General features: G+C 42.6%; 3 protein-coding genes across 7 annotated transcripts; all 3 read right to left on the reverse strand.

Annotated features, from left to right (window-relative positions):
• Window positions 1–76,935: 76,935 nt before the first annotated feature.
• On the reverse strand, window positions 76,936–123,054 carry LOC147614070 (FHA domain-containing protein DDL-like). 4 transcript variants are annotated; one of them, XM_086780609.1, is made up of 11 exons: window positions 122,866–123,052; window positions 122,048–122,702; window positions 99,157–99,185; window positions 98,748–98,823; window positions 79,069–79,126; window positions 78,889–78,981; window positions 78,510–78,624; window positions 78,332–78,379; window positions 78,199–78,244; window positions 77,879–77,949; window positions 76,936–77,765 (listed from the first exon to the last, which is right to left on the reverse strand). In XM_086780609.1, the coding sequence occupies exons 1-11, from the start codon at window positions 123,012–123,014 to the stop codon at window positions 77,729–77,731; spliced, it is 1,377 nt and encodes a 458-aa protein (XP_086636735.1). In that variant the 5' UTR covers window positions 123,015–123,052; the 3' UTR covers window positions 76,936–77,728. The 4 variants fall into 4 exon arrangements, with proteins under 4 accessions (XP_086636735.1, XP_086636734.1, XP_086636738.1 ...); XM_086780608.1 differs by having other exon boundaries at window positions 76,936–77,768; window positions 122,866–123,050; XM_086780612.1 differs by lacking the exons at window positions 122,048–122,702; window positions 122,866–123,052 and adding an exon at window positions 99,486–99,653 and having other exon boundaries at window positions 76,936–77,768.
• LOC147614071 (uncharacterized) lies at window positions 86,317–90,143 on the reverse strand. The gene is made up of 4 exons (XM_086780336.1): window positions 89,580–90,143; window positions 88,093–89,034; window positions 87,646–87,996; window positions 86,317–86,424 (listed from the first exon to the last, which is right to left on the reverse strand). The coding sequence occupies exons 1-4, from the start codon at window positions 90,141–90,143 to the stop codon at window positions 86,317–86,319; spliced, it is 1,965 nt and encodes a 654-aa protein (XP_086636462.1).
• A 12,189-nt stretch (window positions 123,055–135,243) lies between the features above and the next one.
• KU70 (ATP-dependent DNA helicase 2 subunit Ku70-like protein) lies at window positions 135,244–212,977 on the reverse strand. 2 transcript variants are annotated; one of them, XM_086780614.1, is made up of 19 exons: window positions 212,770–212,977; window positions 212,428–212,505; window positions 172,044–172,163; window positions 171,807–171,936; window positions 153,467–153,572; window positions 153,257–153,374; window positions 153,094–153,177; window positions 152,866–152,924; window positions 152,197–152,330; window positions 152,028–152,071; window positions 151,824–151,900; window positions 151,588–151,735; window positions 151,390–151,451; window positions 151,126–151,180; window positions 149,902–149,994; window positions 149,661–149,781; window positions 135,911–136,019; window positions 135,634–135,826; window positions 135,244–135,494 (listed from the first exon to the last, which is right to left on the reverse strand). In XM_086780614.1, the coding sequence occupies exons 1-19, from the start codon at window positions 212,836–212,838 to the stop codon at window positions 135,381–135,383; spliced, it is 1,914 nt and encodes a 637-aa protein (XP_086636740.1). In that variant the 5' UTR covers window positions 212,839–212,977; the 3' UTR covers window positions 135,244–135,380. The 2 variants fall into 2 exon arrangements, with proteins under 2 accessions (XP_086636740.1, XP_086636739.1); XM_086780613.1 differs by having other exon boundaries at window positions 212,383–212,505; window positions 212,770–212,974.
• Between the last annotated feature and the right edge of the window lie 72,663 nt (window positions 212,978–285,640).

The raw sequence follows: 285,640 nt of genomic DNA on the forward strand, positions 1-285,640 counted from the left end.
GTGAATGAATGATATAAGATGTGAATGAATATGATAACACATGAATCAGGATGTGAATGAATGATAAGGGATGTGAATGGATGTGATGTGATGTGAATCGGGATGTGAATGAACGATAAGGAACGTGAATGAATGTGTTAGCATGTGAATCGAGATGTGAATGAATGAAATGTGTTAGCATGTGAATCGAGATGTGAATGAATGAAATGTGATGTGAAGTGGATGTGATAAGATGCAATGTAAACTGAATATATGTTAATGTATGAGAAGTGATGAGATGTATGGGTAGATGCAAGTGGATGAGATCCGATGAGGATAAATGAAGAAATAAGTGATGAAATAGAAAAAGATGTGATTAGATAAAAATGGGGAATGCTTATGAAATGAATGTGGATTGATGTAGATGAAGGTATGAATAATGTGGTTTGATGTGGATGAATGTATGGATGATGTGGATGGATGTATGGATGATGTGGTTTGATGTGGATGGATGTATAGATGATGTGAATTGATGTGGGAATGATGTGATGTGATAGGGATCGATGAAGTAAAATTGTGGTAGGATGAGAAAAGATGGGGACTAAGATGTAAGGATGTGGAATGATTGAGAAAAGATGGAAATATTGTTGGGACTGTAATTGTATGTGAAATTTATTTTTAAATGATTTTTTTATGTCAAGAATGCTGGGGTAGCATTTTGACCGTCTTGTGAATGAGATCGTGGAGATCTATCTGTTAAAGTTGCAACTGCTATGTGACGGAGAGTCAATGGAGGACATCTCGCATAGCAAGGTCGACCAAGATCTTGACCAGCCTCGGTTTGATTAAAATGATGAGCTTCCGGTACAGTGGATGAGGGACCAAGGAAGCGGCCTATGAGTGAAGCGCTAGGTGACTTGCGAAGGATCCTAGAGGGTGCTGACCATACGGTGCTCGAACTCTGGGTCGCCAAAGATACCCACAAGTACGTCGAGGAAGATATTGGAATAAGGAGTAAGAGTTGTTTTCTAAATTCGGGTGTGGATCTGGTTGATTGACCTTGCTTGTCCTCAACGGATGAGTCCATGACTCTTTTATATGGATCTGTTGGCTAATCTTGCTGATCTTCCACGGAGATTCCATTTTGTTATGTGAATATATTGCCGGTTACTATGAGCTAGGAACTATTGAAAAGGCCCGTGAGTGAACAGGTGGTGAGCATTCTGGTTGCCAATGATGGCATAAGTACACCGATGAAGGAATGATTGAAAATAAGGATTCAACCAAAGATTTTGAGGATTGTAATCAGTGACACAATGGTTTCATTAAAGGATTGTTTTAAAGATAGCTGATGCTTAGAAAAAAGGCAATTTCATATTGGGTGTGTAAGTGGTGTGACTAGTTTTATGTTTGCATGAACATCTGGCTAGGGGGCCTAGGAACTCTTTTCCCTAGTACCCAGGACAAAACCTAACCAAATTCCTAATTGGATCACATCACTACAGTGGTTGGGTGGTTGGCTAACCCATGGGACTGGATGGGGTTAGGCTGGAATGAAGGATCCATAAATCGAGACTCAATTTCTGTTTAGTTCGATAGATGAAGTAAATTCCGGACAAAAATTGTTCTATGGAAAAGAATCAAGGGCTGTGCCTCTCAATGAGGAAAAAAGCGTTGGTCTCTATAATCCAAGTACAGTCTTTTTCCCTGATCTGACTATGGGACTTACAGGTTTGGTCAGATCAGGTAGTTAAGGCTTTTGACTACGTTAGGGAAAAGATATCCTGGTGGAATTGCCCGTGCTTTCCGAGCAAAGGAAGTTTTTCCGGGTTCGGTTTTAGAAAAACCGACGGATTAGTCTCTTCTCAGGATATCTGTGGGGGCGAGGCCCCGAGTGTGGGACCCTGCCCCCACGCAAGAAAAGCTACTTCTGCTGCTAGCACCCCTAAATTTGTTGCGCGGTGGGGTGCTAGCTACTTCTGCTGCTAGCACCCCTAAATTTGTTGCGCGGTGGGGACCGGGATCTTACAGTTGGTATCAGAGCTATTTGGCTAATGAGGATCAACCGAGAAGCCAAATATGTCAAAAATTTATCAAGAAGCACTAAAAGGTTGTAATTGTGTGATAAAAATTCATACAATTTGATATTCAAACTGAAATTCATAAATTGGTAAGTTGGTCTTCAGATGGAAGTATCGAAATTGTATGGAATCCTAACTTGCTTGAGGCCTAGACATGATGGTATTTACCTTATAGTTCCAAGAACCATGACTACCCGTATATACCGAGGATATAACTGTAGCTCTTTACTGGCAGTATATACGAGTAAATCTAAGACTTGAAATTATAAGCATTAATGCTATCCAGATGATGAATTTGAATGTGATTGATATGATTTTTAAATTCTGGTTGAGAGCTGATGAGTTGATTTGGATTCTGATTGAAAAATGATGATCCCTGAAATTTGGTTGAAATGTAATAAGCTGAGCGAAACCGCAATGAGGATGAATGGGACGAGTCTTTGTGATGATGTTCTTAACTGGAATGACGTTAATGACTTCAGTCAATCACTATGAGATTAGTGGATTGTGCTAGCAGATTGCTACTGTTAACTTTTGTCGAGTGGATCAAGTTAAGGGATGATAAATTAAAAATCTAGAAAATTGAAATCCCCATGGAGGACTGTTCAGATGAAAAAAATTAGTCTGATGGACCATTATTGTGTTAAAGATATGAATGAGATATTCTGAATGAATTGGTAACTGATAATGCGTTCTATATGAGTATCTTTATCCCTTGATTCTGTGGGGAGCCGACCTATTTAGAGAACCCCGGAATCAGTTGAATCATAGATTGGATTGAATCATAAATAAAGAGACTTAACAAGAATTTTCGTATTGATAGGAACATGGATCGAGGTCGCCATGGTAGAAATGTTAACCCCAAACTTGATGAAGAAGAGCTCGACCTGGATGTTCGTAAAACTCTTCATAGTTCGCAGCTTGGACCTTTCAAGGGTGAAGGGAAAAACTTGGGCGAGGCTGTGGAGAAGTGGATCAAATCAATGGAAGAATACTTCGATGTCACCGGGTACAATGAGAAGAGAAAAATGGCTCTTGCAAGGCTGAAGATAGTGGAGACAGCTAGAGTGGCATGGAGAAACCACTGCGAGACAAACCGTCTCGACCGAAATACCCAAACCTAGACTGATCTCAAAATTTACCTAAGGACGAGGTTCTGTCCTCCCGGCTTTTTAGAAACAAAGATGAACGAATTCTTAAAGTTGACACCCAGGGGAGTAGAACTATTGAAGTTTATCACCAAGCATTCGCCCTCCTCCTCAGATACTCGCCTCCACTAGATGAAAAACAGCTGATGGACCAGGTTCATTCGGGGACTGAACAAACCTTTGAATATCCTGGTGAAGAATGCCAAGCCAGTTTCCATGGCCGAAGCAATTCGGATGATGGCGAAGGATTTCGCCAAAGATGTCAAAGTCCCGCCAAAGCTAGCACCATCACCTTTCAAAAGGATTCCCAAAAGATGATTCCAACCTTCCTCCGCCTAAGAGATATCAGGGTCAAACCCAGGATATGGGAAGTTCTAGAATGGAAGAAATGTCCTTTTCCCGAAACTCAATCCCCTGGATTTCAACTTCAGAAGTTCCACCCTTGAACAAGAGAGTGAAATGCTATAACTCTCAAGGATTTGGACATCGCATGGATTGGGCAACTCCTTTTGGATCAAGGTTTTCAAGGCAGGAAAATCAGGGATCAAGATTCTAGACTCCAGCCCCTTCCGTCCAGAGTAATCAAGATTCTGTCTGCCAAAATCAGGGAAATCCCAGAGGTAGACCCTCTATCCAACCTGCAGTTTCAATCCAAAGTAATGCAAGACCTCCACCTCAGAATAGGGGAAGTCAAAGAGAGTTGTTTCCAAATCGGCCGTCCACTTCCAAGGCAGTAACGCTGGAAGTGATTGAAGAAGAAGAAGATGATGATGAAAGAGATCATACTCCACCTGCGAGATGAGGACATCTCGCGTTTTTTAAGTGGGGTAGAATGTAAGATTCCTCCCTAGCCTCTCAGGATGTCTAGTATCTTCCCCTGTAGTCAAATCCCTCTTCAAAAATATAAAAGATCTTGTTTCTACCTATTTTGGCCTAGAGAGAGAAAATATTCTAGAGAGAGATTATTCAGATTTTGGATATTTTGGATGGAAAAATATCTCTTTGTATTTAAATAAGTTCTCCCGAAACAGAAGTTCAAAAATATTTTCAGAAGGTGTATTCGAAATAAATTATAATCTGTTCAAAAGGCCTTATCCCCCAGGAGATAAGTGGAAGAAATAAAGATTTTCTGAAAATTTTAAATTAAGGTTTTGAGGGGCCAATCAGATTCATCCAAATGTGTGGAGGAGATAAGTGGAAGAAATAAAGAAAATCCCCCAAAAATGAGTAAATACTCACATAAGATGAAGAGTTGACTAAGGACAAGGATATTAGTTAAAAAAGAAGAGATATTTATTGAAATGATGAATTTTTGACACCTCAAGATGGGGATTCCCCCTCATGAAGGAGGCGCCTACTTCACATGTGTGGTGGAGTTTAAAATTATCAAAAATTGAGATATTTTATCTCTCATCTCTCCAAATTCAAGTCTAGTTCTAAAAAGTAAGCTAAACTGACCTAAAAATGGTTAAAAATTAACCAAACTGATTTTGAAAATTCTAGAATCAGTTTGCTTGGTTAGACACTCACTTTTTCCTATAAATAGAAGCCTCCCCCTTTGTTGAAGCTTAATAGTGTTTTTTACACTGTTACCCTGCTTCTCCCAAGAGCCAAAAACTGTGAATTTACTCATAATTCATTAGTTTTTGACCTTCCCTCTTCTAAAGATTGGTAGCCACTCTTGTTTCAAACAAAAGTAGATCCCTCAAACCATCAAGCCATAGGAAAGCTCACAAATTCCTTCGTAAGTTGAAAATTCTCACTTTTTTTGTTCATTTTATGGTTTTTATGATTTTTGTCTTCTCTAATATGAATATGATGTTATGCCTCATTGAAAAAAGGCATTCCCCTCTCTTCTTTAGTAAATCCAACCATTCTTTATCCTAGATGAATGATTAATGGATAAAATCAAGTTTTTCATAATGTTTCTCTTAAATAAGTAGAAAATGTTTACATTAGAATGATTTAAATACTCTTGGTGAAATTCTAATTAATTTTAGAGAGTTAAAAATTGAAAAATGGTCAGCCATACAAAGGAGGTTATGGCAAAATTTTCTAAAACTGTGTAAAATAAGTTTTACTTTTTTTAATTCAAAAAGAGTAATTCCCATCGTATATGTTTTCTTAAAGTGTTATTTTTCATCCTAGGTATAGAAAAATGCATACTAAAAATATTTTATTAAAAAAGTGTTACCTTCTTTAGAATTAAATTCTATACATAGAAGAAAGCATATTGAAATTGTATTTTGATTATAAAAGTGTTATTTTCATCATAAATAATTTTTATGTATAAATGGATGCATAAAAGAAATTCTTTTATATTAAAAGAGTGATTTTCATCATAAATGACTTGTATGCATAAACATATGCATAAAAGATAATTTTTATATTAAAAGTGTGATTTTTATCATAAATAATTTTTATGCATAAATGGATGCATAAAAGAAATTCTTTTATATTAAAAGAGTGATTTTCATTATAAATGATTTGTATGCATAAACATATACATAAAAGATAATTTTTATATTAAAAGTGTGATTCATCATAAATGATTTTTATGCATAAATGGATGCATAAAGGAAATTCTTTTATATTAAAAGAGTGATTTTCATCATAAATGATTTGTATGCATAAACATATGCATAAAAGATAATTTTTATATTAAATGTGTGATTTTCATCATAAATGGATTTTATGCATAAATTAGATGCATAAGAGAAATTCTTTTATTCTAAAAGTGTAATTCCTACTAGATTGGATTTATGCATGGAAAGAAAGATGCATAAAGAATTTATTTTAATCCAAGTGTTATTCTCATCAATTTTGATTTTATGCATAGAATGATGCATAAAGAAATCTATTTTTAGTTCAAAAGAGTTATTTTCATCAATTTTGATTTTATGCATAGGAAGATGCATAAAAGATTGATTTTTGATTCAAAAGTGTCATTCTCATTTAAAATAAATTTATGTATAGAAAGATACGTAAAAGATTGATTTTTAATTCAAAAGTGTCATTCTCATTTAAAATGAATTTATGTATAGGAAGATGCATAAAAGATTGATTTTTATTTCGAAAGTGTTATTCTCCTTAAAATGGAATTTATGCATAAATAGATGCGTAAAGAAATCTTATATCAAAAATAAGAATTCTCTTGTATTCTATAATTAGGTATGATGATGTGAAATGAATTAGATAGATGGAAATGAACGAAGAATTGATGGAGATGTATGTACGTGAAAGAATGGATGTAGATATATGTATGTGAAAGAATGGATGTAGATGTATGCATGTGAAGGATGGATGTGGATGCATGTGAAGAATGGATGTGGATGCATGTGAAGAATGGATATGGATGTATGTGAAGAATAGATGTGGATATGGATGTATGTGAAGGATGTATGTGAAAGGAAAGATGTATGTGTATGTGATAAGTATGGATGTGGATGTATGTGAAGGATGTATGTGAATGGAAAGATGTATGTGTATGTGATAAGCATGGATGTGGATGTATGTGAAAGGAAAGATGTATGTGTATGTGATAAGTATGGATGTGGATGTGATAAGTATGTATGTGTATGTGATAAGTATGGATGTGTATGTGATAAGTATGGATGTGGATGTATGTGGAAGAATATATGTGGATGTGAATGTGATGGATATGAACGAGAATAGAGGCGATGAGATGTGTTGTAAATTGGATAGATATGAATGATAAGGGATGTGAATGAATGATATAAGATGTGAATGAATATGATAACACATGAATCGGGATGTAAATGAATGATAAGGGATGTGAATGGATGTGATGTGATGTGAATCGGGATGTGAATGAACGATAAGGAACGTGAATGAATGTGTTAGCATGTGAATCGAGATGTGAATGAATGAAATGTGATGTGAAGTGGATGTGATAAGATGCAATGTAAACTGAATATATGTTAATGTATGAGAAGTGATGAGATGTATGGGTAGATGCAAGTGGATGAGATCTGATGAGGATAAATGAAGAAATAAGTGATAAAATAGAAAAAGATGTGATTAGATAAAAATAGGGAATGCTTATGAAATGAATGTGGATTGATGTAGATGAAAATGTGATTAGATAAAAATGAGAAGTGATTAGATAAAAATGGGGAATGCTTATGAAATGAATGTGGATTGATGTAGATGAAAGTATGAATAATGTGGTTTGATGTGGATGAATGTATGGATGATGTGGTTTGATGTGGATGGATGTATGGATGATGTGGTTTGATATGGATGGATGTATGGATGATGTGAATTGATGTGGGAATGATGTGATGTGATAGGGATCGATGAAGTAAAATTGTGGTAAGATGAGAAAAGATGGGGACTAATCTGTAATGATGTGGAATGATTAAGAAACAATGGAAATACTGTTGGGACTGTAATTGTATGTGAAATTTGTTTTTAAATGACTGTTTTATGTCAAGAATACTCGGGTAGCATTTTGACCGTCTTGTGAATGAGGTCGTGGAGATCTATCTGTTAAAGTTACAACTGGATGGGGTTAGGCTGGACTGATGGATCTGTAAATCGAGACTCAATTTCTGTTTAGTTCGATAGATGAAGTAAATTTCAGATAAAAATTGTTCTATGGAAAAGAATCCACGACTGTGCCTCTCAATGAGGAAAAAAGCGTTGGTCTATGATCCAAGTACAATCTTTTTCCCTGATCTCTGACTATGGGACTTACGGGTTCGGTCAGATGAGCTCAGTTAATTAAGGCTTTTGACTACGTTAGGGAAAAGTTATCCTGGTAGAATCACCCGTGCTTTCCGGGCAAAGAAAGTTTTTTCGGGTTCGGTTTTGGAAAAACCGATGGATTAGTCTCTTGTCCAGATATCCGTGGGCAAGGCCCCGAGTGTGGGACTTTGCCCCATGCAAGAAGTGCTACTTCCGCTACTAGCACCCTTGAATTTGTTGCGCGGTGGGGATAGGGATCTTACACCGGCGGCGGAAGCGACATCGACCTCCCGCGCGGGGTGGGGGTCTTGCACACTTGGGGCCTCGCCCGCGGATGTCCGGGACGAGAGGCTAGCCCAGGGGTGGTCCCTCCAAGACCGGGCCCGGAAGACTCCCCTCGCCCGAAAGGCACGGGCGATTCTGCCAGGAAGGTGAAAAATCTTTTAACTAGGAGATTACTCTAATGAGTCAAGTCTTGACTAAATTAAACTGATCTAACCAAGCCTGAAGTCACATGGTCAGATCAAGAAGAGACTTGCACTTGGTCCATGAAATCACCGCTTTTTTCCTCATTTTCGAGGTCTGATGATCCCTTCCCAGAGAACAAGGTCTTCTTAGGATTTAAACTAATTAACGTAACTTATCGTATCTAGTTGTTTCTCAGGAATCCTCCAATCCAGCCTAACCCCTTCCGGCCCATGGGGTTGCCAACCACCCAACCACTGAATTGGTGGGATTCTTTTATAAAGATTTTATTGGGTTTTTGCCCGGGTACCGAGGAAAAGAGTTCCCATGCCCCCTAGCCGGCGATTCATACAAAAATCAAATAGGCACACTACATACACACCCAATATAAAATTGCCATTTATAATAGATTCGACTAGCTTTAAGACAGCTTTAAGACAATCTTTGAATAAAATCATAATATTTTCGATCATCATTTTCCAAAATTCCAAGTCCATTGTATTACAAAAATGCATAATTTAAACTCTCCGTTGAAGACCAGCTAGCCAACCAACGAGATCCAGTATCAAATCTTTGTTCCCAAAAACCGTTCCTTTTTATCCATCAGATATCTTCCTCGACGTACGCCTGGGTGTCCTAGCAACCGCGAGCTCGTGTATCGCCTGGTTAGAACCCTCTAGGATCCTCCTTAGGTATCCTAGCACTTCACTCAGGGACCGCTTCATCGGTCCTCACCCATCGTACCGGAAGCGCACCATTTTAACCGTACCAAGACTGGTCAAGACCTCGGTAGGCTTTGCCGCCATGGGTGACGTCCCTTGACGACTCCCCACCAGTTGTTCCACAACGAACCTCCTTTAGGAAAACATAAGCCAAATGCTTCCTCTAGCATTCTGGCGTAAAACAATCCTTTGAATGAAAAACAGAGTTTCCAATGCAAGTGAGATTCCAGTTTGAGATTGGTTCCAAAGACCCTTTTTCCAATAATTCCCAGTTTCAATAATGAGGATCCTTAATCTACCCATCAATTTATCCATTTATCCAACTAGATTCTTGGTGAGATTGGTCAAGGAAAAACTAGATTAGTTCCGGTAGTCTATTCTTTGGATTTAGTAACTGGAATTGGTCACGAAGTTTTTGTCTGATTCAGTTCGAGAGAAGGACAATTAGGTTTACTGTCCGACCTCACGTAGTCTAACTAAATTCATTCAGTTTAGTCCTACCAGGATTCCTTTCAACATCTAATTTTTGGGTAAATATCCATTTAGTGATTTTTCCAATTCAATTATCCAAGATTTTCTTTTTCCCACATAAATTCTCAACCTTAATTCATTAGGTAGAATTATGATGGAAATTCATCTTTTGACATTAGAATTTAACTCAAATCCATCTTTTCTCAATTATCATGGAAATTCATCTTTTAACTAAAATATCAATACCTATTTTTTTAATAAACTTGAAATCTTTCTTTTTCTCATTTTAATGAATGCAATCCAATTATCATGGAAATTCCTCTTTTTCCTAAATTAAATCTATTAAAATTATTCTTAAAAATTACTTAAAAATAACCATTAATTTCTTTAAGTTAAAAATTCCATTTTTCTCATCCAAACATTTGAATTCCAATATAGTAGGAATTCCTCTTTTATCATTTAAACTTATCTATGCAAAAAGATGAATTTAATTAAATTTTTTTCTTAAAATTTAAATAAAAATTTCTATTAATTACTTTGCACTAAGAATTACACTTTCTTCATTTAATTAATTGGATTTCAATATGGTGGGAATTCCTCTTTCATCATAAAAATTTATCTATAAAAAGATAAATTTAACTATATTTTCTCTTAAAATTAAATAAAAATCTTCATTAATTTCTTTGCACTAGGAATTATACTTTCCTTATTTAAATATTTGAATTTCAATATGGTGGGAATTCCTCTTTCATCATAAAAGTTTATCTATACAAAAATATAAATTTAACTAAAATCTTTCATAAATTATACATTATTTTAGCATTCCAATTTTATTCTCTAAATCATTGGAATACATGGATTTTCAATGTCTTGGGAATTACTCTTTTAACATAAAAATAAATTATCAAAATTTTCTCTTTTTTCTAATTTACTAATTATGCATAATCATAAAAATAAAATTTTTCATGATTACAATGAGAATCATTCAATTAATCTAGGATGATAATTCCTAGAATATGGTAGGAAGTCCTCTTTTCATATTATGAATGAAAATATTTAATGTGTTTATTTTACTAAAATTTTGCCATAGCTCCGCTACTATTACTGATAATTCTCAATTTAGAGAGAATGAAGTTTAATATTATTAGTATGATTAGAATGACCACTAATTGGACCATTATCCAATTATGGATTGATTTATAATTTCTCTATGAAATAAATATCATAAAAGCATTAAAAAGCTATTATTTTGGCCTCCAATTAAACAAGCATAAAAATTACTTTTGGATTAGAGAAATGCTTCATGAAGCTTCATTTGGATTGAGAATAGGTCATAGAAATGACCTTTCTTTGGAGGGGAGAGAGAGAGAGAGAGAGAGAGAGAGAAATGCTTAAAAACCATTAAAACTAAACATAAATGGAAATTTATGTGTTTCTTTATTACAATACATTAAAAAATTTCAATAATATTCAAAAGCCATTCAAATTAAAGCTTCTCAAGCTTGAGAGGGGTTGAGAAGAAAGAAACATTTAGAAATTATAGAAAGAAGACCATAATCCACTCTTTACCTCCTAAAATGCTTGATTCTTTAGTCACTGTAGAGGCCCCCAACCAATCAATTGGTTTGGTATGTCGTAGGAGTCACCAAGGAAGATTGAAGAGAGAGAGAGAAGCTCCAATCTCTTCAATTTTGTAGAGGTTTTTAGAGGATAATAGAAATTAAGCTTAGTTTAGAGTAATACCAGCATAGTTTAATTCACAGATGATAATACAAAGGAATGAGGGTTTATTTATAGGAGGGAGGCCACTAACTGAGTCCAAATGAGTTCTAGAATTTTCCAGCTTCAGTTTGACTGGATTTGGACAAATTTTGGACCAGTTTGGCTCCCTTTTTGTCATGAACCATAGAGCTTGATTTCCACATGTACATAGGGGCCCATGGGCAAAAGGATAAAAAGACTATAAATAGGGCTTGGGGTACATTGGTAGGATCTTTTGACACTTTTACTAATTTTGGTCATCTTGTACCTTTGGGCTCCATCAATGGAGATTTGGCCTTCATGGTCAAGTTCATGGCTAACTTGAAGCCATCCTCTTGGTGAGAGGTTAAACACACTTAGGCTATTTGTGCATCTTCTCTTGCTACATGCACTTATAGATTCTCTCTCTTTTGTATATTCATGTGATGAGCCATTTGATAACTAATCTCATGATTAATGGATACTAGATTCTTGCTTTGATGTGTTTGATTTAATATTTTACTCTAGATCCATTTAATTTGGTCAAAGAGCCTTGATTTTGATCCATTATCAAGGTTTTGGGCATGAGATTAGTCATTTTCTTGATAATTTTCTGAATTTTCTCGATTTCTTGGAGTTTTGGCTTAATCTTGCTTAATTTCTACTTAATCTTTGGAGATTAGTGGAGGGGAGGCATCATTTCATGTGATTTCATGGAGATTTAGCTCAATTGGATCTAATTTGGGCACCCTGGACCAATTATTTGGAGCGAGGTATAAAAATTAGAGAATATTTAAATTAATCACTTGTTAATCTCTCTATTAATCATGTTTATCTTTTTGTGCTTCTTTTCCAAGCTTTCCATAGCCATTACTTCTCATCTTTCTCCCGTTTTGCTCCCATTTGCTAGGGCTTTTGTTGATCTTGAGGAGAGGAACACATAGAGTACCAATTTACATGCATTTTTTTAAAAATTTCTAAAAATTTCTTTCCCTTTTCTTTCCCTTTGCTCCAAACCCTAATCTCTCTCACATAGCTCACCATTGTCCATCTCCACTCACTCTAAATGGCTGATAATGCTTTCCTATTGCTATCCTATGGCTAATAGAGTTGATCTTGCTTCTTCTTGACTCATGAAGCTAGGCGTGGTGTGCCGTTTTTCCACGCTGCCTCACAGCCTATAATCACATGTAGATGGTCACAAACATCAAGCCTAAGCCAAGGTTTATGAAGTGTGGTTGTTACCTATGATGTTTGGCATCTTTTTGGTGGATTTTGGGGAGTTCTTCATTGCTATTGGAGAGGGAGAAGAGAAGGTTTGAGCAGCCCTCAGAAATTCCAAAAATCTTCAAGATTTGGATCCATTGGAGGCTCTATCAAGCAACAATCCAACCATTGAAGCTTTCGGAATACCATTGGTGAATTGCTATGGCCATTTTCTCAAGCAATGGTGATTAATCCTCATGCTATGGACAAATTGGGGTTATTCATGAAAGGAAACCCTAATTTACATAATTTTAACATTCCTACATAACTCATGATCCATTGGAAAGTCACATCTTTCTTTAATCACACCCATTTGGATGCCATGTGGCCATTTATGAGACAAATGCAAGATTCTTTGATGAATCCATGCATAAATGGATGAAGGAATGCATATGCTTAGATGCATTGATTGAGCCACATGCATGGAGTGGATGTTGGGTAATAATGAAAAGGTTTTTGCTATGGACATGATGCTTTTATGCATTGGAATGATGCTATTGAGCATTGGAAGAGCTTAATGTGTGATTGGAATCAATTGGTAATGTTACATTCAAATGCAAGTTGATGCCCTTGAATGCCATTTGATGCCAATTACTCATAAGCAATGCTTATGGGAGTGATACCAATTGGATATTGATGTCATTGGTATATGGTATTACCTCACTTGTGCTTATTGATTGATGTTGGATCTTTGGATGTATGGTGGACATTTGGAGCTATGTGGATAAGCATGAGTTCATGCATAATGGTTTATGAGTATATTGGAATGGGCATGAGTCATGCCACATCCTTGTAAGTGATCCGCCTCATTTTCATATTCAAGCTATATGCACCTCACACAATTGTTTACACTCACTTCAAGTTCTAGAAACAAGAGATGTTGGTGAGGGTACCCCGGGTGTTGGCGGAGAGGCCCGGGGGGGAGCATGGCTTGAATCCACCGTGCCGTGAGTGCCGTGGTAAAGCAGTATGGTGGAGGATTAGGTGTGGAGGTGAAGACTTGGCCTCAACCTGTGCCTTGGTTCGGACTAGGTACGGGGGTGAGAAGAGCTTGGCCGGGAGATCGGCAAGCTTCAACGCGCTACACCAATGATCTTCTTCGCACAATCATCCTCTTGGTTTATGTACATAGCAATGGTGCCTTAATATGGACATCTCATGGGAATTGATCTTGCATTATGCTATGGGAAACGTATGGTGAATGCTTGGAATTGCAAGGAATTTGTATGCCTTTTGGTGATGCAAGTTGAAGCACATGCTATGTAATGGATGGGAATTGATAAGAGGATTATGGATTTTTGTATTGTTACTTGAGAAAAAATTGAGATTTAGCTCCTAAAACAAAGGAGGATATGTCAAAATTTTCTAAAATTTTCTGGTCATACATGGACAATTGAAGCTTGTGGAGCATAATTTGCAGACCTTGGGATGCCAATGAGGTGCGAGAGGTGTTGACATTGGTTTGGGAGCAAACAAAGATCAATTGGGCACCAAAAGGGACATTTTGGCAAGAATCTGCAGATTCACAAACCCTAATTTAGTCCCAACCCTTTTGGACTGAATTAAAAGGGACCATATGAACTCTTAGTGCTTCCTTAGAGCTACCCAGCCCTTAACCTCCACATTTCGATATCTCTTTAGAGTAGAATTTAGGGTTTTTTGTAGAAACAATAAACCCTAATTCAGTCACAGGGGTTTGAAGGTCTTCTAGATCCAATTACATAGGCTTGTAGTACTCACATCGAAGGCTTCCATTTGAGCTAAAAAATTTTGCATTTGGATATCTCTAGCTCAAGTTGTATCCAAAATACCGTTTTAGCCTATAACCCTGTAAACTCTAAAACAAAGAATAGTAGCACATCTCATCTCTTTTACGGGTCTTTGCATAGTGGTCTAGTACACTTCATTAGCTCTCCAACAAGCTTTAGATCACTTCAATCGAACATCTCTACCTCAATTTAGAGCCAAATTTCTGAAACCAAAGGTTTCCATGGGGCCGAAGCCAAAAGGGCGACCGAGGCGCAACATTTTGGCTTCCGACGAGGTAGAGGATGAAGAGGCAATGATGGAACAAGGAATTTTGGATGCTCCAGAGGATACTCTTGGGCACACTTCAAGAGAAGAGGATACTTTTGGGCATACTCCAAGAGAAGGGAATGAGGAGTTGAATGTCGAAAGTGCCCATAAAAGCACACCCCACAATCTTCGCATACCATCCCCATCGATTCGATCATGCAAATGCTGATGGAAATGAATGCTAAGATGGACACGATGGCTACAAGGGTGGAAGTCAATGGTAGGCTTGACACTATGGCTACAAGGATGGAAGTTTTGGAAGAGAGGGTTGCTCGACCAATGAGCCAACCTTCCTATGATAGTGGTCATGGTGCTTTACATGAAGGCAACCAATTTGGGACAGCTTTTGAAGGCCGTATGGAAGGCAAGCTACCCATGGTACAAGAGGTTTCTCCCAAGGTAATGTCACTTTCGGATTCATGGCGGATGCTAGGAGGCCTTCTATGCGGGAGATGAAGCCTACTACATTCCAAGCAGGTTCTTCTCAATTGGATGGAAAGCAACATGCACCTAAATTCAGACATGAGGAGTCAAATTTTGGGGATCCGAGGAGAGTACCTTTGCATCCCAAAGCAAATCAGTTCTCCATGCTTGAAGAGGAGGTGTATGATATGGATGATGTGGTCGAGCTTGATTGGGAACATATGTCATTCATTGAGAGACAAAGAGAAGCTCATGATAGGTGGATGGAAATGCCAAATTTCCTCAAGAGGGAGTACAAGGATTTTGCATAATTCCTTGGATCTTTTGTGCAAATGCAAAATCACAAGCCCATGTACCATCATGAGAATGCATCGTCAACCATGTCAAAGGATGTAAAGGATAATATTTCACTCTCTAAGTTCAAGGTGATGGTTCAGTCCCACATGAGTTGGAAGAATGGATGAATAAGTTGGATACATACTTGCATTTTGCATCCTTGCATTTGGAAGACTGTGCACATCGTGGAGACATATGCTCAAGGAAGAAGTTATTCCACATACTTGGGAAGAACTCAAGCATGAAATGTAGCCTTTGGTTCTTGACCGATACCATGAAGAATGGTATGAACTCACACAAAAGGGCATGTCAGTTAGGGAGTACATCAAGAGGTTCATGAAGCTCTCTATGTTTGTGGATGGACTCAATGAAGGCATGCGATTGAAGAAGTTTGTGCATGGTCTAGATTCATACATCAAAGCGGATGTCTCAGCACAAAGACCAAGCATTATCAAAGAGGCTATGAGGTTGGCGGAGCTATATGAGCCAAAGTATAAGAGGGTTCAGCCCAATGTACCTTTTCATAAGCCATTTCACACTTCTTCAAATGTGGGGAAAAGTCTACCTTCTTCTACATCCACTTACACTTCCAAATTCCATGCATCTTTTGGAAGTGGACAGTCCACAAGTGGAGTTCATAATGATGCTAAAAGAGCAATGGGTTCATCAAGAAGCCTCCTCAACCATTCAAGAAGACTCAACAGTTGGATGATCCTAAAATTGATGAATTGAGGAGCAAAGGCCTATGTTTTAAATGCAAAGAGAAGTGGTCACCCGGGCACATTTGCAAATCAAAGAAAGTGGTGGCTACTATGATCATTATGGATGAGGATGATGATTCCAAGTCATCTCATGATGTGGAAGAGTTTGAAGATTGCAGCGAGGAGACACATGAAGAAGACTTGGAGGGTCATTCTTTTGTCAAAGAAGAGGATGAGTTTCTTTTTGACCCCACTGGAAGGGATCATGCATGCATTTTGAGGGACAATATGCTAAAAGATGTAGGAAATGCAGCCCATGTATGTTCCATTTCACAAGAGCTTTTGGCGGGTTGCAAGAGTCCGAACACCTTGAGTTTGGTGGGCACCATTAATGGGAAAGTTGCACACATCTTGGTGGATTCAGGTAGTACTCATAGTTTTGTTAACTCCAAATCGCTCAACTCTCTCAAACTATCTCCGATGGAGCTACCCATAACCTTCCAAGTACAAGTAGCAAATGGAGTGAATGAAAAAGTCAATTTGTTTTGCCCTTCAAAAAGAGTGAGTTTATCCTCTTCATATGCTTGGGAAGGTGACTTGATAGTATTGGACATGGGGTCCATTGATGTGATTATGGGATGTGATTGGTTGGCTTCTCTTGGTGATTTTCACATGAACCTTCAACAAGGTGTTATGAGCTTGTCACATGATGGACAGCTTGTGGTATTGGCTGGAAATACACCAAAAGAGCTTTCTTTGATCACTCCAAAGAGACTCAAGAAGGAACTCAAAACTCTTGGTACAGTCTATGTGTTGCATGTCACTCAAGAAGGGATGGATAGCAATGGACAGTACATAGACAAGGATATGGCAGCTCCTCTCAAGGATTATGAGGACATTTTCCAAGTGCCAAAGAGTTTGCCACCAAAGAGGGAAATCGACCATGCCATTGTACTTGAGCCGAATGCAAAGGTTGTGAACAAACCTCCTTACCAGTTATCAAAGGTGGAAAGGGAAGAAGTGGCAAAGCAAGTGCAAGAATTGCTTTCCATGGGTCTCATTCAACCCTCACAATCTCCGTTTGCATCTCCCGTTCTACTGGTGAAGAAGAAGGATGGTTCCTTTCGTATGTTCATAGATTACCGTGATTTGAATAAGGTAACCATCAAGAGTAGATACCCCATACCTTGCATCGATGATCTTCTTGATGAGCTAAAAGGGGCAAAGCTCTTCACCAAGATTGACTTGAGATCGGGATACCATCAAATAAGGATGAAGGAGGGTGATGAAGAGAAGACGGTATTTAGGACCGAAAGAGGATTGTTTCATTTCATGGTTATGCCCTTTGGTCTCACGAATGCCCCGGCCACCTTCCAAGCACTCATGAATAGGGTGTTGGCTCCTTTCTTGTTCAAATTTGTAATTGTGTTCTTTGATGACATATTGGTCTATAGCAAGAGCAAAGAAGAGCATTTGGTACATGTGAAGCGAGGGAGCATAGATTGTTTGCAAAGGAGACTAAGTGCACTTTCATGATGAATGAGATACCTTGGACACTTGGTGGGAGAAAATGGCATTAGGGCTGATCCAAAGAAGGTGGCATGTGTCAAAGAGTGGCCAATCCCTACTAATGCAACTCAATTGAGAGGATTTTTGGGTCTATCTTCTTTCTATAGAAGATTTATGGAGCACTATGCATCAATTGCGGCACCTCTTACCGATCTACTTAAGAGGGAAGCTTTCTTTTGGGATGCCATTGCCGACAAGAGTTTCAATGAGCTCAAGGCTTTACTTACATCAGCTCCTATTCTTGTTTGTCCAGATTTCTCAAAGACATTCTATGTGAGAGCGGATGAAGTGGAAGAGGTCTTGGGGAAGTTTTGTATCAAGAGCATGGTGTCATTGCATTTGAGAGTAGGAAGCTTTTCGAGAAGGAGATGGAATTGCATGTGTATGAACAAGAGATGTTGGCTATACTTCATACGATCAAGAGATGTTGGCTATACTTCATGCAATCAAGAAATGGCATCACTATCTTTATGGTGCTCATTTCAAGGTGAGAAGTGATCATAGGGTGCTGAAATTTTTCCTCTCTCAACCCAATCTTTCTCCCAAGCAAAAGAGATGGTTGGCTATGCTTCAAGGATATGACTTTGAGATATCCTATACTCCGGGAAAGGACAATGTAGTAGCGGATGCATTGTCTAGAATGTGGGCTTGCACCTTGACATCAATTATGGAAGTGTATAGTGAATGGATAAAAGGGATACAAGAGGAGTATCTTGTCAATGAGACTGCTACCCATATTTACAGAAAATTACAGCAAGGAGATGGTGAAGAATTTCCTCATTATAAGCTTCGGAATCGTCTACTATGGCACTCGGGTCATCTTGGTGTTCTCAAGACATTTGACAAAGTGAGCGAAAGCTTCTATTGGAAAGGCATGTGGAGGGATGTCAAGAAGTTTGTTTTGGAATGTGTGTCATGCCAAAAGAGTAAGGATAGTCACCAATTGCCAAGTGGTTTACTTCATCCTTTGCCTATTCCGGATGGAAAATGGACTCACATTTCCATGGACTTCATCACGGGCTTGCCAAAGAGGAAGCATGGATGCGATCAAGCATTTGTGGTGGTGGATAGACTCACCAAATCAGCTCATTTTATTGCTTCCAAGACTACTTATGGGGCCTCTCACATTGCCAAGCAATTTATGGAGCATGTATTCAAGATACATGGTTTGCCACTCAACATAGTTTGTGATAGAGATACCAAGTTCATGGGCACTTTTTGGAGGACATTGTATGAGAACTTGGGGACTCAAATCACTTTTTCTACAGCCTATCGCCCTCAAACGGATGGGCAAATGGAGTGCACAAACAAATGGCTCAAAGTGTACTTGAGGCACTATTGTCATGACATGCAAGCATCATGGGATGAATGGCTTTACCTTGCTGAATTTTGTCATAATTCAAGCAAGCATTTGAGTATTGGGATGTCACCTTTTGAGGCTCTTTATGGGTATCAAGTGCATGTGTCATCTATTGCCTTCCATGAGGATAAAATGGTTAATCCTTTAGCCAAGGAAGAGTTGGAAAGGATGAGACAGCTTCTTCAATTATGTAAGGATAATATGAAGAAGGCACAAGAAGTCATGAAGGCAAATGCGGATGAGCATAGTCGCAAAATGGAGTTCAAGGAAGGTGATTATGTGTTGCTCAAGCTTCCTAAGAGCCATCACAATATTCTCAAAGGGTCTTCCAATTCCAAGTTGGCACATAGATACTATGGACCATATTTGGTAGTCGAGAAAGTGGATGATTTGGCTTATAAGCTTGACCTACCTCCTTCTACAAGGATTCATAATGTGTTTCATGTATCCAACCTTAAGAGGTTTGTGGACTCTCTTCCTCAAGAGATTGAAGAGTTACGACTAATGGATGAAGAAGGAGAGATTATCTATGAGCCGGAGAGGATTGTGGACAAGAGGACAAGGGTTTTGAGGAACCGAAACATTGATGAATTCCTTGTGAAATGGAAGCGCTTGCCCATAGATGAGGCTACTTGGCAATCAATGGAGTATGTTCAACAACATGGTTTACTTGGTGGAAGTATTCCTTGATCAAGTGGCATGATTATTATGTGAATAATTGGCATATCATGAGATTTTATATGTGCTATAATTTCTGGACAGCTTTGGTTGGATCTATTGTTGGGGTTACCAATCTACTCCAACACACTTGGAAGATCATTTGGTTCGATGACAAATACGTGGGACCCTTTTGGGTGCGGCTACGCATCATTTGTAGCTCATTTTTATGGAGGTTTCATGAAGAATTTCAAGGGAAGCTTCATCGACAACATGGCTGCCATAACAGTCCTACATGCTATTTTTGGAGGAGGAGTTTGCCGGCTTCACTACATTTGGTTTCCCTATTCCAAATGTATTCGAGGCGCATTTTTGAAGACCTCTCTACTTCCCATGGGTTTACATTGAGTTTGCGATTCAATTGTAAATACCTTGTATAATTTTGAGGATAAAATCTTTGGGAAGAGATGGTTTGTCATGAACCATAGAGCTTGATTTCCACATGTACATAGGGGCCCAAGGGCAAAAGGAGAAAGTGACTATAAATAGGGCTTGGGGTACATTGGTAGGATCTTTTGACACTTTTACTAATTTTGGTCATCTTGTACCTTTGGGCTCCATCAATGGAGATTTGGCCTTCCATGGTCAAGTTCATTTCTAACTTGAAAGCCATCCTCTTGGTGAGAGGTTAAACACACTTAGGCTGTTTGTGCATCTTCTCTTGCTACATGCACTTATAGATTCTCTCTCTCTTTTGTCTATTCATATGATGAGCCATTTGATAACTAATCTCATGATTAATGGATACTAGATTCTTGCTTTGATGTGTTTGATTCAATATTTTACTCTAGATCCATTTCACTTTTTGATTTGGTTTGATTTAGGAGAGAGGAGAGACAAAAATATCCAATTATTTTTTAGTTTTAAACTCATCTAAGCATGTGAAATAGGCACCTCCTTAAAAGTCTCCCTTTTTCTTACACGTGTCAAAAATGCATGATTACTCCAAAATATCTCATTTTTTTTAATTAATACACCATAATTTTTAACTACCTAGTACTTGGTCAACTCTTCATCTTATGTGGATATTTACTCCATTTTGGGTATTTTCTTTTGTTCTTTGGATTTATCTTGTCCCAACACTTGGTTTAATCATATTGGTCCATAGGAACCTTAATTGGGTAATCAAAAAAAAAAAGAAAATTTAGACTCTTAGGCTGTGGTCTTTTGAATCAATTTTAATTAATTCCAATTGCACCTTAAAAAATCTATTTTGATTTTTTGTTTCAAGAAAACATTTTTTTTTATATTTGAAGAATTTATTTATCTAAAAATATCCCAATTTTGATTTACCACTCATTAAAATTTTTTAATCTCACTAGGCAAAACAAGGAAAAATGATATTTTCTTGTATTCAGAAACATAGAATGATTACAAGGGATTGAAGTAGACGCTTGTTTGATATTTAGGCTAAGGAGGAATCTTACATAGCGCTTCACTCATAGGCCGCTTCCTTGGTCCCTCATCCACCGTGCCAAAAGCTCACCATTTAAATCGAACCGAGGCTGGTCAAGACCTCGACCGACCTTGCTACGCGAGACGTCCTCCATTGACTCTCTGTCAACTGTTTGCAACTTTATCGCTTATGTGTCTATGACCTCATTCACAAGATGGTCAAAATGCTTCCCCAACATTCTTGACATAAAACATTCATTTAAAAACAGGTCATAAATACAGCTTCTAACGAACTCTCATCTTTCCACATTGTTCCACATCATTTCTCGTTATTCCACATTCTTCTACATCAATTCACATTGCTTATTCCACATCAAATCATATGTATTCCCATCGTCCTTTATCCATTCTCATCCAATCACATCATATTATATCTCATCACATCTATCCACATCTATCCTGATCACATCACATCCATTCACATCTCATTACATCACATACACATCTCACCACATCCACTCACATCTCATCACACATATGTTTATGCACACAAATCATTTATGATGAAAATCACTCTTTTAATATAAAAGAATTTCTTTTATGCATCCATTTATGCATAAAAATCATTTATGATGAAAATCACACTTTTAATATAAAAATTATCTTTTATGCATACAAGTCATTTATGTGATGAAAATCACTCTTTTAATATAAAAGAATTTCTTTTATGCATCCATTTATACATAAAAATCATTTATGATAAAAATAACACTTTTATAATCAAAATAACAATTTCAATATGCTTCCTTCTATGTATAGAATTTAATTCTAAAGAAGGTAACACTTTTTTAATAAAATATTTTTAGTATGCATTTTTCTATACCTAGGATAAAAAATAACACTTTAAGAATACATATACGATGGGAATTACTCTTTTTGAATTAAAAAAAGTAAAACTTATTTTACACAATTTTAGAAAATTTTGCCATAACCTCCTTTGTATGGCTGACCATTTTTCAATTTTTAACTCTCTAAAATTAATTAGAATTTCACCAAGAGTATTTAAATCATTCTAATGTAAACATTTTCTACTTATTTAAGAGAAACATTATGAAAAACTTGATTTTATCCTTTAGTCATTCAGCTAGGATACAGAATGGTTGGATTTAGTCCCAACTGAGTTAGTGTAGTGGTCAAAGCTTGTGACTTGTAACCTCTAGGTTATGAGTTCAAGTCCCACTTGGCTCTCTCATGTCATAAAGGGACACCTATGCTCGCTTGATGTGTTTGGTTGCTCGGGCTCTTGCCCCTTGAACGCTCGAGTGACTCGTCCTCCTTGGGTGGTGGATCACCCGAGATAGGAGGATCCATACGAGACCCCTCCGCTGTTCCAGCGCTCGACTCATCGCGGTGGTCATGGGGGATGCCTAATTCGTGGCTCTTGCCCGATGGTACGTGGCCCTTGCCCGACCATGATAATTGGCTAATTGTTGGAAGGGGAAATCGGCTCCACCCACTTGAGTGGGCCCCGGGTGTGTACGAAAAAAAAAAGAATGGTTGGATTTACTAAAGAAGAGAGGGGAATGCCTTTTTTCAACAATGAGGCATAACATCATATTTATATTAGAGAAGACAAAAATCATAAAAACCATAAAATAAACAGAAAAAAGAGAGAATTTCCAACTTACGAAGGAATTTGAGAGCTTTCCTTTGGCTTGATGGTTTGAGGGATCTACTCTTGTTTGAAACAAGAGTGGCCACCAATCTTTACAAGAGGGAAGGTCAAAAACTAATGAATTATGAGTAAATTCACAGTTTTTGGCTCTTGGGAGATGCAGGGTAACAATATAAAAAACACTATTAAGCTTCAACAAAGGGGGAGGCTTCTATTAAGCTTCAACAAAGGGGGAGGCTTCTATTTATAGGAAAAAGTGAGCCTCTAACCAAGCAAACTGATTCTAGAGTTTTTCAGATCAGTTTGGTCAATTTTGACCATTTTTAGGTCAGTTTAGCTTACTTTTTGAAACTAGACTTGAATTTGGAGACGAGAGATGAAATATCTCAATTTTTGATAATTTTAAACTCCACCACAAATGTGAAGTAGGCGCCTCCTTCATGAGGGGGAATCCCCATCTTGAGGTATCAAAAATTCATCATTTCACTAAATATCTCTTCTTTTTTAACTAATATCCTTGTCCTTAGTCAACTCTTCATCTTATGTGAGTATTTACTCATTTTTGGGGGGATTTTCTTTATTTCTTCGACTTATCTCCTCCACACATTTGGATGAATCTGATTGGCCCCTCAAAACCTTAATTTAAAATTTTCAAAAATCTGGACCCCTCGGATAAGGCCTTTTGAACAGATTATAATTTATTTTGAATGCACCTTCTGAAAATCTTTTTGAACTTCTGTTTCGGGGGAACTTATTTAAATACAAAGAGATATTTTTCCATTCAAAAATATCCAAAGTCTGAATAACCTCTCTCTAGAATATTTTCTCTCTCTAGACCAAAACAGGTAGAAACAAGATCTTTTATATTTTTGAAGAGGGATTTGACTACAGGGAAAGATACTAGACATCCTGAGAGGCTAGGGAGGAATCTTACATTCTACCCCACTTAAAAAACGCGAGATGTCCTCATCTCGCAGGTGGAGTATGATCTCTTTTATCTTCTTCTTCTTCTTCAATCACTTCCAGCGTTACTGCCTTGGAAGTGGACGGTCGATTTGGGAACAACTCTCTTTGACTTCCCCTACTTTGAGGTGGAGATTTTGCATTACTTTGGATTGAAACTGCAGGTTGGATAGAGCGTCTACCTCTAGGATTTCCCTGATTTTGGCAGATAGAACCCTGATTACTCTGGACAGAAGGGGTCGGAGTCTGGAATCTTGATCCCTAATTTTCCTACCCTGAAAACCTTGATCCAAAAGGAGTTGCGCAATCCATGCTGTGATGTCCAAACCCTTGACAGTTATAGCATTTCACTCTCTTGTTCAAGGGTGGAACTTCTAAAGTTGAAATCCAGGGGATTGAGTTTCGGGAAAAGGACATTTCTTCCATTCTGGAACTTCCCACATCTTGGGTTTGACCCTGATATCTCTTAGGCGGAGGAAGGTTGGAATCATCTTTTGGGAATAAAATCCTTTTGAAAGGTGATGGTGCTGGCTTTTCACCCTTGAAAGGTCTAGGTTGCGAACTATGAAGAGTTTTACGAACATCCAGGTCGAGCTCTTCTTCATCGAGTTGGGGGTTAACATTTCTACCATGGCGACCTCGATCCATGTTCCTATCAATACGAAAATTCTTGTTAATTCTCTTTATTTATGATTCAATCCGATTTTTGATTCAACTGATTCCGAGGTTCTCTAAATAGGTCGGCTCCCCACAGAATCAAGCGATAAAGATACTCATATAGAACGCATTATCAGTTAACAATTCATTCAGAATATCTCATTCATATCTTTAACACAATAATGGTCCATCAGACTAATTTTTTCCATCTGAACAGTCCTCCATGGGGATTTCAATTTTCCAGATTTTTAATTTATCATCCCTTAACTTGATCCACTCGACAAAAGTTAACAGTAGCAATCTGCCAGCACAATCCACTAATCTCATAGTGATTGGCTGAAGTCATTAACATCATTCGAGTTAAGAACATCATCACAGGGACTCGTCCCATTCATCCTCATTGCGGTTTCGCTCAGCTTATTACATTTCAACCAAATTTTAGGGATCATCATTTTTCAATCAGAATCCAAATCAACTCATCAGCTCTCAACCAGAATTTAAAAATCATATCAACCACATTCGAATTCATCATCTGGATAGCATTAATGCTTATAACTTCAAGTCTTAGATTTACTCGTATATACTGCCAGTAAAGAGTTGCAGTTTTATCCTCGGTATATACGGGTAGTCATGGTTCTTGGAACTATAAGGTAAATACCATCATGTCTAGGCCTCAAGCAAGTTAGGGATTCCATACAATTGCGATACTTCCATCTGAACACCCAATTACCAATTTACGAATTTCAGTTTGAATATCAAATTGTATGAGTTTTTATCACACAATTACAACCTTTTAGTGCTTCTTGATAAATTTTTGACATATTTGGCTTCTCAGTTGATCCTCATTAGCCAAATAGCTTTGATACCAATTGTAAGATCCCTGTCCCCACCGCGCAACAAATTTAGGGGTGCTAGCAGTAGAAGTAGCAGTTCTTGTGCGGGGGAGGGTCCCACACTCAGGGCCTCGCCCACGGATATCCAGACAAGAGACTAATCCATCGGTTTTTCCAAAACCGAACCCGGAAAAACTTCCTTTGCCCGAAAAGCACGGGCGATTCCACCAGGATATCTTTTCCCTAACGTAGTCAAAAGCCTTAACTAACTAAGCTCATCTGACCGAACCCATAAGTCCCATAGTCAGATCAGAGCAAAAGATTGTACTTGGATCATAGAGACCAACGCTTTTTTCCTCATTGAGAGGCACAACCATTGATTCTTTTCCATAGAACATTTTTGTCCGAAATTTACTTCATCTATCGAACTAAACAGAAATTACGGATCCATTAGTCCTACCTAACCCCATCCAGTCCCATGGGTTAGCCAACCGCCCAACCACTGTAGTGATGGGATCCAATTAGGAATTTGGTTAGGTTTTGTCCCGGGTACCAGGGAAAAGAGTTCCTAGGCCCCCTAGCCGTATGTTCATGTAAACATAAAACTAGTCACACCACTTACACACCCAATATGAAATTACCTTTTTTCTCAGCATCAGCTATCCTTAAAACAATCTTTTAATGAAACCATTGTGTCACTGATCACAATCCTCAAAATCTTTGGTTGAATCCTTATTTCCAATCATTCCTTCATCGGTGTACTTATGGCATCATTGGCAACCAGAACGCTCACCACCTGTTGACTCAGGGGCCTTTTCGATAGTTCCTAGCTCACAGTAACCGGCAATATATTCACATAAAAAAATAGAATCTCCATGGAAGATCAGCAAGATCAGCTAATAGATCCATATAAAAGAGTCATGGACTCATCCGTTTTGAGGACCAGCAAGGTCAATCAACCAGATCCACACCCGAATTTAGAAAACAACTCTTACTCCTTGTTCCAATATCTTCCCCGACGTACTTGTGGGTATCTTCGGCGACCCACAGCCCGAGCACCGTATGGTCAGCACCCTCTAGGATCCTTTGCAGGTCACCTAGCGCTTCACTCATAGGCCGCTTCCTTGGTCCCTCATCCACTGTACCGGAAGCTCACCATTTTAATCAAACCGAGGCTGGTCAAGACCTCAGCCGACCTTGCTACGCGAGACGTCCTCCATTGACTCTCCGTCACACAGCAGTTGCAACTTTAACAGATAGATCTCCACGACCTCATTCACAAGACGGTCAAAATACTACCCCAGCATTCTTGACATAAAACAGTCATTTAAAAACAAATTTCATATACAATTACAGTCCCAACAGTATTTCCATCTTTTCTCAATCATTCCACATCCTTACATATTAGTCCCTATCTTTTCTCATCCTACCACAATTTTACTTCATCGATCCCTATCACATCACATCATTCCCACATCAATTCACATCATCCATACATCCATCCACATCAAACCACATCATCCATACATCCATCCACATCATCCATACATTCATCCACATCAAACCACATTATTCATACCTTCATCTACATTAATCCACATTCATTTCATAAGCATTCTTCATTTTTATCTAATCACATCTTTTTCTATTTCATCACTTATTTCTTCATTTATCCTCATCAGATCTCATCCACTTGCATCTAGCCATACATCTCATCACTTCTCATACATTAACATGTATTCAGTTTACATTACATCTTATCACATCCACTTCACATCACATTTCATTTATTCACATCTCGATTCACATGCTAACACATTCATTCACGTTCCTTACTGTTCATTCACATCCTGATTCACATCCTTATCGTTCATTCACGTTCCTTATCGTTCATTCACATCCTGATTCACATCACATCACATCCATTCACATCCCTTATCACTTATTTCTTCATTTATCCTCATCAGATCTCATCCACTTGCATCTACCCATACATCTCATCACTTCTCATACATTAACATGTATTCAGTTTACATTGCATCTTATCACATCCACTTCACATCACATTTCATTTATTCACATCTCGATTCACATGCTAACACATTCATTCACGTTTCTTATCGTTCATTCATATCCCGATTCACATCACATCACATCCATTCACATCCCGATTCGTGTTATCATATTCATTCACATCTTATATCATTCATTCACATCCCTTATCATTCATATCTATCCAGTTTACATCACATCTCATCGCCTCTATTCTCGTTCGTATCCATCACATTCACATCCACATATATTTCTTTCCTTTCACATACATCCACATCCATACTTATCACATACACATATATCTTTCCATTCACATACATCCTTCACTTACATCCACATCCATACTTATCACATACACATACATCTTTTCCTTCACATACATCCATATCCATTCTTCACATGCATCCACATCCATTCTTCACATGCATTCACATCCATCCTTCACATGCATACATCTACATCCATTCTTTCACATACATATATCTACATCCATTCTTTCACATACATACATCTCCATCCATTCTTCGTTCATTTTCATCTATCTGATTCATTTCACATCATCATATCTATTTATAGAATACAAGAGAATTCTTATTTTTGATATAAGATTTCTTTATGCATCATTCCATTTTAAGGACACTTTCGAAATAAAAATCAATCTTTTATGCATCTTCCTATACATAAATTCATTTTAAATGAGAATGACACTTTTGAATTAAAAATCAATCTTTTATGCATCTTCCTATACATAAATTTATTTTAAATGAGAATGACACTTTTGAATTAAAAATCAATCTTTTATGCATCTTCCTATGCATAAAATCAAAATTGATGAAAATAACTCTTTTGAACTAAAAATAGATTTCTTTATGCATCATTCTATGCATAAAATCAAAATTGATGAGAATAACACTTTTGGATTAAAATAAATTCTTTATGCATCTTTCCATGCATAAATCCAATTTAGTAGGAATTACACTTTTAGAATAAAAGAATTCTAAATCAACTCATCAGCTCTCAACTAGAATTTTAAAATCATATCAACCACATTCAAATTCATCATCTGGATAGCATTAATGCTTATAATTTCAAGTCTTAGATTTACTCGTATATACTGCCAGTAAAGAGCTGCAATTTTATCCTCGGTATATACAGGTAGTCATGGTTCTTGGAACTATAAGGTAAATACCATCATGTCCTGTGCTTTCTCATCATGTATGTACAGTGGACTAGTGTCCATGGTAGCTGTATATGCCAGGGATTGATGCCACTCATGTGATACTATGGAATTGGCTTTCTGTTGGGACTTGTGCCTCTGTGTACATGCCCGAAAATGCTTGGTGGATTGGTATTCCATTGGGTCTGGAACCTCATGTACTTGCTTGGAGCACGTCTATTTGGGTATAGTCTCATGAACAGGGATTGTCCATACCAGTGCTGCATTGCATACATCTTTATGTGCTTACTTGCAATTGGATTGGTATTCCATTGGGTCTGGAATCTCATGTACTTGCTTGGAGCACGTCTATTTGGGTATAGTCTTATGAACATGGATTGTCCATACCAGTGCTGCATTGCATAGCATCTTTATGTGCTTACTTGCAATTGAAATTGCATGTTGTTTTCATGCTTGCTTGACCAATGTGTAGTTCCGGGTAAGGAGACACCCGTCCGTGAACCGTGTGTGTGAAATTGTCTGCTGACATGGTTATAAGGCATGTGACAAGTGGTAAGTATTGGTCATAAACCTAGCCTTAGAAATTAACACTAACTTATGAGTGTGTACACACTTCATTAAGTTTTGGGCGACCAAAACTCACTTATAAATTATGACCAACCCGGTGTTCACACATACTCATGTCCCAAGGTGGACAAAACCCAAAGTCCGCCGCCCAGACCTTATCCCCTTTGTACAAAGGAACTAACCAACCATATGTCTATTCTAGCTTGCACCACATAGCATCTACATGACACCTAGAGTGGACAACTCATCACCTCACTCTTCCCTCTCTTTCTCTAGAAGTAGGCGCCTCCTTCATGAGGCCCCTTGGGCTGTATTTTCTACACTTTTCTCCTTCCCAACTCCATATCCAAGCTTGCTAGGGTGTTTCCCAAGCTTCCAAGAGTGTTTCCGGGTGCTATTCACTCTCCTACACATTCCCAATGACTGAAATTCAGCAAAACAGCCGTCTTTCTTGCTGTAATTTCTGGTCTTTTTGTTGAAAACCCCAATTTCAGTCTTCCTTTCTCAAGTTGAACCATAGGGGAAGCTTTCTCAAGTTTACCTTATTCCTTCTGAAAACTTTTTTCGTAAAGGATTGTGACAAATTGAAGTTTTCAACACTCCAAGCACTTGCATTGCGAAGACTTCCATTGTCATCAACTCTACTTGCAATTGGTAAGGTTTTATGCTTAAATATGGAAGGAAGTGGCAGGGGGGAGAAACCGGATTACAAGATCACATACCCTATGTAGTGTTCTCTTGTAGAGAGTAGATAGTAGGGAACATGGGCACTGGAGAGGGTAGTGTGAGTTGCAAGTCTACACCGACAACCACATTGTTTGCAATAATGTATTCATATGCATTGGTATGGAAATCTGGTCAGAAATACCCATGACACTGTACTTGATTCTCCCAAGATTAATATACTTAATTTGAGGGAGGGGCCGGCCGTTTTGGCTCATTGTGCATCTCTTGTCAATTCAGCAAATTACTTCTTGTATTGAACATGTTGTCCATTAAATCTAGTGTATTTAAGTGTATTAATTAGCATTGTGTTCAACCAAGTTACATTGGTATCAGAGCATACAGTTCTCTTTCACTTCTATAGTGAAAGACGATCACCTGTGAATACTAGCTATCTGTACACTTAGAACACTAAGGACAGCTATTCAGTGAATGTGGGAGATGCTAACACAAGGGACGGGGACAATGAAATGCATGCCTCCAATGCTTTTTAGGATGAGCAGACTCATGTGGTGCACACTAGGGAACATGAATATGTTGGACAGCTGTCTCGTGGCAAAGAGAAAATGCAGGAAGAAGAGTCCATAGTCTTAAGGGCTGAAATTACTCGTATGGAGGCTCTTCTCCATGCACAACAAGAAGAATTGAAGCTCTACCGCCGTGAGGATCCATTGGTACATGACCGTTTGAAAGCCAAGAAAGCTAAATCTTATATGGATCATGCAATGGCACTGATTGCTCAAAAGTTACACATGCAACCGAGGGATGTAGCATGTGCATACTTGGCTCGTACCAAGGATGCCTATGTAGAAAAGGCAACCATCCCACTTGTCCTGGAATCCCCATAGGTGCCGAACAAGAACTTATGTCTAAGAGAATGAATCTTCATGCTATGGGAGAGAAACCATCGGCGACTTCACGCCATTCATGCAGGAGTACCTTATGTAGCCCGTGAAGGACGCAATGTTTATGGCAGTGGTCAAAATGTATGTCAAATGCCATTGCCGAATGAAAATGTGCATGCACAACACATGCAACATGGGCTGCAATTTTCTGTTGATGCAGGTATTTCACGTATCTCTCATGCCACTCATGCCTTCAAGTGTGCTCGTGAGGGAGAAGCTATGGGTGAAAATGCACCAATGCATGTTGAGAGACCAGCCATGCCTCATGCTTTCAGGACACATGTATCTATGCCTGACGCATCACCTTTTGCTCCTAAAATGATGCCAGTCTCACAGGGACTGTCCCAATGAACAAACATGCAAGAAAACATGTTGAGATGCGGGCTCATGCATCAAAGTCTCGTGATTTCAAAGTCGGAGGCAAATTTGTGAAGTTTGACGCATATCATGGAGAATATGATGCATCAAAGACACTTGTTTTTATTGCTCAGTTTGATATTGCTTTCAGTGATGACGATTTCACTCAGATGAGGTATCCTACCTAGTAAAAGGAGCTTCTAGCTGTTATCCATGCAATGAAAATCTAGAGATACTATTTGTATGGGTCTCGACTGGAAGTATGGATACATCACCGCTCGTTGAAGTATATTTGTGATCAACCCGACAAGAGGGATCGGAACGGCAATGGGTTGACCTCATGCAAGAGTTTTACTTTGAGATCCATTACCGTAAGGGGGCAACCAATCACGTTGATGATGCCCTAAGTACAATCTCCGAGGTCAATGCTAACTATTTTGATAAGAAGCGATTGGTCTAGACTAGTTATAGCCCACGAGATCCGAGTGTTGCGAACACTCCAATGAGTGTTGCTTAGAGAAAGATATTGGAAACGTATTCCATTACTAGTCACTATTTGGGCATTCTCTGTGCTTCACGCTTATGGACGAGTTTCATAAGATGGATTGGCATGGTCGAGAACTTGTTGTCAACACCAAGAGCCTGTAGCTTGGGGATATTGATCCACGTCCATATCCAGAATATGGTACCATGGGTGACTAGCTAAATGAAATGGGAAACTTCTTCATAGTGCATTCTCGCATTGCATCTATGTGTGTAAGGTTTTGAACCTGCTTTTGCATGAACTGTTTTGTTGCATGCGTGAATTGTGCGTCTAGTTCTTGAGTGGGGATGCCCTCTTGTGAACCATGCGAGTGAAACTGTCTTTCGACCTCGCTTGTGGAATGTAGATAGGTGATAAGTATACTACGTTACTCTATGTTGCTCATCTCTCTCTAGAAGTAGTTGCCAACCATATGGAAGCTTCTCTTTTCATTCTTGGATACACACTTATGGAAAAGCTGATTTTCTTCTTTTTCATGATTCCCATAGCCATGAAAGCTTGAGAAATCTTGTCTTCTACTTATATAGTCTCCATATGATCACTAATTTGCGAAATTCCTCTTCTATTCATGAATATGGAGCCTCCTAAGTATATTATCGCCCCCAAATTTTTTATAGATCCTAATTTACAAAAGCCCTAATTCTGTCAAAAACCCTAATTTTGGAACAACCATAGTATATCTATAGCCCTCTACTTTGGGCATCTTTTGCACCCAAAAGCCCCAATTTTGGAGTCCGAATACTTGCTAAAAATCCTAGTTTATAGAAACCCTAATTTTAACCGGGAGTGAAAATGGACCCCTGGAAGTGAGGACATCAACCATACGATAGTTGTACTCAAAGGCAAGAAGTAGAATTGCGGTAAGATCTCATTTAAGCTCTCTTTCACTTACTCAAGATCCAAATACTAGTCATTATGGTCCTATGTCTTAATCTTGGCACACACATTGTCTGTGTATGGATGCCAATGGAGCATAGTTGCATTTGACTAGCTATGTTGTTTTCATTTGCATGAATGCCTATGGACAATTTGGCATGTGAATGCCTATGAAGCTTGTATAACAAGAACCTTAATAATACAATCTATTACAAGGGGGGTCAGCCCTTTCTGGCCCTAGTGCAGTGTGTAAGTGATTTCAATTTTCAGCTTTGTTAAGCTTCATTTTGTGGTGCCATTTTCAACTTGTTTAATTGTGTTAATTGCTTAAGTGTAAGGTAAGATTGTGCTCAACCCCAAACGGGGAGTCTCATTAGTATTAGAGCTTAGGATCTTCTCTCTCTTCTTACGAGGAAGGCAATCCAAAATCTTACAAACACTAGCATTTAGCATTGTTAGACAATATGGCAAGCCAGACAGGTACCATGCGCATTTCATGATGGCAAAGTGCATGGTGGATAGCTGTCCCATGCTAGAGAAGAAGAGCATGTAGCATATGTACATTTGGGACACTCATCCCATGGCAAGGAGAAGGCTTTGGAGGAAACTGGACATGATGCTCTGCAAGTTGAAATTGCAACTCTCAAGAAGCAACTATGTGAAATGCAAGGCCAACTCAAAAGCATGCATGAAGGTTCACAAACTAAGAATGTATCTCATATGACAAGGCAACCCGCCTTTGTGAATGATGCATTAGAAAATGTTGCATTGGAATTGGGAGCGCAGCCAAGAGATAGGGCCATCACTTATCTTATGGGACAAGGTGATGTAATCACAGGTAAACAAGGTGGGCTTATGTTCAAAAAGCCACCTAATGTAAGTCGGGGCCTTCTCTTGTGGCATCAAAGTTGAAATCGATTGTGCATAGGAAAAGAGAAGAGGTGTCTGCAACCTCTCATTATGCCTCTACCACACATGCCACTTCCTCTCGTAGGTCTCCTCCTCTACCACTTGAAAACCTTTCGAAAGAGCATATGCGTAAATCAACCCCTCTTAGTATCGAGCATGAACGATATGTGCCTACTTTGGATACAGGGAAGCGGCCAGCCATGGCACATGAAGAAGAAACCCACCGCCACTGAAAGAAAGCCAAAGAATTTGATGTGGGTGACAAGCATCTAAAATTTGAGGTTTATCACGGGGAGTATGATTCGGGTAAAGCATTATCTTTCATCTCCCAGTTTGAAATTTCATTCTATGAAGCCAACTATTCTGAGAGTTCAAAACTCAGACATGTGAGAATGTACATGAAAGGCATCGCTCGCCCGCTGCACATTGGTGGTTGGCTGAGAAACTTGCACGCAATACCATTGCTACATGGACTGAGTTTAAAGAGAAGTTTTATGAGCAGTTTTTGCCTCCAAATTTTGTCAAAGAGATGGGATAGGTTGGAACAAAAAGAAGGGCAATCTATTTCCTCTCATGTGTTTTGGGAGGTGCTACTGGAAGTACGTCCCTTCATGAAGATAAATGAAGAGGAAAAGAAGAGGAAGTTTGAATCAGGATTGCAACCCATCTTCCAACAAGGGTTGCAAGTTTATCCCAAGCAAACTTTACCCAACTTATAAGCTCCTTCTTGGCTTCAGAAGAGATAAATGTTACATGGGTGCAATCCAGGATTGATGTGAGCTTGGGAAAGGGCAAGGACAAGGCTAGCCCTACAAAGAATGCAATATATGCGTGAAGGGAAATGCTTTACATGTGGTAGTAAATACCACATTTCTCCTCAATTCCCAAACAAGAGCAAAAAGAAGAAGAGCCCAAATCCATGATGTGCAAGGTAATACGGGCCATGCAAGCATGGATAGAATGGTAAGCAAAGCATGGGGGCAACTCAAAGACCAACCCGCCTTATTCATGTTTGATAATTGCTCTACTAACAACTTCATCTCCACTCACATGGTTGCCGCCTTGGGGATTGAAGTAGGTGAAATGGGACCCGAAATAAATGCATGTTCAACCTTTATTGAGAAGGATGTGAAGGTTACTCCTCTCATTGGAAAGTTGAGAATACACATCCAAGGCTATCTCGACCACGAAAACTTTCTCATTGCGCCTCTTAGTGGATGTGATGTGTTACCTAGAAAACCATGGCATGCACGCCTTAAGCCCACCAAAAACTACAAAACTAACAAGATCTCTTTTATGTACAAAGATAGAGAGCATTGTATAGATTCCGGTGTGTAGGGTGACACTATATCAGTTGTATCTCATGTACAAATCAATAAGGCAATGAAAAAGAGTGTTTGTTCAAACTTGGTTTTTGTACGTGATGAACTGGAACATGCTAATGTACATATGGATACCCTTACACATGATAGGTTGAATTTTTTAAGTGAGTTTAAGGATTGTTTTGCGACTCTCTTTTGGATGGTATGCCTCCCATTCGACCGGAAGACCACCGTATTAAATTAGTGCTGCAAAGTTCACCGCCAAAGCCAACGTATCTTTTGTTGCCCAAGGCAAGGACAACGGAAAGGCCAAAAGCAATCAGGTTGCAAAGTGTAGACCCTCCATATAGATCGACGGGGGGATACATGTCCATTTCTTTCAAAGCTGTTATGGCAGAAAAGGGCATAAAACATCAATGCACGATGCCACATTCTCCTCAGCAAAATGGTGTTACTGAGAGAAAGAACATGTCATTGATGGAAATGGCTAGATGCATGGTTAAAGGCAAACGCTTGCCTCACAAATTCTGGATGGAGACTAACTATTTGGCCCTCCTAGCTCTATTTCATATGATAAAACCCTTGCCCGGACACCTGACAGGTGGAAGAAGACATGGGAATAGGGTCCATAAGGTTTGATTAAGAAAAAGCACCATTCTTGGTCAAAAAGCAAGAAAAAGCAAAAAGTCAAATAGGGTTGAGCAATGTCTCTGTGTCTCCATAGGGTGGCCGCATCGGCCGCAGGCCGCTGGAAGACCGCTGTAGACAAGCCAAGTGCCAACTGCAGAGCCCCTGTGGGCGACCAGCCATTGGAAAGTCGAGATCCTATGTGCCTGTCGACTAGCCCAAAGCCTGGTCCAAAAATCCTCCAGAAACTCCTGTGAGAGTCCCTGTAGCCGCGCCAATGCTCCGATGCAGCTGGAGAGACCAATCTCCTCGCCGTCAAAATATGTCGCCCCAACCGAACAGTATATCTTTATCTCTTGGACACGTGGTTGAGTTAGTCACTGCACGCCCCGCTCGGCTTATAGGGACGATCATGTGTGCTACACGTGTTAAATAGATGCCCTACCAAAGCATTGAAAACCATAACGCCATAGGATGCCTGGCATGAGAGGAAACCTGAGGTTATCACTTTAGAGTTTTTGGATGTATTGCTTATGCACATGTACCTCAGCAATTGTGAGGTAAGCTTGATGACAAAGCCACTAAGAGCATATTTGTGGGTTCCAGACTACAGTAGTGGCAGTAAAGGCTACGGTGTCTTTAATCCTTCCACACAAAGGATTTTGGACAGTAGAGATGACATGCTTGCTGAAAATTCAAACCAGCCGTTGGCTGAATTTTTTGGTCAACCACCTTCAGGCCCACGTAACATGTTTGAAGGACTTCTCCCATTGGAAATTGATGGCACAACAGATTAGCCATCAACTTTGCCTAATGGACAGCATCTGGGTGCTCAAAATCAATCCATACATGAGCTCATTACACCTCAAAAATGTAGAGGAAATAGTGGAGGAAGAGCGGACAGCAACAGAAGAGGTCAGATTTGAGCCTTGTTGGCTGCTCCGTACCTTACAAGAGAGCAAGCTTTCAGCTCCACTTGTAGCAGGACACAAATTGGTTCACGTAATGCAAGAGAACATGCAAATGTTGCTTGCATGAGTACACTTTGTGATGTAGATGAGCCAGATTCATTTGAAGAGGCTCATGAGGATGAGCATTGGGTAAAAGCTGTGCAAAATGAGATGGATTCCGTCCACAAAAACAACACATGGGATTTGGTAGACTTGCCTGTTCGCAATAAGTCAATTGGCACAAAGTGGGTGTACAAATTGAAAAGAAAATCTAACGGTACCATTGACAGGTACAAGGCCAGGCTTGTGGCCAAAAGATATTATGATGAGACTTTCGCACCTACTTCTCGTATGGCCACGGTTAGATGTGTTGTTGCATTGGTTGCCCATCATGGATGGAAAGTGCATCAGTTGGACATAAAATCAGCTTTTCTCAATGGGATTTGCATGAAGAAGTTTATGTAAATCAACCCATTGGTTTTGAAATGCATGGTCATGAAAGCAAAGTATGCAGGTTTCGAAAAGCACTTTATGGTCCCAAACAAGCTCCCCCGAGCTTGGTATAAGAAGATACATACTCATTTGACCAACCAAGTCTTTCGCAATAGTCCAACAGAGAGCACCCTCTATGTGATAGAGTATCATGGCACTTTGATTATGCTCACTCTATATGTGGATGACATGTTGCTAACAGGGAATGATAAGGAGAAAATTTCAGCCTTCAAAGCTAAATTGCAAACCTCATTTGAGATGACAGATTTGGGATTGTTGGCATATTATTTATGCATACAGATATTGGGATTTATGTACAGCAATCAAAGTACATTCATAAGCTGTTGCACAAATTTGGATTTCAATATTGTAAGCCCATCTCTACTTTGATGGAGCCAAGGCTCAAATTGCGCATGTATGATGTTGGAGAGCCTTCTGATATGAGTGTTTAAGCAATGGGTTGCCTAATATACTTACACAACATAGGCCCAGATACTCAGTTTGGGGTTTCTCAGTGTAGAAAATTCAACCACAGCCAAGGTACAAAGCATTGGCAAGTAGTGAAGCAAATCTTCCGCGCACCTTGGATCTTACTTTGGTATCCCGCCCGGGGGCATCCTTTGCAAATTCCTAAGAACAAGTGGCAAAGTGTCTCCATGGATTTTGTAGTTGGATTTACCCGAACTAGTAGAGGCCATGATTCAATCTGGGTTGTTGTTGACTAATTGATGAAGATAGCTCGATTAATTCGTACCATGTCATCGGTAAAGAGTCACAAGTTGGCTCAACTCTTTGTGGAGAATTGTATAAGCTCTTTGGGCTGCCAAATGAGATCGTCAATGATCGGGATTTCAAATTCACTACACAATTCTCGCAATCATTGTTCTCCGAATTGGAAAACACCCTTGAGCATGTCATCTTTGGATCATCCTAAGTCAGATGGTCAGACTGAGAGGATGAACCAGATTATGAAGGACATGTTGAGGGTAAGAGATACTTTGAGTGAGAAAGATATCTTCCACATATTGAATGTACGGTTATGGCTACTAATATTAGAAAGCATGTGGCTACTAATTTGAGCCCATTTATGCTCACGTATGTACGGTTATCAGCCAAGGTCACACATTGCCGTAGAGCTACAAACGGTCAAGTTGCAGTCAGGACTAGATTTCTTCCCCGAGAGTTCTATGAGAGGGCATGTGGGTGTATCTTAAAGTCCCAGAGGACTCTGAGGACTGGTAAGACTTACAAGTTATCTTCTTGATGTCGTGGTCCTTACCAAAACACACAGAAGATTAGTGATAGCACTACCTCTAGGAATCAAGATCCACCCTATATTTCACATTAGTATTTTGAAAGAATGTCTGGATGAAGGTGATGAGATTGTGCACATAGAGGAGTAGAGGAGATCCCTAACCTCGAGGACATGACTAGGTATATTTCTATGGAACCCGAGTTCGTTCAGGATCAACGTACTTGTTTATAGCAAGTTAGCTATTTATGGCAAAGTTATCACTATATAAGTGAGGGCCTAGGTCCTTCGGGCATGCTTTGGTGGTATGCATACTCCAAATTTTTTTGAGCTGACAAGTTCCCATCATCACAGATACGAGGTCCACAAACTGAGAAGTAAAGCTGGTACCATTGAGTTAGATCCCCCACAAGTGTGTGCCATTGCCATAGATTTCTATGGAAGACTCTTCTCGGCCGCTCCCCTCTCCCCTCAAAATCCAGGCAGAGAGAGAGAGAGAGAAAGAAATGAAATGAAATGAAATGTCATATTAACGTCTTCAAAAGGCCAGAATGACCTATGAGACAAAAAGTTACATTCAAAGGTCCTAAGAGAGAGAGAGAGAGAGAGAGAGAGAGAGAGAGAGAGTGGCAGCACACAGGCAAGGTGGTCTCCCCAGGCTTATAGGTTTTTTTGAGCTCCCCTTTCTCGAGTGACGAGCTGATACAGACTCTTCGGCCCTGCCTCGCAGCAGCAAGTGCCCCAGAGCAGACAGCCTGCTAGTTTCCTCATTCAGGATAAGAGCATCCTCGATAACATCTTCACCTGCCGGGAGGAGGCGACAACTGCCACGGCACACCTCTGATGGAAGGATATGTCAATTCTACTCTTGGACTTCAACAAAGCCTACGATAGAGTAGATTGGGCTTTCCCGGAGTTACCATTCCCGGCCGGCTCGATCCGTGGAGTCTCGGTGCTTTATTCCGCTGCCCACAGCCAGGTTCTCATCCAAAGGGCCAAGGCCCAAAGGGGCAGCTTTCCGATCCCAGATCAGTTTGTTACGGGTGCCCTCTCACCCCTTTCTTGGTTGGACTACCCTCCTCATCAACACCATAACCATCATTACCTCGCCAACATGATACTCCAAGGTAGTTGAGGGGTTTGATGCACACGGCCTCCAAATTGGATCATCTCCCCCCTTTTCAGAATAGTCTGGACTCTCCACTCTTGGACCTCTCACAGCAAGAGATTAACCAGATTGTCTCGTTGGATCTACGAGGGCTTTACATATGCCCGACATGGGTGTTTCCTTTCCCAAAGCTTAGCACAAAATCCCGGTTTTACAAGGACAGCTTCATGAGAGTTTTTGGGGATGGATATCATGATTGGCCAGCTCAAGGTATCCTCTCACCGCCTTAGAGTCGAAACTAGCACAGCTGATGACGCCTCCCAAGAGGATCGGATGTGCAGAGTATGGACCACAAGACACGTGGAAGATGAGAGCACTACATGTTTAGCTGCGCACTACATGTTTAGTTGCCCAGCCTACTATGAGATACAAGGGAGATTCCATTGCCTCTTCCGAGAGGGGTTTGATCCACTCGCACAGGTGATGATCAGAGATGCCTGGGCATGCACTTGCTAGAGCTCATATGTCCAAGGGATGTAGTACTGAGACAGCATGCCAAGAGGCAAACCCAACATGATACTTCTTAGAGGACCATTACAGATTTCTTTAGTCTACATGCATACACGTCAGAGCCCACTACCCACACTAGTGGTCTGGCACAATGCCCCAGCAGTGATAGACCTTGATCTGTTTTGCAGGCCAAATGTCCCTAACCCAATGGATCATGACCCTCCACCCGCCAGATACAAATCCACAAGGCTCTTTGATGCCATGACATGCTTTCATCACAAAGACCTCACATTCTTTTGGCCATCAAATCGGTATTGGCTGAGGCACGCATTACCATTAGTTGATCATCGCTAGTTTTACCTCGTACACAAGATCATATGCTGATATCACATGTATCTATGCTAGTGATAGTTGTTTTTCATTTTCTTTCAGTTACCTTTTCCATGGCTCAGTATACCAATGGAATCATTGTATCACTCATGGTCTCATAGTAGACGTTGATATTACTCTCTCTCTCTCTCTCTCTCTCTCTCTCTCTACACAGGATCATATGCTGTTTACATGTGCATACACTAGTGTTAGATGTTTTCTTTTTACCTTTCCTTTCAGTTTTCCTTGGCCCAATATATCCATGGTACCATTGTATTACTTTTGGTCTCATAGACCCTTGGGGTCTTTGGTAGACATTAGTATTACTTTCATTCTTTCTTTCTCCCAACAAAAAAAAACCATTTCTGGCATGCCAAATAAACAAGCAACTAGTAGAGGTAATAACTACTCTTACTAATACTTTATGTTCTCAAAGACACAGTGGGTCTATGAGACCAAAGGTGGTACACAAGTTCCATGTGCTACTTGGACATGCAAAAGACTAACATAACTGGGAAAAAAATAGAGATGTTGAATGATGACTATTGACAAGATGATGAGAATCAAAGCATTAAGGTGGATCAAAACTCATAATCGTCATGATGATAATTCAAAGCATAACCAAGATGTAAAACAAGATTAATGAATTTTAGATGGAGAGCTCAAAATGATGCATGATCCCATGAGTTTTGTTCATCATTAGAGAGCTTCTTAAATAGGCAAGTACAAGGATGCAAAAAGCCAAATTAGCTTCTAAATTCTCTCCTCAGATTCCTCCACTATTCTCTCCACTAGTCCACTATTCCCCCTCTCCTTGATTGTAGCCCAGCTAGAATTAAGGCATCTACCATCAAGTTGCATGTGTGGAGATTCCCTGGTAACCTTCTAGAGTTACTGAAAGACTTTACATAGATATTCAACCTTTGACAAATGACTAAAAGGTTACTTGGTCAATATCCCTCATTCCCAAGTACATCAATTTGTCCAGAAATCCCTCCCTCAGATTGATGACCCTCATTCCTGACAATAGTCAAAGGGAAGCTACATCTCTTGACCACCTCCTAGTGTCAACACCTATGGCCCCATCTTTGTACCTACTTCAATTTGGACTATCTGGTTTATAAAGTAGTGCGAACTAAGTTGAACTTTATGACTTACTATGGGTTAGGATTCACATGAGCAAAAAACTTAGAAAGCCCAATCAGTATCTACACAAACAAGATTGGCCTCATTGGAGACCTCAACCTTGTCGATGCCGTCTTCTTCTTCATCTCCTTCCACCAAATTTGTTGAGATTTTCTTTTTGAGGTAGCAGTTTTTTTCAAAATGGCCAGGTTTGCCACAAAAGTGACACTTCATGTTGACCTTGGAGGTAGCTTTTGATGTAGACCCTTTGAATGTCTTCTTGGTGAAGTAGGCGGCCTCGTCATGCTTGAAGATCCCTTGTTTCTGTTTGATTTTCTTTTCTATTTCCAATGAGGAAATTATCAACCAATTTAGGAGATGGGAGATTACTGAGAGTAGTTACTAGGTTGTCATAGTCTTCCTGAGGCAAGCTTTTGAGCAAAAGAGCAATACTTACATCTTTCTCGATGTTCATTTTAATACCAGCTAATTGAGCAATTAGACTTTTCATGTGATGGTAAAGATTCACCCACTTTTAGGCTAAGCTCGAATAGTTGAATAAGCACAATGATTTTAGAGCTCTTGGCTTGATTTCCAAAGAGCTTTTCAAGCTCTTCCCAAGCTTCAAAAGAGGTATTCTTTCCATCAATGTGGTGAATATACTGATCACTCAGCCCCAATGCTATAATAGAGAGAGTGGTGTTCACATATTTGACATATTTTCCATTTGATGATTCCCCATCACTAGGCATTATACATATGGTGATACCAAAAAGGTCGTGCAAATTGGAGACATCAAATCAACAAAGTACCAACCAAAATGATGTAATGAGAAATTGAGGGAATGATTAGCAACGTAAGACTTTACATAGGTGTTCAACCTTTGACAAATGTCTAAAAGGCTATTTGCTCAATATTGAAGGCAATGAAGGGTTAGGGTTAGGGTTTACACAAGCTCAAGCAGGCGTGGAAAACCAACACACAGAGAGAACACGACTTCAGTGTATGCTTGATAATCAAAAGTGAAGTACAATAGCCACATAATAGTGACCCCAAAAGATAAGTGTTCACATGTCCGGCCATAAAATGTGCCGGGTGGACCAAAACACTTATAAACTGCATATAAGTGAAACTGAACTAAACTGGGGAAAAAACCTCCACTAACTGAAGTAAAAAGTGCCCCAGTAATCTACTGATGATCACTAGCACTCCTCTGGGTGCATACACAGCATAAAACCCAACAAACCCCCCTGGAGTGATATGTGATCACTGTACATCATCCACCAAAAGGAAACAAATTCAAAGCATTGCGGAATGCTTCAAATTTCGGACGTGGTAATGCCTTGGTGAAGATGTCTGCCACATTCTGATCTGTAGGACAGTAGATCAGACTGATATCTCCTGCCTGGAGTCTCTCTCGAACAAAATGATAGTGAATCTCAATGTGTTTCGTGCGAGCATGAAACACAGGATTCCTGGCCACAGCAATGGCACTCGGACTATCAGTATAGATAGGTATAGGCTCCTCCACTGAAATATCCATATCAGTCATGAGACGACGCAGCCAAACACACTCAACAGTAGTAGTGTAGGCTGCTCTGTACTCTGCCTCACAAGACGAAGTGGCCACTGTGGTCTGTTTCTTGCTTAGCCAAGAAATGCATGAAGAGCCAAGAAAGAAACAATTTCCACTAGTGGAATGTCTGGTATCAAAATCACCAGCCCAATCTGAATCAATGTAAGCGTATAACTGCATGTCACCCCCCTCAGGATAAAGCAATCCAAGAGACAAGGTACCCTGCAAATAACGGAATACACGCTTCACAGCTTGCCAATGTGACAACCACGGGCTGTGCATAAATCTACTCAACTGAGAGACTGCATACTGAATATCTGGCCTTGTATTACACAAGTAAATGAGGCACCCAACAGCCTGAGCATATGTAGTGGCATCAAAGGAAACACTGTCATCTTGTAGTGACAGTTTCATCCCAGGCTCCATAGGAGTACTAATAGGCTTGCAATCCTGAAATTTAAACTTCTCCAGAAGTTTAGCAACATAGCGTGATTGCAACAACCCAATGCCTCTGTTATCCTGCACAAACTGTATGCCCAAATAGTAATGTACAAGGCCCAAATCAGACATGTCAAATGTCTGTTGCAGTATCTCCTTAAAAGCTGCAATTTTGTCATCATTTGATCCCATGAGCAAGAGATCATCCAAATAAAGACTGATGACCAGCAGATCTGTCTCTTCTTTCTTTACGTACAGAGTGGCCTCTGATGGACTGTTCACAAAGCCCTGAGTGAGTAGAAAAGCATCTATTTTTGCATACCAAGCTCGTGGAGCTTGTTTCAAACCATACAAGGCCTTTTTTAGCCTGCAAACTTTCCCCTCATGACCATGTTCTGCAAAACCCATGGGCTGAAATACATAAACTTCCTCCTCGAGGTCCCCATGTAGAAATGCAGTCTTTATGTCCAACTGGTGAACAACCCAACCACGATGTGCAGCCAATGCAATGACACACCTAAGTGTCGACATACGGGATGTAGGAGCAAATGTCTCCTCATAATCAATGCCCTTCTTCTGTGCATAGCCCTTTGCAACTAGACGGGCTTTGTACCTGTCAATGGATCCATCTGCATGTCTTTTCAACTTATAGACCCATTTAGTACCAATTGCTTTCTTGCCTTTGGGCAGATCAACCAAATCCCATGTTTGATTCCTTTTAATAGAATCAAGCTCATCCTGCATGGCTTTGTTCCAATGCACATTATCTCGTGCATCCACAAATGAATTAGGCTCATCATCATCCTATAAACTGGCTGCCATAACCAGATTCAAATCCATGATGTGTGCATGCTCATTGGTCCTTGTCTCCCTACGAGTACGACCAGCAAGAGGACCCTCTAAATGGCTGTCCTGTAATGTCCTCAAATACCATCTAGGTATATGTCTGACCTGTGGTGCTTGCTGCCCCATATTTGGTTCAGCTTCTGGCTCATTTGGCTGCTGAATTTCTGCACCACCTACATCATTTGCTGGCTGTCCTGTACCCTCATGAGTTGGATCACCAACTGTGGAATGAAACTCCATGGGTAGTAGATCTTCAAACACATCATTTTCAGCCTGATTTGCCTCATAACCAGCCATGGATATTTCTGATTTTTCATCAAAAATCACATCCCGACTAGTGAATATCTTCCTGGATAGTGGGTCATATAACCTGTAGCCCTTGCTCTCACGGCTATACCCAACAAAAATGCACTTTGTGGCTTTATCATCCAGCTTCCTCCTCAACTCTTTGGGTATGTGTGCATATGCAAGACACCCAAAGATACGAAAATGCGATACAGAAGGCTTGCGGCCATGCCAAGCCTCAAAAGGAGTAATAGAAACCAATGCCTTTGTGGGACATCGATTCAAAATATGACAAGCACACATGACTGCTTCCACCCAAAAGATATGTGGTAGCCTTTTTGCTTTTAGCATACATCTGGCCATCTCCATGAGTGACCGATTCTTCCTTTCTGCAACCCCATTCTGCTGTGGAGTGTAAGGGGTAGTATACTGATGTTTTATACCTCTACTCCCAAGAAAGGAATTCAGCATATGTGACATATATTCCCCCCCTCGGTCAGAACGGAGAGTCTTCACCTTGCATCCTGACTCGGTCTCAGCAAGTGCTACAAAGGCCAAAAATGCATCATATACCTGTGATTTCTGTGTCAAAGGATAGACCCAGCATATACGAGAGAAGTCATCAATAAATGTTGCAAAATAAAAGCAACCACCTAATGACTTCGTCTGCATGGAACCACAAAGATCACTGTGTATAAGTTGCAACTTTGCAGTTGCTCTTAGAGCCTGATCACGTGGGAAGGAAAACCTGTGCATTTTTCCCAAAATACATCCTTCACAAATGTGATCTGGAGGCTTCTCCATGAGAGGTAGATCTGTAAACATGTTATGTCGCTGCATAAGCATAAGACTACCAAAATTTACATGCCCCATGCGAGCATGCCATAACTCCGCATCAACCATAGCTGGAGTAAGAGTGAATGCATGATAAGCAGACTGATCCACTGGCTGAAATGCATCCAACTGATAAAGTCCATGACATAATGTACCAGTAAGCATCAAGGTCAAGGCATTAGCTTTGTCTCTGACCATGCATTTATCATCATCAAAGTGGACTTGCATTCCACAATGTGCTAAAGAAGAAATGGACAACAAATTCTTCTTTATCCCTGGTACATATAAGGCATCTGTAAGGCGGAGAATGGAGCCATCAATGGCTGTGAGCTGAATCTCCCCAATGCCACGAACTGGATATGAAGCATTGTTGGCACACTGAACAGTTTTGCCAACAGGGGCAGGGCTAACATGACTAAACAAATCCCTGCGAGATGTGATATGCTTTGAGGCACCACTATCAAAATACCAAGTACATGCATGCTCTGTCAAACTGAGTGCCTGTGAAGACCAAGAGGCATCATAGCTGCATGTATAAAAACAGTAATCCCTGTCCTCAACAAAAGAAGCAGTCTCTGGAGGAGCTTTAGAAGCATCATTAACAGACATCCCAGCTTCCTTTGCCTTCTCTTTGGCAATCCTCTTCCTACATTCCGTGATGTAGTGACCTGGCTTCTTACAGTAATGACATTTGCCCTTCTTCTTGGGCTGTCCATCACTTTTCTTGGTATCCTGTGAAGAACCACCATCACCTGAATTTTGATTTGCACTCTTTGGCTGAGTTTTTCCTTTCCCCTTTTGACCTGTAGTAAATGCTTGTTCAGCATTTGTGTTCATATTCATATTCTTCCTCATTTGCTCCTCTTGTAGTAAGAGCAACAAGTTCCTGATACTTGAGGGGTTCAACAGCATTCCTCATGCTGAGGTTCAAAGAGGTATGAAAAGCCAAGTAAGATCTTGGCAAAGAGTGCAAGATGGTGGACACAAGCTGTGTCTCAGGAATAATCTCATCCACATTGATGAGTTGTTCTCTCAAATCCTGCAGCTTGTTTAAGTGGCTAGACATATCATCTCCTTCATTCATTTTCTGATTTTCCAGCTCTCTTTTCAAAAATGAGATCCTAGCCTCATTACGAGCAGCATACATCTGCTCCAAAGTCACCCATGCATTCTGTGAAGAGCCAGCTGAACGAATATGAGGTATAATGGACCTCTGTACTGACAATGCAATGAGTGACAAAGCTTGTGCATCCCTGGCATCCCATGTCTTTTGAGCATTTGTTCTTTGAACAGGCAATGGCTGTCCTGGAGCCTGTACCTGTTGTCCTCGTCCACGAGCACCCCCTTGGGGAGGAGTCTCTGGAGCCAATGGACCTGGACGTGGTTCATCACCACTAACAAAATCCCAAAGACCTTTTGCCACAAGCACATTTTTCAGCATAAAACTCCACAAGGAGTAGTTCGTGCCATCCAATTTGTCTTCCTTAGACAAATATGTGAATACATCACTTTGCTGTTGATTTGCCATTATGCTTACGTACAATGTTGTACCTGTTTACCAAAAAACCCAATAGCAGAAACCCTGAAAATAACTGTACTCCACTGAATACAGTTCACCCAAATATGCCTGCACTCTCAATCCTCTGAATGTGCACTTCAAAGCACCAATGGCTGAGTAGAGCAGCAAATGGCGTACACAATGCCAAAATGCCCCAAAAATGCCCTAATTTGCTGCACCCAAACTGTGCAAAAAACCTGTATAGTTCTTTGCTAGAAAATCTACCTTTTGTGCCTGTATATTTTTCACAGAGAAAATAAAAATGCCCAAAAACTGAATTTTAATGCTTACCACTGAATGACTGAGTAGCTTGTGGTATTTCTGCAGGTACAGATCACCAAAGTGCAAGTACAGTTAACTGTACTTCACAGGACAGATGATGTGGCAGTACTGTGCAGGTACTGAAGGTACGGAAGTTTGAAGGCGGCGCTTACTGTACGGGCAGGTACAGTACTGTGTTGGGCGAGCAGGTACACGTCAGGTACAGAAGCAAGTACGCAGCCTGCGCAGGTTTGTACAGTCGCCAGGTACAGTCGCCAGGTACGAAAGCAAGGCCACGCGTTGCACAGTACCTGAAGGCGGCGCTTGACTGTACGGGCAGGTACAGTAACTGAAGGCGACGATTTGCAGGCGGCGCAGACTGGGTGTACGGGCAACAGGCGCACAGGTGTAGCTGAAGGCGGCGCAGACTGGGTGTACGGGCAGCAAGCGCACAGGTGTACGGCCTCAGAAGTACGGGCAGCAGGTACTGAAGCTGCTGTACGGCGCACAGATGTATGGGTGCTGTACGGGCAGCAGCAACAAGAGCTTGGCAGTGTACGGGTAGGGCAAGAGCAAGCTTCAATGCTCTGATACCAATTGAAGGCAATGAAGGGTTAGGGTTAGGGTTTACACAAGCTCAAGCAGGCGTGGAAAACCAACACACAGAGAGAACACGACTTCAGTGTATGCTTGATAATCAAAAGTGAAGTACAATAGCCACATAATAGTGACCCCAAAAGATAAGTGTTCACATGTCCGGCCATAAAATGTGCCGGGTGGACCAAAACACTTATAAACTGCATATAAGTGAAACTGAACTAAACTGGGGAAAAAACCTCCACTAACTGAAGTAAAAAGTGCCCCAGTAATCTACTGATGATCACTAGCACTCCTCTGGGTGCATACACAACATAAAACCCAACAAATATCTCTCATTCCAAAATAAATCCATTTGTCCAACAAGAGCACGATTGTGGTGAAGCAAGGCTGTCCATTGTCTCCAACTCTTTTTGGGATGTACATGGATGAGGTGGTTGACTTCATTGAGGCTTCAGGAGGGCAGGTGTTCAACTAGGGCAAGCACTCATTGCTGTTTTGTGTATGCTGGCCATGTGGTGCTAATCTCTACTTCACCTGAAAAACTTCAAAAGCAGCTTACAACACTTTAGCCTTTTTGGGACTATAAAGACTTTGGTAAAGCTCAATAAAACAAAAGTGATGATTTAAGGGCCATGTACAGATATACTTTTATCTAGAGAGGGGAGCTAGCGGAAGTTGTGGACACTTATGCATACCTAGGTGTGGTTTTTCTGGCCCACACTTCACCATTCGGGAAAAGCTACTGAAGCCCAACTCAACAAGTGGGATGGATCTTTGGTACACGGTTGTTTCCAAGCTCAATTTCAAGACCCACAGACAAAGAATTTACTTTTTGTCTCTATGGTTCATCCTGTAGTTACAACTAGGGCACCATTCTGAAGCTTTAATCTTGAGAAAAATGATTGGACAAGATCTAGAGGTTGAAGGTCAAGTTTCCCTCTAGTTTTATCAAGAGCAAGCCCTCAGTTTCACACAAGAATATCCTGGAAGAATTTTGAGCCTCTCCACTTGAGGTTGACACCATTTTTCAACAGCTCCTCAGGAGCGGGACTAAGGATCTGCTAGCAACGGCGCGGAAGTCCTCTATCAAAGAACATAAGCTTGGATTGAGCCAAATTAGTCTAGTCATCCAAACACCAATACTCAATTACTAAAGGCTTATTTTCAAACACAGTGTCTTCTACTTCTCATACTTTTAGGGTGCTGACTCTGATAATCACATCATCCACCACCTGAGGGTCACTCGACTCTAAACGTATACTGATCCTTCAGAATTGAAAACCAGCACCTCTTCTAGAGCACTCACTATCCAACTCCTGAGTACCTTACGACTGCTGTCTATTGAGATGACACTATCCTGCTGAGGGCAGAAAAAGCATCCCTGATGGTCTCTCACATTCTTTCTGGATCTGCAAACTATTGTCTGCCTTGACAGACTCTTTCAGCTCTATGCCAGAGTCTTTTTGCTTATTAAATCTCAAAGTTGACAGTTTTTTTCAGCTTTCTAGCAAAGTCTTGCTGCACCAACATTGAAGACCTTCTTCAGCTTTTAGCCACAGCCTAGTTAATTCCTCCTGTCAGCATTGACGGATTTTTTTGCTTGTAATGTGAAATCTGGCTTCGTCTTCCCATGGTGACTGTCTAAACCAGCTTCCAGACAAAGTCTTTCTGCTTTTGACCCGTCTTCTCTTGACCTCTACTTTCAGCTTCTTAACATCTATCTTCACTAGCTCTCCTTCTGCTTCATAAACCCTCGAAATCTACTGCATTTGCTCCATCAACACAAAGATCCACAGCATTGGGGGTACCAAGGGAGACTACTCGCATTCAAAGTGTTCATCATTTGACAAACTCTTCATGTCTATTGTTTTCAGCGGGTACCCATTGTCTAAGCCTGGCTCTGATACAATCAAGGAGAACCGTGGTCTGAATCAGTGTCACGTAAGCCTTGCTGAAGGGATTTAATTAACAGAAGTAAACGAAGTTCTGAACCCAAGACAACAGATAATTGATCCCGACTACAAGGACTCCCCCCCCCCCACCCCCCCCCCCCCCCCCCCCCCCCCCCGGCCGCTTTCCCACCTTTTGGAGAGTAATCTCTTTACTGATGTCAGAATAAATGTTCCACACCTAAAAAGGCTTAAAACCGCAAATTGCCTCACTTGCGCTCTCTTGTGAATAAAGAGATGAGGAACCTCAGCAACTTCTTCTTCGCCTTCTCTATGAATTTCAGCCTTGCATTGACAGATTTCTGATGGATTCTTGAAGGCAACCTGAATTGCTCCTCCTCCCAAGTGCATCTAATTGTTCTAGGGCTTGCTCCATCGGAGGCTGAATGATGAAGAACAATCGACTTTGGAGTTCTATTGAGCTATGGCTTCCCAAACATTTGAAGATCCATAAAGTTTTTCATGTCAGTCTTCTCAAGAACCCTCTCCCCAAAAAAAACATATAGCTCTTGGAAAAAGGTAAAAGATACTTAAAGTTTCACACTCACCTAAAGGGTGCCCAACACTTGGTCCTTTGGTGGTGAGGCTAGTATGAACATACATAGGCTTCCCTGATGTCACCAATTGGCCGACTATTTGGTCCATCTCCAGTTTTTTTGTCTCGTTCACTTGAGGCCAGGCCGATGTCTCATGTGAAGAGGCCAGTATTTTTGCTTGACATGGACGGGAGCCAGACTGGTGCCACTCGTGTGTTAGCAGGAAGGTGTCGTATGGACGGGGGCCAGACTGGTGCCACCCATGTATGACCTGGATTGTGTTCTATCCATGGGATTGTCACGCCATGGAAGAGCCAGTATTTGTGCCGTGTCTTACCTATGGGACTGTCACTCCATAGGGAGGCTCGTGCCTGGAACTGTGTCTTACCTATGGGACTGTCACTCCATAGGAAGACCAGGATTTATGTTTTATGTCATGCCATTTTTGTGCCCGACAGATATTTTGTATTTGTTCCATGAACCGGAGATATGTCCATGATACTATTTGCACATGCACTCATGTTTTGCATGTTTGAAACTGTTTTCGCATGACTTTATTTTTGTGTTTGCCTGTTTGACGTGTCACTTACTGAGCGGGGACGCCTGCCAGTGAGTCGTGAAGTTTGCTCTGTCTTCTGACGAGTTTTGTTGTGTGTGAACAGGTGGTAAGTATATTGCACATGTTGGTTTAATATCTTATTTCTAACCTTTTGTTTTATAAGGTTGTATGTTCACATACACTTAAAAGTGGGCACCCACTTAGGGGCCAAAGTGGGGAGCCACACTTAACTTGTGTGTGTGTGTGGGGTGGGTGCATGGCCACCTACCCACACCACCATGGAACTGGAGCAGCTTCCAGAAAGACCTATAGCAGAGAAAGGATAATCCCTTCACACGTGAATCATTGGGAGGCAGAAGTCATGACCTAAGAGACTTTAGCAGCTTCTAGAGGATGGTGTTTGGGATATTCTGCCACAGGGCCATAAAGGATTATCCCGCGTGCACCATCGATATGAAAGTATCTGACCAGTAAGCAACACAAATCACATTGACTCCTTTCATGATATTGGACTCGAGAAATCTGCAATGGAGGCCATTTATAGATCGAATTTCTGAATCAAAACGCCATCACTGTCCGGGCAAAAGACACGGCTGCACTGGCGGCTGACTGCTAAGTAGTCATAGTAGGTCCAGAAGAATAGCACAACTGCGTGAAGCCCAGAGAGAGGTGGGTGAATTAGCACGACCTGGGATGCGTTTGCCGTTTGGATGGCTCGCTGTCATTCTCCAGCATTGCGCCCGCTCCCGTGTTTGTATGTCTGTGTGTGTGTGTGTCTGTGTGTGTGTGTGTGTGTGTGTGTGTTTTGCCTTTTCCCTCTGGATCTATTGTAATATCAAATTCGGGGTAGCTATCCTGGGAGAGCAGCCATCTCCACAGTTGAACCCCCCCTCTGTTCGATCGAAGCTGGCCGCTGAAAAGAAATTGACACTCCCCATGCACTCCCGTGATGGAGTTTGCTCAAAAACCTTTTCAGTAGTACTAGGATAAAAAGTAAAACCCTCGGCACTGCAAATCAAAACTTTAGAACCATCGAGTAAAATAAAATAGCGCGTTTTTTCAAAGGCACTGTTAATTAAAGGAAATATCTTCTTCTTTTTTATTCTCCTCTTTTTACTTTTGGGTAGTCTAATATATCGAGAGACGACCACGTGGAGGTAAAAAATAGACGTGCACGCTAAAAACAAACGCATGTACATGGAGGAGGTACGGTAAAAACACCAACAGGTCCGTTGCCCCTTTCTTTTTTTAATTAAAGGCAAGTGGGCAAGTGCCCTTTGTCTGCGTCCATCTCTCCCTTCACCATCTACGCCACGCAGCTCCAACACATACCCCCTCTCCTCCCCTTCCGCAATCAGCACAACTCAAGCTTCTGGCTTGAATTGTTCGTGAAGGTAAACAAACGGACCTCTACTAAGACACAGTTTCCCTATGTCTACTTATTGCAAGCCGAGAAAGATCACAAACAATCCCGAGAACCTTGGTAAAGCACTCAGAGGAGATCGCATTGAGAACCAGCCTTTTTTGCAAAAGATCAACAAGCTTTCTACTGAGGATGCAACAAAGTTCAGGATAAGATTGATAATAACTACCAGGTCAATATGACTCTTGATTACCGACATGTTGCAATCAAGAGAGAAAGGCGTGATGGCAGCTCAAACACGAATTTTTATGAACGAGGCTTTTCGGTTAGCTTCCACTTCCAGGAGAACCTTTGCCTACATGTTAATTTTGTTCCTCATTTGGATGTTTTTTTACAAATTGTGGCTTTGGTTACGAGGTCGAAGATAAATCGGGTAAGGGTTATAGGTCTACATAAATCAGTGAACGTGAAACAATATCACATGAAACTCGTCGCATCATCGACTTCCGTATCGTAGACTAAGAAAGGTATTCCTATTTTTCTCTCTTTTATACTAATGGCCACTTTCAACCCTGAAGGTGTATCTTTGAGCCACTTTTGATATCGAGAGTGTTACTTGGAAAACGGGGAAACGGCACATTCCCTTATGTTTATAGAATTTAGGGAGGACTGTACCAACTCCCCACCATACTTTATGTATGTTTTTTTTTCACTCGCACAAACAAGCACAAAATTCGAATGACTTGAACAATGACGTGTAGCTCAGATTTAGATGTACTAACCGATTTGTAGCTATCCTTTTTGTTGTGAGATACTGCAAGATCTCCATCGATCATAAGCGTAGACGTGCGGTGCGGTTCATTGATAGCTGACGTGCCTCTAGCACCCTTTCCAAGTATGTTTCCATATTCATGTTCGTTCGATCACTTCTAGTAAAACTACACGGTTGTATGTTTGTTAATTTTGAACTTTTCCTTTGAAATATGTTAATCAGAACAACCAAACATTTGTTATAAGTAACATGGTAAACCGAAACTTGGGAAAGACATGCCTAGGAAGAAGACGTGCTATAGAAATTAGCACTTTAGGGAAAAGAAAACAACTGCTAATACTAAACGCTCGTGCACTTGTACATGCGGATAAGGCTACCCAAGCATTCTAGTTTAAAGGTTCAATGATCTCTCTATCTTGGCAAGTTTGACAATAATGTTTACGCCATGCATGCTCTCTCACTTCGACTGAGCATGTGGGAAAATCTCACATCTACTCTCTCTCTCCCCCTGTCAAAGAACTCGCCTCTCTCTCCTCTTTATTAGTAGGATAAGGAGGCAAGAATGAGCAAAAGGGTTGCGTTCTCTGCTATAGACCTTTGCAAAGTGGTTGGGTAGCACGGAGGGACAATGGAGAGGTGCAAGTAGGGTAGACGTAGGAGGCTGTAAGGTGTAAGGCTCCATCACGTATGGGTACTAGGTAGCCGGATGAGATTTGTACTCTTAGCCTTAAAGCTCTTATTTTAGTTAAATCTCTCGCGACACTGCGCGACAAGAGATATAATTAACAAGTAGTATTTCTGGATGCGTTCCTCAGCAGCGGAAGCACTAGCACCGGCAACAATGTAAGAAGCGGCGCCATCGGCAAGAGGCTGAGCCCGCATACGGAGCTGGTGGTGCTTCCCCCGCATGCCATTGTGAATGAGCTCAAGTGTGAGGTCGAGAGGGCCTTCTGAGAAACGTACTGCATTATATGTGATTTCAAACTAGAGGTAGTTCCCACAGTTCAAGGTGTTAATGATGACGATCTGTTGTTTGGAAACATTGAGCGGGTTTGCATGTAGTGGTGCATGGCTGTTTCTTGTTGATTTTCCTCTCAGCGGAATCGCAAGACAGCAATATGGGGTATTAAACCAGGCAATGCTGTGGGAGACGTGTAGCCACCCGACAAAGCTTCTGGATTCTAACACCAACTCTAGAGTGGTCATGGGGACACTTAGAACACAACTCAGCTTTGGAACTTCACACACTCACACTCTGTTCTCACACCGCTAAGTCACTCTCTCTTTCTCTCTCTCGCGTACACAATATGTTTCTTAAAATAGAGACACATTATTCTAATTCAACACATTGTAGAGAGTACACAGTGATAAAGTGAATAGCAACATTGCTCTTTGTTACATGTATTACTTTCAAAATCAGTACAAGTTCGCTACAGAGCAACTCGACACAAGGTTAGGACCTCCTAAAAACTATGACCATGGTATGTTTTACATCACTGGCTATCCACTGGTTGTGATTATCAACAGCATGCACTTCTGTAACCTTAAGCTAATGCTCTCGTTGCTCGCTTTGCATCATCCTTTTGAGCTCGGTCTTCTTGATCTTAGCAATGGCTACTCTGGTGGTTACAGTCCGCCAGCTTCACACGTGCAGTACCGAGGTGGTGCTCAATGACATGGAAGGTGGCCAGACTAAGCGCTCTATCGCTACTGAGCTACTGGGCGGCGTAACAATAGCAGTGGGGGCGACGTAGGTTGCGAGCTCCACTTCAAAGGTGGTAGTGATAGTTGGACTGCCCCCTCCAGGGTAAACTCAACCATGGTTCACGTTATCATTATGTATAACATATGCCATGGCTATAAGGAACTTTTTTATTCTTCATTGTCTCCTTCTTCGCGTCCATTCGCTATGAGTAAGTTGAGCACTTTACACAAGAATAGCGTCCATTCGCTATGAGTAAGTTGAGCACTTTACACAAGAATAGCTATGGGTAGTAGGAACCTTTATGTTCTTCACCTTCCTCTTCTTCCATGTCCTCCAATAGCTATGGGTATCAAGAACCTTTGTGTTCTGCATCTTTCCCTTCTTCCCTGTCCTCCATCTCTAAGCAGTCTAACACCCTCTCTTTGGGTAGACAAGAAAGTGGTTTTGACATACACGTGCTACTGAAACATTATCCCAAGAAAGAAGCTACTCAAGCATGTCCTCTTTAGGCTTAGCTATTTGATCAAGCTGCCTCGATAGCCACATGCCAAGAGAAGCTTTGCTTGTATCTTAATTTTATTCCTGATTTAGATGTTTTTTTGCAGATTGTGAGTTTGGTTATGAGGTCGAAGATAACTTGCATTGGCAGTGATTATACATGTACATTAATTAGTGATTGTGAAACAATATTACACAAGACTCATTGCATCATCAACTTTAGTATTGCATACTGACAGGTATTTCTATTTTTCTGTCTTGTATATTCCAATAAACTAACAGTTACTTTCAACACTAAAGGTGTATCTTTGGTCCACTTTCGATACAGAGTATTTTTTTGAGAAATGAAGGAAGGGCACGTTTTCTTGTGTTTATAAAATTGGATTGTGTCAACTCCCTGCCATACTTTATATATGGTTTTTTTTTTCACTCACACAAACAAGCACAAAATTCGTATGACTTGAACAACACATTAGGGGGAATTTGAACATATTTCAGGTCTTTTACTAATGAAAGTAATTAGTAACGGACCAATAAGAATAGAAGAGTGCACATTTGGTCTCTTTTGTATATAGGGTGAGAAACTAGGCAATAGGGAGGGGGACTAGGCTTTCGGTGCTTATAATTACATTTGTCTCTTACAAAACGTAGGGGGTTAGAGTAGGTAGGTGTGGTCCCACAATTTTTGTGGCTCATTATTTCAAAACAATCATTTTTTTTTCCAAAAACTCATCGCAAACTTGATTATAGATCAAAATCTCATTTTCAAGTCCGCTTAGCTTCTTGAACATCCAAACTATACTCTCGTTAATCTCCTCCCTTCTTTCATCTCTTCATTCTCCAAGGCTCTTTCAAAACCCTAATCTACAGATCTCATTCTAGAACATTCACCCAATCTTAACCTTTCGCACAACAAGCTTCACCTTTAGCTTCGGTTAATATGGCCTCACACCAAGAAGACTAAAAGATGAGATTGAGGAGATACCACTGCACAATAGGAAGGACAACGATGGTGCTTGGGTGGAAGAGGCATTTCGCAAGGGTTCTTGGGTTTATCTACAGCCTACTGCGATTGGTCCCCATCGAGTTTGACGGCGAGATGTGATAGAGCTTCATTGGAAAGGTCCTTTACAGTGTTTCAAAAAAGGCGAGCAATGGAGAACTAGTGGCCATGGGTGGGAGAGCCATTTTGCAAGGGTTCTTGGGTTTATCTACAGCCTACTGCAATTGCCCATCGAGTTTGACGACGAGATGTGATAGAGCTTCATTGGAAATTGCCTATCGAGTTTGATGACGAGATGTGATAGAGCTTCATTGGAAAGGTCCTTTACAGTGATTCAAAAAGGCGAGCAATAAGTTTCTTTCTTTCTAAGTCATCTTATTTCTTGTTTGTAAACATTTTTCCCTCGAACTTGGTAGAGGAGTAGCCATTACGCAGTCTTACTAGAACATTTGAAGCATTACATGGAGATATCGGTGAAGCAATGTTTTCTTGTAGAAACAGTGCAGAACTTCTCAAAGAAAAAGTTTTCTTTTACTGGCACTCTTATGTGGTTCCAAGGCATGATGGTGGTTTTGGTAAGTTACAAATGATAACATCTCTCCCCCTCTCTTCTATTGAATGGCCAGTCCCAGATGCTTGGACTATAATGATCATGAAATAAAAAATGCTTTGTGATATACAAGGGTCTTTAAAGTTTGCAAAGCCCTCTCGATCTATGGGTCTTAGTTGGGTATGCCCAATACATCTTTTTGCTAAGATATTCAATCAATTTACCTTCTCACAAAAATCTACCATGTTTGTGTACAAGAAAAAACTAGGTGATGACATGGTTGCCTTGCTTGAAGAGTACTGGAGTATTGTAGAGGGGATGCATAAAAATGACACATTCAAGTGTAATATAGTAGACTCTAGTGTTTCATTTCGGTATCTCAAAGCTCGTTCCACGTTATATAAATGCTTTTATTATGAGCGGTGGATGAAAAAGAACAGTTATTGGGTTCCAATGCAGGCAGATGAACAAGTTATTTTACTTGTTAACATATGTGTTCGATTGCCAAGTGGTGTGGTGGAAGTTGTAAGTGTAAGTAGACATTGGAGCCTCCTAAATGTTAGGGAGCACCTTCAAATCGTAAGGTACAATTCTAGGTGAATAATAGGAAGATTCATAAGCAAATGGAGCGGATGGCCTTGGTAGATATACCGACTGGGAGGCTCACGGTATATTGATGAGTTAATGAACTTCTCTAGAACAATACCTTCCAAGCTTCCTTTTCAAATCATTTTTGTAAAATCTTTTATGATTTACTACTCAAAAGTGCAATGTGTATTTTAATATATTTTCTTGGATTGTAGAAAGCTGTCCCGTGGATGCGAATTCTTATAACTCATGAATGGTCAATTCATTGTAGGCTTTACATTGTAGGCTGGGAAAATGGTTTTATGGCACACAGGATTGGACATGACAGTTGTTTAAAACTAGGGTGGTTTTATGGCACACAGGATTGTAGAACATGGTTTTCAGTCGTATATAAAGACATCCTACATATGAAAGTTGTGACATTATTTCTTACTCATAGCTCATAACAAAAGCCAGCCACCCATGGATGCGAATTATTCTTGCGATAAGGATGCTCCTAGCAAGGTTGCTATGCCCCCTCCAGTCTCACAAGATGACTCAGTGTATTCCTCTATTTTGGGGATACAGATGATAAATATGTCGTGTACTCTGAAAACAGATAGAAAGACCTTGAAGATGCATAAAAACTAATAGGCCGAAGCCAAAGCCGAGTATCAACAAACGATCCTTCAGAAGACCAAAACAACCCTACTGAAGAAAAGCCTACTCAACTGGATGATTAGGAATTTTAGGAATGTTTTGTATTGAAGACTTGGGCTCAAAACAATTTGTATCTCAATGTTACTTTAATGGAAAATATCTTGCGACATTTCAATTTATCTGTGTACTCGTATTATACTTTGCTCTCTCTCTCTCTCTCTCTCTCTCTCTCTCTCTCAATTTTTTCGTAAATTATTTTTAAAGCTGTCTTAAATTGCTAGAATAATGAGGGGTTCAATAAGAATTTTGGATATTAAAAAAAATGAATATATGAGAAAAAAGCTTGTATCAAGAAGCATCTTTACAAAATGAAATGTACTAATAAAGATTTGCAAGCTAGGGTTGCTTGGGCTCCATGCCCTTAGGATTCTCTCTCTCTGGCCCTGCATCCACATCCTTTGCCTGGGTCTCTTGTGTAGAAGCCTTCTTGCTTTACGAATCGAAGCTTTTTTTTCGGAGTAACCTTTTTGCCAACCTTCTCGCGGATTCCTTGCTTAAAGATAAAATGCTTAAAAGGTGAATGCATAGGCATTCTTTTCTTCTTTGATGTAGATGCTTTTCTTCTCGGGAGCGATCTACAGGAGGTAATCATCTTCCATTGTGAAGGATACATTACAAATGAGTTGCCCAGGTACTTTTGCAAGCCTCTCATCATAACCTCATCTTTCTTTTTTCATTTCAAAGAAGTAGGAATAGCTAGGATCTCAACTGCCTTTCTATCTCTAAATGGCAAGGGAGTAATAATTTTATCAAACCTATACCTGACCCTGCTGACAACTATCATGATCTTTCCTGTTGGTTCGACCGGGAAAATTAAAGAAACTTTTCTGACTGTCTATTTTGTACAAGCCATCATCAATGATACTGAAATCATTAAAGAAGAGGATTGTCATAATAAGTGGACATTGATCAAAAGAGTGCATTGCAATAAAGATAGAAATCACAAAAAAAAATTCCATCCACGGTGCGATAAGCATGTTCAAACAGAGAACAAACTTCCTTATCGCACTATGGGAGGTGACTTTCAGAAGCGTGCAGTAGAGATAAAAATCACACAAAATTTTCCTTTTCCCTTCCACGGTGCGATAAGTGAGTTTGGACAGAGAACAAACTTTCTTATCACACCGTGGAAGGTGACTTTCAGTAGAGATAAAAAATCACACAAATTTTCCCTTTTCCCTTCCACGGTGCGATAAGCGAGTTCGGACAAAGAACAAACTTCCTTATCGCATCATGGAAGGTGACTTTCAAAATGGCACGTGCAGTACAGATAAAAATCACAAATCACATAAATTTTCCTTCACGGTGCGATAAGCTTGTTTGGACAGAGAAGAAACTTTCTTATCGCACCATAGAAGGTGACTTTCAAAAGGGTGGAGTAGAGATAAAATTTTCCTTCACGGTGTTTCCCTTCCACGGTGCGATAAGCTTGTTCGGACAGAGAACAAACTTCCTTATCGCACCAGGTGACTTTCAAAAGGGTAAAGCTATCTATATAGACAAAAAAAAATTTCCTTCCACGGTGCAATAAAGAAATCCCGACAAAGTACAATACACTTTATCGCACCGTGGGAGGTGAATGTGGTTTCATGAAGGGCAAATTACTGGAGTTACACTTTGGATTCGTAGCTTATCTATTTCTTACTACAGACAAGGATGATTACACTAAGGACCAGAGTGAGAATGCTCCACAAGAGCCTTTTGTTTTAAAAAGTGAGTCTATAGATGAAGAGGTCATGGACCTTTTATCTGATGATGACTGCATTCCAAGCATAGTGTTTGATGCGACTCTGATGAAGGCATCTACAGTCATTGATGAGGGTTGTTCTATGCAGGGAGAGCGCATAAAGTCAAATTTTGTCATCCCTGGGCTTCCCTCTTTCCTTATAAATTGGAAGAGTTATTTGCTTCTTTCCCATATTCAAAAGCTCTATAATTTTAGGGAAGATTGCTGCCTGGCAGTTATAGTAGATGGTTGTGAAGCTGCCAGAGGATTACTTGATGTAGAGAATGAATATAATAAAGAGGATTTGTTGGCTTTGGACACAGAGGTTACCGAGAACTTCATGAATATAAAGAGGATTTGTTGGCTTTGGACACAGAGGTTACCGAGAACTTCATAGAAGCTCCTGAGGCCACGTCTTTATGCTTTGACAAAGCTAAGAGAGAGAAGCTTCTATTCCTAGTGAAGAGAAGTTTCAGAGTCTTCAAAAGGAGATGGGGCTTACAGAGTTTGGTCGAGGACCTTTGCCTCGGCTTGATCAAGAAAATGAAGAAGGATCCATTAACCTTTTGGATGCGGCCAAGTTGGAAGAGGATGAGAACCAAAAGGTAATCAACTCCATATATAAATGAAGATTAAGATTAATGATGGCTTAGGAGATTTTATGTTATCTTTTTATGTTTCCAAGAGTTCATGTTGTCAAACCTTTTATGTCAATGCAGATAGAGCTTGATGATGCAGACGACTTCCTTGGACGACGTGGTGGAGCTGCTCGTGCAAGAGGGGCAATATTCCACTCTTGCACACTACATCTCGTCTATTGACAAGGAAATTTTTATTCTCTATGACAGCAAGTATTCTAAGGATGTCGAAATTCCCTTACTAGCATTCAAGGCACTATCTAGATATACAAGTTATGCATTTGTCTCTTACAATTCACATAAGGTCAATGCTTTTAGAGAAATGTACTGCCATTCGTATTTTTGGATATGGTCTTGGATTTTGCCTTCTAGAACCGGATACTTCCTTTGCTATGCTAGCTATGCCCTAGGTGCCAAAGTAGATGTCAAAACACTCAAGGGTTATAATCGCAACAAGAAGTTTCTGTGTTATAGAGGAGAAATGCCTAAAGGGGATGAAGAAGTACACAACAGATTGGAAAGCAAGTAGATCTTGTATTTTGTACACAACTGGATTTTGTAATCAGCTTTTTTTAATTTTATGAAATGAAAACCATGTTTTGGATAGATAAACAAAATTCCATGTTTTGTGTTGATATTCAAAGTGTTGTTTGTTACAATCCAAGTTCTTAGTACTGCGAAACCTTCCAAATTTTTCCTACTCGACTTCGTGAAGATATCCATGCCGCATGACGTGTTGGTCTTGTGGTGCCAGCTTTCCACTTCGATGATCTCTTCATTTTGGCATGATTTCTTGCTGCCCTTGCTAAATTGCTTGTACGAGCCCTTTCCAAGGATACTTTATGACCAAAAGTGTATCTAAAAAACTAGTTAAACATCTCCTTGAGTAATTTGTACGAGTCTTCTCCCCTCCATGATGACGGGTGTTTTTAAAATATACGCCACTAGCTCAATAGTGAGATTTCTCCATTCCTTGGATACTCCACATGTCAAGAGAACCATACTCATCCACGAAGTATGCACCATGAGCATACAAATGTCCTAAAGAAAAATAAAAGAAAGTCAACAATGATTCATACATGTTGTTTCTTAATAAAGAACTTGTAATGTATTATGTGTTTGTGGACTTGGTAAAAGAAAAAAGCTCTTCCTTTAAATGTACCATGCGGAAGCTTCGGGGGAGATCGGTAACTTCAATGCTCAGAAATTAGCACACTTTTGCAACGGAATTAACGCACAAAACTGAATGAAGATGTGCAGAAAATAGAGAGAGAAAGGGGGAGAGTAGAGGACACAGTATTGGGTCCCAAATACCCTCTGTAGGGCCCCCACCACGAATGGTGTATTTGCTTTATTAGAATGATGTAAAGCTGAAAAGAAAATACAGAAAACTTGACCTTTCTTGGCTGAGATAACTCTACCCTTGACCTGCACTCCTTCACCCCTTTGCGTTAGCGCTCCTTGGTTGTCCTGGCCCTTGATTGCCTTAGCACTTGGTGAATTATGAGATGACTCAATGGGATTGTGGGCTCACTATTTATACTACTCCATAAATAGTAGTCGGCCAACATATTTGTTGCCCACGACTGTAAAATCAGCATTAAATAAATCATATAAAAAGTTGCGCATCATTTCATGGCTGGCTGGGCATCAGGTGCATGATTCACCACAGATCTGGGCATTGAATCCCCTCTGTTTTGAGGGCTGGGCAGCCTGTGGGCTGCCCCACACTTGCCCTACAACCATCATAATGCTAGATGTGCTGTCAGTTGCCCCTGGGCTATCCTACAGCCTCTCCATGGCTGGTGGGTTCAGCCAGGACCTTCATGGCCCTCATGGGGTTGGTTTTACACTATCCCCATGCTCACACAAAGACTCGGGGTAGCCCTATGGGCTAGTCCCTTTTCCTAAAAGCAAACCCTAACTACCTACACAATGATCTGGCATCCAGTACCATATGAATCATTGACATCATTCCAAAGGGAGACTCCTAGCGCGAACTGGCACTATTTCATGGGCAAGACGGTGCACACCTGACCTTGGACTCCTGTTCAGGATAATACACACCTAACCTCGGACGACTGGGATGGATCCCTGGCTGACTCGTCCCGGACTGGGCTCACATGGGACCAATTTACCATCCCAGGTCCTGCACCTTTTGTATAGATATGTCGATGTGGCATCCAAATGCGGAATGCACGCGACATCCCCTTCTGCCTAACTTGACAGAAGCTGCATAGCCTCCAAATAATCCATCAATAATGCCAGATAGTCTTCGAAAAACTCTTTGTCAAGCCATACCGCTTCGTAGGTCCCTCGGTCCTGAAACTTTCGTGTGAGGAATTGTCTTTGCCTTTGGCCGGAGCCATCCTTGAAACGATGCAGAAGGATCTATTTTGGAACCATAACTTCTGCGTCATCAACAATATCTGGTTTCGCCTCGTCTTTAACTTCTGAAGGGATAGGACCTGCATATGGCTTTAATCAACTGATGTGAAACACATCGTGCATAGTCCAACTCAGAGGTAGCTTTAACTGCATAGACACCTCATTAATCTTCTTCTGGATGATAAAAGGTCCGAAGCTCCTGAAAGACAACTTTGGGCATCGCTTGCCCACCTGTTTCAACCTTTCCTTCATAATCCAAAGATAAACCCAATCCCCTTCTGAAAACTTCATATCCCTTCGATCTTTATTGGCCTATCAAGTGTAGGCCTCTTGCACTTTAGCCAACCTGTCTTTTACTGACTCTAAAATCTCTTGGTAAGACTCCCTCACTCTGTTCGCTTCAGGTAGAGGAAGTCCTCGGTTGTTAACAACAATTGGAAAGGTCTTCCAAACGTTGCCTCATATGGAGTCCTGCCAATAGTAGCTGAAGAAAAAGAATCATTCAAAATAGCTTGATCTAAAGACAAATAAGACTCCCACTTACTTTGCTGATCGTGGACATAACACTTCAGCACATCAAAGGCCAACTGGTTGTATATCTCTGTGGCTGTCCGTCTGTGGGTGTGGAATGCATTGGAAAAAATCAATTTAGTATCAAAGTTATGAAACAATGCCCTCCAAAAATGACTGGCAATCTTGGCATCTCGGTCTGACACTATGGTTCTAGGAATCCTGCCAATCAGGTACCAATGCCGAATGAACTATAATGGCAACATCCTCGGGCAGTCACATTGGCCTTGCAAGGAATAAGCATAGCAAATTTGCTAAATCTATCAACAATAGTTAAGCACTGCATATTACGCTTACCCGGACTAGGAGAGGCAGATTAGTGACAAATTCCATTGAAATATCTTGGAAAGGACCCTCCGGAATTGGCAAGGACTGTAATAACCCTATCTTTTTTCCACGAGGAGCTTTCACCTTTTGACAAATATCACATTGTTGTACATATGTACACACATCTCGCCTCATCTTTGGCCAATAATATTGCCATTCCAATTTCTCCAGAGTCAAATTCATGCCCCTCTATGACCACTAGTAATGGTGTCATGGGTATCATGGAGAAGAGACGCCCCCTGAATGACTTCATGACACACAGTCGGCTTTTGTAGAAAACCCAACCATCGCATATCAGAAAGTGGCATGGTCCTGTGTGGCATCCAATGCCTGTTCCCACTGTGTACCAAATTCCTCGGAATCCGTGTACGTGTGCTTCATGTCATCTAGTCCTGTACCAACAAGATCGAGTCTAGTGGTCTGAATTGAAGTCACTTGTCCCTTCCTGCTTAAAGCATCGGCCACTGGATTGGCCTTTCCTAGAAGGTACTCTATCATACCACCAAATTGCTGGAATATCTGACTCCAGCAGTGTTGTCGATCAGTCCACTGTGCACTTGGCATTGTCTGAATCCAGCGTAATGCATGATAGTCAGAGCGAACCTCAAAGTCACGGCCATAAAGAAAATGTTTCCAATGTTTCAAGGCCTATATAACTGCTAGGAGTTCACGATCATAAACAATAATTTTTCTCTATGGGCAGTAACTTACGAGACATGTAAGCTACTGGATGACCATTCTGTTGTAACACACCGCCAATTGTGATGTTACTCGCATCGGTGATCACCTGAAATGGCTCGTCCCACGAGGCAAGTGCTAAACAAGGCGCTTCAGATAAAGCCACCTTGAGGTTCTTGAATGCCTCCAACACTCGTGGAGTCATTCGAATCCGTTACCTTCTTGTCTTCACTCCCTTTAGCAGATCGGTGAGATCTGTCGACGAGAGGTCAAAAAACTTGTCTATGTGGGTGGAGTATACCTGGCATATACCCACAAAGGATCTAATGTCATAGGTTGTCTGAGGTATTTCCCAATTGACAATCACGGCCACTTTAGCCGGATCAAGTCGAATGCCTTCGGCACTAATTATCTATCCCAACAAGTAATGCACCTAGAACAGATAAAATTCTGACTTCTTTTCATTGACATAGAGCTCGTTGCTTTCCAGGAACTTAAGGACTTTCTCCACATCAATGTCATGTTGCTCAACCGTAGCTGAAAATACCAGTATGTTGTCCAAAATATGAATACACACTTTCCAATCAAATCCCAAAAAACACGCATCATCATGTGGTTAAATGTAGCTTGGGCGTTCTTCAAGCCAAATGGCATGACCACAAATTCATAGTGGGCCCATTCTGTAGTACGGAAGGCGACCGTCTCTTTGGATGTATATCATCGCACAATGTGCGCCTTTCTTGACTGCTCGCTTAGCCTCCTGCAAATGGCTTATGAGCAAAAAGTTTGGAATTCCTGGCTCACACTTAATGGTCATTAGGGCGTTTGACATATTTGGAACGTGTGCTTGTCCTACTTGACATCGAGAAAGAAGAAACTTATGAAACCACTGAATACCCAAAAGTATGTCTGCTCCTACAAGATGGGCAACCATAAAATCACGCACAAATTCTATGCCCTGAATAACTAATTTAGCACCTAGAGCTTCATACTTGACGCTCGTTGTCATGCCTGTGCTAAAACCCTCAACCTATTTGTCCATCGAAGTCAGGGTGAAAACGGGCATGCCTAGCGGCCTGTTCCGTGATCACATCCTCCGTGCTGCTGGCTATCAAATAAGATGACTCTCTGGCCACCTATGTAGCCAAAGGACTTGAGAAATTCATTGCGCTCATACTTCTGGTCATCGTCGGCACCCTTCTGCTTATCTTCGAGCTCCCGCCTAATAATTTCTCCAACTGAAGCACTGGGATTTGAAGAACTAGGGGCAGCCCCACTGGGGTCTGTGTGGGAGCTGAGCTCACCATGGAAGCTGTGGAGGCAGCGGCGACGGGCTTTGGAGGCTTCTTAGGACACTCCTGAGAAGTATGTCCTTTTGTATGACAAAAGAGACATCTACCCTCCTTCTTGTACTGAGAAATCTCCTCAGCACTCAACTTGCCACCTTTCTTGTCTGCCTCTGCTTTCTGGTAAGGAGTAAGCTTAGACGCATTGTTTGAGTTCTTGGAGCCAGAGGCTCATGGGCTTTGTCATCCTGGGGAAGACCCCGTCTGGTTTTGGCCTTTTTTCCCCTGAGGCGGTAGCCTTGGGATTAGCCAGCTGGGAAGTCTTAGGCTTGCCACCATTATGCTTCATTTTTGCACTCTGCGCGCAAGCGAGAGTGCATCTTCAAAGGTGGCTGGCCTGAACATACGCACCTCCCACTCGATTTGCGTGTCAAGGCCATACAAAAACTGCCCTTTCTTGTCCGAATCAGATAAGCCTAATTGCAAACATAAAAAATTCTATTGGCAAACTGAAGGATTGGCATTTTGGCGCGCTCCCCTGACCTCGTCTTCTAGTCGCTTAAGGTAGTGGGGCAGTAGAAACCGCTGCTTAAGGTTGCGGACAACAAACTTGTCCCACACATAAGTTGCCATACCTAATCTGGTGTGGGCATGAGCCCACTAAGTCTACCAAGGAATGGCCTCACCTTCCAAGTACCAATTGGCTAAGATCACTTGTCAGTATCTGTCTTTCTAAAACTGGGCAAAGTAAGCTTTCAATTGATGCAACCATGAATAAAGAGTTGTGGGGTCGAGTTTACCATTATACTTACCAAAGTTCATTTTCTCGAGAAAATGATTCGAGGGCGCCATCGGTGTCAATCTAGCGTTCAAAGCTGCTAGAAAGGTAACGCTCGTGTTCCACGCGTCGCATGGCTTCGTCTTCACGTTGTCAGATCTCTAATGCACGTATCTGCAACTCAAGCAAAGAGCTCAGTTTGCGGTCGTGTCCCCGCGAGAGGGTCCCTGTGTCAAGGATCTGGAATTTGGGATGATACGGAAGGAGAGGGAGGAGGAGATGGAAAACGCAATGCTCGAGAATGGGTACGCTCTTCCAGAGCCAAGATTTGCGCCTTCTACTCTTCCAACTCGGTTGTCTGGTCTGTAATTGCTCGCATCATCTACTGGAACATATCTGTAACACTCAAGCCTAGTGCCCTAGCTAGGCTGCCCGGTGCACTCTTGTCCCATGGTTCTTGGTCTCTCTCGTCGTCGAAGCTCGCCATAGCAGGAAAACACACTTCCTTTCCGGAGCGCAATCTAACCATCCACTATGTGTGTGGGAGACGTCCGGAGGCTGAAAACCAACCGTCCTTCGAGGGACATGAGTTACTCCGAAAGGGGGAGTCCACCGACGTCTGAAAACCAAGCACACGAGCGAGAAAAAATTCTGGTTTCTTTGCTAAATCTTTGCACTTGAAGAAGGCTCTGATACCACTACAACATGCAGAAGCTTCGGGGGAGATCGATAACTTCAATGCTCAGAAATCAGCACACTTTTCAGCGAGACGACAGAATTAAGGCACAAACCTGAATGAAGATGTGTAGAAAATAGAGAGAGAGTTGGGGAGAGGAGAGGACACAGTATTCGGTCCCAAATACCCTCTGTAGGGCCCCCACCACGAATGGTGTATTTGCTTTATTAGAATGATGTAAAGCTGAAAAGAAAATACAGAAAACTTTACCTTTCTTGGCTGAGATAACTCTGCCCTTGACCTACAGTCCACCCCTTTGCATTAGCACTCCTTGGCTATTGATTACCTTAGAACTTGGTGAATTATGAGATGACTCAATAGGATTGTGGGCTCACTATTTATACTACTCCATATACAGCAGGCCGCCAGCATATTTTCTGCCCACGACTAAAAAATCATCATTAAATGCTGAATAAATCACATAAAAAGCTGCGCATCATTTCATGGCTGGCTAGGAATCAGGCGGATTCACCACAGATCTGGGCATTGAATCCCCTTTATTTTGACGGCTGGGCAACCTGTGTGGGCTGCCCCACACTTGCCCTACAACCATCATAATGCTAGATGTGCTATCGGCTGCCCGTGGCATGCCCTTAAGGCTATCCTACAGCCTCTCCATAGATGGTGGGTTCAGCCCAAGGCCTTCCTTGCCCTCATGGGGTTGGTTTTACACTATCCCCATGCCCACACAAAGACTAGGGGTAACCTTATGGGCTGGCCCTTTTTCCTAAAAGCAAACCCTAACTACCTACACAATGATTTAGCATCCAGTACCATACCAGATACATAGAATCACTGACACCATTCTAGAGGGAGACTCACAGCGCGGACTGGCACTGTTTCATGTGCAGGCTGGTGCACACCTGACCTTGGACTCATGTGCAGCAGGACAATGCACACCTGACCTTAGACAATTGGGATGGATCCCTGGCTGACTCGTCCCGAACTGGGCTCACATGGGACCAATTTACCATCTCAGGTCCTGCACCTTCTGTATAGATATGTCGATGTGGCATCCAAGTGCGGGATGCACGTGACATCCCCTTCTGCTTAACTTGACGGAAGCTGCATAGCCTTCAAATAATCCATCAATAATGTCGGATAGTCCTCAAAAAACTCTTTGTCAAGCCATACCGCTTCGTGGGTCCCTTGGTCCTGAAACTTCATGTGAGAAACTGTCTTTGCCTTCGGGCAGAGCCATCCTTGAAACAGTGCACAAGGATCTGTTCTGGAATCATAACTTCTGCTTCATCCAGCAATATCTGGTTCCGCCTCATCTTTAACTTCAAAAGGGATAAGACCTGCATATGGTAACAGTCGTTCTATTGAAGTCTGCTGACCAAACCTTCTCACGTAGAACTATAAGGCTTGGGTTGGTGCAATCAAATGTTGTACATTTACACAAATCTTTCCACAAGTCCCAAGGCTTTGATAAGTCATTTGCCTCTTCTAGCCTCTCCAAAAAATGTCTTGCTTTATATCCACTCATGGACACTTGCCGTGCAACCTCATGATTCGTACCAGATATCTTTTTGTTAATAGTAAGCTGCACATTATCGCCATGGCAGCCAATTGAGTTTAGTAGCTGTTCCACTTTTTGAAGAGCCTCTTCTTGTCATTGTTTGCCCTGCATGGTGAATGCATAGTCAATGTGACACTTGAGCAGACGGTCAAACACACGCAGGAATGCATGTAAAGTACAGAAGTGGACATTTTTGAGCTTAAATGGAATTATAGGATTTCAATATGGATCTTTCAAATGCCTGTTTGGCTCAGCTAGCATGTTTGCAGACAAGACACTATTGTCTCGTTCTCATAGTCTTGATTCTTAAGGATTCGCTTCCTGCCCACCTTCTGTTTTTTATCCCTCACCATTGTCATGCATCACAAACAAGGATTTAGGGTGTTAGCACCTTGTGGACACCCAAGTAAACACTTTATTGTCTTCAGGTCTCCCCCCAAATGCCAATCTACTGTAAAAGTGCCCTTGCCCTCTACTTCTAGTTTTTCTCCCTGAATCTGTGCTTTAATGACATTGGAAATCAAGGGTATGCTATCAAATATCCAAGCGAGCACCTCATGTGTCTCTTTTGGTACTTCAAATGCCCCAAGCCACCATATCTCTCTCTCAAATTGGACACTAAATGATGGATAGTTTGACTTGCAAGTCCTCTCCCTATCACTGTTTTGAGCGTCTAGACTTTCACTTCCCTCGAACGTGTCTTTGCGTAAAGAAGATGACTCAACTTTTTGCATATGCCATAGCCTCATTCATGAGTGTGATACTCATTTGCTCTAATCTCTTCCCTTTAACAATCTAATACTCATCCATTTACAACACAAAACTAACTGTTTCACCTTGCATGTTAAGTTTTGCCACTTCATGGATTATTTAACTACGTCAAAGATAATGAAAAAGATACATACAGTTTTTAGGCAGTCCATAGAATAAGATCATGGCTTTCTAAAGATGCTTTAGATCAACAAATATATTATTAAACTCATTGTAAGGATACATAATATTACTATTATTGGTGCCTCGCTTTTTCCCCCATGCCCCAATGGTCAATTCATCAGTGATGCAGTAGTATTGTCCTATCTGTCGTTGCACATCTTCATTGCATATTCTCTTTGCTAATCTTAGACTTCTTGGAACAGGGAAAATATTTCATGTGATGCCTTACCTTTGAAGTGTATTTTTAGCAATTGATAGAGAGCCTGGTATCCTTTCGTGCTGATGCCCACTTCATCGCAAGCATTCTGAACCTCTTCAATGCCTAAAAGATTAGTTGTCTTGAAGTATTTCATCTGCAAGTATCTGACGTACCTTCTTGTAGCGCGGGTCTTGAACTATGGAAAGAATATCACATTTCATGACATAACTATGTAAAATATCTCCAATGTCTGAGGACCATTATCCCCACATGCTTCTTTAAGAAAGTTCCTATAAGAAAGAAATGATGATTACTTACATTACCAATATTAAATAAAAAAGAAAGAAACATCAATAAAAGATGAAAAGAAAACAAACCGTGCTGCATGGATTGTTTGCTCTTGCGAGCACCACCAACTTCTAGTCTTTGAATGTGATTGATCGTCCTCTTTCGTTCTCTTGCTCCTACAAGGGTGCTTTTCAAAGTGAGAGATTATATCCTACAATTTTATTATGCGGTCCTCTTTCTCTTTGCCTTGTTCCTGTAGCTCCAAAATATTGTTCTGCGCATTTTGAAGAGCTTGTTTGCAGGCTATTTGCAAAGTTTTGTAAGCTATGTATTTGTGAGTGGAGGAATTGAATCCTCCATGCATCACTCATGCTTAAGCGTTTACAGTACCCAAGTAGCCCATTCTCACGTTCTCCAACAAATTGAATGAATGATGGTAGATCTGTGAAAGGTGGAGAGCGGCTCAAAGAAGGATCATTAGGATAATATCCCATCAACCCAAAGATCCACATTACTCTGACCCTATTGTCTTCTTTCTTACTTGTCCTGTGCATTAAGACGTTCTTTTTTGTTGATAGGTGCATATTCATTCAATATGCGAACATGCAAGTCTACCTTTCTCACTCGTGATTGATTATCTGAGGTGTTTGTTACTTCTCTGAGTGCCATTACAATAAGAATTGGGGGTCTATAAATATGTATGGATGAAATAGTAACTCTAAGATGGTAGCTCTAGAGAGAGAAAATATCTTCACATGGAAAAAGAGAGCTTGGGAGAGACTCAAACAGATGGCTCAAATACTGCATGAATGGGAGAAAGAGAGAATCGTATTGTAGGTGTGGAAAGTTAGGAGAATGAATGAAAACGATTTTTGAGGTTTATGTGGAATTTGGTGGGAATTTCAAATACGGCATTAAAGTGCAGTAAGATTGAAAGGGTACACTAATGGACGAGATTGATGATGTGGAAAGAGAAAGAGATACGAAAATTCTAGAGAGTGAAACTAGAGCCTAGAGGGGGAGCCTAGAGAGATCTCCTACTTTTAGCAAGAAAGTACACTTCTTTATGAGCTGTCTCCTTATGCCACAACAAAATTAGTGTTAATTTCTTAAAATTAGGGATTCTTACAGGGCCCTTTTTATGCTCAAATGCCCCCTAATGATTTAACTCTGATTCAAATGTGCTAACCAATTTTTAATTATCCTTTTTGTGAGGTGCTTCAAGCTCTCCATCGATCAAAAGTGTATGCGTGGAGGGGGAGGGAAGGTGACGGCACAACTCAAGTTTGGCAATGCTTTCTAAATATGTTGACCAAAATCCCAATAATTTACCCTAACTTAACATTTTGCATGGTGATCAAGGGGCCAAACTCACTATCCACTACAATACCTCAGCGGTGCGACACAGCTCTAAGGTGAGCTTTTTCTGGCCAGCCCGCCAAGGCTGTCCTTTTGAACACTAGTTGGGAACCCGTGCTTCACATGTCTTTTGAGGCTTCCAAAATCAAATTCTACGCAAACCTTCTCAAACCTCTTCCTCTCCTTCCCGAACCTCCAAATTCATGCCATGTAGGAGCTTTGTGAAACTCCTCCTTAAGATAATATAGAGAAGAGATGTAATTATTTGTACGCATATCATGTGTATGTAGAGATGATGCTAGGGGAAACGCAGATGATGTGCTATCCCCAGAGCTGCCTAGATGAAATGTGTTCTACAATATAATAGCATAAACCCGACCCTACCTACATCTATCTGTCCACTTAAAAGGCTGCCCCCACTACCACAAGGAAGAACGTGTGGGGGTTACCCAGTAGCCCCCTATACATCCTCTTCTCTTCACCTGGGTGGAAGCTTTTAGGGGAACTCGTGCTTCTCTATATGGGGATAGAACTCCAAGCTGCCACAGGCCTTACAATTGTCAAGGAAGCTACTGTATGGGAACGTGCCCTAATTGCCTCCATGCTCGCGTGATAGTCCTTTGCACTTGTCGTCGCCTTCATGTAGCCAGCCACCGCTCTACAACAACATGCCACTTGATGGCACCATTCGGAGATCGTAGCCATATGGATCTGTAGGACAAAGCAATGCCTCCTATTGTTGTAGTAGCTCTATAGGAGAGAGGTGCTTTTTCTTCCCTTGCCCTTCTTCAAGGGGTGGACACACACAGCACCCCCCCTCTCCTCTCTCTCCTCCTCAAGGTATAGGGAACACTCTCTTCATCTCCACAACAACACAGAAGGGAGGAAAATATATCCCCTTGCGATTCAACAACCAACAACGTACCCTTCAGGATCATCGAAAGAATTTCATAGCTCTGATTCTTATATTGCTGTGTGCATGAGTGCTTGAGATGTAGAATGATCATGGTAACACCGCAACAGAGCTTGCCTCTATACACATGGTTCACACAAGGAAAGCAGTAGTCGACTCATCTCCTAACCATAAGCTCGCCACTCCAAGGCACCCCGGAGCTTGGGAAACAGAGACTTGCACTCCATAATTTGAGCCCTTCAGAACCACGCAAGCCCCATATCACGCGTAATAGCAGCCTACAAAGAGTTGATCCAAAGCTATAAAGAACTTTGATGCTTTTTGTTTTTTTGTAAAGACCTTCCGGTAGCTATCGTTTTTAAGTCTTTTATTTCCGCAATGCCACCCAAGAAGCACCTTGTGGGTTTTGAACCCAAGACCTTTTGATCTTAGACAAACACCTTATCACTGGGGCAATCACCTCATTGGCTCTTTAATGTTATTCTTATCCATACTCACAATAATCATTACCTTATATGCTTGGTGACACTCCCTTGGCCTATAGAGCATACCCATGCCCATGCAAGGGATGTAACAATAAAATCAATATAATTGTCATATGCATCCGGATGCTCATTTGATTGAATGGCTCTCTATATCATTAGTTGCATAGCTTCTCGTTATACCATTGTATAAATTACTGTAACTACTAAAGTTCTATTTGCTCTCATCTTTTAGTACACATTGGTGCATTGGTGCTTCTTAATATCTAAAATGTTGATTGAATTTTGACCTTGAGGAAGCCAAGTCTCTCATTTTTGCACATGTTATTAGGTCTTTAGTTATCCTAGGGTAGAGTGAATCTGCTAGAGAGTGTGTTTGAGCGTTAACCTCGTAAAAAGAGGATTACATTTTAGTTGCTGAGAAACTTTTCTAACCTTGGAAAACAAGTTCATTATTGGTAACAGTTTGGAGTTGGTAGTGAAAGGCATCTACAAAAGTAATGCTTGGCGAAATAGTCGACGGAATAGTTCAAGCTCATTATTGGTATCATTTGGAGTTGATTTCATGAATTGTGAGGCATCTACAAAAGTAATGTTTGGCGAAATAGTTCGTTTGGAGGTCGTTCTTGTTGAAGAGAAGCAACATGATTGTAAAGAGAAAATTGGTATTTGAATATTCAAAGGTATCAAATTCTATATGTCAAGATTTGTATTTTGTTTTACTTTGAGCTCTTCTATTTGTTGATCAAGACAATTGTTGTCTTTGAGCTAATTTGAAGTATTGAAATTTGAGAGGCATCTATAAAAAAGTAATATTTGGCGAAGTAGTTCACATGGAGCTAGTTTTTGTTAGAGAGAAGCATAATGCAAGGATCAATTGATCACATTGTTTAATATTTAAAAATTCTAAGATATCGAACTGCGTGTGGGGATCTGTATTTCGTTTTACTTGGAGATTTGATGAGAGACATCTACAAAAGTAATGCTTCGCAAATGAGTTTATTTGGAGGTAGTTTTTGTTATAGACAACCAAAATTATCGCCAAGGATCAAATTCTTTAGCTATTATTACTGCTTGAGTGGGCCCCTGGTGTGTACTAAAAATAAAATTCTTTAGCTATTATTACTGCTTGGCACACATTCTCATTTTGTATGTATATGTAGAAACACACACGCTCGTGCACACATCAACACACTAAGATAATGGTTAAAGAAATTTGCAAGCATCGCCTCCCTTCTCTCTCCTCCCTCGACCTCTCTCTCAATAACCTCTCCTCCCGGCCCTCTCCCTTCCGCCTTCCCTCGCCTCCCTCGACCTCAGCTATAGCTCCCTCCACGGCTCCTTAGCCCTCTCCTCCCCCTCTCCCTCGACAATAACCTCCACTCTGGCCCACTCTCCGTCACCCCCTCGTGCCTCCCTCGCCTGCTCTCCCTCTCCCTCTGCTCCTTCTTGCAATTCCTCGACCTCTCCTATAATGGCTTTACCGGCCCTTTGCCTCCCTCCCTGGGCAACCTCTCCTCCTTGACTTCCTTTGACGTCAGCGGTAACAAACTCCAAGGCCCCATCCCTCCCTCCTTAGGCAACTCGCGCTGCAGGTCCTCAGCTTCGCTTACAACAGTTTCTCTAGCACCATACCGACCTCGTTGGGCCTGGGATGCAGGAACCTGACCTACCTCACCTTCTATCAGACACTCGGTTCGGGCTTCTATCCCGACCTCAATACATAGATCTGGGAGGCAACCGTTTCACTGGTAGGATCCTCGACGTGATGGCGAATTGCAGCGACTTGTCTACACTGGATTTGCACACTACTCCCGAGTTAGGATCAAAGCTGCCCAAATTAACCTCCTTGACGCTGGAACAAAACGCAATTCTCCTCCGATGCCCCCTCGCCTTCCGAATCGCAAGGACTCTCTCTGGGTTCACCATAGTGCCCCCTCGCCTTCCGAATCGCAAGAGGACTCTGGGTTCACCATAGGGTGCAGCGTGAAAAAGCAACAATTGGTGCTTCTGATCACCTCCTACTGCCCGCCTGCTTGTCTAGGATATGGTGACCTTCCGCTCGCTGCCTATGGAGATTTTGCTCCAACAGATGCGTCATTCAACATCAAACCCCTTCTATCTCACCGAGTTACCAATCGTTTAAAAAAAAACCCAAAAATATGAAATACAAAATTTCTATTCTCTCAACATGTACAAAGAATTTGACGGTCCTTTATATATTATAGATATTTATTGATCAAGAAGGTGGTTTCGAGAAGCAACCTATACTGCAACTTAATTAAAGGCATTAATCCTCAAGCTTTGTCAAAGCTCTATAAAGTTGATTATGATACTTGTTCTGCATGCTGAAATGGGACATCATTGAAGTACGTAAAGACAAAAGACTAGCTCTAGCAGGCAAGGCACAATAAGAGCGGGATAAGACGAGTAGATATGCCTTGCACCCGATCAACTAACAAGCAAAACATTCAAGTTTGTCTATTAGAACAACTAAGAGACATGACGGATCAAAAGAAAGCATGAGATGCGTTAACAAAAAACGTTATAAAGCAAAGAATACTTCTTAATTACCTCATATAAAAATTGGAATTATACATAGCTTCAGATTCCCGCAGAAAGTTGATCGTGCACACGTTTGAAAGATACATGTGGTTCTTGATGGCGTAAATGAAGGTAAGGGATCTTTATTTACAGCAGGAAGAGGGGGAGAGGAATCAGGATAATGTTTTTTAATTGTTGAGTTTTTTCTCTTTTGAAAATGTGCCAGGTGGCATATTTAAAACACAGTTTCGTTCAAGTGCTAGCATGGCAAACTAAACTCCACCTTGGCATAATGATCATACAGGTTTCAACATAGTCCACCTTGGAATATTCATAGTAAAATATATTGGACTATATGGCTTTCCCATGTATCACCATGGCACATGATAGATCACACGAGAGCAAAGGATCAATACTAATACTCTCTCGCACAACACGATAGAACATAGAACTTACCGAATTGGAAAATCTTAATCAGATTTTTTCCCCCAGAACATGATGGAACATACAACTTGCAAATTCATCAATCACATCGTGATACAAAACATAACATGCAAAATTCCAAACCGTATTAAGTCTTCCGACAACATGATAAAACATACAACTTGCAAATTCATCAAATTCAAACTCACTCACTCACATTCTAATAGGATCTACAACAAGAAAATTCACCGAAATAGAACCACCATATTCACACTCTCCTCAACATGATAGAACAAGATCTTAATAAGATTTTTTCCCCACAACATGATGGAACATACAACTTGCAAATTCATCAATCACATCGTGATACAACACTACATGCAAAATACCAAATTGGAAGTACCATAGTTAGCTTCCCTCTTTCACACGATAAAACATACAACTTGCATTCAAACTTAATCTCTCACATTATGATAGAATATACAAGGAGCAAATTCACCAAAACTAAAGTACCATATTCACTATCTCCACAACATGATAGAACAAGAAGTTACAAATTCACCTCATCCTAACGGCCCATTGGCTTCCTATTCAGTAGAATTATACCACAAAACCTTCCAATTCACTAATATTCCATTCACCATAAACCCCAATTCATGTATATCCATGCTTATCCATTACCTCACGAAGTATTGAGTTTTTCAGGGCAGGCAGAGGCTGCCCAGGGGGGTTGTGTGGGTTGGGTTGTTGTACCATAACAAAAATTACTGTATTTACATACATAGCTGGTTGAATACACTAGGGATCTTCTACACTACTTCAAAATCAAGCTCATTGCATGTTACCCGCTATTGTGTAATGATGTAATCACTGATCTGGCTACAACAAGGCTATCATAGCCCTTTCAAGAAATGCATATACTAGGGAGGGTACGTGCGCCTGTGGAGGGGGGGGGGGGGGGGGTTGTTTGTGTCTCTAAGCTATAGTGGGTAACTTCTTTTGCAATTTACTACACCTTCCAAAGACCTATGGGACCTTGGAGTGGTCATTTATGTCTCAACCCAAAAATAATAAACCTCAATGGGCAGGCAACAAGGGGATTATTCATGCTGGCACTTTTGGATGTGCTTATCGTGAAGCCCCAGGTATACATGACAAACACTCAGCATCCTTGTCGAAAGCTTAATATAAGAAAGCTGACAAGACACATAAAACTGAAACACAGTGCTCACGGTAAGAGTAGAGAAACATGACCCAAAGTACACCCAACTAAAATCTTCAAGAGTATAAACCAATGATTGGGGGTTGTATTGTTTAATCAAATGTGAGAGCTTCGTCATACAACAGAAGTACCTAAAACAATGGGCCAATAATTTGTTAAACGTTTGCTTTCTATTGCCAATAGAACGTTCTGACCTGACTGTAGCACATGATATGACACATCAGAAATGGAGCCATACACTTGATCAACACCTTCGCCTAAACTTCACAAGTTCCATCATCACAGCCAAACTGTGGATAAGGCTTGGTGAATAAGCAGACCTTTTCCCTGAAAACCCTTGAAAATCAGATTACTCTTGAGCATGGCTTGTGACAACAATCCTAATGCAAATCTTAAGAGCATATACATTTACGGAGAGAAGAAGTGCTGGGCATGATTGCTGGAGTTTGAGAAATGGATACAAGCAAATTTAAGTCCTCATAGCTCTCAACCTACGTGCAGGTACAGTGGTCTCGCTGGCTGGGCCAGAAAGTGATATAGCACCTCCTTCAGAAAAACACACAGGTGGACTCTTCCAAAATTCAGCTCCATATAATGGTGTATTAGAAAATCCTGGGAGATCACACGCATGCAAGTGCAGAGTGCCAACCTGTTTAACTCGTAGAAGGGCTCTAGAAGGTTACAACCAACCCCCCCAAGACCAAGGAAGAAAAAGCCAGCTCGGAAAATATGATTAAAAACCATATAGATCCAGATTCCTTAGCTAAGACTGATTAAAGTCTTCATGTGTCGTAGCCTCTCCACGGTAAAAGAAGCCCACTCTGCATGAACCCTTGTTTTGCAAAAGCAGCCAAAAATGGTCTTCGCCATAACCTCTCAAAGTATTAGATAAAGAAAATATCAAAGCTCCTCCAGTAACCCTCCAAAAAGAATGCCACTTGATTTCAACCTACTGAATGCTCATGGAGGAGCACATACTCTCTGCTGCAAAATTACAGAAACCAAGCGTTGAGTTTTTTCTTACGAGATGCATGTATTTAACAAAATAGAAGCCCTGAATCAGCTCACCTCATTATCCTGTGATAAACACATACCTACTATTTCCAAACTTAATGGTGTCCTTTTCAAAAAGTTCGTAATAACGTTCAGATTCAAGGCGTTCACCCTGCATCCACGAATGAAGTCAACTCACTGTTCAAGCATTTCAATGCAAGTTGTACAGCTATGTAGGGGAAACCGGACAGAATCAGGCCTCAACCAATCTGCTGTCACAACAGTCTCTGTAAGATTGGCTAGTTCCAGAATGTTTCTTGTAGAATAACTTGGAACATGAGATGGTGAAAGAACCACATATTGATGAGCTTTGGCACCTTATTAAAAAAAACCCAAGTAGCATACAACAGAGAAAACTCACATTCAAGAATGTGCCATTTGTACTCCCAAGATCCATGAGGTAAGGCCTGCTATCCAAACAGTCCATTAATACAACTGATAGGACTTGCACAACAATGCAAAATGAAATAAAACGAGTACAGCACACGTGTTACCTCACTTCATTGGTATTGGTACCATCCGTCTCCAATTTCTCTACAAGCCTACAAAGAGCAGACAAAAGCAGCTGGCATGGTCAACCATTGTAGTATTCAGAAGCTGACATACTGGAACTCCAGAATTTGGGCAGTTGAGGCATTGAAACAATCTCCTTCACTCAAATGTGTTTCCCACCTGTACTGAATAATAGCATGCTGCTTGCTGCATGATGGATGATCAGTTGGAACATCAGCAACTCTTCTTTCCCGTCCAAACAGATAGCAACTAAGCCGATGGATATACAAAGGCTCTGTAAGCATATACGCATAGAAACATGTTGTGATCTTGACACCTTGTGATGGAAACCCTCGCACAAAAAAGAAAACATAATGCTAAACAGGTTTTCTAGAATAATTTGTAATACAAGGAGGGCTCTTTAAAAACTAGAATAATTTGTGATACAAGGAGTGCTCTTTGCAAAACTATGAAATCACAAAGGTTTCAATACTATACCTTAAACTAGATGAAAATTAATATATTGAACACCTTAAAATTATAAGGCCCTCTACATTACCATTGAGTGGTTCCCCATCTTTGAAAATATACAATCGCCACCGCATAGTAGGCTTTCTGGCTTCCGGTGGCTCGGTGAACTGTAAGGTGACACCTGCAATATAAAAGAAAAAGTAAAGGCTTCAGTACAATAACCTTAACATTAATAAAAGGCCTATCTACTACTGAGAAGAGGTCCTACCTCTAACTTTATTTGTTTCAGCAGCCAATTTCCCAGAATATTCAAATGATGGCTTCTCCTGCCCAATATCAACAAAAACAGGCTGTAAGCTTCAACTACATTGATCCATATTCATCAAGATAATAAACACAAGGTTGTGCACCCTCACTGGTAGACAGGAGGAAATGCCAATACTTTTTTTTTTCGACTGGCCTTAGGCCCAAGATCCTCCCATAGTTACCAATTTTTCACTGCCTGTAGGTGCCTGCTCGTAGACGCTTAATTATCCACCCATAGGTGATGCCGCCAAGGAAGCACCAATGGGGGTTTTGAGCCTAGGACCTCTTGGTCCTAGGCAAACACCTTGACCACTTGCACTATCACCTCATTGGCAATGCAAATACTTCTTTACAACATATACCATGGCTAACCCCTCTCTTTCTAGCTGTGTAGTTTTGCTCATTGTCATTGAGTTAATGGCTAGCGGGAAGTCCATGTTGTGTTCTCCCCTGGCTGTGTTAATATGCATCCGGCAGCTTTACACGTGTACTTGTTGAACTTGCTGCAGTACTTACTAAACCCCACCATACTTGTACCTACGGTACCTATCGTACGTGTACCTCCTCCTGCTTGCAGCACCTGGTACCTGCTTGATTACTTGCTCTTCTATAAGTAACTGTTTACAGCGTGAGTACCTATTTGTGTACTTGTGCTACTAGGATCTACACCACAGCCTCTGTAAGTGAGTGAGCCAAGCTCTAGTACGAAAGTGCATATTCGTGTGGTCTTGAAACGACAGTTTAACATTCACTGCACTCCAAGTGTATGAGGTTGGTGGTCTGGTCACTTTGACTCTTTTAAGGAGTCTTGCATCGACATTTTACTCCAACACACTTTTCATTGGGTAACATGTATTAATTATTTGCATTGTATGGAATGATAGGCTAAAAAGCCCTTTGGAACTTTGTACATAGATTAAATACTCCAATAATAAACAACAATGGGGGGGGTCGGCCCATTTGCGGCCCCAGTGGTGGTGTACTGTGCAGTCTCTATCTTTGCAAAGTTATCTTGCACAGTGTTGTGCACTTTCAATTATGTGTGGCTTTTTTGTTGGTTAATATTTAAGTGTTGACACCTAACCGGTGTTATTACAGTGGTATCAGAGTATGGTTGTTTCCCTCTTCTTAGTGGGGAAACAATCATTTGGGCATTGGGCTCCATGCATACTTATCCGGAAGTGTGGGGAATCTTCAGAGATTTGCAGAGACAATAGAGATCTTCTATCAATGAGCATCTGACTCAACATCATTCATACCCTCCGCGGCCAGTGGGGGAAGCTTCAAGGTGGTTCTGTCCATATGCGGAAGCGGCAAGAAGCCTTCTCGAGGCTCTGGCGACCTAGCCCTTTTCTCTCAGATAGAGGTGGTTAGCCCACTTGGCACTACAAACCACTAGGGTGGTTATTGATTGCCCCACCCCTTCTATGAGATGGTCTTCTCCTCATAGAGCGGCCAACCAAAGAAGAAGTTTATCCTTCCTCCCCTTTTATTCTTTGGTCCTCGCTCCGTACATGGAGGCCAGTTTGTATTTAGACCTTCAAGACTACTTTTTTGTTAACTAATATAAGGATCTTGTTTCCGAGAAAAAAAGAAGGTACTATCCCTGCTTAGCTAAAAGGCTTAAGAGAGTGTTCCCATGTATACACACGTACTCATACAAGTAGGGCTATACGATGGTTATTTAGAAGGAACACACACACATAAAGCGTGGACACAAGATGGACTACGAAATCCAACAGGTTCTATGCACACTTCTTGCCTCCCAATGCTGTCGAGAAGATCATGAGCAAATGGGGTACAATAAAGTAGAAAGACAATGAGTCTATGCAAGGTTATGTGAACAAATTTTGGAAGAGCTATTTGGAGGTTACACCGTTTTTGTTCGTGGGTGAGCCTGAGAAGAAACGGAAGTTCAGGTTTGGGCTTCAACCATTTAATAAATCCGGCCTTGATACGCATCACAATGCTACCTTCTAGGACTACAAAGTAGCCACTCTCGCCACAGAGCAGTTTAAGCACAAACTGCAACGTTCTAGCAAAGGGGATCATGTTTTCAAACGCAAAGAGAGGGTTGGACAGCGTGCTAAACCTTACGTGAAACATGCAAAAAGTGCAGGGAAGACTGTAAATTCGCAGCCCAAAGATGCCTCTCAGAAAAAGCACAAGTTTACCTTAACCCTGAAGCAAAGAGAGCAATATGCTAAAGAGGGAAAATGCTTCTCATGTTGCAGTCAAGATCACATGTTTTGTGAGTGTCCTAAACGAAAGAATAAGGACAATGAGAAGCAGCAAAAGGTTAATGTACATGCCATTTGGATGTGCAAGAGAATACAGGGAATGATGATAAAGAGAGGGTGGCTTGCAAAGCTTGGGGACAAGTTAAGGATCAGCTTGCACTCTTTATGTTTGATGACTATGCCACCAATAATTTCATCTATGTGGAGATGGTAGCCTCATCGAACATTGATGCCCCAAATTGAAGCAGAGGCCACCTTCATGGAAAAGCAGGTGCAAGTCACCCCTATCATTGAGAAGTTGCACATCCATATATAGGGGTATCTTGATCATGAAAATTTCTCCATGCAGAAAATTTCTCCATTGCATGGATGTGATGTGTTGTTGGGGAAGTCCAGTGCTGGCCAAGAGGGAAACTCCATCCCAGGTGTATCTCATGTTTAGATTAATAAAGCAATGAAAAAGAGTGTTTCTACTACATACATGGTTTTTGTACGTGACATTGTTAAATGCGATGATGTAGAGGTAGACACTCTTACAAGTGAGGCTGAAATTCTTGGACACATTCAAGGATTATGCTTTGCCAAGAGAATTACCTCCTGAAAGACCAGAGGATCACCACATTGATTTAGTGCCGTGTAGTTCCCCGCCAAATAGACTTGCGTATAGGGTAAGCCGAGCACAGCAAGAAGAGATCATGGAATACGTGACCAAATTGTTTGGTTCAACCAAGCTCTTTGCCATATTGTTCACCTTTCTTGCTAGCGTAAAAGAAGGATGCTTCCTTCCGATGTGTGTAGATTAGATGGCATCCTCGCTAAACTTGATGGGTTTGCATGTTTTAGTCGCATTGATCTTAAGAGTGGATATCCCACGCATAGATGACATCCTCGGTAAACTTGATGGGTCTGAATGTTTTAGTCGCATTGATCTTTAGAGTGGATATCACCATGGTGTGTGTGGCAACACAAAATGTGCACATAACGACGTTCATGACATCAATTGGTTTGTTTGTACGAGTTTTGGTTATGCCGTTTGGGCTCACAACTGCCTATGTGTTGTGTCAAACATGAGACAAAAGGTCATTAATGAGTGCCATGCTCCTCCGTAGAGGTATCGTACCTACCACGCGCATGATGGAGCACTATTTCTTTTGGCCAAGTATACGCAAGCATATTAAGGCAAGTGTACATGCATGTATCACATGCCAAAAGGTCAAGTTTAACAAGCAAAAGGCTCCAGGTTTGCTTCAGCCGTTGCCTATTCCCTCGCAACCATGGGAAAGTATTGCAATGGACTTCATTGTGGATTTGTCTCTTACTGAGCAAGGCAATGATGCTTTCTGTACCATTGTTGACAAGTTTAGAAAGTAGGCACACTTCTTGCAGGTCAGAAAGAACATTAAGCGTGAGCATATGGTCAAGATATTTGTGGCATAAGTGTTCAAACACCATGTGGGGGATAAAGATCCCAAGACTACGAAACTCTTTTGGAGAACTCAGTTTGACAACATGGGCACTAAGCTGGACTTTTCCTAGGCTTATCACCCTCAAGCGGATGGGCAAAGTGAGGCGCTGAATTCATTTGTGTTGGAACTCCTCAAATGCTATGTTGTATCTCAGAAAACAACTTAGGAGAGAAGTATCTACTACTGGTAGAGTTTGCATAGGCATGCCTCCATGGGAAAGGCCATGTTATGGCAAAGTAATATTGCCACCTATCCTATGCAACAGATGAGTGTATCACAGATCTTGATGTTGCCTTTGCAGGAGTGCGGACAGCCATTGCTCGTTCACAAGATAAGCATAAGGGGCTGCCGACAAGCATAGAAGAGAAGTGGACATCAAAGAGAATGATTGGGTATTGCTAAAATTTGAGAAAGCAACACTCCATAAGAGGTCAGGAATAAGTGAGCATGCCCTAAGCTCTCTACTAGGTATTGCGCACCTTTTAAGATGATCAAACAAATCAATCAGGTTGCTTTCTTACTTGCATTGCCTGATCATTTTAGGATTTAAATTGCGTGATCATTGGAGGATTCCCAATGCCTTTCATGTAAGTCTATTGCGAAAGTATATGGGGCCAGAGCCAAAAGAGCCGCTAGAGGTTGATGAGCTAAATGAAGTTCTCCAGCCTGAGCAGATTGTGTTTCACAAGGAGAGAGAGCTATCGGGTGGTAAGCTTCTCATGGGAGTGGTGAGGTGGTGAAAACACAATTCACGAGAGACAAGGAGAGGAGTAGAACCATACACAAATGAAAGGTCTACATCACACAAAATAAAATCTAGATAATACTAAGGTGTGTTCACACACACTTACACACATGGGTGTATTCACACACTTACACACGTTTTGCCTGAGGGTTTATACACAAGTTTGTGGTGTCTTGTTTCTCCTCGGGATTATCCTTTGTTGAATTGCCTTGCTCTTTCCTCTGCTCACTAGCGATTCGCTTCCTGCATTCATTGATGAAATGTCCCTCCTTGTGACAGAAGTGACACTTTCCTTTCTTCTTCTTGGATGTATCTTCAAATTTGTCTTTAACTTTGACTTGAAATGCCCGTTCGCAATGAGTGGGAGTGCTATAATTGATCGGGGATCAATCCTCCTCCAAAAGAAGACCTACCAGCTCATCAAAAGTTACTAGAGGTGCACCTCTTCTCATTGAGAGATTCAAAGAGGTACGAAAGCTTTGGTAGGATGGCGGAAGTGAGCTGAGAGGAGTGTTAACCAACTCTCGATCTGAAACCACTTCGTTGATGTTGCGTACCTCTTCCTTGATATCTTTGATCTTGGTCAGATAGCGACTGATGTACCTTCATTCATGCAAGTGTTATCTATCTCACGCTTGAGGTACATTACCCAAGTCTCGTTTGCAAGCCTCGTACATAGGCTCCAAAACTTGCCATGCAAGCTAACATGTCCTGCAAGACCCGATGTGTGGGATGATGGTGTGTTTGACTGAGAGGGAGATGATGGCAAGGGCTTGTGCACCTCGAGCATCCCACCGCCGTGGTCTTCCGTTTGAGGGGATTCCAGAGAGGGGGCTCCCATTGCACCTGTCACTACCTCTGCTAATGATCTCTGCGGAGTAGTTGGAACTCAATGGGATGGTCACAAAGACAATCCAACAAAGACTCTTGGCAACAGTCTCAGGAGCGGAGTACCCTCCCTCGAAGGAGATGATACTCATTCTTAGGAGACAGGACCCTTCGCATCTCCCAGAGTTTGGGCGTAGCCCTGGGAGTCTTAGCTTCTCTCGATCAATTAGGCGGAGCATTGGCCCCAACCTCTCTTGCCTGGACAAGTTTTACATCGACGAGTGGGCTTGCAGTTGTGGAGGCATGGTTGGTATTCTGGCAGGCACTAGATTTTCAGATCATGCCCCAGTTATTCTGTCCCTAGAGGACCCATGGAGGCATGACAAGCATGCGAGCTCCAAGATTCCAGACGGCCTCATTGGACCCGGAGATCTGCCGCCGAATCGAGCATATATGGGCGGAACTAGACTTTTCCTCAAGCTCTGCAAACGGGCACTTTGGATGATGGCCTAGGAGAGATCAGTGTTTTCTTAGAGGATGCAACCCAAAGTAGATTGGCGGGTTTTCGGGAGCAAGAGAGGGACCTAGCCTCATTACAATGTCTTCAGGAGAGTTTCCCAGACAGTCCGTGGATTGAAAGTTAGATTGTCGCCGCTCGCACGGAGATTCGGTCCATTGAGGAGAGGAGGGTGGAGTATAGATACCATGCCAGGGCTTCATTCGGGACTCAAGCCGGTGACACAGTTACTTGAGATTTCTTTGTGATAGCTGGTCCCCACAACGGCCAACCTACAGGAGGAGAGACGATATTCGCAGGCTGCGTGGCTAGGATGGAACTATTGTTTCTAATCCCTCACATGTGAGAGCCATTGCCATGGATTTCTTCCGATCTCTTCTGACTGTGTCACAAAATTCCTTGCAGCTTCTATTTTTTCTACTGTTCATGTGTGGCATGTGGAGCCTGACATGACATACATGTATGGCTAGATAGCCTGACATGGTGTGTCTGTGTGGCATATGGAGCCTGACATGACAGTACATGTATGACTGGTGTAGCCTGACATGATAGTACATGTGTGGCTTGTGGGACCTGACATGGTATGGTGTACATGTATGGCTCATGGAGCCTGACATGATGTAATTCCCTGGACTAGCTATCTTGGAGATCTTTTGTATTTATGTTCTAGGAAGGTTCCGGAAGGATCATGAGCCCTGGACATTTTATCAGACACAACTGAGCAGATGGGTGTTTCTTCCAGTCTAGTTGCACTCATGTGTGTGCATGACTTTGATTTTATCTTTGGATGACTTGTCTAGTTTGCCTAGACAATGCTTGAGATTTTTGCCTGCATTGTCCATGGGACCGGGGACACCTGGGCACCGTGGACGTGTATGTACACACCTGTCTGGGACTGACATCTATTTTGCAGGTGGTAAGTGCTCCCAAAAACTCAATTTACAGATTTATGATTTCATATACTAATAATTATGGGTGCAGGTTCACACACTTATAAGTGGCCGAACAACTTATAAGTTGTACACACTAAGCTATAGACTTATTTAATCCACGTGGTAGCCAAAGGATGGGCTATGGACAATATTTGGGCCATCTTCAAGAAGGCGCCCCCTTCTAGACCTAAAAAGCACACGTGGGAGCTAATATTGGCGGAGGAGCTCTAATCTTGAGTAAGACTCCAGTTTTACGGGAGGCGCCTGCTTTTTCTGGTGCATGGGAGCTGGTCGACTGCTTCTACAAGCTGTTTACAGCCTTCTGCTGCGACAAAAACCTAACAGGTGCATGGGAGGTCCTAGCCGACCCCTTCTACATGTTCTCCACTGTTGGCCAGCTGATTTACAGCTTGAACAGAGGCTGGACAGATCATAAAAACAGAGAGGAAGAGCTGGTCATGTGCATCTGGACAGTTTTCCTTCTAACCGGGGGCTTGCAGACTTGTGTACTGCTGCTGGTTGCATCCTTCTGTGGCTATTGAGGGCTGATCGACTATTGTAAACAGCCCCTCATGGCTGGTCGACTTGTCCTGTGAGCAATACAAGAGGAAGGTGAAGATACAGGGTTGTTCCAGGCTGATGTGGGACTGCTATGGGCTGTTCATAGTTTTCCTACATGTGCTTGACGCCGGAAGTGCCTTCTTGTGTTGAGAATTGTCAACAAAATTCTGCATATGTTATTGTTTTGCTTTCATATTGTACTGGAAGAGACAAGTGCTAGCCAATTGAGAATCCCTGGGCACCCGTGAAGTTGTATTTGGAAGCAAACTCCTTTTTGGTAATCTAACCATAAAGGGGGGGGTCAGCCCATCTTCTGGCCCCTAGTGTGGTGTACCATGCAGATTTGTCATCTCCTTTTGTCTGGCATGCTTATGTGTATTTTCAGTTTTCATGATTGATAAGATTTTTCCATGTAGAATTGCCCTTCCATTTACACACTAGTGCCCCATTATCCCCCCACGTGATGGATGCCCGCGACAAAGTCTGGAGGCACACAAGAGAGGTGGTTCCTCCCTCCCTTCGGTCTTTCTTATTGACCCCTTTCACTTCAGAGGAGCTAGCGAAGGTGGTGACGGCATTACGAAGGGGCAAATGCCAGGGAGCAGACACGCTTCCTGTCTCTTTCTTTTTTCACCATTGGGACCACATGGAAGGTGGCCTTCATGCCGCGTTCAATGAGATTATGCTCACAAGTGCCATGCCAGAGAGGCTCACAGAGGGCTTGTTACATTTGATTCCCAAGGAGGGTGGAGATAGATTGGAGATCCGGCAGTGGAGACCCATCATCCTTCTAGGGACGGCCATGGTTAGTTAGTACAAAAGGTACGATACGGTACGGTACGATAAAATACGGTACTAATTGGTACCTTAACTTTTTGAGATACGGTACGATATTAGTACGTTTTTTTTTAAAAAAAAACTTCCTAAACTTAAAAATTGTAGACAAGAAGTTACAAAATAGTAGAACCATGAACATAATGTCATCATGCCATTAGAGTACAAAATTGCTACAAAAGGATAGGCCAAAAACTCATGGCATGGGCGACCGCCAACATGCGTACATACATGATACTACATACTACAATACATCATCGATGGGCTAGAAGGAGATAGATGCTCAATGCCTAAAGAGCTATAACATATCAAAAGTCTACATCATCACCAACATCTGCATGATCATCAACATGATCACTACTAGAGTGTCCATCAAGAGAGTTCTCTGAAGAGGACTCTTCGAAGGTGGACGAGACACTCTGGGGATCATTCTCGCTATGTAGGTTGCCATCATCATCAAACAAGGGCTCTCTAGGCAGTGGGGTATCATCATGAGGGGGCAATGGAATATCATCATGAAGGCGGGGATTGGAGCTCGAGGATCCCCGCCTCACATATGTGCGAAGGCCACCCTTTGCCGATGTCGAAGGCGGAGGCCTATGAACTCCAACTGCTCGGCCCCGTCCATGCTGACTCCTGGTGCTGCGAGTATCTGCTGCCACAAGCTCACTATAGAGCTCCATGAAGATTGCCTCCTCCTCCTCATCAGGTTGTTGATTGACACTTGCAAAGTTTTCACTCGTCAACGTGAAAGTGTCAACATTGACCTACACATTAAGGCACAAAAGTTAGAGTCTGTACAGTGTACACAAAACTTAAAAGTTATGAGTCATGACAAGTTAGAGTCTAGACTTGTCACTTACTTGCTTGGGACTACCCATACTAAGAATGCCCTGCATCATGCGCAAGTTAGTGCGGCAGTAGACCAACCGCTCCAACTGTCGTGTGCTCAGTCGATTGCATATCCTCGTGTGTATGAGAGAATAGGAACTCCAGTTCCTCTCACATGCATCCGTAGAACAATCCTGGGCTAGGACCCTTAAGGCTATGGGTTGGAGATGCTCTAGTCCATACCCAAAATTGTCCCACCAAAAAAGGGGCTTCACAAGTGACTCCCTCCTCCAGCAAGTGGGAGACGAAAAGGAGGTTTGACCTCTCTGATCAACATAGCAGCCCAACTCCTCTAGAAAGGCATTGTGCTCATCAACTGGCATAGCTTGAAGCATATATGCATCCCGATCTTGTCGAAGCTCCCTATCGGTGCAAACTACTCGAGACTTGTAGGCTGGATGTACCAATGCTGCAAATCCGTGGATTGGTTTGTGCATCCACCTCCATCTCTTCTGTGCAATCTCCATGATTTGTGCTTGCTCCTCAGATGTAATGTCTGTGCAAGCCTCCAACTCCACAAGGGCAGCTCTAAAGAAGTGGACAAGAAGGCCCATGGTGGACCCCTCGCAATCTGTCATCCGCAAGAGCCTATAGAATGGAGTCATAGCAATGACAATTGCTCGGACTCTAGTCCAAAATCTCTCCTCTAGGCAAAAGCGTTGCATGGCTTTGGCCTCTTCAGTGACGTGCTCATCCCAATCGTTCCACATGGTGGAAACAACTGTCTGGCGAAGGGCGGGCCTCACATCGTATAGACGCTCCAAAACCAGCCACATGTAGGCAAAGCGGGTGGCCGATGGCTTCTTCAAGTCAAGCCTGCTATACTCACGAAACATAGCAAGCACCTTCACCTTTAGCATGAAGAAGTTGACAATAGATGTAGCTTGTTGCACAATCCTCTTCACCCAGCTGAGCTTCGCCACATCCTCCATGAGTAAGTCAATGCAATGACTCGCACATGGAGTCCACACAATGGTGGGGAATTCCTCCTCAAGCAAGCGGCCCATGCGTCGACAATTTGATGCATTGTCGGTGATGACTTGCACCACGTTTCGAGCCCCAACCTACATGGTAGATAAATCATATGAGTTGAGGGCTTTGCACAAATGACAAAATCAACCACACTTAAGTAAAATAATGCTTACCTCTATGATCGCTTGCCTAATATGGCGGTAGATGAAACTCCCGGTAGTCTTTCTCCCCCTTCTCCCGGTGTCAACCGCACGCAAGAAGTATGTGCCAAGCGGGCAAGACACAAGGATGTTGATAATGCCACGCTTCCTTTGATCACTCCATCCATCTGTGAGAATAGAACATCCATACTTCGTCCATGCGGCTCGAATCGGGTCAAGGGCTCGATCAATTCTCTCCTTCTCTTCATCAATCTTCCTCGTGCGCATAGCCGTGTAAGAGACCCCCTCCACCCCTCACATGGGCCCACATTTGCAATCGCCGTCACCATCTTCTTCCATTGCTCCTTTTGGAGTACATTGAAGGCAAGATTGCATTCAATAATGGTGCGAGCAATCTCTATCTCCGCAAGGCGTTGCCGCTCCTTAAGGAATGCAACTGAACCTCTCACACTACCCGTGACTTGGTGGAGAGAGGGTTGCACCCCTTCACGCTCCACCACCCTTTGCCTTTTGCCCGGTGCGGAGGCGGACCGTGCATCCGTGGAAGTGGCAGTGGAGGATACACCAATGAAAGAGCCGGTGGCCGCTTCATCATGTGCCGATGGTGGTGCTGGTGGTGGTGCCGGTGCGCGTGTTGATGATGCTCCTCTACTTGAATTTGAGCCGCCGCTCATCTTCCACGAAATGTCATCGGCAATGCTTTGCGGAATCTCCTTGCATGGGGCAACTTGTCCCCCAATCTTTGAAAGGTGCTGGAGAAGCCTTGTTGTTCCACTGGTGTATGACTTCCCGCAATATCGGCATGTCCAATGATGGGAGTTGGACTTCTTGGTGTCCTTCTCCACATTGAGGCAATGCAAATCAAAAGCCTCATGCTTCTCCCGAGGCATGATGGATAAGAGAAGGGCTAAAGCGTGGAGTAGAGGAGAGAGCGTAGAGAAGATGAAGTATGGGAAGAGCTTGGAGGAAGAGAACTTGGAGTAGAGGCTCAAGTGGGATGGAAGGAGCTTGGAGGAGGGTGGAGGAGGGTGGAGGAGAGGGTGGAGGAGAGGCTTGGAGTAGGGCTTGGTGCTTGAGGCTTGGAGTAGATGGAGGGTGGTGGAGGAGAGGCTTGGAGTAGATGGAGGAGAGGCTTGGTCCTTGAGGCTTTTATAGAAGGACTCAAGAGAGATGAAGGAAAAAAACCAAAAAAATGGGCAGAAAACGACCAAAAAAACAGGCAGAAAACGGCCAGAAAAACGGGCAGAAACGGCTACTTCCAACGAGCAGAAACAGGCAAAATTCGTACCTGATCGTACGGATCCGTACGGTACAATTCGTATGTACGGACAGATCCGTACGACGTACGGAACTAAGCCTGGGGACGGCCTATACGATTTTGGCCAAAGCCATCAGCAAGCAACTTCAACCTTCTCTCCCAGACTTGATCCATGACACTCATACTAGTTTTGTCCAGGATGGGGGCATTCTAGATAACATCTTTTACCTTTGGGGTGGCGACAGCTTCGGCCAGGATGTGGTGGCAGGACCTCATTGTGCTACTCCTACTACCTAGACTTTGAGAAAGCTTATGATAGGGTGGACTGGAGCTTTTTGGAGGGCACAATGAGCTAGATGGGATTCCCCATGGAGTGGATTCGTGGAGTCTCACGACTTTATTCAACATCACACAGCCAAGTTCTCATTCAAGCAACCCGAGGCGAAAGATTCCCCCCTTCCCACTTGGTTCGACAGGGCTGTCCTTTGGCATCATACCTCTTCCTATTTGTCACCGAGGCCATGAGTAGTTTTCTCTCCGCCCAAGAGCGCGGACTTCAGGGATTGCGCCTTCCCCTCCACACGCAGGAGGAGCTGCTGGACTCAAAGTTTGCAGATGACATAGCAACCTACCTTGCTGGAGATGTTGGGAATCTCTAGAGATTCACAGAGGCAATCGAGATTTTCTGCCAGGCATTAGGAGCGCAGATCAACTAGCACAAGTCGTGTGGTTTTTGGGTAGGCTTTGCACCCCCCCCCCCCAACCTGGCGACCAGTTGAGACTTTCCAGTCCGTGGGGCACTCCAGTCCGCTACTTCGGTTGCCAAGTTGGCATTGATATCTCTCTAGAGCAGCCACTCGGTGTGCTTCTTCTGAGTATTCGGAAGAAGCTTCTATACTCGAGCTCGGCGAGGCTATCCCTAGTAGCAGGCAAAGTGGTGGTGGCGAACCAGGTAGAGCTTGCCAACATGTGGTACATCACTTCGTATTGGGCTTTTTCTCAGGCATGTCTTGGCCAGGTACAGCGTTAGATCCGGAACTTCATGTGGGCCAATAGTGATGGGAGGCCAGGGCCAAGGTGGCATGGAGAGTGATCATTCAGCCACGTTGCAGAGGGGCACTTGGCCTCATTGATCCCCCTATACATAGCCGTGCCCTATTGGGCGAGTTGATTGTCAAAGACTCCTACCCGGTGGCGAGCCTTGGAAGGATTTCGTCTTGGCCCAGATTTCAACCCGCAGTCTGAGCCTTGGAGACCCGTGGCCGCAAAGTACTAGATGGATCTTAACAGAGATGCGAGCCTGTGGTTTTAGCCCTGCCTTTGAGGACAGATTCACAGCCAGTCTAGTTTGTGCAAGTGATCATCTCAAGCCAGCCCTTAGACAGATTGTTCTAGTGGCCTCAGAGGAGCAGCTTCGGTTGCTTTTGGTCTGGAACCCCCTAATCCGTTTACCCATTGGCCACATGCTAGGGGCCCGACCGCATATATCTTGGGGCGCCTTGAGCATGGGACCAGCCAGGTCTCTCAAAGATTGGATTGCTCCTTTGATCATTTGTTTTCCGCCCTTACACGAGGCGAGTTTGTATCTAGCCCTTCGTGGTTGTACTTAGCCTTTGCAGCTATTTTTTTGTCTTTAACTAATTGAAGGATCTTTTTCCCCGAAAAAAAAAAACCTTCAATGCTCAAAATTCAGCAATCATTCATGATGAAAAATAACGCACAACATAGAGGAAGACGTGCAAAAATAGAGAGAGAGAGAGAGAGAGAGAGAGAGAGAGAGAGAGAGAGAGAGAGAAATGAAATGAAATGTTATATTAACGTCTTCAAAAGGCTATAATGACCTAAATGGGAGAACACCAAAAATGGGTAGGCACACCCACAACAGAAGCCCTGGTGTAATGTATAGATAGGAGATGACTGCTAACAAGAACAACCCCGTCGCGGACGCTCTTAGTCGCAAAGGTAGTATTCACACAGTGCAAGAATCCACTGTGTTGGAGATACAAGGGAAAGATTTAGACAGTATGAAGACACAGTATATAGATTGTCGAGAATCAGGTACTCCTTACAGTATGGCCCTTTATTCCGAACTAGGTCATTACACCATTCAGGACGGTTGGCCGTTTTACAAGGATCAACTATGTGTTCTCAGGGAGAAAAGATCGGCACTCCTCCATGATGTCCATGATTCACTTGTTGGTGGTCATCACGGAATCAACACGACCTTAGAGAAGTTATAAAGATCATTTTATTGGTTGAAGATGCTATACAACTATGTTTCTCAGTGTTCCATATGTCGAAAAGTGAAAGTATCTCATACCAACCAAGCAGGATTGCTTCGACCATTGCCCATTCTTGAGGGTCCGTTTCATGACATTTCGATGGATTTTGTTGGACCCCTTCCCGCATCTAGTGGATCTCGGAATACTCAGGGTATGACGATAGATGACAGATTCAATAAATTTTGTATGCTTATACCATGCAAGCAGTATCATGTGCATGAAATGCCATGGACATTCTCAGAGCTAATCCAGAAGGGGCAGCCAAGAAAAAGACCATTAGAGCTAGGATTTGGAGCACAAGGTGCACTGTGGACTTGGAGCAGGGCATGGAAGGCATTGAAGGACGTCCTGTCAACTACGTTAGATGAAAGGAATGACAGTCGGCTGAGACAAGGACTGTCGACTGTACAAGACTGCTGTCGGCTGCTTACAGGGTGGTCGGCTGAACCAGAGGACAAGGCGGGCTGCAAGCGCATCATGACAACTGAAGAAGCCCAATCGGACAGCATTTTAAAGCATTTAATGTACTGTAGACTGGCCGACCAGCAGTTGGAATGGGTCCTTAGGGTCCTTAGAGAAGGACAAATTTTGGTGATGTTCACCTTTTTTACAAGGCAACCTAGGGCTGTGGACTGAGTACCTTTTTGTACCATATGAAATATACTGAATTTCTAGCATCTCTCTCTCTCTCTCTACTCTCCCTTTTGTCTGCGTTTTTGCATTAGCATGTTCTCAGTGGTGTTTAGGGCTGAAAGAAGACTCCCAGAGCTTCCGTGTGTTACAAGCAGACGGCCACAAGAGAAGATATAGCCCGGCTCTTTCTCCGACATTGGTATCCAATTTGTAGTTTGCCACGGACCATTACTTCAAATACGGACCCGAAGTTTACATCTCATTTCTAGCGAGCTCTGTTTGACAACTTTGGTACCAAATTGCAATTGTCCTATGCATTCCATCCCCATACCCATGACCAAACCGAGATTGGCTTTCGATGTGCTTAAAGCATACTGCCATGATCAACAGTCGAAGTGGGAGCTTCATCTCCCGTTGGTGCAGGCAATTCTCGATGACGCTCACTCATCGAGTGTTGGCAGAACTCTGTACGAGGCAGCATTTGGTCGAATATTTTCATCCCTTCTCACGAGGATGATCTCTCCTTCCTTGGAAGCCAACAAGACGACAGAAACTTTTTCACCCACCCCCACCATTGAGTGCGTCAAAGAGCATCTTACCAAAGCCCAGGGCGACGGGCGTACACCAAACAAGTCACGAAGAGACGTCAATTTCAAAGAAGGTGAATGGGTATATGTAAAATCATGAAGCAAAGCCTCAAGCAAGTGGGCAAGCACTATTCAAAGTTGTCATTCAAACATTTTGGTCCTTTTTCCATCATAGAGAAGACGAGCGACGTCACCATGCAACTCAAATTGCCAGACAGTTGGATGATTTACATCTTCCTCGTCTCTTGGTTTTAAGGCCTTATATTGGACCTTCATTGCAGAATGTTCTAGAAAAGCAGCAGCCAGAAGTGGTTGATGAAGCAAAGGTGATAGAGCTTGAGCAAATCCTTCTACATCCCTGGAAGCATGGTTTTGGACGTTGTCTTCGCGAATTTTATGCAAAGTTCAAAGATCGAGAGACCCATGAAGCCGTTTAGCTAGATGAAGAATTCTTCCTCGAGTATCCACAGTTATTAGAGGACTACCTCAAAGCTATGCACTTGATGCCAAGCTAAGCATGAGGGAATGTCACGTGCAGTCATGCACTCTGCTACACGGTGACAAACTGAGGTGGTCTACAGTGCCAGGTGGGCTTGCCACCACTGTCCGTATGAGAAAGGAACCATGATGCCAGATACTCAGGAAGGCCTCTCGACGCTTCCCTTGCAGTCTAAGCCACCCTAAAGCTGTCCCACTAACCATGCAGGGTACGAATGATATCGAGCCAGATGCTCCAGATGGACTCTGTTGGCGAGGTGAGGGTGCCTCGATGTCTTTGCTGCATCGGACTCTCCATATGTGCCACGCAGCTATACCACTGCAAATCTCCCGTCTCTCGCAAGAACCTGGTGACTAGCCGCTAGTGAATGGAGCTAGGACTGACACTGCAAAAATGTGAGGGTGAAAGACCTGAAGGGCTAGTCCCCCACCTCTTTGCTCATATGACATGAAGCACGGCCTTAGTGGCCCAAGCAACTATGCCCCACACAACACAGGCGGAGGTTCGATCCATAGTGAAAATGTGTAGAATCCTCCGCCAGCCACGTGAAAAGGGTGATCTTCTGCGGCCGAAAACTATCCCACAACCGCTTCGAAAAATATGAGAGAGAGTGCGATGGATCATGGGAGGCCCTGGGACCGCCAATGTCCTGCTGGTGTTGGAGTGCCCTCTATCCTTGACATCTGAATCCTACGGCCTAGCTATGCAATGTAAGCAAAAAAAAGGGGATGCCAAGCATCTCCTCATTGTCCTTTGGATCCTACCATGTCCACTCTCCCGGGTCCCACTAGAGTCTCTCTCTCTCTCTCTAGCCACTCTGTGCCACTCATTAGCATGAGAACCAATCACCCTCACCCTTTGCAAGATGCATCCTCTGAGGTCCTCTAAGGAGGTCTCTACTCTCTCCAGTCTACCATGAAGCCCGATAGAGAAGGTGAGTAAGGTGGAGGTCTCGTCCGCTCCATGAACTACCAGGGGTATACCGTACCTAGTGAACACTCCTAAAAAGGAGGAAGATCCTAGACTCTGATACCAACGTAATTCAACAAAAAGAGTTGAGCATAATCTTGTCACGCACTTGAACTATTAATGCTATTAAACAAGATGAAATGGCACAAAACCAAATGTGATAGCAATGCTTAAATTTAAATGACACTACAATAGGGCCGGACCGTTGTAAAATGATTGCATTATCAAGGATTTCTCAAGATACAAGCTTCACGAGCATTAGATGCCAAATTTCCAATGACATCCATGCAATGAAAACATTTTGCAAACATATTTTGTTGAAGTCAGGGTTGATTCCACATCTTTTGTCGTGAAGAACCTCACTCCCCAATCCCCAATGTCTTGCCACAAGTAGCTATGCTCCACTGGCATCCATACACAAGCATGTATGTGCCAGCCGAGACATAGAAGGCCTTAATTGTCAAGCATACGGATGTAGAGTAGATAAAGGGAACTTGAGGAAGCTATTAATGCTAAATTTGTTGATTTTGAGAGAAGAAATCAGCTTTTGATCAACTTGTCGACACTAGAAATGCTCCAAAACATTTTCAGCTCGTACATATCCAAGAGATAGTAGCTAAAAAGGACTCCCAAGGGCTGGACAGCAGTGTAGCACACATTTGCCGGCGGCTGATCCAAGAGTTGGAGAAGCAAGAAACCATGCCAAAAAGTATGTGTGTGGACTGGTTATGCTGAAAATTGAAGAAGGCGTCTGTTTCCCTAGAAGGGAGGGAGAAGATAAGTCTTTCCATTCATAAGATGGGTGGCTATTGGGCCACCTCAACAGGAGTTGTTCGCACATGTGACAGTACCTCCTTGGGGAGAAGACCCAAGAGATGAAAACAGATGTCGGTGAGACGTGATGTGCTTGCTAGCACCACTATCAAAATACTAGACATGTGAATCTGTCATTGACATGCATACATCATGTAGAGAAGGATCATAACTACATTGCACATGAAATGCCCAATCATCCTGTGCTTCGAGGATTCCTTCTTCTCAACACCAAGTGCTGATGCATCAGCCACAACCACACACTGAATCTTTCTTCCCTTTCTCCTTTGCCGGCCTTCTCTTGTACTCATTAATGTAATGACCAGCTTTCTTGCAATAGTTGCACTTGTTCTTCTTCTTAGGCTTGTCACTCTCTTTCCCTGTATCCTTGCCAAAGGAATAGGTTGAATCTGTCTTAGACCAATAACCCCCTCTGAGAATGCTTTGTCTTTACCACATTGATTTGCTACGAGGGCCTAATCGCCAATACACATCACAAACTTGTTTTGCCTTGATTGCTCTTCTTGCAAGAGTACTGAAACCAACTCATCAAAAGTCCGAGCATTTGGATTACCCTTCATCATGAGTCTGATGGTAGAAGCAAAACTCTAGTATAAGTCCGGCAATGCATTGAGAACAATAGGCACCAATGAACTATCAAAATACACCTCATCCACGCTTGCAAGCTGCTCCTTCACATGTTTGATTTTCACGAGAAAACCATCCATCGAATCTCCCTCGTTTATATGCCCTATCTCAAGCTACCGATGCAGGAAGGTAACAGGTGCATCATTGTGCACGTGGCAAAGCGCTGTGCCAAGCACATCCCAAGCCTCCTTGGCAGTCTTACATGAGAGAATATGAGAAATTATGCGTCTCTTTGCAAACAAAGCTATTAAAGCATGTGCATGGGCATCTTTGCCATTCCACCTAGCTTGCTTCGCACTTGAAGGGGGTGCAAGATATATTGTCAAAGTAGATACAGTATCACCCACCAAAGCACCTGTCTCGCAGACAGTTGATGTGCTGGTGAGGCAAGGTGTGCCTCAAGTCTAATCACCACATTCCAAACGCCTTTGGCAACAATACATGCTCCATTATGTATAACCATAGTAAATAGATGGTCCCATCCAACTTATCCTCAACCAAATACATCATGTCCAGCCATGTTTATCTCCAAATTAAATTCCTGACCCACACCAAATGTAACCTGACCAACACACTGCACATGTAGTGCCCACTTCATGCAACCAATATAGTTGCCAAAGTGAACCACTGATGATAGAATATCTACATATGTATTGAACATAACATTGTAGGGAGCAAAGAAAATTACCTAGCAAAAAATAAACAAGCGAGGCCGACGAAGAAGTACCAGAGGCAAGCGGTGCACAAGATCAATGTCGATGCAGAAGGTCAATGCCAAGGAGAGGATGCAAGAGCGAGAGCACCGAAGTCTCGGCATGAAAAAAGGTGCAGATGCAACTACCGCAAACGAGGCCGAAAAATGGGGTTCTCCAGGTAAGGCTCCGTGGACTTTGCTCAGCTGGGATTGGCGGAGCACCATCGTATGCCACTTCTCTCTCTCTCTCTCTCTCTCTCTCTCTCTCTCTCTCTCTGTGGATCGTTGGAGGTGGTGCTGCCGACAAAGTGGGGCAGAGGTGGAGCACCCAGCGAGGAGCTGTGCACAAATCCGACAGCAAAGTCGCGGGAGGTTGAACAGGGATGGCGCCCTGCAGCAACAGGAATAAAGTTCAAGCACACAAGGCAAGAATCTCAACAGCTCTGATACGAAATGTTGAGGTCGGGGATACACAGCAGCAGCATGCACGCACGCACGCATGCACAATGTGGAGATGCAGTGAAACGTGAGGGGAGAGAGCACACACAACTCGATAGATTTCCCATGACATACACTCTACAAGGGAAAAGGGGGAAGGGAAGGTGGGGGAGGGAAGGGAAGGGGAAGGAGGGAGGGGGAGGGGGAGGGGGAGAGGGAGGGGGAGAGGGAGAGGGGAAAATAAAGGCTCTTAGTAAGCAAATCAGTACAGCAGTACTTCAGCACCCAAGCATGGGTTACTCAATAGGTTTCCAAAGAATCCAGATCCTCATTGTTTGGGACATATCAAAAGTTGAATCCCAAAGCAAAACTGGCAGATAGATATGATTTCTTTGAAACACATAAGCTGATGAAGTAAAACAAAACAAAACTTCCTATAAGCATGTAAGCACAATGAGCACACATGCATAGGTGTGACTCTTATTAAACACCCAACCCAAACACTAAAGGCTTTACTAGAATCCTAGACTTTCCAAACCCATTAATCCCAGATTTCGCAGGGTAAACTAGTCTTCAGAACAGGTAGACGCAGATGCATATTTCCACTTGACTTAGCAAGCAAAGCAAAGAAGCAATGAAAGTGCATAGACACGAGTAAACACTTTCTGTATACCTTTGACTTCTGTTTTTCTTCAATATCAGCTTCAGCAGCCTTCATCTTGACCAAAGAATCTTCAGCACCATCTAGCCTGATAGAACATGTCATATAAATGAGACACACTTTACAAAACCTAGGAAAAAAAGCCAAGCAAGCATTTGACAGGCTTTCTATCATCGTAAGCAGAGCAAGAAAAGAACAATGATTTTAAAGGCCAAAAAAAAAAAAGAATGGACAGAGCTACTTAAGAAGTAGCTTCACTAACTTTCCTAATGAAAAAATTGGCTGCAATTACAACCATAAAGTAGATCATGAATGGCACTTGACTACCACTCACACTCGTAGCTGTCCACATGCCACAGCATGCAGCTACCATGAATACAATAACTGGATTTAGACCCGCTTACAAACTTTTTCAACTCACCGAAGCTCCTCTTCATATTGATTTAATGCCTGCAACAACAATGAAAGCACAAAACTCATCAGAATGATAAACCTAAACAATAGAAAATATGATTAGTATCCCCTAAAATTAAAAAGATAAATATGTCGCATAAAAAAGATTCAATTTAAAATTATAAAGATTGAGAAAATTAAGTACAAACATATAAAAGAAAGTTGGCTTAAACTGAGCAAAAGCAATGTCCATAAAAAGCTACAACACTAACTTGTCATTAACGACTACGCATTGTTTTTCCCCAAGCATACTAATGACTCACATATGAATACTGCTAACAACAAAGAATAAATCACCATATAAGCCTGCAAGATAGCCAGCTCTGACCATAGACCTTATTTCTACTCTCCCTTACGCTCATATTTTACTTCAATGAAGCGTAAGGGCAACATAGCAAGATCTCATATCCTAAACTTATCATTCATCCTTGCAGATAAGCACAATTTTAAGTTTCTCATAATGAAGACCGCGATATTCTTGAAAATAAATTATAATTCTAAATACAAATTTAAATAATCATTAATGAGATTCATAATCAATATAAGTGATATGATTGCAAAAAACTTCATAGTTCAAAAACCAAATTTATACTCAATTTTGCAACATCTTAGAACGACCTTTGGCTTATTGATGTAAATATCCCAACAACAAACCTTGCTTGTATCCTCCACACTACAGATTGTGTCAACCTCCCGTTGACTCTTAGAAAACTAATATTAGGGTTTGCAAGGCAAAGAAAGCTCACACACTCACACAAGAAGCAAAAATGAGCTCGAGAGAGAGTGGCAGAAGAGCTTGCACATATGTTCACTCAATAATAAACAAATAGACAAGTACAAGTGATAATATAGGTGTCCTGTCACACCAAATGTCTAGGGGGAAAAAAGTTAAAACCCGTAGGATAAGAAGTGCCCCTTGTAAGAGCATGTTCACATGTAGCACTACACAGAGTGCCTTCAAATCCCCCCCCCCCCCCCCCTTAGTGGTAATGTGAACCTATACAAGGATGCAGATCACTCTCTCTAAGAGAGCAAGCCTAAGGCTTTGCGGAAAGCTTCAAACTTCTCTCGAGATAATGCTTTTGTAAACAGATCTGCAATGTTGTCGTGTGAAGAGCAGTAGGTCAAAGTGATCTCCCCTGCAAGAAGCCTCTCCCTGACATATCTCTATGTGCTTGGTACGAGCATGGAAAACTAGATTCCGTGCCACGGCCATAGCACTCTAACTATCAGTGAGTATGGCAGTGGGTGTCTGCCTGTTGACACTCACGAAGATCTGCAAGTAGCCTTCTTAGCCATACACAATCTACCATAGTAGTGAAGACTGCCATGTACTCAGCTTCACGGGTAGATGTGGCAACAGTGGGTTGCTTTTTAGTATTTACTTAACCATGATTTGCATGAACTGCCCATAAAAATGCAATTCCCACTGGTAGATTGCCAAGTGTCATAATCACCAGCCCAATCTCAATCACTATATGCATGGAGCTGCAAACTGCCCTCCTGGGATAGAACAATCCAAGATCCAGTGTCACCAACTACAGGCATATGCTCACTTATGGTAGTGCTATGTGTGAACAGGGCTTAACCAAGGGCACTTTTTCCCATGTGGTTTTTCCCCTTGGATATCAAGTGTGAAAGGACACTCTACATATAATATTTTGTACTTCTGTATTATATGGATGTGGCACACATACAAGGGTTGACTTGCATTTTGTGGCTACCACACTTTTGGCTCTCTCTCTCTCTCTCTCTCTCTCTCTCTCTCTCTCTCATTTATGTGTGTAAGCTTCTCTATCCTGCACCTAACCACCCTAATGTGCAGGTTTATGTGTGTGAGTCTGTGAGTCCAACACCAACAATTGGTATCAGAGCTTCAGTCCAGGCCCCTCTGGAAGTTCAAGCTTGGCCCTGCAGCTAACTGTGGATTTCCATCGGACGGATCCGTCGCCTGTGGATTTCTGTCGAAAATCCAGTTTCCGTCCGTCGCCTAGCTTCCGGCGCCCAGCTCCACCCACCCAGCCGGCACTCTTAGCGCGGAGCCAACCGCCGCCGCCCTGCGCGGCCAGCGCTCTTATTGCGCAGACAACAGCCGCCGCCACCCAGCCGGCTGCGCTACTGGCCAGGTCTTCGCTGCCGCCGGGTTCTTGGCGCAGCTACTCCTGCTAGCGCCGCCTCCACCTAGCCTGTCGAGTCTGTGCGCCGCCGGCTCCCCGCCCGTCGACTCTGTGCTGCAACTCTGACAGCTGCCCTGCCGCTCAAACCACCGTTGGCAGTGCACGTTGACCTGCACTAGCCTGTCACGACATCTTTACCTGCGCCTCCCTGCTGGTACTCAAATGCTGGCCTCTGCACGCCTATGCCACTCTTCTTCGCATCTGTGTGCTCCCCGACTGACGCTGCAATACACGTCTGTACCATCCGTACTGTCCTCGCCTACAGGTACTCTTTATACACATTTTTATTCACGTGCAAATACAAATTTTGCAGCCATTTCAAGGCAGGTCAGATTCAAACAAAATTCTAGGGGTTTGCCAAAAGTTACCCTCTGCCAAAAAAATTGCAGGTGGTGCCATTCATATTGTTTGGTTTGGAATTTGGGGGTTTTCCAAATTGAGGTCAAAATCAGCAAATTGAGCCTCTTTCAGTTGCAAAAATTTGGGGCTTTCGTGAAAATTGGCCAATTAACTGCACACTGAAGCAATTGGAGTGCATAAAAATTGGAGCTTTTCAGATTGGAGCATGTAATTGGGCATTACAGCTGTGATTTGTCATTGGACAATTTGGTGCAGGTTTACACTTGCTTCAGTTTGCAGGCAAACATTTGCACAGGACATTTGGTTGCCTGGCATTGCACATTGGTGTTTGGTTTGCTTGCAGGTATATTTTGTTGACATGGCTCAATGCTACATATGTTTTTGGTGCGCTCACCCAAGAGGACAAGTTGAATGGATCTAACTACTCCCTCTGGAGTTTCATGATCCATAATTTGCTGGTAGCCAAAGGGCTTTGGGGCATCGTGTGTGGTGATGACACACGCCCACTTACCATACAGGCAGCCACGCCTCAAAGGGGAGGTGCTCAAAGAGCTCCTCATGTAGAACCTGCTCCCACACAAGAGCAAAAGAGATGGGACTCTAGGGATGCACAGACAATGTCATTGATAGCCCTTTCAATGAAAAAGACTATTATTCCGCACATTCTTTCTTGCAAGACATCGAAGCTTGCATGGGACACATTGGAAGCAATGTATCAGGTACGCAACAAGGCAAGAGTTGCCTACTTGAAGAGGCAATTGGATCTTCTTTCTATGGATGAGGGTGACTCCATGGCAGATCATCTCACCAAAGTGAAAGATTTGCAGGAACAATTGCTCAACATTGATGAGGTTATCCCAAACAGACAGATGGTCACCAATACTCTTCATTCCTTACCACCTTCCTACTTGGGCTTTCACACCTCTCTCAACCTCTCAATGAGAGGAGGTGGTGATCCCGTCACTTTTGAAGAGCTCGTGGGTTTACTCTTGCAGGAAGAGCAAACAAGAGCAAACTTATCGAGCAACCGTGGTGGAGACAAGGCATTTACAGCCAAGGATAAGGGTAAAGCAAAGAGCTTTAAGCATGGGGGACAACAGTCTAGCAAGGCTGGTCATGGACAGCTCTCTTCTGGTGGTGAAAAGTCTGACAAAGGGAATGCAAACAAGCCCAAAAAGAAGGGCAAATGTCACTACTGCCATAAGCCTGGACACTACATCAGTGAATGTAGGAAGCAGATTGCAAAAGAGAAGGAAAGAAGCACGCAATGCAGTAGCACACTCTTCTGGTAACAAAGCACAACAATCAGCTAATGTAATCCAGGAAGAGTACACTTTTTTGGTCACACGCACTAGTGGCACACCAAGTGCTTGCAAAGAAGTATTTCAACACTTGGTTTATGCTTCAAATGGCCGCACTGTATCATGTGCAGATCATACCACATATCCAGTAAAGGGAATTGGCAATGTCATACTTATTGCAGCCAAAGGTGTCAATATATGTATGAAAAATGTATTGCATATTCCAGGGATTAAAAAAAATCTGCTCTCCGTCTTAGCCATAAACGACCAAGGTTTAAAGGTTGAATTTGAAGATAGGAAGTGTTTGGTAAAAGACCCATCAAAGGGTATGAAATAGTCACTTCTAGAACATGATACAAAGGCTTGTACAAGCTGGACAGCTATGACAAGTGTACTTATGATGCAAATACAGTGGCTGCCCACACTCCTGAATGCATGATGCAGAGCTATGGCATGCTCGTTTTGGGCATGTAAATTTTCGGAGTTTGATGCTTATGCAGAAGCATCGTATGGTTGATAATATGCCGCTTCTTGAGTTATGTGAGGGATGTGTTTTGGGAAAGATGCAACGAAAACCATTCCCCAAAGATGGAGCTGTGAGCTGAAAGTAAATTACAGCTCATACATCTTGTCAGGGAAGAGCAAACAGCCATAGACACAGCCAAGTCAGTGCCAAGATGGTTGCTGAAAACTTTGCAAGAAAGCAAACTTGCAACTCGACTCACAGGTAGAACAAGGGCTAGTTCCAGCCATGCTTTGAATATACATCGTGGGGAGTCTGCATTAACAATGGGTGGTCTCTTTGATTCAGAAGAGCCTTCTTCTTATGAAGAAACACATGAGAATGAACATTGGGTGCAAGCTATGCAAGCTGAAATCTCTTCTATCATGAAGAACAATACTTGGGATCTTGTAGAATTGCCTAAAGGCAAGCATGTCATTGGAACAAAGTGGGTGTACAAAGTCAAAAGAAAGTCTGATGGTACTATTGACAGGTACAAAGCAAGACTTGTGGCTAAAGGCTACTCCCAGAAAAAGGGAATAGATTATGAAGAGACTTTTGCTCCTACTTCGAGAATGACCACAATAAGATCAGTGATTGCATTGGCTGCACATAAAGGATGGAAAGTGCATCAATTGGACATCAAAACTGCATTCTTAAATGGGGATTTACAGGAGGAAGCATATGTAAATCAGCCCATTGGATTTAGAGTTCCTGGTGAGGAACATAAAGTATGCAGGTTACACAAAGCATTGTATGGGTTAAAGCAAGCTCCAAGAGCTTGGTATGATAAAATACATGCTCATCTAACCAGCCAAGGTTATGTGAATAGTCCAGCTGATAGCACATTGTATGTGAAGAAAACCGATGCCGATATTCTCATACTCATCTTGTATGTAGATGACATGCTCATTACAGGTACTAGCAAAGCACAAATTTCAGATTTCAAAGCTGATTTGAAAGCTGAATTTGATATGGCAGATTTGGGGCCTTTACACTACTATCTCGGCATACAGTTTATGCACACAGATGATGGCATTGTTATGCAGCAAACTAAGTACATAAAAAGTTTGCTAAAAAGGTTTCACATGGATGAATGTAAGCCCATTTCTACTCCAGTAGAACCAGGTGTACGGCTTACTATGCATGATATTGGAGAGCCTTTTGAGGCCGGCATTTATAGCTAGGCAGTGGGATGTCTCATTTACTTGTGTAACACGAGGCCACACATATCTTTTGGGGTGTCTTTGTTGAGCGAATTCATGCACAGCCCAGGCACAAGGCATTGGCAAGCAGTCAAACGCATTTTTCGTTATCTTCAGGGTACCTTGGATCTTGGTTTGTTCTATCCCAGGGGGGGCAGCTTGCAGCTTTATGCATACAGTGATTCAGATTGGGCTGGTGATTATGATACCAGGCAATCCACCAGTGGGAATTGTTTTTTCTTGGCAGTTCATGCATATCTTGGTTGAGTAAAAAGCAACCCACTGTTGCCACATCTACTTGTGAGGCTGAGTACAGGGCAGTCTTCACTCACAGCTACAGTAGATTGTGTATGGATGAGGAGACTATTGGCTGATCTTCGTAAGTGTCAACAGACACCCCCCACCATTCTCACTGATAGCCAGAGTGCTATGGCCGTGGCACGAAATCCAGTATTTCATGCACGTGCCAAGCACATTGAGATTCATTATCACTATGCCAGAGAGGCTACATGCAAGGGAGATCAGTTTATCTTACTGCCCTACACAGGATAATGTTGCAGATCTATTCACAAAGGCTTTACCTCGAGAAAAGTTTGAAGCTTTCCGCAAAGCTTTGGGCTTACTCTCATACAGAGAGTGATTTGCTACCTTGTACAAGTTCACACTTCCACTACAAGGGGGATTTGTAGGCATATGCTCACTTATGGTAGTGCTATGTGTGAACAGGGCTTAACCAAAGACACTTTTTCCCATGTGGTTTTTTCCCTTGGATATCAAGTGTGAAAGGACACTCTACATATAATATTTTGTACTTCTATATTATATGGATGTGGCACACATGCAAGGGTTGACTTGCATTTTGTGGCTACCACACTTTTAGCTCTCTCTCTCTCATTTCTGTGTGTGAGCTTCTCTATCCTGCACCTAACCCTAATGTGCAGGTTTGTGTGTGTGAGTGTGTGAGTCCAACACCAACACCAACCTAGACATTTCCCAGTATGAAAGGGGTCTAGTGGACTCTGTTAGACATCATTCCCTACTTGCTGGCTTCCTATTTGGTGTCCTATTTTAGCCTCTAGGGCTGACCATGTTAGCTTGAGGGGCTGGTCACCCCTCACATATATTTTACCCATATTTATTCCCCATTTTATGGTCCTGGGTATTTTCCCAGTCGTGGAGGCACTTTATCTCCAGTCGGCTGCCTTCATGTAGGCATATAAACAACCGCCATGCCTCCCTCATATCTCACTGCTTGCCTAGTTGCAGTCCCTCACATACAAGGTTCTCCCCTCCTGCTCGAGACATGTATTCCTTTTGGTGATGATATTGAGAGCAAGTTCTCAAATGTGTTTCCTCTCCATCCCTCTCTCTCTCTCTCTCTCTCTCTCTCTCTCTCTCTCAGAGAGCCCCGGACACCGACACCCATTGCAAACCCACAGACATGGCACACATATGTAGAGGGCCTATACCACGCCCCACAGCAGCCACCTATACCTCAGCCAGAGGAGCCTCGACCTACCACGGCTAGCTTCTTTACCCACTCGCTGGTAAAGGAAGCTATCCGCCGCCTACAGCATGGATGGGCCGCCGACCATATGGACCTATAGGGTGAGAGCTCGGCCGACCTTGCTACGCGAGACGTCCTCCATTGACTCTCCGTCAGCAGTTGCAACTTTATCAGGTAGGTCTCCATGACCTTAATCACAAGATGGTCAAAATGCTTCCCAGCATTCTTGACATAAAACAGTCATTTACAAGCAGGTCACAAATACAGTTTCTATATTGAACTCTCGTCTTTCCACATTATTCCACATTAATCCATATTATTTAATCCAATTCCAATTCATATGTGTATCCATTCTTGACCAGTTACATCATTTTCTATCCCATCACATAGGATTCATTCGCTTCACATAACATCCATTCTTATCTTTCTTGATTTACATTACGTCTCCTCACATCCATTTCTCATTATATCTCATTCGTTCAGATCTTATAGGTGGCTGACTTCATTACACGGGGATGCGGAGATGGAGTTGATCTAACAGGTACCTCAGTACATATTATGCTTTATGCTGATGATATTGTATTAGTGTCTGAGTCTCCAGGAGGTTACAGCAGCATCTACATGCACTCCATGATTTCTGCACACAGAGGGGTCTTACTGTGAACCTTGGGAAAACCAAGGTTATGGTCTTTCATACATTGAGACAGGGCAGGAGTCAGCTGACATTTACTCTCGCAGGACGCCAAGTGGAGGTGGTGACATCATACGTGTACCTAGGGGTTACCTTCTCTGCAGCAGCCACACGCTTCACCATGGGACCATGGGTTCAGCAACCAGAGCCAGATTGACACGGGGATATGCAGCATTGGCTAGGCTAGAGAGACAGTGCCACCATGCGCATTTTCAGGAGCCCCGAACGAAGGGGTGGCTATTTGACACATTAGTCACACCGGCACTGATGTATGGAGCAGCGGTATGGGCGCCAAGACTTGCTACCCATTGGTGGACGCAGATAGAGAGACCACAAGCCCTCATGATGGCACGCATGATACGCAGCAAACCGTCAGTACCTCATGACATTATCCGAGCAGAGTTTGCTGCGCCTCCTTTTTTGAGGCATCTAGACAGCTGGCTGAGGCAGGAGACAGAGGATCATCGTATGCACAGGTCACACATTGGTTCTCACAGCATGGCCTAGACATGGATCATCTACCACCATTCTAGTATGACAAGGATGCACCACATATCCGTCTCTCTCATAATGAGAGGAACAGAGTATTGAGACAGGACCTATGGTAGCTCTATACACGAGAGACATGGATATCGCCTACACAGCCTCTTCCACCAAAGATGCTATACTACAAAGATCACTTCATGAGTATCGCTGATTATGGATTTATAGAGAGGCCTAGATACATGGAGGGCTTTTTACCACAAGGCTCCCGAGTAGCTATTGGTCAACTTAGAGTCTCATCACATCGATTGGAGATCGAGACTGGCAGAGCAGCACGGATCCCCCGAGAGGAGAGGGTAAGCAAATTGTGCAGAGAGGAGGTGGTGAGTGAGGAGCATTATGTATGCAGATGCAGAGCATATACAGTCATCAGAGAGAGAGATCCCATTTTATTCAGAGAGCCACATTCCCTACTCTAGATCTTTGAGGCAGCAGACCAGCGCATACTGGGGAGATTCATTCTAGACATACAGCGTCACAAAGAGACATCATTACAAGCTCAGACAGCTACGGATGACAGACACAGATTACTACATTTTTTCAGAGATCTACCCCACTCCCAGCCCCTACACAGCAAGGAATTACTCTCCAGAGAGCAGAGACACTCAGAGCCCGCAGGAGACAGAGGACACCTGGCTTTCGGACACCACGCCTATACCAGAGAGAGATGACAGAGATCAGAGCTTAGTTTCACACAGAGAGGGTGCGGAGCGACTAGTTCGACCCAGGCATGTTCTTCAAGGAGCTGTGGGGACAGCCCAGCCCCTTCATTGATGTATACCATTCTATACCCCCAGTATGGTACAGGATGGAGCTAGCTAGGTTGCATGTCATGATTGTATACTCCATGCATATAGCTTTGCATTCTCCTAGTAGTAGAGCTCCATCACCTCCCCCACTCATTGTACTTATTGCACATCCAGATTCAGCTTTTTAGTTCAGTACTTTTTCATTTTGTTGGGATGACAGAGGATACCCCACACAGGTACACTAATTTGTCTCATAGGCCGAGTTCGGTCTATTGGAAGACGTTAGTAAAATCTTTCTCTCTCTCTCTCTCTCTCTCTCTCTCTCTCTCGTGTTTCTGCTTTCCCTTCTTCCGCTGCACATTCTATCTTGGTATCAGAGTGCCGATGATTGTCAGCGTTGGATGCTCCCTCCTTGTGCTAGGGAAGTTGCTCTATGTCCACATCACTCCGTGCATGGATTTGGGCATCGCAATCAGTTCTCCCAGCGCGTCAAAGTTGGGTCCCGACGAAGATAGTGCAAAATCGCCATAACAGAGCTTTGGGTCCAAAATGAGTCCGAATCGGATCTGAACACAACAAGAAAGATCCGGGTTGCTTGCCACACATTTGTCCATGCATGATTCGATTTTCATGCCTCTTCGGCGCCGTTTGGGCCACGGTTGAAAATTTTTGCCATTTGGCACGCTCGTGCATCTTTTTCGAGAACCCGGATTCGGACAATTAGAAGTTGAGGATCCCGGACCCCATCACAGAACGGACCACACGGACTTGTGCTAGGAAAGTTGCTCTACCTCTTGATTTCTGTGTTTTTCTGCCTATGGACAGATCTGCGTTTTTCCATGCATTGAAGCTTGCGTTTCAGTTCTTCAAGGACTAACTCATCCCCAATTTAGTGGGCTGCAGTCCCTCTTCTTCAGGGCGTTAGTTGGCAGCCTCTAGGCAGCCTGATAGGGGCGTTTTTTTCAGGACAGTATATCTGCCCTTCTAGCAGCACCTTCCAGGGTTTTCAGGCGACTATTTTTCCAGGTTTGGGCAGCAACATTGCTGTCCCAACAGGCTGCGTTTTTTGGCCTGTTTGGGCTTGCCCACGCCTTGTTCTTGGAGCTCTCTGGGCTCCTCTTTTGCCTGTCCCTTCTGGTTATCGTGTGCCATCCCCCCCTCTCCCCCCGATTGTACTTGTTCTCTACAGCAGTTCTTGATCTGAGGTTTCAACGTTTCCATATTCAGCCTATTCTACAGCCCCTTTTACCTCTATGTTTTCAGATTTGCAGCCATGGTTGCTGCGTTTTTCTGAACCGATCTTGTTGGTAGCTCTACCTTCACCTATGCTTCATCTGTTGGACCCAAAAGTACCTTCTCTTCAGCGTTTTTCCTCCTAGGAGGTGTGGACACTAGTTGACCTGAATTTTCAGGTTTGTAGCCCTTGTTTGGCTACATTTTCTTCTCCCGTCCACACATATCACTTGCAAAGGGGGTTTCTTGTTTGGACTGTGGCTTTGGAGGCAGTTTGGTACTTGAGGAGGATTCTGAATTTCAGATTTCAGTCAGAGTTTTGATGGTTTTGGAGCATCTATACCTGTGTTTTGTTCCTAGCCTACACGGTTTCCCGGTTTCTACATGTTCCTTGCCTTCTGTTGGCGGTGGAGTGCTATTTTTACTGGATAGCACTGATTTGGCCGCGTTTTGCTTCCTTTAGGAGTTTTTCTACACTCAAAGGGGGCCTATCTCCAGCTACTTCACTTGAGGATCAGTTTCGGGAGCTGTTTTGTATCTGTGGAGACTTCTCTTCTATGACAGGAGTTTACAGATTTTGGAGGAGAGCAATGATCTTTTCAGAGATCCTCAGCAGAGTTTATTTTGTCCGAGCTTGTGTTCTTTGCAGTGTTTGCAAAACAAGGAGGGTGTTTTGCCCTTGCGGTGTGATCCTTTCACCTGGATCATTTATTTGTTCCTGATTCTTGGGATCTGGTTCTACTTCTGGAACAATCTTCTGCTATCTGTGATGCTTTTGAGGACTTTGTTACCACTGCAATTATATTCCTACTTCCCTTCCTCATTGTGAGGAGTCTATCTCTGCATCTCTTTGTGATGCTTCTGAGGATGCCCCTCCCCCTGCCAGTTCTGCAAGCTTGTTGTTTTGGAGGATGGTTTTTTGGACCCGGTGGGATGCTTTGGATCTATGGTTGCTAACCGTGCCTGGGACACAGTGGTGCTTCCAGAGTTTTTTGGATTTGGATCAGAATCAGGTTGGACTTATATTAGTCCGACGATATTTTTTTTTAGAGAGGGATGTGGGGTCCTTTCATCTTGGGGTCCTTTCATCTTGCAATGCCCACCTCAGTGGTACGTACTTATGTACAGCTTTGGGCAACTCATGGCACAGAGTTTGAGTAGATGGACCCCATCTTTTCTACAGAGTCTTTACATCTTGCAATGCCGACCTTTTCAGAGGATGCTTTTGTACAGCATTTGGCTACTCTTGGTACAGAGTTGGAGCAGATTAACTCTTTCTTTTGAGGGTTCCAGTGAGGAGCAGCTTGCTTCTCCCAAGATTGATTATCTACAGGATCTGATCTTGGTTGGTTTTGAGTTTTTTCATACATTCGACTTCGGGGAGTGTTCTTATACTTGGATTTGCAACCATTATTTGGAGCAACACATCGCAACCTATATGGTTGTTTTCTTCCACAGGAGCGGTGTACCTAGCAGCTTATTCTGTTGCTTTTGTAGCTGAGTTGCTGAGGAGATTAGTTGCAATCCCTCACATACGAGGTTCTCCCCTCTTGCTCTGGACATGTATTCCTTTTGGTGATGATATTGAGAGAAGGTTCTCACCTGTGTTTCCTCTCATCTCTCTCTCACTCTCTCTCTCTCCCTCCTGTGTTTCCACTTTCCCTTCTTCTGCTACACATTCTATCAGACTCTAGGATGTCCAAATATTCAGAAAGAACAAGCGTTGGGATTGGGGGATTATCCTGGGATACAAAGGATCACACTCCTAAAATTTAGGAGAGTTGCTATTTTTGGCCCGACTCCAATGGAAATTCTGTTCGCGTCATTACGTCCGGAATTGGGCAGATACCAAGAGTTGCCAAAGTACCTATGACAAATGGGCTACCAGTTGGGATATTTTTAGAGATAAAGATTATGGGCGAACCCATCTCTTAGATTGCAACATGTGGCAAGAAAGTGGATCAAAGTGAAACAAGTGGCCTCACACTTGTCATTATAGCCTTCTCTTGCCATTTTAGCCCATGGGAGGCCCAAATCTATAAGTTGGAGCCCTCTCTCTTCATTAAGGGAGGCTCTCTGGCTCCACACTAGCCTCTACCACCATTACAGGCTGCCCTAATGATGGCTACTCTCTTTCCCTCTCTCTTGAAGGCTACCCATGAAGAATATCGCCTGTTGGGGACTGTTTTGGAGGCTTCCATCACGATGAAATACTGAAGGCAAGGGTATTTAATCATTTTATTATGATTTCTAGCAACTGTACTTGTTGTACCAGCCCTTGTACTTGTACATGCTGTACCAACCACTGTACTTGTTGTACCAATCCTTGTACTTGTTGTACCTTCTGTACCAACGACTGTACCTGTTGTACCAATCCTTGTACTTGTTGTACCTTCTGTACCAACGACTGTACCTGTTGTACCAGCCATTGTATCTGTTGTACCAGCCATTGTACATGTACCAGCTGAGTGGAGGGCTGCACCTACTGTAGTCTGTTTTAGGTTCTGTACCTACTGTACCAGCTCTATTGGTGCTGCCCTGACTTGTTTTGGTTGCCCATAGTGCTGCCCAACTTGTTTATGGTGATGTATATGGTATATTATTTGCTTCAACTGAGTTTCTCACATATGGCATCTTGAAGACCCATGGTGATGGGGGAGATCAGTACCCTCTCGGGAAGAGGTGGTTTACACATTCACACTATTTAGAGGCTTCTTTTGATAATAGCCTGTGTGTTTGATCCAACGATGGTTGTATATGGATAATCTGGTATATCTCGTGGGTAGAGTAAGGCCCTCAAAGCTTGTACATGATATTATTCTCCTTTGGTAATAAAATACTCAAAGGGGGGGGGGGGGTCAGCCCATTCCGGCCTCTATGCGGTGTCACATGTGCAAGCTCCACTTTCAGCGTTTATGGATGTTTTATCCATCTTTTATGTTTTATGCAAAGTGATGATGGATATGTGTCAAGGCTATGGCCATGTTTAAATGTTTTAATATGCATTGATGGTATCAACAAGTGTGTCAAAGACCCCAGTCCCCTGGAGTTTCATCCAGGGTGCCCTGAAGATAGTGAAAAATGTGTTTCACAGCTTGCCAATGCTTTGTCCCTAGGCTGTGCATGAATTTGCTTGACTAGGACACACCAAACTGAATATCTAGGCGTGTATTGCACAAGTATATGAGGTAGTGGCTATACAGGCTCATGTCATAAGGCTCTTCCCATCATACATGCTCAATTTGAGCGCGGGTTCTTCAGATGTAGAAATAGACTTACAATCCTAGAAGCCAAACTTATGCAAGAGCTTCTATATGTATTTGGATTGAAGCATAAAAATACCTTCATCCATATGCACAAATTGTATGCCCAAGTAATAGTGCAATAAACCCAAATCTGACATTTTAAATGAGGTCTTTAATGTAGCTTTAAAAGCTGAAATTGCATCCTCATTATTTCCAGTCAACAGCATGTAATCCACATAGAGTATGAACATAATCAAAACACCATGACCCTCTTTGACATAGAGGGTGCTCTCTCAATTGGACTATTGTTGAATCCTTGGCTGCTCAAGCATGCATGAATTTTCTCATACCAAGTTCTTGGAACTTGTTTGAGACCATAAAGTGCTTTGCGGAGCTTGCACACTTTGCCTTCTCGACCATGCATCTCAAATCCAATAGGCTGACTTACATAAACGTCTTCTTGCAAGTCCTCATTAAGAAAAGCTATTTTTATATCCAATTGCTACACTTTCCATCCATGATGGGCAGCCAATGCAAAAACACATCTAACAGTCGTAAGTCGAGAAGTAGGTGCAAAAGTCTCATCATAGTCTATGCCTTTTTTTGTTAAGCATAACCTTTGGCCACAAGACGAGCTTTTTACCGATCAATAGTACCATTAGATTTCTGTTTGACTTTGTACACCCATTTTGTGCCAATGGGTTTCTTGCCTGGAGGCAAATCAACCAAATCCCAAGTGTTGTTCTTATAGATAGCATCCATCTCTGTTTGCATGGCTTCCATCCAATGCTCATTCTCTTGAGCCTCTTCAAATGAATATGGCTGGTCTTCATCACAAATAGTACTCATGCATAATACATTCGCCTGTTCTTGAGCACTTCTAGAGCCAGCCCGTCCTCCTAGGTAGAGGAGCTGAAATTTTGCTCTCTTGCAAAGTACGAACCAGCCAACGAGGCACTGTTCTAGCTTCTTGCATGGCTGTCCGCTCTTCCTGAACAGCTTCTCGTACAACATGATGAGTAACAGGCTGATTTGGGGGCTGGTTTTCAGTACCCATACGCTGTCCAATATGCATTTCTTGGAGTTGGTCTGATGTTCCATCTATGCCCCAATGGAATCAGCCCCTCAAACATATCTTGTGGACCATTTTAAAAGTGTTTGATAAACTCTGCCAATGACTGTGCTGAATTTTCAGCAAATACAACATCTCTACTTTCAAAAATCCTTTGACCGCATGGATTGTAGAGACGGCATCCCTTGCTACCACTCTTGTAGCTCATAAATATGCATTTGATTGCCTTGTCATCTGGCTTGCCTAAGCTGTGAAGGCACATGAGCACATGCAAGGCAACCAAAAATTCTGAGATAGTCAACCATAGGTTTCCTATCATACCAGGACTCAAAAGAAGTGATGGTCTTCAAAGCCTTCGCAGGGCACCTGTTCAAAGCATGTGTAGCACACATAATTGCCTCCATCCATAATTTGTGAGGCAAATTCTTGCCCTTAACCATACATCTTGCCATCTCCATCAATGACATGTTCTTCCTTTCTGCTACACCATTTTGCTGTGGTGTGTAAGGCAAAGTACATTGATGCTTTATGCCTCTTTCTGCCAAATATGCCTTAAATGCACCTGACATATTCCCCCCCTCCATCTGTGCAGAGGGTTTGTACTTTGCAGCCTATCTCATTTTCAGCTTTAGCAACAAAATACTGAAAACACATGAAGACTTCAAACTTTGCCATCAAAGGGAAAGCCCAAGCAAATCTTGAATAGTCATCAATGAATGTTACAAAGTATAGATGCTTCCCAAATGATGGTGTCCCCATCGGACCACACACATCATTGTGTGTGAGCTGTAATTTCCGGACAGCCCTTACAGATCCATCCTTGGGGAAGGCATTTCTATGCATCTTGTCCAAAATGCCTTCACATACATGTTTAGGTGGCAGCTCAACATGTAGCATACTTTGAACCATTTTATGCCTCTAGAGCAACATCAAACTCCCAAAATTCACATGCCCAAACTTGGCATGCCATAACTCTGCCTCTTGCATGGCAAAAGTATAAGTGGTGGCCATGCATGCATCCTGTCCATTCTTCTCATATGTGTTCAAATGATACAAGCCTTGGTACAATGTGCCAGAAGTGACTATAGCATAGTCTTCCTCTCTATTTCTTATTGTGCATCTCTCATCCTCAAAGTTCACAGCATAGCCTCTTTGTGCAAAAGAGGACACTGACAACAAATTCTTCTTGATTCCACACATATACAACACATCTGAAATGCATAGGTCTGGACATCTGCAACTGTGAGCATAATCTCACCAATGCCTTGTACTAGATATGAAGAATTGTTTGCACATGTTACCTTCTTCCCTTTTGGGACAGCCCTCAATGACATGAACAAATCCTTCTTTGATGTAATGTGTCTAGAAGCCCCAATGTCAAAGTACCTAATGACACTGACAACAAATTCTTCTTGATTCCACACATATACAACACATCTGAAATGCATAGGTCTGGACATCTGCAACTGTGAGCATAATCTCACCAATGCCTTGTACTAGATATGAAGAATTGTTCACACATGTTACCTTCTTCCCTTTTGGGACGGCCCTCAATGACATGAACAAATCCTTCTTCGATGTAATGTGTCTAGAAGCCCCAATGTCAAAGTACCTAATGACTTGTTTCTCATTCACATTGAGAGACCAGTGCTCTTGTGATCCATCATAACTACATACCAAGAATGCCCAATCATCCTGCACAAAGTGAGCTAAATCCTCAGCCCTTGCTGTAGGCATACTGGAAGAGTCCACTGACAAACCTGATTCCTTTTTCTTCTCTTTAGCCTGTCTCTTCCTACACTCAGTAATGTAGGGCCCTGGTTTCTTGCAGTAGTGACACTTTCCCTTCTTGGGCTGATCTGCATCACTTTTGACTTTGTTTGATGGCTGTCCAGAAGCAGATAGCCACTCTTTGCTTTTCCCTTACCCTTATCATGGGCATCTAAAGCTTGATCACTACCATGTGCCGTGCATAGTTGCCAGACGTTTTTAAAACGAGAAGTTTTATACGAGTTTTATACTTTTAAAAACGTTTTTTATTTTTGGAGAAGTTTTTTAAATAAGTTTTTTATTCATTAATTTTTTAAAGCTATAATTATGGTTTGTATCTATAGTTTTTAAGCCTAGGATGTTGGAACCACAGATTTCATGTATAAAAGTTAACCTTGTGCATGAAAACAATAACCAAGGAACGATTTACCAATGACCATTCAACATTAACCATTCACATACATTGTAAAGTTTAAAAATCAAAAGAATGATAACTAAAGAACTCAGACTCCAGAGGCTAGAGCTAAGAGACAAGTAACATAATCCACCATCCATGATCCATGATCAAAGTCGAATTAAAATGCCAAATTCCAATCACAAGTGCCAAGTACCAATGAAATAAAAATAATGTCAAGACTGAAGACTGACACTCTAGAGTCTACACATCCTGATCCACTCAACATCATGATCAGATGCCTCAGCCTTTGAATCTATAGTGTAAGTAGATGTATCATCCGAAATATCTGAATCATCCAGATCTGCCTCCTCTATCTGTACTGCAACACCCAGACTCGTGCCAACTCGAGCACTAGATCTCGTTGCTGATGAACTGATCGTGGCCTGAACTCGGGGTCTCACTCTCAAATGGCTCCACGTGGTGTGAATCGGTTGCATGGCCTCCTCGTAGAGCATAGCATAAATGTCTCGCTCATCTGGTGGAATCTCCAGAATTTCCTTCACCTTCTCGATATGTCGATCAAGTCGACATTCACCTGGCAAGGCTCAATGGGATTGCCTTTCTCCTCAAAAAGACATAGGTTGCAGTGGCAATACACCAAACGCTCCAGCTGAGCGGTAAATAATCTGTTCCTCTTCTTTGTGTGAAAGAGGACCCAAGTACTCCAGTTTCTCTCACAAGGACCCGAGCTGCAGTCCTGTGAGAGAACTCTCATGGCAATGCTTCTCTGCCATTCAAAAATTAGAAGAACTTAGAAGCTACTACAATAAATGAAGATTCAAGAAGTTGAGGAAAATTTACTAACACTCCATCACTTTAGGAAATTAGAATCACACGCAAGTTGCAACAAAGCTCCTACCAGATGGGAAGCACCAATGCCATATTTCTCCCACCATGACACAAGCTCAAGTTAGCACTCTCATAGGCGAGCAATGGAGGACCCAAAGTGTTTTCTTGTGCCATTCCGAAAGTGTAGGCGCTCCTGCTCTAGTATCCTCAAGTGCTGCACATCTCCACTAGTCAAATCATCAATGTACTCCCTCCAACCATCCTGCAACTCCTCACATAAGAATTGCTTGTCATTTCTCCATAGAGGATGGAGGATGTGCAACAGCATGAATTGGTCTATGAAACCAATCCCATCGAGTGAGCTACGCATTGCGAAGATCCGTCACCCTAATTGATTCATTAAAACATTATACATAAAACATTAAAATTCATTAGGTGTGTTATGCATAAATGATACAACTTCCTAGTCAATGTAGTAATGTACTTACTCCTCTTCTTCTAAGCCTTGTGCCTTGTTAATGCATTCACCGATCTTGTCCATATACTCATACAATAAGCCAAGTGTGCTGCCCTCCATATCAGTGATGCGTAAGACACTGTAGAATCCTCACCAACACTTCAGCCTTCTTCCAAAAGGCTTCATCTCCCATTATAGTGGTTTCAAACTTCACATATTTGGGCCTTCTTTCTTTCACCTCATTCATCTCAAACCATGCGCGTGAAACAACTCTGCGCAATAGTCCGGTCCGAACTCGTAGTACCCTGTCAACTAGAATAAACATGTAGGCAAATCTAGTGGAGGAGGGTTTTTGGAGCTGCAGCTCACTCTCTACTCTACAGATGTTCAACACCTTTGGCCTCTTTGTGACAAATTTGACAATGAACTTTGAAGTGGCTAACACTTTGGCAACCCACAGCATCTTTCCCACATCCTCCATCAACAAATCCAAGCTATGTGATGCACAAGGAGTCCAAACAATTTTTGGGAACTCCTCATGCAACATACGGCCCATACTGACACAATTAGAGCCATTATCTGTAATAACTTGCACTATATTCTCTCGACCTATCTCCATCACAACCTCACGCAAGTGTCTCCAAATGAACTCCCATGTCACCACTGTATCTGGCAAAGAGGCATCGATAGCCTTTAAGAACATAGTGCCCTTGCAGGAGGACACCAAAATGTTACACACTTCTTTTGCGTACATCGGACCATCCATCACATAGAATTGTGCATCCATATTTCTCCCATGTAGCTCTAAGGGGTTGTATGTCCTCCTCTATTTGCATACGCTCTCCTAAGCTCACGAGTGCGCAAGGCCTCGTATGAAGGTCCCTCCCACTCATAGCTGATGCGGCTCACTGCCCTCATGCAACTTTTCCATCGCTTTGTCTTCAATATGTGAAAGGATAATGCACATTGAATGAACAATTTGGTTATCTCCCTGGTAGCTGCTGCCCCCTCTTCAATGCATTCACCATGGGCAACTTAGGTGGACGTGACGGTGCACCACTAACAGGCATTTGCATGTGCACCGAACTTGAAGCCACATCTTGCCCAGCTTGACCCAATCCTTCACTTTCCTCTTCTTGATCCTTTGCCCTTTTGGTCACACCACCTTGACCATTGCCCGACAACTCCTCTCTCTCATCTTGAGACTTTGCAACCATCTGTAATCGTACCTGATTCACCACATTTTTGGGCACTCTAGGGCATATAGCAATGCCCTTTCCCTTTAACCCGGCCAAGTGGGCTTTGATACGAGTAGCCTTCCCTGTATAAATGTCACCACAATATTTGCATCTCCACCTGGATTGACCACTTTCATTGTAATTAGTTAGGTCCTCTACATGTGCATTCACTGGATCGGGAGTTCGGCCCATTTCAAGACTCATGAGCAAATGGAGCAAGCCGGGTGTAGAAGAGGTAAAAGGCGGGAACAGAGCTTCAAATGCAGAGGTGGGAGCACTAAGCAGAAGGGGCAGGTTTGAGGTGGCCTGTGGGAGCAGTAGAGAGACGGGAACACTGAGCAGGTTGCTGCCTGCAGTAGATAGGAGGGACCAAGGTGCAGCTTGCACAGTGTAGAGATTGAAGCAAGTCTGAGGTGGCCTGTGGGAGCAGTAGAGAGGCGGGAGCACTGAGCAGGGTGCTGCCTGCAGCAGATAGGAGGGACTAGGGTGCAGCATGCACAGTGCAGAGACTGAAGCAGCACTAGAGTAGGTGAGAGCAGGCTGCAGAAGGAGGCTGCTCCAGGCGGAGCAGGCGGAGCAGGCCTGGACAGTATAGCAGCACTGGGCATGCGGGAGTAGGCCTAGAGCAGCAGGCGGAGCAGAGTCGGCAACAGGCTGCATGCGCGAATAGCGAGCGGCGGCAACTTGTGTACGGTGGAGGGCGACGGCAACAAGTTCAAAGAAGCGAAAACGTACAAATGATAAAGTACAATAGGCGACACGTTATCCAAGGTTTTTTTACCCCAAAAAAAATTCATCTGTAAAAAAACGTGTTCTAAAAAAAACGTTTCAAAACATTCATGTTTTTTATTCCATGAAAAAAATGCGTTTTTTAACAACTATGGTGCCGTGGAAGACTTATTCTTCCGCGTTTGTTCCTCCTGTAATAGCAAACCAACCAAGTCCTCAAACAATAGGAGTTGAGGGCTACCCCTCAATGACAAGGTGAGAGAAGTGTGGAAGTTGAGCTACGACTCTGGCAATGAATTCAATGTCCTGGGGATACAAGTTCTTTTTCCAATACGACTTCATCTATATTGAGCAATTGCTCTCTAAGATCATGGATCTTAGTTAGATAATCAGTCATACTGTGATGTTTTTTCATGTCCAAGTTTTCAAGCTCTTTCTTCAAAAAGGCAACTCTGTCCTCATTCTTGGCCTGATACATGGTAGACTTCCCATGCACGTTGTGACGTTTTACATGACCGAATGTGTGGGATAATTGATCTCTTCACTAATAAAAAGAGATCACTGCCATGGCCTGGGCATCACGTGCATCCCACCTTTTCTGCTCCGGAGCGGCACTGCTAAGCACCTCGCCCCGGAGTGCGGTGCAATGTCTGCGCAAGACAAGGTTCATCCCCGCTCACATAACTCCACAAACTTTTAGCCACAAGAAGATTTTTGACCATAAGGTCCAAAGCGAATAGTTGGTGCCATCCAACTTATCCTCTTGAGTGAGTACACCAAATACATCAATTGCATTCTGTGCCATAATGATTGTATGCACAAGCTGCAAGTAGACCAAAAACACATGTAGGCAAAAACCAAAAGCACTGATGTGCTATGCCAGGCAACCTAGACGTTCTTGTGCAAAGATTTACCCACAAAAATGCAAATAGAGGCTGTAACCTCCTTCCAATGTGCTCATTTTGTGCCCAAATGACACCAAGCTTACAATCCTGTATTAAATGCCTGCAATGGAGCACTAATGTGGCTCCCAAATAGAAAAGCTCACACACTCACACAGGAAGCAAAAATGAGCTGGAGAGAGTGGCAGAAGAGCTAGCACATCTGTTCACTCAATAATAAACAAATAGACAAATACAAGTGATAATATAGGTGTCTTGTCACACCAAATGTCCAAGGGGAAAAAACTCGTAGGATAAAAAGTGCCCCTAGTAAGTGCATGTTCACATGTAGCACTATACATATGCATAGAGTGCCTTCACCTCCACCACTTTTCAAAACGCTTGCTCTCTTCCTTTATTTGCCTCTTTCAAGTCTTTGCATTCATGTCTTTACGTCAAGCACACAATCGACACCAAAAAAGGAACCCAAAAAAAAAAAGTACATATTTTGCTAGCATAGGGGAAAAAAAAAGGAAGATAGCACCCTGAGCCATGTAGCTTCATTATTATGAATAGAAAGCATGGCTATAGTGCTACTCTATTCTTCCACCATAGCCATGTCTCTTTGACCCAATGCTTACACAGAGGTGCACAAGAAAGTGGATGCCAATGAGGCCTGCGGCGGCAAGCTAGAGAACAACCTAAAGCGAAGGATTTCTCCGAGGCCTTTGATGTCAAGGTCCCACCAAAGCCAGCACCATTACCTTTCAAAAGGTTTTTAGTTCTAGAAGGTCGACCAGTCCAGCTTTGTGCAAAAGAAGGTATGGCCATTACTTCTCTCTCAACCAGTAAAAGATATGGCCATTTGATCCTCTGTCAGCCATGTTGCCAGCTTGTTTTATTGAAGTCATGGCTCTCTATTTTTTCCCTTCACAAGTGAGGATTTTTCCATCTATCTGACACCATTCTTTCGTTAACATTCGATCAGAGTTTCCAATTCTTCAATTAATAGAAGATATTTATATGGCCATTTCATCTCCACTAGAGTTTGAGGTTTGAACATATGACCCTTACACCAAAAAGTCCTTACCAAATGTGCCCCTTTATGGTCTTGCGATCTCTATCTCCTACATATGAAGGTTTATGACATTCCTCCATCACCTTAGACTTGAGATGCATCACCACACATAGGTGATTTTGCATCACAAGATAACCTTCTTGTATTGTGTAGAACAAATCAGCCATCCCCACCTATACGGCTGATCGTTCAAGTGCAAACTCAGCATCCAAGTGATAGGAAATTTGAATATCCAAGAGACGAAGGGATATGCAAGTGAGACCGCGACAACTCAGAGTTTGTTGGGGCATGTACATAATACATATACAAAAAATTGCGCCCACCTCATGTGCTTTTTGGACAACTAAGTCTGAGTAAGAAGGTATATGAGGCTTAGGCAATCCATTTTAGCTGTAAATTCAGCTCCAAATAGATAATGCTTTCATATAATAAGGGCATGAATTACTCCAACTGTTCCTTTTCCCACAGAGCCCATGTAATCTCCACTACTTGGAGCCGTCTGCTTTCAAAAAGGAAGAGCATGTGCTTCTTGGTTCAAATTGCTCCACATGGCAACCTATCAAGCTTGCAAAATACAAGTTTGATAAACTAAGAGTCCAGGCTTCATGATGTTCCTACAGATAGGCATGCAAAGTCCACATTTATCTCCAATTGCAATCTTTATCTTAAGGCACTAAACAATGAGAAGTTGGTGCAGGTTTTATGTATAAAGACATGCCAGACACAACTTGAAGCACCTTTCACAGCACCCTCAAGCAAAAAAGGCACTCCCAGTTGAGCTCGAATTCAACACACAACCATTATGAACCATAATCAAGCAAACATACACATGCAGCAAAAGCCATAGATGAGAGGGAGTGGATTTCACCAGACACCTCGTCGCGAATCGCTACAGCAGCAGTCCTTGAGGCTCTATCAGGTGGTGAAGGAGATGAAGGGTGGCTCCGCTTGTGAGGCGAGCTTGTAGGAGCAGCAGAAGCAGACAACCTTGAAAAGCGAGTCCGGGTAGGTGACTGTTTCTCTTTTGCTCTCCCTTCATCAGGTGATCTCTCCCAGGTCTGTTCTTTGATTCTGCCTCTCTCTACATCTCTTAACCTCGCCCTGTCCCTCCCCTTCTCTCTTTCCCTGCTACGGTCAATGTCCCTGTCACTGTCTCTCTCTCTGTCTCTGTCTCTGTCTCTGTCTCTGTCTCTCTCTCTCTCTCTGCCTCTGCCTCTGCCTCTGTCTCTATCTCTATCTCTATCTCTATCTCGGTCTCTCTCTCTCTCTCTCTCCATATCTCTGTCTCTTCCTAGAGGTCTGTGTCTCCCATCAAGGTCTTCCTCCCCAACATGGTGTCTCGCATTGTTGTCCTTCTCCCGGAACCGATCTGAGTCCCTCTCTCTCCTGGAATGATTTTTATCTCTGCTTCTCTGCATGTCCTTCTCGTTTTCCAACCTCGAAATAGCCTCCTGGCCTTTGCGTACCCGCTTTGAAGGTGAGCGGGAAGAAGCCCGCACGGGCGATCTCGAAGGAGAGTAGGATGCAGACCTGGAGAGAAAAAAGAAGCCCACTTTACACTGCTGCTAGCCTAGAAATGAAACACGAACTGTTGCCCTTACAAAGGGCAAAGGCCGCGAATCAAAGTCGTGGCTGAGCAACTAAAATATAAAATCACATGTTGGAGAGATGGAGATGGCGGATAACAGCTTACCTGTCGGGAAGACGCTTTCTATGCGGAGGTGAGGAGTCTGAGTCGCAATTCCTGCGTCCTGCCATGCTCGCTGGTTCTCTCTCTCTCTCTCTCCCAGTGCCCGTAGCGATATGAGCACGAGTAGATATGCGTACATAACTGATACGCATAATTTTCTGTTTGAAAGGTTTTCTGTGTGCATTGAAAAATGAAAGATAATTTATTAGCAAAATAAGTCTAAGATTAAATGCACAGTATGTAACTCCAAGGCTGTAAATATACAAGTAAGAAACAAGATAAGTTGCAACATGTCACTAGCTTCCTAACAAACCAAAGATCACTCGATTTGGATGTCGTTGACTTAGTCAAAACGGTAATAGTTGACTGGTTAAAGAAGTTAAAATAGAGGATAGTTATTGGTCAAATTTGGTCAAAGAGTATGCATAGTGCTTGTCAACAGCATTCCATCAATCTATAGTTTATCAAATTTGGACTGATTGGTCAAGTTATGGCAATTTTGGTTGACTCTTCCAAAAAGTAAAAAACACAGGCATATAGACCATTAACTGAAACAAAAAGGCATACATAGTTGGAAAATAGGTACCAAGAGCTTTCAAATAAGCTTTACTTCACTTGAGTTTCATATTTCTATTATCTAGAGTACTATTTGGAAGTTATGGAAGAGAGGATTATACTTCTGATGTGAATAATTGCAATCTTGAAGACTCCACTTGCATAGAAGGTGACAATGAAGAGATGGATCATACTTATGATTTTCACTCGGGGGGTTCACCAAAAAATATGTAAGTATACCCCATAAGTTCAAATGAAGGGGTTTTTTAATTTAAAATTTTAAGGTAAATTTACAGAAACACATTTGCAAAAGGGGTTTTTTAATTGATTTCAAAAAAACCGATAATAAGTATATAAAGAAAAAGGGGTCAGTTTATTCGTGAAAAAATCACAGGTAAGGAGTTTTTTAAATACCCCTTGAATGAACGTTAGACAGGTTTTCAAAGTGGTGCACCCCCCTTGAATGCACGTTATACATAGGTTTTCCAAGGGTTGCACTTCCCCGAGGATTTTCAAGGGCATGCAAAAAGATGTCAATTTTGTGATGACTATGCTCATGATGAGTATTGTAGCTATGACTCTTCTTATTATGAGGTCACCTATGGCAATGAGGATTGGGTTAATGAAAGTGAAGATAAATCATGTAACTTGGTGTGTGTTGCACCCAATAATCAATGTTGACACATCCACAGATGCGTGAATTTAAGAAGTAGACATGGTCCAAAATTCATGCCTTGGATCATCTACTGTTATGTTTTACATTGGGAATAACCCCTTGGTATGTTATTCTTGCAAGTACCATGCACGAACAAGTACTTCTCGGATGGTGATGAATGGGGCACAATCACTGCCAAATAGGCTGGGACTCCCAGACTGCTACCTTGTAACTAATTATTAGATAGGTAACTATCCTTATGAGATGGATGAAGAGCCATGTTCTTACCAAACTCCACCACTAGCAAACCATTCTCCCATTACGATAGTGCCCGTACCCATCAAACATCCAAAGGTTCTCCATGTCTTGATCAAGCCACTTAAGAAGAGGCCTATCCTATCCTTGATCACCCCTGCAGTAGCAGGCATGAGTCACCAAGTCCCCATGAAAGCCTCGCTTATGCAATATCAACCTTCACCCTCCTGATGCAAGTGGCCTCTCCAAACACTAACCCAACTAACGTCTAAACTACTAACAAAAATAACCTTGAAGAATCTGGACCTTGAAGAATTTGGACTACCCACCATAAGTCCCCAACAACACTAATGTTTCCATGAGAAGGGCGACAAGTGGTGGGTACCAAAGGTATTGCTCCAAGTACAAGGTTATTATAAGGGCCAATGAAATATCTGGGCACCCAAGCAGAAGGTCTCGCCATACGCTAGTCCAAGCCACACCACTGGCTAAACCACGAACCAGAACACTGAACCTCACGACCAAACGACCATAATGGTTTGTTAAAAAGGAGTTGTTGAAAGCCCAAGGCTACTATGCTAGATAGAAACAACTCTGGCTCCCCAAAGCAATGCAAGCACCACAAAGCCCCATCAAGCAAAACGCCCTCCACAAAAATGCACTCCACAAAGTTGGTGGGTGTGCTTGACATGCTTCTAGTAGCCCAAGGGTATTATGAAGGTAACAATAGCATTTGGGTCCCTAAGGCCACACCATTAATTCCCCCAACGTCTTTATGTAGAACAAAAAGCACGGAGGAGTGATGGCAATGGCAACCCAAGGTTCTTAGCAACACGACAACCTTAGATGCCAACCTCACAAAGGGCAAGGAAAAACTTGATAAATATATGAAACCCCAGGACCCTCTCCAAACATACCTAAGCGTTGATATTCCTCGAACTCAGTTGACTATAATGCAGTCCTACACCGCCCACTTCCCTACCAACGCTAGCCTCCCTCTCGAGCCTTGCCAAGTGGGCTAAAATAGGTACCTCACTCGTGCCAAATAAAGAAGGTTATCCATAAGAAAACCTCATAAAAATGTTAAAGAAAGCAGAGAGAGTTGAGGAAAGTCGTTGTGTTGGTACAATAAAGCAAGCAAGTAGGGGATCTATGCAGGCAAGTCTGCAAAGCGAGCCCGCAAGGTTGCAACATGGTCCTCTAATAACTGATCATTTAGATACATCTCAGGATGGGGGGCCCCATGGCCCATCGACTTGATTACTAGTGATCAAAAATCCACCATCTCAGGCATCCCTTAAAAAAAACTGAGCAATTTGCGCACACACCCTCACATCTATGCATGTATGTTTACATATGTGCACACACGTTTTCATCTGTACATGCACGTTCACACTTCAACATGCACATACATCGTTCTATGTACGCATGTGCCCAAGAATGATGGCGTATAAATATACGTATCCATTACGTACGTACGTTCCCAAGTAAATACTATAAAAGCAAAGGGCCCCCTCTCATTTCCTCTACACCTAGCCAAACTCTTGCAATATTTTTTCCTGCCTTCTAGTCCTCAGCATCTTTTGCTCTCACCATGGCAACAACTAAAATGTTGGGTTATCGAAGACTTCATGTGACATTGTCCTTCTTACTCCCAGCAGGCAGCAAGAAGAGGAAGGCCACAAAAGTCACCAAGCTCATGGAGTATCAGGTAGCTGCTTATCCCCACTTGGCATGGAGCTGCTATGAGAAGTATGTGGCCACATCATTTATAGCAGAATCCAGTCAGAATCGAAGGTCGAGCATAAGCTCACCTACCATGCCCAGGAATGCTACAGATCCTAAGGAGGTTATGGAGCACCTCACCCAGCTCGGACTTGGCGATCTTGCTACTGTTTCCACTTGGGGTCCCGACCTCACTACCTTCTTCACGTTCATTTCTTCTTATGATACGCATCTCAGTACTGGAACTACCCCGTCTCAGGGATGCCACAAGTGTTGGGCTCACACTTGCACCTCACCCGGCTCAGACTTGGTGATCTTGCTACTATTTCCACTTGGGGTCCCGACCTCACTACCTTCTTCACGTTCATTTCTTCTTATGATACGCATCTCAGTACTGGAACTGCCCCATCAGGGATGCCACAGGTGTTGGGCTCATAGTTGCCCTAAATATTGATGTGGTCCGTGAGACCTTGCACCTTCTCTAGGCCATCGAACCCCACCATAAGCTCAGCGGCATACACAGAGCATGGTCCGCGATATCATTAAGTTCCCCCCATCAACAAGGATGATGTCAAGTGGGATGATAAGACATCACCCACTAGGACATTTGCACCCTTGCCCGTGCCCTAACTATGCTCACCAACCTCTGTTGGATAGATAGGTATAACCGTTATAACCTTTCCTTTATTTCTTGCCTCAAGTTTGGTCAAGCCGTCAACTAGGTTGACCATTTTCATCACAAGCTCCATAGCACTTGTGCCAAACCCGTCGGAGTAACCATGATCCTCATCAAATTCCTCTACTATGCTGCTGGCTGCGAAGGAGCTCCCCGAACCCTATAGCTACCAAGGAGCCACCACCCCAAGCAAACCCCCTCCACACCCCATCCCAATGGCTCCATTCCCCATCGACTTGCCGACCCACAAGAAGCAAACGCTCAACTAGGAGGCAATGGTAAGTGAGACATTCGCCGACTTTATTGAGACAAATCTCATGGACACCCTCACCAGGTCGGCATTGCAAGTTCAATCTCCACTCTAGCACATGCTAACCCGTCCCATAGTGTCCACAAAGGCACCAAATGGGCAGTGAACTTTGATGATGATCAACCCTTCTTTACCACACCCATGAGGCATAGAATATCACATAAGCCCACTGCTAGATCTAGGAAGGTAGCCTCACCTCAACGGAAAACTTCTCTCGAGCACTCTTCCATCACAAGGCCACCCTATCAGATTTCCCTTGCTGCTTTCTCCTCCTTCCTCCAAAACTTGATAAACAACATGATCGCATATATGGCTAGGCAGAAGGAATAGTTAGGTGTAGTGCAACAAGACCTTCTCCTGGCACACACCAATATCACCCAACTACAGACCCAAAAGGCTGTCACCATTGTCCTTAATGACTAACTATAGGTACAAATCCTCAAGGCTCTCCAACATTGGCCACCTCCAACTGGAAATCCTTCCTTCAAATGTCGACGGTGGCTTGTGCAACAAGAGACAAATGCCTAGGAGGAGCTCACCCGTACCACTGTCACCCTCTGCAACACAACAGGCTAAAACCATGCATGTAATCGCCAATAACTCATGGGTGAAGTCCACAACCAAATGTGTGATGCTAAGGACACCACAATCGCTCAGCTACTACTAGAGCAACTCGTATCCAAGTTGAAGGCAAACCCCCAACCCAAAAATCACTATGGTCACTAAGAGGAAAGTGGACTATTTGATGGACGTGGGCCACCGACCTCCCAAACCTTGCCGTTCCTCCCCAACCCCCTTCAGCCTCCTCGAGCTTCAACATCGCACCCTACAACTCAACCTCCTCCAACTCAACATCTTCCTCCACGAGGAGATCACCACCACCACTTTCGCCACCATCGTCTCCAAAGACCCTTATAGCTCCCACACCACCCTCGTCATACTCTTCCTCTAAAACTCCCATCTCCCTCATTGAACCCCCCACCATCTTCTGCTTCTTCCCACACCATCTCCTTCACCTCAATTTTTAGTCCTGATTCCGTGTCCTCAACTGCTCCAATCTCTTGGACAAGGGGGATTTCATTGAGTTCTTTGTCCTTCTAGATCTATGCCCATACCCTTGCTCCACCAACATCATTAGTAGGGCACTCCACATTGGATGTACACCCATGCCTGGCATGTTGTCAACAATGCCTATCCTCGCCATCCCTCCATGTTGAGGCAAGCATTGTGTATACCCCCTTGGGCATCTTTGTTCTCTGTACCATCGGATATTGAAGCAACTACAATTGATGCAGACCACCAAACACCACTTGTTCGACACAGTCCATGTGGTGTACCTGTAGGACATTTCTGATGAAGAATCCAGAGAGGCCCTGGAATTTTATCAATCAATGAAACTCACATTGGAAATCAAAGATGAAGAGGTTGACACCACAAACACTCCCGGGACAACAACAGTGATGACACGTCCTTAACAGCAAAGACCTCTCTGAAGAAGGCACCCCAAAAAGTAAAATATATGGGCCTACCATGCCTCCCTAGGGTCGTCTCCATTAGGCAGCCACTCTCCATTAGGTAAAGAGAAGGTGCCTTTCCCTATCAACAACCAACCCTCTACCTCCGCCAAAGGTAAAGAAAAGGGTGGACAATCAATGAAACTCACATTAGAAATCAAAGATGAAGAGGAGGACACCACAGATACTGCCTAGGACAACGACAATGATGACACATTCTAGGCAACGAAGACCTCTCTAAAGAAGCCCCCCAAAAAGTGAAATCCATGGGCCTAGCATGCCTCCTTAGGGCCCTTCTCCATTAGGCAGCCACTCTTCATTTGCCTCGACTTCAGGCCCCTCCACCAAAGGTAAAGAGAAGGTGTCTTTCCCCATCGACCAACCCTCTACCTCTTCCAAAGGCAAAGAGAAGGTGCCTTTCCCCATCAACTAACCCTCCTCTATGACACCTCTCCTTACCTTCACTTTACCACCGACCACCCCTCCCTAGAGCTCCCCACCTGCCTCTCCAACTCCGTTATTACCCCCCTCATCTCCCCAGCTGCCCCATCACTAACCTCTCTCGGCGATTTTCTCAATGGATTCCCCAAGGCATCAACCTTGCAAGTCAACTACACTCTTCTTCTGTCTCTAGTCTTGGAAGAAGGTGAGCTCCCCCCCCCCCCCCCTCGGGCGGAGGTCAAAGAGTAGCAACAAATGCACTGACCATTCAATTGGTGCAATCCTCTCGATGGGATCAACATCGACTGTGCCCTTCGATAATTGGATCAATGGTAATGCCTAGACCCAATCCCCAACACTAACATGATCTTGATCGCCTGGACATTAACCCCATCAAGTCTATTTGGAGCAGAAGTTCTAGCAGTGGTCGAGATCTCATCAAGTTCTATCTCAACGGGATTGACATTAACCGTGCTCTCAGAATATTGGACCAATGGCAATGCCTAGATCCTACCCCTTCTAACATAACAAGATCACTGATCGCTTGGACATTAACCTCATCAAGTTCTATCGTGATGAGATTGACATCGATCGTGCCCTTCAATATTAGCCAACGACAATTCTGAAACCCTACCCCCGACCCCAAAACAGGATCATTGATCGCATGGACATTGACCTCATCAAGTTCTATGTGAAGTAGAAGTTCCCAGATCTCATCACAAGCGGGACAGGGGAGGATACAAGCGACCACGGAATATAAGCAACCAATAGGCTAGCATAGCCTTATTCACTCATGATCTTATGGGTGAACAACCTATGTGGTGACGTTTGTATCTTTTGCAGGCCAAATATTGAAAGGTGTACTGCTGCTATGCCCCACAATTCTTTCCAATCAAACACAGATGGGCATGGGACGTTTTTGAGCAATAATTAGAGAAGAATCCAAAACATATGGACATGCAACCGCCATAGGAGCATAGCCCACAACTCAGCATGATCTTATGGGCAAACAACCTGTGTGGCAACGTCTGTATCTTTTGCAGACATCCTACAAAGCCTTCCATCATGCCACCCAATAAACGAAGTCTTGCTTTGACTTCTACTGGAACTTCAACAGCTTCTACCACTAGCCTCCCATCATGGAGCTTCATTGCTGATTCTGAGGACGGAACCATGATTAGGAAGGGGGGTATGTTAACCACATTGGCTAACATTACTCCACGTGCGACTTCTTCAAGTCATATTCTTGTACCGCGGGCAATGTGCTTCATGTAAAAAAACGATTATGGAAAATCTCCGAGCTTACAGATTGTGTAATGCCGAAAGATAGTCAAACACTGAGCTTACGACGTGCAATGCCGATGATGTACATTTAGGCTAGGGAATTTGCCAAGACTAGTTTACTGGGCCCCCGAACATTGGGTGAACCCTCATTCATGCCCAGGTCAAACCCCTCCCTTAGAAATCACTTTTGAGCCACCTATCTGTCGACAGAATGTTATGTCATTTTCCAACTACCCAAAGTAGACCCTTACCTCAACAAGGTCGACCTCATCCCTTCTTATGGACTCAGATCTCCCTCTCACCCTGCACTTCATTGAGTCCCACCACAACACGAATAATTCAAGAGAGGTTGAGATGTTGGATGGGCCAAGTCACCAAATCTCTCTCAATTCGGGAACTTCTTGAATATGCGAAATTGCATTGTGTATACTTTGGCTTAAAGTACCATGCCCCAAGTTTTTAAATTATGTTAAAATTTTCGTGCATTGTGGCAATGGCAATAAAGAAGCTTTGTCAATGATGAGACATGTGGATGTCATCTAAGTAATGCCTCACATGGGTGCATCTCCCGAGGTTCTAACCTGCTCAGAAGGATGTAGGGTGAGCTCTTGTCACACACTTGGGAGAGGAGCGTCGAAAGCGACCTCTCAATGGATGGGTCTAGTGATGATCTAGCCATTTGATGTGGCTTAGAGGTGGAGAGACTCCCGTATAATCTTATCAACCTAAACACGGTTATGAGGGATATATTTTGATGAGATTCCTCGATGATCTACTTGTTTTTATAAATATAAAGTTGGACAAGGGAATCCTTTAAGAGACTTAAAAGTAACTGAAAAAATTTTGGAGCCTTAAGGAACTGCATATAAATATGATAATGATTTCAAGAATTATTTTTTTAAAAGAGGAGTTATGTGTACTTTGATTTAAGTGGCATGTAATTTTTGGGGCCTCAAGAAACTACATATAAATATGATAATGATTTTTTAAAAAAAGAGAGGAGTTGTGTGTACTCTGATTTAGGTGGCATATGTGACTAAAAGCTAAAGTGATGGGTTGGTGAGTATTGGAACACGCGATCTGTAGTTGAATGGCAAGGCAAAAAGGCTAAACCCATAGTGATTGGAGAGGGCTAGGCTCAAAGAATGGATTTGGGAATAATTGGGAAAGAAAAACACGGGTAACTCATTGAGTTAGAATTTATGGGTTCTTAGGAGAAATCACCTACATGTCTCAACGAGGGAAATTCCTTGGGGAGAATTTATGGGTTCTTAGGAGAATTTATTGAGTTAGAATTTATGGGTTCTTAGGAGAAATCACCTACATGTCTCAACGAGGGAAATTCCTTGGGGAGCCATTGTTGAGATAGCCAATCATTCAGATAATGTAGGGGAGGCCCCGAGAGTAAGTACACTTTACCCCAATAGAATAGACGATATTGATGAGGTAGGGGTCTAATACCACCCAAGCTCAAGTATGCTTCACCAACAATACATTCACCTTGAAGATCGACAACACATGGTGGTCCAATACTTGAATGACCTCTATGATGCTCAACACAAAAGACTACTAGCTTCCTCTTAGAAAGCTCCTCTACTTGAAGACATGCCCTCTCTATTAATAGACCTCTCTAATAATTCCATTGTTCCTTCAATTCTGACCTCATCACCAAAGAAAATGTTTCTATTCTCCCGCGCAATAACCTCCCAATGGTGGACAGCCATTCTTAAACACATTAAACCAATCATGTTGACACCAACATTTCTTTCTCTAGCAAGGGTAACCCTGCAAAACTCTCAACATCAATAGAGCCTCTGTCTAAGAGTATAGTCTCTCTAACATCTGCCATTTCTCTTATATCAAGAACTACCCTCTGTACCAAAAGTCTCCCATGACGAAGCCTCTACTCCGAGAACCCCTTTTCGACCAACCCCACCAAAGGTAATTGAGGTGCAGTATAGTACCACTGCAGGAAATACAACAGTTTGTACAAGTCAAACAAGAGTGCTGTTTTTGGTAAGTTTGTATTGGAAACAAGATGTTGAATGATGGAATAAACCAGATTGTTGCAGAGAAGCTTGACAAGAACAACTTCCATGCTCGGAGGTTTATATTGACAAATTTTCTGATGACAACCCCTCTTGTAAACATCCCTAAGACGTCGATGCCAATACCAAAGGTCATCACTACACCTAACAAAGGTAAATCCATTAAATGACCTCAATATCAACATCCGCTCTATTGCAGACCCCAACTTCATCATTAAACCTTCAGCTCCACCAAGAAAATCATTGTATAGATATCTATGAAGTATCAAAAGATGGGTGGAAATAACTTTTCTTGTAGCTCAAGGCTACTATGAGGGTGGCAATGAGGCCTGAAATTTGCAACCCTGCCCTAGACTTCAAAATTTTCAAAATTGAAGGCCTAGGTGCTATCTTGGCCTTTATTTGAAACTTGCTATTAAGAAAAAAATACTTTTATGGCCTTTATTTGTAAGCTTTTTTTTAATAGTGGCCTTCACCTAAAGGTTAAAATGGCTTTGATGTCCATTGCAGCCTTCAAGTTTCAGGCATGGTGGCAATCTAATTTGGCTACCTCATCAACCTAGGTTGTGCACTTAATGCAAATCTCAAAAGTCCACAAAGAAGGGTAGCAATTATCGCTTCTACGAAAAACCCACAAGAGCTTGCCCAAAGAACATAGCCTCAATTTTAACCTTAGTGACAACTGCACCAACATCTTACAAGAAGTGGAGACCAAAGTAGTAACAAGCACTTCAACAAGAACTCTCTTTTAAAAACGGAGAAACCACAAGAACCTACTTGCACTCAACTCAAAAGGCAACTAGAAAATAACCTTCCCTACTATCTCACCACTTGATGAGAGGCAACTTCAAGCTTCAACATCTTCATCTAACCCATCCATAATGAAGTTAACTGTGCACATAAAGCACATCAAACCACTTTTTGAACCAACTACAAAAGCTTAGCAACAAAAAAAACCCTCTCAAGAAGGGAAGGACGAAGGACGGAGAGAGATACGGGAGCACAACTCAAGTGTGAATATAATACCCTATAAATGTGTTCATGGTGTGATTTAATAAAAGGGATAGAAGAAAACTTTAAGGATACAAAAGCGAAATTAGAGAATCTACACCATCTTCTCTTCGATTCAAGAAGGACATTCAATCATCATTAGATATATTTATCAAAGGTAGACCCAACTGTTGAAAGGTCAACATTTTTAACATCATGATAATTTGGAGTTTTTCATGATGCGAAAAACTTTTGGTCTTTCACGCCCATGAAAAATTATCATAAAAAGGAAGATAAAGTTGAGACATTTACAAATCATACTTCTCCTAAGCCTCTTCATCAACTTAATTCCACCCGAAGTGAACATCATCGATTTTTCACATCTTTTCACCTGAAAAACTAAACTAATTTTTCGTGCCATCAAAGATGAGTGAAAAACAACAATTTATGTGCTAGAAAAATAATCACACATCTCAATTAACCATGTCTTCATGAATTTAGTACAATGAAAAACTCAATTGGTTTTTTACACCGTGAAAATCTACCCCGATTTTTCACATCAACATCAATCATGGAAGCAACACAAACGACCCTTATCTACCACTTCTATAGGACTTATTCAATGCCATGATCATTCAACTCAAAAGTGGAAGAAGTCCTAGCATTGTGAAAACTTCGGTTTTTCACACCATAAGAAATGTGCAAATATGGGTAACACACCAAGATAACTCCCCACTTATATCACTGCGACAATCTACCCTGGTTTTTCACAATGGAAGAAACACAAACGTCACTTTTATCTACCAGTTCTATACAACTTATATCATTCTTGAACATTCAAAAGTAAAAGAAGTCATAACACCATGAAAACTTTAGGTTTTCACACCATTGGGATTTCAAGCTCAATTAGTGCAAATATGAATCACACGGCAAGATGATAGCTCCCCACATATGACACTGGCATGGTTGGTGAGATAATGGGTGATACGTGACCACTGATTTACAAGCTGTGAGATGGCCACCTTAGTTCATTAGAGTTATGACATGTTATAGCGCTCTTATATAGTCAAGTTCACACTTTTAGTGGTAAAGTACTTTCCTTTATAGTATGCACTCCTATCTTATACTATGGTTGCAAAGAGGTAAAGAATATACAAAAAAATTCAACCATCCATCTCTCGTGTGCTTGTTTACTCATGTGTGCGTTTTTGCTCGCAAGGATCTCAACTCACCCTCTCCCCTGCTTTCTTCTCATAATATTCGAGCGCCGGTTCACAAAGAGAGCTCAAGAGGCAAGCAAAGGACGAGGTCACAAGAAAGAGCAACTCACCCTCTCCCTCACATTCTTCTCATAACATTCGAGCGCTGGTTCATGAAGAGAGCTCAAGAGGCAAGCACAGGACACGGTCACAAGTAAGGATAACTCCATCTCTTTCCCTTTAATCTTTCTTCATGCCCAAGCTCTTGGTTTCACATGTCTATGGGGGTGTGATGCCCCTCTAGTTCTCTAAAGCTAAGACTCCTTTCCAAATACATGCCAATTCAACTTTGTTCACATAGAGGAAAAATGCCCAATCTCTACAAGGATACACGGAAGATGTGACACTAAAGCTCATATGCCAAATACAAAAAGTATCTAGATGACTTTAGTCTTCACAATAAAATATTGAGTGTGGCTTGTGTTCCATGCAGCATTAACCACAAGCCTGTACAGCTTTCAAATGATGCCCATGAGAATTTATGAGTTCCACTTACTCCAATGTTCAAGCTACTGAGTTCGTTTGCAAGTAGTACAAAAAAGCAGCACTTGGAACCCCATTCAAAAGTAGATTCAATGATAGGAGCATACGTATTGGGTTCCCCCCATATTAATGATTCTAAAGCAATGAAGTGCACACTGCTCTCAAAAAAATACAACTATAAAGACCTGGCCTTAACTTCACAACGTTTTATCACATAAAATATACACCACGAATTTCCTTGCAACATTAAAAAATGAGACACTTGTCTATACATATATGGTAATGGAGTTCCTTATCCACAGTACATCTGAGTACACATCACATTATTTTCCCATATGGGTGAGAATTCGATTGATCATAACATCTTTTTTCCCAGTGACCTGTAGTTTATGCTTCACCAGATAGATTCTGAGTTCGCTTATAGTCAACTCCTTTAACTACAGCCATCAGTCAGGTGTATGTGAGCTTCTTATTACAAACAAAGAGGCAAAGAACTTTCTTTTCAGCAAAAAGGAAAAGGGAAGGGAAGGGAAGGGAAGAGGAAGCGGGTAGGGGGGGTGATATGCAGATGCTCACCTTTCCTGTGTCTGCAAGTTCATTCCACTCATATTTTTCATAATCTTTTGCTGCCACGTCCTCCGCAGCCTTGCGTTTTTGTGATGCAGCACTTCCTTTTGATTTCTGTGTTGCAGCTTCCTCTTCTTCAAGATCATGGTCTGGACCATATACAGAATCCTTGAATGCTCTCACAAGTTGAATTATTGCTGGTCTGAAAGAACAAGTGCCAAAGGTAAGCCCAGTGTGGCTAGGCAGCCACATATGGAAGCAAATGCACATAATATATTGAACATACTTTTGCATCTGTTCCTCCGGTGGCATAGTGTCATCCTTAGGATCTGAAAGCTCAAAATCATCCTCCCGAAGTGCAAATGCTTCAAGAATTGCATAATGTCTCTGCAGCGCTGATAAACCACGGAAAACATCAAAAGCAAGGCCTGTTAGGAGCTTTGAGCCTAATGAAAAACTTATATTACCACCTAATTGGCCAAAAATAAAATCTAACCAAACCCTTCAAAACAACGACCCCTTTCCACTCTACTCTTGCTCCTCTTAAACTAACTTTTTGGCAAGAGAAGGTTTATCTAATTGTATTGAAAATAGACCTGGAATTTTTTAATCGATTCCATCCTAACAGCTCTATATGTGGCTCTTAAAACCTCTTGCCTATCCTAAGCGTTCCTAACAGTATATAGAATATATACGTCCAAAGGGTGGTTGCCAACATCTGCCAAATGGAAGTCAATGGCAAGCACCGGAACAGCATATATTATGGAGGGGGCAGTTGCCATGTTAAGGCCAAGGAAACCATCCAAAGATGAGCCCTGTGCTCAAGACTAGCTGGGTAGCAAGTGGGAGTGGAGAGAAACCCTGGATTGGTACAGAGCCTCAGGTTGCAAGGCTGTTGGTGCTTCACCAGCGTCGAAAAGTTTAGGGAGACGTTAGCTAAACGGACAGAGGTAAAGGGGCATTTACACAGCCAGGTGAGTATAAGCAGCCCATTAAGGATGAGGATGACCCTATTCAACAACCAGTTTTCTTCTCTGATAGTTATGGCTGCAAACAGCAGACAGCAATTACCTTTACAAGGTTAACCCAAGACAATACAATGTTTATGCTGGCACCTATATGATGCACTACATCTTGCTGGTGCGTTTCTTGATCTTCTGTAGTCTCAGTGTGTTGCTTCAATCGTTAAAAATAAGGACTCATGCCAGGGTGAGAATGTTTCGCAGCACCATAAAAGCAGGTTCTTTTTGGCCAAGCTAGTAGTCTGTGCTTTAGCTCAAAGTTACCAGACCTCCTCCACTGTTGCAAGAGGGTTCCTTTTTTGCTGCCCTTCTGTGGAGTACGGGATTCACTGAGTCCTTCCATATTGTAGCTCTTGGCAGACAAAAAGACCACACACATTAAGCGGGCTCTCAGTAGACTGTTGGAAGCTACTGATGGGCTTGGCTTTTAAGATTGATAGCACTATGGAATCAGAGAAACTAATTGTAGACCATCCTCTTCACCACTCTTTCCACTTGAGGTGGCTCTGAGATGGAGCTCTGAGATGGCTGTGAACTTTCAGAGGTGCAATGCATCTGAAAGAGTGGCTCTAGACCAAGCAGAATTCCTCCGTCATCACATCACCTCGATTGAGAGATTGTTCAGTCATCAACCATAGTAATCAACCAATGCTCCTTCGCAATCACCACCTCAGCAAGATGAGCTCGCATGTACAGTAGCTTTTATAAGTTCGGAAAGCGACCTATGCCAATTGGTAGAGGTCATGGGCTGCAGGCAGATGTTTTTTAGCGACCTACGCCAACTAGGAGAGGTCTACTTATAGGTCATGGGCTGCAGGCAGATGAGAAAAAACATACTCTTCAGCGGTTCACACTTGTTTTTACGACTAAGTGCACGTGTTCTATACATACTGTCCTAATCAGAATATACACTACCACCACCATGATCTTCTTGCAATGTAAACTGCAAACTTTTCTCGAGTGATTGTTAGGCCTAGTTAAATCCTTATTAGCTGTCTGTCTTTGGAGGCCTTTCATGAGTTGATTCGATGGATCAAGGTTATGATGAACTCTAAACAATTTGAATTTTAATCAGGTTAATATTATAGCATTCCAACCTCAAGTGAATGGCTTGAGCCCGGTTGTCACATAAATGCCCTGAAGGATTCCCATCATTACAGCGTTGCAACAATAGAAGAGGCATGTCTTTTAGGAACCATGCTAGTTAAACAGATGAGCTGCCAGTCCACCATCAGCAAAATGCTCTGCCTGTCCAACATCTTCAGAGGTTGAGGCAGACATCTGAACTTCTGCTCTGCTTGGTCGTCCTAAAGACAAGCACCTGCTACACGGCTGCTTGATTGTGTCTGGACTTCGTCTGTACATGATAGCCTGACAGATGTGTTGTCCCATGTCCGAAAGCTGTACTTGAGACTTTTTCGTGCATAAACTCAGTAAACCATTTGCATACTTATTTTGGGATTGTAAGAACAGTAGGTTGTAGCGAAAGCCTCAAGCTCCCCCCCCGCTCTGCGTTTTGCTGCCCGACTATGCCTAGCACTCCTCCGCTGCCTTCTCCTAATCGATCCAACTCTCCCCCCTTGCCTCTCTGTCTCTCACGCTTCCGCCCCCCACTGCCCCTCGCCTTTTGCCCTGCCTGCGCCTGCGCCCCCTTGTTTCGCAAGTCCCCCCCTTTGAAACCGGCCTCTGGTAGAAACCAAAGTGCGGTAGACTTGCAGTCACCCTTCCACTTGTAGTCCAAATAAGAAACAAAATTAACTAGAGCTAGAGTGCCCCAAAACTGAAATGAAATCGACACCTGTTGGCCCCAAAGCTTGGCGCCCCTTTCGGTATTTCTTTATTCAAATTCAAAGAGATGTAAAACTGAGTACAACAAAGCCAGCAAGGAGAATACACCTGTATGTCCAATCTGGCAGCCCACAAGACCTCATAGCACAGAGGATTCACACACAGATGTATGTCCCACAAAAGCAAAACTCTGTGCTTCCCTCTGATCAACCAAGACAATTCAGCACACATCTGGCATATCTCATGTACATGGTTCCACAACTCAGTTCACATATACATCCACTATCCAATCTCTGTTTCCACCCTTTCAATTTGCCATACCCCTCCTCTCACAAGGGGCCAGATAACAACTCTGCAGCAGACATAAGCCAATGGAAAGAAAGAAAGATGGACAAGTTCAGAGCTTACCAATTCAGTGCGTGGTTCTGCACCCGTGGGACTGATCGTACCAGTCTGCACTTGAGAAAGACTCTCTGTACTTTCCTCTCTGCAACCACCTGACTGATGCACCAAATATGCTCTGATAAAGCATTGCCTGCAGCTGGAGATTCAACGCTTGATAATGTTCAAGATTGAACAGTACTGTTTCTGCCTGTACCTGTCCGTACAGGTCAGCAGTACTTGACTGTACCTGTCCGTAAAGGACTGTACGGACTGTTCCTACAATCACCTGAATCCGTCCGCCTGCTGACTGGACTCTGGTCGCCTGCGCCGCCTGAACCAGAAGATGCCCAGCTGTCTGCACCACTTGCTGTCGTACAGCAGCGCCTGCAACTTGTTATGTACAGCCACCAACAGTACGACTGTACTAGCTGTCAGTACCTGCCTGTGCTGCCTGAACCAGCAGCAGCCGATTGTACTTGCAGCAGCCGACTATACCTGCTGCAGTCGTCTGTACGGGTAGCCTCCACGTGGACTGTACGGCCTGTATTCAGTACAGCCTGCACTCTTCATAGCAAGACCAGTAGCCCGCACTCCTCAACGCAGCTAGTCGACCAGGCCCTCTTCTGGAGTTGCCCCTCTCTCTAAAAATATCCTAGGCCCCTTACTTTAAAATTCATTAAAGTTCCTAGGGGCCACCCATGGTTAGAACATTAAAAATATTAATGTTCTTGGTCCCTCTTCACACCTGACAATGTCCACACATCATTCCCTTCGTCCGGGCACCTCAAATATGAATCATTTAATATTTATTTTACTCAGCAACCACCATGCCCACACTTGTGTTGTTCCATTTTCACAAGGTCATGACATACCCCTCTCTTGAAAAATGGCAAGCGTCCTCGATTGCATTCTGGTGATACAGCAAAATATTCAAAGTGAAATATACAATATGGCAAGATCAGCGTCCCAATCTCTCTAAGCCATGCACATGTAACAACATTCACTGCAAACCAATGGCGTAGTAGTAGTCCAAGTTGTATACCACTGTGAACCATACACAACCACAACATCCAATGTGACTCGTACACATATATTATAGAAGTCCCATAAACAGATGTACTGTCAGCCATCAGTACCTTCGGGTGAGACAAAAACTGCACCAAGCGACCTCTAGATGTCATCTGAGCATGTCTGTATCAAGGGAGTGGAGGTGCTACCCCCCTCTTGAGCATCAGGCAATGCTCCAGACCCATGCTCTGCTGAACCTGAATGAGCCATAACAAGAGTCGGCTCCAACTCAAAGGCATCGAGATAAAGCTGCAAAACCTGAGGTGAATTTGTTAAGTCACCTTTCTCCATCCACTTCGCATCCATCGGTGAATAGTTCTTGAACTTCACAAGATAGCGATGGGAAACTTTACCTCGTACCTTTCTTTCCTTATGTGCCAGTATCTGCTCTGGAATAAGAACTTCATCAAGTTCCTCAACTTCCGGCTGAGCCTCATCTGATACATCTCGGGCACATCCCCACGAAAAGGTCTAAGGAGACTCACGTGAAATGCATTGTGAATCCTCCAGTGATCTGGTAGCTTCAAGCGATAGGCCACCGCACCAATCTTTTCCAATACCTGAAAAGGCCCATAATAGCGCATGCTCAACTTAGGGAATAAGCGCTCTTTACCCTTCATCTTCTTGAGCCTAGCCTTTTCACATCGCAAAAGAACCCAATCACCCAATGCAAACTCTAAAGCATGTTTGTGACGGTCTGCTGCTTTCTTTTGCTTTGGCTGAGTTTTCTGGAGTGCCAACTTAACTCTCCGTTAAGCTTCATCCATATTCTCCACATACTGATCAGCCTCAAAGATCTTATCCTTTGTGTGCAAAATGGGTGGTACCTTCTTCCCCAATTCCACAATCTCAAAAGGCGCCTTGCCCGTCGAGGTATGGACAGTGTTGTTATATGCAAACTCCATCAAAGGAAGATACTTTTCCCATTGCTGCTTGTGCTCTGACACACAACACTTAAGAAGATCTAACACTGTAGACTTAGCCTCTTCATCATCCGTGGATCACGGTCACTAATGATAGACGTAGGCAAGCCATGATACTTGAAGATGTTCGCCATGAACAACTTCACCATATGATCAACTTTGATCGTCTTACGCACGGGAATAAAATGAGCCTGCTTACTGAACCTGCATATGATAGTCCAAATGCCATCATTCCCCGTTTGTGTACATGGAAGATCAAATATAAAATCCATGGCAATGCTCTCCCATGGTCTATCTGGAATAGGTAAAGGTTGTAATAACCCTGGTGTCTTTTGACGGTCAAACTTTACCTTCTGACATACGATGCATTGCCTAAAAAAAGCATCAAGGTTGGCCAATAAAAGAAAGTCTCCACTGCTTTTACCGTGGCATCAATACCTCTATGACCTGCATATGGTGGAGCATGACTTTCAATCATTACCTTGAGTCGCAATTTCCTGGTAACACACAGTCTACCATGCATCAACAAAAACCTATCTCTGAGAGTATAGTGCTCATGCCGCTGACCCTCAGACATCTGATCATACAATCTTTCAAAGTCCTCATCATGGGCATACTGCTCTTTCATTTCATCAAGCTCATGATGATAAGCAAGTGAAACTGCTGAGACCTGTGGCTTGCGTGACAAAGCATCGGCCACAATACTCTTTTTGCCTTCCACGTGCACAATCTAGAAGTGGAACATAGACAAAAAGTAAGCCCATCGCATATGCTTCTCTGAAAGCTTAGTTTACGTGAGGAAATAACGCAAGGTTTGATGATCTGTCTGCACAGTGAAATCAGCCCCAAGCAAATAATGTTTCCATGTAGAAAGAGCATGAATTACACCCAACATCTCTTTCTCATAAACCTGTAAATGCTTCTCGGCATCTTGCAATATTCGACTCTCATAGGCTATCACATGTCCTTCCTGCATGAGAACTCCCCCAATGCTGTTTCCACATGCATCACATTGGACAACAAAAGCCTTTCGGAGGTCCGGTAATACCAACACTAGATCCGAAGTAAGCTTTTCTTTAAGCTTTTTAAAGGCTGTAATTTCCTCATCAGCCCATCTAAACGGAGTTGCCTTCTTTGTTAAGGCATGAAGGGGCGAAGCAATTTCAGCAAAATACCGTATGTACCGCCTGTAATAGGAACACAATCCCAAAAAGCTGCGTACATCATGCACGGTCCTCAAATCTGGCCAATTAAGAATTGCTTCCACCTTCGATGGATCCATACGGACTCCATGCTTAGACACAATATGTCCCAAGAAGTGTATCTCTTGCAAGAAAAATTCACTCTTCTTGCCATTAATAACCAGCCTATAGTTCCGGAGTTCTACAAACACAATGGCCAAATGCCTTCTATGCTCCTCCTCAGTTTGTGAATGCACAATCATATCATCAAAGAATGTGCCCACAAACGCTCTATGAGGCCGGAAAATCCTGTCCATCATTCTGTTAAATGTGGCAGGTGCATTTGTCAAACCAAAGGGCATAACCAAGAACTCATACAACCCAAAAGTGGTTCGAAATGCTGTCTTATGCACATCCTCGGGTCTAATACGTATCTGATGATACCCGCTTTTCAAGTCAATCCGACTAAAGACTGTGGAACCCTGTAAGCAGTCCAAAATGTCATCGATCCTCGGAATGAGGAATCGATTCTTGATGGTATTCTTGTTCAGCGCCCTGTAATCAATACACATGCGCTAAGAACCATCCTTCTTTTGCACTAAGAGTACAGGTGAGCAAAAGGGTGATGAGCTAGGCTATATCAACCCTTTATTCAACAGCTCCTGTACCTGACTCATAATTTCTTCTTGTTGGGCTGCACTAACACGATAAGGCGGTCTATTTGGTGGAGTGCTACCCGGAATTAGATCAATGGCATGATCTTCTAGCCTTTCCGGAGGAAGTTCTCCTGGCAATGACTCGGAAAAACAATCTTGGAACCCACATAAGAAATCAGTCCTGTCCTTATCTAACATAGACAAATTAGACTTAGACTCATCATCTTTTGCATCCTTTACATAAATCAAGTACGCGGAAAGATGCTTTTTCATTACTGATGAAATTGCCGAAGCTGATACAATAGGAACAGATTCCCCTTTAAGTTTTACATCCAAAACATGTTCTTTTCCTCTATGAGTCAAAGTGATCTTCCTATTGTATGTATCCACCATTGCATGTACTCTGTGGCACCATGGCATACCCAACAAAACTTCACATCCATCAAGTGGCATGATGAAAAACTCTTCGCTGTCCACATAACCCTGCAAATGAAGCCTGAGCTTCCCAATAATAGGAGTGACGGGTTCTGCATACCTAGGGCAAGCCATGTTAGCCTCATATAAAGGCCCCATCTCCTCTACACGAATCCCCAATCGGCCAGCCAAATCCGGTGAAATAAAGTTGGCTCTAGCACCTGTGTCAAAGAATATCAAGGCATTTTGATCTCTCACTTTGCCCCATGCCCTGCACAACTCAGTCTCTTCACCACCTGGCTGTTCCCCAACAAGATCAGGAACTAACCCTGCAGAAGGTTTTGGTTTCTTTGACTTGGGCTCTACTTTATTGTCAGAGTCCTTTTGAGACTTTCTCTTGGGACAATTAAAAGACATATGTCCCTCCTCTGTACAGTAAAAACATTTCCCAGCATCCATCAAAGCCTGTCTCTCCTCAGGAGTTCTCTTGGGCATTGGCAACTTCTTATACCGCTTCTCTGTAGACCCTTTTGCATCACGCGAAGCATGCCCTGGCTTTTCAGATTTCTTGCTTGAATTCTTACTACCTTTAAATCCAGATGAGACTCCAGTGAGTAGCGCATTTGCTGTCATAGCATTCTCTATCATCTGTGACATATTTGTTACTCGAGTCTTTATGCAATAATCACGCACTTCCTTGGGCAGCCCACAACAATACTTCTCCACCTGCTCAGACAAAGGCACTGCACGATAAGAAGTAACTGGGAGTAAAGCTTCCCAAAACTTCTTGTTATAATCTTCAAGATTTTCACACTTTGATGCATCCAACTTGTGCCATGCTGTCATTACATCCACCTCAAAAGTAGATGTGAGCCATACGGAAGAGAACACCTGTTTAAACTGTACCCAAGTAGATGCCTCCCTGAGGATAACCCCCAGTCATGGATTGGAACACAGAGCCACCACCAAAATAACCTGGATGCATAGACTGCTGAGGAATAGATGGCTGTCCGAAAAAGGAACTCTGTGAGTTAGCACCAAAAGCATGTTGCATGTTCTGAAACTGTCCAAAAGATGGATCCTGTGCGAAGGCACCACTATGACCCTGAGGAAGGTTCTTAGAACGCACCTTCTTCTTCTTCTTTTCAGGCTCAGAACGGGATCTCATAAATTCAGCAAACTTCTCACTTTGTGTGAGCTGCATAAACACATCCATTACACCGGCCAAACGATTTTTAAACTGAGCATCATCTTTCTCTTGAGTCTTTATTAGGCATATCTTCTGGCTGTGTTACATCCTCATATTGCTCATCATCGGCAGCCTGTTCTCCTGCAAGAATATCCTCAGATTCATTTCTCTCAGGAGAGGTCTCTTGCTCTTCCTCTTTATTATAAAAATATTAGTCTTCTGTATCAGACATGTTGCTGAATTTTTCAGCAATGACTTCTTTCGAGTCAACCACGAGCTCACCCCCTTAAGAAAGTTGATGATGGGTCCCAGCAACAGAACCTTGAAACCGGCCTCTGGTAGAAACCAAAGTGCGGTAGACTCGCAATCACCCTTCCACTTGTAGTCCAAATAAGAAACAAAATTAACTGGAGCTAGAGTGCCCCAAAACTGAAATGAAATCGACACCTGTTGGCCCCAAAGCTTGGCGCCCCTCTCGGTATTTCTTTATTCAAATTCAAAGAGATCTAAAATTGAGTACAACAAAGCCAACCAGGAGAATACACCTGTATGTCCAATCTGGCAACCCACAAGACCTCTTAGCACAGAGGATTCACACACAGATCTGTGTCCCACAAAAGCAACACTCTGTGCTTCCCTCTGATCAACCAAGACAATTCAGCAGGGCAGCCTTGAGCACACATCTGGCATATCTCATGTACATGGTTCCACAACTCAGTTCACATATACATCCACTATCCAATCTCTGTTTCCACCCTTTCAATCTGCCATACCCCTCCTCTCACAAGGGGCCAAATAACACAACTCTGCAGCAGACATAAGCCAATGGAAAGAAAGAAAGATGGACAAGTTCAGAGCTTACCAATTCAGTGCGTGGTTCTGCACCCGTGGGACTGATCGTACCAGTCTGCACTTGAGAAAGACTGTCTGTACTTTCCTCTCTGCAACCACCTGACTGATGCACCAAATATGCTCTGATAAAGCACTGCCTACAGCTGGAGGTTCAACACTTGATAATGTTCAGGACTGAACAGTACTGTTTCTGCCTGTACTTGTCCGTACAGGTCAGCAGTACTTGACTGTACCTGTCCGTACATGACTGTACGGACTGTACCTACAGTCACCTGAATCTACCCGCCTGCTGACTGGACTCTGGTCACCTGCGCCGCCTGAACCAGAAGATGCCCAGCTGTCTGCACCTGTTGTCGTACAGCAGCGCCTACAACCTGTTATGTACAGCCACCAACAGTACGACTGTACCAGCTGTCCGTACTTGCCTGCGCCGCCTGAACCAGCAACAGCCGACTGTACTTGCAGCAGCCGACTGTACCTGCTGCAGCCGTCTGTACGGGTAGCCTCCACGTGGACTGTACGGCCTGTATTCAGTACAGCCTGCACTCTTCACAACAAGACCAGCAACCCACACTCCTCAACGCAGCTAGTCGACCAAGCCCTCTTCTCCTCCACGCAGGTTTTCTTGCACGCCTCCCAAAAAGCAAGAGAGAGAGAGATGAGAGAGGCATGTAACTCCAAAAGTGGAGTTGCCCCTCTCTCCAAAAATATCCTAGGCCCCTTACTTTAAAATTCATTAAAGTTCCTAGGGGCCACCCATGGTTAGAACATTAAAAATATTAATGTTCTTGGTCCCCCTTCACACCTGACGATGTCCACACATTCCCTTTGTCTGGGCACCTCAAATATGAATCATTTAATATTTATTTTGCTCAGCAACCACCATGCCCACACTTGTGCTGTTCCATTTTCACAGGGTCATGACACCCTTCCCCTTCTCGCCCCCTGCCTGGGTTTCTCCTCCCTCCCTCCTTGCTCGTGCCCAGCCCTCGCCCCCTCCCCTGTTTCATCTTCCCCCCCCCCCTGTCCCCCCAAAGTTTTCGCCTGCGCCCCCCTGCCTGACAGCACCATTTGTGTCCCTTGCTTTTCTTCGCCCCCTCCCCCCCTTTTTTGCTTGCTTGCGCCCCCCCCCCCCCCCCCCCCCCCCCCACCCACAAGTTCGTGCCTCTTGTTTTGTCTCTCCGGAGGTGAGGGTGGAGACTAGGGAGGGGAGACGGTGACCTCCAGCCTGGAGGTGCTACTTTGTGTGTTCATGCATACCTCTATCGCAATACCTCTCCCCCCTTCTTACAGATATCTTCATTGTGACCAATGGAGCACGGAGTATGCATACTCTCACCCTCGGGCAGAGTGGCAGTACATGGAGCGTAGGATCCACGCTCACTCGGCGCGACTTCGCACTCGGATAGATTGTGACCGTTCCCCGTCTAAACCCGCGCCCAAGACTCTTGGAGTGGAGGACAGTTCCAACAGTTCCGCCTCACACATAGATTGATATGAGGATTGTCTCATGAAACATTCAGGGTTTAGGGGGGCCTCAGTGCTTTCAGGGACGAAGCATCCTTAGAGGAGAGTTTCAGCGAGCTATGGTGGGGAGACCTTTAGACATTCTTTTCCTCCGGGAGAATCGCCTTAATGAGGGGCGCACCCTTCATTGTGGGAAGATTCTACCAGGCAGGAGTCATACTTTTTAGTCACCAGCCTTAGGCCCTTCACGGACGCAGGGAGGAGTGTGTCTCTCTGTCAGTGAGCAGCTTCTGTCGTTTGTGACTGGATCAGGAGTCTTGGTTTTCAAGCACGTGAACAGTGGGTTACCATTTTGATTGGTGAGGATAGCGTTGGTTTCCTAAACATTTATGCCCCGAATGCTGCTGCAGGTACAGCTATCTTTTGGAGCACTGTCCGACAGGCCCTGCCCCAGGCTGATTTTTGGTGCATGGCCAGTGACTTCAATATGATAGAGGCAGCAGAGGACAGACTTGGAGGTGGCACGGCCACAGTCTCAGGAGCGAAGTACTCTGCCTGGGAGGAGATAATACTGATTCTAGGGGGACAGGACCCTTGGCATCTCCTAGAGTTTGGGTGTAGCCCTGGGAGTCGTAGCTCCTCTCGATCGGATATGAGGAGACTGGCCCCAACCTCTCTTGCCTAGACAAGTTTTACATCGACGAAGTGGACTTTCAACCGTGGAGGTAGGGTTGGTATTCTGAAAGGCACTACACTTTCAGATCATGCCCCAATTATTCTGTCCCAGAGGGCCCATGGAGGAATGACAGGCATGTGAGCTCCAAGATTCCACACTGCCTCATTCAGGACCCCGAGATCTGCAATCAAATCCAGTAGATATGGGTGGGACTGGACTTTTCCTCGGGCTTTGCAGCGGGCACACTTTGGATGATGGCTTGGGGGAGATCAGTGTTTTCTTATAGGATGCAGCCCAGAGTAGATTGGCCGGTTTTCAAGAGCAAGAGAGGAGTCTAAGGAGGGGCCTAGCCTCTTTACGTCTTCAAGAGAGTTCCCCATACAGTCCGTGGATTGAGAGTTAGATTGCCGCCGCCCGCACGGACATTCGGTACATTGAGGAGAGGAGGGTGGAGTATAGATACCATGCCAGGGCTTCATTCTAGACTCAGGCTAGTTACAGAGTTACACGAGATTTCTTTGAGATAGCTGGTCCCCACCAACAGCCAGCCTACAGGAGGAGAAACGGTATTCACAGGCTGCGTGGCTAGGATGGAGCTATTGTTTCTGATCCCCCACATGTGAGAGCAATTGCCACGGATTTCTTCCGATCTCTTCTCATTGGTGCCCCATTATCCCCCCAGGTGATGGATTTGCACGAGAGAGTCTGGAGGCACACAAGAGAGGTGGTTCCCCCCTCCCTTCGGTCTTTCTTATTGACCCCTTTCACTTAAGAGGAGCTGGCAGAGGTGGTGACGGCATTACCCAGGGGCAAATGCCCAGGGGCGGATGGGTTTCCTGTCTCTTTCTTTCTTCGCCATTGGGACCTCATGGAAGGTGCCCTTCGTGCTGCCTTCAATGAGATTATGCTCATAGGTGCCATGCCAGAGGGGCTCACAGAGGACTTGATACATTTGATTCCCAAGGAGGGTGGAGATAGATTGAAGATCCGACAGTGGAGACCAAACACCCTTCTAGGGGACGGCTTATAAGATTTTGGCCAAGGCCATTAGCAGGCGACTTCAGCCTTCTCTCCGAGACTTGATCTACGACACTCAGACTGGTTTTGTCCAGGATCGGAGCAATTTGGACAACATCTTTACCTTTTGGGAGGCGACAGCTTGGGCCAGGATGCGACAACAGGACCTCATTGTGCTACTCCTAGACTTTGAGAAAGCTTATGATGACAGGGTGGACTGGAGCTTTTTGGAGGGCACAATGAGCCGGATGGGATTCCCCATGGAGTGGATTCGTGGAGTCTCAAGACTTTATTCAGCATCACACAACCAGGTTCTCATCCAAGGAGGCCAAGACGATAGATTTCAACAGATTTGGCAACGGATTCTCCGCATCTTCGCTATGAACACGGCATCGGCCCAGATCATCACTTGGGGTACTGTCGCTTGGGCCACCAAGGCTAGAGTGGTCAGGACTTATGAGGAGGATGAGAGAGAACTAGCCCTTCAGGTCTCCCACCATCGTATTGCAGCAATACTAGTCATAGCCCCACCAACAGGTGATTGGTGACCAGGCTCATGCTAGTGATGGGAGATTCGCAGTAGCATAGCAGCCTGGCACATCTAGCGTGCTAGATGCAGCGAGGCCATCGAGGGTACCTAGACTCCGCCAGCTGCTGAGACCATCATGAGCATATCGCTCAATATCATTCACACCCTCCGCGGTCAGCGGGGGAAGCTGTACGGAGGTTCTGACCGCATGCGGAAGCGGCGGGAAGCCTTCTCGAGACTTTGGAGGCCTAGCCCTTTCCTCACAAATAGAGGCAGTGACCCCATTTGGCATTACAGACCACCTGTATGGTTGTTTCCCAACCCCCCCCCCCCCCCCCCCCCCCCCGCGCATATGAGATAGCCTTCTCCTCACAGAGCGGCCAGCAGGAGGAGAAGCATCTCTTCCCCTTTGATCATTTGTTTCCCACCCTTATATGAGGCGAGTTTGTATCTAGCCCCTCGTGGTTGTACTTAGTCTTTGCGGCTGTTTTTTCTTTAACTAATTGAAGGATCTTTTTTCCAAAAAAAAAAAAACCATTTGCATACTCCTGTTCTACTCTTGGTTTTTTGGTGGATTTCAATTATTCAACTCAACTACAATGATGAAAGGCCATAATCACAAATATTAAATTGGTTCTTTTCAAGTCAACATGTACACAGCTCAGTAGCCATCCTTGTGTCCTACTGTTTTTAAATCAAAATTCATGCATACACGTAGCTACAAGAACACACTTGAACACAAGTGTGCAATCCTTCACACATGCGCACATACACAAGCAAACAAACAAACAACATTTTACAATCACAGTTTTCTGCACTTCATCTTAGTAAGATGCATTATGGACAAAAGTTTTGGTCAAAATTTCTTACCTGGATTGGAATAATTAGCATAAGTGAAATCCTTTAAATCTATTTTTTTAAGCATGAGCATGGCCTTGTGTATCTGATCAGTTGAGGCTTTTGGCAGATTACCATCAGCGCTACCATGCATCTGTCAGTGCATCCAAAAGTGGAGTTTTTGCTGAATAGTCTAGCTATGAAAACAGCTTTCTTTCAGCCAATGAACACAAAGAAAATAAATCGAAACTTTTTGCAATGCTCACAGTCTTACCTTTTCAATGTGGCGAATATCATCGGAGTAGGGCAAATAAATCATGTGAATTCCAGAAGGTTCGATTTGACCAATTTCGTTGCTGACCTCTGCCTACATTTAAAGGAAGCTTGCATTAAGGCACTCGTTGGATAACAAAATACCTCACATGAAGACACCATAAACAGCTTGATTGAACCACAACCCTTATGACTTTAACATGACCTGCAGTAACTAGATCGGTGGTACATGTCATGCAAGATTAAATCCCCTTACCTGGAGATTCCTTTGCTCTACATTTTTGTAGGTGAGCTGTTTTCATTGATCAACTCATAGGAAAGGACCAGGAGATTATGGACATTAAGTTTTCAAGGCATCTCCCAGGAAATTTCACTGCCTTAGAGCTGCACTAGCTTTGCAGCTGAGGCTCAAATTGTTAAAACAAAGATGTGAGATGTAAGATAGGCTTCACTTGAAGTGCCTGTCAAGTATTGGTATTGTCACATTAGGGTAGACATAACCTCTATACGGCAGTTTACACCAGACCTTGAAAGCAGACAATCCTACTTGACACAAACTGACTGATACTTGGAAGGACAATTGTCTTCTTGACAACAATGGTTTGGTCCAGATCACATGCAAAGGGTCAAGACAAAATACTTAGGTTGCCTACTTGCCATTAATGAATCTGTTACCATGGAGGACCTCTACACTAAGTGTCAGTGTCTTGAAGTACATTCCAATAAACTCTTTCAACTCATTCACAATACCTTTGACTGTTTGAGCCCCGGAAGCAGATTGCATACAACTTGTTTTACACTTTCACATAGGTTTGCCCTTGCATATTATTAAGAGATGCTTCTGAAGAGGTTATAGACCAAGGGCCGTGGCCTTTCAGAAAATATTCATTTTTTCTGTCACAGCAGCAGCCTCTTTTGGACGCCGGCCGGGACAACTCCCTAGACTAATTTAGATGCAGTCTTTGCTGTGATTCGAATTTCATTAACCTGAGTAACAAGAGCCACCACTGTTTGAGCCCCAATTAAGGAACCAAATTGTATAAAACATGTTTTGCACTTCCAGATAGGTTTGCTAAACTATTGAAGTGATGCTTTTGAAGAGATTGTAAACCAAGGGCCTTGAGAAAATTGCAAATTTTCTCCCATAGCAGTCTCTGGACACCGGCAAGGACGACAACTAGACTAATTTAGAAGCAGTCTTTGCTGTGATTGGACCTTCACTAACCTGAGCAACAAGCGCCACCATTCGACAACTACTGCCAAGAAAAGCAACCGCATACCTGGGAACAAGTAGAACCAAAAGTAAATGCATGCAAGAACACACTTGACATGAGACTGAATTACTTACAAAGGTTTTATGAGAGAGCCATCATAAAAACCACTTCAAAGAATTAACAATAGCTTCAGCTAAATAGTTGCAGCAGTCTGTGTAACACAGTCTTACCGATCATCCCAGCTTTTTCAATTTGCAAAAAAATGGCATACTCACTTTTTCAACCGCAACATAGCTCTGTAGAGTGCAATAAAAGCACAAGTGCTCCCACTTATTCTCTGCACAATTAAGCAAAAGAATGCTACATTGATAGTCCTGCAGTCCTATCAAATCAATGCACACTTACTTTGAAAATATGTGCCATATAGTACATGCAAGCAACTCATAATCTTTTGGACATCGTTAAAAGCAGACCTCCTCATCAGGGTACAGAAAGGTTGCTGGGCGCAGATTGTAATAATCCTGCAAGCATTCCAAAGGCTTGAAGCCTAGAAGTTGCAACTGGATGCTTGTAACTTTCTTCACTTCAGACACCTCATTAAGAGAAAAGCAAAGCTTCTCACTGCACATAGCAAACTCGCCCACATTAACGGAGATAGTTGACAATATAATAGTGAATATGATGAAGATTTACAAAAGACAACAGGAACCTCTTGTATTCTTGAAAACGTTGCAGAGGCTCTGACAGCAAAGCCCCAGTATCTGAACAGATGAATGACCTTTCCGACTACAAAGCACTAAATCCAATGTTAAAATTGTGTATTTAGTTCTAATCAATAATTTTAAAAACTACTCTGAAACTTTTACAGGCTTGACAAAGAGTTGCACAAGAAAAGCACAGGCATAATGTTAACCTTCAAAAGCTTATTGTCAAAGGAGTCAAGCCATGCAGTAGGACCTGGCCATAAATGCATCAATTACCAATCAAAATAATGATAGAATAAAAGTATCAACGCTCACTCAACTAGAAAAAAGATTAAAAGATAAGATGCGACTGTAGACAATGGAGATTTTCTAGTGTACCAGGTGTCGCTGGTCTGAACAGAGCGAAGGTTTGTACACCAATGGTCATGCCATTAGGGACAGTAAGTGTTAACCGTTTTACTGTTCGCTTTTTGAACAATCTTTTTTGCATCTGACTTACCATAATGTCAAACCTGTAAAACAAGACACTGATTTACTGCTAATATCTCTTCTTCTCTTCCTGATACAAAGCAATACAAAATCCTAGAAATTATGAGCATGCGCAACACAGAAGCCAAAATTATGTGCACGTAAAAATCTGTATAAATTTACATATACAGACATCCATCCCACAAGTCATGCTATTAGCAAAAAAACAAAGTTCAATCACTCAAACCCTCATGCATAGTGTACAAACCAACCTTCTCAAGATTTATGAGTGAATTTTTTTCTCACTATATATTTTAGGCAGATCAATGGTGTCAGCCTAAAGGGCATCTGTCATGTTAGGTTGCTCACCTTAGCTGAAAGAAAGTTGTAGTTTGTACACATGCATGTAAATATTTTGTTGATAAGAAACCTCAAGAGCTGTTAAAGTCTTCTAAGGATTACTTAATACAGCTTCAACAAGCATCAAATATAACCTCCAAGTAAGTCGATAAACTCTTCTTCAAGAAGAATCATAAAAACAGTGCATGCAATCCAATAAATCTCAAGGACTGTAAAGACCTTTCACCGGCCATTGCCATAAAATTTTCCCTCTCCTCGTCATTCATATCAACCATGTCCTGCAATTCAACAATGTATGCCAAATATCACATTTGCATTGCATGTCGAGATGTGGAAAGGGAGGAGCCACTATACAGTGCGAGAAACTATTATACATTTCATCATAAAGCTGAAGATGTACTCTACAGAACTTTTAATTAACCTAATCGTTGGAAAGGCTATGCTTACAGCATAAAAGACAGAAATGTTGAAGTCTTCTCCCAATTTGCTGAAAGGAAAAATATCAATTGAAATCCCTAGGTCTTGAGCATCCTGCAAACAAAGCATCTAGCCCTCAAATTGTTGAATGTGTTTTGCCACTATGGAGAACAAAGGTATGACCTATCCTTACCCTTGCACGTTGAATGGTTGTCCTGCGCATGTCCTTTCTAAATGCCGGATCAGCATCACCAAAAGGATCGTCATTGTTGGTGAAAAGCAAGATACGCTTTGAGGAGTTTTTCACAGATCTGAAACAACCAATGTCCCCAAACTATTTACCGATGCAATAAAAGCTTCTCAAAAATAGAGCCTTGAATGATCTGGTTTTAGCAAATGTTACCCTTTTCGTAGAAGGCCCTGAGCAACCCATAGGGCATTATACAAAGGGTTCTCGCGAGAACCAGGAACAGCTCCTGCCTTACTACCAATATTCTTGTCAAAAACCTCTGCAAAGAAAGGAGACCATGCAAATTTGAGTTAGGAGGGACTTTGTAATGCAGATTGTGGCAAACGCCATGACTTAGGGACATGGGCTATAGCACTTGGACCTTAAATTCTTGCATTCCTAGTCATCCTTTAATTCTGGCATTGGCATGGTAGAATTGTTAAATATTAATAGTGATTAATGTGGGAATAAACAAGTGCTAGGTGGTTGAGTAAACTAGCACTGAATGTATGCCTTAAATAAAGCGGTTCCGATGTGTGTGAACAACCACTAATACGTACAAGTCTCTTGTGTAGGAACAGCCTCTTAAAAGGCATATGTGGTGGCATCTTATTTGGCATATGTGGTGGCATCATACTTAGAATATGTGGTGGAATCTTATTTAGAATATGTGGTGGCATCACATCTAGCATATGCTTAGAATATGTAATGAGGTCTCTCCTATAAAAAGGACCTACTTCTATAATGAATTTATGCTTTCCACTACATCTTGTACTCCCACAATTCCTTTTAGTCTTGTGCTGATCATCTTGTTGATTATCTCCTCTCTCTCTTCTCCCCACTATCTAGTCAACATTTTGGTATCAAAGCTAGACCCCGCCACCAGTTTAGAGCCGCCCTAGAGCCCGCTGCCGTTGTGCGCCGTTCAGAGCCGTCTACCACCACTGGTCAGTCGAGCGATGCTAGTGCCCACCTCTGCTGGCCAGCTGGGTGGAGCCACTACCAGCGCCACCTCCGCCTCTTTGGTGCCTACGCCCGCCGCCATGTCTGCCTCCTACGCCCGGTTCTGCCACCTCAGCCAACCCTAACCGCCACCACCACCTCTGTGTCTGTCTCTGCCACCTGCACCCAGTTCCGCCGCCTCGGCCTGCTCTGCGAGGGCCTCAGCTCACTGCCCAACCCATTGCCTCGCCTCAGTTCTCAACACCAACACGGCTTCTCCTAGGCTCTGTTCTGTCCTTAGCTCTATTCTCAACTCGGCTTGGGTGTCAAAGGGGAAGAGAGAAGAAGCAGCTCAGCTCACCAACATCTTGTTCACAGGGGCAAGCAATTTTTTGGACCTTTCCTTTTCATACATTTTTTGTCAAATTCAAGGCATTTGTGCTACATATTTGGGGATTCTTGTTCGTAAGGGGAGGTTTTTTATGGCGGAAGCATCCATAGACATACTCCCGGAGCCTTGTGTTAGCTCATTCAAGTATACACCCGTTTTTGGTATACTTCAGTGATCACACTTCAATCTCGTCATAGCACTACTCCCGGAGCCTTTTCTTAGCTCATTCAAATATACACCCTGTTTTTGGTAAACTTCAGCGATCGCACCTTCAATCTTGTCATATCCTGGTGCCTTGTGTGCACAGTTCCGTAACTCTCTCTTTCTCGTATTTTCCCAAGAGCTCACATCAAGGGGGGGGTTTCCTATTCCTAGTTCTCTCTCCAACTTTGGGAAATCTCATACTATTGTGAAGATGTTACAAAGAGATGCTTCCATTGAGCTTTCCGGATTTGGTGCATTCATGACAATTGAAGATCGGCTTGATGGTCCCAACTACTCATTATGGAGTTTCATGCTGAAGAATCTCTTAATTGCCAAGGGGCTATGGGACATTGCAAGAGCCTCGTCTTGCTGCACCAACTCTTGGCACCTCGACATCAAGGGCGACTCAAGCTGCGACACAAGTTGTGTCATGCACCCATCATGCCTAAGCTTGCCAATTCTGCATGGGATCGTTTCACCATAGTGCTTGGACCCTCCACTGCCGGTTCGGGGGGGAAGCGTTGGAAATACCGGTAATGCTGCTTCGACAAGAATAGCACCATCACTCGAGAGTGAGGTTGCTAGTGGTAGATCCGATAGTTCGGACTCTGAGTGATGTATGTACTACGGAGCCTGGTGCTTGGACCACATGTATGAATCTTTTTGATGTGCCCTCTTCAATAATGAATCATGAATAAACTATCTACTCATTTGAGTGTTCGATCATGCTTGATTTCTTAAAAAATTAAAGGTCTAGACTCTATCATCTAAGGTCTTGAAAGTTGACTCTCTCTCTCTCTCACGATTATCTTTCATATACAGAGATACCCTAGTGGAGATTGTGCAGAATGAATGGGAGAGTTAGGGTTCATGTGTGGGAGACATACACAGAGAAGCAAGGGAGAGAGAGAGAGAGTTGTGGGGATAAGTCAAATCAATAAGAGATGAGTGTGTGACTCCCCTATCACACATGTATATTGCACTAGTACACATAGTGCACTTAGTACATTAAAAGTACTAAGTGTACTATGTACTATAACTTATGGGCTTGTACACACTATAAGGGTGGGCATTATGCCTTTACCCCAACAACCTCCCACTTAAAGGCAAAGTGCCCTTAAGTAAAGGAAAAGAAAAATCAGCATGTACATGATAATATACAAGGCCATATCAAGGCTGAAACTGGCCTCATCCAATGCCCATCAAGTGTCTGCAATGAGCAAACCGCTCTGGAGGCAAACTCTTTGTCAACAGATCAGCCGGGTTGTCATCCGTATGAATCTTAACAAGCTGAATTTGCTTGTTCTCTATCACCTCTCTAATGAAGTGATACTTCACATCCACATGCTTCGTCTTTGCATGAAAGACAGGGTTCTTTGCCAACTGGATGGCACTCTGACTGTCACAATGCAACACTGGAATATCCCCTGTATAACCCAAATCAACCACTAACCGAGATAGCCATAATGCCTCCTTGCAAGCCTCTGTGGCTGCAATACACTCGGCCTCTGTAGTAAATAAGGCTGTGCACTTCTGCATCCTGGATATCCATGACACAGCACCTCCTGTGAATGTAAACACATAACCGGTAGTAGACTTCCGGTTATCTGGATGACCGGCATAATCCGAATCAGTGTAACCATGCACTAATGCATCCTGTTTGCCAAAGCATATGCACATATCCTGTGTGCCCTTCAGGCATCTCATGACACCTTTCACTGCTTCCCAATGCTTCTTGCCAGGGTTGGCCATGTATCTAGAAACCACTCCCACTACAAATGCAATGTCCAGCCTAGTAGCAACCATGGCATACATGAGACTGCCACAAGCTGAAGCATACGGAATCTTGGCCATATCAGCCCAGCCACTATCTGACTGTGGGCTGTCCATAGCACTGAGTTTCACATATGGAGGCAAAGGAGTACTAGTCTTCTTCCCCCCGTCCATATTGAACCTCTGCAAAACTTTGCCAATGTATTCCTTCTGAGACAAATACAACACATGCTGATTTCTGTCCTGAAGTATCCGCATACCCAAAATGTGATTTGCATCACACAAATCCTTCATATCAAAGGTTTGATGCAGCCTCTTCTTCAAGGCATCCATCTCTTTACAAGATTTTCCAACAATCAACATATCATCAACATACAAGATGAGGATCAATAGACTGCCATCCAAAGCTTTCTTGGTGTACAAGCAGTGATCTATGTCACTTCTCCTGAAATCCTGTGATTTCATGAATGTATCAAATTTATGATACCATTCCCTTGGTGCCTGTTTGAGCCCATAAAGACTCTTTTTCAGCTTGCATACAAGCTTCTCCTTTCCACTCACTGCATAACCCTCTGGTTGTTGCATATATATCCTCATGGAGATCACCGTGAAGAAAGCAGTCTTCACATCCATCTGAATCAAGTCCAGATCATCATGTGCAACCAAAGCTAACACAGCTCTAAGTGTGGTCATTTTGACCACTGGAGAGAAGATCTCATCAAAGTCAACACCATATTCCTGCTTGAAGCCTTTAGCCACTAACCTAGCTTTGTATCTTGGCTTTGCATCAGGTGCAACTTTGAGCCTGTAAACCCACTTGCATGGTAAAACCTTCTTGCCTGTAGGCAAATGCACCAACTTCCATGTTCCATTTTTGTGCAGAGAATCCATCTCTGACTTCATGGCACGCTCCCAAAGAGCCTTGTCTGCCCTCTGTAAAGCCTCCTTATAACATGAGGGCTCCCCACAGTCAGTGAGCATCAAGTAGTCAACCCCTGGAACAAACCTGTCAGGGGCTCTGGAGGGTCTAGTGGACCTCCGTACCCAATGACCATCATTTGCAGGTTGCTGTCCAGCTTGCATATCACCCATTGGTGGCTCCTGTTCCATGCCATAAGGCTGAAATATCATGCCCGGTATTTCTTCTAACGGTGGTATATCCATAGGGATATCTTCTGCCATCTCTGGCTGTCCATTTGGACCATTTTCAGCACCATTTAAGGGCTGGTTTTCTGCTGTAATGGCTGATTTACAGCCCTTGGTTGTTGTCCATGATGTCCATCATCATCAAAGATGACTCTGCTAGGCTCCTATTGCCTTGCAGGCTCCTTATACATGCATGTTTCATCAAAAATGACATCATTGCTGCGTATAATCTTTCTATTCACGGGATCCCAAAGTCTATACCCCATTTCACCTCTGTCACCATATCCTAGGAATATGCATTTGTGAGACTTAGGATCAAGTTTGGTGCGCATTTCCCTGCGTATGTGCACGTACGCAACGCAACCAAACACTCTCAAGTGCTTGTATGACGGAGGCTTCCCTGTCCATACTTCTTCTGGCACTTTCCCACCAAGCCTCGTGTTAGGTGACCTGTTTATAAGGTGAACGACTGTCATAACAGCTTCAGCCCAAAAACCATGAGGTAATGCAGCATGTGACAACATAGAACGGACCTTCTCCTGAATGGTCCTGTTCATCCTCTCTGCTGTCCCGTTTTGTGGAGGATCATAAGGAGTAGAGAGCTCCCTCTTGATACCTTTAGCATCACAAAAGTCCTGAAACTGTTTGGACATATACTCTCCCCCATTGTCGGAACGCAAAGCCTTCAGTGTTTTGCCAGTTTGATTCTCAACATGAGCAACAAACTTCTGAAACACTGAGAATGTATCACTCTTCAAACGAAGAGGATAAAACCACACCTTGCGTGTGGCATCATTAATAAAAGACAAAATATTTTGCCCCTCCCAAAGAAAGCTGAGGCATCTCACATACATCTGTATGCACAAGCTCTAACTGAGCATCTTTCTGTCCAAGAGCTTTCTTGTGGAGGCACTGTAGTTGCCTACCATATATACAATGCTCACAAAACTGAAAACTTGAAAACTTTAGAGAAGGCAAGTAACCCAAACGAGACAATTGCTCCATTCCTTTGACACTCATGTGTCCCAACCGGCTATACCACATAGAGATTTCCGACAGCTCGGTTGTAGCATGGTGACAAACACCTGCATGCATAAAGTAAAGAGTGTCCACCTTAGAGCCTCTGGCAACAACCAGTGAGCCCTTACTAATTTTCCACTTTCCACGACTAAATGTGGTAACATAATCAGCATCATCAAGCTGTCCAGTAGAAAGCAGGTTCTTCTTGATCTCAGGCACATGCCTGACATCATGGAGCATAAGCTGTGAGCCATCTGAAAACACAAGCCTCACATCACCTCTGCCAAGAATCTTGCATGCATGGTTATCACCCAAATAAACTACTCCTTCATTGCCAGCAGTATACCTGACAAACAAGTCTCTACAACCTGTGGCATGAAAGGAGGCACCTGAATCAATGATCCATGAGTGCATACCATGACCATCTCCTGTAAGAAGTGAATGGGCATCAAGTGAAGACGTGAAAAGGACCTCATCCTCACTGTCACCTACATGTGACACATTGATTTCTTCAATTTTGACTCCACTTTTGCCCTTTGCCTTTACATCTTTGGCTTCATCTTTGTCTTTGTCATTGCCTTTTCCCTTTTCTTTTTGATCATTTTTCCATTTGTAGCATTGCTTTTTGATGTGTCCCTTCTTGCCACAATAATGGCATTCCAAGTCCTTTTTAGAGCGGGACTTGCTCCTTCCCCGTTCTTGGCTTTTTCCCCTTTGCTGGGATCTCCCACGTGCATTCATTGCATTGGACTTTCCAACAGAGTTGTTTTTCCTGTTCATCTCTTCTTGAAGAAGAGCACCCTCAACATCTGCATATGACAGCATAGCATTCGAATTGCTAGTGGCTGTCCTGAATGTGTCCCAACTCTCTGGCAAAGTGCATAAGAGAAAAGTGGCTTTGAACTCATCGTCCATTGCCAACTTGGCTGACAATACCATTAAACTCATTTAGATGGACTGTCATAGACGCCCCTTCCTTTATCTGAAGACCTATGAGTTTCTTCAACCAATACACTTTGCTTGAGGCACTTTGCTGGGCATACAAGTTCTGCAATCTTTGCCACATTCCCCAAGCTGTCTTCTCTTCACGAATGCTGAAAAGTAAAGAGTCTGACACAGACAACATGATAGTAGATCTTGCCAGCTCATCCTTATCTTCCCACTCTTCAGCAGTAAGAGAAGCGGGCTTTACACCCCTTTCTTTGATAGGCTTGTGCTGCTTCTTCTGGAGCAACACATTATAGCACTGGGTTTGCCAAATATCATAGTTATGTGAGCCTTCAACCTTCTTGATGTGAAGCAATGAAGAGCTCTCACCTGTGGTTGCCATAGCAATATGCAACCTGTCAATGCCTGACTCCCTGCAAAATGTGCAAACACTGCACCAAAAGCACACAAAGTGCTCACAGTTGTTCTCCCAAGCTTTATCGCCCACTGCGGAAGCACAAATGCAACTCTACTCCCACTGTATGTGATGAAATCACCAAAATCTGGTTGCTGCAGATTTAGGACAGCACCTTAAATGTGCTCTGTTGCCCTTCCAAAGTACTGTACAGCAATACTAAGTGCTCACCAATGATGTACCAAACCTGTACCGGCAAGTACAGCAGCTGAAATTGAACCTTTTGCTCACTCAAATCAGTGTACAGCCATGCCAAAACTTGTACAAAGCTGTACCAAAGCTGTACCAGCAAGTACAGTAGCAATAAATGCTCTCCTGGCTGTCCAAATGAGTGAAAATCAGACTTTTACAGTCCCGAACACTGCATACAACAGTCCCGAACAGAAATTGGGCAAAAGCCCCTTGACTGCAAGCTGATTTCTGAGGATTCAAGGCATAAATGTCTTGCCTGCTGCTTTGCCAAGCTCAACAAGCATAAAATCTTGAAAAGCCCCTTGATTTAAGATCAATTGCTGATCACACATGGTACATTGACGCACATGAAGGCATCCAGAGTCTTCGCAATACTTCCCCCTGGTCACATATACATCCAATACATGAAAGCCCCTTGATTTACAGGCACATTGAGTGCTTGTCAGGCATCAACACATTGCCCAAAGCATCAAATGCGAGTGCCTGCATGCAAATCAACCAAATCGGCAGAAAAGCCTCTTGATTTGCTCTGCAATTTTGCCCGAATGTGCGATTTCTCACATCATACAGCATGTATGAGTGCTTAATTGCACAATTACATCAAAAGCCCCAAATTTCGACATCCAATTTCCTGCAAATTGATCCTGATTGTGACCAATGTCACCCAATTTTGCCAATTTTGCTCAAAAATTGAGCAATTCGGCACCTGTACCTGCTCAATTGATTGAATTGATAAGAAATTCCCAAAATTGAAGGCAAATACCTCTTAATTTTTGAATTTCTCTGAGATTTGCAGGCTGAATTTCTTTGTGTTGATGCTGTTGCAGAAAATCCGATGCTGTTGCTGCTGAAAATCTGTGCAGATGAACTGCAGCTGGTTGGAGCTTCTATACACAGAAGCGTAAGTGCGTAGCTCTCCGAGTTCGTGCTGCTCTTCTTGGGTGTGGCTATGAGAGGCGCCGTGGCTACCACCGCCAATCCCCTCTTCTGCCAGCTTCTCGCTATCGACAATACAGTAGAAGGATTCAAACACGTCTCTGTCCTGCTGGAAGCGGACGAGAAGGATTTCCCTGACGTGTTCGCCTGTTGTATTGACGCCCGTCTGCCTCCCCTTCGCACTACGGGTTCGCTACGCAGGACGGAAGCGGACGAGAAGGATTTCCCTAACGTGTTCGCCTATTGTATTGACGCCCGCCTGCCTCCCCTTCGCACTACGGGTTCGCTACGCACTCGCCTTCACTCGGTGGTTTTACGTCGTCTAACGCCCAGCGCTCATACGCGTGGCTGTGAAGAGTGCGTAAAGGCGTTCTTGTTGAAGGTTCGCCCCCTTCCTTGTGCGCCACCCAACGCTTGAAAGCCAGCCGTCTAGCTTCACTGTTCTATGTTGGCCACCCTGCAGCCGTCTAGCTTCACTGTTCTATGCTGGCCGAAGATGCTATCTGTAAGCATCTGCTCCACAGCCTGAAATGCAGCCTGAGATGCTATCAAGAGGGAGGGGAGGGAATGACCATAGCTCTGATACCAGTTGAATGGGAGAGTTAGGGTTCATGTGTGGGAGACATACACAGAGAAGCAAGGGAGAGAGAGAGAGAGTTGTGGGGATAAGTCAACTCAATAAGAGATGAGTGTGTGACTCCCCTATCACACATGTATATTGCACTAGTACACATAGTGCACTTAGTACATTAAAAGTACTAAGTGTACTATGTACTATAACTTATGGGCTTGTACACACTATAAGGGTGGGCATTATGCCTTTACCCCAACACAGAAGTATGTGTATCTAGGAGTCACTTTTACAAGCCCTTTGTTCTACATGACCACAACTACCACTGACCGACTTGCGAGGGGGCACGCCTCCCTAGCCCGTATGGAGAGACAATGTTTCCAGGCACATTTCCAAGAACCTTGCACTAAGTGCTGGCTCTTTGATACTCTAGTACGAGCAGCGGCTATGTATGGTGCAGCCTTTTGGGGGGGCCAAGCCTAGGAAAGGATCACTAGAGGAGCATAGAGAGGCTACAGGTGATGATGTTGTCACAGATGATTAGGAGTAAGCCATCTGTACCACATGACATTCTACATGCAAAGTTTGGGGTGGGCCCAATGGTTACAAATGCCCTTTTTCATATTGTCACTTATATTCAGCATGTATACACGCTTGACAGAGATTGCCTCCCACGACTAGCACTACAGTCCTCTATGCAATTATACTACAAGAGGGAGAGGAAGCGATTAAGACGAGCTGGACTGCCCTCCTCCTCAGCAACACGGCCACCACCATTACCAACACATGCGTGGTACTCCGAGGTAGTCGAGTGGTTTCCTGCACATTGCATACAAATGGATTGTCTCCCCCTATTTCAGTATAGCCTGGATTCCCCCTACCTTGATCTCTCACGACAGGAGATCAACCGGATCATTCGGTTAGATCTACTTGGGCTACACATACACTAGACATGGGTGTCTCCGTCAACGATTGGTAAGAAGTGTGAGTTCCACAGAGATCAATTCTTGGGACTCTCCGGGGATGGATTCTTTGAGATCCTGGGATACATACAGATACACACGTCACATGCTATGCGTATCACAATCAGCCAGCTCAGGGTATCCTCCCACCGCCTCAGAGTAGAGATTGGTAGAGCTGAGGATATCCCACATGAGGAGAGGACATGCACAATACGCATCACAGGAGCAGTAGAGAATGAGGCCCGTTATATGTTCAGTTGCCCGACTTACTATGAGATACGGGGGAGATTCCACTGCCTCTTCCGAGAGGGATTCGGACCACTCACACAGGTGATACAGTTTGAGGATCAGAGGTGCTTGGGCATGTACTTGATGGAGCTCAAACGACACAGGGATGTAGTGTTGAGGTAGCATGTTGAGAGATAGCCCTAGCTCCAACAGGACACCTCACAGAGAGCCATCACAGATTTCTTTGTGGTACACACATCCACATCGGAATCCACTGCCCACAACAGTTCCTCTACTACAACATCAGAGCCCACCACCCATACCCACACTCCAGCTCAACGCCTTAGAGGAGTTCTTAGTGAGAGAGCTCGATCCATTCTACGAGCCAGACGTCCCCAACCCAACCCTCCACCACACAGAGAATGATTCGTGAGGTTCTCTGCCAACATGACATGCTCCCATCACAGAGGCCTAACATTCACTCCACCATCAGATTGGCTCTGGCTGAGGCGGGTATCGTCATTAGTTGATCACGACATATCTCACTCTACACGGGATCATTTGTTCATCACATGTACTGTCAGATGTTTTCATTTTACTTTTTCTTTCAGTTTTCCATGGCTCAGTATATCCATGGTACCATTGTATTACTTTTGGTCTCATAGGCCTTGGGAAGCTCATACGGACACCCAAAGAGGAGAGGATCTGCCGACTATGCCACACACAGGTTGAGACGGAGGAGCATGACATATGCCGCTGCCCAGTATACTATGAGATCCGCGGGAGGTTTCACTGTCTATTTCGTGAGGGATTCGGTCTACTCTCCAGGATCATTGACTTCGAGGACCAGCGTTGCCTAGGCCTCTTCCTGCTTGACTTCCGCAGACACAAGGACACCTTCTTGAGACACAAGCCCCAGCCACCCCACCCCCTCCCTCGGGAGCCAACCATCACCAGTTTCTTCCGGACCTAGGAGGTGGAGGACACCGACATAGTGGATCTTGTGGACCCTCCACGAGCAGCTCTGGGCCTACCTCGCCCAAGAGGAGTTACCTTGGACCGAGCCTCTGCACTCCAGCGTGCCCGACGCCCTCGACCCCCCGGTCGGCCACGTCACCTCATCAGCTCTAGATCCAGGACATGCTCCACCGCCATCGAGCTACCTTTCCACGTGATATAGCTGAGCAAGACCTCTCGGCCATACTCGTCAGCCCCATGCTTGACATTTTGGAGAGTGGTATACCATCTACTCGGAGCTGATGTTGCTCCCATGTTTTTATGTTCTTAGTATTCCATGATGAGTTTCCATGGACGGTTTTGTATCACCCCACTCCAGTGAGATAGCTATATTTATGTTTTCTTTCTGTTTTATTTTCCATTCCATGATGAGATATGCCATGGACATTATTGTATCACTTTGGTCTCATTGGCCCATTGGGTTTTTAGTAGACGCTTAATATATCTTTCTTTCTTTCTCATAATAATATCACTATAGAGAGACGTTAGAGGCGTGTTAGAGGCGTCTGTTATATTATAGTAACACACACACACACATATATATACATATATATGTTAGCAGTCATTTCTTGTCTGTACAGTGAGGGCCTTTGTTGTGGGTGTGCCCGCCCAGGAGATTTTCCTATTTTTCCCCATTTTTTCCATGTTTCTCCCTATTTTTTCTAGTCGTGGGGGCTATCTTGCACTGGCCGACTGCACCTGTCCTAGCCGACTACATTTCTACTCGCCGACTAGTCATTTACTCAGTCGTGGGCATATCTGCTACTGTCGACTACCGACCAGCACTTGAGGATGGTATAAATACCACCCTTGGTCCCCCACTTCAGTTTGTATCAGATCCTTGTGTATATAGCAGAAATTATACAGCTTCTCTCTCTCTACACTTCTGCGTTTTGTTTCTCACGGCACTCTCATTTTCCGCTGCACATTCCGACATGGTATCAGAGTCCCAAGTGGCTTGAAGCTTGGAGACAGTGGGAGCTTGAGGGTTTGCTGATTTTTGATGCTGATTGGAGATTTATTGGGCTGTTCGGGACATGGAGATTGGGTAGAAGGCGGCCATCACCGTTGGACAACCACCTTGCATAGTGTTTGCAGCCTCTTCTTCATTGTTTTTCCCACCCACCCTCCCTTCACAAGACCTTGTGAACCCTTGAGATGGTTGAGAAGCACGTAAAGATCCCCACTCTCCCCACATTCCCGATAGATCGACAGTTGGACGGGACCAACTATGCCAGCTGGAAGGTAATAATGGAGTCTGTCTTGGAGTCTTATGACTTGGCTGATTTCACTGTGGTTGGTGTTCCACGGCGAGAGTGAGAGGACGGGGAGATTTTACCTTCTACTAGGAAAGAACGGGAGGCTATGGGATCGTGTCAATGCCCGTGTGCGTTCTTTCATCTTCCTTAATTGCACACCACAGGTGATTAATCATATCAAACATATGACGCTGGCCAAAGGGATTTGGCAGCATTTGGGTTCTGTGTATAACAGGGTATCGTCCATGAAGCGGATTTCCTTGGAAGTGCAGATGCGGGTGATGAATCCTGCAAAGTCTTCGACGATGCGGGAGCACATCAACAAGTTGCAGGCTCTTCAGCAGGAGGTTCTTCAAGTTGGGAAGGAGATATCTTCAGAGGACATGGCCATCACTTTGCTGTCTCATCTGACCTCTCAGTATTCAGCTTTCTACTCCTCTTTGATCACCAGTGGTGGCAGGCTCAGCACCATCACATGGAAGGAGCTTGTGCCTATGGTCTTGGACCAGGAATAGCGTTTTACGAAACCTCTGCAGGGCAGAGGTTTTAAGGCCTTGACTGGCCACTGGCCAAGAGGCCGTAACAACAACAATAATGGCAAAGGGAAGTCTTCATTGGAGAAGTCTTCTGAGAAGAAACCCGATTCAAAGCGTGATGCTTTAAAGGCTGAGCGAACCTATAACAATTGTGGCGAGAAAGGCCACTATTGGAGGAAATGTCCTAAGCGGAGTACCGAGAAGAGTGTTGTTTCTTCAGCTGCTGCAACTACCAAGACTCCAGCTTTTGTGCACTTGGAGATTATGGACACAGATGCTTCATCTTCTTCGAGCAGGGAGGCGGTTGGTTTCACCGCCAGGGATACTCGGGAGTGAATTCTCGATAGTGGAGCTTCCAAGCACGTAACTCCTTCTAGAGAGTTATTACAGGATCTTCGACAGCAGTTAGGTCGCATTTTTATTAGCGACAATTTCACTATCCTGATTCATAGTGAGGACAGGATGGAGATTATTCCCAATGGCAAAGGAGGGAAGCATTCCTCTCGTGTTCTTTACGTCCCAGCACTTGGTTTTCATCTTTTGTCAGTGCATGAGGTTTGCAAGACTGGCATCCGGGTGGAGTTTGATGAGGATTCTGTTGCTCTATAGGACAAAGCAACAGGACAAGTTGTTTGGAAAGGCGGAGTGGAGAATGGGATCTACAAACTCTTAGCACTCTCTTCTCTGACAGACACTCAGATCGGTGATTTGTGGCATTTCCGTTTTGGCCACTTGAATGTGGATGCACTACAGCGGGCTTTCTGGGACCAGATGGTGGATGGCTTGCCAAATGTTGACAGCAGGCAAGGACACTGTAGTTCTTGCATTCAAGGTAAGCAGCATAGGGAAGCTTTTCCGCAGCAGGCTACTAGGCGGGCTTCAAAACCTTTGGAGTTGGTACACACTAACTTGTGTGGACCTATGCAGACCCCATCCTTGGGAGGTTCTTTGTACTTTATGCTGCTTGTTGATGATTGTAGCAAATTTACATGGGCTTATTTTCTTTCCCAGAAGGACCAAGCCTTTGCTCAGTTCAAGGAGTGGCATGTTATGGTAGAGGAGTCTAGATTGCAGGTGAAGACTCTTCGGGTTGACAAAGGAGGAGAATTCTCTTCTAATGCTTTTGTGCAGAACATGGCATCAAGCAGGAGCTGGCCAATACAAGTTCGCCTTCAGAGAATGGAGTAGTTGAACGTAAGAACCGGACTGTGGTGGAGATGGTGAGGACGATGCTGGATCAACGTGATCTTCCTCATCCACTTTGGAGAGAGGCTATGGCTACGGCTGTCCATATCCTCAACCGATCTCTGACGACTTCAGTACCAAAGACGACTCCATTTGAGGCTTATTTTGGCAGGAAACCAGATGTCTCCCCTTTCCGTGTGTTTGGGAGTGATGCCTATGTTCACATTCCAAAGAAGCAGAGGGGGAAGCTTGACTCAAAGTCCCAAAAGATTGTATTTGTGGGATATAACTCTCTTTCCAAAGGCTATAGGTTATATGACCCACAGCGGAACGAGGTTGTTGTCAGCAGAGATGTTGTCTTTGATGAGCATGTTCGTGGACCATAGAGGATGGACCTCAAAGATCGCACAGAGTTCGTGACAAAAGTCATTCAAAGGAGCTGTTACAAGTGAACTATTTTGATGTCTCGTATCATTCAGCACAAAGAGCCCACTTCCATTAAGGAAGCTCTTTCTCAAGAGACTTTTTCTATTTTTTCCATGTTTCTCTCGTTTTTTTTTGGTCGTGGGGACTGTCTTGCACTAGCTGACAACACCTGTCCCGATCAAGTGCATTTATGCTGGGCAACTAGTCATTTACTCAGTCGTGGGCATATCTGCTGGGCATATTTGCTGCTGTTGGTTGCTTTTAGGCTAGCCGACCAACACTTGAGAGTCGTATAAATACCACCCTTGGTCCCCCACTTCATTTTGTATCGGATCCTTGTGTATATAGCAGGGTTTATACAGCTTCTCTCTCTCTACACTTCTACATTTTGTTTCTCACAGGTCTCATTTTCCGCTATGCATTCCAACACACACACACACACACACACACACACACACACACACACACACACATATATATATACACACACACACATATATATATATATATCACTATATATATAATATAACAGACGCCCCTAACGTCTCTAAAAAATGCAAGTCTTTCAGGGCACGTACCTTATCCGCCTCATACCAAACGCCTCTAATGCCTCTAACAACCAATTATGCAAATATGACGAGGACAAGAAAGGGAAGTTCCTATTTAGCTTGGATACGCAAATCCAATGGGATGTACGTATGTTTGAACCCATGACCTTCAAATGGGCATATGTGCTTGCGCAAAGTGCCAGAATGAAGAAGAACGATAGAAAGCCCAAGACGAGCAGCCCAAGGCCTCTAATGCGAGTGGCAAGGGTCTGACCCAATCAAGGTTATTCCCAGCCTCTGGCTCCAAGAACTTGGATAACATGCCAGAACTCACAGGCACCGGTGGTAAGCTCGGCCAAGCTGAGTAGTCTTGTACAAAAAAGAGGGGCGATGCTTTTAGTGTTACATAGTAGGGCATACTTGGAAGGCTTGTCCTCAGAAACGAAGAAGAGTCTGCATCAGACCTTTGATATGAAGGATTTGGGTGATGCAAATCACATTTTGGGTATGCGGATACTTCGGGACAGAAATCAGAATGTGTTGTATTTGTCTCAGAAGGAATACAATGGCAAAGTTTTACAGAGGTTCAATATGGAAGGGGGAAGAAGACTAGTACTCCTTTGCCTCCATATGTGAAACTCAGTGCTATGGATAGCCCACAGTCGGATAGTGACAGGGCTGATATAAGGAGAGTAAAAAGTGCCCTGGCTATCCTACAGTGTTGACACACCACTACGTGTTACATACTGTGACATAGATGCAAAAAAAAAAAAAACCCTAGAGTGATGATGTGAACATGTACAAAGATAGGCTGATCAATCCCCAAAAGGCAATATGCCCAAAGCTTTGCGAAAAACTTCGAACTTTTCATGAGAAAGAGCCTTCGTGAATAAATCTACCATCTTATCATGTGTAGACACATATACCAAGCTTATCTCTCCTACTGAGAGTCTTTCCTTGACATAGTGATAATGCACCTCAACGTGCTTAGTGCGAGCATGAAACACTGGGTTTTTCACAACTGCCAATGCGCTCTAACGGTAAGTGAAATGGTAGTAGAGGACGACTGTCCAACACCCAAATCAATCATAAGGCATCTAAGCTAGCCACACTCACTTGTATCTGTATAAGCTGCCCTGTACTCACCTTCACAGCTAGAAGTGGCCATTGTTGGCTGCTTCTTGCGGAGCCATGATATACATGAATCACCAAGATGAAAGCAAAAGCCGCTAGCGTATCGTAATATCCAGCCCAATCTAAATCTGTAAAGGCATGCAGTTGTGAATCACCCCCCGGAATAGAGCAATCCAAGGCGCCGAGTGCCCTGGAAGTAGCAGAAAACCCACTTGACAGCCTACCAATGCCTGGAGTCTAGGCTATGCTTAAACACGCATAACTAAGAGACTCCAAACTGAACGTCTCATGTTGCATAAATAAATCAAGCAACCAACAACCTGCTGATATATAATGTCTCATCAAAAGGCTCTCAAGAATCTTGAATGCTTAGCCTTGCACCGATCTCTGAACTGGTGTAGACACAGTCTTACAATCCTCAAGATTAAACCTTTTCAGCAGTCTCTGTATGTATTTTGATTGCATCATGACTATGCCATCTGTGTGTTGTAAGAACTGAATGCCCGAATAAAAATGCAACTGGACCAGATCTGACATTTCAAATGATGAATGTATAATTCAGCTTTGAAAGCTGAAATTTGTTTCTCACCAGGGCTTGTGAGCAGCATGTCATCAACGTACAAGACAATGACAAAGAAACTATCCTAAGTCCTCTGGACATAGAGGGTACTCTCTCAGTAGGACTGTTGGCAGAAACCATGTGCAACCAAGTATGCATGTATCTTTTCATACCATGCCCTATGACCTCTGCTTAAGGCCATATAAGGCTTTCTTGAGCCTACATACTTTGCTTTCCTACCCCTTTTGTACAAAACCATGAGGCTGAGATACATATACCTCCTCGTGCAAGTCACCATTCAAGAAAGCAGTTTTGATGTCCAACTGATGTACATGCCATCCATGATGGACCAATGGTGGTCATACAAGACGTCGGTGCAAAAGTCTCATCATAATCCATCATGCCCTTTTGTTAGGAGATTTGTAGCCAGAACACATTGTAATTCACAAGGAACATAAGCTTGCAAGGGGCAAGCTATCAAGGCGGTACCTTGTTAAGTTCAAGAACTATCTCCCCATTGATGCAAAGCGGGTCGATGAAGAGTATTTCAAGGATTATCCACAGCTATTTGGAGGCTTTTCAGTTGCAGCACATACAACTGTTAGAAGCCGGATGCCACCATTTGGATGGTCCACCCTTGTGTGGAGCTTTGTGCTCTAGACTGGCGCGCCCGCCGATAGGGATCAATGGATCCTTGCCTGGATCTTGGATGACAGGGTTTTCCAATGGGCCTGAGTGACTTTTGTCCATGCCTGGAAGCACTTGCCAATTTTACTAACTTCTGCATATCTTGGTCCTATTCCTAGTCCATGCCTATTGGTGTGTGGCTAGAGACTTTTCCAGCCAGCTCACCGAATCATGCTTCAAAAAAACTCAGCCCCTGAGAAAAGAAATAGGCCAGAAGACGCAAACAGAGCACATTGGTACTCTGGACCCCTTGATGTCCACCACCTGCCTGAACAATGTTTTTCTGCTCAAGTCCATCCTGCAACCTCACCTTTGGTCCATTCAATGTACCGCTTTGCTGCAGCATCCATCCCCCAAGTCTACACAAATGATTTCACCACCTTCCCGTTCTGTGGCATTGATGAAGTAGCTTGCTCCCGTCCGTCACTCATCACCTAATCCTCTCATGCCTCAGATCTCTAAACCCTAAACCCTCCCAACAACTACTAGCCTGCCTAGTCTTCTGAGCCGCTACAGGACCTTTGTACTCTCCCTCGGACAGTCAATCAGTGCAATCACTACTCCTTGCTTGCACAATTCTTTCTGCACCTTCACCAAATCATTGCCATCCTCCCCCTTCCTTTGCTTGTCTTGACTCGGTAACGCCAGACTCGTTCTGTCAGCTAAAGGAACCCATATAGGGAGAGACACCTATATTACCTAGCAAGTGCATTTTTCCCTCCAAAAAGGAGCTACAAAGGCATTCCTGTTTTCCATATATAGTAAACAACACATTCTATTCTTGTTTTGAGTGCATTTTTCCCTCCAAAAAGGAGCTACAAAGGCATTCCTGTTTTCCATATATAGTAAACAACACATTCTATTCTTGTTTTGTTTTTCGAGCCCGGGTCAAAGACAAGCAAGCTTGTTCTGAGACTCGAACAGAGAAACGCTTTTGTCATTAGCTTCGTCACCTCCAGTCTCAGAGACAGTTTCGCTACTTCCTTAAGGCATTACCCCGGAAGACCCATGAACTGGGCACGACAGCAACCAAATACTCCCCGAGGAGTCCACGTACTGTGGGACTTGCCATCTGGCGCACCTACTAAAAACTCTCGGATAGGAATTGTCCTACCCAAGTTGGGCGTCAGCTCGAAACAACACATTCTATTCTGAAAACAAGGCTATGCAAATTGCAATAGCTTGAGACAACAAATAATAACACTTTTCTATCGATTGATTAATATATTGACCCTTTCGGCCATATAGCTCATAAACTGAAACAGTAATACACAGCATGGCCCGTCCAACTTGTTCTTTAGCTTCAAAGAGTTGCAAAGCACATGATTTTCCCATGAAATGCTTAGACAGCCATCAACAATTACTGTAAATTAGAAAATTCACATGCTTGGCTCACCATGTATGTTGCTAAAGTCTCTGATTAGCCTAGCAGTAGGTTGGCAAGGCTCATCCTGATTTCGATTATCTTGATCACTTGCTTGAAAAACAAAAACGCCATCTGATTCTTGAAAATTTTTCTTTTCCCTCTGCACGCAAGTGCTTAGTCTTAAGTCCAACACAACATGAAGTAAAAAGATCATTGATAAAGTCTTTGACCCTAGTACAGAGGCTAAAGCCATAAAGTAAGACTTACCGTATTGAAGAAGCAAATGGCTACTTCATCTCTGTCTCGAGAGATAATACGAGTTTTCATGTCCTTTGTAACAGCTTTAACAACAGCACTAAAGTATGTATCTGCCACACCATCCCCAGCCTGAGGAGAAACAAAGACATATTAGCGTCTACTAAAGACCCAATGGGCCTATGAGACCAAAGTGATACAATGTCCATGGCACATCGCATCACGGAACAAAAAATAAAATAGAAACAAAATAAAACTATCTCACTAGAGTGATACAAACTGTCAATGGAAATCTCATCATGGAATACTAGGTATTCAACATGAAACATGAGAGGAGCATCAGCCCCCAATAGATCGTATACCACTCTCCAAAATATCAAGCAACGTGGAAAGGTAGCTTGATGGCGATGGAGCATGTCCTAGAACTGGAGCTGATGAGGGAATCGTGGCTAAGTGGGAGGCGGTCCATGCCGAGCCCATGTCCTGAGAACTAAGTGAAAACTGGGCATACCATACTCTAGGGTGGCCCTCGAATGCTAGCTGTCTCGAGGACTCCAAGGCAAGCCTCGGGTACCGGTGGGGATCCACGTGACTGATGGGATGGAGGTATCTGACTCTCTAGAAGACTGCATCCACTACCATCGGGGCTGGAGCAAACACTGCCTGGATAATCTCATGTGGGACTGATGGTTTGTTGCGGATCATATGGGAGAACATCATGACCTAGGGCCTCTCAACTCACTACCAATCCTCATCGGATAAATCTAACCCCCAGAAGGCTGCTCCATACATCAAGGCTGGTGTGACGAGGGTGTCAAAAAGCCAACCTTTTGTCCTAGGCTCCTGGAAATGTGCCTCAAAGCACTACCACTCAAGTAAGCTCAAGGTTGTATATCCCCTCATCACTCTGGCATGTGTTACGGGAAGCATGATGAAGCATGGGCCACTGAAAGTGACACCAACGTAGACATAGGATAAGATAGTCTCCACAAAATCCCCTCTGTATGTGAAAATCAATCTGGATGTGAAGGGGCGGGAGGTATTGAAGACTGGTTTTACCAAGGTTAACAATGAGGTCCTACTGAGTGTAGAAGTCCTGTAAGGCATCCAAATGTCTCTGAACCCCCTTGGCTGAATCTAAAAGGAGGACGATGTCACTTGCATAAAGTAGTAGGGGATCAATATGCCTGCCAGTGTGGGACCAGCCCCACCTAATCTCTCAATAAAGCTGGAGATCTCATCAATGTAGAGGGCAAAAAGAGTGGGTGATAAAGGGCAGTCCTGTTTCACCCCAATAGTGCTGGAAATCTCCTGTGATGTAACTCCTAGGGCTCTCACTCATCCGGTGACAGACTCATAGAGGGCGATGATGCTCCCAATCATTAGTGAAGATGTGATCAACGGTAGACTAGCTCCTCTGAAAGCATGCATGTCCTGAGCTCATTGCTTCTGTTTTATACCGTACATGTGTGGCATATGGAGCTTGACATGACACTACGTGTATGGCTTATAGAGCCTAACATGGTGTGTTTTCCCAAGACTAGCTATCTTGGTGTTCACTTGTACTTATGTGTTGGGAAGATTCCGGAAGGATTTTGGATCCCTGAACACTTTACCTGATTGATACAACTGGGTGTTTCTTCTAGTTTAGTTGCACTCATGTGTGCATGACCTTAATTTTATATTTGAATGACTTGTTTTGTTTGCCTGGACAATGCCTAAGATAATTGCATGTGTTGTCCATAGGGCTGGGGACACCTGGGTACCCTGTGGACGAGCATGTGCACACTTGTTTTGGAATGACAAGTGGTCTACATGTGTTTTATAGGTGGTAAGTGCTCTTAAAAACTCACATGCTAATATTTATTGATGCAGGTCCACACTCACTTATCAGTGACCAGGCAAACTTATAAGCTGTACACACTGGGTAGGACTATTTTAATACACATGGTGGCCAAGGTAGACATGGCGGCCAAGGTAGACATGTTATGAGCTATTGGCTTGTAGCCACCCCCTTCTGGACCTAAAAAAAGCACACGACTGGTATTCCCTAGCAGGCAAGCTCTATTAGTGGAGAGGAAGTCGAGTTTTGGGCTGGTCGCATGGATGGTGGAGCTGGCTGACTTGTTTTGGAGCTGATTACTGATGGTCGACTAGAGCCCTTTGTTCCAAACAAGATCAGTCGGCCAGCAGATTTCCACGCTTGGAACAGTTGACCAGCAGTTAGAGAGATTCAGATGGTCGATTTGAAGGAGAGGCTCTACCTACTGCTTGGCATGCAAAGTTCTGCTGGCCGACTTCTTCTCGGACATCTGACAGATGGTAGATGGCTGGTACGGCCCTCGAGTCTAGTCAACTCTCACTGTGGGCTTGACAATGTTGCAGGCAGCCATATAGGGTTGTCCCGGACTGATGTCCATGGCTGTCCTACATGTGCTTAAAGCCAACAACGCTCTCCAATACTGTTAAGGAACACTGAATTCAGCATATACTTTGTTTCTGTTTTCATATTGTACTGGAAGATTCACGTGCATGCCAATGGAGAATCCCTGGGCACCCGCAAGGTTGTATCTAAAGCAGACTCCTTTTTGGTAATCTAGCCATAAAGAGGCGGGGGGGTGGGGGGGGGGGTGTCACATGCACTCTGCACTCAGTGCATGGTGACAAGATGGCTCATCATCAGAAGTGCAACATTTGTACAGTTTTAGAACCCAATAGGATGATATTTGTCGTACGCCGTGACCCCATTGTACATCCTCAGTCCAGGATAAGTCAGGCACGAGCTACGTAGGTCATTCCTCAGCCTTAGTGGGTCAGTCAGTCAGTCAGTCAAGTCCCTTAACCCACTTGGAGAGAATCATTCATGCATGTAGAGTCAGTAGAAGCCTTAGGGTTTGCATCAGAAAGCACTCTGCATCTTGCATAATATGCATACATATGCCTGTGCATCATTTAGAACATCCCCAAAGCCTTAGGGAATTTACTGGGATTTATCTGGTATTTTTCCCATATTCATTAGTATTTATTTATCATTATTTGCATTATTGGGCATTTATAAATATTAATTTTATTTAATGACCAACCTCCAGTTAGTATAAATAGGCTTGCCTAGAGCCTCTTTTGCTCATTCAATCTTCATTGTGCTAAGAGCTCTCCTCTCTCTTGCTTTCAGCCCAAGACTAATCCAACCCTAGAGCCCATAAGCTTGCTTCTCCAGCCCTTGAGAAACCCTAGCTTCATTCAGCCCTAGGTGCTTGCATTCAGCCCTGAATTCAGCACTCAGTTCAGGCCCTGATTCAGTCCACAGTTCATCTTCAATTCAACGCCAGTTTGCAGCCTGTATTCACCTGCGTTTTTGCACAGCCGTACAGCAGCAGTGCTGCGTTTTCTGTCCAGCAGCCTCAGTACCCTGCAGCTTCCAGCAGCCCCAAGACACCTGCGTTTCAGTCCACAGCCCTCTCCACAGCTCAGCGTTTCTATCCACAGCAGATTCCAGCCCTGAAGCAACAGTCTACAGCAGTTTCCAGCCCTGAAACTGTTGTTTGCATCAGTGTCCAGCATTCTGTGCATCATCAACACATTCAGCAGTCATCTGGTGAAGGTAACTCAGCATTCATATGTGTTTTCAGCATTCTAACAGTGTGTAGAACAGTCCACCTTCTTCTTCTTTGAGCCTCAGGTGTGCAGCCCTTCCTCATGCCCTTGGGAGGAGTGCATAGGCTCGAGATCAAGTCATCGAGGTGTTTCTACAGCAGTGTACAGATCAGCCATACTCCGATCCTCCGAGATCTTGCGTTTGGCTTATCTACAGTCCAAAGTCATTCTCTCTAAAGTAATAAAGCAAATACTATCTCGTTATCGGGATAGGGGGCCCTTCAGTGGGTAATTCGGGACCCAATCTGGTGTACAGTGTTCATATCTCTCTCTCTCATCTCTTTAAAGTTTGAAGTATTAAAAGTGGATTGCTAAACTCACGAAACTCAGGATACAAAAGACGGTGTGAGCATATTGTGTGACAGGATCAACCAATACAAAGACTTCCGCTGCATATCACATTGGTATCAGATTCAGATAGTCCACACACACCGTATCCTAGCGTGGGGGCATCCTCGGATGGTTAGATTGCGTTCCGGCACGACCACCGACTTCAGCATCATGTCTACAGGAGAGAGTACTCATCAGCCGGAAGACGTCTCCCCCGAAGGAGACCTTGCTCTTCCGCCTACAGCAGACACCATAGCTCTTCTAAGAGCTCAGAACCAGCTACTTATGGAGCGTCTCCAACTCTTGGAGGCAGCAGCAGCAGCAGCACGTCCTTCTACACCTCCAGCAGCACCCGACTACATCTCCCTCTTCTTTCAGATGGAACAACAAAGGAGAGAGGACGAGGCCCGAAGGAGAAGAGAAAAAGAAGAAAGACGGGACTATGAGGAAGCCCAACGCAGGATCGACGAAGACCGGCGTCAGGCTGAACTCGCAGCTCGGGAACACCAACGTGAGCTTGATCGAGAACGTATGTTACTCGAACACCAACGGGAAAAGGAGCCCATACACTTGAGGTATCAGCAGCTCTCCTCAATCTCCCCAGTCATAGGTGTCACCAGCCAGCATCCCGCAACAGCTTCAACCACCATCATTCGCAGTCAACCGAATTTCAGCAAGTATGATGGTAAGTGTGATCATTCTTCAATTAATCAATTTGTTCATCAATTTAATGCTCATTTTCCATTAGCTAGGATCACAGACCCACAAGACAAAGTCCACTTAGCGGCTCCCCATCTCACTGGTGAGGCAGTCACTTGGTGGCAGCATTGGTCTAGTATTCATACTGACCAGGCCACAGGTGTCACAGCCTTTGACTGGGACATCTTTGTCCATGACCTGAAGACCAGATTTCTCCCGCCCCAGTACATGACCAGTCTGAAAGACGAGTTCTATGGACTCAGACAGAACGGTTCCCCAGTGCTTCAGTTTTCCGGTAAGGTTATTACTTTAGCACAGCAGTTAGGGTTATCTGAGAAGGCCAAGATGGAGCAATTCATTCGTGGATTGGACTCCAACATTCGGTTCACAGTTCGTAACTTTGAACCAAGTACATATGACCGGGCTCTGACTCTCGCTCAGAATGAAGAAATGAAGCTCAACAGGGGCAAGCCCAAGCAGACATCTCGGTCTAGTACCAAACCCCAGCAACAGCAATCAGCTGCACAGACAGGGAAAGGTAACGCATCTTCTAAAGATGCTAAGAAGGACAGCAGTAATAGCTCCAGTTCAGGGGGTAAGAAGGATAAAGAACCTAAGAAAACCCCTGATGAAAAGGCTAAAGCAGGCATTACTGGAGGTTATCTTCCTCCAGAGGAGCAAAAGAAGTACCAGTCAGAAAATAGATGTTTTTTCTGTCATATTATAGGGCATGGTAAGAAGGATTGCCACAAATGGCAAGCGGCACAAGCTGCCAAAGCTCCTTCTGCCACAGTTGCCACAGGTTCCCCAGCTCCTCCAGTCCCGCCTACTACCTCAAATGCAGTTCAACTTTTACCTTCCATGCATCCTATACCATCCGTGGTATTTGATGCTAAGCAGGAGGGTGAGAGCGATGCTGCTCAGAAGAGCCTCATCCGAGCTTATGGCTCTGCCCAGGGCCGACAGTTTGTAGTCCTTTTCGATATGGGCAGTTCTGAAGACGCCATCTCTCCCCAGTTGGCTAATAAATTGAACTGTACTTTAGTCCCATATCATCTGGATGTGGACGGGTTTACACCTGGTCTTCGCACCCATATTTCCCAGAAGGCACAGCAGTTTGCCTTTGAAGTTCAGAAGGCCTCATTTCAACGAGATTTCATCGTCTCCCCTCTGTTAGGGTGTGACATGATCTTAGGAATTCAGTGGTTCCGTCAGTATGAGCCTATTCCCGATTGGGCACAGGACACTTTTACTATTTGTAAAGGTTTTCCTGAGCCTGTCATGATTCGTGGGGATAGAAGCATTCTTGGCATCCCATTGATTTCACATCTCCAGGCCAGACGAGCTATCCGCAAGGGAGCAGAAGGAGCACTCCTTTATGTTCGTGCTCAAACAGCCCCTCCCTCATTAGTAGCATCCCTTACATCTTCAGTCCCTCAGTTAGCAGACCTCCTATCCAGACACCAGGACATTATGCTTAGGGACGATCTCCCACCCAGTCTCCCACCCTCTCGCCTTGAGCACCATCACATTGATTTGGTCCCTGGATCAGACCCTCCTAGCAGGTTTCCCTATCGTCTTTCCAAGACTTTAGAGGGCGAGTTGGAAAAGCAGTTATCTGAGCTTCTCCGAGCCGGATTCATTTGGCCTTCTTCCTCCCCATTTGCTGCACCTATCCTATTTGTCCAAAAGAAGGACAAGTCCGCACGCCTTTGTGTAGACTACAGGGCATTGAACAAACTCACTATCAAGAATAAGTTTCCTATGCCCAGGATAGAGTACATTTTGGAGCGTTTAGACGATGCTAAGTTTTTCACTAAGATCGACCTCAAGAGTGGTTACCATCAGGTCCGCATTTTTGAAGCTGACATTCCAAAAACAGCTTTCAGGACAGAGCGTGGTCACTACGAGTTCGTAGTCATGCCTTTTGGGCTTGCAAATGCACCAGCAACGTTCAATAAGATGATGTCTAGGATTTTCGCAGTCCACATTGGGAAGTGTGTTTTCATATTCCTTGATGACATACTAGTCTTCTCAGCCACTGCGGAGCAGCATGAGAAAGATGTGGAGAAAGTCTTGCAACTTTTGCGAGATAATCAGCTCTACATAAACGCCAAAAAGTCTATCTTTGGTGTTAAGGAAGTTCAGTATTTGGGCTACATCATTGGTTCCGATGGGATTAGACTGGACCCCTCAAAGGTTCAGGAGATCTTAGATTGGGATATTCCTAAGACCGCCCAAGAAATCCGTTCATTCGTAGGTCTTTGTCAGGCCTATAGCACACATGTCCATCACTTTTCCAACCTTGCAGCACCTCTTACCGACTTGCTCAAGGGGGTGAAGACTCGCAAGCAGAAAGTCTCAGTTACAGGTAAGGCACTTGATGCATTTCGTGCACTCCAGAAAGCTGCCTCAGAAGCACCTGTATTAAAGTTAGCATCATGGGACGAACCTTTCGAGGTCATCACCGATGCCAGCAATGTAGCCATAGGTGCAGTCCTCCAGCAGGACAATAGACTCGTGGCATATTACAGCAGAAAGTTGGATGTCGCCGAAAAGAATTATTCGGTATATGACAAAGAACTTTTGGGTGTGATCACAGCGCTCAAACATTGGAAGCCTTTTCTTTATGGGCAAGCTTTCACAGTGAAAACAGACCACCAAGCACTTAAGTGGCTTCAGACTATGCCAAGTGCCCAGTGGAGTGATCGACAGGCCAGGTGGAGTCAAATCTTCCAACAGTTTGGAGGTATGATTGAATACATCCCTGGTAAGCATAACCCAGTAGCAGATGCTCTCAGTCGAAAGTCCAGCATCCAGGCAGTCCAAGAAGCTACCATTCTCGAAATCACGGGGAAGGACTTGGATAGTATGAAAGACCAATATGTCGACTCCCCTGAGTTTGGTACTCAGTATAGTTTGGCCCTCACTTCTGAGCCTGGCCACTATTCAGTACAGAACGGTTGGTTGTTCTACAAGAACCGTCTCTGTGTTACTCGAGAAAAGCGTTCCGCTCTTCTCCATGATGCCCATGACTCCTTAGTTGGAGGACATAGGGGTATCAACAGTACCCTCGAGAAATTAGAACGGTCCTTTTATTGGCCAAAGATGAGGCGTGATGTCTATGCACATGTACAAGCCTGTAAGATTTGTCAAAAAGTCAAGGTTCCCCATACAAAGAAGGCAGGTTTACTTCAACCTTTGCCTATCCCCGACGGACCTTTTATCGACATATCTATGGACTTTGTAGGGCCTCTACCAGCATCCACTGGATCCCGTAACACTCAGTGTTTTACCATTGTGGATCGCTTTAGTAAGTTCTGCATGCTCATCCCATGCAAGCATACGGCCACAGCCGAGGACGTAGCCCGTCTGTTTCTCAAGCATTGGTATCCAATTTGTGGTTTGCCTAGCACCATAACATCAGACAGAGATTCCAAGTTTACCTCGCATTTCTGGAGGGCATTATTTGAAAACTTTGGAACTAAGTTGCAGTTGTCTAGTGCATTCCATCCCCAGACAGATGGCCAGACAGAAATTTATAATCAGTTGGCCTTTGATGTCCTCAAGTCATACTCTCATGACCAGCAGTCCAAATGGGAGCACTATCTTCCGTTGGTCCAAGCTATCTTGAACGACACTCATTCATCCAGTGTCGGACGGACTCCATATGAAGCAGCCTTTGGTCGCCGTTTTTCTTCTCTTTTGACGAGAATGGTGTCTCCATCTTTAGAGGCTAATAAAACCACGGAAGCATTTTCCGAGATCATTGAGTCAGTCAAAGACCGCTTGACCAAAGCTCAGGAAGCATATAGCAGATAGGCAAATAAATCTAGACGAGATGTCCACTTCAAGGAAGGGGATTGGGTCTATTTGCGTATCATGAAGCAGAGATTGAAACAAGCGGGCAAACGTTGTCCCAAGCTTTCATTCCGTAGTTTTGGCCCTTTTCCAATAGTTAAGAAGATAAGTGATGTCTCAATGAAGTTAAAGTTGCCTGCCAGTTGGACAATGCATGATGTTTTCCATGTTTCTTGGCTAAAACCATATGTTGGTCCAGAAGTGTTTGATGTTTCAGATGAACAGCAGCCAGACGTGGTAGACGAGGCAGAAGTTATTGAGCCTGAGCAGATCCTTCTTCATCGATGGAAGCATGGTTCCGGTCGACGAATTCGTCAGTTCTATACGAAGTTCCGAGATCGAGGCACCCACGAAGCCGTATGGCTCGACGAGGAGTTCTTCCAGGAGTACCCCCAGTTATTGGCGGACTACTTGGAAGCCATGAACCTGCCGCCAAGCTGATCAGGAGGGAATGTCACATGCACTCTGCACTCAGTGCATGGTGACAAGATGGCTCATCATCAGAAGTGCAACATTTGTACAGTTTTAGAACCCGATAGGATGATATTTGTCGTACGCCGTGACCCCATTGTACATCCTCAGTCCAGGATAAGTCAGGCACGAGCTACGTAGGTCATTCCTCAGCCTTAGTGGGTCAGTCAGTCAGTCAGTCAAGTCCCTTAACCCACTTGGAGAGAATCATTCATGCATGTAGAGTCAGTAGAAGCCTTAGGGTTTGCATCAGAAAGCACTCTGCATCTTGCATAATATGCATACATATGCCTGTGCATCATTTAGAACATCCCCAAAGCCTTAGGGAATTTACTGGGATTTATCTGGTATTTTTCCCATATTCATTAGTATTTATTTATCATTATTTGCATTATTGGGCATTTATAAATATTAATTTTATTTAATGACCAACCTCCAGTTAGTATAAATAGGCTTGCCTAGAGCCTCTTTTGCTCATTCAGTCTTCATTGTGCTAAGAGCTCTCCTCTCTCTTGTATTCAGCCCAAGACTAATCCAACCCTAGAGCCCATAAGCTTGCTTCTCCAGCCCTTGAGAAACCCTAGCTTCATTCAGCCCTAGGTGCTTGCATTCAGCCCTGAATTCAGCACTCAGTTCAGGCCCTGATTCAGTCCACAGTTCATCTTCAATTCAACGCCAGTTTGCAGCCTGTATTCACCTGCGTTTTTGCACAGCCGTACAGCAGCAGTGCTGCGTTTTCTGTCCAGCAGCCTCAGTACCCTGCAGCTTCTGTCCAGCAGCCCCAAGACACCTGCGTTTCAGTCCACAGCCCTCTCCACAGCTCAGCGTTTCTATCCACAGCAGATTCCAGCCCTGAAGCAACAGTCTACAGCAGTTTCCAGCCCTGAAACTGTTGTTTGCATCAGTGTCCAGCATTCTGTGCATCATCAACACATTCAGCAGTCATCTGGTGAAGGTAACTCAGCATTCATATGTGTTTTCAGCATTCTAACAGTGTGTCGAACAGTCCACCTTCTTCTTCTTTGAGCCTCAAGTGTGCAGCCCTTCCTCATGCCCTTGGGAGGAGTGCATAGGCTCGAGATCAAGTCATGGAGGTGTTTCTACAGCAGTGTACAGATCAGCCATACTCCGATCCTCCGAGATCTTGCGTTTGGCTTATCTACAGTCCAAAGTCATTCTCTCTAAGGTAATAAAGCAAATACTATCTCGTTATCGGGATAGGGGGCCCTTCAGTGGGTAATTCGGGACCCAATCTAGTGTACAGTGTTCATATCTCTCTCTCTCATCTCTTTAAAGTTTGAAGTATTAAAAGTGGATTGCTAAACTCACGAAACTCAGGATACAGAAGACGGTGTGAGCATATTGTGTGACAGGGCGTTTGACTGCTTGCGAATGCTTTGTGCCTAGGCTGTGCATGAATTTGCTCAACAAAGACACCCCAAAAGATATGTCTGGCCTCGTGTTACACAAGTAAATGTGGCATCCCACTGCCTGGCTGTAAATGCCGGCCTCAAAAGGCTCTCCAATATCATGCATAGTAAGCCGTACACCTGGTTCTACCGGAGTAGAAATGGGCTTACATTCATCCATGTGAAACCTTTTTACCAAACTTTTTATGTACTTAGTTTGCTGCATAACAATGCCATCATCTGTATGCATAAACTGTATGCCGAGATAGTAGTGTAAAGGCCCCAAATCTGACATATCAAATTCAGCTTTCAAATCAGCTTTGAAATCTAAAATTTGTGCTTTGCTTGTACCTGTAATGAGCATGTCATCTACATACAAGGTGACTATGAGAATATCGGCATCGGTTTTCTTCACATACAATGTGCTTTCAGCTGGACTATTCTCATAACCTTGGCTGGTTAGATGAGCATGTATCTTATCATACCAAGCGCTTGGAGCTTGCTTTAACCCATACAATGCTTTGTGCTTTGTGCAACCTGCATACTTATTATGTTTCTCACGAGGAACTACAAAACCAATGGGCTGATTTACATATACTTCCTCCTGTAAATCCCCATTTAAGAATGCAGTTTTGATATCCAATTGATGCACTTTCCATCCTTTATGGGCAACCAATGCAATCACTGATCTTATTGTGGTCATTCTCAAAGTAGGAGCAAAAGTCTCTTCATAATCTATTCCCTTTTTCTGGGAGTAGCCTTTAGCCACAAGTCTTGCTTTGTACCTGTCAATAGTACCATCAGACTTTCTTTTGACTTTGTACACCCACTTTGTTCCAATTACATGCTTGCCTTTAGGCAATTCCACAAGATCCCATGTATTGTTCTTCATGATAGAAGAAATTTCAGCTTGCATAGCTTGCAACCAATGCTCATTCTCATGTGCTTCTTCATAAGAAGAAGGCTCTTCTGAATCAAAAAGACCACCCATTGCGAATGCAGACTCCCCACGATGTACATTCAAAGCATGGCTGGAACTAGCCCTTGTTCTACCTGTGAGTGGAGCTGCAAGTTTGCTTTCTTGCAAAGTTTTCAGCAACCATCTTGGCACTGACTTGGCTGTGTCTATGGCTGTTTGCTCTTCCTTGACAAGATCTTCCACTTCTTCTATAGGGGGCTGAATGGCTGGTTGTTCCACATGTTCTACATGTGGATTTTCTTGTGTAGGGGCTCGCTGATCTGAATCCCCCTAATTGCAATGGGTAAAAGTCCATCAAACATGTCCTGTAAGCCTGTATCATTGCTTTTATACAAGCTGACCATGGGCTATTCTGAATTTTCAGCAAACTGTTGGCTTTCGGCTATACCAAGCCTCAAATGGTGTTATGGTTTTCAAAGCTTTTGTTGGACACCTGTTCAACACATGAGCTGCACACATTATAGCTTCCATCCAAAATTTGTGAGGCACCTTTTGTGCTTTCACCATGCATCTTGCCATCTCCATGAGAGATCTATTTTTCCTTTCAGCTACACCATTCTGTTGCGGTGTATAAGGCACAGTACATTGGTGTTTGATGCCCTTTTGAAGCATATAATCTTTGAATGCATTTGACATGTATTCTCCACCTCTATCTGAGCGGAGTGTTTGGACTTTACATCCACACATATTTTCAGCCATTGCTACAAAGTGTCAAAAGCATGTAAAAACATCTGCTTTCGCTTTCAAAGGGTAAGCCCAAGCAAACCTGGAGTAGTCATCAATGAATGTGACAAAGTAAAGATGCCCCCCTATGGATGGTGTCCGCATTGGACCACATACATCACTATGTATGAGCTGTAATTTACTTTCAGCTCTAACAGCTCCATCTTTGGGGAATGGTTTCCATTGCATCTTTCCCAAATACACCCCTCACATACATGTCTTGGTGGAGACTCAAGAGGCGGCATATTATCAACCATATGATGCTTCTGCAAAAGCATCAAACTCTGAAAATTTACATGCCCAAAACGAGCATGCCATAGCTCTGCATCATGCATAGCAGGAGTGTGGGCAGCCACTGTATTTGCATCATAAGTGCGCTTGTCATAGCTGTCCAGCTTATACAAGCCTTTGTATCGTGTTCCAGAAGTGACTATTTCATAACCCTTTGATGGGTCTTTTACCAAACACTCCCCATCTTCAAATTCAACCTTTAAACCTTGGTCGTTTATGGCTGAGACGGAGAGCAGATTTTTCTTTATCCATGGAACATACAATACATTTTTCATACATATATTGGCACCATTGGCTGCAATAAGTATGACATTACCAATCCCCTTTACTGGATATGTGGTATGATCTGCACATAATACAGTGCGGCCTTTTGAAGCATAAACCAAGTGCTGAAATACATCTTTGCATGAAGTGATGTGGCTCGAAGCACCACTATCAAAATACCATGATGCATTCTGTCTGTCAGATGCAATGCAAGACATATCAGTGTCTGAAGCACTTGGTGTGTCACTAGTGCATGTGACCAAAAAAGTGTACTCTTCCTGGATTACATTAGCTTATTGCTGTGCTTTGTCATCAGAAGAGTCTGCTACTGCATTGCCTGCTTCTTTCCTTTTCTCTTTTGCAATCCGCTTCCTACATTCACTGATGTAGTGTCCAGGCTTATGGCAGTAGTGACATTTGCCCTTCTTTTTGGGCTTGTTTGCATCCCCTTTGTCAGACTTTTCACCACTAGAAGAGGGCTGTCCATGACCAGCCTTGCTAGACTGTTGTCCCCCATGCCTAAAGCTCTTTGCTTTACCCTTATCCTTGGCTGTAAATGCCTTTTCTCCACCACGGTTGCTCGATAAGTTTGCTCTTGTTTGCTCTTCCTGCAAGAGTAAACCCACGAGCTTTTCAAAAGTGACGGGATCACCACCTCCTCTCATTGAGAGATTTTGAGAGGTGTGAAAGCCCAAGTAGGAAGGCGGTAAAGAATGAAGAGTGCTGGTGACATGTCTGTCTGGGATAACCTCATCAATGTTGAGCAATTGTTCCTGCAAATCTTTCACTTTGGTGAGATGATCTGCCATGGAGTCACCCTCATCCATAGAAAGAAGATCCAATTGCCTCTTCAAGTAGGCAACTCTTACCTCGTTGCGTACCTGATACATTGCTTCCAATGTGTCCCATGCAAGCTTCGATGTCTTGCATGAACGAATGTGCGGAATAATAGTCCTTTTCACTGAAAGGGCTATCAATGACATGGCCTATGCATCTCTAGAGTCCCATCTCTTCTGCTCTTGTGTGGGAGCAGGATCTACATCAGGAGCTCTTTGAGCACCTCCCCTTTGAGGCGTGGCTGGCTGTATGGTAAGTGGACATGTGTCATCACCACACACGATGCCCCAAAGCCCTTTGGCTACCAGCAAATTACGGATCATGAAACTCCAGAGGGAGTAGTTAGATCCATCCAACTTGTCCTCCTTGGTGAGCACACCAAATACATCTGTAGCATTCTGTGCCATGTCAACAAAATATACCTGCAAGCAAACCAAGCACCAATGTGCACTGCCAGGCAACCAAATGTCCTGTGCAAACAAACCAAAGCAAGTGTAAACCTGCACCAAATTGTCCAATTACACACAATGTGTATACATACGCGACAAATCGCAGCTGTAATGCCCAATTACATGCTCCAATCTGAAAATCCCCAATTTTTATGCACTCCAATCGCTTCAATGTGCATCTGATTGGCCAATTTCCACAAAAGCCCCAAATTTCTGCAAATGAAAGAGGTTCAATTTGCCAATTTTGACCTCAATTTTCAAAACCCCCAAATTTTTGCAAATGAGAGAGGTTCAATTTGCTGATTTTGACCTCAATTTCAAAAACCCCCAAATTGCAGTCAAAGCAACATGCCCAATTTTATCAATTTGTCCTGAAATTGAGAAATCCCCCAAATTGCACCTGCAATTTTCCTGTGAATTTGACTTGCACAGAAGTGTCTGCTAAATCTGCATATGACCTGCACTGGAATGGCTGCAAAATATTGTGTGGATGTTGTATTTGTATTTGACCCAAAATGTGCACAGAGAAATACCTTCCTGCAAGGGCAGCAGGCTTGGAGCAGACAATCTAATAGAGTTGACGGTGGGAGCCGGTGGAGCTGTGCAGAGCTGCACGTGTCGAGGAGGGCAGAGCTGCAGACGGTTGCAATCGTTGCAGGTGAAGGCGTTGGAGGGAGTCGTTGCACGGCGGTGGATGGCTGTGGGCAGTCGACGGGGAGCTGGGGCTGAAGCTTACGGAGCTGATGGCACAGGTGTAGGCGGCATCCGTAGGCTAGCTGCACCAAGGCCCGGCGGCAGCAGAGTGTCGAGGAGCTGCAGGTAACGAGCGCTCAGGTCGGAGGGTGCAGGTAACGGGCGCTCAGGTCGGAAGCGAAAGCGAGCACGGCGTTGTAGTCGCTAGCGGGAGCGAACGAACGACCGGAACGTCAACCGCGGAGAGGAGACGCCGGACGCTGTCGGCCAGAACGGAACGGCGAGCAGGTCGGCGGTAGGCGACGGCAACGGCGACGAAGGCCGGACGGGAGCAAAACGCCGACGTGCCTCTGGGTGACCGGATGGAGCGCTAACGGCGAGGGTGCCCGGAAGCGTGACGGAGCTGGGCGGCGCCGGTGCTGGGTCGCCGGCTGCAGAGGAGATGCCGCCCGGGACGCTGGGCGGAGGTGGTGGGCTCCCCACTAGTGCCGCCCGTCTCTAGTGGCTGGACGGCGGAGCAGTGACGGAATCCGACGGACGGAAAAACGCAGGCGACAGAATCCGAAGGATGGAAAAACGCAGGCGACGGAAATTCGCAACCTGTCGACGGAATTTCGCAAGATTTCTTTCAGCTGCAGATTTCCAGGACCAGCTCCTACCTCCCAACTCTGATACCAAATGTTGGATGTTGGACTCACACACTCACACAAACCAACCTGCACATTAGGGTTAGGTGTAGGGTAGCGAAGCTCACACACAGAAATGAGAGAGAGAGAGAGAGAGCCAAAAGTGTGGTATCCACAAAATGCAAGTCAACCTTTGCATGTGTGCCACATCCATATAATATAGAGTTTCACACTTGATGTCCAAGGGAAAAAACCACATGGAAAAAAGTGCCCTTGGTTAAGCCCTGTTCACACATAGCACTACCATAAGTGAGCATATGCCTACATCATTGTAGATATATCGAGGGAGATGACGAACACGTGCGACGGGATGCTTGGCACAACAAGAAGGCTAAAGAATTCAAGTCAGGGGACAAGCATAAAAGTTTGAGAGCTTTATTGGAAAACCGGACACCACTAAGGCACTTGCATTCATAAGGCAATTTGAAATAGCATTCTACACTGAGGATTTTATAGAGAAATCCATGCTCAGGCATGTGGGAATGCATCTGAAAGAGACTCCGAGTGATTGGTGGATGGCAAAGCTCTTAGACAAAACAGCTTCTCATACTTGGAGTACTTTTAAGGAACAATTTTATGATCAATTTCTTCCTCCCCACTTTGAAAAAGATGTATGGAAGGAATGGGATTGGTTAACATTGGATGAAAGCGAATCCATTCCTTTGTATGTTTCAAAATTTTGGCGGATTCTTCTCAAGGTCACACCCTAGGACAAGAAGAAAAGGAAATTCGAGTATGGGCTGCAACGAATCATCCAGAAGAGCCTGGCAATTTATCCTCACAACACTTTACAGGAGCCGATATACTAAGCCACGATTTCCAAGGAACTGCATGGCAAGGGAGCATCAAAAAGGCGAGAATTCAGCTCATACAAAGGAAAATTCAGAGCTGAAAATGAGTAGAAAAACAGTGGACAGCCACCTAAATTTATGCCTAATGAGTCCAAGGATGTAAAAGGGAACTCTGAAAAGAAGCCAGGGGGTAAGAAGGATGATACCAAGCTGTCCAAACAGCATATTTATGAATGCATGGAGGGAAAATGTTTCTTATGTGGCAATAAGGATCGTATGAAGTCTCAGTGCCCTCAAAATGTCAAAACGCCTAGCGTGCAAGATGCAAAACCAAGTGTAAATGTCATACCTGATGTACAGGGGAATACTACACATGAACCTAAGTAAAATTTTATGCAAGGATCCCAAGTATCACATCACATCCCGTAGCGCTGCCACCAAGAAGTCTTCACGATCCAAATAGCCCTGAACCTATATACGAAGCTTTCCTATGACGGGGAGTGACTTTAACCTCTTTGCCCTCAAAGGTGGCATCTGCATGAATATCCATACGCAACTCCTTGGGATTTAACCCCAAAAGAAACAAGACAGTTTGATTCTTCAATTTGCTTTGGCATTACCGTTTGGATCCCAAAATTTTGTATAAGGAGAAGAAAGTAAATTTTACTCATAGGGGTAGGGAAGTTTGCATAGATGCGGGTACCACCGGGAGTACCATACCAGTTGTAAGCCATATTTCCATTTCCAAAGCAATAAAGATATCACCTTGTTCTCACTTGGTTTTTGTACACGATAATGTTGAACATGATTCTGTGACTCCCATAGATCAGGATAAGGTTAATTTCTTAAGTGATAATGTTGATTGCTTTGCTGACCCCCTTCCTGGACACTCACCTCCAGAGAGGCCAGAGGATCATTGTATTGACAATCCCTAGTAGCTCCCCTCCTGACCGACCTACGGTATAGTACTGCTCCTGAGAATAAGAAGCACAAGTGCTGCTGATCTAGAGGAGGTGGCTGACAGTAGCTGCAGGTATGCGCTGCAAATCCAGAGAGGAAAGCCGACAGTACATGCAGGTATGAAGTGATGCGCTGCAGATTCAGAGAGGAAGGCCGACAGCAGCAATTAACAGTAGTGATAAGCAGCATGTAGATAATGAAGCGCCGGCTGCAGCAGATATGGCTCGATGATGTTCTTATGTGTGTGTTGATTTATGAGGAGTTTCTTACATATATGCTGTAGGGCTGCTGGTGAAATGGATCTAGAGCAAAATATGGAATCAAACACATCAAAGCAAGAATCTAGCATCCATTAATCATGAGATTAGTGATCCAATGGCTCATCACATGAATATACAAAAGAGAGAGAAAATCTATAAGTGCATGTAGCAAGAGAAGATGCACAAATAGCCTAAGTGTGTTTAACCTCTCACCAAGAGGATGACCATGGAAGGCCATATCTCCATAGATGGAGCCCAAAGGTACAAGATGACCAAAATTAGTAAAAGTGTCAAAAAGGTCCTACCAAAGTACCCCAAGCCCTATTTATAGTCACTATCTCCTTTTGCCCATGGGCCCCTATGTACATGTGGAAATCAAGCTCTATGGTTCATGACAAACCATCCCTTCCCAAAGATTTTGTCCTCAAAATCATACAAGATATTTACAATTGAATCGCAATCTCAATGTAAACCCATGGGAAATAGAGAGGTCTTCAAAAATGCGCCTCGAATACATTTGGAATAGGGAAACCAAATGTAGTGAAGCCGACAAACTCCTTCTCCAAAAATAGCATGTAGGACTGTTATGGCAGCCATGTTGTCGATGAAGCTTCCCTTGAAATTCTTCATGGAACTTCCATAAAAATGAGCTTCAAATGATGCGTAGCCACACCCAAAAGAGTCCCACATATTTGTCATCAAACCAAATGATCTTCCAAGTGTCTTGGAGTAGATTGGTAACCCCAACAATAGATCCCACCAAAGCTGTCCAGAAATTACAGCACATATAAAACCTCATGATATGCCCATTCTTCACATAATAATCATGCCACTTGATCAAGGAATACTTCCATCAAGTAAACTATGTTGTTGAACATACTCCATTGATTGCCAAGTAGCCTCATCTATGGGCAAGCGCTTCCATTTTCACAAGGAATTCATCAATGTTCCGGTTCCTCAAAACCCTTGTCCTCTTGTCCACAATCCTCTCCGGCTCATAGATAATCTCTCCCTCTTCATCCATCGGTGGTAACTCTTCAATCTCTTGAGGAAGAGATCCCACAAACCTCTTAAGATTGGATACATGAAACATATTATGAATCCTTGTAGAAGGAGGTAGGTCAAGCTTATAAGCCAAATCTCCCACTTTCTTGACTACCAAATATGGTCCATAGTATCTATGTGCCAACTTGGAATATGTAGGATGAGGTTGGAACCAAATACACCTTATCCTTGTGCCATAGTAGACCATTCCGAAGCTTATAATGAGGAAATTCTTCACCATCTCCTTGCTGTAATTTTCTGTAAATATGGTTAGCACTCTATTTTGGCATATTGTTCCTCAAAATGCATGCATGATCTCTTCCACCGGGGTCGAAAGGAAACTCATCCTCTTCTTTGACAAAAGAATGACCCTCCAAAATGCATGCATGATCCCTTCCACCGGGGTCGAAAGGAAACTCATCCTCTTCTTTGTTGACAAAAGAATGACCCTCCAAGTCTACTTCATGTGTCTCCTTGCTGCAATCATCAAACTCTTTCACATCATGAGATGACTTGGAATCGTAATCCGCATCCATAATGATCATAGTAGCCACCACTTTCTTTGATTTGCAAATGTGCCCGGGTGACCATTTCTCTTTGCATTTAAAACATAGGCCTTTGCTCCTCAATTCCTCAATCTTAGGATCATCCATCCGTTGAGTCTTCATGAATGGTTGAGGAGACTCCTTGACAAACCCATTGCTCTTCTTAGCATCATTATGAACTCCACTTGTGGACTGTCCACTTCCAAAAGATGTATGGAATTCGGAAGTGTAAGTGGATGTAGAAGAAGGTAGACTTCTCTCCATATTTGAAGAAGTGTGAAATGGCTTATGAAAAGGTACATTGGGCTGAACCCTCTTATACTTTGGCTCATATAGCTCCGCCAATCTCATAGCCTCTTTGATAGTGCTTGGTCTTTGTGCCGAGACATCCGCTTTGATGTATGAATCTAGACCATGCACAAACTTCTTCAATCGCATGCCTTCATTGAGTCCATCCACAAACATAGAGAGCTTCATGAACCTCTTGATGTACTCCCTAACCGACATGCCCTTTTGTGTGAGTTCATACCATTCTTCATGGTATCGGTCAAGAACCAAAGGCGACACAAATGTCAAATTCATTTCATGCTTGAGTTCTTCCCAAGTATGTGGCATAACTCCTTCCTTGAGCATATGTCTCCACCATTGATGTGCATAGTCTTCCAAATGCAAGGATGCAAAATGCACTTTGTCCCTTTCACTCTTCGGATAGAGCTGAAAGTATGTATCCAACTTATTCATCCATTCTTCCAACTCATGTGGGGCTGAACCATCACCCTTGAACTTAGAGAGTGAAATCTTGTCCTTTACATCCTTTGACATGGTTGACGATGCATTCTCATGATGGTGCAAGGGCTTATGCTTTTGCATTTGCACAGAAGATCCAAGGAATTGTGCAAAGTCCTTGTACTCCCTCTTGAGGAAATTTGGCATTTCCATCCACCTATCATGAGCTTCTCTTTGTCTCTCAATGAATGACATATGTTCCCAATCAAGCTCAACCACATCATCCATATCATACACCTCCTCTTCAAGCATGGAGGACTGATTTGCTTTGGGATGCAAAGGTACTCTCCTCGGATCCCCAAAATTTGACTCCTCATGTCTGAATGTAGGTGCATGTTGCTTTCCATCCAATCGAGAAGAACCCGCTTGGAATGTAGTAGGCTTCATCTCCCGCATAGAAGGCCTCCTAGCATCCGCCATGAATCCAAAAGTGACATTCTTGGTGGAATGCTCATGTGTTACCTTGGGAGAAACCTCTTGTACCATGGGTAGCTTGCCTTCCCTATGGCCTTCAAAAGCTGTCCCAAATTGCTTGCCTTCATGTAAAGCACCATGACCACTATCATAGGAAGGTTGGCTCATTGGCCGAGCGACCCTCTCTTCCAAAACTTCCATCCTTGTAGCCATAGTGTCAAGCCTACCATTGACTTCCACCCTTGTAGCCATCGTGTCCATCTTAGCGTTCATTTCCATCAGCATTTGCATGATCGAATCGATGGGGATGGTATGCGAAGATTGTGGGGTGTGCTTATGGGCACTTCCGACATTCAACTCCTCATTCCTTTCTCTTGAAGTATGCCCAAAAGTATCCCCTTCTCTTGAAGTGTGCCCAAGAGTATCCTCTGGAGCATCCAAAATTCCTTGTTCCATCATTGCCTCTTCATCTTCTACCTCTTCGGAAGCCAAAGTGTTGCGCCTCGGTCGCCCTTTTGGCTTCGGCCCCATGGAAACCTTCGGTTTTAGAAATTTGGCTCTAAATTGAGGTAGGGATGTCCGATTGAAGTGATCTAAAGCTTGTTGGAGAGCTAATGAAGTGTACTAGACCACTATGCAAAGACTTGTAAGAGATGAGGTGTGCTACTATTCTCTGTTTTAGGGTTTACAGGGTTATAGGCTGAAACGGTATTTTGGGTATAACTTGAGCTAGGAATATCCAAATGCAAAACTTTTTAGCTCAAATCGAAGCCCTCGATGAGTACTACAAGCCTATGTAATTAGATTTAGAAGACCTTCAAACCCCTGTGACTGAATTAGGGTTTACTGTTTCTGCAAAAACCCTAAATTCTACCCTAAAGAGATATCGAAACGCGGAGGTTAAGGGCTTGTTGGGTAGCTCTAAGGAAGCACTAAGAGCTGATATGGTCCCTTTCAAGTCAGTCCAAAAGGGTTGGGACTGAATTAGGGTTTTTGGAAACCTGCAGATTCTTGCCAAAGTGACCCTTTTTGTGCCCAATTGATCCTTGTTTGCTCCCAAACCAATGTCAATACCTTCCGCACCTCATTGGCATCCCAAGGTCTGCAAATTATGCTTCACCAACCTCAATTGCCCATGCATAACCAGAATTTTGAGAAAATTTTGACATAGTCTCCTTTGTCTTTGGAGCTAAATCTCAATATTTCTCAAATAGCAATGCAATAAAAATTCCACAATCTTCTTATCAAATTCAATTTACTGCATAGCATGTGCCTCATTGCATCATCAAAAAGGCATCCCAATCCTTGCAATTCCAAGCATATGCATCACCAAAAAGGCATAGCAATCCTTGCAATCCCAAGCATATGCATGAACCAAGAGAGTGATCGTTTGAAGAGGATTGTCGGTGTAGCGCGTCGAAGCTTGCCGATCTCCCGGCCAAGCTCTTCCCACCCTCGTACCTAGTTCGAATCAAGGCACGAGTTGAGGCCAAGTCTTCACCACCAAACCTAATCCTCCACCGTACCGCTTTCCCAAGGCAATCACGGCACGGTAGATTCAAGTCATGCTCTACCCACGGGCCTCTCCACCAACACCCGGGGTACCCTCACCACATACCTAGTTTCTAGAAATTTGACGTGAGTGTAAACAATCGTGAGGTGTATGTAACTTGAATCTCAAAATGAGGTGAATGTAATGGGGGGGAATCACTTACAAGGATGTGGCATGACTCATGCCATTTACAATATACTCATGAACCATGATGCATGAACTCATGCTTATCCTCATAGCTCCAAGTGTCCACCATTCATCCACAAATCCAACATCAATCATCAACAAGCACAAATCAAGTAATACCATAAACCAATGGTATCAAAATCCACTTGGTATCAATCCCATGAGCATTGCTTATAAGTAATTGGCATCAAATGGCATCCAAGGGCATCCATTGCATTTGAATGTAGTATTGCCAATTGATTCCAATCATCAATCAAGCTTTTCCAATGCTCACTAGCATCATTTCCATGCATAGAAGCATCATGCTCATGGCAAAAGCCTTCATATTATGAACCAACATCCATTCCATGTATGGGGTTCAATCAATGCATCAAGGCAAATGCATTCCCTCTTCCATTTATGCATAGATTCATCAATTAATGTTCCATTTGTCTCTCCAATGGCCCATTGCATCCAAATGAGTGTGATTAACAAGAAATGTGAGCAATGAGAGTATGTAACCACTTTCCAAATGATTATGAGTTATGTATGAGTGTTGAATTTCTGTAAATTAGGGTTTCCCCTCATGAATAACCCTAATAGACCATGGCATGAAGAATAATCACCATTGCTTGAGGAAATGGTCATAGCAACTCACCAATAGCATGCCGGAAGCTTTAATGGTTGGAAATTTGCTTGATGGAGCATTCAATTAGTCCAATGCTTGAAGATTTTCCCTCTTTTTGATGATTGTTGTGGGCTGCTCAAACCTCCTCTTCTCCCTCTCCAATAGCCATGAAAAACTCTCCAAAATCCACCAAAGAGAGGCCAAACACCTTAGCTAACAACTAAATGGTATGGAATGGCATGGAATGGAGCCATTTCTTGTGAATATTGGCCGTGAGGAAGCGTGGGATAAAAACGCAGCTACGCCCATCCTCATGAGTAGAAAAGCACAAAAATCAACTCCAATGTTAGCTCTCAATAGCCATAGCATACACTTGCAGCCATTTAGAGTGAGTGGGGATGGATAAGAGTGAGCTATGTGAGAGAGATTAGGGTTTGGAGCAAAGGAAAGGAAGAGGGAAAAAAAATTTCAGAAATTTTCAGAAATTTGCATGTAAATTGGTACTCTATGTGTTCCTCTCCTCAAGCTCAACAAAAGCCCTAGCAAATGGAAGCAAAACGGGGCAAAGAGGAGAAGTAATGGCTATGGAAAGCTTGGAAAAGAAGCACAAAAGATAAACGTGATTAACAGAGAGATTAAAAGATGATTAATTCAAATTTTTTCCAATTTTTGTACCCCGCCCCAAAAATTTGATCGAGAGTGCCCAAATTAGGTCCAAATGAGCTAAATCTCCATGAAATCACATGAAATCACATGAAATGATGCTTCCCCTCCACTAATCTCCAAAGATTAAGCAAAAATTAAGCAAGATTAAGCCAAAACTCCAAGAAATCAAGAGAAAATTCAGAAAATTATCAAGAAAATGACTAATCTCATGCCCAAAACCTTGAAAATGGATCAAAATCAAAGGCTCTGATACCAAATGAAATGGATCTAGAGCAAAATATGGAATCAAACACATCAAAGCAAGAATCTAGCATCCATTAATCATGAGATTAGTGATCCAATGGCTCATCACATGAATATACAAAAGAGAGAAAATCTATAAGTGCATGTAGCAAGAGAAGATGCACAAATAGCCTAAGTGTGTTTAACCTCTCACCAAGAGGATGACCATGGAAGGCCATATCTCCATAGATGGAGCCCAAAGGTACAAGATGACCAAAATTAGTAAAAGTGTCAAAAAGGTCCTACCAAAGTACCCCAAGCCCTATTTATAGTCACTATCTCCTTTTGCCCATGGACCCCTATGTACATGTGGAAATCAAGCTCTATGGTTCATGACAGCTGGTCAGCCAGGGAGAGCTGTCGGCCAGCAGCAAAGACAAATAAATGCCAGAAAAAGACCATTTTCACATGAGCCGTGCCCTCATGGGGTTTTCACTGACTCATGCGCCCGTTACAACAATGATAAATTATCTAAAAGGAGAGGATGGTACCCCTCTCAATATGCGGAGGGTGATGGTGGAGGACCAAAGCCGATCCATTCGCGAAGATGCTCGAGGATGGGCCGGTAGACTGACTTTGTAAGGATGTCAGCATGGTTGTCGGATGTCCGCCATAGGAATGTACTGGAGCCTGATGGTACCAAGCTCAACCTATTCCCTGGTAAAATGAAAATGGACACCCACATGCTTGGTACGGTTAGAAAAAATAGGATTGCCAGCAAGGACAATCGCACTCTGACTGTCGATGAAGATGGTAGAAGCGGTGTCGATGGTAACGCACATCTCCGCAAGAAGCTGATGAAGATGCATAGCCTCAGTGGTGGCGTCATAGAGGGCCCAGTACTCGGCCATAGCGGAAGAGCCTGCAATGGTATTTTGCTTCTTGCTAAACCAAGAGAAAGGACCAGATCCAAGGGAGTACAAACCACCACCTTGAGAACACCGGGAATTGATATCATCGGCCCAATCCGAGTCCGTGTAACCACGTAGGGTGATCCCATGACTGTAGTTAAGTCCAAAAATATAGGTACCCACTAGATAGTGAACAACCAACATAGCTGAACTCCAATGTGGCCCCTTAGAAGCATTGAAATACTGACTTAAAATGGATGTGCAATAGAAAATGTTAGGTCAAGAGTTTGTGAGCCATATGAGTTTCCAACCACTCGGCGGTAGGCTCACTCTTCATGTGGGGGTGAGTCCTCTTCCTTTGATAGTTTGATGGTTGGATCCAATGGGGTAGCCACATGGAAAGCACCATCAGAAAAGTAGGAAGTAATGAGTTGAAGACAGTATTTTTGTTGTGACACAAAAACACCATCAAGATGTTGGCCCACCTCCATGCCAAGGAAATATGAGAGAAGACCAAGATCAGTCATCTCAAAAGTTCGTCTTAGCTGTGCCATGATATCAACCACTTTGGCTTGATGTGAGCCAGAGATGATTAGATCACCGATACACAGCACTAGGTAGCAAACAATCCCCTGTGTAGTTATAGATATTGGGGTCACAATGAGATGGTTGAAAACCTTGGCTGTGCGGAGAAATTTGTCGATGCGATGATACCACGCTCGGGGGGCTTACTTAAGCCCATAAAGAGCTTTATGTCCTCATCCCCGGGGAGCGAGAAGACCAGAAACCAACATATACTTCCTCCTCGAGAATGCCATTTAAGAAGGCACTCTTGACATCCATCTGGTAGACTAGCCATATGTGGTGTGCAGCCAAATTGAGTAAGAGATGGATTGTCGTCATTCGGGCTGCAGGTGCAAAGGTCTCGTCGAAGTCAATGCCTTCTTTTTGGCGAAAGCCTTGCACCACAAGCCGGGCTCTCTGTACTTGTCCAAGGTACCATCAGCTTTAAATTTGGTGCGAAAGATACATTTGGTTCCAATGACCTTCTTATGACGAGGGCGATCCACAAGGGACCACGTGAAACCGGCCTTCAAAAATCTGACGGGCGGTGAAACAAACACTCGCACACAAAACACTTCATCACCCATGGGAACCTGGAAAAGGAAACAAACAGGGGGAGCTAGAGTGCTCTTGCAAATAGTACAAGGACGCCGATTGGTCCCAAGACGCAGTGGTGCCCCTTGCAGTATTTCTTTACTTGATCAAAATTTGAATACAAAGTACAACTTGTAGAATCCTCTACCAATAGGATCCCTCGAAGCTTTCACCCAGGACTTCCAAATAAGAACTCTCGTTATTACAGCAAAGCATTCCATAGAGAAGGCACACCTGTACAACACCTCCCTGCTTGAAAACGTTTTCTCCATCGCTACCATGGATCTCTCAAACCCTTTCCCAAACAGCAGTAGGGCTAAACCAAACCAATGTCCTTCCCTATAGTCACAGCTCGCATGTAACCTCGAGAAAACAACCTGTTCACATGAATTCAGAGATATGCTTTCCACATGAAACCAAAGACCTATATCCGATAAACCAGAGACCTGTATCCCATAAACCATAGGCCTGTTTCCTCAATACGAAAGTCTTGTTTCCTCTCGGAAAAACCAATGTCCTGTTTCCATGACAGATAAACCACATATGCACCATCCAATCACGGTGCCAAAAACCCAAGGTTGTTTTCCATAGCACCAAGCGAGAGAAAAAAATAGAGAACCTGTAAGCAAATCCCTGAGCACATATAAGTTCGACACGAAGAGAAATCACACCATCTCTCCCATGAACATTGTCCCGTGCATCTATAGCTTGTTCTCCTGTTCAAAGTCTTTTGTACTTCCATGGTACACAAAAGAGAAAACACACCGGGCCCTTATGATGAAAGAGAGAGGTTATACAGTGGTCGGCTGTCTCTATCTAGCAGCGCCTCCTTCAACTCGCCTCCTTCCAAGAGAGAGAAAGAGTCAAACGTGCTGTTCAGTCCTTGCACCTCTGCGGCCGCCTGCAGTCCTCCTGGCTGCCCGACTGGCTGTAGTAGAGAGTCTCCCGCCTGGTGCCCGTTGCTGGCTGAAGCCCATACGTGCAACCACCTGGCGTAGAGAGCCTCCCACCTGACACCCGCCTGGTTGCCCGACTAGCTGCAGCCCACCGGGCGCCCGTAGCTGATTGTAGCCCTCCTGGTCGCCCATTGCACAACCGCCTGGTCCCCCATACGCGCAGCCTGACTCCCATGCTACAAAGAGCCTCCTGCCTGGCTGTAGCCCATGCGCGCAGCAACGCCCGCCTGCCTGTAGCCTGTGCACGCAGCAGCGCCCGCCTGGACCACACACGACTCGACGATGACCACAGGATGACCACCCGACGACCTGCCCTACTTCAGCTCCGCCATCCTTCGCTTTATAAAGAGGTGATTCCAAACGCTTTTTCTCAAAAAGCCAAAAGCAAGTATCAAAACGCATGCTTACAAAAATAATAATAGTTTAAGTCATCAAAGGTTTAAAAACCTTATAAACTTAAAAATTCTCTTTTGTCCCTTTCACACTTGGGCTGGTCACACATATGGGTCTCCTTTTCTTATCCCAACTGATGTCGTTCACACTGTCCATCCCGTGCCCGTGCCCACCTGCCTGTTGTCCAGAGAAAAACACAGGGTCGTAACAACACGTGCCATTACGGTCAATGCTCTCGAGTTCTTGTTCCATAGCCTGCTTCCAGGCTGGCTGTTTGATAGCATCTTTCCATGATGTTGACTCATCATGCGCCACATAGTATGCGGAAAAAACAGAGGCAAATAAGACACGAGGAGTGAGCCTGGTGGACTGACAAGGACAAGGGATATCATGGGGAAGCATGCCAGAATCACGCATGGTCTATTGGTACCAACGTCAGGAGGAGGAGGGCTCCTCAAGAGGCAAAGTAATAGTTGACTGATTGGGTTCATGGGGCATAGTCAGAGATTCTTGTTCGGTTGGTATGAAAAGAGGAAGGTGAAGTAAATCCCGCTCATCAAAGACAATGTCTCGATGCACGAAGACTTTGTTCGATCTTGGGTCAGAAACTTTGTAAGCCTTTGATTCACAAGAGTAGCCCACAAAAATGAGCAACTCACTCCTTGGCTCAAGCTTGCCCCTCGTAGTGTGAGTATACGCATGACACCCAAAGACAAGGAGATGGGAAACAGTCAGTTTTTCGCCATAAAATGCCTCAATCGGGGTCCTGTGAGGAGCAGCAACCGTGGGGCAACGGTTCAGAAGGTACACCGGAGTGTTGACCGATTCTGACCAAAGGCGTTCAGGCAACTCAGCTGCAAAGAGCATGGAGCGTGCCATATCCATCACAATTCGGTTCTTGCACTCGACTACTCCATTTTGTGAGGGGGAGTTGGTGGAGGTGAGTTGGCGTTGAATGCCCTATTCTTGCAAGAACTCAATAACTTGATGGGAGATAAAGTCACCACCATTGTCACCGTGAGCAATCCCAATCGAGATGCCCATTTGGTTAGTGACTAACCGAACCCACATGGAAAAGTATTGGAAGGCATCTGATTTATGCTCCAGGAAATACACCCACATGTACCTCGAATAATCATCTACAATCAGCATGTAGTAGAGAGACCCATTCAAGGAGGGGGTTGGGGATTACCCACTCCAGTCGAAGTGAACCAACTTGAGGATACCATGAGCACGATGAGTAGCATGATGTGGGAACGGTGAACGATGCTGCTTACCCATTTGACATGGCTGGCAGACATCCTCCTTTGTCAGTTTGAGGCTAGGTATGCCTTCAACCAACTAGTCTCTAGCCAACTCATAGAGTGTCATAGGGAAGGTGACCATAGCAAAAGTGCCATAGTCGTTCAGTGTCTGAAGGAGCTCTGGTTACATAGGCACGAACTCGATGAAACTCAAAACCCTCAGAAGATGGCTCAAATAAAAAAGTAGACATCCGGTATAAGCCATCCTTTTGTGCTTGACCTTGGCCAACAACGAGACTAGTAGTCTCATCAATCACCTCCAACTCGCTTGTTGAAGTAAACTCCACGATCGAGTTGGATCAGCTGCGATACAGAAAGTAAATTGAGGCAAGCCCAAGCTAGGAAAGGGTCAGACATTGTCTAGTATTGCCTGATTGGGGCCTGTGTTGGTGTCAAATAAAACGGTGCCAACAGATTTGATGGGCATCACTGTGCTGTTGTCACATCGAACTTCACCCTTAGCAAGATGCTAAGAGATGAAAATGTCAACATTGCGTGCCCTATGGCGTGTAGCTCCACTGTCAACTACCCAAGTGACCGACTGGCCACATGAAGTGTTAGGTGGGCTTCAATGATGGGCACAAGAGGATCATCAGGTAACTGACAAATCTGAACGAGGGCTGACACTTCCACAGGTTGATTGCCTTGTCTAGGCCGTTGTTCTTCTTCCTTCCGACAGAGTGGCCAAAATCAACCTCAAATGTGACCTGAGCGACATTGGCCAAGGGGCCGGAATGTGGTGTAATAGATGACCAATCAAACATCTCTTCCGGGGTGGTAAAGGAAACTGACTTTGAGGGGGGGGGGGGGGGGGGGGGGAGGGGCTTGAGTGACTTGACCAATGGGGTCGCCACAGAGAGGATCTAGGCCAATTCGTACCATTGCCTTGGTGCTAGTTCCTTGGTGGGGAACCCTGCATAGTAGGTGCTAGATTATTACCCCCTCTTGACCGCCAATTAGGTGCATTGCTGCCACCTTGGTTGTTTTGGTGACTCAAGTTAGTGGGGTTATTACCTCTATTTTCCTTGGCTTTAATGCCACACTCATCATCAACATGTCCAGGCAGTTGGCAATGAGTGCAAAATCTATTCTTTTTGGGAATAGATTTAGGTAATCACCAAGATAGCTAGTCCCGAGAAAAACACACCATGTCAGGCTCCATAAGGCATGTAACTATTTGGCCCTCCTAGCTCTTTTCACATGTGGAACTCATGCCCGGACTCATGGACAAATTGATGGATACATGGGAACAGGGTTCCTAAAGTTGGCATTGGACAAAGCACCATTCTCGATCAAAAAGCAAAAAGTCAAACTATGTTGACCAAAAGCTGTGGGCACCATTGGAAAGTGGACATCGAACTGGATCAAAAAGCTAAAAGCCGCTTTTTCAAAAAGCAACTCTAGGGCCAAAAAGCAAGGCCCCAAAGTTGTAAAAGCACAAATCAAGAACTTTGGCTATTATTAATAATATTTAATAAAGAAAAAGCAAAAGCAAGAAGATAAAACAAAAGCAAAGCTTGGCAAAAGCAAGCACCCCTATCAAGTATAAAAGAAGCATGTATCTCTCCAAGTTAACCACCACAGATATAGGAAAGACCAAATGCACAAGCTCACCAGATGGGGCTAGTACCTTGAAACATATGGATGTACTTGATGTACCAAAAACATATGGATATACCAGGGACATATGGATGTATTTGGAAGATATGGACATGCTTGGAACACTTGCGGTCTACAATTGAGGACAGCTGCAATGTAAGAGGGAGGGAATGTAACTATTTGACCCTCCTAGCTCTTTTCACATGATGGAACTCATGCCCAGACTCATGGACAGGTTAATGGATACATGGGAACAAGGTTCCTAAAGTTGGCATTGGACAAAGCACCATTCTTGGTCAAAAAGAAGGAAAAAGCAAAAGTCGAACTATGTTGACCAAAAGCTGAGGACACCATTGGAAGTGGACATCAAACTGGATCAAAAAGCTAAAAGCCGCTTTTTCAAAAAGCAGCTCCAAGGCCAAAAAGCAAGGCCCCAAAGTTGTAAAAGAAAAAATCAAGAACTTTGGCTATTATTAATAATATTTAATAAAGAAAAACAAAAGCAAAGCTTGGCAAAAGCAAGCACCCCTATCAAGTATAAAAGAAGCATGTTAATCTCTCTAAGTGAACCACCATGGTTGAAGCATGGGCATTGGGGGTTCTTCGTCATCATCAAGGCTTAAAGGTCTCCCTCGCCTACATCATCAAGAACATGGAGAAGTGAAGATCATCATCCTCATCATCTTCACTAAGCTTTGGATCGAGGAGTCTCTACTGCCGCCTCTCTCTCCACTTGTCTACACCAGTGCACCACCGCCAGTCGTCCGACTACTTGGATCATCTACACACTACTGCCGTTTGGCTGACCTGGGCGCCGCCTTTCATCACCTCCAGCGCCACTTCCGCAAACAGGAGGGCCACCCTTGCCAACTGTTTGGCTGTGCCTGAACGCTGCCACCTGAGACGTCAACTGCTCCCGATGCTGCTGCTGCTGTTGCCTGTTTGGTCGCTGCCACCTCAGCCAGCACTGCCACCCTCTTGCTATTGTTCGCTGTTGGCAGCCAACACCACCACCATTTGGTTGCCCAGCTGTCTAGCCATCTGATCCACAGCCGCTCTGCGCTGTTTTGGCCAGCGTTGCTTGCGCTTCTGGGCTTCGCCACTTAAAGCACTGCCTGTGCCACCCGCAACCGCCATCTAGCTGTGCTTCACGTGGACGTCACCTGCTATACTTGCCTCCAGCACCTGTGATGCTGCTGCCGACTGCAGATCCCTTTGCGCCCACTCTCCTGTGCGCCAGTTTTGCTTTGATTGCCTTTGATGCCAGTATTGCCACCAGCTGAACCAATATTCTGAGCGCCATCTGACAAACGTGCACGTCTTTTGTGGGCTGTTTCTCTTCAAGTTTAAAGCAATAAACTTCCGACTGATTCCCTTAAGCTTTATCATCCACACTTTTCCCAAAAGAGTCTTGTTTAGAAGCTTGAACTTGGAAACTTGGACATATAACTTGGGCATGAAGCTTGGACATATAGTTTGGGCATGAAGCTTGGACATAAACATGGAACTTGGACATATAGCTTGGGCAATGAAACTTGGACATAAACATGGAACTTGGACAGATAGCTTGGACATAAACATGGAACTTGGACAGATAGCTTGGACATAAACATGGAAATTGGACATATAGCTTGGGCATGAAGCTTAGACATGAACATGGAACTTGGTCATGGATCTGAACTTAGACTTGGATTTGGATCTGAACTTGGATTTGGACTTGGATTTATTGGATTTGGATTTGGATATTGGATCTGGTACTAGCCCGGTGAGAGATACTTGGGGGTCATTCCCGTGGTGTGCTCGGCATCAGAGATCTCGTGCCTCAACTTGGATATCTAACATCGGCATATTTGTTTGTTTTGTATTCATTGATTCTATGGGTCCTGGCCAGCGTGCCCGTGGATTGTTCCTGAACAAATTCCTAAAAGGAAGCGGGGCCTATTCCCCACTCAGTGTGGTGTACTGTGCAAGATCCCTATTCCCTTCTCTCTCTATATATCTTTATCTCTTGAACACATGGTAGAATCTATCATAGCACGCCCCGTTGGGCTTACAAGCCATACATGTACTGTCATGTCAAGCTCCATATGCCACACATGTACACTATAAAACAGAAGCAATGAGGAATTTTGTGACACCCGCAAGGTTGTATCTGAAGCAGACTCCTTTTTGCGGGGTCAACCATCTTCTGGCCCCTAGTGTGGTGTATTGTGCACAGTTGTTTTTCTTCTCTCTCTCTTCTCTAGCATATTTATGTGTTTGATCAGTATTCATGATTGATAAGATTTTCGTGTTTCAATTGCCCTTCCGTTACACTCTCCATCCATGTCTCAGCAAATGAACTGAGCTCCGCCTCTAGCACCAATCCATAGATTTTGGCCAGTGTGCGGCCAATCATGATCGTCTTTTAATTATTAGGATCAAGTGGATCTCCGACTTTAAGGCTAGAGGTGATGGTGTTACCAGACCAAGAGGGTGGAAACCCTCACAAAGGGCTCTATTGAACATGTAGGCTAATAGGGGTGCCAGGGTATCATCGACATGTAGGCTAATAGGGGTGTCAGGGTATGTGAGATGTACTTGGCAGTGAGTCCCCGTTCCTAGGCTCGCCCATTACGTAGTCTATGGCCTTGAGGACCATGCCCTTTGTAAAGAAGGTGGAGATGGTGGGACAGCATAATCATGTAGAAGTCCAGAGGTCACCCCTACGGGGTAGACCAAGGACCTTGAATATGTAAAGTCATTCAATCACCTTTTTGTACCATATAAATACAAGAAAACTTGACACCAACTATCTCTCTCGTCTTCTCTCTCCTCTATCTTAATCATGTTTAATCAACATCTTGTACTTAATCAAGCTTAGGACTGTGGATTAGTACAACAAGGCTTCCACGCATGCAACATTTATAGATAAAATATATTTTATATTGTTGCGTTGACTCTACTACTTACCCGCACTGTTGGCCATTCACACTGGCACCGGCGGCATAGAAGCCAGGTACGGGACAGGACGTATAATACGGCAAAGTATAATACGCGTACTGGACGTCTTTTATGCCAGACTGAAATATAATACGTCATTTATATACATATATATATTTTTAAGGGCCTAGGAGTATGGTCTTGTCAAGTAGATCATAGATGATAAATATTAAAATCATAGATGAGTCTTTCTTCCCATGATGCTTAATTGGGCCAAACTCTAGAGAGAGAAACACACACGGGAGTATTCGTTGCAATTTCGAACGTTAAAACGTGGTCTCTTTTACAACCTTATAAAATCGAAAAAAAATTAAAGCCTACAAAAACTCACGTTTTTTATCATGTAGACGTTTTTTATTTAAAAAAACATGACATACAGTACTTTATATAAAATACGAGTACTTTAGCTTCTATGACTGGCGGCTTGCTGTTGCCTGGGTTCTTGTTGGCTACCAACAGGTCAGCAAAGCCCTTCATGATGCTTATGTTGACGATGATGCTGATGATGACGACGACATTGATGATGATGCTATCCTAAATGTTGTCTTAACTGCTCTCCTAAAAAGGGATGTACAATGAGGGCCATTGTTGTGGGTGTGCTTGCCTAGAGCTTTTCTCATTTTTTCCCATTTTTTTCATGTTTTTCCCTTATTTTTTCTGGTCGTGGGGCTGTCCTGTGCTGGCCGACTCCTTCTGATTTGGCCGACTCCACATCTTTTGCTGGCCGACTGTTTATGTGCTGGCCGACTGGCTTTCTTCAGTCGTGGACATGATATGCAGGCTGTCAGCTGCTTTTAGGCTGGCCAATCAGCACTTGAGGATACCACCCTTGGTCCCCCACTCCAAGTTGTATCGGATCTTCGTGTATATAGTAGAGTTTATACAGCTTCTCTCGCTCTACACTTCTGTGTTTTGTTCTCCACAGCACTTGTCTCATTTTCCGCTGTGCATTCCGACATGGTATCAGAGCCCCAACTGGCTTGAAGCTTGGAGACAGTGGGACCTTGAGGGTTTGCTGATTTTTGGTGCTGATTGGAGATTTTTTGGGCTGTTCGGGACTTGGAGATCGGGTAGAAGGTGGCCATCACCGTTGAACAACCACCTTGCATATTATTTGTAGCCTCTTCTTCATTTTTTTTCCCACCCACTCTCCCTTCACAAGACCTTGTGAACCCTTGAGATGGTAGATTTGCTTGAGATGGCTGAGAAGCACATGAAGATCCCTACTCTCCCCACATTCCCGGTGTATCGACAGTTGGACGGGACCAACTACGGCATCTGGAAGGTAATGATGGAGTCTGTCTTGGAGTCTTATGACTTGGTTGATTTCATTGTGGTTGGTGTTCCACGGCCGGAGTTGGAGGACAGGGAGCGTTTACCCTCTACTCGGAAAGAACGGGAGGCTCAAGCACAGTTGTGGGATCATGTCAATGCTCGTGTCCGTTCTTTCATCTTCCTTGATTGCACACCACAGGTGATTAATCATGTCAAACATATGACGTTGGCCAGAGGGCTTTGGCAGCATTTGACTTCTCTGTATAACAAGGTATCACCCATGAAGCGGATTTCCTTGAAGTCCAGATGCGGGTGATGAATCCTACAAAGTCTTCGACGATGCGGGGCACATCAACAAGTTGTAGACTCTTCAGCAGGAGGTTCTTCAGGCTGGGAAGGAGATATCTTCAGAGGACATGGTCATCACTTTGCTGTCTCATCTGATCTCTCAATATTCAGCTTTTTACTCTTCTTTGATCGCTAGTGGGAGGCTCAACACCATCACATGGGAGGAGCTTGTGCCTATGGTCTTGGACCAAGAAGAGCATTTTACAAACCCTCCACAGGGCGGAGGTTCTGAGGCCTGACTGACCAACAGTCGAAAGACCGCAGTAAGGGCAAAGGGGAAGTCTTCACAGGAGAAGTCTTCTGAGCAGGAGCCTGACTTGGATCATGACGCCTTGAAGACAGAGAGGACCTGTAACAATTGTGGCGATTGGAGGAAATGTCCTAACAGAGCACCGAGAAGAGTGCAGATTCTTCAACAGTAACCATGAAGACTCCAGCTTTTGTGCATTTGGAGATTATGGACACAGATGCTTCATCTTCTTCGAGCAGGGAGGCGGTTGGACTCACCACTAGGGACACTCGGGACTGGATTCTAGATAGTGGTGCTTCCAAGAACATGACTCCTTCCCGAGAGTTATTATAGGATCTTAGAAGGCACGCAGGTCACATCCTGATTGGTGACAAGTTCACTATCCCTATTCACAGTGAGGGTAGATTAGAGATCGTTCCCGATGGCAGAGGGGGGAAGCATTCCTCCCAGGTTCTTTATGTCCCATCCCTTGGTTTTCATCTGTTGTCAGTGCATGAGGTTTGAAAGATTGCCGTACGGGTGGACTTTGATGAGCATTTTGTTTGTAACACGCGGAAGCTCTGAGAGTCTTCTTTCAGCCCTAAACACCACTTAGCACATGTTGATGCAAAAACGCAGACAGAAGGGAGAGTAGAGAGAGAGATATGGCTGGAAATTCAGTATATTTCTGATGGTACAAAAAGGTACCTAATTCTACAGCCCTAGGCTGCCTTCATACAAAAGATGGTATACACCCAAAATCTATCCTAGACTAAGGACCCTAAGGACCCAACTCTTATGGAGTTGAATAAATCCAATGCACAGCACACGTGGCCTTTTATAGCCCTCTTGGAAAATTGGAGTGCTGGCCGACCAACAGTCGGCCAGCCACACTCGTCACAAATCCCTATAAACTGTAACGCCTGCAGCCGCCTTGCTCTCCAGTTCAGTCGACCACTCCTGTAAGCAGCCGACAACTTCTTGCTTAATTCTGGTACAGCCGACAGGCCTTCCTCTTCATGCCCTCCAGCCTTGCTCCAAGTCCACACTGGCCTGCACCTTGTGCTCCAAGTCCTAGCTCTAATCTGTTTTTCTTGGCTGCCACTTCTGGATTAGCCCTGAGAATGTACATGGACAAGCATGCACATGACATCCCCCTCTGCTAAACTTGATGACAGGATTCCAACTTTTTTTCTTGGATGACTGTCATCATCCCATTCTGTTCCGGGAGTCCCTCTGTCATCCATCCATCTCTGGCAATCCTTTTCTCTGAAAGCCCGGCCTGGTCTCCTGAACCACTCTGTCTCTGAATAAGATCTATGCATCTGTTCCATCTAGTCCCCAATCCATTCTTGCCCTGACTCCGAACACTGTCTTGGTCTTCATTCCTGAGAAATGAGTCTGGCACTCTCACATCACCCCTTGGAGGATAATCCTCCCTTGGGACCATTGCCCGAAAACCTATCCGGCTCACAGGACTGCCATCCCCTCAAGCTTTGTGGAACACCACTAACAAACCTCCTGGGAGCTCTTCCCGATTCTGTGTTCCTTGCCTTGGGCTTCATATCCGTGTACTTTCCTGTACCTTGGACCTATACACCATCATATGGGACTGAATCAGTGTTTAGCTTTGCTGAGCCTGATGCTCTGATACCAATGTAACACACGAAAGCTCTGGGGGTCTTCTTTCAACCCTAAACACCACTTAGAACATGCTAATGCAAAAACGCAGACAGAAGGGAGAGTAGAGAGAGAGAGAGAGAGAGAGAGAGAGATGGCTGGAAATTCAATATATTTTTGATGGTACAAAAAGGTACCTGATTCTGCAGCCCTACGCTGCCTTCATACAAAAGGTGGTATACACCCAAAATCTGTCCTAGACTTAAGGACCCAACTCTTATGGAGTTGAATAAATCCAATGAACAACACACGTGGCCTTTTATAGCCCTCTTGGAACATTGGAGTGCTGGCCGACCAGCAGTCGGCCAACCGACTGGTCACAAATCCCTATAAACTGTAACGCCTGCAGCTGCCTTGCTCTCCAGTTCAGTCGACCACTCCTATAAGCAGCCGACAGCTTCTTGCTTAATTCTGGTACAGCCGACAGACCTTCCTCTAGCCTTGCTCCAAGTCCACACTAGCCTGCACCTTGTGCTCCAAGTCCTAGCTCTAATCTATTTTTCTTGGCTGCCCCTTCTGGATTAGCCCTGAGAATGTACATGGGCAAGCATGCACATGACATTGTTGCTCCACAGGACGAAGTAACAGGCCAGATTATATGGGAAGGCGGAGTGGAGAATGGGATCTACAAACTCTTAGCACTCTCTCTTATAGGTTCTCAGTTAGGTCATTTGTAGCAATTTCGTCATGACCACTTGAATGTGGATACGCTGTGGTAGGCTTTCCAGGACTAGATGGTGGACGGCTTGCCAGATGTTGGCAGCAATAGGCAGGGACATTCCAGTTCTTGCGTTCATCAATCAGAGGAACCTTTACAGGTGAACTATGCTTTGATGTCTCATATCATTCGGGACAAAGAGCCTACTGCAATTGAGAAAGCTCTTTCCCAAGGGACTTGTAGGAAAGCCACACAAGTGGTAGATGGTGACTTGCAGGAGGAGGTGTCTGTTGAGTAGCCTCCAGGCTTTGAGGTTCCGGGTTCCAGAGGGAGTGGTTTACAGGTTTCAGAAGGCCTTGTATGGTCTTCAGCAGGTTCCCATGACTTGGCATAACAAAGTTACAGTTGATGATCCTTGTGAACAAGTTGATGCCTCCTTGTATTGGAAGTGGTTTGGTTCATTGATTTGGTTGCTAAACACCAGATTGGACTTGAGCTTTTCTATGGGGTTGTTGAGCTCATTCATGCAGATGCCTCATTGGGACGCAAGATTGCGGATCTTGCGGTATATCTTGGACTCTTCTAATTAAAAAAAAGGGAAAAACATGGAAAAATGGAGAAAAATGAGAAAAGCTCTCGGCGGGCGCACCCACAACAATGGCCCTCATTGTCCAGCCAGGAGATGATTGCTAACACCCCCTCTCAGCTCATGGATGTGGAACTAACCCCAGTGAGCTAGAGTGCTGCCTGAGCATAGCCTAAGGTAGACTTCGTGAAGAGGTCCGCCGCATTGTCCTCCGTCGAACAATAAACAAGCAAGATGTCACTAGCCAAAATCTTCTCACGAACAAAGTGATATTGTATCTCTATGTGCTTGGTCCGGGCATGGAAGATTGGGCTCTGAGCAATAGCTATACAGCTCTGGTTATCGCACTAGATGACCGTGGGTTCCTTATGTGGAAACCCAATCTTGCCAAGCAACCTCTGCAGTCACACAACCTCGCAAGCAGCATCACAAGTAGCCCGATACTCTGCCTCTGTAGACAACAAGCCAATAGTTGTCTGCCTCTTGCTGCTCCATGAAATAGTTCTTGAGCCAAGGGTAAATCCGTAGCTTGATGTAGATCTCTTCGTATCTAGATCTCCTCCCCAATCTGAGTCACTCCAACCTTGGAGTCTGACTCCACCCGTCATTCCCCCTCTAGTGTCAGGGTCATGGGGCTGTCCTGTGCTGGCCAACTCCTCCTGATCTGGCCGACTCCATGTTTTTTGCTAGCCGACTGTTTATGTGCTAGCCGATTGGCTTTCTTCAGTCGTGGACATGACATGTAGGCTGTCGGCTGCTTTTAGGCTGGCCGACCAGCACTTGAGGGTGCTATAAATACCACCCTTGGTCCCCCACTCCAAGTTGTATCGGATCTTCGTGTGTATTGCAGAGTTTATACATCTCTCTCTCTACACTTCTGTGTTTTGTTCTCCACAGCACTTCTCTTATTTTCCGCTATTCATTCCAACATGTTCATGCTGAAGATTAGCCGTGGTATGGGCGTGCACGTGACAAGTGGTACCTGCTGACTCCCCGTCCTAACGTTGAAGTCCCCAAGCAGGACGACTTTCCCCAACTGTGAGAACATAATAATATCTCAAGACTCCATATAATGGTAAGTATGGTGACTGACCATGTATGCGGCATAAGGGGAGCGGCTCGATGCAAAAAAACACACAACAATGTGGATGACTATGTCTCTGCTAACCTGTAGATGCACCCAAATATACCATGCATCATCGTCCTTCCAAATGATGCTAAGAATCTGTAGGAGATGGGGTCTAAAAAGGACAGCTACCCCTCTTGAGCCACGTACTCCTGATGTGCGGGTCTCGCCTCGAAAAGCTAACTCCCACTCATATCCGGCTAACCCCTCTCAAGGCTCTCATGAGTCTCTGTATAGAAAATGACATTCCTGATCTTGCTCAAACCTCCTGGATTCGACCATAGGGTGCCATTGGAGTTCCATAATGCTAACCTTAGGTGTTCGATCTCAAAGACCCCCCCGTCGACCTTGTGTAACATAAATTTCATTCATAGATGGCGCCACGGACTTGGAAGAAGTTATGTTAAGGTGCTTCTCTCAATGCACAATGTTGTGTAGGTTATGGATTGGGGTTTCTGTTCCTTCATGTGGTTTGATTGCTATTAAGAGGTTTTGCCGAGAAAGTCAAACCTTCATTTTTCTTTTACCTTCTCTCTCGCATCTTGCTCTGCTCGCGCTTCGTGCTGCTGGCGTAAGCGCTTGTTGCCCATCGTTGCCTGTTGCTGCCTTCGCTATCAGCGCCCCTTGCTGCTGCGCATGCCTGCTCATCTTTGCTGCCACGCGTGCCTGTTGCCCATTACTGTCCACTGTCCCTTGCTATGAGCATGCCTTGCTGCTTGCGCTGCTACTACTGATGCTGTTGCAGTTCACCCTCTGTTCCCTGCGCATAGAGCTGTGCTGCTGTCGCCCCTCCTGCGTCTCATATCCCACCCACCCTGCTCGGGCCCCCAAAGCAGCAACTAGGGGGAAATAGCCAGGATGAACCTATAGGACCTGGAGGCATACATCAAGACTGTGGAGGACAACACCAAGAAGGTGTTGGTCAAGCTGAAGAAGGTGTTGGACAGGGTCCTTAACCAACATGAAAAACGGTTGGACGGCCTTTGCAAGGAGGTACAGAGCAAGAATAACAAGATTGAAGAATTGGAGTCAAAGGTGAACCACTAGGAATAGGAGATTCGGATGCTGAAAGAGACCCAAATGCAACAAGCAATGCCAGAGGGTGCCCAGGTGATAGGGGAACTCGGCAGAAATGAAAGGCTACTGTCAAGGACAATTATATGGAGAAAGGGGAAGTGAATGTTCAGGATCAGGACGGACCGAGTGATAAGTTGCGGGAAGAACTGTAAACCACCAGGAAAGATTGGGTGGAGGTGGTGAAGAAGCACAAACCCCCACGAAGCATCATACATGAGGCTCTCGAGGAGGAGAAACGCATGAAGGATAAGGCCCTCCATGTGCAAGTGCTGGGGCTTCCCCCAAGGCTGATGGCATGACGCTTTGCCAGATGATAGCAGTGCCCCCCCTTTACAGATACATGGAGGGCAGAGAAGGATATGACACGAGATCATCAGATTCCCTTCTACCACCAACAGACAGGCTTTCTTAGACAGACGGGCTGCCCTCAAGGGTACACAAGTGTACATGGGAGATGATCTCACCCCAACACAAGTGGCACAATGGCGTGAGGCGATGGTGAGAGTTCATGAGGCACGTAGGGTGGGCATGGGCTATCTGTAGAGATGGCAACGTCATTATCACTAAGCGCCATCCCAAATAGGCCTACATTCCAGCTAGATATCCAACAAATAAAGCTACTTCAAAGAGAACCTATTACTGAATTTGGCAGCATGAAAATCATTCGTAAGCAAGCAAATAGCATGATACCTTCAATAAAAATCCCAGTAAGTTTTCAAGGCAAAAACTTGGCACCTCATTTCGAAATGGTGAGAACATGTCTGGGCTGGCATCAATCATGTAAACGAGAAGCTCCCTGCCAACATCAGCATCCTGCACAATGACCCAATTCAGCATATTTATACCTTCGAAAAAGAAAGTACTAGATTGAATAAATATGCAGACAATGAAGATCAGAAACAAAATCAAATCACAATTGCACAATCACATGATGAGTTCTAGTGTGGAAGCAGCAGCATTGAGACCAGTACATTCGACTATCCAGCAAGAGGCCCACACTTGTAATTGTGCTCAACTTATGATTAGCATATGATGATCATTGGTTTTCCAAGGTGACAAAAAGAGAGGGTAGTGTACCAGGGCCGATTCGTTCTCCTGATCGTCATCATCATCATCGAACAGGTTCTCGTCGCGATGGTCGTCCATATTGATAGACGATGGTTGCTTCTGCTGTTGTTCGGAAGGACCTCCCTTCTCTCTCTCTCTCTCTCTCTCTCTCTCTCTCTCTCTGATGCGTCGCGTACAATAGTCTTCCACCGGAAGGGGGTTATTTTTTTTCGACCAAAGCGTCTTAAGGAAGCTCGGCTCAAGCAGCTAAAATAAATGTTTTTTTAAAGGAATAACGCCATATCCCCATTCCTTCACAGGATAAATATCTCAAAAATGGAAAAAAATACTTTTTTAAATATAAAAAAATAAAAATATGCCATCCCGCATATTACTCTCGCTATTTTGCCCTTGCGACAGCAATCACCCATGTGTCACTCTGTGGGCATCTCAACCCATGTATACATTTCTAGCTCTGATTGAAAATCGTTTGGGCATGAGACCGATGTGACAAAGGGAGACTGTTTGGAACAACGGACTCCCAAGGGATGTACCACTAACTCTTTGTTGGTGGGGCAGGGTTATCATGTATCTTGGGAGCATTCATCTTTTGTTTGGTGGGAGGAGAGGTGTGGAAGAGCAGCTTGCATCAAAGCACTTTCCAGAGGGTGCACAATCTGCACAGCTGAACAGCCCACTGTAGTAGAAGATGCGAGCCATCTTCCCCACATGAGGAGAGCAAGGTGCTGCCAGAGCTTGACATCAATCGCTTGAGCACCATTGTGGTGGAAGGTGAAGAATACTTATTTCTTCATGACCTTGAAAAGGCAGCTGGCTTGAGAATGGATGAATGCTTGGGCATTATATGCACGTGATGTGAGGTGGACCTTGATACGTCCAACCTTGGTCCTCATATCTTCTGTAAAATGGTACCTTTTATCTTATAAATATAAATAGCTTTTATCTTATAAATATAACTATCTTTTGTTCCCAAGAAAAAGGGAAAGTTAAAGAATGAAAGACAAGCTTTATTCCAGTTTCAAATTCAAATTTTAGTGTAAAGAGGGGAAAGTGCTATAGGGAAGTCACTTATATGATAAAAGCATATCTCTCTTTCTCACTTTCTCACCATCATCATTGTTTATTACAAAAAAGTCAAAGCAATAACCATTTCTATTTTTAAAAAAGATTTTTTCTTAACAAAAATTCTACATACATGCACACATACACACGTGTACCCACACACATATGCACACACTCGCGTACATACATACACACTTGCATGCACTCATACACACTCACATACACATACACGTAGACACATGCAAGTATACATGCACATAGTCGTACACTTGCATATACACATGCAAGTGTACACATACATGTAAACACACGTAAGCACACACGCACATAGTCATACACTTGCATATGCACATGCGTGCACATAGAATCGACACACACCCAATCACCCACATGCACGTGTGTGCCCACACACGTGCACATGACGCACATACACACACTTGCTAGCATGCACATACACTTGCATACACATGCACAACACAGATACACGTGTGCACACACTCAAGTGTACACACATACACGCATGCATGTGCATGTACACAAGTGCACATGCACGTGTACACATATATGCGTGCATCCACACACATAGAGACACATACATGTGCATATACATAGCTATGCACACAGATACAAGCATACACATAGTACGCACACATCATATACTATTACTCTCACTATTTCGCCCTTGTCATAGCATTCATCCACATTTCACTCTATGACTTTCATTTTACCATGTGTAAAAAGGGAGAGTTAAGGAGTGAAAGACAAGCTATCTTTATTTCAAATTCAGATTTTTGTGTAAAGAGGGGGCATTGTTGTAGGGAGGTCATGTATATAATGAAAACATCCCTCTCTTTCCTTTATCATCATTATCTATAATAAAACAGTCAAAGCAATAACCATATATATTTTTTTAAATGTTTTTTCTTAATAAAAATTCTACATACATGAACACACATACACACACACGTTCACCCACACACATGCACACACACACTCTCGCGCACATACATACACATTTGCACACACTCATATACTCACATACACATACACGTACATAGTTGTGCATTTGCATATGCACATGCACACAAACATGACTACGCATGTACACACCAAAGTTACACACACACATGCGTGCATACAGAATCGACACACACTCACCCACATGCACATGCGTGCACACACCCACACACGTGAACAACACACTCGCTAGCATGTACACACACACTTGCATACACATGAACAACATAGATACATATGCGTGCACACACTCAAGTGTACACACACATGCATGTATGCATGCACACGCATGTACACACAAGCGTGCATATACATACATGTGTGCATCCACACACACACACACATAGATGTGTGCACACACTCTCTTGTGTACGTGCACACAAAGACACGTACACATACATATACATAGGCGCGCACACACACACACACTATGCACTACACATGTGATTGCCGGCACACACAATCATGTGTGCACACACATAGTCTTAGTATAAGGGTAACATGAGCCGCCCTCATTAAGGCTTTAATAGATGAGGATACACTCACACCACAGACATGTGCACGCACATACTATTGACACATAAAGGCACGCATAATGAGCCATCCTCATTAAGACTTTAATAGATGAGAGGGTACATATACATGCGTGCATCCACACACACAGGCACATAGATGTGTGCACACACTCTCTTGTGTACGTGCACACAAAGACATATACATATACATAAGCACACACACACACACACACACACACACGGTGCACTTACACATGTGATTGCCGCCACACACGATCATACGTATGCACACACATAGTATAAGGGTAACATGAGCCGCCCTTATTTAGGCTTTAATAGATGAGGGTGCACTCACACAGACATGTGCATGGATATACTATTGACACATCAAGGCACACATAATGAGCCGCCCTCATTTAGGCTTTAGTAGATGAGGGTGCACTCACACAAACATGTGCACGCACATACTATTGAAGGCACACATAATGAGCCGCCCTCATTATTAAGACTTTAATAGATGAGGGTACACATACATGAGTGCATCCAGACACACACGCACATAGATGTGTGCACACACTCTCTTGTATATGTGCACATAAAGACACATACACATACATATACATAAGCACACACACACACACACACACACGGTGCACGTACATATGATTACTAGCACACACAATTATACGTGTGCATACACATAGTCTTAGTATGAGGGTAACATGAGCCGCCCTCATTGAGGCTTTAATAGATGAGGGTGCACTCACACAGACATGTGCACGCACATACTATTGACACAAAGGCACACATACTTACACGTACATACGCACAAACAGAGTTGGTGTGCACACTCGACACACGCATGCATACATATACACATACACTTCCACTCATGTACACAGACATAAACACACACAATCGACACACTTTTGTACGTACACGTAGAATCGACACATATATGCATGGTGTGCACACACATGCAACATGATGCACATATACATAAAGGCATAACACTCTTGCATGCTTGTATGCACACCCTTGCACACGTATACACATGATGCACATATGCACACTCTTGCATGCTTGCACGCACACACACACACACTTGCATACATACACATAACACACATACATACACGTGAATGCACACATACACATACATGCATGTATGTACACATGCTAAGATAAGTGCACATGTATTCTTACACATGTACACACACACACGCACAACACACATAGATATACACATGCATGCACACTCAAGCTTGCACACATACACATACATGCACGTGCATATGCACACATGTACACACATGCACATCCATACACATAAGCACATAAGTACACGTGCATGCACACACGTACACACACACACACGTGCACATCCATATACACAGGCACATAGATGCACACCCACACTCTCGTGCCCACGCACAGTGCACATGATGCACATACACACACTCGTATGCTTACACACACACGCACAATACACAATTAGATATATACATGCAAATATGCGTGCATACACACATACACGTGCATGTATGCATTCACACACACGTACACACAAATGCACATATATTCACGTGTACATCCACGCACACAAGCACACACACACTCTCTTGCATACACACACATAGAGAAATATACATATGCATACATATAAGCGCATGCACATGCAAGCGCAACATAGTGTTGCATGCACATATGCGATTTTGTTGACACACAATTGTACACGGTTACACACAGAGTTAATACACACAATCTCAATGTGAGGGTAACATAAGAGTCACCTTTATTACAGCTTTAATACATAAATGTGCACTCACACAGAAATGTGTGAGTATACACTATCGACATATAAAGGCACACATATTCGCACATGCATGTGCGTACATAGAGTTACCACACACACATGCAAACATATACACACATACACTTCCACATGTGTGCACATACATAAACATACAAGATCAACACACACACGATCATACACACTTGCACATGCACAGACACCCACATGCATGCATTTATATGCATACACATATATACACACACTTGCATGCTTGCACATACATGCTTGTACACACACACAGACATACACATGCACATATGCATACATACACATACAAGTGTTCATCCATGTGCACACATGCACGTACATACATACATGCATCCACATACACAAGCACATAGATACACACCCACACTCTCTTGTGCACATGCACACATAGATATAAAACATGTGCATACACATCAGCACATGCACATGCACATAAAAAACACACACAGAGGGCGCGACACAATCGCACACATGTGTACACAATTCCCACACATAGTCATACACACATAGATGACACACACACAATCTAAGTAGGCACATACTCTGTGTGTGTGTGTGTGTGTGTGTGTGTGTGAGAGAGAGAGAGAGAGAGAGAGAGAGAGAGAGAGAGAGATTTGTGAACCCACGCACGTACATACATATTTATAGTAGTGTTCATCCCAACAAAACATATGCAGATCTCACACTGAGTGCGTTCACACATATAGTTAATCATATTCGAATATAAGCTCGCAAAGTTGGTATATAGGACAATTGAAATATTATTTCAAGGTAATTGCTGAGTTTTGTTTTTACATGTAGGTCCATGACTTGCATGCTTTCATCATGCTCGCTCTTGCCTCATGCTCTCTTTTCTGAAGACGGCACAGCTGCAGTAATGAAGGAAACTAATCTCATATCTACCATGTGGTAAGTATGAGAGCCCCTCTCTATCCATGTGCCACATGGCAGCATTGTAATACCAAGAGTGCAATGCACAAGCCACAGCAACGCGTGGGTCAAGTACTAGTCTCTCTCTCATACTACCCAGTGTATTTTAGTTATCACACGCTATGTGGGATTACTAGGCGCCTGCGTGGCAGCCCTGTGGTGAAGCCGTGAGAAGGGAAGAAGAAGAAGGAAAGCAAAAGAGAAGAAAAAGAAAGAGAAGAAGAAGAAGAGAGAAGAGAAGAAGAAAAAGGAGAGAGAAGAAGATAAGAGGGAAAGAGAAGAAGAAATTTAAAAAAACACTATATATATATATATATCTTTTGAAGGGGTATATTTTTCCAATCCTTGTTTTTCTCTACATCCTCGATTTCTACCAAGCATCTACAGCCATGGATTCTGATGATGGCACCACTCAACCACCAACCATTTCAATGTGTCACCTCTTCCGGCTCCTACTTTGGAGCAGCTTATTCTTCTTCTACTCGAGATGCAACTTGAAGAACAACACAAACGCCAGCGCATTCTCACGAAGAATCTCCTGATGTCATGCCTCTCGAAAATGATCGCTTGAGTAAGATTCTCAAATCCATTTTCGACTCGCAAAAAACGAACTCACAAGGACTCCAAGATCAGCCGTCGCGCATTTACGTTCTCCAAATTTGACGGTAAAAAAGATGGTCATTTAGTTCTTTCTTGGTTGACTCAATTTGATGATTATTTTGTTGGTGAACGCTTCTCTGAGGAAGATAAAATAAAGTGTGCTACTAATCATTTGAGTGATCGAGCTTCTTTGTGGTGGAACGCACTTTGCATGGATCCTACCAAGCCTCTCACATGGGATCAATTCCAAGACAAATTCAAGCCTGCTTTTCTTCCTCCATAATTCCACCTTAACACTCATTGAGCATGGAATCTTCTTCGCATGACATATCGTGATACTATTTCTTAATACACAGAGAGATTTTGGCAATCACTTCTTATGCTTCGTATGCTCGAGGATGTTCCTAAAGAGTCACTCCAACAAAAGTATGAAGATGGTCTTGCGACAACTATTCAAGCGGATGTGAACATGTTCAAGCCGACTTCTCTTGATAACTCAATCTCTCTTGCTCATGATTCCGAGCGCAATAAAGGTTTGCCTCGTCAATTACCTTGTAGTTGGTCAATATGCCTCGTCAATTACCTTGCAGTTGGTCAATATGCCTCGTTAATTACCTTGCAGCAATGGTCAGTATGCTTCTCCATCCAATCGACAATCTTCTTTCATGGGGGAAATCAGGTTTCAGATCTTCTTTTCGACGCCCTCAATTTTATCAATCTCCTTCATCACAACCACGATATCCATGGAATGGTAATAATGGTAATTTTGGTAATGGTAGTAGGAATGTACACACTTTTTTCAATTGAAATATAAAGAACAATTTTAATACTACCACCCCAAGCAATGTACACCCCAAGCCAAATTCTAGTCACAATAGTAATGCACCCACTCCTCGCCCTACCCAACCTCATCAAGGCAATAATGTGTCTACATGCTTCAAGTGTCATCGAGTGGGACATTGAGCCGACAAGTGTACCTTTTGTCCTACTCAAGTGGCACAACTTCACAATATTGAAGACGACACATACTACGATGGTAATGGTGATATAGCTTCGGATTGGATGGAAGATCAACTTAACAATGAAGAAGTGGGTACACAAAGCGAATCGACAGGTACTTCAATCACTCCTCACTCTTTGCTTCGTACGAAAGGATCTATTAATGGAAACATTATTACTATTTTGCATGATGATGGTAGTACGCATGATTTTATTTCTGAAAAGGTAGTTCGTAGGTTGTATTTAGAGACTCATCCTTCGTGTTATAAGGTTAAATCTGCATTTCAAGGCACACGCTACATGGGAACTCATGAAGTATGTGACCTTGAGATATAAATTGGACCTTATAAACAAAAACGAAACTTTCTCATTGCACCTTTGCATTCTAGTGACATCATACTTAATATGCCATTTAGACATGAATTCAATCCACATATTGATTATTCCATACATACTATGGATTTCACACATAATGGTACTCCCATGCAATTAGCTAGTGATCGTTCTCTTAAGATGTATTCATTATTATCCCATACCCAAGCTAGACGTGCACTTCGGAAGCAATCACGTACATACATGATTTTAGTAAATGAAGTGCAAGCATATGAAAATAATCTCACTCTTTCTAAGCAAGCATTCATGGTGGCTAAGTTTTAGGATTATTTTGTAGATGATTTACCTCCTACCTTACCTCTTTCACGTCCTGAAGACCATACTATAGAGATTATTCTAGGTATTCAACCACCTCATAGAGCTCCTTATCATACAAAATCCTCTTCAACAAAAAGAAATAAAATACCAAATTAGAAAATTATTACTTATTCGACCTAGTAGTTCTCCTTTTGGTGCACTTGTTCTTCTTGTTGAAAAGAAAAATAAGACTTACCGCATGTGTATTGATTATAGAGCTCTTAATAAGATCACAATTAAGAATAGATATCCCATCCCTCATGTTGATGATTTGCTAGACAAGCTTAAAGGTGCATCTATCTTTAGTAAAATTAATTTGAAATCTGGATATCATCAGTTTAAATGACTAGTTTTGACATTTATATGCACACATACATATACACGTGTACCCAAACACACAGAAACACACACACATATGCACACACACACACACACACACACACTTATGCATGTATACACATAGTAACTGCATGCACTCATACACACTTATATACACATACACACATAGACATGCAAGCATATATGCACATATAGTTATACACTTGCATAGCACATGTACACACACATGAGGCATATAAAAAGCTTGGTGTAGTATAGGCATTATCTTAGGGAATTGTAGGAAAAGAGGAGTTCCATGCATTTGTGTGGATGTTAGAGACTCTAATAAATCATACTTGTTGGATGCATTTTCTTATGATGAATGAAAAAATGAAGATTGATGCGCTCAGTCTATGTTAATAATGAATTGGTGTGTAATGGAGGAGGACGAGGCTATGCTAAAATAATACATAGACAAGCTGCATTTGGTGATAGTCTTGCAATCAAGGATGCACAGATGATAATCTACCCAGATGACAAGTTTGAGACATGGATGAGGATTATGGATACATACAAAGATGGAACACTATCCTATAATGCTGAGCATATAGTAATGATCTCAATAAGAGTGGGAGACACCCTAGTGCTAGCATGTTTAGGAGTTTACAAGGTTTAAATGAGGAGAATATTAAGTTTGTTTAAGAAGAAATATTTGATTCCAAGATTATTCTAGTTAAGGGAAAGCATGATATAGACAAGATGAATATGGCAGAAAGAGCACGTTAAATGAAGGAGGATAAAGTGTTGCAGGAAGAGCTTGTGAAGGAGTTCAAGGAAGAGTTAAGTGACAAGGTTGACAGGTCATGGGAACAGTGTGTGACTTACTATAATATATAACTAGAATACTATGAAAAGATAGTTGGATCAAGTCAAATATAGCTAAAAAAGAAGCTTGATCATAGAGATCATAAAGATACATTGCCTCGATCAGCACATGCATACATTCAGTGGATTATAAACCAAAAGGAGGGAACAAGTTTGCATTATAAGAAGTACCCTTAGAGTGTATACCAGGTTGGACTAGACATGGAAGGGATGTAGTTCATGTGCAACACATTCAAGAAACCAATTACCATTGGCACAATGGTGATTGATGCAATTCATGGTGTTTGTAGCATGTCATCATGGAGCTCAAACAGGTTTGAGATGATGTTGCATGGATTGTTGAAACTAGCTGCTACTGAACCTACACGATTCATCCTCATCACATTTGTAACATTTAAGCAACTTGTAGCCTTGGAGAGTGCTTTAGAGAAGGTATCTAGGAAATTCAAGCTGATAATCGGTAGCGTGGATATTAACCCTCCTAATACAAATCATGTCGATGGATCAATTAATACTTTTTTAGCACATGTATTAGTGTGCAAAGAGAAGGAATTCATGGACAATCGTCGTTACCAAGATCTAGAGCATAGACCATATGTTTTGGATACTGCTGACAATAGTGATAGTAACAATGGTGGTGACTCAGATACACATGAAGAGCAAGCTAGTGCACACATACTATTACTAAAGATGGAAGATGTAACTAAACGATCTTTTTGTAGGAAGGATAAGTATGTTTTTGATGTATTCGCATTGGGAAGTGCATGTAGAATGGCTCTTACAAATAAATGGAAGACAATGGCAATGGTTCCAAGTTTATAAGAATTATGCGAGATTGAATCAATGTGTTTAAGCTTTGTCGAGGGGAATCTTAAAATCACTTCATGCTAGCTATTGACAGTGGCATGAAAAGCACACACACACACACGAGCACAAAGATTTAAAAAAATCAGTTCATGGATTGGAATCACAAAGCAAGGAGGGGATTCTATGTTTATAAATATGCAGATTTTGATAAAAGGCCCCACACCAAAGCATATAGCTACAGTTACAAAGGAGCATGAAGGGAAAATGTCAAACTTTGCTGATCAACTTCCTACTGTGCTAGACATAAAATGTGTTTAAAAAGTATACTTAGTTATCATTTTATTGGTAGGATAGTTTTTTCCATTGTGATATGTAAATAAATGCTCTACGAATATCATCAGTTAGATTTGTATGTATGGTACTTATGATCTTGACTCAGTAGAAGAACTTCTATTTCATCAAATTCAAAGGCACTCTTATTGAGCTACCTTGATTGTGTCATAATTTGTTCATAATAATGACAAAGTGACTACATCATAATTTGTTCATAATGATAAAGTGACTACATCATAATTTGTTCACAATGACAAAGTGACTACATCATAATTTGTTCATTGTTATAAAGTGAAACATATGCCATGTTCATTATATCAATTAGACGTGTTTATTACTTTTTGAGTGATACCCCAAACAAAGATTTGGATACTTGTTCAAATTTAATCCTTGCTTACAGTTGATCATTTGGGTATGTCAATAAGGCCATATAAAGTTTATTGTCATACATAAGATTTGGACAATTGGCCAAATCCATAGCATTAACATCCATGACATAGATTTGAACAAGTGACCAAATCTAGAAATTCACATCCATTTATAAGATTTGACCACTAGCATTATCCACCCTTAACATAGATTTCGACAAGTAATTGAATCTAGCCAATAACACCCATGCACAACATGTCTACTATCAATTCGTGAGATTTTGACAAATCCAACATTCAAATCTATCCAAATATGTGGATAACTAACTATATGACTAATTGCTACCACACCTCCAAGAGGGAACTCAATGCATTCACCTAAAGGAAGAGCAATAGAACACAACTGTCATAGGGTACTTACCAATGCTTTGAAATTGAGTCCCTTGAGGCCTCCAAGCTCACTTGTTAAGCTCCAAACCTCCAAGCTCCACCTCCACACGGTCATCATAGAGTTGCTCACACCGTCGCATAAGGCAATCACTCTCTCTTTCACTCTCCCACACAAGCATGAATCATTCAAGCATAGAAGAGGCACAAATGCTAGAATGCTCTCTCACTCAATCTCTCTCAAGACACAAGGAAGAGCTCTCAATAGCACAAAGGGGGATTGTGTCTTTTCATTATATGAGAAAATGCCTTATATACATTTGGCCCTTATTCACACTTGGGTGCCCAAAACTTACTTAACTATGCCTTGGGTGGCCAATATCTCATAATGTACAACTTTTCATTATATGAGAAAATGCCTTATATACATTTGGCCCTTATTCACACTTGGGTGCCTAAAACTTACTTAACTACGCTTTGGGTGGCCAATATCTCATAATGTACAACTTTTATAGTGCCTTTTCATGACACTTATTAATGTCCTCAATTGGAGGAGCATACTTGTTAATCCAAAATGGGATTAACATCCCCCCTTACCTGATGTAGGTTTGTCCTCAGAATCTGTTACCGAGGTCTAAAGACCTGGTCACCGAACTCATGTTGATGTAGAAGTTTCGGCGTGACTGAAGCTATCTGAGGGTTTGTTTGAATGCTGAGTAGTGTGAGCGCTAGAACCCTGTGTCCACCATGTCTTCGAACGTGACATGCATGTAAGCCGGAAGACACCATAGTGGTAATACAACATCATACCCCGGTCATATGGGCCTCGATTCATGTCAAACTCAGCATTATAACCATCATATGGCTCCTTGGGTTGATCAATCAGGACCACGAGCAATTTAAAAAATTGAACACTTGCCAAACGATTGTTGCGTCAGGGATACGGCACCATGCATATATCCAAGTTAGCATTTGTTTCCTTTGCTGCCATATGTCTGTAGACTGGGAAATTGTAACAGACAGGGGAGTTGCGCTACTTGGCCTCCTGAAACTCCAGGGGAGTCCATCTTCTCTTTAGTGGCATGTATAATGGGTCAACTCGTTGAGTTGGTGGCGTGCACATATAGCGTGCACATATAGACTTGGCTGTATTCTAGAATTGTTAAGTATTCTTTTCGCCAGTCTGGATGTATTCCAGAATCCTCTAGTTTGGGTTGTGTCTCATTTGTTGTGTGTACGAGAGGTGAGCCTTTCTCCACCTGCAAAAGCAATAAGTGATCATGAAAGTGACAATTCTGATCTCCAGTAGGTCGGCTAATTGGGGATTGGCCAATTTTGTGTGCCGCGCCACATTAGCCCACAATGTAGCCTCTCCAGCCAAGGAGAGTAGCTCTTTTAAATATAGGCAAGGTGCCCATAAGGCTGTTTTGTTGGTGTGACCTCAGAGTAGGCTTCTCGTAGAATCCTTTGAGTTGGTTCAAAGGGTGTTACTTGCATTAGTACTTTGAACATCAGCTTGGGCTTTAACAAAGGATTGCCAGTGCGAATGAAGCCCTCATATTCTGCACCAGACAATGACTCCAAAATTGGATCATCAGTGAAAGCTTCAATATTGTCTTGGGGAATAGAATACCGTACCTCTTGAGGTTGCTGTTTGGGGAGACGGTGAGGTGCCAGTATCTCCTCGGGGGTCAGAGGGTTAGTGGGAAAATATATCTGCTGAGGAGTGAAAGTAGAGAATATGCAGTCGGCTTGAGATATGTTAGTAGTAGGTGGGGAATTAGGATAAGGGTTAAGTAGTTTACTATAGCGACATTAGAATATATGGGGTAAGTTTTGATGGAAGATGAAGATGATTCCTCTTCCTAACCACGACCTGTGCTGCTGGGGGGTGGGTGTCTTGGTTTTGTGAGATTTCATAAACTCTTGAAGGTCAGGGATATCCTAAGGATCTATGGTAGGATATTCAATGTGGGTGGCATCAAAAGTGTAGAGTACATTAGTTAACATGGATTCTAAGTGTTTGTAGATATTAGAGTATAGTTTTAGAATTCCAAGGATCTATGGTAGGATCTATGGTAGGATATTCAATATGGGTGGCATCAAAAGTGTAGAGTACATTAGTTAACATGGATTCTAAGTGTTTGTAGATATTAGAGTATAGTTTTAGAATTCCAAAAGGGTGATATAATGTAGACTCACATAAGTTTAGATGCTGGTGAGTAATGTAGACTTCGAGCTACCCATGGCTTATAATCCACCGATAGCTTTGTGCTACCACCTCGTAGTTGGTCGGCATCTCAGGAATGTCATCTGGAACAAACAGGTCTAATTTTTCGACACTATTGTCTAGAATTTTAGAGTTTTGTAGCACCCGACACCAACTATGAAGGTTTAACACAATAGGATGTAATGGATAAAAGTGTGGATTAGTTAATACTATATCTCCCCTCAAAATTCCCATTATAATAGTGGGGTCAGCATCACCTTCAGTACTCTGCTTAATGAGGGTTAGTTCACCTAGGCCTAGGTCCTCAGATAGATTTATATTGTATTGAAGTAGGGAGAGGGTTAGTGTAGACAAAAATAGAGAAAGAGTTGAGGAGGGGCCCGAGGGGTTACTGGCAATAGCTGACCTATCTTCGAGGCTCGCTCAAGGAGTAGGCGCAGTTCATCCGTAGGTTGTTGCCCACTGACTTCAGTCCCATATTGCCAATTGGTATTCCAACTCTTGTAGATGGGAGTCGTTGGTGTTGAGGAGGTTTGATATTGCGGTTTCGCGAACCATCCTTGCAGCATCTAACTCCTCAAATCGTCGGGTTGCTTCTTCTTGGACACGCCTGGCTGTAGCCTCTCTTTCTTGAGCTTTTACGATTTTTTGGAGTCTTTCTACAGCCAATTTCTGACTGTCTTGTAACTGCTGGGTGACTTGAGCCATTTCCTCTTGGTGTGCTGATACCACCTTTTGCATCTCGACTTGACTTGCACTGAGCATCGTTAAGTGCTCTCACTTTCTCTGCATGTGCCTTTTTTGCTTATTCTCTTTCTTGTTGTAAGTGAGTGGCCCGACCTTCCGCTTCTTTCAAACTTGAGGATAACTGTTGAATCTTGCTTTGCAACTCTTCTTCTTTGGCCATGGACTTTTGGTGGAATTCTTATACTTTCTGGGCATGAAGGGCTATGAGCTCATGGTTGTGGGTGACCTCCTTCGAGTTGCTCTTTTGCCTGTTCCAATTTTGCCTTAAGGTCTGTATTTTCTTTGATTCTCTAAACAATGGTTTGGCTAAGAACCACATTATTGCTTTCCAGTGCCTTGTATCTTGTCTCTTGCTCCTCAGTGGCCTTTAAACTCTTCATTATGACATCCCAATGCATGGCCTCTGCTGCTGCCAAGTGGTCCTTTAAAGTCCGCATTTGTGTGTGTTGACTCATTAACCTACTTCCAAAGTGCAGTGTTATGATCATGTAGCATGTGTGTTGTGAGGAGGTAGCAATGCCATACTTTTTGCTCCTGCTCCCATGGTGCACTTGTGCTTGCACCTTCTTCGAGTCCAGCATGTGATAGGATTAATAGTTCATCCAAACCTTCCATTGTTTCCTGCATCTCATGAATTGTTCATAATCGACATTTTGTGTAGGAAGGACAGCTGGGGTATTCTTCCCTCATCTTCCAAACACCTTCTTTGTTTGGACTTGCTGGCTCTTCACCTCTTGTCCTTTTACATGTATCCATGTGGTTTGTTGGATCTTGAACTGGGATCGTTTTCTCAATTTCTTATGATTCCTCAGCCCCCAACACTGGAATTGATGCTGCTGGTTCTGGTTCTATCTCTCTTGCGGGTGTGTTTGCCAAGGCTGAATCCTTAAGTGGGGATAGGTTTGTGAAGATCAGCTGTGTCGGGCTCGTCTCAGGGAAGTAACTTGTTGCGTTTGCTCGTGAGTGGCCTAGCTGATTGTGGCTTCTTGCATTGTCAGAGCTTCCTAGTATGATCTTATTTCCTATGCCAACTCAACCTCTAGTCTTTGTGATTCTCCAGCTACATCCAGGATGATGCTCCTCATTTTTCTTTCTATCTTTTTCTTCCTCCCTTTCTTTATCTCCTTCATAATGGCTTGTGTTTCCACTAGTAGAGCTTGGCCCTCTTGCATCTCTTCAGCTGTCAGTGTGCTGGTTGCTCTAGTAGTAATGCTAGTTGCATTTGCTCTGCTAGTTCAAGCCTTGGGAGAGGCCTTTTTGCCACATGATTGAGGGCTTGGGTCAGCAGGTAGTACAGGTTGCATATTTTGGACTAGTGGGCCTTGAGATAGTTTTCCATCTCCCTATGGATGTAATACGCCCAATCTTCTTGCTTTGCTGTTCCTTGTGGGAGGATCTATGCCATTCTCCCTAGGCCCACTTTCTCTAGCTTTGCTTTGACCTCTACCTCTTCTAGGATTTGGAGGCGCTCTGGGCTGTGATAATGCAGTGCTACCTTTCCATGGGCCATATGGATCTCCTTGCTGATGATGGCCCCATGGAAGGCTTGGGCATATGGGCCCAAGTAGTTCAATTTTGGTACCCGTACTGGTTTCTTATTCTGACTTATTGGGGAGTCTGTAGCGCTGGCTTGGGGTATTGCGGGGGTCTCTACGGCTTTACAATTGGGAGGTCAACTTGGAGTTTTCTTATTTCGGACTGCGTAGGTGCTGCTGCTATTGCTACAACTTTTTGGCCCGGATGGTTTTAGGGGAGGTTTTCTTCTCCATGGCTTGCTCTTCTAGCTAAATTAGCATTGTATTTCGCCAATCAATCTTTGCATAAGCCTGTGTGAGTGCCTTGTTTGTGTTCTTGAACTCTTCTTCTAGCTTTCGTAAGGGAGTATGTCTGGCTATGCTCTTGTTGCACAGACATTTGTTTTTGTAAGATGATGATTTGTTCTTTCAATTAAGAGCATCTCTTGGGTCAGTGGTCCAAAATATTTTTTGAGTTTGCTTCCTCCATCTGTACGCCATCAATTGTCTCAAATCTAACCGACCCCTGAGGTGTGATCTCAACACTCGGAAGGGTCCCATGCCTCTGTATTTGAGTTTCTTTTTTATGGTGCTTCCTACACCATACATGAGGACAAGGTCCCCCGTTTCCAGTTCTTTTTGTTTCAAATTTTTGTCAAACCAATGCTTCCTGCATAGTTTCTCGACTTGAGTCCATGCGATGCTATTAGCTTGGTCTCATCAAGCTTCTCTAAATTGATTAGCCTTTCAGCTAATGCTTTCTGTGTCAAACGTTCTTGCACTGCACTTCTCAAGCTCGGAACTAGGTATTCCATAGACATTACTGCCTCAGCACCATAAGCTAGATGGAAGAGAGCGTATCCCATCGCTACCTTATATGATGTTTGGTATGCCCATAGAGCCACTATCAACTTATGTTCCCAGTTCATTCGACTTGATTTCAAGGTTTTGGTCAAGATAGTACACAAAATTTTGTTTGTACTCTCTGCATGACCATTAGCCTGTGGATAATAAGGTGATGATTTCCAATGGACCACTAAGAATCCAGCAAGTAAATGATCAATTACCTCATTAATAAAATGTTAGCCGGATCACTAACTAATTTTAATGGGCAACCGAATCTCGAGATAATTTGCTCATATAAGAATTTTGCTGTTGTTCGTGCATCAGCTTGCTTCGAGGCTTTGGCTTTTGCCCATTTGTTGAAATAGTCCGTGGGCCACGATCACATATCAGGCTTGTGAGTGATGGATGTGCCGCTGGACTAATAGGTCAAACAAAATCCACTCCCCATTTTTCGAAGGGTTGTCTTATAACAATAGGGGTGAGCGGTATCTTGTCCCTTTGTTGTGGGATAGCAAAACCCTAACATTCTTCGCACCTTTTGACAAATTCTATGGCATCTCCGAATAACATGGGCTACCATAATTCTATTTGAAGTACCTTGTGAGCCGTGATTTTTCCCCAGCAAAATGCCCTCCTGCTGTCCCTGAATAAGCTTCATCCAATATCGTGAGACGAATTCATCTTCTTGCACACATCTTCTTAGGATATTGTCTTTACCCATCTTATATAGTTCTCCTGCCGCAAAATTAATTGATAAGGTGTAGCAAGCTTGATAAGTCGCTGCATTTTATCTTTGTTCAAGGGTGTTTCCAACGAAAAACCATGAGCTAGATAATCAAATATTTCCTCGCTCCATTCGGGTACCATGTCCAGTATCAACAAACAAGCATCAAGGAGATTATCTTCAACACCACTTGCTGGTTCCCCATTTGGAATTCTGGACATATGACCAGCTAACACATGTTGTGCCCCTTTTCTTACCGTAACTGTAAAGTCAAATTCCAATAGTAATAGCAACCATCGTGTGATGCTTCCCGTGGTGCAAGGATTATTCTAAATACAATAAGGCTTGATGGTCCACAAAGAATATGAATTTGTTAGCCAATAGGTAGTGGCGATACTTCTTGACAGCGTAAACCATGGCCAATCCTTCTCTCTGTGGTATAGTTCACCTCTGTATCATTTAATTGACGACTAGCAAAGCAGACTGGATAGTCCAATTTGAACTCACCGGGCTGGGCTAGTACGCATCCAATAGCAAAATTTGATGCATCACCGTGGGCTGGCATACTTGTACTATAGATGTGGTCCGCTCAATTGTCCTTCAATGGGGCGTGCTTTCCATGTTCTCAGATCTATCTTCAAAATTTGCAAATCCCTACACACATACATGTGATCTAATCTAATGCCCAATCATGCACCAATTTGGATTCCCTCATGAAAAGCCTCCCCAATATTATGTCGTATGAGTCGGGTTGGTGCAAGAACTCCATTACCACAAATGTATGATGGTAGGAAAACGTAAGAGTTTGAGTTTCACATTCTCCAAAAGTCCAATGAGTCTTGAAGATGTACCGTCTACCATTTTAACAATTAGATATGCTCTTTTTAAATCGGTTTTTTCCCAATTTTCCCAGCAGCATTTCGTGATGATGCTAACCTTCGCCCCACCATCCAGAATAGCCAATGCTTGGTACCTAAATTGGGATTGTAGCATTTGCATTATCACTTTCGTAATAACGTCCCAATTGATTAATTGGTATCTTGACGACTCGGGTTTCCCTTATGTATTTTAGGGGTCTTTCGAGACGAGAGGTGGTAGAATCTCCTCTGTAGTATCGGCTAGCCTTAGTCCGCCTTCTGCCCATTCCTTCATGTCTGTCCATAGGATTGGTGAACTACGTAGTAGTTGCCCTAATGGCATTTGTATAGGCGTGGACAGTACATTCGTGAGACTTCCTATGTCTTTAGGTTCTCTGGAGATTGAGGGTTCTCCCCAGGTGTGTGTCTCATATTCATCCCTAGGGAAGGAATGGATGGACTTACCCTACGCATTTTGCTCAAACATCCTCTGGACATTGTGTTTGCTTGAGATCCCTCTTCTGTTTCTTCTAGAACTGGAGTAGGTACGTCCAATTCCCTTTCCCTTGTTGGCTCGTTTCGTGGATACATTGTATCCCTGACCCGGTTAGCCCTTAACTTGTTGGCTTCATGAAGCTGTTGACATTCTTCTACTAAGGCCCTGGCGTCTTTGAGCTTTCTTATCTCCTCATCGGCATTGGGGTACTTATCGACTCCTTGGGAGTTGATGGTTGCTCCCTTTTCTCCTCTAGGTCCGGCCCTTTGTGGTTGATCCTTTGATCCCCATCTTCTCTCGATTGGGTGGATCCGGTGTCGATCGTATCTTCTTTGGATCCATATTGGATTGTGACCCTTGTTTCATCCTTACCCACTTTTTTCACTCTTCTCCTACGGCCAGTTCTCGAAATGGTAGCATCTGCTCGGTTCTTCTCCTTGTCTTCCAGTTGGGATTGGGTTCATGTCAGGACATTGAGTGGTGTGATATTTCTAGGTTGCACACTAATCATTCGGATGGTGGCCTGATTAGAAGTGGAATTCAAACCACTTGCACGGTATGGATAATCCTTGATTAAATGATCAATACCACATTTAGTACAATTGAGTATTGGCATGTCATTGGGCGAAGCAGTCAATTGTTGGGGTTGGTGCATATGAACCACATTCTTGTTTGGGCACTCAGCGATTCAATGCGGCCCTCCACAGCCAAAACATTGTAGCAGTCCTTTCCTCATGTTCGAGTTCATGTTCTTACCCTTCCACTATATCGTGGTTTGAAACACAGGTGCTATCGTGTTATTCTGTAGAACATAGAATTCAGGTGTGACCTCTGTAGCTTCTTCATAGTATTCTCCGCTAAGTTCTACTTCACGTACCATCTCAACATCTTCTAATGGCTCTTCAATCAATACTTGGTTGATTTTAGCCTGTGGTGGTAGAACACGTGGTGGTAGAGGTGAAGTGTCCTGTACTCGGAACATCCCCCTAGGTAAATAGGAAGAGTTTGGTTGTCCTGCAGCAGCTGCAATGATTTATCCAGGTGGTGCTGGTAAAACTAATGGAGCTCTAGGTGATGGCAGCTATGTAATAGTTTGGAACCTTGGATATCTACACATTGAAGTGTCATGATTTCCTAATTTTACACAGTGTGCACAATAGAGTAATATTAGGCTTGGCTCTTAATTGTGGACATTCAGTGGTAGTGTGATTCAATATGCACATAGAGTGCCATACCAATTCCCTACGGGGGTAAAGATGGTCAATTCCCTAGTGGGTAAAGATGGTTATGCCCATGCCCAGATGTTTCTCTTCTCTCCTTTACCTTCAAATTCTCTAGTATTGCGTTACTGAGCTCGTCCCATAGTCATGTTTCTGACTTGCTTGCTCCGAGTTTCAGTTCTTGGTGACTCAAGACACGCGAAATCATTATTGTTGCTGAAGATATTCTGACATCTTTCGATTGCGACAATTCCAGCATATTATCTTCATATTCAATTTCCAGTTTGCAACATGCATCTAGAGTGGTTGGTCGGGCTAGTACCCGTCGATAATCATGCATCTTGTGGTCTCTAACCCCTCTTCGGAAGCAAGGCAATAACTGACATCAGTTAACCTCTCCCATAGTTTGCATCTTGAATTTAAGTGCTTAAGTCAAGACACAATCTCTCATTGATTCCATTTCCTTTTGTTTGATATTGTGCAGTTGTGCCACCATAGGGCTCCATCTGTCATCACCACTTCTGGCACAGTTGGGCACAAACACATTCTTGAGTCACGCGATGTTAACCTTATCCTCGAGTTTGAGGGTTCGAAACCATTGATGTGCTTTCCCTTCTAGGGTCAATGAGAAAGCATGAACCATTATCACATCACTGACAGGCCCACAGGTTTTGCATGCGAATTCAAAAATCTCTACATGGATAGGATCTTCGTCTCCCCACAAAATTTTTGGACTAGTTTGGAAATGATGTGTGGCTTCATCTGGGAGGGTCAGGATTCTAGTGCAGTGCCTAATTCCCTGACCATTCCTCGGCCCATATTTGTAGCCATATTTAACAAATCCGTCCGTGTGGCTACATTAAGATCAATGGTTGGATCTACCCTTGGTCTTTGAGGAGTTGGCTCTTCTAGGTATCTCCAGTCCATGTGGGATGGTCCTGCCATTGCACCTCGGAGAGGCTCATCATTAGTTGCCTCTGTACGCCTTTGCAGAATTAAAACTTCCATGTCCTGTAAGAACGTAGGGTGATTGATCGTTTGCTCAATATTTTTTTGGTGTACAAACGGTCATCCACTTCACCTGCCCAGTCTTGCTAGATTATACTCTTCTTCTAGGGTAACAAACCATTCCTTAGCTCTGGGCTCCTCATTTATGGGTTCTAAGTTTGGAATATCTCCCTCACTTCTTCCCATGACTAATTTTGTCTCCTTACCGTATGATTGGAGTAGGTTTAAACCTCCCATCTCCTTTTATTCAGCTCTCGCCCTTCGAGTATCAAGCTCTTGTTTTTTTAAGCTCAACCCTCATAGCTGTCGTTCCACCTCAATCCTTTTTAGATCTAATTCTACTTCCTCTAAGGTGGGAAAGAATACTTGACCCGTCCTAGCTGCACTTTCCATGTCCCGTCTCATTCGGGGGGTTTCGGTGTTCAACAGCCTTGAATTTGACATTTGGATAGGCACTTCTTGCCTTGGACCAAGTCCAGTGCTGGTTGAAGGACTGATGCCTGCAGATTGCACTTCTTTGTTATGACTGGATTGGAGACCAAAAAATCCCCAAGCGATATCAATGATACCACTGGATCTGGTTGGGGAGGGTGGTTTCTCCTCTTCCCCAAACCCAGAGTACCTCAGCCCTTATTCCACACAGACTTTTCACTACTAGATTCAACGGTGGTCAGGTTCCTTAAGACACTCAAGTGAGTGCTTTTACTGAGTGACCTGAATTCACACTTTTTTGATAGGAAGATCCTAGGTGATTTGATGCACTATCGTCAGGTGTAAGATCATCTTCGATGAGTTTTCCATATCTTAAGTGCATGTATATATGATTTGATAAGCTACTTTGATGTCCCAATTAAGTTTTGATCAGATTTTGTCGATCTATTTTTGAGGCCATGAGATTGCAGAAAACAGTTCACATCGTGAACGATTTTCTGCACTTTCACGTGTTTAAAATTTTTTGTTCTTGGAATCAAAACTCCTTGTTACCTTGTTATGGGCGTCAATCTTTTCAAGACTTCCTTAGCCATAACCTGACTATACCAAGCTTGTAAGTTGGATTTGATTAAGGCATGAGATTGCAAGAAAAAGTTCATGGCGTGAAGGGATAAGGTTTCACGTCGTGAAAAATAATGGGTTCATGTCGTGAACAAAAAATGGTTCATGTCATGAATGAATTGGTTCACGCCATGAAGAGTTGTGAAAAAGTTCACATCGTGAATAATTTTCTGCACTTTCACGTTTCTTAATTTTGTGAGACCTTGTGGCGTCAGAGGTGTCACGATAAAGTTTCCTATTTTTGGTAAGATAATCCCGTGAATTGCGGCATTAATTGCGACGCTGATGTCAAGAGCGGTTCACGGCGTGAGGTTGTGGAAAATGGTTAACAGCGTGAACATTTTTGTGCAGTTTCACGTGGGAACTTCCCGCATTGACTAATGTGATTCTGGGTGTAAAATACTTATCCAACAGTTCCCAAAATGATTGTGCCACATCTAAGGAGTGGAATACAAGTTCAAGGCACAGTCAATGGGTCCTTATTTTTTAGATTTTTGTGAATTTTAAAAAAAGAAGAAAAACAGAACACCAACCTACTCATTCACATTGATGATTCCAATGATGCAAATATCAAAATTAACTAGAAAAAATAGCGAAGCTCTATTCTAAGACCACTCCACCACACATATACACAATAAACACAATAAACACAACCAATTTCTCACGATTTTTTACTTCCACACACATCTTATCCATTCATTTCCTACACAATGCACTACTAGAATGCAAGGGTAATCATGAATCTTATGCAATGGGATCTGAAACTCCAAGAGGAAGGAAGAAACAAAGGTGTTTCCTCGAGAGCGGTGCCAAAAATGTTATAGGCTACCACACCTCCAAGAGGAAACTCAATGCATTTACCTAAAGGAAGAGCAATAGAACACAACTGTCATAGGGCACTTACCAATGCTTCAAACTTGAGTCTCTTGAGGCCTTCAAGCTCACTTGTTAAGCTCCAAACCTCTAAGGTCCACCTCCACGCTGTCACCATAGAGTCGCTCACACCGTCGCATAGGCAGTCACCCTCGCTCTCACTCTCCCACATAAGCATGAATCATTCAAGCATAGAAGAGGCACAAATGGTAGAATTCTCTCTCACTCAATCTCTCTCAAGAAGACACAAGGAAGAGCTCTCAATAGCACAAAGGAGAATTGTGTCTTTTCATTTATGAGAAAATGCCTTATATACATTTGGCTCTTATTCACACTTAGGTGCCAAAACTTACTTAACTAGGCCTTGGGGGTGGCCAATATCTCATAATGTATAACTTTTTTAGTGTCTTTTCATGACACTTATTAATGTCCTCAATTGGAGGAGCATACTGATTAATCCAAAATGGGATTAACAATGACTAAGTTTAATTCTACGTACTTAGAGATATATCGAGTATTTAAGAGTAATGAAAGCATCTATCTATTCATGATTTTTTAATTAAGTTTTGGGATTGACTCAATGTCTTCTATCTTTTTCTTTTTTCCCATAACACCCATGCACAAGACATCATCTAGTGAGATTTGGATAACTAACCAAATCCAACATTCAAAACCATCCACAATATGTGGATAACAGATCATAATACCAAATTTAATTTTATGTAGTGAAAATATATGCAATATTTGTAAGAAATTATGTGTGTGTGATTTTTTGATTGAGTTTTGATCAACTAACAACATGGGTTTCATCTATTTTTTCTAACAAATAAAGTATATCATAAATGTATTAATGAAGATAATGACAATATAGGATTAAATACAAGGGATGTGACGGGCCAAATATCTGTAATACTGGATTTGAAGGATTATTGTTAGAAAGTTGCTTCACAAAGTCAGATAAGCATAAAAGCTTATGTTGTGGGAAACAATAGATTATACTTCGTCTAGGATGTATAGAGTTTTTAGCCAATCTATTCATAAAGTTCCATGTTGGGATATGGTCCATGGCTTTGCATAAAAATGTGGTGCATATGGTGGAAACTTTAGAATTACATATAGGGAGACAATTACCATTTTTTATTGTGTGGGGATAGTCCAGGAGTGTTATATATATGATCGCCGAGAAGATATTTAGGCCAGAAAAGATGAGTATAGAGCTCATGTTCAAACCACTCGAAAAGGTTTGGCACCAATGTAATTCTATGTAACAAGGACAATTCTCATTGATGATAGTCCATACAAAGGATGTGCAAGTCCACGAGAGAATTGCATTTTTCCACTCAAATTTAACATTCATGCATATGACAACACATTGGAAGACTTATACGGATACTTGTGTCATTTGGATATGGCTGGTGACATCCGTACAATGATTTCTTTTGATAGATATGGGTAGTTGCCAATCCAACAAGAACATATTTTGTACGAATACTATAAATGTGTGATTAGAGTGGGAGGATGTACAAGATGAATCCAAGGGATATACAGCCTTATTATGTGATGAAAATGACATAATTAGTTTATGCCAAGGTATTATTAAACATGTAGCATGTGATTCTGAAGTTACATTTTCAAGAACATGTTGTAGTGTTGGCAACATGGCTTGGACATGTTATCTAAGCCATACTTAGACATGTTATCCAAGTATGGTATGATAGGTTGTAAGCCTATTTTAGCGCCATTGGAGAATAACACAAAGCTTTCCTCAAATATAGGTGAGTTTTAAAAGGATCCCGTTATGGTACTGGTGCATAGTGGGAAGCTTGATCTATATGATCATTACTAGGCCAAACTTAAGCTATGTTGTTGGACTTGTGAGTTAGAAAAGGACCCCACTATGTACAGGTGCATAGTGAAAAGCTTGATCTACATGATCATTACTAGGTCAAAATTAAGCTACGTTGTTGGACTTGTGAGTTAGACTATGCTGGCCCCTAGGAAGCCACACTTGGAAGTGGCTAGATGGATTCTCAGGTACATAAATTCCACACTTGATTATGAACTTTTCTACGAGGCTGGCACATAGATACATAGCTACATGGGTACACAGATGTTGATTGGGCTAGTAGTTTCGTAGACATGAGATTTAATAGCGGCTTCATGTTTTCTTTGGGGAGTGTTTTTATGAGTTGGAGCAATAAGAAACAACTGACAGTTACCTTTGTGAGTATAGAGCCATAATACATGGGTGCTACTATGGTAGCCTTTTGAGGTAGCTTGGTTCCAAAAGCTACGTAGTGATATGAGTGAGCCTATGGATAGCATTATCATTTATTATGATAACATGAGTATAGCTAGCCAATAACCTAATATACCATGCTAGGATGAAGCACATTGAGGTGCATTATCACTTTATAAGGGAGAAGGTTCTATATCATAGAGTATTAAGTGGTGTGGGTATGGGCCTAGGCACATGGACCTTGGGTCCCTTGAACATGGATTTGGGGCATGGGCATATTGTTAGCTAGTGTGAACTGGCGAGGCACTATATACGTGACCTTGGTCTAGAATGTTGTACCTTTATCACCTTATTTTTTGATATAGACATCTTGCCTTCTTGGAGCTTATGCCCAAGCTTTCATGGCCTTCTTAGCTATTGCCTTGGATGGTGACCTACACCCATGCCTACTCCATGTCTTGAGTAGATCCATCATCCTAATATCTTAGCTTAGTCATGCTTGTTGCAATTTCTCTTAAAGAAATATAGATTTTAATAGGAAATGATCACAAGATCAGGAAAGTTTGCACCCAAATTTGTTGATTTCTACACATAATCTTGTAAACTTCACCAATCTTCACCAAGAACCTTGTAAATTGCAATGTGCACATCACATTTTACACAATCTAACAAATTTATAAACTGCACCACTCTGCACAGCAAACTTTGCATACATCTATAATACAACTATAAATTGCATGTAAATTTGCTCCAATATGTAATAGATTGTAATCTACACACCTTCTTGATAAACTATGCACCAAGATTCGCATAGCAACTAATAGATTCCAATCTACACACCTTAATAAACTGTGTTCCAAGATTTGCATAGCAATTAATAGTTCTCTCCAAATTGCCAAGATTTCCCAAAAACTAGGAAAATGATGAAGCAACCTAGGGTTTATGGAAAGATTTGATCACATAGAAGTCACTAATCAAGAAATAATGCACTAAACTCAGAGAATAAGATTTTTAAAAATAGTGATTAGCATAGATTCAAAAATAATTAACACTAATCTTAATACGAATCCCCATAAATCAAGATAATAGTAATCTTGAAAAACTATGTAAAACTTAATTAAAAATTTATTAAGTCTTAAATCACCCACCAAAATCAAAGCCAAACTACCAAGATTAATGTAAAGCTATGATACTAATGTGAAGAAGGGATCTAACCAAGTTGAGATTTGGGAATGGATCTAAGCCATATCCAAGATCAATGTAAAGCTCTGATACTAATGTGAAGAAGGGATCTAACCAAGTTGAGATGTGGGAATGGATCAATGTAAAGAAGGGATCTAACCAAGTTGAGATTTGGGAATGGATCTAAGCCATATACATGAAAAGCCATGTGATAATCCACACCTAAAGGATCATGAGCCAGCTCCCATAAAAGCTAAGATCCACTCCTTATAGGGAGTAGTCACCTAAACATGGAAAGACTACCATGATTTAGCCATAGAAGCATGAGCTCCAAGAAAGGTATATGTCAAATGATCAAAAGGTCATCAAAGGGTAATCAAAAGATACAATAGTCCTAGGGCTAGTGCCTTTTATAGTCCCAAGGCCCACATGCCCCTAACACTACATATGTAAATACCCCTAAGTCCTATGTGCCTAGGCCCATCCCCCATGTAGAATATGCTCCTAAAATTCCCTTTGTTGCACCTAGTATGAAAACTAGTCATTATATGTAAGTCATTTTGACACCAATCATTTCCTTATAATTGAATACTTGTGAGCTCTTCTCTTCTTTATTATTAAATATTACTTTCTTGATGGATGCTTACTCGATAGGCTTATTTATAGATTCCCTCCTGTAACATTAGCTCCTTCTTCTTTCCTCGCTTTTTATGAGAGAACCATCGTGAAGGCTATCTCTTTTTTCCTCCATCTAGGCATGGGGAGCTCTTTCTTCACCCCATTAGTAAAGGAGCATTCCAATGTGACAATGAAGTGAGGATATGAGCTAACACACCCACATCGGGGAGTTACAATTATGGCTCTAAGGCAAGGCTCAACAACACTTAGCTCGGCAAGGCTAAGGTATGCTCTTGACTTGAACAACATTGCTAGCACTTTTGAACATATTATTTGACATCAGTCTTCAAATTTGGCCTAAAGAAATCTCTTCTTTAATAATTGCTCAGTCCTCAGTATTCCTAGATTCCCTATATAGCAGGTGTGTCATAACACATAAATATGATGTGACTCCTCACATCATCTATATCACGTACATAGGCCTTTCCCTTTTGGAAGAACAATCCATTTCAAATAGAATTCTCCATCAATCCAATATGCATAGTAGTCTTCCTAGTCTAAACTACATCATGTATATCGACCTTTCCCTTTTGGAAGAGTAATCTACTCCCTTAATCTAATACTTATAGCAATCTACTCCCTCAATCTCATACTCATAGCAATCATCCTAGCCTAAACTATATTCTAAACTCTACTAAAGAATATTTCACTTTAATATACAAGCACTTAAGAGAGTTAAAAATGTTAGCAAAGCTGATTGAATCTCAACAAAAGCAAGCCGATTCACTAAAGAATATTTCACTTTAATATACAAGCACTTAAGAGAGTTAAAAATGTTAGCAAAGCTGATTGAATCTCAACAAAAGCAAGCCGATTCACATGTCTAATGTATGTCACTCTATTGGTACATTATTTTTGATAACTAATCTCAAAGTCAAACTCCCTCATCTAAAAAGACTATCATAGACTTTCCTAGATTTGGACAAAAATATCATTTATCATCTTTACTGAAAAGTTACTAGTGCATTTGTGAGTCCAAATGATAACACTAAGAACTCATAATCATTCATAATCTCTACTGAAAAGTTACTAGTGCATTTGTGAGTCCAAATGATAACACTAAGAACTCATAATGTCCACACCTAGCTCTAAAACTATCTTAAATATTTTAATCTAATGATAACAGGTTCTAAGATCAAACTTTGTGAAGTATCACGCACCACAAAGCCGATCAATCTTTGTGAAGTATCGTGCTCCACAAAGCTGATCAGTAAGGACATCCATTCTTGGCAGCAAAGGATATCTATTCTTAATTGTTAACTTATTGAGATTCTTATAATCACACACGTCCTCTTAGTCTTATCCTTCTTATCCACCACGAGTAAAATTGGTGCACCCTAAGGAGATTTACTTGGCCTCATAAGCCCAATTTGGAGATACTCTTGAAGTTGCCTAGCAACCTCATTCTCTTTTCCACTAATAAAATTAGTGCATCTCAAGGAGATTTACTAGGCCTCACATGCCCTATTGAAAGATACTCTTGAAGTTGTCTAGTAGATAATTAACTCTCTTGATGTATGTGCATGTATACACTCATAGAGGCATCTGTGGGTGTGAAGGATAAGGGTAAGCAACTATGGAGTGGCTGAAATAGAAAGTAATATAAGAAGCTTTCTGTACATCTTGTGTCGTCTCTCAAACGATGGAGTCTCAATGATGTTCAGTAAGTTGTTTATGCTTGTTCATTCATTTATGTTTTGCTCTCCTCTTGTTCCATTGCTTTTGCTATTGCATGCTCTAGATATCTATGATTCTTAACATTGTATCAGAGCCTTGCTGCTACGGTTAAGATCCTCCTTCAATGTGTCTCTCTCTCATATAAGCCATTCCCAAGTAAGAAGATGGTGGTAGTAGGAGAGGAACTTCAAAGGAGTGAAGGTTTGAAGAGCTTCATCAAAGAGGAGGACTCCATCACCAAAAAGCTCTTGAAGCGTGGAAGAAGAAGAAGAAGTAGATCGTCATCGACAAGAAAGAAAAACGTTGTTGTAAGTCCATTCATTTTTTTTTCAACAAAAAAAAAAATCAGTCTGTATTTTCTTTAGAACTTTGAAGAAGAGGCATGGGAGCTTCTGAAGAAGTGAAGGTGTTGCTCTTGGCGGCTGGTACTCTTCTTAGCCCCACAATAAAAGGAGGTGAGAAGAGACAGAGGCGGCGCATCGCCGGTCGTTAATGCAGCCAGCAGTTGTAAGCATTCCGCAATGCAGCGGACAGCCAACTCCTCCGTCTGGCAACAACAACAAACGCAAGCTTCAACAGCGTAAAGGACCTGTGCAACACAAAACATAGATCATCGCTTTGGCATTTTTTAAGAAAAAAATAAAACAAAAATCGAACCTTCAAAGGTTTTTGATTTCAAAGTTTATTCTCTTTAAGTTTATATATATATATAAACTTTCTATCTAAAGGTTTTCAAACCTTTCTCTCGAAGATTGCCAAAGAATTTCACTCACCCTTGCTCATCAGAGTGCAAGGTAATTTTTAATCTTTGAACCCGCTCAAGCACACCTTTTTTTTTTTCAAGACTTGATTATTTTTTGCCTTATAAAAACGAAGTTAGACACTGCCCTTGTTTTCTAACAAGTGGTAAGACCTCTCCTACCCCAATCATGTCAAAGGAGATAAGAGTCTCGATTGAGAAGTTTGATGGCGAGGGTTTCCATACTTGGCAAGTTCAAGTAAAATACATGTTGATGCTCAAAGGTTTATGGCCTTTGGTAAAAGGCACGAAGAAGGTGGACCTTGAAGATCGAGGGTTTCCATACTTGGCAAGTTCAAGTAAAATACATGTTGATGCTCAAATTTTTGGTAAAAGGCACGAAGAAGGTGGACCTTGAAGCTCTAAAGATTATAGAAGATGATGAGAGGGCTCATGCCATTGTTTTCCTTCATATTCATAAGAAACTCATCCATCTTGGGGTAGATATAAGATCAGCAAAAGCATCTTAGGATGAGCTTGAGAGGATTTATGGAGCCAAGGCACAACACTTAAAGATTGCACTTAAGGTTAAGTTTTTTGGTCTTGAGATACAGGAGGGTGAATCTCTTGGAGACTTCGTTATAGTGAGATGAATAGCATCATGGGAAAACTTGCAAGCATTGATGCCAAAGTTGAAGAAGATGATACTATTGCCATGCTTTTGAAGAGCATGCACACGTCATTCGTCGATAGCCTTGAGACCACATTGAAGCACCTCCCTGATCTAACATTTGAAGGTATTATTATGCACTTGTTGAAGAAGATATAAGGGTCAAAACAAATAGTGGCTCTACATTTACATCAAAAAATCAAGCTTTTGTGATGATGAAACATGGTACATCAAAATCCCACTTGAAATGTACTTTTTGCAAAAAGAAGGGGCATGTTGAAGCCCGATGCTTCAAGAAATATCCATCAAAGAGAAAACATAACAAGTGTGATGAAATATGCCTTTTTAGAAGAGATTGTACCAAAGATGTCACTTAGGTTGAGGGAAATTATGTAAGTTCCTCACATGACGAGAAACTCTTCTAGTCATCAAGGAGTGAAACATGTTTGCTAGAATTGGGAGTGAACCACATTACTCTATAACTCATCTCTTTTGTAATAGCCTATATATAAAGGCTACCTACCTTGTCTTTTATCCTATGGTTGAGAGGGCGCCTTTTTTGAACTTGAATGTCCAATGCTCACCTTGTTGGTGACATTGAGAGGGGGTATTGAAATATATGATGTACAAGGTTAAGGATAAGGGGAAGAGGTAATGGAGGTGTGAACACACCGAAATAAAGTGGGCATGTGGGTAGAAAAGGGATCTAGGGTTAGCCCAAACCCTAGCCCTTGGTGGAGCCTATATAAAGGGCAAGAGACCCTACTTTTTATAATAACATGAAGGAGAAGGGTAAGCCAAATGATGTACAAGGTTAAGGATGAGGGAAAGAGGTAATGGAGGTGTGAACACACCCAAATAAAGTGGGCATGTGGGTCGAAAAGGGATCTAGTGTTAGCCTAAACCCTAGCCCTTGGTAGAGCCTATATAAAGGGCAGGAGATCCTCCTTTTTGTAACAACATGAAGGAGAAGGGTAAGCCAAGTGTGGAGTGGCTGAAATAGAAAGTAATACAAGAAGCTTTCTATACATCTTGTGTCCTTTCTCAAGCTATGGAGTCTCAATGATGTTCAATAAGTTGCTTATGCTTGTTCATTCATTTATGCTTCGCTCTCCTCTTGCTCCATTACTTTCGCTCTATTGCATGCTCTAGATATCCATGATTCTTAACACAAAGGTCAACATAGCCAATCCATGGCACAAGAACTCAAACTAGCTTACTGGTCTTCATAGTAACCACACTAACCAGCTTACTAATCTCCATACTAACCAAACTAGCTTGTTGATCTTGAACATACTTTGAAGGTGTCAAAAGGTGAACACCTTTTGACATAGCCAAATACATGGCATAGAACTCAAACTAGCTTGTTGATCTCCACAATAACCATAATAACTAGAAGAATCAAATCATCTCCCTTTGCTAGAGTTAAATCCATTACTCTAGTAGTCAACATGTGTACTGTTAACATCATATTGTGGAAAACAACTAGCATAGATCAACTACTCAAATTAAGAAATACTTTATGTTTTTTCTTAACATAATAAGCATAAACATCATCACAACATTCAACTTCACTCTTAAGTACATACTTTTGACATAGCCAAATACATGGCATAAGAACTCAAACTAGCTTGTTGATCTCCACAATAACCATAATAACTAGAAGAATCAAATCATCTCCCTTTGCTAGAGTTAAATCCATTACTCTAGTAGTCAACATGTGTACTGTTAACATCATATTGTGGAGGAAAACAACTAGCATAGATCAACTACTCAAACTAAGAAATACTTTATGTTTTTTCTTAACATAATAAGCATAAACATCATCACAACATTCACCTTCACTCTTAAGTATATAATAAAAAGCATTACATTCTACGTTATGAAGCATAAGTCTCTAAAGCTAAACAAATATGAATGTCACCATGAGAGATCACGAGATACTCAATAAAAGAAGATATTTTATTCATTGGATCAAAAAGGTCTCCATATAATGAAAAATCCTTCTCTTTATGTACAAAAGTGCTTACATGATGAATATAGTCACATTACATTAGAGCTCTTATGGAAAACCACTCTTTGCCCTGTAATACATCAATCTTATAGTCAATGTTTACATTGGGACTCTTGGGAAAAAAATCACTCTTTGCCCCAAGATACATCAATCTTATCTAGGTGTATAATAAGAAAAGATAGCTCCTCTTCATACTTCAATCTTATCTAGGTGCATAATAAGAAAAGATAGCTCCTCTTCAATCTTTAATTTGAGTTGAGGAACACTTATTTCCCAACAGTGGCTCACAACACGTGCCATATTTACAATGTTTCAGGGGTCACTTGATACCACCAAGGTACCTAATCTTTGGACAAGAAAATTAGATTGTCATGTGTACTAAACATTCCCATGTTAAAATGGGAGTTCTCCACAATTAATGAGTACCTGAGTGCAAGTTTAGCCAATAATAATGGTGAACGTTCTTTCTATATGCAACAAAGTATATACGCAACCTTCATCTTGGTGGTGGGTATCCACCTCATCGGTTGGTTTTGAAAAGAAATGCTCTAATAGTTTTATTATGTAACTTGTAACAATACTTTGGGCCTATATATTCTTTAATCACTGAATATTGACATATCCAATGTGTTTATGCTAAATATAAATGTCTACAATCACAACTATACCATGTGCAAGCATTGCAGTCTTCACTTTAGGCAGGCTTACATACATAACTAAACGCTTTGCCAACTCTATTTCTCTTTACAACTAAGTAGCAATGGTTATTGAAATATTTCACATAATAGAGCAATTTACAAATTATGCAAAGTTTATTGTGCTTAAATAAAACCTTGATGCAGAACAACAAAAGTAAACGGTTCTTGACCAAAATCTTTCTAATCTTATCACTTTCTTACAAAGAAGTTGGACAGATTATAAATCTACACAAATTAGTGTGAATCTTGATGTATAGCAGTGTGAAGATAACAATAAAAGTATTGAGAAAACACTGTTTGCAAGCACACCTTATGGATTATTTTTCATCAAGAATTATATAGCATGCTATTGTATTATTACATATCTAGGCTTTGGTGTTATGTAGAGAGCATATTGATGAATAATTGATGCAATAGTGTGCAAGCTTAACCATTTCAAATGCAAAAATTTAAAAAGTTAGCTTGCTAACAACTGGGAATTGAACACAGTCCATTGGTGTGAACCTACGCCGTAGGGTTCCCTAACCTGCAAACACATGATGAATAATTGATGCAATAGTATGGTCCTATTGGGAATTGTACACAGTCCATTGGTGTGAACCTACACCGTAGGGTTCCCTAACTTGCAAACACATGATGCAAGTATAGTTCCTATGATACAGGTATTGTGATCTACACTGACCAGTTTCAAGTGCAAAAGTGCAAAGGTATTGTGATCTACCCTGACCAGTTTCAAGTGCAAAAGTAGGGATTTCTTTTGGTCCTTGCATCCTCAACAGATAATGCCCTTGTTATCTCAGCAGGAAGACCTACCATGAGAAACTCTCTATTGCCAACAATGCTTGGCACGAATTTGTCTGTTATCTCGCCTGTAGTTATATGTAGCAAAACTGAAGAAGAAACGTGATTGTGCAAATATAGACGGTCTTGAGACCACGCTAGCACCCACATGATTCCACGCCGACGACCATATCAGCACAACTGATTGTACCATCTGCCAGAGCACACTACGGCGCATATGAAGGAAGCAAAAGGGCAACACAAATCAATAAATGCTGGTGGAGACGACAAGAAGAATTGTAGGTGTAGTGTAAAAGCGCATTATTAGATGATGACATCACATGTTGCCAAGGTGAAACTAGTTGGGCGATGTATAGGCATGAAGAAAGGTCTTTGAGAAGCATCATCGAGCTATGGAGTAGCTCTCAGCTTGCAGTCTCCTTTGCTCGTAAGCCACTTGCTCAAGCACTCTTTTGAAACCTGGGAAGCCACTAAAGATAGATAAAATAGTTATACTTTTCAAGGCAAAGAAATCGGAGCTTTGAGACGAGAAACTAACATTGAAGACAATCATCGAGGTCTATAGCTCTCAGAGGGAGATCAAACACAGACATTAACATTAATTTTGCCGTGATGCTTACAGTCTGCAGGCAAACGGGCAGCGTAGCCAGCATCGAGTTTGTGTACTCTTAGCTAGTTCCCACCCCAACAAGCAAGCACAAACAAGTGTAGAAAGCTCTTCAGCACTACCAACTGTAGCATTCAGTAAATTGATTAGGACTACTCAGCCATCATTGCCCATTGTTAGGGAACTAGGCAAAGAGCGCATAAGAGCCTTTTACCCTAAAACCTAAGAGTTAACCCTTTCACACCATTGGCCATCCACACTATTAGTTTGGAACCCTTTTTTATCTCCACACTCCCCATTAACTGATCCTCCTCATCCACTCCACTATTTTTGTCCTCGAGAGAGGGTGTTCACATGCTAGGTTGGTGGTTTGAGGGAAACTCAGACACAATCTTTTGAGATTTTCACATGCAATGTGTAGTTTATCGGGGTTCTCTCAGCATCTTTGTGAGTTTCCTTGGTGATTTTTCATGTGTGCAAGGTATGTCACATGTGTTGACATTTTTTTTTTGGGCTTGTTCACGTGTGATGTGCATTTTGTGCATTGTTAGCCTTGATTCATGCACACTTTGGCATTGCTAGCATTTTCTTACACTATTTGCGCTTTTATAGCCTTGATCATGCGCGTTAGCACATTGTGGGCTTGTTGTGAGTTTGATTACGTGATCACCTTAGGCTTTATTGGTGTTGTTCACACACACAACCATGGGTTGTTTCTATTCATTGATGTATGCACACACATGTACATGATCATAATGATATACGTGCACGTGATGCCATTGACACATATGCACATGATGATGATGATGTATGTGATAGTGATGTGTGTGAGTCAAATCATATGGGCATGATCTAGAGGGTAGAGATGGCACTGAGCATATCAAGCATCGACACTTCTATGCTTATCGTCTTTCCTATGGATTATGTGGACACTCTAGTTGATCGTGGTGACATTCTAGAGGATAGTGTGCATTTGAATAGTGATGTATCCATTCGTACACTTGAGGTTAGTGATAATGACAGAGACACCTATGAGCATAGACCTGAGTTCCTAGTGTTATATGTCAGGCTATTCTAGGATTTCTATTTGTGGATATATCGTTGCTAATACAACCACTACTCCTAGTATTCATAACATTCCTGGTAGCATTTGTTTGGATAGAGTTCATGTATTTGAGCAATTAGGGTTAGTGCATGAGAGTAGTGATGATTTTTATGTGGTTAGACCTTGTAGGAGAGGCAAGATTGTGCATATGGATCTAGATAGCTTTGTATTTGATTTATACATTTTTCTAGATCTAGTGATTAGAGAGGTTGACCTATCTTGGGATATAGGTTATACATGGATTCCATTGATGGACACAGACTGTAAGGTCTTGCCCTAGCTGGCTCAAGGGGGATCCTTTTGATAGGCAGCTAAGTTGCCTTTATCTTCGATTCACGACACCTCGATCTCTTGGAAATACAAGGATACGAACAAACGAAGGGACGTAACTTTATCTTGTAGAGGAAACGTAATTATTCTAATAGGATCTATTCCCTCGATTAAACGGCACTCAATGTGCATGATCGAGGATGGAACAAGTTCACACTTGGTTCATGGAAGCTAATGCCTTTTCCCTCTTTTCTTTATGAGGCATGGCCACTAGCTAGTTCTCTTAAAACGGACTTGTTTGGGCACTATTCTATTATAGATCGTAAATAATAATTATGTTGGAAAGTTACTCAACTCATTGGGTCCACCCACCCATAGATCGTAAATAATAATTATGTTGGAAAGTTACTCGACTCATTGGGTCCACCCATCCATAGGATGGTACCATCGGGGCATCCACCCACACACCCAATCATTTTTTTAATCTAATTATTAGGTCCTACCACACTGTGTGAAACATATGAAAACAGGTTCATTAATTATTTCCCGTCACACTAATTCATTAAGACAGTTCTTCCAAAATAATTGAAAACAAATGGATCTTCAAACATAATCATAACATTATCACTTGCTCATTACATTATTTACGTGCTCCCAAGAAACCCTCGCGCGCCAACATGGGTGACATGGTTCCTACGGTAGCAGTTATTCTTGGAGGGGTCTAGAACTCCGAACATCACTCACCCACTTGGTGAGGACTACTAAGTGGGTCCCCAGTTCTCTCATCCTCGGTGTGGCGGGGTGACGTTTAAAACTCAGAGCTCCCACTGAGTCCCACCTGCCCCCTTGAAGGGTGTGTCCCTTAGCTGGCTTTTATTTGCACCACTTGCCCCTTGCACCTGGAAGCAAGGAGCTCATCCACCTCGATGGGTCCAACTCCGAGCATCTAGTGGGTTGTTCCCCCAAAGCAGGAGGATAGCTTTAGGGTGGACTAGTTACACCTGATTGATTGGTGACAACCAATTAAACCTTATAAGATCGACGACAACCGATCGATTGGTGACAACAAATCAAACAAGAGAAAATACAATTCCATCACATTCACAGTAAACAAGAGAAAATAATCTTTTCAAAACTTGAGATTGCGATAAGACATTCTTTATTAAGGTATTTTCCGTTGTTATACATCCTTCTTATTATTTTTTAGGCAAGTTTCCTAATCTTACTAGGTCTCGTAATGCAATGGTCTATGTAAAACTTAAAGAGCGTTTCTAACTTGGACGATATTGACGGCGGGGTGGCAATGCCTACTGGCGGCATTACTTGGTCCGACAGAGATGTTGCTTGGTTCGGTGGAGATGTTGCTTGGTTCTGCGATGTTCCTCACATCCTCGCGTGCGCGTTTGTGTGCCATAACTTGAAAACTCATAAGATTAAGAAAAAGTGCACCTAATGCTACACGTATGTGACGAATTTTGTGCAAAAAGTGAAATCTTTAAGTGACTTAGTAATGCTAATTTGGTTTCTTATTCAATTCCACTAAATTTTAGCCTTTGAATGCTTACTTTAGTAGAAAAAAATGTAATTTTTAGCAATTTTCTTGAAGCTCGGTCATGTTCTAGAGTAAAAATGAGCTAGAATGGTTGAAAAACACTTATAGTATTTAATTTACTAGCCCAAAAATTCAGCATAAAGATTCTATAATTAAATTTTTTTGCATGATTTCTTGATTCCTTTTTTTTTTCCTAATTTTCTAATGCTGAAATCTAATTTTTGGCCTTAAAAAAGCTATTTTAGATTAAAAATTAGCTAAATTATCCTAATAAATTCCAAAAAATAATGGAGGGTTTATTTACTATTAAATTTCTAGAATTTATGCAAAGATGTGATTAATCTAAAGCGTGTTTAATTTTCCAAGTCATTTATATAATTCGGGCTAAAAATGCATGATTAAGAGTGCAATAAAATGAATTAGAGTGGGATTAGATCAAAGTGTGTGATTTCATGCAAAATTTAGCTTAACTTGATTTATTCATGATTTCCTAAGTGTTTTACTAATTATAGAGTAATTATGGAGTGAAATTTATACAATTTCATGCATAAAAGAGTGGAAAATTAAATAGAAATGTCAATTTGTGAAATGATTTCAAAAATTAAGATTCTAATTCGCATAAGGAAGTTAATATGAGAGTATTTACTTAATTAGAGAATAGTTTTAATGCAAAGTCGATAAAACAATGCGTAAATGGAATTAAGCAGTAAATTTTTACCTTAACTCCGCGTAATTACATGAACTCTTTGCTAAAAATGATGTGTGTGAGGACTCCACCAGCGTCTAAGCATATGCACAAGTGAGAATGAAGATATATATATACATCTCAAGTTCTAGAATCACCTTGAGGCTACTTGCTGCCTTCTTACAATTTCCTTGTGTAGAGACCCTAACCGAACCAGAAAATTGTTTCGACCATAACTCTCAGATAAAAACTTAAAATATTATTATGTAGCCAGTCAAAAAAAGCAAAAAGTATGTGGTCTACAAGCCTACATGAATAGAATAGGCAAAAACGTCTGTATAGAGCCGCAAACGCACCATCTTTAGAAACGCATTGCTTTTCCATATTTTTAGTGTGCATGGACTCTAAATTTGTAAAAGTACTCTAAATATGACCTCCTATCACCTAAATTCAAAATTCTATTTTTGAAGATATTTATCTCTTAATAAATCTATTCTTATCTTCTTATTTCTTTACAGTTTTTTGGAACTAATATTTTTACTCTATCACTTTCTTAACGTTCTAGGCTTATAGTCTCTCTCGAAGTGCACTCTCTTTCTTCTTGAAACCTATATTAAAAGAGAATCATTACAGTGCTATGTAATTTCTAAGTAAATCCTCCCCCACTTAAAAGATTACATTCTCCCCCACTTAAAAGATTCGAGATGTCCTCATCTCGAGGTAATCTCTAAGTAAATTCTCCTCTCTCTCCCAAAGTGGCGTCCCCACTGGGCATAAATATTCTTTTATATCTAAACATTGTTCCTAAGAGTCTCTTCTTTCATGTGTTTAGCTCATTTTGTTGATGTCTTCATTATTCTAAAGTTAATTGGCCTTATTATCCTAAGTTCATGCATCCATATACACTCTCATATGATATGAACCCATTCTTTATTATCCCTAATTCCACCTTATAAATTCCTTATTCCATATCCCCATGTAATATGGCACTTCATAAATTGTCATGGAAAAACATAAGGGGATCAATCCTTTATGCCAGCAAGATGCATAAAGGATCTAACCTATGATAGCAAGATGCATAACCTTAGCATCGTCTTCTAGAATACCTTACTTCACATGAATCTTGCACCAATCAACTTCTATTTACTCATAGAAACACTTGTTGAATTTGGCTATCTCTAACCCATTATATGTATAATCTATATTAAAATTTCTAACTTAGTCTCTCGTTTATAATCTTATCTACAATACTTCCTAATACAATCCCTATGTTAATATTTAGCATACTTCCTAACATATTCTTAATTAAACTTTGATTAAAGAATCAATGATCTATAGCTTAATTCAATGATCTCTAGCTTAATTCAAAATAATCACAACTTGGGTAACCACTTCCTAGTTTGGATATTTCTAGGCTTCATACTGGCCTCATTCTCGCCTCTTTGATTAATATAGGCTCATCCTATTAGGTTTTCTCTTTCGATGATTTGGGAAGAGAAGGATCCTTGGTTAGTTAGGGAAATCTTTTCTCATGCGGCCATGTTGTTTACTCGTGAAGCATTTGTTCTCATGGAAAAGCTCATTACGTTGCCTTTATTCTTGATATATAGGTAAGGGAGAGATCTTCTTTCTAATCTTGTTGTCTGAAAGATTGGTCTTTCTTCTAATCTAGCCAGGGATGATCTTAATAGGAAAGGGTAATTTTTCTCTTGATGACCTTGTTGTTGGCATCTAAAACATCTTCTTCCTTGAAAGGTCCTGATGCAATGTTTACAAGTCGGAGATCTGCTCTCTAATCCTGTTATCCCTATTTCTTGAACTTGATTTTGCTCTACCTCACGATTCGTCTTAGCTAGGGGTGGGCTTGACATTCCTCTTGAATTAGGGGACCTCTTCCTGATTAACATGGAAGCACTCATGTCCTTTTGGACACTTTCCATATAAAAAACTTTATCATAGTCTCTGGCCATAATTATGGTTGTTGAAATGGAGGATGGTTTTTCATTCTTAACTAGGTTATTCAAAGGAGGATTAAGCTTCTAAATGAATTGATAGAGAATAGTTACCTCATCCATCTCTGGAGAAAATTGGAGAAGTTTAGCAAAAGTTTCCAGGGTTTTCCTTCTTGGGTTAGCTCCAAAAATTCATTCATTTTATCCTCCCAAAATCCTGGAGGACAAAACCTTTCATGAAGGTGTACTTTCATGAAGGTGTACTTTCATGACATCCCATGACAACTCATTCTGGTTCTAGTGGTTAGAGTTCTTCCAACTAATCTGGGAATTTCTTGCAATTTTTAAACAAGCAAGGGTGAACTTGCTTCTTTTATTGTATCCAGCTACATCGAAATACTCGTCCATGGACTCTATCCAAGCCTCTACTTCTTCTCCCAAATTCTTTCATTCACCTTTGAATGGTTCCGATTGGGCTCCATGAAGGACTTCTTTGATGCCATTCTCCAAGCTTTCTTGGCAAGACACTTTCTCTTACCTTGAAAAATATCCAAGAAGTCTCTCAGACTCAAACTCTCTCTCTTAAGGAAAGGTCTTTACTTAGTTAGTCTATATAAATTTCATGATATTCCTATATGATATGATAAGTACAACACTTAACATGGTTAACTGCTGGGACGATTTCTATGCATAGAATTTAATTCTATTAAAAATCACTCTTTTATAATAAAAAATAATCAATATGCATCTTTCTATGCATAGAATTTAATTCTATTGAAAAACACTCTTTTATAATAATAAAAATAATCAATATGCATCTTTTTATGCATAGAATTTAATTCTATTGAAAATACTCTTTTATAATAAAAAAATAATCAATATGCATCTTTCTATGCATAGAATTCAATTCTATTGAAAATCACTCTTTTATAATAAAAAATAATCAATATGCATCTTTATATGCATAGAATTTAATTCTATTGAAAATCACTCTTTTATACTAAAAAATAATCAATATGCATCTTTCTATGCATGAATGAAAATGACACTTTTAGAATACACCAACGATGGGGATTACTCTTTTTGATTAGTAAAAGATGAAATTTATTTCGCCATAACCTCCTTTTTGTATGGCTGACCATTTTTTAATTTTTATAACCTTAATCTACTTAGGAATTATCCCCAATTGGTTTAAGGCATTCTAAACTAATCAATTTTCACTTTTAAGAGAGAAACAATATGAAAAGTTTAATTCCAACAATTAGATCACTTAACTAGGATAAAGAAGGGCTGATTTTAAGAATGAGAGAGGGGGAAAGCCTTTCCAAGAAGGCATAGCATCTGTTTATCATTTTAAGATAACAAACAATTTAGAAAATCATTATAAGAATAAAGAAAAATATAAGATTTCTAACTTACATGAATTCTGGGAGCTTTCCTTTGGCTGATGGTTTGAGGGTTCTACTCTTGTTTGCAACAAGAGTGGCCACCAATTCTTTAGAAGAGGGAATGGTCAAAAACTAGTGAAATATTAAGAAATTCACAGTTCTTGGCTCTTGGGAGGAGTAGAGTAATAGTGCATTAAACACTATTAAACTTCAACAAAGGGGGAGGCTTGTATTTGTAGGAAAAAGTGAGCTCCTAACCAAGCAAACTGATTTTAGAATTTTCCAGATCAGTTTGGTTGATTTTTTACCATTTTTAGGTCAATTTAGCTTACTTTTTGGAACTAGACTTGAATTAGGAGAGAGGATAGATGAAATATCTCAATTTTTGATGATTTAAAACTCCACCACACATGTGAAGTAGGCGCCTCATTCATGAGGGGGGAATCCCTATTGTGAGAGGTGTCAAAAATCCATTTTTTTAGTAATTCCTTTGGTCCTTAGTCCACTCTTCATCTTATGTGAGTATTTACTCATTTTTGGGAGGATTTTCTTTATTTATTCTATTTATCTTCTCCACACATTTGGATAAATCTAATTGACCCCACAAAACCTTAATTTAAAATTTTTCAAAAATCTGGACCCCTAGGGTAAGGCCTCTTGAACAGATTATACTTGATTTCTAATGCCTCTTCTCAAAATCTTTTTGAACTTCTATTTTGGGGGAACTTATTTTAATAAGAAGAGATATTTTTCCATCCAAAAATATTCAAAATCTGAATAATCTCTCTCTAGAATATTTTCTCTCTCTAGGCCAAAACAGGTAGAAACAAGATCTTTTATATTTCTGAAGAGGGATTTGATTACAGGGGAAGATGCTGGATATCTTGAGAGGCTGGGGAGGAATCTTACATTCTCTCCCACAAGAAAAATGCGAGATGTCCTCATCTTGCAAACTGGGGGTAATCCCACAACAATTCGGCTTCTTTCTCCCACGTGGAATCTTCAAAAGGATAGAACTTCCATTTGACCAATAATTCTCTCAGAATTCTATTCGTGAGATCCTTTTCTCGAACATCAAGGATATCTTCAGGTTGGAGTTCCATCTGCCCTTGGGTTGAAGAAGTTAAGATTTCATCATCTCGTCAAGCACATGATTCAGGCTTGGTACATACTTTTTGAGAAGACTTACATGACATACATTATGTACTTTGAGATGAGGAGGCAAAAGAAGCTCCTAGGCTAAGTCACCTACTTTCTTTGTAATCAGATATGGCCCACAATATCTGGGGGATAACTTCTTGTATTTTCCAAGAGATAGAGAACTTCTTTTGGGGCGTACTCGAATGAAGACCATATCTAATTCTTTGAATTCTCTGTCTGTCCTCTTCTTATCTGCATACTGCTTCTGTCTATCCTGGGCAACTTTTATATCTTTGGTTGCAAATTGCCTGCATCTGCTCCTCCATGTCATCAAGCATCTATCTGGACATCTCGACCCTACTCAATGGGTCGAACCAAGTTAATGGAGTTAAGTAATCTTGTCCATACAAAGCTTTGAAAGGGCTCATCCCAATACTTCTGTGATAAGAAGCATTGTAGGCAAACTCGGCTAGGTGCACATAGCTTAACCATTTCTTGGGTTCCCTGCCCACAGCATGACCGAAGTATATCTTCGATTACTTGGTTTACCCTTTCTGTTTGTCCATCGGTCTCAGGATGGTAAGCTGTGCTGAGATCCAAGAAAGTTCCTACTACTTTAAAAAATGCAGTCCAAAATCTTGACGTGAATTTGGGATCTCGATCACTTACTATTCTTCTGGGTAGGCCATGCAATCAGAAGATTTCCTTGAGGAGCACTCTGGCCACATCCACTGCAATGTAGGTTTCTTTCACTGGAATTAGATGGGCCACTTTGGTTAGTCTATCAACTACCACGAAGATGGAGTTGTAACCTGATTGCACTGAAGGTAATCCAGTAATAAAATCCATATTGATGCATTCCCACTTCATTTGGGGGATGTCTAATGGATGTAATTTCCCAGGCATTTTTACTCTCGGCCTTGACTTTCTGATAGGTCAGACATTAACGTATATGATTAAGCACATCCTTTTTTAGACTAGGCCGCCAAAAGAAGCTTTTCTTCACAGACATGTAGGTTTTGATGAAACTTGGATGTCCTGCAAATAAGGCTGTCATGGGCTTCATTCAGAATTTGACCCTTAGTTCCCTCATCATTGGGAATGCATAGCTCGCGATTATAATACATAATTCCATCATCCAGGCTGTACCCTTGAACTCGGTTCAACTCCTGTGGAGTTTTGCTTTCCTGCATAAGTAGGGTAGTAATAGGACCAAAGAATCTATCCTGCATGATCTTCTCACTTGTTTCAATAATCAAAGGATTTGACACTATAGTAATTGCAAGCAAGGAGGCTTTTCCGCTGAGGGCATCTGCTACCACATTTTCTTTGCCTAGGCGGTACTTGATTTCAAAATCAAATTTCTACAGGGTCTACACCCACCTTCTCTGGTGCATATGTTGAGATCCTTCTGAGTGAAGCTCTGATGATCTGTCATCAAAATGAATCTTTGACCCAATGTCTCCACAACTTTAGGGCATATACTACTGAAAGTAGTTCCAGGTCGTGGACAGCATAATTCCTCTCATGCGTTTTGAGTTTTTGGGATTCATAGGCCACTGCATGACCTTCCTGCATGAGTGCACCTCCCAGGACAAAACCACTGGCATCAGTTTTACTACCTCAAAGGGTAGAGAGAAATCTGGCAGCTTCAGAATGCGATTGGTATTACCAAGGCGGTCTTCAGCTTATCAAAAGCACTCTGGCACCTGGCAGACCATTGAAAGGGGATATTCTTCTTGAGAAGATTAGTCAGGGGGGAAGCTATGAGAGCAACTTTGGTATAAAAATTCTATACCAACCAGTCAATCCCAAGAATCCTCTGACTTCTTTCACTATCTTTGGTTCAAGTCAATCTATGACTGCTTGGACTTTCGCGGAGTCTGGAGAAATTCCATCTTTGGATACCATAAAGCCAAAGTATTCAACATGGTCGACAGAGAAAGCATTTGCTCTTTTTTGCAAAGAGTTGGTGCTTCCTTAGAATCTCAAGAACTTTTCTAACATGAGCTTCATGGAAAGTTGCATTCTTTGATTAGATCAGAATATCATCAAAGAAAACAAGAACGAAATCATCCAAGTATTCTCTGAGAATGTCCTGCATTAAGCGATTGAATGTAGTTGGGGCATTTGTCAATCCAAATAGCATGACAGTGAATTCATAATGCCCATACCGAGTATTGATGTTGTTTTCGGGATATCGTGCTCATTAATCCTGATCTGATAATACCCTGATTTGAGATCTGTCTTTGTGAAGATCTGGGCTCCACTTAGCCTGTCCACTCATCAATTCTGGAGATAGGATACTTATTCTTAACTGTCAACTGATTGAGACCTCTGTAGTCCACATAGAGTCTTAGCGTTCCATCTTTCTTTTTCAGAAAGAGAACTGGCGTACCCCAAGGTGAAACACTGGGTCTTACAAACCCTTGTTCTAATAGTTGTCTAAGCTGTTCCTTGAGTTTGATGGCTTCAAGAACTGGCATTTTGTACGTGCGCAAGGCTACTGGCTGAGCTTCGGGGGTCAATTCTATGACATGATCTACTTCCCGAATTGGGGGCATCTCTGTTGATTCTGCTGGGAATAAATCATCATATTTACTTAACCATTCACGTTCTTTAGCTTTTAACTTTGAGTCTAACGGATTCAATTTGACAAGATAAATGCGTTGCTTCTTTCTAAGTCCTTTTAGTAACTTAGAAGCTTTTACTAACTACTTCTAAGTTACTAACTGCTTTTATTAACTTTGAGTCTACCAGATTCAATTTGACAAGATAAATGCGCTGCTTCTTTCTAAGTCCTTTTAGTAACTTAGAAGCTTTTACTAACTGCTTCTAAGTTACTAACTGCTTTTACTAACTTTGAGTCTATTGGATTCAATTTGACAAGATAAATTCGCTGCGTCTTTCTAAGTCCTTTTAGTAACTTAGAAGCTTTTACTAACTGCAGACTAGGGGATCCTGAAATTTTGGTTCCTTGAACTTTGTTTCCATGAAGGTCACGGAAGGAGATGGTTCCATTATGACAGTGAAATGTCAGCTTGATTTTTATGGAGCCAATCCATTCGAAGGATCTCGTCGAAAACTCCCAAAGGTATAACTCTAAATTGACAGTCAGTTAAATTCCCATCTAGATTGAATTGAATACGATTTGTCTCAAGGTGAGTGAAAAGAATCTTCCCACTTACCAACTCAACTTGCATAGGTTTCCCTGATTTCTGATCTAAGACTAGCTTACGTAAGCATCCAGGGGAAATGAAAGAATGAGTACTGCCTAAATCAAAAGCTTAAAAGGCTTACCCTGATACTCAGCTGGAGTATAAATGATGGAGAATTGATTATTTGACCCTTGGTTTTCAATTGCAACATAAATCTGTCCTCTTTCCTCTTCCACTACTTTTGAATTGTGATGACTGCTCTGGCTGGCTGCAGTCTCAGGCAGGACTCTTTCTCTTTGGTTGCCCCAGTTCTGTGTGGGAAGGAGTTCTGAGACTACTCTCGATAGAGGTAGATGGCTGAGCTGGAGTTCTTCTGGGATTTCTCTGATTTGGGCGAGATGGACCTTGATTTGACTGATAGAGGAAGGGGTTGGTCTTTGCACTCTCGGTCCTTGACTTCCCTGTCTCCTTGACATGGTAGGAGTCGGGAAGTCTTTCAGCTGGTGACCAAAACCCTGGCATTCAAAACACTGGTTCTCACTTTTGAGCTCATTCCTCTGAATCCTTGAAATAGGTGGGGCTCCTGAGAAAGTGTTCTGGGGGAAGGGTCTTACTTCACTCCTAAATATTCTCACATCCCTCTGAATCCTTGAAATAGGTGGGGCTCCTGAGAAAGTGTTCTGGGGGAAGGGTCTTACTTCACTCCTAAATATTCTCGCATCTTGATTCTGATTTGGGCCTTGCTGCCGCTTAGGGGGAGGAAAGTTTGAAGTACTTCTTAGGGTTTGGAATCTTTTAAAGTTAGAGGGTGCAGGCTTTGGCGGGACCTTAACAACAAAGGCTTTGGCAAAGTCCTTTGCCATTCTTACTGCTTCGGCCATTGAGACAGGTTTGCCATTCTTCACTAAGGTGTCCAATGGCTCGTTCATTCCTCAAATGAACTTGGCCATTAGCTGCTCTTCATCCAACTGAGGGGAATATTTGAGGAGAAGGGCAAAAGCTTGATGTGGTACTCTTCAATTGTTCAGCTATCCTATTTTAATTCCAAGAATTCATTCATTTTAGTTTCAAGGAAGCCCGGAGGACAAAACCTCTTTCTGAGGTAAGCTTGAAGATCGGTCCAGGTTTGGGTATTCTGATCGAGACAGTTAGTCTCGCAGTGATTCCTCCAAGCGACCCTGGCCATTTTCACAATCTTTAACCTGGCGAGAGCCATCTTGCTTCTCTCATCGTAGCCAGTTACATCAAAGTATTCCTCCATTGCTTCAATCCACTTTTCCACTACTTCACCTAACTGTTCCCCTTTACCCTTGAAGGGACCAAGTTGGGATCTGTGCAGGGCTTTTCGAACATCCGGATCTAACTCTTCGTCATCAGTTAGAGGATCCGGTTGCCTTGCACGGGTCATGGGCCTCATGATTCTGACAAAACGAGATTTTCGTCAACTTAACTTTGACAACAAATTTATGATTATTTAATTTGTACGATTAATTTGTACGATTAAACAGATAATTATTTCATCATACTTCATGAAACAAGATTAACCATATTCACAATCATGAAAACAATTTGAAACTTTTTGCAAAACATCATTTATTTATCAAAAGTTTTCGATATATACATAGAGCATCACAGCTCCCAAAATCACTGCCTCAATCATTTCGCATAAAGAAGCGAAACTGCGAAGGAGACATGCCATGGTACACACGATTCATTACAGAAAGAGGTGCTGTAATTCTATCTCTAGGGATAAAGCAGCTAAGAAGCCTAAAAACTCAGCATGAAGTTCTAAAGTTCCTTGGTGAATGGATCAAAGAGTTGCACATGCTGAACAAGCCCTAGCCTTATCAGAATCATGGCTAAGGAAATATTCTTCCTGAGCCTCTGACGCTGACTGGTACTGACATTAATATATTGCCCTCCACAAAACCACATATACCGACGTCGCTTCAAGAGGATCAGGAAAGTAAAGACTCTCAAAATGACGTGCGAGTCTCACTTTGCTTACTCGAGTCATAGCAGAGTTGATGAGGTGGTCAAATGCAAAGGCTATCATATCCTGACTCTGGGAGAGTTCAGGAATGCCAGATAGATTCGGGGTATCTATCTATAAATTTCTAATTCAATTTATGAGTTTTCCATCTTTTAAGTTCATTCAACATAATATAAACAAGTGAAAACATTATTTCCTAGATTTACTTTAAAATTCTTAAGCAATTTCTGTTGCTGTTATGTAGATTATAACAGCGCTCTGATACCAACTGTGAGATCCCACTGCCCCCTCTGTGCACTGGATTCCCAGATGGTAGCAACAAAAGTAGTTTCCTCATGCGGCGCGGGTAGGGTTTCCCACTCAAGGCCTCGCCCTCGAATGTCCGAGCACGAGACTAAGCTGGTGGTCATTCCGAAAATCGAAACCGAGAAAATTTCCCATGCTCGCAAAGCGGGGACGATTCCACCATTTTGAATTTCTTAACGAATTTTTCTAACGAGGTCAAGATTGAACTAAACTTCATCTGAATAACCGGATAGAAGGGAAACTATAATAGACTTAACTTGAAGGAATCAATGCTTTTTTCTAATTGAATTAGGCACAGCCGTTTGATATATTCATTTGAGAAGTCTCCAGGTTATTATTAAACTATTTGAATTCTAAACGTAATCCTATTAATCAATTTTATTATTAAAACTCTACTGATTCCAGCCTAAACCCATCCGGCCCATGGGTTAGCCACCACCGCCCAACCACTGGAATAGTAGAACTAGACAAGTACTCACCCACCCATAATTAAAAGCCTTTCTTAACTTTTTGCTTTAGAATACAGATACTCACACACTCCTCTTTAAACTTTAATTTATAAAACAATCCATTGACAAATAATTACTGGGTACAGATGTCAAACCTCAAAATTTCCATTCAATCCTTGTTTCTCACAAAACAGTATCACTCTGGACTCTCCATTGAGACCATCAGGTCAACAACGAGATCTAGTAACAGATTACAATAAGTTTCTCGTCATCATACATATATATCTTCCTCGACATACACATGGGTGTCCTCGGCACCGTGAGCCCGTGCATCGCCTGGTCAGAACCCCCCAAGATCCTCCTTAGGTGTCCTGGCACTTCACTCATGGACCGCTTTGTCGGCCCTCGTCCATCGTACCGGAAGCGCACCATTTTAAGCATACCGAGGTTGGTCAAGACCTAAGCAGGCTTTGCCGCGTGAGCCGTCCTTTGAACACTCTCCCCGCCAGCTGTTGTAACCGAACTTCCCGTAGAACACACATATACCAAATGCTCCCTCTAGCATTCTGGCGTAAGACAGTCCTTTAAGAAAACAGGGTTTCTATGCAAGTTTTCAGTTTTGATTTTCTTTTGAATACAATGAGTATATCTTAATTCCATATCCCAAGACTTCTAGATCACAGGTCTGAATTCCCAAGTAGACCTGTGCCTCGGAGTGGCTTAATCTATAAGCAGGTTTGCTTATAGGTTTTGATCCTGGCATAACTTCGATGCCATGGTCTACTTCTCTAGATGGTGGTAAACCATTAGCAATTCATCAGGAAAAACATCCTGAAATTTCTCTAATAAATTCATTAAAGTATCTATGTACTATTTCTTTAATGTCTCTTTCACCTTGGATTTTTTCTTGTTTGAATCGCATGCATGCCAAATAGGGTTTTCAAACACTGGGTCTCGTCCAAGTCTATTTTGTTTCCTTGTTTGTCTATGCAAACATCATTTACAGTTTCATCTACGGAAAAGAATTTAAAAGAGGGTAACAAGCATATACCTCTGCTATCTGGTCTCTGCGGGCGGACGGTTGTGCACAGCTCCATGGAGGAAATAAGTGGTGTGGCGGGGACAGTACCGTCACCCTGCAGGGTAATGACTCTACCTCCATGCTCAAAACATAGCGTATTATGTAGGTAATTCCGAGCTAGACTAGGGCCCAAGCCATACAGCCACTCCCTGCCTAAATATACGTCTACTCTAGCTAAGTGCATGACCTGAAAGTCAAGCGGAGCCTCATAGTCCTGCATAGATAATGGGACCCCCAATACTACGGTATTCCATACCGTTTTGTCATACTCGTTGGCTAGGCCAACGGTATACTCATGATCGCTCCGGGTCTCAATCAACCCCAACTTCTTGACTAACGAGTAGTTCAAGAAGTTGTGGCTAGCTCCATCATCGATAAAAATTGTGACTCTACGGCCACCTATGGTGCCATACATGTGCACCATGTCATGCGGACCTACAGTAGGCTGCCACATCGCTGGTGTCACTGAAAAAGCGTGATGCTCATCACAATGACACACTGTCACCTCTCTGAACTCTACGGAACTAAGAGGAAGTTTCTGCACTGTATGCAACTGCCTAGAGGATTTACCATCTTTTTGGAGCTTGTTGCCACTCGTGCTGGCTTTAGGCTTTGGATACTCAGCCTTTGTGTGCCCTACATCATTGCAATTAAAGCAGCGATTTTTCTTTCGCGCTTTAATATACTGCTCTTTCTTTTGGATTTCGTTGTCTCTTTTCTTCTTTGATGGTCGCGGTTTTTTAGACCAATGACCACCATGTCCTTCCTGGTCCATCCTATCCCCCTGCTTATCACTGTGGAACCTTTTTCTTTTAAGTCTTGACCTCCTCTTCTCACTACCCTCGACCCTACTAGAACCACCACGCACACAACGGCGCTTGATGTCATCAAATATCTGTGCATACTTAATTGCCTCTACTAAGTCTTTAGGCTGTAAGGGCTCTACGTACTCAAGGTAATCATCTTTGAGGCCTCTTTTAAAGCCTCGCAATGTTTGGAATGCATCGATCCCGTTTAGCTTGAGTACTATCTCCCTATAGTCTGAGATGTACTGAGTCAAGGATTTGTTCTCCATCGAGCACTTGTCCCATAACTCCCAGCTTCTCTCCGCCTCATTAACAGGCAAAAACTCTTTTCGAAACATCGTTTCAAACTCTGTCCAAGTGGCAGGACGAGTTGTCAAACTCATCCACCACTTGTACACTTTGCCAGTTTAATGAGAGGCTAGCCTCTACGGTTAATGAGAGGCTAGCCTCTACGGGATGTATCCGGCTAGGCCGCTGTCTCGTAGCGCGTGCAAATCTGACCACTTCGCTAGAAACATGTTGACCGAGTCCTTGTTTCTCTCCTTCTCCTCGCCACCAAAACTAGGCGGCTTTAAGTCTTTCAATAACGACGAAGCCGTCTCTACGGACGGCCCAGCAGGCACATCGGCCCTGTACTCTTACAACCACTAGCGAGGCTACGCTCACCCGTGCCGCAGGAGTTCGTCTATCACGAGGAGTCGGAGTACTAGCCGAGGCGGCTGTCGGTGCATCTAACCGTGGAGATGCTCTGTAGCATCGTGACTAAGTCAGCCTCGACTTTACCCATATTGTTCAGTTTGGCATTAAGATATTTAAAAAGTCCACTAGAGAGCTCCATCTCTGTCAGGACGTCACAGCGGGGTCCAATAGGTCATAATCATCGTCGTCATATTCCAAGAGGTCCTCCTCGGTCCCCTCGGCGACGTCGGTGTTCATGTCATCTGGCTCATCGACCAGAAAGGGGTCATCTGCAATTGCGGCCGCCGCCGCCGCTGCGGGCTCGCTGGGTCCTAAGGTGGGGTCAACAGACGTTGAGGGCGCTGGCGGATCACGCGTGATCGACGAGCGCACTCCGGACCGGGCGTATACAGCCTGACAATTCGGTCGGGGTCAACAAACCCCGATCGAGGACAAGAGACCTAAAAACCCTAGAGAAGTAGAAGGCTACGCCTAGCAGACATCTTTAATTCTTGCACAAAAGACAATGCGAGAACTCGGAAATTACAAAAAAAAAACGCTAATAAAATGAGCAGTGGTGGAGAGAGAATAGTCACCCCCCTTACGGTTGCCTACGGGGCGGCTATCGTCGACTGTCGATTTGTGTTGCGCTGCGAGCCTCTACAAGCGTCGCTACTTCGAGATGCTCCGATCTGAGAGAAAGGTACCTGTAACTCATAAAAAAAATTAATCTCCTCGGGAAGCTGTGCCTGAAACACCTTGGATTATCCCTTGCTGGGATTATTCCTCCACTGCCGAGAGAGAGGTGTCTGTTTGATTAACAAAAATAAAAAATTATTTTTTGTCACTGGTGGCATTCGTTGGATTAAATCACCAATTAACAGCCGGCTGGCTGTGGGCTGGCCGCCCGCTGTGGCCAGCGTTCGTTGGATTAAAAATTAACGACCGGCTGGCCGCCACCTATGGACTAGCCGCCGGCAGCCCCAGGCTGGCCGACCGGCTGGGCCAGGCCGCCAACTGTGCCGATCGTGGTGGCTGCGCCTGGCCGCCTGGTCTTCGCCCCCTTCACAAGGTCCCGCACAGCGGTTCGTCAGCTCAAATCCTCTGGCTGGCCCGCTGGTCTTTGCCCCCACACACAGTGGACAGCAAAGACGTCTTCAGCTCTTTACACGTCCTGGGGCTGGTCTTCGCCCCCACACACAGTGGACAGCAAAGACGTCTTCAGCTCTTTACACGTCTTGGGGCTGGTCTTCGCACACCCCACACAGTGGACAACTTGATAGCAGTTCTGTCTCTTTGCGTCAGGGCTGGCCGTCGGCAGCATTAGGCAGTCGCTTATTTTCTTCAAAGCCGACCTCACCAGACGCATAGCTCCGGTGGCCTCTCTCTTTACAGCCATTCTCTCTCTACACCAGATGACCTCTCTCTACACCAGACGAAAACCATTTTTTCGTAGACAAGCTTCAAAGCAAAAAAATGAAAATGCTTACCTGCAGATTATCGCTTTGGTGTATGTGACGGAGAGAGAGAGAGAGAGAGAGAGAGAGAGAGAGAGAGAGAGAGAGAGAGAGAGAGAGAGAGAGAGAGAGAGTTCTTCCTTTCAGTTTTGGCTGCCTCCCTCCACAGGAGATAAGGATAAGAGTTTTTTTTTGAATGGTTGAAAACCATTGAGTGGGGTCCGGTCCCCCGGTCACGCACGGACCCTGACCCAATCGAAACTCACGCTCTGATACTAATGTTAGATTATCGTAATACCACTACGGGCATTACCACAGGAGGGGACGGCCTCTGGCTCACCACCCAGCCATAGAGGAAGAATGAGGATTGCCCCTCATCCCCCAGGCTATATAGTGTGTGGCCTGCCGTCCACATTAGCCTACTGGCCGCCCATGACTCCGCATGGGCGTCCTCTCCCACTGAACCATGGATGGCCATCGCTCATGGCTCTGCATGGGCGTCCTCTCCCACTGAACCATGGATGGCCATGTCCCTGGCCATCCGGTCTGCCGTCGGTCACATGCGTTACAGCCTACGTGGCATGTTATCAAGAAAACAATTCAAAATTTAATCTTCCCTTACCATCTACCATAAAACTATCATCCATGAAAAGTTCAAAACTATCAAATACTTATCATAGTACCACATCTGAAGGCACTTAGGATTAATACACATGAGAGCTTCATTTTTGGAAATTACACATCCAAAGTTAGACCCACGTTTGCCTGAGATGGGGTTAGGATCCTGGACGACTGTCCTAGTGTGTAAAGCATCCAGTGTGGATGGCATTCACACGTCAAGTATTCAAACCTGTATTGGTACCGTACACAGGTCTCTTCTTAATGGAGGTATAATCTTATTAATTTACAATATACAAATTAATGAGATATATCCTAAAATTTTCTCTAAACAAAGTTTCGATCTATCCTTTTAGTAATTCAGTCACACTGTTTTCTTAATTCCTATGTTTTTCCTCAAAAGGTTTCCTTCCCAATCTTATTTCTCAAATTTTATTGTACAAATATCTTGCGTGTGCACCCCCAAGATACAAGCACAATTTCATAGGATGATTGTCTCAACATGTGAGAATATTCAAACCACTTCTATGGCCACTAGAGATGATTGATTTGTCCTCATATGAAAAACAATCACTTGTTTTAATCCCTTCATAGTTAACCTTTGAATAACAAATCCTAGGAACTAAGATCGGCTCTGATACCAATTGTAAGGTCGCGCCCTAGCTGGCTCAAGGGGATCCTTTCGATAGGCAGCTAAGTCCCCTTTGTCTTCGATTCATGACACCTCGGTCTCTTGGAAATACGAGGATACGAACAAACGAAGGGACCTAACTTTATCTCACAAAGGAAACGTAATTATTCTAATAGGAATCTATTCCCCCGATCAAACGGCACTCACTGTGCATGATCGAGGATGGAACAAGTTCACACTTGGTTTATGGAAGCTAACGCCTTTTCCCTCTTTTCTTTATGAGGCACGGCCACTAGCTCATTCTCCTAAAACGGGCTTGTTTGGGCACTATTCTATTACGGATCGTAAATAATAATTATGTTGGAAAGTTACCCGACTCATCGGGTCCACCCATCCATAGGATGATACCATCGGGGCATCCATCTACCCACTTTCCACCCATGCACCCAATCATTTTTGTTATCTAATTAGGTCCTACCACACTGTGAAACATATGAAAACAGGTTCTTTAATTATTTCCCGTCACACTGATTCATTAAGACAGTTACAAACCAAGCTTCCTGCATGGCTCCACAGGCCCGTCGAGCGCGTCTCGCGCGTTTTCCTTTTTTGCGGGTCTCACCAATCACTTGCCTTCATGCCCGTCTCGGCTCCCACGGCCTAGGCTCGAGACTTGCCTTCCATCTTTCCTTCCATCCATGATCAGCCGGCCTGATCGCATCTCGACGCGTTGGCATGGCACGGCTCGCTGGCTTGCCGGTCCGTCGTTTCCACCGTTTTCGGTCCCATTTCCACGTTCTGGCATATCACTGTCAAGGCGGGGAGGGCATCCCCCGAAGGCACTCGGCACCACAGAACGTCGCTCGTAATGCGAGAGGCCTAACGTGCCTACCTGGGGCGTGAGTGCGTTCTACATGTGGCTAACATGGGTCCATGCTACACCGCTCCCTTGCACCTCATCCCCATAAAGATGCAATTTCCTTGGCAGCGTGGGCTAGAATACCCCCAAGGCACCAAGGGGCTTGGATAGTATTCCCACCTCACATAGGCTTCCAAAACAAACCATGCTCTGATACCAAGTGTCACAAGCCCGGGTGGAGCGCAACTCAGACATCTAACCATGGGGTGGCCTTCCACAAAAACCAAGCTTTATGACACGGCTCCACCGGCCCCTCGAGCGTGTCTCATACATTTTCCTTGCAGGTCTCACCGATCTTCATGCCCGGCCCGGCTCCCACAACCTAGGCTTGGGACTTTCCTTCCATCCATTATCCGTCGGCCCGCCGACCGCGTCCGTATGCACAGCACGGCTATTCCCCAATGAAATGTGAGGAACCACCTTCTTGCACTAGTGCTGCCATGACGATTTCTTTTTCCACACACATTTGAACCTTCCTTGCATTGCGATCCACCCCTAGCATTTGCCTACTCCTATCAGTTAGTGCCTTTGATGTGCTTGCACGTACATTATGTTGATGGGTGCCGATGTGTATCATTAACCAACTCATCGTCTCATTGAAGGGCATCACATAATGGATGTAGCCATTGCATGTAGTAATGCACATCATTGGAAAATTGAGCAGTAATGGCAAACGATCTTCCCAAACGCATTACTGCACTCCTCTCCAGTGGTTGGTGCCTTTTGCATGCTTCCAGTAAAATGTGATGTATATGACACCCTGTGGTTCTTTAAACACGAGCAAAGTTCATTAACACACTTCAAACTACCTAGACAGTGGCTTTGTCGACATACTCCAGGGAAGGCAATGTTAGAGGTTTGCGGCTTTGACCACTAGTGGGGATCATACATAATGCTCCATGGAGTCCATTCCTGGCATGTTCCCACAGTCGGTGGGAACTCAAATGCAATATCACCATTGTATTGTCTAGGAATCTCCACGGCCTTGATAACATCTTTGACATTTAGCAAAATATTTGTTAATGTGTTTCCCTTCTTCATGCTAAAAAGGTATTCTAAAATGCTCTTACCTTGTCCTCTTGCAACACTAGATGACACCGATGCATCGGTATCCTTGTTATCTTGAAAGGAGCTGCATAAATCTTGAAAGGAGCTGCATAAATCTTAAAAGGAGCTGCATAAATCTATTACATTCTTCATAGTTGGAAGACCTCTGGGTGGGCTGTCTAAGATGGCTATTGGTTCTAGGTTTGACTTCAATGAAGAATCAACTATTGCCGAAGTAGTTGGCTGATAGAGAGTCCTCAAGTATGTAGAACTCCTCCCCCTCATGATTAGAGGTTGTCTCGAGAGGGATGTGCAACTCTTAGGTCCCAATACTTACTATGGCTTTGCAATTCACAAAATGAGTGGGGAGCTACTTGCTCATGAAAAAACTTTGCACTCACCACAACCCGCCGTCCATTGTTGAAACTCAGTTCTTACTTAGAAGATGGGAACGTGATTGTGCAACTCATTGTAAAAGAGGAGCAAAAATGTACACAAGAACAAAAAAGAATGGTACAATAGGTAGGGAGTACAAAAGTATTGAATGGTGATTAATATTCTTAAAAAAGTTGGCTGTTTTTAATTAGACCATTATAATTTAATTATATTTTAAAATATTTTTAAAAAAATAAATTTCGAAATTAGCATCCAGTCATCTCTCTCCCTCATCTTTCTCCTATTTCTCTCCGTACTCTCCTTCATCATAGTTTATAACATGAACATCAAAAAACATAACCATCTAAAAAACTCGACAAATACATTAAAGAATTTGCCACTATGAAGTAGTGTCAACATTATTACTACATCAAAGGTGTTGGCATTGTGGGCAACCGTGCTTTGCTCCCAATGAAATAGGCAAGACCTCTCCCTATCTGTTAAGATATTTTTTCCACCATTGAACACATGTCGAATTCCATTCCAGTTTGCTTGAGCCTTGTTTGCCATGAAACCATAGAAATATGCCCTCTCACAACCATGGTTGACCATCACTTCATTAATGCATTCCTAGAACAGACATTGGGCCTCCATATCCTCCCCTTTGATTTCACATGTCACAATGGTGAGAAGATCCTGCATGCTGCGTGAAAACGTGAAAAAAATAGTCATTTAAGAGGTTGTACAATTAGCTTGCTCTAACCACCTAAATACTCTACATTGGTAATTTGCTACCTTGGATCATATACATGACAAGCTATGGTCACCCAATCTGATGTTCGTCGGGTGTGGTCAAACTGTATCCACGCATGTCACAAGTCGCCAGAGTTGGTCCATTGCATTTGATTCACCAAATCAAACCTTGAAGTGGGTCCAATGGTGGACATCTTGAAAACATAGCACTTCTCACGTGAGGACCCTTGACCTAGGAACCTGCTTCCATGGAAGAAGTTGTAAGTGCACTCTCACTTGAGATTCAGAAGTGCATCCAAGCCAAAACTCTCCTTTGAAGGCCCTTGAGAGCTGCAGAGTGACTGGCCTCTAAAACCTAAAAAATAAATTGTTCAAATATTACAATGCATCTTATCTAGATTTTAATAACTATTTAACACAAACCAAATTTCTCAACCAGATTAGCCTACAAGAGCTGTCTTCCACTAGTGGTCCCATCTCCTCTGCAATGTTGAGATGAAATGTGAGGAACCACCTTCTTCCACTAGTGTTACAAGCTCGGGCGGAGCGGGACTCAGACATCTAGCTGCTGTTTGCAGGGAGGCCTTCCACAAACCAAGCTTCATGACATGGCTCCACTGGCCTATCGAGTGCATCTCACACGTTTTCCTTTACGGGTCTAACCAATCACTTGCCTTCATGCCCAGCTCGGCTCCCACGGCCTAGGCTCGGGACTTGCCTTCCATCTTTCCTTCCATCCATGATCCGTCATCCCGCCAGTCCTCCGTTTCCACTATTTTCGGTCCCGTTTCCACGTTCTGGCATATCACCGTCAAGGCAGGGATGACATCCCCCGGAGGCACTCAACACCACGGAACCTCACTCCCAACGTGAGAGGCCTAATGTGCCTACGCGGTGCGTGAGTGCGTTCTACATGTGCCTAACATGGGTCCGTGCTACACCGCTCCCTTGCACCTCATCCCCATAAAGATGCAAATTCCTTGGCGGCGCGAGGTAGAATACCCCCAAGGCACCAAGGGCCTTGGATAGTATTCCCACCTCACTTGGGTTTTCAAAACAAACCATGCTCTGATACCAAGTGTCACAAGCCCGGGTGGAGCGGGACTCAGATATCTAAACACGGGGCGGCCTTCCACAAACCAAGCTTCATGACACGGCTCCACCGGCCCGTCGAGCATGTCTCATGCAGTTTCCTTGCGGGTATGCCCGGCCCGGCTCCCATGGCCTAGGCTCGGGACTTTCCTTCCATCCATGATTCGCCGCCCGTATACACGGCACGGCTATTCCCCAATGAAATGTGAGGAACCACCTTCTTGCACTAATGCTGCGATGATGATTTCTTTTCCGCACACATTTGAACCTTCCTTGCATTTTGCAATCCACCCCTAGCACCCTGGACACCATTTGCCTACTCCTATCAGTTAGTGCATTTGATGTGCTTGCACGTACATTATGTTGATGGGTGCCCATGTGTATCATTTATCTGCTCATTGTCTCATCGAAGGGGCATCACATAATAGATGTAGCAATGCACATAGCTAGAACTGAGCAGTAATAGTGGCAAACAAGCTTCCCAAATGCATTGCTGCACTCCTCTCCCAGTGGTTGGTGCCTTTAGCATGCTTCCAGTAAAATGTGATGTATATGACACTTTGTGGTTCTTTAAACACGGGCAAAGTTCATTAACATACTTCAAACTACCTAGACAGTGGCTTCGTTTGACATACTCCGGGGAAGGCAATGTTAGAGGTTTGTGGCTTTGACCACTAGTGGGGATCATACTTATGCTCCATGGAGTCCATTCTTGGGCATGTTCCCATGGTCGGTGTGGGAACTCAAATGCAATATCACCATTGTATTGTCTAGGAATCTCCACGGCCTTGCTAACGTCTTTGACATTTAGCAAAATATTTGTTAATGTGTTTCCCTTCTTCATGATAAAAAAGTATTCTAAAATGCTCTTACCTTGTCCTCTTGCAACACTGGGTGACACCGATGCATCGGTATCCTTGTTATCTTGAAAGGAGCTGCATAAATATGTCACATTCTTTAGAGTTGGAAGACCTCTGGGTGGGCTATCTAAGATGGCTATTGGTTCTGGGTTTGACTTCAATGAAGAATCAACTATTGCCGAAGTAGTTGGCTCTGATAATGAGTCCTCCAGTATGTAGAACTCATCCCCCTCATCATGATTAGAGGTTGTCTCGACGACAAGGATGTGCAATTCTTGGGTCCCAATACTTACTATGGCTTGCAATCCACAAAATGAATGGGGAGCTACTTGCTCATGAAAAAACTTTGCACTCACCCACAACCCGTCCATTGTTGAAACTCAGTTCTTTCTTAGAAGATGGGAATGTGATTGTGCAACTCATTGTAAAGAGGAGCAAAAATGAAGTACACAAGAACAAAAAAGAATGGTACAATAGGTAGGGAGTACAGAAGTACTGAATGGTGATTAATATTCTTAAAAAAGTTGGCTGTTTTTAATTAGACCATTATAATTTAATTATATTTTAAAATATTTTTAAAAATATATTTTAAAAATTTAATAAATAAATAAATAAATAAATTTCAAAATTAGCATCCAATCATCTCTCTCCCTCATCTTTCTCCTATTTCTCTCCGTACTCTCCTTCATCGTGGTTTATAAGATGAACATCAAAAAACATAACCATCTAAAAAACTCGACAAATACATTAAAGAAGTTGCCACTATGAAGTAGTGTCAACATTATTACTACATCAAAGGTGTTGGCATTGTGGGCAACTGAGAGTTGAAGTTTCCATCAAAGGTGTTGGCATTGTGGGCAACTGAGAGTTGAAGTTTCCACCTTCATTCGCAAGTTAGGGTAAATGGAAAAGGCGAAGATGATAGTTGAGGCCCAAAATGCTTTCATATGGTATCTTTGTAAAGAAGTACAAATGATCGTGTCATGTCGTAGGTGTTTGTCATGTAATGTCGTGGCCTTGTAAGTTTGCTGGGGAATATAAAATGGAAGTTTAACATCATAATATGGTGACTTTGTAAACGAGTTACAATGGTAGTTGTGACTCGATATGCATTGATAGTTGTAAATGAGTTGCAATGTGTATAGTGCTCTTGTATCCATCCACTCCTCTCCTCTACTATCGTAATGTGCGAGACAATAGAGGAAAGGAAGTGTAGAGAGAGAAACCGCTTGCCTGAACGCCAAAAAGCGCTCGCTCAAAAATGCTCGCCAAAAAAATATACCCTTGTGCTAACATATACTAAATCAACATAACATGCTAAAACTTTCTAATGCACCTCAATGCATTTTGCTTTAGTATGATAGACTGAGTTACTGGCCAATTCTATGCTACTCATGTTGTCACAATAACATCTCTATCCACGGGCTCACCCCTATCACTAAGTAGTTTCTAAAGCCAATCTACCTCATAAAAGCTATCATAGCAACACCCTTGTACTCTGCCTCCATACTCAACAAGGCAACTATCAATTGTTTCTTGTTGCTTCAACTCACAACAACACTCCTAAAAGAAAATATAAAAGCCGCTAGTAGATCTTCTATTGTATCTTTGTGCTAGCCTCGTAGAAAAATACATAATCAACTATGGAGTTTATGTACCTAAGAATCTATCTAGCCACATCCAAGTGTGGCTTCTTAGGGGCTAGCAGAAATTGTCTCATAAGTCTAATAACATAGCTCAAGTATGGCCTAGTAATGGTTATATAGATCAAGCTACCCATTATGTGCATGCACATATGTCCTTCAAAAGCTCAACTATATCTATAGAAAGGCTTATATTCTTTGCTCTAATGGCACTGAAATAGGCTTAAAGCATATCATATCATACTTGGACAATATGTCCAAGCCATCTGTAATAATAAAATGCTATGAGGTGATCTCAGCACCTCTATATCCAAGAAATACAAGTGTTCACCCAAATCCACAAACTTTTGCCAAAAGCATCTTGACATCATGTATGTTAGCATCACTATCACCACTGATAATCAAGTTGTCCACAAAATCTGGATGTGCATTGCTCTCATAACCTTGTGTGGATGTATCATGTATACTTCTTCTTTTTGCAAATCACCATGTAAGAAAACATTCATCTAATGTAAAGGCTAACCCTTCATTGTAGCCATAGCAAAGGATAGCTTGTCTCGTAAAACCGACTTGAATGTCTCCTCATTGTTAATGCCATAGGTCTATGCATAACCCTTAGTAATCCATTCTTGCCTCATACTTGCTCACTGATCCATTAAGTTATGCTTAAATTTATACACCCACTTACATTCAATTATCTTCTTTTCCTTAGGCAAAGGCACTAACTCCCATGTTGCATTTGTATCCAATGTTTCCATCTCCTTATCCATTTTTTATTTCCAAGTGCCTGCTCAAAACAAGTGGGCTCCATCTGTATTGCTTTAACCATATAATCATAATAAATGGGCTGTATATCCATCATACCTCAACTTGTCAACCAGGGAGCCTAGCCCTCGTACACTTATGTACACCTACCTAGATCACTACCAGGTGTCCTCAAAATAGTCTCCTTACACCACGACATTGAATTGATAGAATGCCAAGCTCCTCATTCAGATTTGCTCAAAGCCACTAGGGTCACCGCCGCGGTGATCTACATAGAAGTGACCTATTAACAGATCAAGCACAAAAGGTTGATCTACATATTCCTTTCCTTTGCGTGTGATACATGTGTGTACCTACATCTATCCTCAACCTGTCTAACTATGGACTAACACTAGATCTATTGCAAGAGAACTCTCTAGGTCTCCACTAAGCACTTGTGAGACTGCTGCTTTCTACATGTGGGACTTCATCATTACTTCTTACATCTTCATCTTTTATTTTCTTCATCACTGGTGCATACCAGCCCTACTCATCTCACATCAAAGATAACATTTCTACTTACTTGCATCTCACATAAGTGGTAGGGTTTTAACATCTATAACCTTTTTTCTCCAAAGCATAACCAATAAGGAGGTAATTCTTTGCCTTTGGATCCAATTTGGTTCTCTTTTCATCAAGAACATGCACATATAAAATACATCTAAACGCTTTTAAGAGAGACTTCAAAATAGCCTGCACCTAGACCCACCTCTACCTCTACCTCTACCTGACTAGAAGGCCTGATCATATGAATTTTAAGACGATAAATCTCCCCTAATATTCATCTCCTTGCAGATAAGGAGAGAAATCAATCCTTGAAAATCAAGAAAGTTTTCTCCAACTCCAATGGAGGTCTGAAACTAGTTGTATTACATGCTAAAACCATTTAAGGCCATCAAAACCATATCATCACTATCTATTGGTGATCCAATACAAGCAACGATATGTACAAGCCCTTTAACCTTCACTAAGTAATCATTTATACTTAGCTTCCCTTTGGTCACATTATGGAGCTCTTGCTTCTTTAGTTGCATCTTCCAAGCTTGAGTACTTGTGATGTACATCTTCACCAAGGTGTCCCAATCCTCCCTAGGCATTTGCGTATCATGTATATGTATAAACATATAATCTATCATATTGACAACCAATATATAGCACTTTTATGGCTCTTTCATGCCATGCTTTATATGCATGCACTTTTGCTGAGGGGTAGGATTTCCTTCACCAATGTCTGGCTCCTTTTCATCACCTATGATGATGAACTCCTAATATCCTTAAGGAAATTGGTCATCTTGAACTTTTTTGTTTAGAAGTTATTCTTCTCCAGCTTCTCACTTACAGCTTGGGATAGACTCTTAATAGACATGATTCTCTACATTTTTCAGTTAACCTAGGTAATTGGAGAGCCATTACCTTGGATTTCTCTTAGCTTTGATTTCCTTTTGATCCAGATGGTTATATCCTTAGCCTCATCTTCGGCCACATTTCATTTTTGTTTCCCAAGGGCCATGCAACTTCAATAAGACTCATGTTTTGGCATTAATTTACCCTCAGCTTTGATACCTAGTTATGGGTGATCTTGGCTTTTGTATATAGCCTTTTATATGTGTCTATTTTGCGCACAACCACCCTTTAATTTTGAGGACAAAATTGTTGTAAGAGGGGATGGTTTGTAACAAAGGGGATTTTAAGATGGAGAGGCACATGGATATGGGCCTAGGCATATGGGGCTTAGGAACATTTACACATGTGGACCTTGGGACTTCAAAAGGCATTAGCCCTAGGACTATTGTACTTTTTGATATCGTTTTGACAAATTATACATTAAACCTTTCTTGGAGATTATGCTTCTATGGTTGAATCATGGCAGTCTTTCCATGTTTAGGTGACTAATCTCTATGATGAGTGGACTCTTAGCTTTCATGGGAGAGCTAGCTCATGATCCCTCCTCATGTGTGGATTATCACATGGCTTTTCACGGATATAGCTTAGATCCATTCACAAATCTTAACTTCGTTATATCCCTTCATTACAACAAGAATTCCCTCCTCTCAATTGTAACTTCGATTAGAAATCCTCCAACCACATGATTTTGTCGAGGTCTTCATAATACCACAAGACAATTCTGGTTTCTTAGGGTTTTACCCCAAATTTCTTAATCTTTGATCAATCCTTGGACTTCTAGATTCCTAAAGCTCAAAAAAAGATTTATGCCCTTAATTCTTAAATTTCTCACCTTAGAAATCTAGAGAGAGAGAGAGAGAGAGAGAGAGAGAGAAAGTTTCTCATCTTTCTCTTTTTAAAACTATACTTGTAAATTCAATGATTTTATACTTTTAAGGTTTCATAAACTTGCGTTGGAGATATATCTCTTCTTAAATAGAACACTCTAAGTCTATTGATTAGAGGTTCTTATACTTTCCTTGAGTGAATCTCAATGTGGATAATCTAAAATAAATATTAGGGATTCAACCTTAACTTTGCTTGATTAGAAGGCCATGTCACTTTCTCTCACTATAATTTCTCCTTCTCTCTCTAGAGATCTCCTTGTTTCTTTTTCTCTCTCTAAGAATTACTTCCTATATTGATTTTCTAAACTTGGTCAAACCTATCTTTCTTGATTTCTAGCCTTGGTATCTCTATTTAGGTATTTCTACATGTATTTAGAATCTGTCTCCACATATTCCCTCTTTAAGTTGATGTAGATTATCCATCCTCTCTCTAAAAATATACACAATGGCTATCCTAGAAATCAAACTAGCTTAGGGCTTTGATGATTACGCCTAAGACCTTTCATTTATGGTTTTACTTACTATTTACATATGCAAACTACTCAATTTGTACCATTCTCTCTCTAAAATCCAGGTTTGACCCGTACTTCTCTCTGTAAGTAGAACTTGGCAAAAAATTTTCTATAGCCTAAATTCTCCAAATTCGTCGACTCATGGATCCTAGATTTTATAGAGTCAAATTAATACCTTATTTGCCCTAATTTATGCACATGTGTATTTTTCTCTCTCTAGATTTTTATTGACTAATATTCTAAAATTTATTTCCCAAAATTCAAGATTTTCCTTATCTCAATAGACAACTTGTCTGAAATCAGTTCTAGATGCACATGCACATTTTTTGAACCCTAAACCCTAAACCCTAAAATATAGCCTTAGACTAATGTTGTCTTAGAAAAATCTACAAAAGGTGATAATTCAAGGGCTTTCACCATAATAAAGCTTAAATTTGAAGAGAAATATGAATAACATAGCAAAAATAAATAAAGGCTTATAAATACCTTAAAATTTGAGTTGGGGAATGTGTTAAATGACCAAATTGATTTGTTGTAGCTACTCTCCTTCTTCAAGAAGTCTACACTTAGAATCTCTCTCCCCTAAGGTACAACATGTACCAATTATGTAAGACAAGTGAAAAACGGGCTACACCAAGGCCTATGAAAGTGATCAAATACTCTCACAAACAACAAGTAGGGCTACACCAAAGTCTATGAACATGATCAAATACTCTCACAAGTATGACACTAATTTTTCTGTAAATTTGTACTCCTCTTGTCTCTAGAAGTAGGCATGAAGAAAAAAAATCTCCGCCCCCTATTTATTGGAAAATGTGATAGTTGGGGAGTCTAAGATAAGCTTGAGTCATATTAAGTAGCTTCCATTTCTTTCCTCTTTATTTATTGGAAAATGTGATAGTTGGGGAGTCTAAGATAAGCTTGAGTCATATTAAGTAGCCTCCATTTCTTTCCTCTTTATTTTAGGCTTAATTTTCTATTTCTACATGCTTTCCACTCTTTTGCCAATAATTTTAGCCATTTACATGTAGCCATCCCTTTTTCCAACTTTTATGGGCTAGACACCACTCTTCTCTATTTCTTTTTCCTAAAAGCACTCCATTTTCTACTTGAGAACCATATAAATTTAATTTTCCTTTATTCAAAACATTCAAACCTTACAAAAATAAAGGTGCACCTTATAAAAGCACGTTTTTAATATTATCATGTCTCCTTGCTATTTTATTGTTTCTATTATTATTATTTCATCAAGCCATATTTTAACTCTACCTCCATTAATTAAAATTTTAAACTAATTGTGTGTAGTATGTGCATGTGCACACTCTAAGGGAGTCATGGGCTAATTTTCTATGCATGTGAACCCTATTATTTTTACATCAAAATGATATTGGTAAATTAAAAAACTATTTATAATATTTTTAACAAGGGTTTACATATTTTTGAGTGTAAGCATATTATTTTTACATAGTTTCCCTCTCTAGGATGGGATTTTCTTTTAAAATTGGAACAAGTTGTTTGGTATTATTCACAAAAAAGGAACTCCATTACATCATAGTTAGCTTTTTATGAGAAGCTTAACTCTATAATAGGATTTATATTAATTAGTCATTGTAACAAATAACACATGAGTAAGAGGGATCTTACAAACCCTTCTTCATTAGTGTGAACTTCATTTTGGTTTGCCATATGTGCCATGTGTGGAAGCTAGGGCCTTCAAACTTATATATTTTTATTGAAGTGCCATGAGTGAGGGAAGGTATTATCTTGGAGAAAATGTTCCCAAGGTAATGTCTAATCCCTTTATAAGGTGATTGAATTAGTGCTAATTTATATAATTAATCATTGATTTACATAAACACCCTTAAATGTATTTACAAAAATATAGTGTGATTTAGAGTGATTATTTGAGTGCTAAACCAAAGGGCAAATAGAATATGATGGCATACAAGGCTTTAACATCTCTTCAATGTAAGATTTTATTCTTCAATATTCTAAAAAGTCAAAAGTGATTAGCACTAATTACTCTACTAAGCTTTGCTAATAGAAACTAAGAATTTAGTTGGATCTCACCATATAGTGGATCAAGGGACCTGTATGCCAGGTGGATATTAGGCACGTGTAGTAAATAGATGGGCGGAAGAGGGTTGCAGGTGATATCTCTCAAGATTTGATTTGTAGAACCTTCACCATGAGCCTAATTAGAGAACCTTAAGTGGGCTTTGTTTCATCTTTTCTCTAGATAGCAAATCTACAGAATAAAACTGCACCATTATTAGTGATGATTTGGCCCCATTTAATTGGGCTTTGGCATTGCCTCTTGGTGTGATGATGAAGCTAGGTCTTAGCTAGCTACCTATGTTTCCAATAGAAAAACTAGTGAAGCTAAAATCTCTATTGAAGATATACCTTTATATCTTCCCACCTAAGCCGATCTAGATGGTTTGATTTAATATGATTTCTTCAACTACTTCAAGCCACTCTAGTTACTTAAGCTGTGCTCATCAAGCTAAGAGACTTCTTTACCAAAAAATTAATGGATAATATCTTATGTCTCAAACAACTTACCCTTAACTTCCATTCAAGTTTTTCCTCCTTAAGGACTTATTATAGTGAATCCCTACAACTTGATAGCCATATATATTTAATGAGATTCAACATAATCTTGCTTTACTGAGATTCACCATAGTCTTGCTAGATCTTAATCCTATTTCTTTTTAAGGATTCCCTATTTGGAATTCTATTTGCATATGATAATTTCATATCCTCTTCTATTTGGTTGTATCTTCCTATCTTTCCCTAATCATTCAACCAAATCTTATTCATTTATCCTAGTAAGGGAATGTAATATTTTTAATGAAAAATTCAAGTTTTTCCCCCTTTCATAGGGATCAATTTCTCTCTTCTTTTTATCTAAGAGAAATGTACATTATACTTTTCCTATGGTAACTTTATTTAAGAATTTATTCCAACTATTTTTGCTACTCCTATTTAGACTTTCTCTCTGTGTATGTCCTAGGTATTCTCTCTCTAGAATAAAGGTGTTTTTCATTTGTTTGAAATTTATGCCAACTTTTATAATTTAGTCTTTAATCGTTCAAAAATGATTCAAGATTTCCAACTTAACCTTAGACATAATTTACTCATGCATAATTAGCATATATAAGATATTTTCTCTTTCTCTCTCTACAATTGAGTCATTTATAATCCTCAATTCCACCTTAAAACTTGTTCTTAATCCTCCATTCTCTAGTTGAGTATCCTAACCTAGCATTAAGTATTTTCAATTTATGCATGTTAGTAGACCACTTTCTCTCCCTAGATTGGGGTCTTTTAATTAATTAAGGTTTATCCATAACTTAATTTATTATTTCCTAGAGTTAATCCAATATGTTTTCATTTTCAATCTAGACATCAAAGGTTTAATCTATTTTAATGTGAAATAAAAAGCTTATGTATACTTCTAAATTAAACTAAGGCTATAAGGTTAATTTGGGGCCTTAATATACTTTGTTCTTGGGAACAATGTAGTAAATAAGGGTTGTTTAATTACATTTCCCCTAACCTTCATTCCCTTAAAAATGTCTACTAACAATTTACAAAGAAATGAGAGAATTTACATAAACTAAATAAAAAAGATTACAATATCTTAATAGTTGCTTTGTGGTTGAAGTACATGCTAAGTTGGATGATGATGTTGTATCCTATTCAAAAATACATGCCTACTTTTGAGGTCCTAGCCCACGGATTTTGATGTGATTTGAAGTACTATGTAGGTACTCTATGCTATTATTCAACAGCTTATCTTGTGGAAATCCATAGGCAAGATATTTAGAGATTTATTCACTTCATTTCGGTACTAGATCTAACTTGAATAACACAGCATCTAGCAGTTCATCATCAACACCAGTTGGTTCTTCATTGGGTATTCTTGGCATGTTATCTACTAATACATGTTGTGAACCTTTTCTTATCGTTACAATAAACTCAAACTCCATCAATAGCAACACAACTAGTAGGTAATTCGCCCAATCATGCAAGGTTTATGACAAGATATAACAAACCTTAATGATCCACAAAGAAGATGAACTTATTAGCCAATAGATAGTGTTTATACTTTTTAACTGCATATACCATGGCTAGCCCTTCTCTTTCCATTATGGTGTAATTGATCTCAACTTCATTGAGTTGTCGACTTACAAAGCATATTGAGTAATCTAATTTTTTCTCTTCTGATTTTGCTACACAATTGCAAAGTTTAACGCATCAATATACACATGGGAGGTCCCAATTTGGTGGTCTCAAGATAGGTGCACTAGCTAAAGCTCTCTTCAATTCATCATAATCTTAATGACACTCCTCAGTCTATTTGAAGACAATCAAAAGCTTATATAATGGCCTAGCAATATCAGCATAGAATAGAATAAACCTTCGAAAATAGCCTACGTGACCCATAAACCATTGCACACCTTTGAAATTGGTAGGTGATAACAACTCTAATATGAATTTCACTTGTCATAAATGGAAATCCCATTTTTGGACACTTTGTGTCCCAATATCACTCTATGCTTTATCCAAAATTGGCATTGAAAGGGTTCAAAGATACATGGTATGATTGACACCTTTCAAAGATACATGGTATGATTGACACCTTTCAAACAATGTTCAAAGATATACGATATAATTGACATCTTTTAAACACTATTCAAAGATATATTGTATAATTGACACCTTTCAAACACTGTTCTTAAGCAAGCTAAATGCTCCATCTATTGCAAATACACACTAAATGCTCCATCTATTGTGAATACACCTTTCAAACACTATTCAAAGATATACTGTATAATTGACACCTTTCAAACACTATTCTTAGGCAAGCTAAATGCTCCATCTATTTGCGAATACACAGAAAGGTCATCAATGAACACTTCTAACCACTTTTGCATGTAATCCTTGAAAGCTGTGCTCATTAACCTCTAGAATGTTATAGGAGCATTAGAAATCTAAATGGCATACCTAGTCTTTTGGTTGAGGGAGAGGGGAGGCCAATGTGCTCAAAGATGAGGTCCACTCTACCATGAGAGTTTTTGCCCAATCCACCAAGTTTTCTCCATCATCAACCTTATCTTGAGTGGGAAGCTTAGTGATCTCCATCATGTTATATTCCATACCAGTGAAGGGAATCTAACCAATTCCATAAGGGCTCGGCATGTTTTCCTTCGAGATCAAAGGGGTCCTATGCATTATCTAAAGAAACATCACCCCATTCTCCATGAAATAAGTCCTTATTCGGCCAAGCTGGAACTATGTCGTGATAGGAAGCTCCACCATATCCTTCATCTACCCCCTTTTCTTACGAGCACATATCTGTCTCCCATTGGGACCTGCAAACAAGTTGCCCCTCCCCTAGTCATGGACTACTTGAGTCGATCTAACCCATGGTCTTCCAATTAACATAGTGAAGACACCCTTGGCGAGTGGTTGATTGTGAAGCACACTCTCTCTATTGGTTGGTCTTGCCCACCACTATAAGAGAACCTCACAGGACACACCCACCACAACAAGTCAAGCTCCCAACCTGAGCTTAGTCTAGCCATTATTGACTCCCTTCCATGGGTGGGAGCATCACAGGTAGGATCCACCATGGAAGAGAAAGTTTCATCATCTCCATGAGTGGAAAGAATCTATTGGGTGTCAGACTCCATTGGCGAGGTATGAATGAACTCCCTCATCGCATCTCTGTAGGTTTTCTCTAGTAATGAAGGGTAAATTGGATCCAAAGCAGTTAGGAGATTGAAAGGGAAAAGCTGTGATCCCCTTTGAGACTAAGTCACTACAGCCACCAATGAGACTATCTCCACTAGATTAATTAAGGGTGGATTGGGAAGAACTGGCTTTAGAAAATCTTTGGTGAAGTGGTTGTGGCATTCTGGGTAGTGCAAGCAAGGGAGGAGACCCTATGGATAACAAATGGGCGGTTTGGGTTGAGGAGGGTTACCTAGGGGCCTTCAATAGTTATTCCTTGGAGTCAATCTCCATATGTGGGGGTGGATTTGGAGGACATTGAGGTAGAGTGGCAGCATAAACCACTACAACAACTCCAAGTCTTGGTAGGCAATGTGACAATTTGAGGAGCTTGTTATGGCACAACTGGTTGGGGCTAGGTAAGCCAATGCTTGGGGGGTAGGTGGTGTACATGACTATTGGGGTGGTCGCTTGGGGGTAAGTGGTGTATTGGACTAGGGTGGCCGTTGGATACTACGCACCTGATGGGTAGGGACTAGGGCATAAGTCAATGTTTGCACCTAAGAAGAGGGAGTGGAAACATGGAAGGGCTGTTGTGTTGATGCGTCACTTGGGTTGCCTTATCCTGGAACTCTTTAAGGGTCCCTTGGGGAGGAAAGGTCTCTCTTAACTTTAGAGAAGTTTGACTGAGGAGAGCCCCGAAGGGCCCGTTTTGTTGCTCGAAGGACCCATTTTTTCCGCTACATGTAATCTCTAGGATCTTGGGGACTTGAACCACTAGAACTTTGGCTTGAGTGATGAGCTAAGAAACAGTCTCCCCAACTTGCATGGTAAGATTATTAAGATTATGAATTATTAAATCATAATAGTTTCCAAGCTTTAAGGTGGCAAATGTTTGCTCCCCTAGTCGGGGAAGTGATTTGCTGCAAACTAGCTATACCATCAACTAGCTCCTTCCTCAAGAATTATGGGAAAGAGAACTAACCGTGCATCATCCTTATTGAGCCCCCAAGAGTCACACATCATGAGAAACTACGTTACATGATTTTTTGCATCCTAAGTGATAGCACATTTGAAGGCTGGTAACCTCACTTACACTCGGCTAAGAACAGTTTTGCTAAGGGTTATGGCCCTTGAGGAGTAGCCATAGTTAGGGAAGTAAGGGAGGTGTGAGGAAGAGTAAGAGAACAAGGAAGGTAGCTAGAACAAGGTCTAGGAATTCGCTTAAGTGGGGTTAGCAAGGGTGAAGAGCCACTATAAGCTTTGATTTTAGGGGGGATACACTACTACCACCAAAAAGACAGAGTGTCCTTGACCTCAGTGAGTGTCCCACCATGATTGCCAAATTTTTAGTTAACTTTTGGTGAACTATTAGGACTGCTCACTCTACACCTATAATCACTTTGCACAAGAGAAAGAGAACGAGAGAACCTATGGGAAATATACACATCGGGGATAATATGTATGTAATGCACACAGGTCTTGGATTTGTTGAGCCTTCTACTTTAGCCTCTCCTTACCCTAGCTACCCAGGAATCTCCTATGCCTCAATTAGTCCACTTACACCACTTATCTTCTCACTCCACTCCTATACCTCGATTATTCCACTTACTCACACCACTTATTTTCTCACTCCACTTCCTATGTGAGACACACAAGAGAACAAGACACAACATAGACAAACACACAACTAGAACACAATTACATTACTCAACCACGATGATAGTCTTACAATAGCATAATATATCATGCTACTCACACACCACCAACTGCTAGGGCCTCTCTCTCTCCAAGTGTACACACCACTCATCATCATTGAGAAGGGGGAAGAGCCAGCATGCAATCTAGCCAAATATATGGCTCACCTTGGGAAAGACTAAAATAAAGATATATAATGATACGTGCATAGCTAAGGTGGCCATGCACAAAGGAACGATGGCGGAAGCCAATGATGTGCAACTTGATCACCACTGACTTCGACCATAATACATGCATGGCCTAAGGTGGCCATGCACAAAGGAGCGATGGTGGAGATGAGGAACTTGGTCATGCCAGATCTTAGTGGTGACGGATAATGGATTGCGGGTGGCGGCATTTGTCGAGTGGAAGAGGTCGACGAGATAACGGATTGTGGAGATCAGCCATGCAATGGATGGTGGAGCTCGGTGTGGGTGAGACGAACGATGGAGCCCGGTGACACTTGCTATAGTGTAACCTGAGGTATTCATCATCTTAAATTTATGCTGTTTTCTTTTTCAAGCTTCAAATTCAATATAGAAAAAATAGTGTCTAATTTTGTGCATTGTTTTATTTAACTTCTAATTAATAATTGTAAATGATAACATTTTTATGCAATTGAGCAATATAAACATTGGAATGTGAGCAAGTAATTTTCTACATTGTTTCATACGTCTTCTAAAGTAATCTAAAGACTAACTTTTGTAGGTAATCGAGTAATGTGAGAAACAAACATTAAAATTGAGTAATGTTTCATATGTCTTCTAAGTAATTTAAAGGCTAACTTTTCTAGAAACATCAAATCTTATGCTCAATAAAAGTTGATGCAAGTATTGAAAGTATTTTTTAATTGTACTTTAATTTTGTATGTCTTTTCATATTTTATTATTATTTTTGAATAGAATGTGGATTTATACTCTAAGAAGCATGATAAATATTTATATTCATGTTCTTGTTCTTTTGGTATCATTAAGAGTCCTCACAAGAATATAGGAGCCCTTGTGTAAAAGTTAAAAAACAATCCAAATGTGTTGCATATGTTCATTCTTACTTTCTATATCATTATGTTAACAAGTTACCTTATTTTGTTGTACTATAAAGCCTGCTATCTCTTTCTTTTTTTAAAAGTTCATGATTAGGGTAATAATGTGATATATAATTTTGAACACAATGAACTTTCCTTGAGAGTTTGAGTGTACCTATTTATAGCTAGGTTTGTTAAAAAGCTATAGTTTTTAGTTAACTTCGAGTCCACAACAAAAACATATAAAAAGGAAAAGGTACATGATAAAAAAAGGTAGATAATAAATGTACATATAAAAAGGAAAAGCTACATGATAAAAAGATAGATACTAAAAAGCAAGTTATACTCTATCAAGAATGTCCAACATAGGGCATTTACACCATATTGTATTTATGCCCTCATCGAATTATATCTTTTCAATAATTGAACATAAATTATCTACTTGAGTGTGTGTTCTATGAACCATGGAGGAACTTCATCTAGTCAACATAGTGAATGTGCTAAACTCAGAGAAGAAGATACTTGCAAAAAGGTTCATAAATAAGTAAAGAGCATGCATTCTTACGGCCCTATCAACAAGCACAAGGAGGAGGATACTATGTACTAATAGTTTAAGTATGATAACTATTTGAGCTCGGAGACAAATTACTATTTAGTAATGAAATTAGGCATTGTAATGGCTTCACTTCCATGGCCCAAGTAACTCTTTATAAAATTCTCAATGTAGATATTCTAGATACATCGTGTAAAGAATATTAGTGAGCTCTACAAGTTCTTTTATTTGTTATTTAACATTTTTAATAGCTCTTGGTTAGTATAATGCATGATATCTTTTTAAATTTACATAACATTTTAGTAATTGTATTATTTCTAGTTATTGTATCAAGCATTGTAATGTAAATTTCAAGTTATAGAATTTTATCCATTTATTGTATCTTTCTCTTATAAGCCATTTGACATTGTGGGTAGAAGAGAAGAAGAGCATGGCACCTGGATTTGAGAGAGGATCTAAGAAGGTCTACCTCATGAGCACTCATAGACGACTTAGGGTGTCTGTGCATTGCCCCCCTCCCCCTCCCCCTCCCCCCCCCCCTCCGCCCTGCGTCCCCCTCCGCCTCGCGTCCCCCCCTCCCCCCCAATATCCTTCTTAATCTAAAAGACACAGTGTCATGGACTAGTTGCCAT

The sequence above is a fragment of the Cibotium barometz genome, chromosome 42 (assembly GCF_041138505.1).
Source record: "Cibotium barometz isolate CiBa-2024 chromosome 42, ASM4113850v1, whole genome shotgun sequence".
NCBI classification, from domain to species: Eukaryota; Viridiplantae; Streptophyta; class Polypodiopsida; order Cyatheales; family Cibotiaceae; genus Cibotium; species Cibotium barometz.

Excerpts from the sequence above, each read along its gene's own strand:
- LOC147614071 (XM_086780336.1), bottom strand. The coding sequence starts at position 90,143 with ATGCCTCGGGAGAAGCATGAGGCTTTTGATTTGCATTGCCTCAATGTG. Across the intron at positions 89,035-89,579 it reads AGGAGCAATGGAAGAAGATG|CTCAGCTGGGTGAAGAGGAT; the intron begins GTGACGGCGATT and ends GATGTGGCGAAG. Across the intron at positions 86,425-87,645 it reads GCGAGAATGATCCCCAGAGT|GACAAGTCGACCAGCCATGA; the intron begins GTCTCGTCCACC and ends TATTGCTCACAG.
- LOC147614070 (XM_086780608.1), bottom strand. The coding sequence starts at position 123,014 with ATGCGTATCAGTTATGTACGCATATCTACTCGTGCTCATATCGCTACG. Across the intron at positions 79,127-98,747 it reads AAGAAAAACAGAAGTCAAAG|GAGAAGCCATCATTTGAATA; the intron begins GTATACAGAAAG and ends GATATTGGGCAG. Across the intron at positions 78,380-78,509 it reads CATGCTATTATTCAGTACAG|GCTTGTAGAGAAATTGGAGA; the intron begins GTGGGAAACACA and ends TGCTCTTTGTAG.
- KU70 (XM_086780613.1), bottom strand. The coding sequence starts at position 212,838 with ATGGACGACCATCGCGACGAGAACCTGTTCGATGATGATGATGACGAT. Across the intron at positions 151,181-151,389 it reads GCTATGTTGCGGTTGAAAAA|GTATGCGGTTGCTTTTCTTG; the intron begins GTGAGTATGCCA and ends ACTTGTTCCCAG. Across the intron at positions 135,827-135,910 it reads CCGGAGGAACAGATGCAAAA|ACCAGCAATAATTCAACTTG; the intron begins GTATGTTCAATA and ends TTGTTCTTTCAG.